This window comes from Leucoraja erinacea, chromosome 2, assembly GCF_028641065.1.
Source record: "Leucoraja erinacea ecotype New England chromosome 2, Leri_hhj_1, whole genome shotgun sequence".
NCBI classification, from domain to species: domain Eukaryota; kingdom Metazoa; phylum Chordata; class Chondrichthyes; order Rajiformes; family Rajidae; genus Leucoraja; species Leucoraja erinaceus.
In genome coordinates this window covers 55,575,898-55,816,314 of record NC_073378.1, presented here as the reverse complement: position 1 = coordinate 55,816,314, position 240,417 = coordinate 55,575,898, and the positions used below count along the sequence as shown (strand labels likewise).

Below are 240,417 nucleotides of genomic sequence, written 5' to 3'. Positions count from 1 at the left end.
GCAACATTAAGAGTTACCTACGAGAAGAAGGAACACTTCTTCATCAAGCACACAGAAGCACTTGAATTCGCCAAGAGTATCTAGGATAAGACCGAAGATTAAATAATATTCAACACTCAACACTTACCTGGATATTGTTATCCCGCAGAGAAGATATGGAACTCTAAACTCTAACATATTATATTTAAGAGCTGCCCAAAATCTGCAAGAATTGGGCAAATATTTTGCTACTGATATATAATACTTACATTTTAGTACTAATTTCTAACAACTATTAATAATCATGAATACTAATTAACACTAATTATTGCTAACTGGATCAACTAAGAATTAACTAAAAGTATGAAATATAAGTAAAGTGCGATCCAGGTATTTTATAATTAAAAATGTATAGTGGTTCTCTGATATTTTTGATTTTGATTATTCTTTGACAAATGTTTATGTCATACGAGACTAACATTTCAATTTGAGACTACTAATTATATCATTAATGGAATATAACCATTATTTCCTCCCCCCCCCCCCCCCCATAAATTGCTTGCACTGAATTTGAAACTTTTCTTTTAAGGAAAGTACGGAGCTAGTAATTTTTTTTTTACCAAAAGCTACGGCAGTCCTTAGATGCTTAGCCACATTAGGGTGGCTATCACTAGCTGCACTAATCGTAGTTGTAGTTTTTTTCTTTTTCAAACTTTTACACGCTACTAATACAATTTTTTATTACCTTTTCTACCTTATAATATATTATATTTTGTATTTGGAATGGAATTACATATTTTATTTAGGGAGATATGTTCAGATGGAAAACAGACGAGACTTAAAATTCATCTACCTGATGTTCGAGTATAAGGTAGGGTTGAGTGTGCTGAGCCATCTGCTCTAACCACTCTAATCACAAGATGCAAGACGTGAATAGGAAAATTGGGGGTGAAGGAATTAAATTCTGTAGTTGGAATGTTAAGGGAATTAATGAACCTATTAAAAGAGAGGCAAAGTGTTAGCTCATTTAAAATCATTGAAAACAGATATAATATTTCTCCAGGAGACACACCTTAAAAAGGAAGCACAACATAGATTGAAAGCAAAATGGATTGCTAAAGCGTACCACTCCTCATTCTCACATAAATCTAGAGGGGTTGCAATATTAATTCGTAAAGGTATACCCTTTAAACGTATATCAACGATAGAAGATATTGAAGGCAGATATATTGTAATAATAGGGGAGTTATACTCAAAAAAGGTGACTCTCCTTAATGTGTATGGACCAAATTTTGATAGCCCCCTGTTTTTTAAGAGAATACTTAGCAATATCCCGGAATGTACACAACAAAACTTAATAATCGGTGGAGACTTAAATTGTACATTGGATGCTTATTTGGATAGATCATCAACTCAAAGAAAACTAAAATCTCATTCAAGTGAATTTCTAAACTCATATATTAATACTACCAACATTAAGGATGTTTGGAGAATTGAAAACCCATCGGGTCGAGAATATTCATTTTACTCACCAGTACATAAAACTTACTAAAGGATAGACTATTTTTTAGTAGACTCAAAACTTATCCCATTTACCTATAACTCGCAATATCATAATCTCAGACCATGCTCCACTAACATTTATGATTAAACTAAATGGAATGGTAGAGACACAGTCACAATGGAGACTTAATCCCCAAATCCTAAAAGAAAAGTTAAGTAATGAATACCTCGTAAAACAGATTAATATGTTTTTTGAGGCTAATGATAGCCCTGAAATCTCTGCCTCCCTTCTTTGGGAAACATTTAAAGCATTTGTGCAAGGAGCATTAATCTAATCATTTCTTAACAAAGAGAATAGGGCCAAACAACAGAAATTGGAAATGGAAATAAGGCAATTAGACATAGAAAATGCAGCAGCATCATCCATGATAAAACAATAAAATTGCAGTACTGAAATATAAATTGAACAAGATATACTCAGACCAAGTTATAAAACTTTTATCAACATACAAAACAATTAAATTTTGAATTTGGTGATAAACCACAAGAACTATTAGCGCGACAACTTTGTAAACTGGACGGGGAAAAAACAATTTACAAAATTAGAACAGACAAGGGAGAAACATTAACACTGCCTAAAGATATTAATGATAGATTTTTACAATACTATCAAAAATTGTACTCCTCTAAAATGACAGAACAATCAGCAGGAATGGAAACATTTCTATAGAAATGTAAGCTTGCGGGTTTAGATCAGAAAGAACGAGAATCACTTGGTGCTGAAATTACGATAAAAGACATTGAACAGTCAATTAAATCTTTAAAAAACGGAAAGGCTGCAGGTCCTGATGGTCTAAGTTCTGAATTATATTTTAAAAAATTATGATCTGGTCTCTCCACTTCTACAGACACTGTACAAATACGCTTACACTCAACAGAAACTCCCAGAAACTCTAAATGAATCTACAATCATACTCATACCAAAAACGGATAAGGATCTTGAAGATCCAGGTTCATATAGAGCAATAGCCCTTTTAAATACTGATCAAAAAATATTAACAAAAATTCTATCTCATAGATTGAGCTTAGTGATTAACAAATTAATACACCCCGACCAAACAGGTTTTATTCCAAAACGTTATTCATTTTATAATCTGAGAAGACTATTCAATGTTATATACTCCAATAGAATTCCTAATGCAGATCTAGCAATTATTTCGTGAGATGCTGAAAAAGCATTTGACCAGGTAGAATGGCCATATTTATTTTCGGTGATGGAAAATTTTCAATTGGGAGAGAAGTACTGTACATGGGTTAAATTGTTATACTCTAATCCAACAGCTAGAATATTAACAAACCAAATGTTATCAACTAAATTTAATCTCTCTAGAGGTTGTAGACAAGGATGTTCACTATCCCCACTATTATTTGCTCTTGCAATCGAACCCTTAGCAGAAAGCGTTAGAACCCATACAGGAATATACGGATACAACACTAGAGACACAAGGAATAAAATTTCCTTATATGCAGATGACGTACTTTTATATATTACAAAGTTAGAAACTAGTATTCCAAATCTACTAAATTTAATAACTCAATTTGGTCAGTTTTCAGGATATAGAATTAATTGGAATAGAAGTGAAATGCCAATAACAAAACTCAATTTACATACATTACAACAATCCCCTTTTAAAATAGTTCAGAATAAATTTAAATACTTAGGAATCTATGTAACTAAGACATATACCTCTTTATTTAAACTAAATTTTCCACCCTTACTGAATAAACTACACAAGAATATTCAATACTGTAAAATACTTCCATAATACATAGTGGAATACCAATTTGGAAACAATTTAAAAAAGTTTTAGAAACATAGAAATTAGGTGCAGGAGTAGGCCATTCGGCCCTTCGAGCCTGCACCGCCTTTCAATATGATCATGGCTGATCATCCAACTCAGTATCCCGTACTTGCCTGCTCTCCATACCTTCTGATCCCCTTAGCCACAAGGGCCACATCTAACTACCTCTTAAATATAGCCAATGAACTGGCCTCGACTACCCTCTGTGGCAGAGAGTTCCAGAGATTCACCACTCTCTGTGTGAAAAAAGTTCTTCTCATCTCAGTTTTAAAGGATTTCCCCCTTATCCTTAAGCTGCGACCCCTTGTCCTGGACTTCCCCAACATCGGGAGCAATCTTCCTGCATCTAGCCTGTCCAACCCCTTAAGAATTTTGTATGTTTCTATAAGATACCCTCTCAGTCTCCTAAATTCTAGAGAGTATAAACCAAGTCTATCCAGTCTTTCTTCATAAGACAGTCCTGACATCCCAGGAATCAGTCTGGTGAACCTTCTCTGCACTCCCTCTATGGCAAGAACGTCCTTCCTCAGATTTGGAGACCAAAACTGTACGCAATACTCCAGGTGTGGTCTCACCAAGACCCTGTACAACTGCAGTAGAACCTCCCTGCTCCTATACTCAAATCCTTTTGCTATGAAAGCTAACATACCATTCGCTTTCTTCACTGCCTGCTGCACCTGCATGCTTACTTTCAATGACTGGTGTACCATGACACCCAGGTCTCGCTGCATCTCCCCTTTTCCTAGTCGGCCACCATTTAGATACTAGTCTGCTTTCCTGTTTTTAAAATTGAATAATATACCACTATGCCTTCCCATTGTAAATAATCCTTTATTCAAGCCATCATTTAAAAATGAATTGGATAGTTATATGGACGCGAAAGGAATGGAGGCTTATGGTCTGAGCGCAGGTATATGGGACTAGGGGAGAATACGTGGTCGGCACGGACTAGAAGGGTCGAGATGGCCTGTTTCCGTGCTGTAATTGTTATATGGTTATATGGACTCAATGGCTGGAACTCAGCTACTCACAACTCAATGAATTGGACAAAAGAAGAGAATGTTACAGTTGTACATATGCTGCTGACAGATCTGGGTAGAGTTGTGAAGAAGGTGATTAAAACAAGTTGAGTGAGTAGGCAAATATTCAGTGTGATGTGAATAAATGTGAAGTTATCAACAATCAACAAGAAAATAGGAATCTTTATTTAATAGTGCTAGATTGGGGAACATGGATGTACAAGGGAACCCGGATTCATTTGCACATCAGTACTGGGAGATGCTGGTGAACCCACACCCAAGGTCAATGACGGAGCTCTTTCGAAACCGGACCTGATATTTGTCAAAGGGAGTGAAGTGGTGGTGGACACCACAATCGGGTTTGAAACTAACAATCAATCATTCAAAGTATGTAGAGGGAAAAACAAAAAATACAAAAACAACAAAAAAGATTAAAGAACAGGCAGAAGGACAACACATGAAGTACTTTGGTTACGTGGTTAGAGCCAGATGAAAATGGGCAAAAGAGAACGGCTGACTGATGGACTTCCTAAAAATCAGCCAATAAAATACATTTGTCCATGAAGGTGCAGCAAAGAGTAAAGCCGTGATATGTTGGCCTTGTGTTAGATATAGGAGTTAGGGTGTTTGTACCAACCTTGTGAGGTCACACAGCACATTGAGAGCAGTTTGGGACACACTACCTAATAAATAATAAGGATATTATTTCCATAGAGGGATTGCTATATCCTATGCTGAATGTAACCCTGCCTGTCCAACACCATTATCCTTGATCTTCATAGATATATTTAAGTCCCAATGTGACCATGCCCTCCCATGTTCCCATTATGATGTGTCATTCCTATTGGGTTTACAGGCCTGTTGTGCTGCTGCAAGTAAGAATGTTATTGTTCTGTTGAATGTACATATAACAATTAAACACTCTTGATAGTCTATTCCAATCTTGCAACTCTTTCCTTTAGGTTTCTACATTCCTTTTTCTCAAGATTGGCTGCACTTGTGTATTAAACTTTTGGACTCCTATCTCTGGAGTGATTTATCTAAATTATTCCACTGTCCTGTCTTCCATCTCACTCCAAGTGTGTGTTTCTGATGGGTGCAAAAACACCAGGGCATCAAGAATGAGGGGAATTTCAGTTCTTTGGCAGCCCCTCGTAGCGAAGGATAACTTACTTCCACTCCAGTTTTGTGTAATCTGAGGCGACGGGTAAGAATAATATGGAACCTATATTCTTTCACAGATGGAACAAGACATTATTAACTTGGAAACAGTCATTTGCAATATATAGAGTGCATAGAATTGCTAAATTACATTTTGATATTTATTTAGGCCAGTATGTGACAAAGTCATTTTTTAAAGTGCTTAGTAGATAACTTTTTAAAGATGTATAATTAAGTGTAGATTATATGATAAAGAAATATGCCGATAATACAAAACCCAATTGAAATCCTTTATTCGAGCCTTTTTGGATAGGGGTTTCACACAATGGAAAAATTATGGAATTAAAAAGATTGGACATCTTTATGGGAAAGGCACTTTTCTTTCATTTCAAGCGTTACAACAGAATCATGGACTGCACTCAAATAATTTCTTCAGATATCTACAAATTAGAGATTATGTTAAATCTAACACACAAGTCTACAGGACTAGGGAACCAGAAATCCTTGATGAATGTTTGAACAAGCATCCTAACACTGAAAAATTAATAGCTTATATTTATAACACCCTCCTAAATAACGAGATACCATCGTCGGAACCATATAGACACACATGGGAAAATGAATTAGGTCATCCTATAACGAAAGATTTGTGGGACGAAAGTTTACAACATATACATCAATGTTCGTTAAATGCCAGACATGCTTGGATACAATTTAAAGTCTTACATAGATTACACTACTCTAAAATAAAACTAAATAGAATCTTCCCACAAATCTCTCCTATTTGTGATAAATGTCTACATCTAGATGCTAATTTAACGCATACGTTTGCAAATTGTATAAAAAATTAAACATTTCTGGATTGATATTTTTGAAATAATTTCAGAAGTTATTAATACAAAACTGGATCCAAACTCAAAATTAATAATACTTGGAATATCAGAGCAAAGTTTAACAATGAAGATCATGTTTTTGCAGCCTGCCACTTGACAAACCAACAGAAGGAAACATGGATCAGTCGTGGCTATCCAAAATAAAAAATAAAAAAATGCAGATGATGATCTGAAGAAATTTCCTCGACTACAGTATAATAACCGGGAAAAAAATAATATTAAAATTTTGGAAAGGACCTACAACCCCCACAATTAAAATGTGGATTGTGGAAATGTCGGAGACCCTATATCTAGAAAGAATTAGACTTGTCTTGATGGACAAACAAGAACTTTTTGATAAAATAATGGCTCCATTCATTAATTATCTGACGGTGTGGCGGCTCCTAAGGGTCGTGCTATTATACTGCCGAACCCCTCGGCACAGGAGTGGTGCAGTCTGGAGGCCGTCCTTAGCCGGAGGGTATAAAAGGCAGGGTTTGGGTGCCATCTTTTCCTGGTTTCGTCTTCCCCTGAACCGGGAGGAATTAAAGTAAAGTGCTTCTCAAACTTCGGACTACTTGCCTCATTTTGAGACCCACGCACTACATTGGTGACCCCCGACGCTCCATTGGCATCATGATGGAGACAGAACAAAGCCCTACCTCCTCACACGCCAGCCCGACCCTGTCTCTGGACGCGGTCTCCGTGAAACTGCCCAGCTTCTGGACCACACGGCCGCTCATCTGGTTCCAGCAGGCGGAGGCCCAGTTCAACCTGCGGGGCATCACGGTCGATGCCACCCGCTTCTATTACCTGGTGGGAGCCCTCGACCAGGATGCGGTGGAAGAAGTATCGGACTTCCTCGCAGCCCCCCCGGACAATAATAAATACCTCGGCCTGAAACAGCTCCTGCTCCAAATTTACGGACTAAGTAGGATGGAGCGGGCAGGTAGGATCCTGCATATGGGTGGCCTGGGCGACCGGCGGCCATCTATCCTCCTAAAGGAAATGGTGGCGTTATTAGACAGGCACACGCCGTGCCTGTTGTTCGAGTACACTTACCTGCATCTGCTGCCGGCCTACATTCGGTTGCAACTCACCGACGCCTCGTTTGCCGACCTTCGGGCCCTCGGGAGGCGCGCCGACGCCATGTGGATGGCGCGCCCTGATGACGTCAGCGCGCTGGGCGTCAGCAGAGACGAGGTCGACGCGCCCGGATGACGTCAACGCGCTGGCCGTCGGCAGGCAAGCCGATGACGTCACCCCAGCAGCTCCCGATTTCCTCCCGCACGATTACCCCCAGCGGCAGTGAGGGGTACTGCACCTGCAGTCCAGCGCCAGCAAGCTGCAGGCACCACCAGCAGGGGCAGGCAAGCTCCAAATAGCACCAACACAAGGAGCTGGTGCTATTTCCATCAGCACTGGGGTGCTGCAGCACGACAATGCCGCCAGCCATGCACGTTCCCGGGAAACGCCTGGGCCGGCTGCCAATAGTCCCCGCGGTGGCCGGCCAAATTCACCGCCTTATCGCTTAGGATCGGCGCTCCGCGACCCGCTTCCTCGTGGATACAGGAGCGGAGCTCAGCGTCCTGCCCCCTTCGCTGGCCGCCATTCGTTCCGGTAAGCGGGGGCCCGTCCTCACCGCGGCGAACGGCAGCCCCATCCGCACATATGGACTGCGCATGGTTCCCATCATGCTCGGCTCCTGCCATTTTTCATGGAACTTCACCGTTGCCGACGTCTCCCAACCATTGCTCGGGGCCGATTTTCTCCGGACGCATTCCCTCATGGTGGACGTCGGGCGTCAGCGTTTGGTCAACGCCACTACAAAGGAGCCGATCACGTTGCGCTTGGGTCAACCGGTGGGACGGCCACTGGCGTCCGTGGACCCCCGATTCACACGAATCTTGGCTGCGTTCCCGGACATTCTCACTCCGCAGTTTCATTCAGCAACCCCCAGCCATGGAGTTGTACATTATATCCCGACTACCGGCCCACCACTCCATGCACGAGCACGACGACTGCCACCAGATAAACTGCGTCTGGCACAGCGGGAATTCCGCACGATGGAGGCCTTGGGGATCGTCCGCCCTTCGAGCAGCCCTTGGGCGTCCCCACTCCACATGGTCCCTAAGTCAAGCGGGGGCTGGCGACCTTGTGGGGATTACCGATGGCTGAACGCTGCAACAACAGCGGATCGATACCCCGTACCCCACATCCAGGACTTCACGGCCCATTTGGCTGGGGCCACATTTTTTTCAAAAGTGGATCTGGTACGGGGTTATAATCAGATCCCGGTTCACCCGGATGACGTACCCAAGACGGCTATCATCACGCCATTCGGGCTTTACGAGTTTACTCGGATGCCGTTCGGCCTCAAAAATGCTGCACAGGCCTTTCAGCGCCTCATGGACGGGGTTTGTCGTGACCTCGAATTCGTGTTCGTGTACCTGGACGACATCCTGGTGGCCAGCCGCTCGCAGCAGGAACACTGCGCTCACCTTCGACAGCTCTGTCAGCGGCTCAGCGAGCATGGTTTGGCCATCAACCTGGACAAGTGCCGTTTTGGGGTCAACGAAATTGACTTTCTCGGCCACCGTGTGACTGCGCAAGGCGCGATTCCCCTGCCTGACAGGGTTGACGCCATCCGTCGGTTTCCCCGCCCACGCACGGTGCGTGGCCTGCAGGAATTTGTCGGCATGGTGGCATTCTACCATCGTTTCGTGCCATCCGCGGCCCACATCATGCGGCCCCTGTATCAACTTCTGGCGGGTGGGCAGCTAAAGAGCGTTGAGTGGACCCACGAGGCGGTGGCAGCTTTCGACGGCGCGAAGGAGGCCCTTGCTCGGGCCGTGCTGCTGGTGCACCCGCGGGAAGATGCCCCGACTGCTCTCACTGTGGACGCCTCGGAGTCGGCAGTTGGTGCTGAACTGGAGCAGCTGACGGGCGGAGTTTGGCGGCCTCTGGCCTTCTTCAGTCGGCACCTCAACCGCGCGCAGATCAAGTACAGCGCGTTCGATCGTGAGCTCCTGGCTCTGTACCTGGCTGTGCGCCATTTTCGTTACTTCCTGGAGGGCCGCCCGTTCACCGCCTACACCGACCATAAGCCGCTCACTTTCGCCCTGCAGAAGTTTTCCGACCCCTGGTCCGCACGTCAGCAGCGGCAGTTGGCTTACATCTCCGAATACACCACAGCCATCCGCTACGTCAAGGGGAAAGAGAACCGGGTGGCCGACGCATTGTCCCGCCCTGCTATAAATGCCGTGTTCGAGGTGGCGCCCGGAATGGACTATTCTGCTCTGGCGGCGGCACAGCTCACGGACGACGAGGCGCCCACCTAACGGACTGCCATCTCCGGCCTCCGTCTTGAGGTCCCTCTCGGTCCTGGGGGTGTGACAATCCTGTGCGATGTGTCGTCCGGTCAGCCGCGCCCCATCGTCCCTGCCACCTGGTGCCGGAGAGTGTTCGAGGTCATCCACGGACTGGCTCACCCATCAATCCAGGCGACAACGGCACTGGTGGCAGCTCGCTTCATGTGGCATGGTCTGCGCAAGCAGGTTGCCCATTGGGCTCGCACCTGCATCCCGTGCCAGACGGCAAAAATCCAGCGCCATGTCCGCGCACCTCTCCAGGAGTTCGGTCTACCTCACCGGCGGTTCGACCATCTCCACGTGGACATTGTGGGGCCCCTTCCACCGTCCCGGGGCATCACCCACCTTTTGACCATGGTGGACCGCTTCACGCGGTGGCCGGAGGCCATTCCGTTGGCTGACACCTCATCGACTACGTGTGCTCGTGCGTTGTCCGCGCACTGGATTGCTCGCTTCGGGGTGCCGGCGCACATCTCCTCCGACCGGGGGCCACAGTTCACCTCCGAGCTGTGGTCAGCCATGGCTCGCTTGCTGGGAGTGCAGCTGCACCACACCACGGCTTACCACCCGCAGGCTAACGGTCTGGTGGAGAGAATCCACCGGCAGCTGAAGGCGGCATTGCAGGCACGACTCACCGGCCCGGACTGGATGGACGAGTTGCCGTGGGTCATGCTGGGCATCCGGACCGCTCCCAAAGAGGACTTGGCCTCATCATCGGCGGAGCTGGTGTACGGGTCGACACTCACAGTGCCCGGGGAGTTTGTGCCGTCGACGCCGGAGCAGCAGGAAACGCCCTCCTCCACCCTTCAACGCCTTCGCGAGCGAGTTGGCAGGCTCGCACCCGTCCCGACGTCCCGCCATGGGACATTTCGCCCACACGTGCCAATGGCCCTCACGGACTGCCCATACGTCTTCCTGCGCCGTGATGCCCACCGGACGCCACTCCAGAGGCCGTACGAGGGCCCGTTCCGGGTGCTGGAACACGGGCAGTCGACTTTTGTCCTGGACATGGGGGGCCGGCCGGCCGGGTCGTGCGCCCGCCGGTGCGTTTTGTGCCTCTGGTTCTGGGGGGGGGGTCCTGTGGCGGCTCCTAAGGGTCGTGCCATTATACTGCCGAACCCCTCGGCACAGGAGTGGTGCAGTCCGGAGGCGGTCCTTAGCCGGAGGGTATAAAAGGCAGGGTTTGGGTGCCATCTTTTCCTGGTTTCGTCTTCCCCTGAACCGGGAGGAATTAAAGTAAAGTGCTTCTCAAACTTCGGACTACTTGCCTCATTTTGAGACCCACGCACTACAACGGGATAGATTGGCCCAGCACGAAAACCCAACTGAAAATTGAACTCGGGATTAGATGAAAAGTCATACTTTATAATCTACGAACCTATCTCCAATGACGTATTATGTAATCCATTCCACCTTTTCTGTTTTTTTGATATTTGTAACTTTTTATTCTCTCTTTCTCTCTTTTTCTATATTAATAAAAACACTAGAAGCAGAAGTAATCGACAATTGAAAATTTTAATAATGTATGACTGATGTATATGAAAAGTTTTTTTACTATAATATGAACTATACTTTATAATATGTCTACTTCTAATAAAAATATTATTAAAAAAATAAATATATATTTATTTTTTAATGGTCTGACTAATGATCTAATTGACTACGTAGGAAACTGGCCAATTTAGCACTGGTCTAATGATTGAATGAATACGGGCAAGAATACACTTATCTCGTATCATTGTCTTTAATCCTGCCATCACATGTCTAGGATTTTGCCGCACCTTATCAACATGCTACTATTTTTCAGAAGTCAGTCTCGCTTGGTGTTTATGATGATATTTTATTAACCCACTTAACTGATTAACTGTGGTGACATAGGCACATTAGTCTGAAGGATGTCTCCTTGAAACATTGTCCATTCCCTCCACAGATGCTAAACTTGCCGAGTTCCTGCAGCACTGTTTTGATAAGAGTTTCAATGGTTATTACTTCCTTTTGGGTGTAGACAAATTACTTTGGAGAATTACATATTTAACCATATAACCATATAACAATTACAGCACGGAAACAGGCCATCTCGGCCCTACAAGTCCATGCCGAACAAATTTTTTCCCCTTAGTCCCACCTGCCTGCATTCGTACCATAACCCTCCATTCCCTTCTAATCCATATGCCTATCCAATTTATTTTTAAATGATACTAATGAACCTGCCTCCACCACTTCCACTGGGAGCTCATTCCACACCGCCACCACTCTCTGCGTAAAGAAGTTCCCCCTCATATTACCCCTAAACTTCTGTCCCTTAATTCTGAAGTCATGTCCTCTTGTTTGAATCTTCCCTATTCTCAAAGGGAAAAGCTTGTCCACATCAACTCTGTCTATCCCTCTCATCATTTTAAAGACCTCTATCAGGTCCCCCCTTAACCTTCTGCGCTCCAGAGAATAAAGACCTAACTTATTCAACCTATCTCTGTAACTTAGTTGTTGAAACCCAGGCAACATTCTAGTAAATCTCCTCTGTACTCTCTCTATTTTGTTGACATCCTTCCTATAATTGGGCGACCAAAATTGTACACCATACTCCAGATTTGGTCTCACCAATGCCTTGTACAATTTTAACATTACATCCCAGCTTCTATACTCAATGCTCTGATTTATAAAGGCTAGCATACCAAAAGCTTTCTTTACCACCCTATCTATATGAGATTCCACCTTCAAGGAACTATGCACGGTTATACCCAGATCCCTCTGTTCAACTGTATTCTTCAATTCCCTACCATTTACCATGTACGTCCTATTTTGATTTGTCCTGCCAAGGTGTGTAGCACCTCACATTTATCAGCATTAAACTCCATCTGCCATCTTTCAGCCCATTTTTCCAAATGGCCTAAATCACTCTGTAGACTTTGGAAATCCTCTTCATTATCCACAACACCCCCTATCTTGGTATCATCTGCATACTTACTAATCCAATTTACCACACCTTCATCCAGATCATTGATGTACATGACAAACAACAAAGGACCCAACACAGATCCCTGAGGCACCCCACTAGTCACCTGCCTCCAACCCGATAAACAGCCATCCACCATTACCCTCTGGCTTCTCCCATTCAGCCACTGTTGAATCCATCTTGCTATTCCTGCATTTATACCCAACAGTTGAACCTTCTTAACCAACCTTCCATGAGGAACCTTGTCAAAGGCCTTACTAAAGTCCATATAGACAACATCCACTGCTTTACCCTCGTCAATTTCCCTAGTAACCTCTTCAAAAAATTCAAGAAGATTAGTCAAACATGACCTTCCAGGCACAAATCCATGTTGACTGTTCCTAATCAGACCCTGTTTATCTAGATGCTTATATATATATTGTCTCTAAGTATCTTTTCCATTAATTTGCCCACCACTGAAGTCAAACTAACAGGTCTATAATTGCTAGGTTTACCCTCTATTTACAATGAGAGCAAACCTGAAAGACACCTTTGAATGGTCAAGCACTTCAGTTTGGTCTGAATGCTTTTGAGAACTCAAAGTTAGGTTTTATCACAGTATTGAAGGACAGCTCCTTGCCCTGAATAGTGACTGACAAAACAAATCTCTGAGATAAGTGACACTCCCATGGTCTCATCCTCAAGCGCTTCAAAGTGGACAGATTAACATGAACATTCATTATTTTCCCTGCAGAATTTACAATAGGTAAAAATCCTTCCATTCATTTCTCCTAAGTACCGTCTATATCTCTCGCTTCCCTCCCCCTGACTCTGTCTGAAGAAGGGTCTCAACCCGAAACATCACCTATTCCTTTTCTCCAGACATGCTGCCTGATCTGCTGGGTTACTCCAGCTTTTTGTCTGTCTTTGGTTACAATGTCTTTAATGTATCAATGAATGTTACGTTGTTTCATAAAATATCTTTATGTAAGTGGAGGCACGGGAGGCTGCAGATACTGAATCTGTAGCAATAAACAAACTGCTGGAGGATTCTGAACTAGCAGCCTGCCATCTTTGCAGACTGTTTGATTACTGCTTGTACATATACCCACCACCATATAACCATATAACAATTTACAGCATGGAAACAGGCCATCTCGACCCTTCTAGTCCGTGCCGAACACATAATCTCCCCTAGTCCCATATACCTGCGCTCTGACCATAACCCTCTATTCCCTTCCCATCCATATAACTATCCAATTTATTTTTAAATGATAAAAACGAACCTGCCTCCACCACCTTCACTGGAAGCTCATTCCACACAGCTACAACTCTCTGAGTAAAGAAGTTCCTCCTCATGTTACCCCTAAACTTCAGTCCCTTAATTCTCAAGTCATGTCCCCTTGTTTGAATCTTCCCTACTCTCAGTGGGAAAAGCTTTTCTATGTCAACTCTGTCTATCCTTCTCATCATTTTAAAAACCTCTATCAAGTCCCCCCTTAACCTTCTGCGCTCCAAAGACCTTGATAGAGGTCTTTAAAAGATTCAAACAAGGGGACATGCTTTAGAATTAAGGGACAGAAGTTTAGGGGTAACATGAGGGGGAACTTCTTTACTCAGAGACTGGTGGCTGTGTGGAATGAGCTTCCAGTGAAGGTGGTGGAGGCAGGTTCATTTTTATCATTTAAAAATAAATTGGATAGTTATATGGACGGGAAAGGAATGGAGGGTTATGGTCTGAGCACAGGTATATGGGACTAGGGGAGAATATGCGTTCGGCACGGACTAGAAGGGTCGAGATGGCCTGTTTCCCTGCTGTAATTGTTATATGGTTATATGGACTCAATGGCTGGAACTCAGCTACTCTCAACTCAATAAATTGGACAAAAGAAGAGAATGTTACAGTTGTACATATGCTGCTGACACAGAACTGGGTAGAGTTGTGAAGAAGGTGATTAAAACAAGTTGAGTGAGTAGGCAAATATTCAGTGTGATGTGAATAAATGTGAAGTTATCAACAATCATCAAGAAAATAGGAATCTTTATTTAATAGTGCTAGATTGGGGAACATGGATGTACAAGGGAACCCAGATTCATTTGCACATCAGTACTGGGAGATGCTGGTGAACCCACACCCAAGGTCAATGACGGAGCTCTTTCGAAACCGGACCTGATATTTGTCAAAGGGAGTGAAGTGGTGGTGGACACCACAATCGGGTTTGAAACTAACAATCAATCATTCAAAGTATGTAGAGGGAAGAACAAAAAATACAAAAACATAACAAAAAAGATTAAAGAACAGGCAGAAGGACAACACATGAAGTACTTTGGTTACGTGGTTGGAGCCAGATGAAAATGGGCAAAAGAGAGCGGCTGACTGATGGACTTCCTAAAAATCAGCCAATAAAATACATTTGTCCATGAAGGTGCAGCAAAGAGTAAAGCCGTGATATGTTGACCTTGTGTTAGATATAGGAGTTAGGGTGTTTGTACCAACCTTGTGAGGCCACACAGCACACTGAGAGCAGTTTGGGACACACTGCCTAATAAATAATAAGGATATTATTTCCATAGAGGGATTGCTATATCCTATGCTGAATGTAACCCTGCCTGTCCAACACCATTATCCTTGATCTTCATAGATATATTTAAGTCCCAATGTGACCATGCCCTCCCATGTTCCCATTATGATGTGTCACTCCTATTGGGTTTACAGGCCTGTTGTGCTGCTGCAAGTAAGAATGTTATTGTTCTGTTGAATGTACATATAACAATTAAACACTCTTGATAGTCTATTCCAATCTTGCAACTTTCCTTTAGGTTTCTACATTCCTTTTTCTCAAGATTGGCTGCATTGTGTATTAAACTTTTGGACTCCTATCTCTGGAGTGATTTATCTAAATTATTCCACTGTCCACTGTCCACTTCTCACCCCAAGTGCGTGTTTCTGATGGGTGCAAAAACACCAGGGCATCAAGAATGAGGGAATTTCAGTTCTTTGGCAGCCCCTCGTAGCGAAGGATAACTTACTTCCACTCCAGTTTTGTGTAATCTGTGGCGACGGGTAAGAATAATATGGAACCTATACTCTTTCACAGATGGAACAAGACATTATTAACTTGGAAACAGTCATTTGCAATATATAGAGTGCATAGAATTGCTAAATTACATTTTGATTATTTATTTAGGCCAGTATGTGACAAAGCCAATGGAGTGAACAGAGGAAGCAAATGAAATATATTCCCAGCAGTTAAATGAGGAAACTGCAAATGTTCCAACTATTTTTTAATCCTCCCCATATACAGTGTAACATTGATAAAATAAGCTAGAAAGGATAAAGAGCAAATGGCAGACCAGTTTGTTTAACTTCAGCAATGAGCAAATGATTAGAAATAATTCTGAAAGGCAATGCTTTATTTAGAAAGACACAAATTAACTAGGGACAATCAGCATGGATTTGTTAAGTGTAGATTCTGTCTGAGCAACTTGATTAAGAATTTTAAGCAGGTAAAAACAAAGCTTTCTGAGAACACCATTAATGATGAGCTTTACGTGTACATGGATTTTAGCCAGGCTTTTGACAAGATCCCACATGCCAGTCTGAATATTTTTTTTAAAGTAATTAGGATAGAAAATCTTTGGAGGGATATGGGCCAAATGCAGACAAAGGCGACTAGCTTGCATAGAGATCTAGTGGGAATAGATGAGTTGGGCCAAAGGGCTTGCTTCCGTGCTGTATAACTCTCTTATTGTAACATTGACTTACTTGAGGGAAACAAAGATAATGGTTGATGTACATCCTTGTGACTGAGATGTTAGTGTCTGGGACGTTCACAGGATTCAATAGTCAGTCTTTGCTTAGTAGATCACTTTTTAAAGATGTATAATTAAGTGTAGATTATATGATAAAGAAATATGCCGATATTACAAAAGTCTATCATGTGGTTGAAATGAAGAGGAAATCTTAAGACTGAAGGAAGGTATGGATGGTCAGGTTAGTCAGGCAGAGAAATAACTTCATCCAGAAAACTGTGAGATAATGACCTTAGGGAGGTACAACAAGCCAGGGTAATAAATCATTGGATGGTGGGGGACTTGGAGGAACAGGGTGGCTTTAAAGTGAGCAGGACCACAACTTAAAAAATGCAATAAAGAATGTGAACCACACTGCACAATCTTAACTGCACCCCCACCTCAGCAACAAACTACTTGGACATTATACAGTTTGCACTACATAATTAGATTTGCAATATCAGATGATTTATTGCATTATTAATTATTGTATATTTATTAATTGGGTTGTTGTAATAATGTGCCTGTGCAGTTGCTGCAAGTGAGAATGTCATTGTTCTATTCCCATACATATGACAATTGAATTATTTGCTGCTGCTTCCCTCCATCAAAGAGTATCCAAAATGATATGGAAATGGCCACAGGGAACATACCCCCTCTGGCTTTCCGGATGGTCATCCAACTAACTCTTGTCTGCACGTTAGACAGGTCTACCTCATTGTAACTCCTATTGATTATGTTCTCAGCCTCATAAATTCTCCTGAGTGAGTCCAAGTGCAGCTCTGGTTGCTTCATGAATTGGACTTGTCTGAAGATTAATTCTGTATTTTGAAAGTTATTTTATGGCAAAAGTATTTCATTTAAGAATGTGATATATTGTTAACTTAAACTGCTTTATTTTTAGCTAGAAATGTCCAAAGAATCAGTTTACATAAATTAATCCAATATTTTGATAATTCTAATTTGTTTTGCTTAAAGTTGTAATTTACAAAATATGCTTGTGCCATTAAGTAAGGAATTGTAAATCTTTAGTGCAAATCTAGTGTTCCCCATAGAAACAGAGAAACATAGAAAATAGGTGCAGGAGTAGGCCATTCGACCCTTCGAGCCTGCACCGCCATTCAATATGATCATGGCTGATCATCCAACTCAGTATCCTGTATCTGCCTTCTCTCCATACCCCCTGATCCCTTTAGCCACAAGGGCCACATCTAACGCCCTCTTAAATATAGCCAATGAACTGGCCTCAACTACCCTCTGTGGCAGAGAATTCCAGAGATTCACCACTCTCGGTGTGAAAAATGTTTTCCTCTTCTCGGTCCTAAAAGATTTCCCCCTTATCCTCAAACTGTGACCCCTTGTTCTGGACCCCATAGTTGAGTATCTTTACTCATCACCTGTTGCTATGTAAAGCCACCCAAAAATGCATAAACAAGGCAGAGCTTGTGATTCACTAGAGGTGTAAAGACCTTTGATTTTACCACTAACTAACCATTACTCTAACAAATTGCACGTAACTTTAAATTATGGTGATTATCTCAGATAAAACCAGGAAAATAGCTCATATTTTCTCCAGATTTAAGGATATGGAATATATTCAAGGATTGGATTCATGGATGAGATTTGGACATTGAGAATTAAAGAATGTGGGGAAATGAGAATTGTGATAAGTTCAACTATGATCTTGACGAATGAATAGAACATAGAACATCGAGAAAAGTACAGCAGAGGAACAGGCTCTTTGGTGCACAATGTCTGTGCTAAACTAATTTGGTGGAAAAGGTTCAAGAGGCTGTACAGTCTACCTTTGTTCCTGTCTGTTATGCTCAAGTAATGAATACTGTATTATGCATCATATCCTAAATTTCCCTTTACATGTGGCTGATTACATCACAGTATGGAAAGCTGGTATACTGGTGAGGAAGGTTGAAATGTACTTAGTCAATAGCAGGTAGTGTTGGAGAGATTAATGTAGCAATGTTACAAAATTTTGAGATTTTAAAAGCCAAGTCTGCGATTTATCCCATCAGATAAAGCATAAAAAGAAGTTTAATTTGACACCTAATTCACTTTCATATCTTCAGTATTAAAAAGGTTATGGCCATTTTCATACTCTGAAATTAGCATCTTGTTCCCTATTGCTTTTCCATTGACTTAACACAAAAGCTGTGATCAAGGACAGTCAAAAGCCCATAACTTTCTTAAAAATTAAGAGAACTGAAAGAATTTTCAGTTATTATAGATTGAAGCATTCTGAAACAAATATGAAACAATCTTACTTGGATGACCTGAAATTAAAGCATATAATTAGTTAGTTACCCAATTGTAGCTAATTACAAAATTCAATTACTAGATCTAAACATCTAACCATTTCTTAAGAAAAGATTAACATTTTTAAACAGCCTAAGTGTCCAAATAACATTCACACAAGAATTCACGATATTACATGATTTTTAAATCTCATTGTCATGGATTTATAGGCCAAATGGAATGAATTTAGTGTTTATTTCCCTAAATTAATGGCCATTTTAATCATCTTGCGAGTAGATTTTTGAGGAACGCAATCATTTGGAACATTGCGGTTGCGGTGAATTTAAACCCCATATCGGCAGGAAAAATACTGCTGGTTCGTATGGGGACTAAATCACCGTTTCGCAACATAAAATGTGGATTGAAGGCATCCTAAGAAGCACATTTATATGTAAAATAAACGGCTTTCCTTTACCTGTCCCCTTTTTGTGAAATCCGTCCCCGTTGTCGGTGTTGTCGGCTTTAGAAGCTGATTTTTAAATTACTCCAGTGCTGAAATTGTCAAACAATTAAAAAAAAAAAAAAATTCACAGAACGGCCGTCGGAACAATTCTTCAGCAAAAGCTTGCACTCCGAGAAAATATATCCAGGACAGGTAGGAGAAAAAACGCATTTTAACCCCGCACATTTTCCCTAGTGTAGGATGGTGATAGTGTGCGGAGTGATCGCTGGTCGACGCAGACCTGGTGGGCAGAAGGACCTGTTTCCGCGCTGTATTTCTAAAGTCTCTAGAGCATATGACAGAAAATGGAAAGGTGGGAAGGGGGGGGGGAGTTATTATATGGTCAGTATTTAAGGTGGATAGGGATGAGTGAACTAGATTCTTAATATTTAAGAAAGAACTGCAGATGCTGGAAAAATCGAAGGTAGACAAAAATGCTGGAGAAACTCAGTGAGTGAGGCAGCATCTATGGAGCGAAGAAATAGGTGACGTTTTGGGTTGAGACCCTTCTTCAGACTGATGTGGGGGTGAGGGGGCAGAAAGAAGAAAGGAAGAGGCGGAGACAGTAGGCTGTGGGAGAGCAGGGAAGGGAAGGGGAAGGAGAGAGAAAGCAAGGACTACCTGAAATTGGAGAAGTCAATGTTCATACCCAAGCAAAATATGAGGTGCTGCTCCTCCATTTTGCAGTGGGACTCACTCTGGCCATGGAGGAGGCCCAGTACAGAAAGGCCGGTTTCGGAATGGGAGGGGGAGTTGAAGTGCTGCGCCACGGGGAGATCAGGTTGGTTAAAAAGGACTGTGCAGAGGTGTTGCGCGACGGGATCGTCAAGCCTGCACTTGGTCTCACCGATGTAGAGCAGTTGGCACATGGAGCAGAGGATGCAATAGATGAGGTTGGAGGAGGTGCAGGTGAACCTCTGCCTCACCTGGAAAGACTGCTTGGGTCTTTGAATGGAGTCGAGGGTGGAGGTAAAGCGACAAGTGCAGCATTTCCTGCGGTTGCAGGGGAAAGTACCAGGGGAGGGGTGGTTTAGGTGGGAAGGGACAAATTGATCAATGAGTTACGGAGGGAGCGGTCTCTGCGGAAAGCTGAAAGGGGAGGTGATGGGAAGATGTGGCCAGTGCTGGGATCCCGTTGGAGGTGGCGGAAATGTCGGAGGATTATCTGTTGTATGTGACGGCTGGTAGGTTGGAAGGTGAGGACAAGGGGGACTCTATCCTTGTTATGTGGGGGGGGGGGGGGGGGGGGGGGGGGGGGGGGGGGGGGGGGGGGGGGGGGGGGGGGGTGAGAGCGGAGCTATGGGGTATAGAGGAGACCCTGGTGAGAGCCTCATCTATAGTCGAAGAAAGGAATCCCTGTTGCCTAAAGAATGAGGACATCTCCGATGCCCTGGTTTGGAACACCTCATCTTGGGTGCAGATGCGGCGTAGACAGAGGAATTGGGAGTAGGGGATAGAGTCCTTACAGGAAACAGGGTGGGAAGAAGTGTAGACCAGATAGCCATGGGAGTCAGTGGGTTTATAGTAGATGTCGGCCAGTAGTCTGTTACCTGCGATGGAGATAGTGAGGTCTAGAAATGGTAGGGACATGTCGGAAATTGTCTAGGTGAATTTGAGTGCCGGATGGAAGTTAGTGGTGAAATGAAGTCAGTGATTTCTATGTAGCGGAGGTAGAGTTCGGGGATAGGGCCACGGTACGCCTCGAACAAGGATTGTTTGACGTACCCTACAAAGAGGCAGGCATAGCTGGGGCCCATGCGAGTGCCCATTGCTAAGCCTTGAGTTTTTTAATATTGTTTTCAACGCTCTAAGATAATTGCAGTGGGGAAGAAAATGATTGTGCAGGTTGAAGCATGAGAAAAAAATATTTTGAAGCATTTTCTTAGCAAAAGAACCAGTCAAGTGAAGCAGTGAGAGGGGAAGGGGTGAGAGCGAACAAGGAAATCTGTAACTGACTTTGTAAGCAAATATCAACGATAACCCACTACCATCGGACCGGCCAAACATACTAGTTGTACACACGGTATATATATCCCCTCCTTTCAGTACCTCTTTAGTCACGGTGTTTAGATTTAATTGTTGCTCGATGTAAAGCACACGGTAAATTGAAAGTGAATTGTGAGTTACTAACAGATAATAATGAGCACATTTGTCCAAACTGCTGTTAAAAATAAGAAAGTATAGGGTGCATTATGGGAGATATGCTAATCGAGTGACTATATTACGCGAGAGCAGCTTCAATGACGAGCAGTTGCGCGGAACATTTGTAAATAATAGTTCCATGGTTATGCTCGACTCGTTTTCTTTCGCACGGTAATTGTTATTACTGGAACAATCGGTTTATTATTTCCGTCCGGGTGCAGTATGAAGCCACGGGTTGTCGCCTTAAACTTAGCAGATGCCTCAGGAAGACTTTTTCCCCATGCACTGCAACTATTGCTCCACAACTAACTACCCCTTACGGTTCACGGCACTCTGCTTAGTGCACAAATACTATTGCAAAGTATTTTGCTCGATGCATCCACTCGCAGGAAACACAGCCCCAAAACACTGCAACTACCGTACACAACATTGCAGAGCATCTGCTCGCAGTACACACTGTATAATAATAATGTACCCACTACACACAGCACATGCTGCACCACGCACATTTGCACCCTACACAGCAGTACTCTGTGCTTCTTCCTAGAACATATTGCTCGATGTGCCCGCTTATTACAGGGCTGCTTAATTTATCCACACACACCAGTATGCATAAACACATAAGTAGAATCTGAAATATGGTCATTTGGCCCATCGATCTTTGCTCTGCTATTTATATGTAGCACAGAAGTACTCATTGGCCCACGTTGTCCATGCCAGCCAACAATACCTACACTAAAGATAGGCACAAAGTGCAGGAGTAATTCTGCGGGTCAGGCAGCATCTCTGGAGAAAAGGGATAAGTGACGTTTCTCTGTGACATTTGTAAACCAGCATCTGCAATTTCTCGTTTCTACTGGCGCTGGGATTTACGTCGGTACTTGTAGAACTGCAGAGTGATGGAACCGCTCAACGGGGCATCCCAGGAGAAGATGGATAGGCGACGTTTCGGGTTGGGAGCTTCTGAGTGCGTGAGGACTAAATGCTAGTGGATGGGATTAGTATGCATTAGTGATTCAAATTTTGATCTAGACATTATTGCACCACCTACCGCCAGCAACCCCTCATGCAGTGCATTCCTGATTGGATTCACACTCAAGGTGAACACAATTTCCCCTCTAAATCTCACACCTGTTATCTTAAATCTCAATGCCGTCTTTTTAAAACCTCTATTGACTAATCTTCAATTTCTTCTTTCTCACATTATTATATATAAGGAGATTCTGTGGGTCTTTTGTGAAGGCAGAGGCAGGCTAATTATTTAATTCCTTTGCAATTTCCTTATTCCCCATTATAAATTCTTCTGTCACTATTTGCAATAGACATTCACTTGCTCTTTCTCGCCTTGTCCGTTGTATTTACCCACAAAAGCACTTACAGTCCACTTCTATGTTTCTCATCGATCTCTCATATTCATTACAGCCATTCTTTACCAAGTTCTCAGTCTGAATACTAAAATGCTGCTAATTCTCAATCCTACTGCTTCTTCTGCCATTTCCATGCCATGGCCAATTATCCTCAAAGATAAACCTTGGCAACAAGATTATCAATCAATTATAAATTTATTTTCCATAGAACAAAATGAGGTACAAAATAGCATATCCTTAACTGGTTCCTCAAAACAGTGATCTACGATAAGATACGTTGTGAGAAATAAAATCACACTCATTTACAAATTCCTTTTTAAATGTGTATCTCTTATGTGCACTGGTCCCAAATGAATAAATGTGTTAGTGGTATTATAATTGTTTAATAGAACTAGCCTTGTAGCTGTTTAAATATATAGGAAGGAACTGCAGATGCTAGTTTAAACCGAAGATAGACACAAAAAGCTGGAGTAACTCAGTGGGTCAGATATCATCTCTGGAGAAAGGGATGTGACATTTAAGGTCGACTCTTCTTCAGTCATCTAAGTAAATTCTTGTCAACTTAAATTGCTGATAACAATTAAAGAAAAATAAATTCAAAAGAAAGGAATATTTTTTATTTTTTATCTGACCTCCACGACTCAGGAACAGGTCGCAGAACAGTACCTCACAGGAACAGGCCTTTGACCCATGGGGTCTTTGCCAACAAAAATGAAAAAACTAATCTCATGTGCTTGCACAGAGTCTATATCCCTCCATTCTCTACCTGTTCCTGGGCTTGTCTAAATGCTCAAATACAGACTTGAATTGATTTCCTGTGGGCTAAACACAACAAAGTCATTAATATTATTTTTTAAATCGTACTGAGGAAATTGCAAACTAATAATCAAAAATAAGTCTTTGCTCAGTTTTATATGAGTAGGCTTTTAAGGTTACTCTGGTATTATCTTATCTAGTATTTTCCTCCTGATTCATTTCTATTATTAAATAACACCCTTTTTTCTCCTGAATAAATATTGACAATGTTGAAGTGTTGAGAAAGTTCAATACGTGTTTGTTCACTTTTAATTGTTCCCCCCCATTAATGCCAACAAATGAACTTCATATGCTCTAAATTAGTTGCCCACTTTAATTATTAGTTATTTCCACATCTTTGCCAAATAGTACTCCTTCAATGTTGGTGTCCGATCCAATTGTATTCTTACAAAATCACAAAATATGCGAGAAAAAATCATAAAGAATTGAATTGAATACTTTATTGTCACATGTGACAAGCACAGTGAAATTCTTTGCTTGAGGAATGCACCTCAGGTCATTTTTCCCTCCCTGGCCCTCTGCCTAAGAGTCAAGAGTTCAAGAAGGAACTGCAGATGCTGGAAAATCGAAGGTACACAAAAATGCTGGAGAAACTCAGCGGGTGCAGCAGCATCTATGGAGCGAAGGAAATAGGTAACGTTTCGGGCCAAAACCCTTCTTCAGACTGATAGGGGGTGGCAGGGAGAAGGAAGGAAAAAGGAGTAGGAGGAGCCCGAGGGCTGGGATGGGCGGAGACAGCTCGAGGGCTAAGGAAGGGGAGGTCAGGGCTAACAAAGTTAACAAAATTGGAAGAATTTAATGTTCATGCCCGCCGGGTGCAGGCTCCCCAAGGTGCTGTTCCTCCAATTTCCGGTGTTGCTCACTCTGGCAATGGAGGAGACCCAGGACAGAGAGGTCGGATTGGGAATGGAAGGGGGAGTTGAAGTGCTGAGCCACCGGGAGGTCAGGTAGGTTCTTGCGGACTGAGCGGAGGTGTTCGGCGAAACGATCGCCCAACCTCCGCTTAGTATCACCGATGTAGATCAGCTGACATCTAGAACAGCGAATGCAGTAGATGAGGTTGGAGGAGATACAGGTGAACCTCTGTCGCACCTGGAACGACTGCTTGGGTCCTTGAATGGAGTCGAAGGGGGAGGTAAAGGGACAGGTGTTGCATTTCTTGAGGTTGCAATGGAAAGTGCCCGGGGAGGGGTGGTATGGGAGGGAAGGGAAGAATTGACAAGGGAGTTGCGGAGGGAGCGGTCTTTGCGGAAGGCAGACATTGGGGGAGATGGGAAGATGTGGCAAGTGGTGGGGTCACGTTGGAGGTGGCGAAAATGACGTAGGATTATTTGTTGTATGTGACGGCTGGTGGGGTGAAAGGTGAGGACTAGGGGGACTCTGCCGTTGTTGCGAGTGCGGGGATGGGGAGAGAGAGCAGTGTTGCGGGGTATGGAAGAGACTCTGGTGCGAGCCTCATCTATGGTGGAGGAGGGGAATCCCCGTTCCCTGAAGAACAAGGACATTTCAGATGTCCTGGTGTGGAACGCCTCATCCTGGGAGCAGATGCGGCTTGGGCGGAGGAATTGGGAGTAGGGGATGGAGTCCTTACAGGAGGCAGGGTGGGAAGAAGTGTAGTCCAGATAGCCATGGAAGTCAGTGGGTTTGTAGTGGATGTCGGTCAGGAGTCTATCACCTGCGATGGAGATAGTGAGGTCAAGGAATGGTAGGGAAGTGTCGGAAATAGTCCAGGTGTATTTCAATGCCGAATCGAAGTTGGTGGTGAAGCGGATGAAGTCAGTCAGTTGTGTGTGGGTGCAGGAGGTGGCACCAAAGCAGTCCTCGATGTAACGGAGGTAGAGGTCGGGGATGGGGCCCAGGTACGTATTGAACAAGGATTGTTCAACGTACCTGACAAAGAGGCAGGCATAGCTGGGGCCCATGCATGTGCCCATAGCTACGCCTTGTGTTTGGAGGAAATGGGAGGAGTCAAACGTGAAGTTATTGAGGGTAAGGACCAGCTCCGCTAGGCGGAGGAGAGTATCAGTGGCTGGGTATAGGTTACTCCTCTGGTCGAGGAAGAACCGGAGGGCTTTGAGGCCATCCTGGTGGGGGATGGAGGTGTAGAGTGACTGGACGTCCATGGTGAAGATAAGGGGGTGAGGGCCTAGAGAATGGAATGCGCGGAGGCGGCGGAGAGTGTCTGAGGTGTCTTGAACATAGGTAGGAAGGGATTTGACCAAGGGGGATAGTATGGAGTCAAGGTATGTGGAGATGAGTTCGGTGGGGCACGAACAGGCAGAGACAATGGGTCTACCGGGACAGTCAGGTTTGTGGATTTTGGGGAGAAGGTAAAAACGGGCCGTGCGGGGCTGGGGAACGATGAGGTTGGAGGCTCGGTCAGGCAGGGCGTGGGAGTTGATGAAGTCGGTGATGGTGCTGGAGATGGTGGCCTGGTGTTCGTCAGTGGGGTCATGGTCCAGGGGTAAGTAGGAGGAGGTGTCCGAGAGTCAAGAGTGTTTTATTGTCATAGGTCCCGGACGGGACAAAGAAATTCTTACTTGCTGCAGCACAACAAAATATGTAAATATGTAAACATTGTACATAATGGGGGAAAAAGAAAAAGTTCCATAAATAACAAATATAGTGCAAATAACAAATAATATAGTATTTTGCAGTTCAGAGCTTATTCATTGTGTTTAATAGCCTGATGGCTGTGGGGAAGTAGCTGTTCCTGAACCTGGACGTTACAGATTTCAGGCTCCTGTAATTTCTTCCTGATGCCAATGGTTAGATGAGTGTGTGGCCAGGATGGTGTGGGTCCTTGATGATTTTGGCTACCTTTTTGAGGCAGCGACTACGATAGATCTCTTTAACGGTGGGGAGGTCAAAGCCGGTGATGGACTGGGCAATGGTCACAACTTTGTGTAGTCTTTTTTGCTCCTGGATGTTCAAGTTGCCGAACCAGACAACGATGCAACCAGTCAGAGAATGCTCTCTTTCGTTTCGTGTGACCTGGTTTGGGGGAGAGGAGCAGGTCCTGGCGATGGCTGAGCGCCCTCCGCAGACATCGCTTGCTTGGGACAGACTTCGGAGGGGAGGGGGAGCGTTGGAACTCTTTCGTGAACCTGAGACGTTTAGGAGAATCCTCTTCAACATGCCAAATCTCCATAATTCCACTGTCCCCCACTGGAATTCCAAGTAAAATCCATTAATTTAGTGCAGACCAATTGCAACATCTGACGTGCAAAATTGTTGCATGGTGCCTTTAGCAGCTGATCCAACAAAAATGTTGCTGAAACCGCCATTTCTGATTTCTTAGCTGTGTCGTGAGAAAGGACAGCACATGGTATCTTACAGATGTCTACCAAAAGCATTGGACATAATTAGAATTTAAATTATTTTAATTATTTAAAAATACACATTTCCCAAGCAAGTGCAGTTAAAAATCTCGAATAACCACGGAAAATTAAGGCAACATTGAAACATAGAAAATAGGTGCAGTAGGAGGTCATTCGGCCCTTCGAGCCAGCATCGCCATTCATTGTGATCATGGCTTATCGTCCCCTATCAATAATCCATGCCTGCCTTCTCCCCATATCCCTTAATTCCACTAGCCCCTAGAGTTCTATCTAACTCTCTCTTAAATCCATTCAGTGAATTGGCCTCCACTGCCCTCTGTGGCAGGGAATTCCATAAATTCACAACTCTCTGGGTGAAAAAGTTTTTTATCACCTCAGTCTTAAATGACCTCCCCTATATTCTAAGACTGTGGCCCCTGGTTCTGGACTCGCCCAACATTGGGAACATTTTTCCTGCATCTAGCTTGTCCAGTAATTTTATAATTTTATATGTTTCTAAAGGAATCCCCCTCATCCTTCTAAACTCCACTGAATCCAAGCCTAATCTTTTCAATCTTTCCGCATATGACCATCCCGCCATCCCAGGGATCAATCTCGTGAACCTACGCTGCACTGCCTCAATCACAAGGATATCCTTCCTCAAATTAGGAAACCAAAACTGTACACAATACTCCAGATGTGGTCTCACCAGAGCCCTATACAACTGCAGAAGAACCTCTTTACTCCTATACTGAAATCCTCTTGTTATGGCCAACATTCCATTAGCTTTCTTCACTGCCTGCTGTACCTGTAAGCCAACTTTCAGTGACCGGTGTACAAGGACGCCCAGGTCTCGCTGCACCTCCCCCTTACCTAACCTAACCCCATTGAGATAATAATCTGCCCCCTTGTTTTTGCCGCCAAAGTGGATAACCTCACATTTATCTATATTATACTGCATCTGCCACGCATCTGCCCACTCACTCAACCTGTCCAGGTCACCCTGCAACCTCCTAACATCCTCTTCACAGTTCACACTGCCACCCAGCTTTGTGTCATCCGCAAACTTGCTAGTGTTGCTCCTAATTCCCTCTTCCAAATCATTAATATATATGGTAAACAGTTACGGCCCCAACACCGAGCCTTGCGGCACTCCACTCGCCACTGCCTGCCATTCTGAAAAGGACCCGTTCACTCCTACTCTTTGCTTCCGGTCTGCCAACCAATTTTCTATCCATGTCAACACCCTACCCCCAATACCATGTGCTCTAATTTTAGTCACCAGTCTCCCGTGCGGGACCTTATCAAAGGCTTTCTGAAAGTCTAGATACACTACATCCACTGGCACCCCTTCATCCATTTTACTTGTCACATCCTCAAAAAATTCCAGAAGATTAGTCAAGCATGATTTCCCTTTCATAAATCCATATTGACTTGGACTAATCCTTTTACTGCTATCCAAATGCCCCATTATTACCTCTTTAATAATTGACTCCAGCATCTTTCCCACCACCGGTCAGGCTAACTGGTCTGTAATTCCCCATTTTCTCTCTCGCTCCTTTCTTAAAAAGTGGGAAAACATTAGCTATCCTCCAATCCACAGGAACTGATCCTGAATCTATTGAACATTGGAAAATGATCACCAATGCGTCCACTATTTCTAGAGCCACCCCCCTGCGGACCCTGGGATGCAGACCATCAGGCCCAAGGGATTTATCATCCTTCAGTCCCATTAGCTTTCGGATTATGCCCAGAGATTCCTGCCATTGCTGTTCCACCGTGATTCCTGCTAGTATCCCTTTCCAGTCTACTTTGGCCAGCTCCCCTCTCATGCCTTCATAGTCCCCTTTGTTCAACTGCATCATTGCCACTTCCGATTTAACGTTCTCCTTCTCAAATTGCAGATCAAAACTAATCATATTATGATCACTACCTCCAAGCGGTTCCTTTACCTCAAGTTCTCTTATCATATCTGGTTCATTGGACAACACTAAATGCAGAATTGCCTTTTCTCTGGTCGGCTCCGTTACAAGCTGCTCTAAGAATCCATCTTGGAGGCATTCTACAAACTCTCTTTCTTGGGATCCTGAACCAACCTGATTTTCCCAGTCTACCTGCATATTGAAATCCCCCATCACCATAGTGGCATTACCTTTGTTACATGCCAGTTTTAACTCCTGCTGCAACTTACACCCTACATCCTGGCTACTATTTGGGGGTCTGTAAATAACACCAATTAGGGTCTTCTTGCCTTTACAATTCCTCAACTCAATCCACAGTGACTCTACCTCGTCAGTCCCTATGTCTTCCCTCGCAAGGGACTGAATTCCATCCCTCATCAGCAGAGCTACCCGCCCTCCTCTGTCCACCTGCCTGTCCTTTCTATAGGATGTATAACCCTGAATATTAACTTCTCAGGCCCGATCCTCCTACAGCCATGCCTCAGTAATCCCCACAACGTCATATCTACCAACCTCTAACTGAGCCTCAAGCTCATCTACTTTACTTCTTATACTTCGCGCATTCATATACAATACTTTTAATTCCTTACGCATCTCACCTTTCACATCGATCCCTATTACACTTGGCCATACTCTCCTATCCCTTTGTGAGCTTCCTTTCCCGTTAATTCTGGGGTCATTGACCATCCCTTTACTCTCTTTCCCTTTAACTACATCCTCGACTATTGCATTTGACACCCCACCCACCTTATTCAGTTTAAAACCACCCGTGTAGCAGTGGCAAACCAGCCTGCCAGAATGCTGGTCCCTCACCTGTTAAGATGCAATCCATCCCTTTTGTACAGTTCCCCTTTACTCCAAAACAGATCCCAGTGATCTAAGAATCTAAATCCCTGCCCCCTGCACCAGTTCCTCAGCCACACATTCAGGTCCCGTATCTCCCTGTTCCTGCTCTCGCCAGCACGAGGAACTGGAAGCAAACCGGAGATAACAACCCTGGAGGTCCTGCTTTTCAGCATTTTTCCGAGCTCTCTAAAATCACGCTGCAGAATATTTATCCCCTTCTTTCCGATATCGTTTGTGCCAACATGCACTACCACTTCCGGCTGTTCACCTTCGCCCTTGAGGATTTTCTGCACTCTGTCCGTGACATCCTGGATCCTGGCACCAGGGAGGCAGCACACCATCCACGACTCCCGTCTGTTCCCGCAGAAACCCCTGTCCGTATCTCTCACAATGGAGTCTCCAACTACAATGGCGTTGCCTGACGTTGGCCTCTTTGGTTTTGGCTCAACAGCCCTTTTTGCTTCGCAAGCCAGTCCGCCGCTCAGTGTGATAACGTCTTCTGTCCCGACAGCTTCGAAGTGGGTGAACCTGTTTACAAGAGGTACAACACCCGAGGACCTTTGCATTCTAAGTTTCCCTCCCTTTCTCACCATTACCCACCTTCTCTCTTCCAGTACCTTAGGTGTAATAATCTTACTGTTGGACTTGTCGAGGAACGACTCAGTTTCTTGGACGAACCTGAGGTCATCCACCTACTTCTCCAGTTCCCCAACACGGTCCTTCAGGAGCTCTACCTGGATGCACTTCTCACATTTGTAGCAGCCAGAGGCACCAGCGGTGTCCTTGACCTCCCACATACTGCAAGCATCATACTGAATCAGCTTGCTTGACATCTCTTTCTTTCGTCTCTCCCTCTCCAGCGTTTTGCGTAGCTTCCTCTCCTCAGCCTCCTCGCCGAAGACACTCGCGCCAAAGACTCGCACTTTTCTCACAATGCACTTCCCTCACAAGGCCGCTCCCTAAGCCGTCCTGCTTACGTTGACTGCTAAATTGCCTAATTTACCAATTTACAAACCAAATTGCTCAGCTTTAAACTGTTTTCCCCCTCTGACTCACTTCTAACTCTCCTTCGCTATCTTTTCCTTAATACTATTTGCTTCATCTATTTTGCAATAATAGATTTTTAAATTTACTTTGTTGGGGCAGTACAATGGCACTGCTGGTCGAGCTGCTGCCTCACAGCACCAAAGACATGGGTTTGATCCTAACCATATGTTCTCTCTGTGACTGTATGGGTTTCCTCTGGTTGCTCTGGACTAACAATCCAGAAACCAAGTTTATATCCAATCAAGTTGTGAAATTTATATTTTGTTAATAATGTACAATTTGAGGGGGAAAAAGCTGACCAGTGTTAGAAATGATTGGTATTGGTATTGGTAGACTGTTGTAAAATTCCTTTGGTTCATTGATGCTCTTTATAAGAGGACATTTTCATTTTTTACCGTCTGACCTCTGTGCAATGCCCAGATCTAATGTTCTCAAGCCAGGCTTAAGAACATCAGAGGAGCAGTAGGCCACTCAGTCTCTCAATATGATCAATATTGATTTGACCCAAGCCTCGTCCTCTCTTCTGTGTTAATTAATTGATCAACATTGATGCCACCGCTGGAAAAAAACGTTCCCCTTACTGATTTCAGTACTTATTCTTAACTTTATTCATCATGAGTACTAATTATTTGTTTTAGAAGGAACTGCAGATGCTGGAAAATCGAAGGTAGACAAAAATGCTGGAGAAACTCAGCGGGAGAGTAGCATCTATGGAGCAAAGGAAATAGGCAACGTTTTTGTCACAGTCTGCCCTCTCCTCATTCTCATCCACTTCACCTCCCAGTACTTTTCCACCGGTCCCTCCTTCTCCTCACCTGCATGCCTGCCACTCCCCTCTCATCAGCCCAACTATCCTCACCTGTTGCACTCAGTTGCCTCTGATCACCAATTAACCCGGTATATAGACTCTCCTCACCGTGCACGCAGTGCCAGATTGTTCTCAGCGTTCATGCAAGACTCTCCAGCGATTTCCCGACTGACTACACGGATTCAAATCTGCCTGCCCCTGACCATTCCGTCCTGTCGTCTTCCCGGATAGCACCTCAGCCTTCTGTCCACGGCCTTCGTCCCATACCTCCTGGTTTCTGTCTGCCTCTCTTCTGGGCTGTTTGGCGTATCCCCGCAACGGCTCCTCGACTCCCTGTCTGGCTTCGACTCTCCTTTCGTCTGTCCCTCGCTGGTTTGTTTGCATCGTGTGTTGGATCTCCTGGTTACCAGACCTTCCGCTACCCCGACTACGTCTCCTGCCTGCCCCTCTTCGGAACCCTCGCTCAATCCTGAGCCTCTGTGTGAGTACGGTGTACCCATTCCTGTGTTACTACCCTGTGTTACAGTATTGTAATAAGGTTCATGACCAATTATACCTGCCTGATTCTGTGCTGCTATTGGGTCCAAGCGTTACAGTTTTGGGTCAAAACCCTTCTTCAGACTGATATGGGGAGGGGGTAAGGGGGAGGGGGAGGAAATGAAGATGTGGAGCCAGAGGGCTGAGGGAGAGCTGAGAAGGGGAAGAGAATGTAAGGACTACCTGAAATGAGCGAAGTCAATGTTCATACCGCTGGGGTGCAAACTGCCCAAGCAAAATATGAGGTGCTGCTAATTCATCAGGTTTCCTTCCCACCATTTGACATGATGCAATAAAAACATAGAAAATAGGTGCAGGAGGTGGCCATTTGGCCCTTCGAGCCAGTACCGCCATTAATTGTGATCATGGCTGATCATCCACAATCAGTAACCCGTGCCAGCCTTCCCCCATACCCCTTGATTCTGCTAGCCCCTAGAGCTCTAACTAACTCTCTTTTAAATTCATCCAGTGAATTGGCCTCTACTGCCTTAGCATAGAATTCCGCAAATTCACAACTCCCTGGGTGAAAAAGTTTTTTTCTCATCTGAGATTTAATAAAAATTCTTGAATCTATGCAAAGGACTCCTAGGCTGTCCTATTGCATCAGGGTATGGAGATGGACGATTGTCTGTAAATTTATTCCCTCCAGATATGCTGCCTGACCCGCTTGTTTATTCCAGCATTTTGTCCAAATGTATTGACCCAGAAACAAAACCACTAAGTCACCATCCCTCACAATTGAAACTATTGTCAATTTTGACAAGCACAGATTTTTCAGAAGTTTGATAAGCTGATGAAATGAAAAGATGATGCTATGGGGGGGGAAAAAAAAAGTTGCTTGGTTTAAAATTATAATAATGCTGAACTGGGAGGTGCCGTCGGATAACAAGTTCAGAGCCTAATAAGATTTGGCATGAGTTCGGAAATGAAATTAAATTTATATTACCTCGGGGTTCGGTGTAGATGGGGTGGCAGGTTGTTCATCAGAAGCGCATTAGAACTAGAAGGTCACAAGTTAATAAAATCATTAATGATGGCTTTAACAGCAGATATGTTTTGGGCAGTATCAAATTATGGATCAAAGATGAAAATAGATGAATGTAGTTTAAATGCTATTCGGGGAAAATATATGAAACTGAAAATTCAGATATTAGAGGCCATAGGGTGGCTATGCTGCCTTGCCAATTCAGAGGACTTCTGGGTAAGTTTAATGCTTCAGAGGCAGTTCGCCTCCGCATGTTTCCGTGTGAATTATGATTGAGGTATTTGATGTTGGTGTCTTAACATTTCCCTACTTTGTGAAAATGTGTGACTTTTTGTTAAGCATTCATGCAAATTATACACTTTAATTCATTATCTTACTCGGAGTTTTGTTTTGTCTTCTGTTCTAATTATATACATTTCACTTTCTATGTCTCTTTTTTCCCCCAATCTTTATTCATTTATTTATTTTCCTCCTACATCTCTCACACTCTGTGTCATTCTCTGATGCATTACTGACTCATCTTTTTCAGTAAACGGATCCAGAGCCAAACTCAGGCTTCTGACACTTTAGCCTTTTCCTTTCCTCCCAGGTACAAACAAAATCCACAATTTTATTTTAAATAATACTTCAGTCAATTTTTATAATACCACAACTTTTTGTCCTGGGGCACAACTCCTGTTCCCATATCAGATGCTTGATTTACATGTATTTAACTTCAATTGAAATTTGGAACAAATAGTACAATAAGCTGAGGCATGAAATGCAATTTAGAAATCCTCACCAGGGTCTTTGCTTATTGTTTTCTCTAAAAAATGTAATCCCAGCAATGCAACTCCCCCCACTGCAGCATCAACATATATTTTTGTGCAACATTCTCTTGAATGGAACTGAAATGGAACACTTCAGACTTAAGAAGTGAGGTTAAACTGAGTTCACACTATAAATTGAAGAGAAATTCATGAGGAAGAAGAACATTTATACCAAGGAAGAGATTTAGGAAGAATACTGCAAATTGAGATGAAAATAAGAATCAAATATGATTTTTACTGAGGAAATTTTCTTCAGAAATTTTGTTTGGGCATAAAAGTATAAATAACATGGCAACAGAGTCTCAAAAAGCTGTGAATGTAATTGAGTAATATGATTTAATATGCAGATGCTCAAACCTTTAATAGCACATTTACCAAAACGTGCTTATTCACTCAAGCCCCCTGTAGTTCAACTAGGCAAATCAAATGTCATAATTTAACTTCATTATGCAAGTGCTTTATATTATTTCTTATGATTATTGATAATTATATTAAGATAGCTTTGTAAATCCAACATGGTAATTTTATTTTTTGAGTTATTTTCATTTTCACTTCAATGATTCAGACTTCCTATTTTGCTTTAGTATGTCTCTAAGCCATGCATGACTATATATAAAAGCAGAGTTCACCACAAATCTTTATTAAAATGGGAGTGAGTGAGCATTAAGTGAAATACCTTTTTATTGAACTGGTCTTTGCGTGCATCAGTTGTGTTATTTTGAAAGAATAACAAGCTGAATAACAAGAAGACGACAAAACTGAACCATGCCTGTATGATCAATAAATTGATTGAAACGGGATTATGAGCGGCTACTTTTACAGGGACAATGGGGCTGCAATGGATAGATACAATAGACAATAGGTGCAGGAGCAGGCCATTCGGCCCTTCGAGCCAGCACCGCCATTCAATGTGATCATGGCTGATCATCCCCAATCAGTACCCCGTTCCTGCCTTCTCCCCATATCCCCTGACTCCGCTATTTTTAAGAGCCCTATCTAGCTCTCTCTTGAAAGCATCCAGAGAACCTGCCTCCACTGCCCTCTGAGGCAGAGAATTCCGCAGACTCGCCACTCTCTGTGAAAAAAAGTGTTTCCTCGTCTCCGTTCTAAATGGCTTACTCCTTATTCTTAAACTGTAGCCCATGGTTCAGGACTCCCCCAACATCAGGAACATGTTTCCTGCCTCCAGTGTGTGCAAGCTGTTGTAAGTGAAGATTACCAACAAGCTGGCCCTAGTTCCAGAAGCCAAAACTGGAGATTCTGCTCTTTTATAACGTAGATTTGATCTTTTATTCCTACATTTTATGTGTAGAGTTTTCTAGCCCTCTCATTTTTATCCTGGCTGGACCCAACCATCGTTGAGGAAACTGCTCATTTTCATGATGCCTCAGTAAATGAGTGGACTCAGTGAGAAGAACCTGCGCCAGGACTAACCCAACATCGGGAACATGTTTCCTGCCTCAAGTGTGTCCAAACCCTTAACAATCTTATATGTTTCAATGAGATGCCCTCTCATCCTTCTAAACTCCAGAGTGTGTACAAGCCCGGCTGCTCCATTCTCTTAGCATATGACAGCCCTGCCATCCTTGTAAACCTACGCTGCACTCCCTCAATAGCAAGAATGTCCTTCCTCAAATTAGGGGACCAAAACTGCACACAATACTCCAGGTGTGGTCTCACTAGGGCTCCGTACAACTGCAAAAGGACCTCTTCGCTCCTATATTCGATTCCTCTTGTTATAAAGGCCAACATGCCATTTGCTTTCTTCACTGCCTGCTGTACCTGCATGCTTACTTTCAGAGACTGATGAACACGTACCCCCAGATCCCGTTGCACTTCACCTTTTCCCGACTTGACACCATTTAGATAGTAATCTGCCTTCCTGTTTTTGCTACCAAAGTGGATAACCTCACATTTATCTGCATTAAACATCATCTGCCATGCATCTGCCCACTCCCCCCCCCCCCCCCCCAACCTGTCCAAGTCACCCTGCATTCTCATAACATCATCCTCACGGTTCTCACTGCCACCCTGCTTTGTGTCATCAGCAAATTTGCTAATGTTACTTTGAATCCCTTCATCCAAATCATTAATGTATATTGTAAATAGCTGCGGTCCCAGCACCGAGCCTTGCGGTACCCCACTAAGGGGGAGGTGCAGCGAGACCTGGGTGTCCTTGTACACCGGTCACTGAAATTTGGCGTGCAGGTACAGCAGGTAGTGAAGAAAGCTAATGGAATGTTGGCCTTCATAACAAGAGGATTTCAATATAGGAGTAAAGAGGTTCTTCTGCAGTTGTATAGGGCTCTGGTAAGACCACATCTGGAGTATTGTGTACAGTTTTGGTCTCCTAATTTGAGGAAGGACATCCTTGTGATTGAGGCAGTGCTGCGTAGGTTCACGGGATTGATCCCTGAGATGGCGAGACTGTCATATGAGGAAAGATTGAAAAGACTAGGCTTGCATTCACTGGAGATTAGAAGGATGAGGGGGAATCTTATAGAAACATATAAAATTATAAAAGAACTGGAGAAGCTAGATGCAGGAAAAATGTTCCCAATGTTGGGCGAGACCAGAACCAGGGGCCACAGTCTTAGAATAAAGGCAAGGCCATTTAAGACTGAGGTGAGAAAAAACGTTTTCACCCAGAGAGTTGTGAATTTATGGAATTCCCTGCCACAGAGGGCAGTGGAGGCCAAGTCACTGGATGGATTTCTAGATAGAGTTAGATAGAGCTCTAGGTGCTAGTGGAATCAAGGGATATGAGGAGAAGGCAGGCACAGGTTATTGATTGAGGACGATCAGCCAGGATCACAATGAATGGCGGTGCTGACTCGAAGGGCCGAATGGCCTCCTCCTGCACCTATTTTCTATGTTTCTATGTTACTAGTCACTGCCTGCCATTCTGAAAGGGACCCTACTCTTTGTTTCCTGTCTGGCAACCACTTTTCTATCCATGTCATCACTCTACCCCCAATACCATGTGCCCTAATTTTGCCCACTAATTTCCTATGTGGGACCTTATCAAATGCTTTCTGAAATTCCAGGTACACTACATCCACTGGCTCTCCCTTGTCCATTTTCCTAGTTTCCAGATGGATATGAATACTTTATACAAGGGAGGTTCATAGTAGCTGAACTATCACAAGGTACTCATCTGGCTGGATCTGAACGGTCACTTGGGGCTCCTTACTCCTTAGTCTTGCTGATATTGAGAGCAAGATGTTGTTCTTGCATCATTCAATCTGATTTCCAATCTCTCTTTTGTACTTTGACTCATCATTGCCCATTATTCATCCAACACCGATGGTATCGTTGGTGAATTTAAAGATACTATTAGAACGATCTGGCCACACAGTCAAGGTTATAAAGAGAGTGCAGAGATTTATTGGAGTGCTACAACAGATGTAGAACTCCACTTGGAGAAATTAGTGGATTGGAAGTTATTCACTTTAAAGCTGCAAAGGTTTGTGGTAGATTTAAAGTCGAGTCAAGTTGTCCAATATTGTGAAAACCTTTGAATTAAATAAAAATAAGCTCTCGTTAGCTCTCTGGAAAATAACCAGAGGCGACTCAGATTTTTTTTTTTTTCAAACAGGTTATTGTTTTAAACAACAGTATATTGGAAGTTGAATTTTATAATATCTTTCAAAAGAGTTACATAATTAAAAAACAAAATAATGGAGGAAATCAGCAGGTCAGGCAGCACCGATGAAGGGAAATGGACACACACATGATGTTTTGTGTTGGGACCCTTCTTCAGGGTCTGAAGAATAATTCCAATCCTAAACATTGTCTGTCCATTTCTCTCCATAGATGCTGCCTGATCTACTGAGTTCCTCTGGTACTTTGGGGTTTTTTTTTTTAAGATTCCAGTGCATGTACTCTTTTGTGTCTTGAGAATTGCAAAATTCCAGTCTGCTGCGGTAAGAGTTGTGGGATTGCACAATAGGGCCATGCACAAGCACTGAGGGCCTAAATAACTCCTTTAGTGCTGTATTTTTTGTTTTAAGAAAAATATACTTTTCTAGGTTCTTGATTTTTCTTGTTGATAAAAATAAACTTGTATTAAATGCATTTTCATCACATCGGTATGTTTCAAAACATTTTAAAACCAATTATGTAATTGTTGAGTGGAGTCACTGTTCTAGTGAACTGCTTGCAATAATGTCATACAAACAATAATGAGTTAAACTAGAATATGATCTGTTTTTAATGGTCATTTAATAATCATTGGTTATGCCACTGTACTCTTCAAATATCGAACCTACTTGCATCCAGCTGAGTGTGTGGATTGAGTCTCATCCTAAACTGGCATCCTTGTAATTTGAAGCATGATCTCGTTATAACCTTCTCTCATTATAACCATTGCTGTCATACATACAGTCAATGACACTGTTTGTGATATGTCAAATGTTTAAAATTTAGCAACGCTGTAAAACTGCTTATCTATTCCATCAGCACTACACCGACTGCTCCATTTAGCATTCCAGTGTGTGAGCATTGAGATTTATCTCCCCTACACAGGAGTGATCAGAAACTGAAATGATCTATGCACAACTATGGAATGGACAGAACAGCAGGGTTGAGTGAACAGGAACTATCATTCAGGAGACAAGGTTTAGAGATTAAAACCTAGTTGAGTGAAAGACAGAAAGAAAGTGAAAGAGGCCTCATCAAGTCAAGTGTTTATTTGTCACATGCACCCAATATGAACTGAAACAATTAAATTCTAACTTGCTGCGGCTTTGCTTGCTCATCAGAGAATGGTTGGAAATGGAAACAGGGATGGTATTGGTAGAGTATTCTTGTTACATGTTCCATGATACAGTGCAAAACTTTGTTTTCCATGCCATCCAGGTAAATAATACCATACATAAATATATCACGTAGTGCAAAAGAAAATAGACAGTGCAAAATATAGTAATATAACTTTTTAGTTTAGTTTAGAGATACAGGCCCTTTTGCCCACCGAGTCCGCACGACCAGTGATCCCTGCATACTAACACTATCTTACACACACTAGGGACAATTTTGTAAGTTTACCAAGCCAATCCACGCAGGTCATGGGGAGAACGTACAAACCCCGTACAGACAGCACCGGTAATCAGGATAGAACCTGTGTCTCTGGCGCTGTAAGGCAGCAACTCTACCTTTGCGCTATTGTGCTGCCATAAAGTGCAGATAAAAAATGCAGGGGCCACAATGGAACTTCACCATTTTTTTTTTAGCGCATGAGCGGTCTGTTTGAAAGTTTGACAATATCTGGGATGTGAATAATCCTTGATTATATTGTCTGCTTTCCAGAGATAGCGTGAAGTATAAATGAATTTGAAGGAAGAGGAGGCTGGTTCACGCATTGCACTAGGCTACGTTCACAACTTCTTGCCATCTTGGGCAAAGCTAATGCTAAACTGTGCTGCCAAGAATTCAGATTGTGTGGTGCAACTTTAGAAATTGGTGAGTCATTATACACATGTTAAACTTATTCATAGAGTCATACAGCACGGAAACAGCCTTCGGCTCAACTTCCCGTGCCACCCAAGATGCCTCATCTATACCACATTTTCCCATATCCCTATAAACCTTGTCTTTTAAATGTTGTTATCATACTTGCCTCAACTACTTGCTCTGGCAGCTCATTCCAAATAACCACCACCTTCTGTGTGGAAAGGTTCCTATTAAAGCATTCCCCTTAGACTTTAAACCATCTCTCTGTTTCTCGATTCCCCAACTGTGGGTAAAGGTCACTGTGCATTCACCTTATTTATTCCCTTCATGATCTAATACATATCTATAAGATTACCCCTCATTCTCCTGCGGTACAAGGAATAGAACCTTAACCTGCCGAACATCTCCTTATAGCTCAGGCCCTCTAGTCCTGGCAACACCCTTATAAATGTTCACTGCACTCATTCCAGCTTAACAACATTCTTTCTATACCAGGGTGATCAAAACTGTACACCGTACACCAAATGTGGCCTCACCAACATCTTATGTAACTGTAACATAACTTCTTTTAGTAAATAAGGTAGGATTTTCATTACCTTCTTGTCAATTTTACAATTGCGAGGAATTGGCAAGAAAGATTGAAGACAAATAAATATTTATTACAGTGAGTCAGGGTTGAGAACATATCAAAACTGGTGCCTCTATACTCTGAAATAGTGTGTGTGTGTGTGTGTATATATATATATATATTAATATTTACATTCCATGAATGAATGTAAAATGATTAAGAATTAGGTGGATAGAACCAACATGTAAATGGGTGATCGATGGTCGGCTGAAGGGCCTGTTTCCATGATGTATCCATGATTCCATGATTGGGCAAGAGTGACCATAATATGGTTGAGTTCTTCATTAGGATGGAGATTGACGTCGTTAATTCAGAAACAAGGGTCCTGAACTTAAAGAAAGGTAACTTTGAGGATATGAGACGTGAATTGGCCAAGATAGACTGGCGATTGATTTTTAATGGGTTGACGGTGGATATGCAATGGAAGGCATTTAAAGCCTGCATGGATGAACTACAACAATTGTTCATCCCAGTTTGGCAAAAAAATAAATCGGGGAAGGTAGTGCAACCGTGGATAACAAGGGAAATCAAGGGAAATCAGGGATAGTATCAAAACAAAAGATGAAGCGTACAAATTAGCCAGAAAAAGCAGCCTACCAGATGACTGGGAGAAATTCAGAGACCAGCGGAGGAGGACAAAGGGCTTAATTAGGAAAGGGAAAATAGATTGAAAATGAAAGAAAACTGGCAGGGAACATAAAAACTGACTGCAAAAGCTTTTATAGATATGTGAAGAGAAAAAGATTACTTAAAACAAATATAGGTCCCTTGCAGAAATGGGTGAATTGATCATGGGGAACAAGGACATGGCAGACCAATTGAATAACTACTTTGGTTCTGTCTTCACTAAGGAAGACGTAAATAATCTGCCAGAAATAGCAGGGGACCGGGGGTCAAATGAGATGGAGGAACTGAGTGAAATCCAGGTTAGCCGGGAAGTGGTGTTAGGTAAATTGAATGGATTAAAGGCCGATAAATCCCCAGGGCCAGATAGGCTGCATCCCAGAGTACTTAAGGAAGTAGCCCCAGAAATAGTGGATGCATTAGTGATAATTTTTCAAAACTCTTTAGATTCTGGAGTAGTTCCTGAGGATTGGAGAGCAGCTAATGTAACACCACTTTTTAAAAAGGGAGGGAGAGAGAAAACGGGGAATTACAGACCAGTTAGTCTAACGTCGGTAGTGGGGAAACTGCTAGAATCAGTTATTAAAGATGGGATAGCAGCACATTTGGAAAGTGGTGAAATCATTGGACAAAGTCAGCATGGATTTATGAACGGTAAATCATGTCTGACGAATCTTATAGAATTTTTCAAGGATGTAACTAGTAGAGTGGATAAGGGAGAACCAGTGGATGTGTTGTATCTGGACTTTCAGAAGGCTTTCGACAAGGTCCCACATAAGAGATTAGTATACAAACTTAAAGCACACGGTATTGGCAGTTCAGTATTGATGTGGATAGAGAACTGGTTGGCAGACAGGAAGCAAAGAGTAGGAGTAAACGGGTCCTTTTCACAATGGCAGGCAGTGACTAGTGGGGTACCGCAAGGCTCGGTTCTGGGACCCTAGCTATTTACGATATATATTAATGATTTGGACGAGGGAATTGAATGCAACATCTCCAAGTTTGCGGATGACACGAAGCTGGGGGACAGTGTTAGCTGTGAGGAGGATGCTAGGAGGCTGCAAGGTGACTTGGATAGGCTGGGTGAGTGGGCAAATGCATGGCAGATGCAGTATAATGTGGATAAATGTGAGGTTATCCACTTTGGTGGCAAAAACAGGAAAGTAGATTATTATCTGAATGGTGGCCGATTAGGAAAGGGGGAGATGCAACGAAACCTGGGTGTCATGGTACACCAGTCATTAAAAGTAGGCATGCAGGTGCAGCAGGCAGTGGAGAAGGCGAATGGTATGTTAGCATTCATAGCAAAAGGATTTGAGTATAGGAGCAGGGAGGTTCTACTGCAGTTGTACATGGTCTTGGTGAGACCACACTTGGAGTATTGCGTACAGTTTTGGTCTCCTAATCTGAGGAAAGACATTCTTGCCATAGAGGGAGTACAGAGAAGGTTCACCAGACTGATTCCTGGGATGTCAGGACTTTCATATGAAGAAAGACTGGATAGACTCGGTTTGTACTCGCTAGAATTTAGAACATTGAGGGGGGATCTTATAGAAACTTACAAAATACTTAAGGGGTTGGACAGGCTAGATGCAGGAAGATTGTTCCCGATGTTGGGAAAGTCCAGAAAAAGGGGTCACAGTTTAAGGATAAGGGGGAAATCTTTTAAGACCGAGATGAGGAAAACATTTTTCACACAGAGAGTGGTGAATCTCTGGAATTCTCTGCCGCAGAAGGTAGTTGAGGCCAGTTCATTGACTATATTTAAGAGAGAGTTTGATGTGGTCCTTGTGGCTAAAGGGATCAGGGGGTATGGAGAGAAGGCAGGTACAGGATACTGAGTTGGATGATCAGCCATGATCATATTGAATGGCGGTGCAGGCTCGAAGGGCCGAATGGCCTACTCCTGCACCTATTTTCTATGTTTCTATGTATCCATAAAAACTAAAAATACCTATACTCCGAGAATCTTAACATTAGATTAAACATGTCTAACAACACAAAAGAGCAGACAATCTATTTATCTATCTATCTATATCTATATTCTATATTACTAATGCACACTGGAAAAACTCAGGAATTAAAACGCTGGGAGATCTTTATGAGAAGGGGATTTTCCTCTCGTTTCAAGAATTACAGGAGGAATATCATTTGAAAGCAAGTAATTTTTTCAGGTATCTTCAAATCCGAGACTATATGAAAACAAATACACAAGACTCTCATTCTATGGGCCCAGGTATATTAGACGAATGCGTGAATAGGCAGGCGGATACAAGTAAGTTAATATCCTACATTTACAATACCCTTTTAACTGCGCACATCCCATCTTCTGAAATGCTCAGGCGAGGATGGGAAGATGAATTGGGTTTATTAATCTCAAAGGATAGCTGGGAGGAAAGCCTTCTATACATACATTACTGCTCTCTTAATGTTAGGCACTCCCTGATACAATTTAAAATACTGCACAGACTCTACTATTCAAAGTCCAAATTGAACAAGATCTTCCCAAACGTCTCTCCTATTTGTGATAAATGTCTCTTCCAAGAAGCGACTGCAACCCATTCTTTCGCTTCCTGTATAAAGTTACAAAACTTCTGGAGGGGAATATTTGACACCTTCTCCAAAAGACTTAAAATTAAATTGGAACCAGATATAAAACTGAACACATTAGGTATGTCAGAGGCCTGCTCTAATCTAACTATTTTTCAAAGACGTTTCCTCAATTACGGCCTAATAATGGCAAAAAAATTAATACTCAAATTTTGGAAACTGACAACAGTTCCTACAGTGAAGATGTGGATTAAGGATATGTCCGAGACACTACATTTGGAAAACATTAGGCTTGTCTTGGCAGAAAAACCAGATCAATTTCTTAAGACATGGTTACCTTTTACTGAATTTCTGCAACAACAGAATGGTTAAACACAAATTTAAATTTAAATCCGAGCCAGGAATACGTGAGGGAGGGGTGGGGAGGAAGTATATCTCCTTTTCTTTTCTTATTTCTTTTCTTTTCTTCTGCACTGCTTTGGTAGCTTAGGGGTCTTATTTTATTTCTTTTTTCTTCATTCTTTTCCTTCTTCTTTCTTTGTTTTCCTTTTTTTTCCCTTTTTTCTTGATTTAGGTTATAAGGTTAAAAATGAAGCTGTACAATAATTGTATAACTATTATGCCGATTGTCTTATCCTTGTACAATTGCTTCAAATAAAAATAAATAAATAAATAAAAAGCTAAAGTACAAATGGTGTCAAAAGAGACAGTCAATTGTATAAGCTTGATCCAATATTGGAAGAAGGACTTCTGATAGTTGGACATCTGAATGGACTGGCAATGCCTGCAGAGGCTTGGCATCCTATTATTCTCTCGAAGGACTTTCATATTTCAACATAATTGATACGACATATCCATGAACTGATTGGACATGGAGGAAGAGGTTTCATGCTGTCAAAACTTTGGACTTTTGAGTTTTGGATTATACTGGGTATCATGCCTGACATTAAGGGTTTGGTGCGCACAGTACGACTTCAGACTATGAATAATGTTTTAATAAGACCAATAACCAAATTATCTTTGCTTCTAGAAGCCGAAGGTGAACATAGAAGAATCGCTAAAATATGTATATGTATATATATATATATTAAAGGTATACTGTTTGTATTACTACAATAATCAAGAGACTGTTTTTGGAAGATTCATCTTTTGACGGCATTGAATGTCTCGTGGAGAGCTCGTGGAGACCTTGTGGATGCGTATAGATTACCTTCTGATCCATGGTCAGCAATTAAAGTGACTATCGAGGACTAAATCCTTGAGACTGTGTAAAATCTGTCACTACAACACTAAAACACATAGCCAAATGTGTGCATGTACACCAGAGGAAGTCATAATCAAATTGTACTGCAATTTAATCTGATTACAATTTGGTATTGCTGCCAGTTCAACTGCACTTTAGATCTGCAGGCAGTACTACCTCTAATTCTGTTCACCATTGCAGAAAATAATCAATAAAATACTGGGGGCAATGGGTTAATGCCACATTGAGATATCAACCTGGAATTAAATACAATGGAGGAGTGATTTTTACAGTGAAATAATAAATACAAATATGTATTTCAGATTAATTTTCAGGCCAACTGAATAGGTTCAAATGAATAAAATCTTTACGACTGAAAACAGGAAGCTAGTCATCACACAAAAATTAAATCAGCACACAGGACAGATTTCCAGATAAATTGCTAAGAGCAAATTATGTGGAAGTACTTCAGAAATAATAAACTGAAGAGTATGTCCAAATTGTTATCCCCTTCTGTTTTGGCGTAATGATCAATTGATCAACTATCAACATAAAGCAACTCTGAGCTGTAAAGACGGTGTCTGAATTTGTTTCCTATATTTGGTTTCAAATTTGAATTGGCAATTTAAAGTATAATAGAACCTTCTGCCAACGACCTCAAGTACCTCTAAACATTTTTTTGTGAACAAACCCATAATGTTGAATATGTAACTGAACAAGGGCCTATCACAGCTAATTCCAAGAATATACTTGTTTGATATTTACATATGTGATTGGTTGAAAGGAGAGATGAAATCTTGCAAGCAGATTTGAGGGAGTTATGGAAAAGGTTAAAATGACCCTCAATAATAGGATCATTCCAGTGTCACTGTGGTAGGAGAAAATATCAAATAAAAATGTGGCTGAAGGAATGATGTAGGAGGAAGGTTTTAGATTTCTGGGATGTTGGAACTGTTTCTGGGGCAGGTAGGTTACCTGCACGTCAGAAAGGTTAACCTTAACAGAAACAGAACAAATAATATCCGGGGCGTTTACTACTGTGGGAGATTTTAACTAATTTGTCACGGCATTGAAAGCTGAAAGAGTCAGGAGGGAGGGACAGAAAGCTGCAAATAGTATGCAAAAGATAAGTAACTAAAACAGAGGCAAAACATGTATCCTGGCCACTCCCTCTTCTCCCCACTCCCATTGGGCAAATGGTATAGATGTGTGAAAACGCACAACTCCAGATTCAGGGACAGTTTCTTTACAGCTAATATAAAGCAACTGAATCATTCTACCACATCTAGAGCAGCAGTCCTGAACTACTATCTACCTGAATGGTGACCCTCAGACTATCTTTGATCGGACTTTACTGGCTTAACCTTGCACTAAACGTTATTCCCTTATCGTGTATCTGCAATGGGTCAATTGTAATCATGTATGGTCTTTCTGCTGACTGGTTAGCAAACAACAAAAACCTTTCACTGAGCCTTGAAACACGTGCCAATACACTAAACAACATTAAACAAACAGCAAAATGAAAATGCATGAAGAATGTTAAAAGGCCAAATCTAGTAGTTGTTGGCTAAATGAATACTGGATTGGCAGCAAGTGAATGAAGTAATAATGCAAACTTCTTGTTAATAGATAAAATAGGATGTGTCTATACACTTCAGAATTCATTATGCTACTACCATCAGCAGTTGTATCATCAATGAAGATAAGTGAGCTAGGACCTTCAGCAGCTATACATGCACAGGCCAGTCGAGACCCAAGATGGCGCCTGCCTGCGGTGTCTTTTGCGGAGCACCAGAACCTAAAAGGCTTAGATACAACTTCAATCAAGGATCAGGAAAACGGCAGAAAGTGGTGCCGTTTCGGACAAGCTGCTTGAGCACCTCAAGGCTCTCGCAATTTCGCGATCTCCCGCAGCTGCGGGAACCCCGGACTTTTTCCCACGCTGACTGTGAATATACAAGGGCAAGACTTCTTGTGCTGTGGTGTTCTATGTTAGGCAAAAAGTAAAAGTAGGTATAGTTATTGTGTAAAATATGGGGCGGCATCAGTGCAGTAGCTGGAAAGGAGCGTGGGTCAGCAGATCATGGGATGGAATTAGAATCAGTTTTTGCTGAACTATGTAGCAATAAGAGCTAGAAAACAATGCTGGAAGTCATTTCTAAGTCTCCAAATAGTGGTAGTGATGTGAATAAGGTGTAAACAAATACATGAGCTGCATGTAACAGGGAAAAAAACGGCAATCATAGGGACTACGAATTGGGCAAATTAAATTGGGACCAACAAGATCAACGATCAATTCTTGAAATGTGCATGACATGGATCTCTAGGTCAATAAGTCGATGAAATTACAGGTTGCACACTATTTTAGGACTTATACCATGCAAAGATAAAAGGTTAATTAAGTGTTGCAAAGGGGGCCTGAGCAAAGAGATGATAATATGATAGAATTTTAAAAAACAATAGCATTCAACTGCTAAACACTTTAACTCCCCCTCCCATTCCCATACTAACCTTTCTGTCCTGGGCCTCCTCCACTGTCAGTGGCCAAATACAAATTGGAGGAACAGCACCAGATATTTTGCTGGGGCAACTTACAACCCAGCAGTATAAATATTGATTTGTCTAACTTCAATTAACCCTTGCTTTTCCTCTCTCCATCCTTCCCCCACCCTAGTTCTCTGACTAGTTTCACTGTCTTCCTGATTAATGTTACTGTTTGTAAGCTTTGTGGTCACCTTCTCCTCAGCCAACAATGAACCATTCTATATTTGATCAGTTGTTTTCACCTCGCCCTTCTATATTTCTAGTTTCCCTCTCCTCAGTCGGAAGAAGTGTCTCGACCTGAAACATCACCCATTCCGTCTCTCCATAGATGCTGCCTGCCCCAATGAGTTCCTCCAGCTTTTTGTATCTATCTTTGCATTCAATCTGAAATCAGGTTTTTATCTAAACAATGGGAACTACAAAGGTACAGGGGAACATTGGCAGTGGTAGATTAGGACAATATATCAAAATGTATGATACGGGGCAGGCAATGGTTGGAATTTAAGGAAATAATTTATGACCTCCAATAAATGTGCATTGAAAGTAGCATTTCGATTAGTTAGGTCAGCATGGGCAAGAAGGCTTTTGGCCAGCTGGCCTTCAAGTCTGGGAAATGAGTATATAAGTCACAACATATGTGACAGCTGTACGAGATGTTAGTGAGGCCACAACAGGGAGTATTGCATTCAGTTCTAGTCGCCCTGCTCTGAGAAATATGTAATTAAGCTTTTGGTATATTGACCTTCATCAGTCAGGATATTGAATATAGAAATTGGGAAAATGATGTTATAATTGTACAAGGCATTAGTTAGTCCACATTTAGAGTAATGCATTCAATTTTGGTCACCCACTTTTAGGAATTATGTTGTTAAGCTGGAATGAGTGCAGAGAAGATTTGCGTGGAAACTGCCAGGTCTAAAGGGCCAAACTATAATGAGGTGTTGGGCAAAATGGGACTTTATTCCTTGGAGCACAGGAGGCTGAAGGGTGATCTTATAAAACATGTATAAAATAATCATGGGGATAGATAGGGGAAAATGCACAGAGTCTTTTACCCAGAGTAATGGAATCAAGAACCAGAGGACTAAGTTTAAGGTAAGAGGGGAAAGATTTAGTAGGAACGTGAGGGGCAACTTTTTCACCTTGTGTGATGGATATATGAATATATGGAATGAGCTGCCAAAGGAGGTAGTTGAGGCAGATACGATAACAACATCTAAAAGACATTTGCATAGTACGTGGATAGAAAAGGTTTGGAGAGCATATGTAGGAAGGAACCTAAGATAGACACAAAAAGCTGGAGTAACTCAGCGGGTCAAAAAGACTGAAGAAGGGCCTCAACCCGAAATGGCACCTATTCCATTTCTCCAGAGATGCTGACTGGCCCGCTGAGTAACTCCAGCTTTTTTGGTCTATCAAAGGTTTACAGAGATATGGGCCAGAGATGGGCAAGTGGGACTTGTGTAGATGGGGCATCTAGGTCAGCATGGGCAAGTTGGGCCCAAGGTTTTGTTTCTCTGCTGTATGACTTTATGACTAAGCTGGAAAGATTTGTTCTGTGCCTAGCACATTGATGCAATCAAAAAGACACCACATCAACTCCTCTAGAACATTGAGGAGATTTAGAATGTCGCCGGATGCACTATCAAACTTCTCCAGGTGCATGGTAGAGAACACATCATAGTCTGGTTCGGCATCTTGCACCCCAGGAACAAAGGAGGCTGCAGAAAGTCGTAGACATTGCACAGTCCATCTGACGTTCCCAAGTTTGAAGGGATTTACAGGAGGTGTAGCCTCAAAAAAGCAGGCAATATCAAGGACCGACATTATCCTGGCCATACTCTCATCTCATGGCTACCATTGGGAAGAAGGTACAGGAGCCTAAGAACCGTGTCCTCCATGTCCAAGAACAGCCTTTTCTCGGTAACCATCAGGCTCTTGATCACTGATAACTCAGCGACTATGAACTTTGATTTGGTTGCAACTCGTAGTTTGGTTTTTCGGTATTATGGTCTAACAGTATTACTGAATATTAATTTATTGTATTACAGATTATTGTTTATTTATTAGTGTTATTGCATTATTGGGCTTCTAAAGCTGCAGAAAATAAGAACATTGTTCCCTTGCCAGGAGATATGATAATGAATGTGGAAAGAACTGCAGATGCTTATTTAAATCAAAAGTAGACACAAAATGCTGCAGTAATTCAGCAGGACAGGCAGCATCTCTGGAGAGAAGGAATGGGTGACGTTTTGGGTCGAGACCATTCTTCAGACATGACAATTAAACTCCCTTGACTCTGGAGAGGTGTGTTAGGCTGGGGACATTTTCTTTTGATTTCTTGAAATATACAGCATGGAAACAGGCCATTCGGCCTATGTTGACCATCCATCACCCTTTCACACTAGTTCTTTGTAATCCTGCTTTCGCATCCACTCCTTACACAGTAGGGGTAATTTACAGATGGCAATTAACCTACAAACCCACACATCTTTGGGATGTGGGATGAGAGACAGCATCCGAGGTCAGGATCGAACCTGGGTCTCCGGCGCTGTGATACGGCAGCTGTACCAACAGTGCCACTTGGCACATAGGAGGATGCGAAGTGACTTTATTGAGGTGTACAAGATCATGAGGGGTCTTCAAAATGTGTTAAATACCTATTTTCCTTATGTTTAGGCAAATTAATCATAATCTGTGGTAGGAAAGGATGGTAGTTTTGCACTGTTGGATCATCAGCCAGAACACACCAAATGTCCTGTGCTCAAGAAACTAAAAGCTAAAATACATGAGCAGGCAAATAGTATGATGATATTTATTGCAAGAGGATGAGTACAAAAGTAAAGTGTCTTACAATTAGGGAGTGCAGTGAATATTCACCAAACTCGTTCCTGGAATGATGGGTCTGTCAGATGAGGAGATTAAGTAGATCATGTAATAATGAATTTAGAAGTTAGAAGCGATCTCATTAAAATATTCAAACAAGTACTTGTTTGGCTGAGGAATGTACAAGAGATCAGTCTCAAATAAGGGGATGGCCAATTTGGAATGAAATTAGATTTTTTTGGAAATTATTGGAATTTACCAAAATGGAGGTATTTGAACTGAGCCATTGTTTGAATTTTAAATTGAGTTTGATAGATTTTAAAATAATAGAAGAATGAGATGTACAAGAGCAGGAAAGTTGTGTTGAGATAATTAGCATGTTGAACAGTGGAACAGATTTTAGAATAGTCTATTCCAGGTTTTAATGTCCCAATATAGACACAAAAAGCTGGAGTAACTCAGCGGGACAGGCAGCATCTCTGGAGAGAAGGAATGGGTGACATTTTGGTTTGAAACCCTTCTTCAGATTGGTACGAGATATAGATGGTGATGTGGAGAGATAAAGAACAATGAATGAAAGATATGTAAAAAAAGGTAACGATGATAAAGGAAACGGGTGATTGAAAGCTGTTTGCAGGGTTAAAGTGAGAAGCTAGTGCGATTTGAGTGGGGGAAGGATAGAGAGAGGGAATGCTGGGGCTGCCTGAAGTGAGATAAATCAATACTCATACCACTGGGCTGTAAGCTGCCCAAGCGAAATATGAGATGCTGTTCCTCCAATTTGCATTTAACCTCACTCTAACAATGGAGGAGACCAAGGACAGAAAGGTCAGCGTAGGGATGGGAAGGAGAATTAAAGTGTCCAGCAACCAGGAGATCAGGTTGGTTCACGCGGGCTGAGCGAAGGTGTCCCGCGAAACGATCGCCCAGTCTACGTTTGGTCTCGCCGATGTATAAGAGTCCACATGTTGAACAACGGATACAGTAGATGAGGTTGGAGGAGGTGCAAGTGAACCTCTGCCTAACCTGAAAGGACTATCGGGGTCCCCAGACAGTCAAGGGAGGTGGTAAAGCGACAGGTGTTGCATCTTCTGTGGTTGCAGGGGAAGATACCAATGTCAACTATTTCTTGTAATCTTTATGTATTCGTTTGTAAGTTGGAAATCCACAGAAGCTAACTCATGAATGGGGTTTCTTCTGTATCTGCAATTTTGCTGCACTCTTTCCAACAGTATGAAAAGGCAATTACAAATAAAATACATTTAAACTGTGGGAATATTGCATAATACAGCTATATTTCAGATCAGCAACCCAAGCTATAGTCAAGCTGACGCCTCTTCCTCCTCTGTAGGAAGGAACTGCAGATGCTGGTTGAAACCGAAGACAGACGCAAAAAGCTGGAGCAACTCAGCGGGTCAGACAGCATCTCTAGAGAAAAGGAATAAGTTATTTTGTTCTCTCTCGAAAACAACAATGAAACATCCTGGAATCTGTTTAAATGCATCTGTTGAAGAATAAAGCTTCTTTAAGTATGTGAAGAGGAAAAAATTAGTTAAAACCAAAGTTGGACCCTTGAAGACTGAATAAGGTGAATTTCCTATGGGGAACAAGGAATTGGCAGATGAGTTCAACAGGTACTTTGGATCAGTCTTCACTAAGGAGGACACAAACATTCTTCCTGATATACTAATGGCCAGAGGATCTGGGATGATGGAGGAACTGAAGGAAATCCACATTAGGCAGGAAATGGTGTTGGGAAGACTGATGGGACTGAAGGCTGATAAATCCACAGGACCTGATGGTCTGCATCCCAGGGTACTTAAGGAAGTGGCTCTAGAAATCGTGGATGCATTGGTGATAATTTTCCTATGTTCTATAGATTCAGGATCAGTTCCTGTGGATTGGAGGGTAGCTAATGTTATCCCACTTTTTAAGAAAGGCAGGAGAGAGAAAACATTGAATTATAGACCAGTTAGCCTGACATGGGTGGTGGGGAAGGTGCTCGAGTCAATTATAAAAGATGAAATAGCGGCACATTTGGATAGTAGTAACAGGATTGGTCCGAGTCAGCATGGATTTACGAAGGGGAAATCATGCTTGACTAATCTTCTGGAATTTATTGAGGATGTAACTAGGAAACTGGAAAAGGGAGAGTCAGTGGATGTAATGTACCTGGACTTTCAGAAAGCATTTGATAAGGTCCCACATTGGAGATTAGTGGTCAAAATTAGGGCACATGGTATTGGGGGTAGGTTATTGACATGGATAGAAAATTGGTTGGCAGACAGGAAACACAGAGTAGGGATTAATGGGTCTCTTTCAGAATGGCAGGCAGTGACTAGTGGGATGCCGCAAGGCTCTGTGCTGGGATCGCAGCTATTTACAATATACATCAATGATTTAGATGAAGAAATTCAAAGTAACATTAGCAAATTTGCAATGACACAAAGCTGGGTGGCAGTGTGAACTGTGAGGCGGATGCTATGAGAATGCAGGGTGATTTGGACAGGTTGGGCGAGTGGGCAGATGCATGACAGATGCAGTTTAATGTGGATAAATGTGAGGTTATCCACTTTGGTAGCAAAAACAGGAAGGCAGATTACTATCTAAATGGTGTCAAGTGGAAGTACAATGGGATTTGGGGGTCCTTGTTCATCAGCCAATGAAAGTGAGCATGCAGGTACAGCAGGCAGTGAAGAAAGCAAATGGCATGTTGTCCTTTTTAACAAGAGAAGTTGAGTACAGGAGCAAAGAGGTCCTTCTGCAGTTGTATATGGCCCTAGTGAGACCACACCTGGAGTATTGTGTGCTGTTTTGGTCCCCTAATTTGGGGAAGGACATTCTTGCTATTGAGGGAGTGCAGTGTAGGTTTACAAGGTTAATTCCCGGGATGGCGGGACTGTCGTATGCTGAGAGAATGGAGCGGCTGGGCTTCTATACTCTGGAGATTAGAAGGATGAGAGGGGATCTCATTGAAACATATAAGATTATTAAGAGTTTGGACACGCTAGAGGCAGGAAACATGTTCACGATGTTGGGGTAGTCCAGAACCAGGGGCCACAGTTTAAGAATAAGGAGTAAGCCATTTAGAACGGAGACGAGGAAACACTTTTTCTCAGAGTTGTGAGTCTGTGGAATTCTCTGCCTCAGAGGGCGATGGAAGCAGGTTCTCTGGATACTTTCAAGAGAGATAGATAGGGCTCTTAAAGATAGCGGAGTCAGGGGATATGGGGAGAAGGCAGGAACGGGGTACTGATTGCGAATGATCAGGCATGATCACATCAAATGGTGGTGCTGGCTCGAAGGGCCGAATGACCTACTCTGCACCTATTGTCTATTGGGATCCCTCATCTTCTACAAATAGGCATTCACCATCCGTGGGCCCAGTAGTTTCAAACTGCCCCATCGCATTTTTCCTCGATCAGGACGAAGCTTTAATGCTGCCACGACCTGACCTTGTGGGAGGTCACTAGATAGTGAGAAAAAAGTGGGAACCAGACATGGGAATCCCACCCAATCAACAAAGGGATTACAAGAGCATTCCTGTTGATTGGAGGGTAGCTAATGTTATCTCACTTTTTAAGAAAGGCGGGAGAGAAAGCAGGGAATTATAGACCAGTTAGCCTGACATCAGTGGTGGGGAAGATGCTGGAGTAGATTATTAAAGATGTAATAGCGGCGCATTTGGATAGCAGTAACAGGATCAGTTCAAGTCAGCATGGATTTACGAAGGGGAAATTATGCTTGACAAATCTTCCTGAATTTTTTGAGGATGTAACAAGTAAAATGGACGAGGGGAGCCAGAGGATGTCGTGTACCTGGACTTTCAGGAAGCATTTAATATGGTCCCACACAGGAGATTAGAGGCCAAAATTAGAGCACATGGTATTGGGGGTAGGGTATTGACATGGATAGAAAATTGGTTGGCAGACAGGAAACAAAGAAAGGGATTAATGGGTCTCTTTCAGAATGGCAGGCAGTGACTAGTGGGATGCTGCAAGTCTTGGTGCTGGGATTGTAGCTATTTGCAATATATATTAATGGTTTACATCAGGGGTTGGCAACAATGCTCTGCATAGGGGCCGGGACACATGTCTGTGAGCAGATGGCGGGCCATATCTATCACGTGTACACATGGGTTCCGCCCCCATTCCGGCTCGGATGGCAGGCGTCAAATCATGTATTCACAGAAGGTAAACAAAAATGCTGAGGAAACTCAGTGGGTGAGGCAGCCTCATGCAATCCTCGCATATCTCACCCGCTGAGTTTCTCCAGCATCTTTGTCTACCTTAGATTTTTCCAGCATCTGCAGTTCCTTCTTAAACGTGTTCACAGAAGGTGCGCGGCCAACCAGGCAGCTTTGTGCAGGATGCAGTTCAGCCAGAGCTCGGCCACTCTTGGGGCAGGCGCTCAGCGGGCCGGATGATTACGGGGGGGGAGGGGAAATCCACTTGCGGGCAGGATGATGTTGGGTTACGGGCCACATTCGGCCCGGGGGCCATAGGATGCCGACCCCTGATTCAGATGAAGGAGTTAAAAGTAACATTAGCAAATTTGCAGAGGAGTTGCAGATTTACAAAGCTGGGTGGCAGTGTGAACTGTGAAGATGCTATGATGATGCACGGTGACATGGACAGGTTGAGTGAGTGGGCAGATGCATAGCAGATGCAGTATAATGTGGATAAATGTGAGGTTATCCACTTGGGTGGTAGGAACAGGAAGGCAGATTATTATCTGCATGATGTCAGGTTAGGAAAAGGGGAAGTACAATGAGACCTGGGTGTCCTTGTAGATCAGTCACTGAAATAAGCATGCAGGTACAGCAGGCAGTGAAGCTAATGGCATGTTGGCCTTCATAATGAGAGGAGTTCAAAGCTTTCAAAGGTCTTTTATTGTCGCGTGTGCCAATTAAGGTAGAGTGATCTGCGAATGACCATATAGCCATACCATTAAAAAAAAAACAAGACACACAACTACATAAAAGTTAACATAAACATCCACCTCAGCACTCCCCACATTCCTCATTGTGATGGAAGGCAATAAAGTCCAATCTTCTTCCCTCATTCTTCTCTCGCAGTCGGGGCAGTCGAAGCCCTCATGTCGGGACGATCGAAGATCTCGCATTGGGGCGGTTGAAGCTCCTGCGGCATGGAGTTCCCAAAGTCAGTCTCTGACCAGAGATCGCGGGCTCCACGATGATCCGGTAGGCGGCGCGACTCTCGTCAGCAGCGGCCTCTGCAGCCCGTCCGCGTTTTTATTATTTTTGTCTATGTTTCTGTGTAGTTTTTGTTATTTTTTGTTGGGGTGTGTGTGTGGGGGGGTGGGAGGGAGGGGGTAACTTTTCAATCTCTCCCTGCACGGGAGACCCGACCTTTTCTTGTCGGGTCTCCGTTGTCGTTGGGGCTGCAACGAGGAGCGGCCTCCAACATGAGAAGACCTGGGACTGGTGCCGACGACTCACCTCACCGTCGCGGAGCTGGCTGAGTCCAGAGCGGGTGGAGCGGTGGTGGAGCGCTGCTGCGGCCCGACCTCCGGAGATTCGGAGGCTGCAACTGCGGGTCTGGCGGACGGCGGCACCGGGAGCCCGCAGGTCCCTGGAGGGAGACCGCTTTTCAGGGCTCTCGCAACGGCGACTTCTCCCGCCCGAGTAGCGGGGTCGAAGAGCACCTGGAGTTGGGCCTGACATCACCGCCCCGCGCGGCTTGGAATGGCCGCGGGACTGTGCGAGCTGGCACCACCCGGCGTGGCTTTAATGGCCGCGGGACAATCGCCATCGCCAGCCGGGGGCTTTGACTTTGACTCTGACATCGGGGGGGGGGGGGGGGGGAGAGTGCAGTGGAGAGATAAGTTTTTTTGGCCTTCCATCACAGCGATGTGATGGATGTTTATGTAAATTATGTTGTGTCTTGGGTCTATTTGTTTGTAGTGTACGGCTGCAGAAACGGCATTTCGTTTGGTCCTCAAGGGGTCCAAATGACAATTAAATTGAACCTTGAATCTTGTTAAAGTCCGCAGGCACCCGCGGTAGATCCCTGGCCAAGGGATCGCGGGTTCCAAGATGTTATGTCTGCAGGCACCTGCAGTGGAGCTCCTGGTTGGTCTCCAGCAAAGGCTGCCAACTCCTCAATGTTAAGCCGCAGTGTGGACTGAGATACGATATGGAAAAAAATGGCATCTCAGTCAAGGTAAGAGATTAGAAAAAGTTTCCCCCAACCCCCTTCTGCAGTTATGCAGGGCCCTGGTGAGACCACATCTGGAGTATTGTGTGCAGTTTTGGTCTCCTAATTTGAGGAAGGACATTCTTGCTAATGAGGGAGTTCAACATAAGTTCACAGTTAATTCCAGGGATGGCGGGACTATCATATGATGAAAGAATGGAGCGATTGGGCTTATATTCACTGGAATTTAGAAGGATGAGAGGTGTTCATAGAAACATATAAAATTATTAAGGGATTGGACATGCTAGATGCAGGAAACATGTTCCTGATGTTGGGGAGTCCAGAGCCAGGAGTCACGGTTTAAGAATAAGGGGTAGGCCATTTAGAACTGAGATGAGGAAAAACGTTTTCACCCAGAGTAGTGCATTTATGGAATTCTCTGCCTCGGAAGGCAGTGGAGGCCAATTCCCTGGTTTCATTCAAAAGAGAGTTAGATAAGAGCTCTTAAAGCTAGCGGAATCACGGGATATGGGGTACCGATTGTGGATGATCAGCCATGATCACATTGATTGGCGGTGCTGACTCGATAGCCGAATGGCCTACACCTGCACTTATTGTCTGTATCTATGTATTCATATATTACAAATTGGGGTGACTTCGGAACACGAGTGGACTCAATCTTTCAAAACATGCGATCAAGACGGGAGAGACGTCGACAGTATCCAATGGTCCTCAGAGCCTTGATTTCAGACATGCCACCATACATAGATGTTACATGTCTACCCAGTCTGGCTCGGCCCGGCCCGGCGCGCACAGGCATCCACGCTAGGTCGGACACTGACATTACTGAATTGCCTTACTCCTCGCTGCTGAAAACCGAGTTACTCAACGCCGTAGCGAAGCAAAAATAAAACAGCAAGATGGACACAAAAATGCTGGGCAGTAACTCAGCGGGACAGGCAGCGTCTCTGGGGGGAAGGAATGGGCACCGTTTCGGGTTGAGCCCCTTCTTCAGCCTCCCAAAACGACACCCATTCCTTCCCTCCAGAGACGCTGCCTGTCCCGCTGAGTTACTGCCCAGCATCTTTGTGTCTATCTTCGATGCAAAGCAGCATCTGCAGTCGCTTCCTGCACAACCCCAGCAAGAGCCCGACGACCCACAAAGAGGCACCAACCAACCAAAGATCCTACAGCAGAGCTCTGCTCTAAGATCTGTGGGCACCACATGGTCGCATCCCACACTCCCGTGCGAGCCGCCCGCCGGTTGGAGGGGAGCTGCCGCCTCCCGGCCAACGGCGACGCCGCTTGTTCAGGGCCTTCAGCAAAGTTTGATCGGGTTGGCCGCGCTGTTTTCGCGCTCTATCCGGGCGGAGAAGGAAGACAAAAGAGAGAGAAAGAAAAGAAGAGTAAAGAGCTGGGTGTCGAGCTGAGCCGAGCCGCAGCGGGACAAAGAGCCGGCCGGATAGACAGACAGGCTAGCCGCTACCCAGCCGACGCTCGCCGCATCGTAGCCCGGGGTGCGAACTCGCCCGACACAACTCTCGCAAAGTTTCCGCTCCAAGTTGGCCCCCGCTCGTCGGCAGAGCAGGAGGAGGAAGCGGACGCGGACGCGGCTTCTCGTTCCCGGTAAGAAGGCGGCGGCGGCGGCGGCGAGAGCCTTTGTTTCCCTCTCCTCTCCTCTCCCATCCCCCGCCCGCCTAGATCTGGACCAACCCACGAGTCCCGGGACCGGCAGGCGGCGGGAGCGGGCGTCCGGGTTTGAAGCCCAACGGCCGGCGCGAGAAGCCAGTGAGAGGCGCGAACCTCACCTGACCCCTCGCGCCCATCGGCACCGGCGGCGGCGGCCTCTTGCAGCGAGGGGCAAGTGGGCGAAACAGCCCTCAACCATGGGGAGCACCAAACGGGTAGAGTGGTCCCTTCTTTAATCTGGCACTTGCCCAGTAGGTTAGGGTGCGGGGGGCGGGGGATGGAATACAATGCACTCTCATTTTAATTAACAGCCGAGTTTTGCCATCTGTACTTATGATACATTTGATGGCATTGGGAGTTAACTTGCACTTTCTATTCTTCGCTATTATCCCAACAAATACTTTTGCACCTGTTAAAATTAAAATAGGTGACAAAAAAGGAATGTAATGAGCCATCTCTCGAGTTATCAATTTGATGGCTAGAGATGGGAAAGTGCATAATTTTGGGGAAAATGTAATGGGACTAGTTAGATAATTTCTTTAGATAACTTGTAGGGCTGATGCCCTGCTGTGCTGTGGGGTTGTATTAAAAAGTGTGAATAGCATCTGGCAGTGATCAATGATGATTGTCAAAATACTGAAATTTATGGTTATTAAAGCATAAAGGATAAGCCGTGGTTAACAAATCCTGATATAATTTTAAGAGATAAAACAATAGTCATGATAATGACAAATGTACACTGACAGTTTCAAAGACCTTTATGAAGATACCACAGTGTAGGTTTATGATGAAAAGTAGAGATTGTGTAGTAAGGGAGCATAGCTAAATGGATATGAAAACCACAGAAATATGGGGATCAGTTAGGCTGAAATGTTTTTACTCTTGATTGGAAAGATCAGTTATTCACAATTACAGTGATTAAGTCAATACCAGCATTACAGATGCCACCAAACCGGGGATATGGCCACTGTTGAGGTAGACAATGTACTACAATGTTATGAGAAGATAATTGAAGCAAAATAAGATTCAATTTTTTTTTACATATAAACTTTAACATGTAAAGTGATGTTCTTTGGTTAGGAAAAATAAAGATATGACTTAAATAGAAACAAGTTATAATTAGAAACTATTCTAGGGATGTTAACTTAAGAGATGATGGAGCTGTTGCAATGTACCTGTGTAGATAATGGTCCAAGATTTAATTCCATGGTTGCCGGGTGGGAGAAAGAAAAATAAAGTACAGAAGAGTAGAGAGGAACTGCGGGTTTAAATGATTGGTTAATGATGCTGAAGTGCAAATTAACATATTTGATGGAAAAGACTCAAGGTAGAAATGGCCTTGTGCATTCTTTTGAGAATTTATGTTGTCTCCCCACCCTGTTCCAATTAGATGCCCAGTAGACTTTGGAAACTTGATGTAGTTCTGAAAGACACACATTTCAATAACATTCAACTTGTTTTATGGTTGCAGATGAGATTTAAACAGATTTTGAACTTCAAAATATATATGTATACAAGAATAGTTAATTACTGATATTTACCCAAGTTTCAAAGCACAACACAAAGTAATTTATCCAGCAGAACATTGTAATCAGAATTTAAATACAATTAATTTAAAAGGAGCACTGACTGAAGAGAATGTCGTACTAGTGAGCCTACATCAGAAAATCATTTCTTTCAGAGCAGTATGCTTTTGTGGAAAAATATAAAAGCAACAATGGTACAATGACCTCTTCCATTCCTAACATTAATTTTCTTGACTGTTTTCTTATCAAGCCTTGAGTATTGTTCTTCTTGCGAATGAAACATAAACCAAAGGAATAGTTAGATCTCAAGTCGGGTGTTGAGCAGCCAGGTTATTGTATAAAGATGACACTGACAATTGTGAGCAAAGAAAGAAAAATGGAGAACCCATTTGTTCCATCCCCTCCTCTCACCTTTGTCCCAGCAATCTCCCTTCTGTTCCATCAGTCTGAAAAAAGGCTCCTACCCGAAACAAAATCTGTCCATTTCCATCTACAGGTGCTGCCAGACTATGTTTTTTCAGTAGTTTGGTTTTTACTCAAGATTCCAGCATCTGTCTCTGAGACAATCTCAAAATTGTCAAACACTAATCTGAAATAGAGATCTAATTTAAAGTCATTCTCCTTTGCCTTCCCGGAAGTTTTGGTTAAGGAATTACCTTGATTTCCCATGTTGCTATCAACCCTTCAAAAGTCAGTTTCTTGATACGATGATAATTAACTCTTTGAAATACACATGGTGAAACTCAACAGCATAAAAATGAGTCAAGAATGAAAGAGCTATTCAGTTGGACCCAGTATGAAAGATTGACTTGGCTATTTTTATTGCTGGCTAGTATTGAGAGATCTAAATGACTGAAATAAATGTTGGTTATCCTGTAAACTGGTATGGATAAACTAAATTTCATTATATTGAGGGAAATAAAATAATTAATGCAAAATGTTCGACTTAAAGTTGATATTTATTGAAACAACAGTAAATAATTAAATTGATTTGTATGTTGATGGGAAAAATTGAATTGTAGTAGTGAGGGGAAATGGTCCCCAAATAAATTATATAGAATATGTTAGAGGAAAAGGTGTTAGTCACATCACAAATTAAATAGATGTCTCAATTAGTGATGTTTTGAGTATTTAATGCCAGCAAAGAACAGGCTCTTTGGCTCACCAAAGAGTATCCATTTATATCAAACCTACACTAATTCCATTTAAGGTGTCATTGCCATTACCATCAGTCTGTCTTTATGTTACCATGAGCTAGTACTATGACTGATTTCCCAACCGCTGACTGCAGGAGTCCACAGGACACCCATCAAGATTCAAGAGTGTTTAACTGGTATGCAGAATAATGAATTTCTTTCCAGCTACAGTTTCACAGGCACAATAGAAGCAACAACAATGAATTATAAATTATTCTAAGTAAACTGGATTAGGATAATGCAAATACTGAAGTATGCAAAGCAATCATAGTAGTACAAAGTATATAGTGGTTTGGTGGGGTTGAGGTAAAATCTACAGGGTGTTCAAGAATTTGATGGTTGGTGGACAGAAGCTGGTTTATGTGAACCAAGATGCAGTGTGAAGGAAAACACATGTTTTGAGCTATCCAGGTAAAACAAACATTCATGAATATGATCAAACCATTAATGGTTATAACAGATGCAAAAAGAGAAAGGAAACAATGCAGAATATAATGCTACAGTTACTAGGAAAGTGCAGATAAAATTAGTGCAAGGGCTACAATGAGGTAGATTGGGAAGTATAGTTTAAGAGAGGGCTGTTCAAGAGTCATAATAACAGTGGGGAAGAAGTTCTTGAATCTGGTGGTATGTGCTTTCAAACTTTGTACCTCTACCCGAATGACAGGGATGTGAGTGGTACTTGATTATGTTGGTTTCTTTCCTGAGGCAGAGTGAAATATATATGCATTTGATTTGGGTGGAGGCTGGTTGCATGGTTTACTTTAGAGATACAGCACGGACACAGGCCCTTCGGCCCACCGAGTCCACACTGATCAGCAATCCCTGCACACTAATGCCATCCTACATACACTAGAGACAATTCACCATTATACCAAGCCAATTAACCCACAAACCTGAATGTCTTTGGAGTGGGAGGAAACCGAAGGTCACGGGGAGAGGAGGACCCTGATTGGTGCTTTTAGATAAATTGGTACCAATCATTATAATCCTGCTGAATGTCCTAATATTTCTGGAGAAGTGTTGCTATGTTTTATTTTCTATTGCATCAAACTGAACACCTTTTTGGTGATAATTATGCTTAGGAACTTGAAGCTGTCAACCATCTCGACTTCAGCCCAATTGACGTTGATTAGGGTACGTGCTCCACCATAATTCTGAAATTGGTGACCAGCTGCACTTGAACCTGGAATTAGCAGTTCTCTGGCTCTTGTACCACCTTCCTAATAGCAGTGAGAAGGAAGCATAGCTGGGATAGTGTGGGTCTTCAATGATATTCATACCACCTTGAGGCTATGCTTCCTATAGATCCCTTCAATGGTAGCAAGGTTAGTGCTCACGATGGGCTAGGCATTATGGACTGGGATTACTGCTGTCTCTTTCATCTGAGCTGAGACATCAAGGAAGGCAACTAGTAATAGTGGAATGCATGTTATCTTTATTTTGAAAACACTTTTTTCTGGGTTTATTCCGAATTTTCTGAGAACATTGTTGAACTTTGCAAAATGGTGGATTATTTTCCCCATTATTTTAAAGGGGTTGATTGTAGTGTCCAAATGAGCTCAGAATAATTATTTTCTAAGTGTAGCTTGAAAGTGACATATTTCTGATGAATCTGCTCTGGTACTTCCCCGCTATCTTTACTTATGTAAAATGCTCTGTTAAGAAATTGCTACAATAGGAAACCCAATTAGGTTAGCTGTAGTGTTGGTATGGTGGTAGCTTTTTTGTTGAAGCACACAAAGGTTTAAAATGCCACAGATGACTCGAGCCATGCTGAAATGATTCTGTGTAGGTAGGCAACCAAAATTGTTTCACTGCTATTCATCACTTTTTCACGTAGTGATTAGTCACAGTCAATGATTCCTCCCGCACAGTTACAAAATTGACTATTGATGTTGTGTAACAGCTGTGTGAATACTGGTCACTGAAACGTGTTCCTCAATATTTTAACCCTCGGACCCACATTGGTGACCCTTAGACTATCTTTGATCGGACTTTACTGACCTTACCTTGCACTAAATATCATTCCCTTATCATGTATCTATACACTGTAAATAGCTCGATTGTAATCATGTTTGTCTTTCCGCTGATTGGTCAGCACACAACAAAAGCCTTGGTACACATGACAATAAACTAAACTGAAGCACAACTGGTTTTTTTCCCCCAGATATTTCTTCATTTGTCCTCTGGATTATAATTACTATTGGGTGAGTTCTAAGTGTGGATCATCCTGTTGCAGTGTTAAACTTTATTGTCATGCTCTTTGACACAGTTAGTTTAAAAAAATTGTCTGCTTGATTTCTCAAATATATGCTGAGAATTGTATTCAATAGCAATGATTAGCCGAATAAAAGGTAGAAAAGGGTGGTGGGAATCTATTTTACAAATCAAATAGGTTTTAAATTCCACAGATAAGAACAAATTATAGGTATTTATGACTCGTTAGTCTACTAGGCCAAAAAAGCAATTAAAACATGACAATTGTTTTTTTCCCCCAGAACCCTTGGCCTTGAAGGATATGACAGCACATCAAATGTTCATCCAAGTGAGTCATAGAGACATCCATGCCGACCAGGATTTGACATTTAAGCTAGTCCCATTCATCTCTGTTTGGATGTATTCCCTCTAAACTTTTCTTATCCATGCATCTGTTGCCTCTCTGGTTTCTATTTAAATATTTTTCCATTTGCCTTGCATATCATTGTGAAATTTTCATTAATCAAAAGGGATAAATTAAATATTAAGGGTAGATAGACTCAAAGCTGGAGTAACTCAGTGCGACAGGCAACATCTCTGGAGAGAAGGAGTGGGTGATGTTTCGAGTCAAGAAACTTTTTCAGACTAGATATGGAAAAGGGAAACGAGAGATATCGATGATGATGTAGAGAGATAAAGAACAATGAATGAAAGATATGCATAAAAGTAACTATGATAACGGAAACAGGGCATTGCTAGCTGTTGGGCGAAAACAAGAAGCAGGTGCGACGGGTGGGGGGGGGGGGGGGGGGGTTGAGAGAGAGGGAATGCCAGGGTTACTTGAAGTGTTTAGCAACTGAGAGATCAGGTAGGTTCAGGCGGATTGAGCCAAGATGTTCAGCAAAATGATCGCACATTCTATGTTTGATCTCGCTGCTGTACAAGAGTCCACATCTTGAACCATGCTTACAGTAAATGAGGTGTTTAAGGGTGGTGTGATGCAGTGTAATTCCAAGGCCGAGCTTATTGTTACAGCAAGAAGTGAATTAGTAAATGAAGGACAGGTACCCATAAATGTCAGTAGCGTTATTGTGAACATTCTAACAGCTCACTTGTAAGTGGAGGAAGTGTAGTAAATTCCACACCACTTCCACAATGGAAAAAAAATCTGCAACTGCTCTCTTATCCATATTACCTTAAATTTGTGCCCTCTCGTCAGTAAGGTCGTTGCTCAATAAATCCTTTCTATTTATCTTATCTAGGCCACTCATAATTTTATAAATCTTGGCTAAACCCTTCTTGCCTTTTCTAGCCAAGGAAAATGGCTTCTGAAAGGGAGCGCTGTTAATTTTCTCTATACAAATATTAAATTCCTTTTTCTAAATTTCTCAATTGTGGATTTGGGGTTCTTATAACCCATGGCTGTAATTCCTCAAGTTAGTTAGTTTAGAATTACAGTTATAACTTTGCATTTGTGCATAGCTGCGCAACCTACTTAATCATTTTTCAGATTGGAATGTGCACGGTTCTTTATTGTACAGTAAATATTGTAAAATAAATATTGTACATTTCAGTACTGATAATGAGTATTGCCATTTAAAACAAATGTATGTAGAAGCTGGTGAATTGGTGTTTACGGTATGTCCAAGTGAATATTGTTTTTGACTTGCTCAATTGTAAGTGTTCAATCTGGATTCTATAAACAACTAGACCAAGTGCAGACCCGTTGGGTCTGTTCCCCCAACGTGCGGTTGTGGGGGGGGGGGGGGTCGGGGGAGGGAGACGGGCACGCAGCGTCACACACACTAACTATCCCGCCCCCCGCACTCACGCTAATGACCCCCTTAATATTATATTGATATTATTAATTTGCTCCTTTTACCCCATAACCACCCTATCTACTGACACATAGCCCCCAACTTGCAGTCACATCTAGAGAGGGGGCGCGGGGGGTAGTAGAGAGTGAGGGCAGAGAGAAGGGGGGCAGAGAGAGACAGAGACACAGAGAGAGGGGCAAGAGGGATATGGGGGGGGGGGAGGAGGGAGGATAAGAGGGAGGGTGGGGGGGGGGGGAGGGGGGGGGGGAGAGAGAGAGAGGGTGAGAGAGAGGGGGAGTGCTGAGGGGGGGGGGAGGTGGGGAGCAGGGAGGGGGAGGGGAGGGAAGAAGGGTAGGGGTGTGGGGGGGAGGGGATGGATGGGGAGGGGAGGGATGGGAGAGGGGGGGGGGGGGAAGAGGGGTGTTGAGAGGGGAGGTGGGAAGTGGAGGGAAGGGGGGAGGGGAGTGTAGGGGTGTGTGGAGGGGGTTTAGGGGAGGGGATGGAGGGGTGAGGAGGGGGAGGGGAGGAGGGCAGGGGGCGGGGGGAGGGGGGGGGGGGGGGGGAGGGGGGGGGGGGGGGGGGGGGGGGGGGGGGGGGAGGAGGAGAGGAAAGGAGGAGAGGGGGGGGAGAATCTAAAAAAAAACATTTTAGAACCTTGGAATAATATGGGGGGGGGGGATACAGAGGAACAGAGGAATACTCAAGAAGGAAACCAGGAGGATAAATGCGGCATGAGATTGGTATGGCAAGCAGGAATAAGGAGAATTCCAAAGAGATTTTAAGTATATTAGGGGAAAGTGTAACAAGGGAGAGAATAGGGCCCTCGAAGACCAAAGTGGGCATCCACATTTGGAGTGACTGGAAATGGGCATTGTCCTCAATAATTATTAATCCTGCTTTTACAATGGAGAAAAATCAAGGACATCGGTTTAAGGTGAGAGAGGCAAGATTTAATATGAACCCGAGGACCCCCCTCCCCCTTCATCCACATTCCTTCCTCTGGCTTTACTATTCACAACACTTTAATCCCTTTGTCTCACTCTTTCGGTTTTAATCTCTTTCCGGTGATCCAACCATCTGTTATCAAAAATTTTGCCTGAGTCAACCTATCACCTGTCAGACTTTGTCCTGCCTCTCCTCTGTTCTCCAGAGATACTGCCTAACCCACTGAGTTACTCTAGTGCTCTGTCCTTTTTTAATTCTTTTATGTTGGAGATCTCAAACGGAGTACAGTGCGAAGGTCCCAAGTACATATTTTGTTAAATGAAAGATTAACCTTTATTCAATTTGGAAAACCAATTAGATATCAAAAGAAAGTAATGCTGAATAATTTGAATTACCAAATGATTGATACGAGTCTTGCCATTTTTTAAATTTCCTGGGACTTTCCTTGGATTATGGGTATGCTGCATAGGTAGACGTTTGCATCGTATGCAGAACGTAATAGCCTGGAAAGTGAGAGAGTATGTTTTATTGTCAAATGTACTGAAAAAGACCAATAAAATTCTTATTTGCAGTATGTAATAAAGGGTTGTGATATTACAATTTTTGCAGAACATTTTCCTGGTTGGAAGAGCATAAGTTTCACGAAAGATTATCTGTCAAATAACCATGGGTTTTGCGAGCAAGAAATCCACAAAAGGACCAGTTTGCTGGCGAAGACGGGTTAAGTCTGAATATATGCGTCTGAGACAACTAAAGCGCTTTAGACGAGCTGATGAAGTTAAGGTAAGGGTTAACTTGTTTTGATTTGGAACTGTTCATAACATAGTTTAACTCTGAAAGGATGCTGGCACCAGCTAACTTCAATTGCAAGATTTTCTAGGACCAGAAGAGGGTGCTCTTTAATTAGGTCAGATGTTCAAGTTTTAATGTTTCACATCTTTAAAGTGTTTCATTATGTCTGACCATGGCCCACTTTATATAAAAAATAAAAATTAAAAAAAGCAGCATTTATGAATCCAAATTGTTTAATTAACTGTTTAACTATATTGTTTCATTCTTTAATGTATAGTGAGAAAAATAGCAGCCGGTACTCAATTATTCATAAAATCAATTCATTTGGTCCAAGATTAAAGTTTCTAACCTTGGAGAAACTGCTACTGTGTCACATCTGTAATTGCCAAACTTATTTTTCAATGTTCCTAAGCTGCCATATTTTTCTCTGACCTGGCAGTATATCATAGAAATAGCATAGAAAGTATTTTTGATCCCACAGTCCAACATTGGCTACAATTTAACAGAGCCTGGAGACCACAGTGTTGACTTCCTTTAGAAAGGAAATATTTGCTGTAGAAGGTGAACAGCAAAAGTTCACCAGATTAACTTTTGAGGTGATGCGACCATTGTATGAAGAAAGATTTGGTCAACTTGGCCTGTATTCACCAGAATTTCATTCCGAGATACAGCATGTAAATGGGCCCTGGGGCCCACCAAGACAACGCTGACCAACAATCACCCATTCGCACTAGCTCTGTGATATCCCACTGTCACATCCACTCCGTACACAAAAGGGGCAATTTACAGAGGCCAATTAACCTACAAATCCACACACTTTTAGGATATGGGAGGAAGCCAGAGCACCTGTAGGAATTCCATGTGGTCACAGGGAGAATATATAACTCGCAGACAGCACTCTAAAAGTCAGGATCGAACCCAGCTCTTTCTAGCACTCTGAAATAGCGGCTGTACTATTGTGTTTAGAAGAATTAAAAGCAAACTAATTAAAATGTACAAAAGGACATGATAGGATGTTTCACTTGACTGGGAGGACAAGACATTGTAATTGTAAATCTTTATTGTCATTTCCTGAGTATTCGCATACTCAGAGGAAACAAAAAAACGTTTCTCAACCAGTGTCCATTCAGTTTTCGTTACAAAATAAATAGCAATTAAAATTAAAAATACATGTCATGAACAATTTAACCCTCTAATAACATTCAATAACATTCAACAGCCGTTCCGACCGGCAGTGGCACAACAGTGGCTCTGCTGCAGTGTGGGGGGTTTGTGCGCGATACTTGGCAGGGGGGACATAGCATCAGTTTTACATCGGCGATACCAAACGTAGATTGGCCGATCATTTCGCTGAACACATTTGCTCCGTCCGCCTGGGCCTACCTGATTTGCCGATTGCCAAACACTTTAAAGAAGGGTTTCGGCCGGAAACATTGCCTATTTCCTTCGCTCCATAGATACTGCTGCACCCGCTGAGTTTCTCCAGCATTTTTGTGTACCTTCGATTTTCCAGCATCTGTAGTTCCTTCTTAAACACTTTAATTCCCCTTCCCATTTCCACACTGACCTTTCTGTCCTGGGCCGCCTCCATTGTCAGAGTGAGGCCAAATGCTAATTGGAGGAACAGCAACTCTTTTTTCGCTTGGGAAGCTTGCAACCTAGCAGTATTAATACTGATTTCTCAAGCTTCAAATATCCCATGCATCAGATTTCTCTCCAACCCTACCCCACCCAAGTCGTTGTACTAGGTTCAAAGTCGTCATATTGAGTCTCATTGTCCAATTCGTTTTAACCTAACCCACAGCTAATAATGGTGTGTTACCTTTATCATCGTAACTTTTTTGCATATCTTTCGTTCATTTGTTCTATATCACCATCGATATCTCTCGTTTCCCTTTCCCCAGACCTGCTGAGTTACTCCAGCTTTTTGTCTATCTTCAGTTTAAACCAGCATCTGCAGTTCCTTCCCACACACATCCGTTTTAGAATGCTGGGTATTGTGCTTAGAATTAAGATGAAGAGAAATGTCTTCACTTGAAGGCTGGTGAACCTGAGGAAATCTCCATTGTGTAATGCTCTGGAGGCCAAGATCCTGAGTGTATTTAAGAAGGACTTGGGTTTCTTATGTATTTTGTATATATTTGGGGTATGGTGAAAGAGAAGGAATATAGTATTGGGGTAAAGCATCAGCCAAAATCATATCGAATGGCTTGGCAGGCATGAAGAAGCAAATTAATTGCCTATATCTCTAAGGATGCTTTCCATTTGCGTATCGTCACAACAGATTAACAGTGGATGTTATCTCACTGGCTCTCCAATCTACACTGGATAGCAAGAATGCACATACAGTGCCCTCCGTAATGTTTGGGACAAAGACAATCATTTAATAATTTGCCTCTGTACTCCACAATTTGAGATTTGTAATAGAAAAAAATCACATGTGGTTAAAGTGCACATTGTCAAATTTTAATAAAGGTAATTTTTATACATTGGTTTCACCATGTAGAAATTACAGCAGTGTTTATACACTGTCCCCCTATTTCAGGGCACCATAATGTTTGGGACACAGCAATGTCATGTAAATGAAAGTAGTCATGTTTAGTATCTTGTTGCATATCCTTTGCATGCAATGACTGCTTGAAGTCTGCGATTCATGGACATCACCAGTTGCTGGGTGTCTTCTCTGATGATGCTCTGCCAGGCTCGTGTGCCTGTATTGCAGCCATCCTTGGCTTGTGCTTGTTTTGGGGGCTAGTCCCATTCAGTTTTCTCTTCAGCATATAAAAGGCATGCTCAATTGGGTTCAGATCGGGTGATTGACCTGGCCACTCAAGAATTGACCATTTTTTAACTTTGAAAAACTCATTTGTTGCTTTAGCAGTATGTTTGGAATCATCGTCTTGCTGTAGAATGAACCGCCAGCCAATGAGTTTTGAGGCATTAGTTTGAACTTGAGCACATAGGATGTGTCTATACACTTCAGAATTCATTATGCTACTACCATTAGCAGTTGTATCATCAATGAAGATAAGCGAGTCAGTATCTTCAGCAGTCATACGTGCCCAGGCCATAACACCCCCACCACTGTTTCACAGATGAGATGGTATGCTTTGGATCTTGGGCAGTTCCTTCTTTCCTCCAAGTTTGCTCTTGCCATTACTCTGATATAAGTTAATCTTCGTCTCATTTGTCCACAAGACCTTTTCCAGAACTGTGGTTGCTCTTTCAAATACTTCTTGGCAAACTGTAACCTGGCCATCCTATTTTTGCGGCTAACCAGTGGTTTGTATCTTGCAGTGTAGCTTCTGTATTTCCGTTCATGAAGTCTTCTGCGGACAGTGGTCATGGACAAATCCACACCTGACTCCTGAAGAGTATTTCTGATCTGTTGGATGGGTATTTGGGGATTTTTCTTTATTATAGAGATAATTCTTCTGTCATCAGCTGTGGAGGTCTTCCTTGGCCTGCCAGTCCCTTTGCGATTAGTGAGCTAACCTGTGCTCTCTTCTTAATGATGTTCCAAACAGTTGATTTTGGTAAGCCTTGGCTGATGTCTCTAACAGTTTTATTCTTGTTTCTCAGTCTCATAATGGCTTCTTTGACTTTCATTGGCACAACTTTGGTCCTCATGTTGATAAACAGCAATAAAAGTTTCCAAAGGTGATAGAATGACTAGAGGAAATACTATGTACTGGGAGCACTCTTATACCTGCATTAAGGCGGCAATTAAACACACCTGAGCAATTGCAAATGCCTGTGAAGCCATGTGTCCCAAATATTATGGTGCCCTGAAATGGGGGGGGGGAGCTTATGTATAAACACAACTGTAATTTCTACATGGTGAAACCAAAATGTGTAAAAATACCCTTTAATAAAATCTGACAATGTTCACTAACAACGTGATTTTGAATAAAAAAATATTTTTTTTATTACAAATCTCAAATTGTGCAGCACAGAGGCAAATAAATAAATGATGGGTCTTAGTCCCAAACATTATGGAGGGTGCTGTGTTTAAGAAGGAACTGCAGATGCTGGAAAATCGAAGGTACACAAAAATGCTGGAGAAACTCAGCGGGTGCAGCAGCATCTATGGAGCGAAGGAGATTGGCAACGTTTCGGGCCAAAACCCTTCTTCAGACTGTTTATTGACTGCAGCTTGGCACTCAACACTAATGTATCCTCCAAACTCATCACCAAATTTCAAGACTTGGGCGTCTGTAACTCCCTCTGCAACTGGATTCTTGCCTTCCTCATCGTCAGATCTCAAATCAGTGCGGATCAGTTAAACATCACCTCCTCATTGGCCATCAAGGCTCTGTGTTTATCTCCCTGCTCTACTATCTCTACACCCATTGACTGTGGATAAGCAGAGCTCCAATGCCATCTGTAAATTTGTCAATCACATCACTGTGGTTGGCTGCATTACCAGTGGAGAGAGATGGAATATCTGTTTTGAGTGGGGTCGCAACAGAAATCTTTTGCTCAACGCCGACAAGATCAAGGAACTAACCATTGACTTCGGAATGTGGAAGTTGATAAACCATGTGCCAGTTTTCATTGGTGGGTTGGTTGTGGGGGCAATCGGCTGGTTCACGTTTCTGGATATTAACATCTCGGATGGCCAGCACATAACTGAAATCAGGAAAAGGGTGTGCATGTGCCTCTGTTTTTATTTTTAGAAGTTTAAAGAGATTCAGTATGTCATTAAATACTCTAACAAACTTCCTCAGATGTACTATAAAAAGTATCCTTACTGGTTGCATCATATCTTGGTATGGCATCCAACCCTGAGGAATGCAAGAATGCAGAGAGGGGTCAAGTCGAGTTTATTTGTCACATACACATACGAGATGTATGGACTCGGCCCAGTCAATCATAATAAAAGCCCTCCCCTCCATTTGAAAGTATCTACATGAGGAACTGCTTTGAGGAGGAGGCATCTATCATCCAGGATATCCACCATCCAGGCCATGTCCTCCTCACTGCTTCCATCAGACAGGACGTACAGAAGCCTGAAGGCTTACACCACCAGGTTCAGGACTGCTACTTTCTGACAACAATCTAGTTCTTGAAACGACCTGCATTAAATCTACTTCAACAATGGAATACCATGGTCCACCTCTTGCACTGCCATAGACCTGTTTTTGTTTCCTGCTGTTTTTACAGTCCCCTTGCTAGGAGATTATATGTTTTTATGTGTTTGAGTCTATGTGTATGTAATGCACGTATAATACACCACTGTAGTGGGCCGGATATCAAATAATGATGAAATAGTACAGCAAGGAGGTTGAGAACCTTGTAACTTGGTGCCAAGACAACAACTTCTCCCTCAATACCAGCAATACAAAGAGATTGTGATTTCAGGTGCCAAAGTAGAGATGGTCAAAAGCTTCAAGTTCCTAGGAATAAATATCACCAGCAATTTGTCCTAGACCAACCAAATTGATGCAATGACCAAGAAAGAACACCAATGCTACTACTTCCTTAGAAGCCCAATAAAAGGTAGTTCAAAGGTCTATCCAGACCTTCATGTAAACCATTCTCCCTTCTATTGACTCCATCTACACTTAACGCTGCCATGGCAAGGCCACCAGTATAATCAAGGACAAGTTCACCCCGATCACTCCTCCTCCCATCAGGCAAGTAGTCTAGAAGACTGAAAACGCATACCTGCAGATCCAGGGACAATTTCTTCCCAGTTGTTATCAAACAATTGAACGGTCCTCTCATCAGTTGCTGTGCAGTCCTGATCTTCTATGTACCTCATTCGAGACTTTTGAACTATATTTTATTGGAACTTTATCTTGCACTAAATATTGTATCCTTCATCTTAGCACTGTGGAGGGTTTGATTGTATTTGTATATAGTCGTATCGCTGTACCTTAGTACACATGACAATAATAAACTAAATTAATGCTGCTGCGAACTAGATATTTAATTATATCTATAACTCATTGTACTTGTGCATGTGACAATAAATTGACTGTCTGTCATCCGTACCTAGTGTGGCCTATAAACATGACTTCAGATGTGCCAGTGTAGTTAACCCCTAATGCTTTTCTCAGTTCAAAGTTAGATTCTGGCAATAAAAGCTGTCCTGTTACATCTTCATTCCTGTATTCACATAACTAAAAAGAAAATGCATTACCACACGCCAAGTATTGGTCACAGTTCAAGAATGAATTAAAACATAGAAAATAGGTGCAGAAGGAGGCATTCGGCCCTTCGAGCCAGCACCGCCATTCATTGTGATAATGGCTGATCGTCCCCTCTCAATAACCCGTGCCTGCCTTCTCCCCATATCCCTTGACTCCACTAGCCTCTAGAGCTCTATCTAACTCATCCAGTGATTTGGCCTCCACTGCCCTCTGTGGCAGGGAATTCCTTAAATTCACAACTCTCTGGGTGAAATCTTTTTCTCACCTCAGTCTTAAATAGATAGATATAGATATGCCATTTATTGTCACTATACATGTACAATGAAATTAAAAGCAGCTCGTACTCAGTGCATACATATAATTTAGTACAAAAAACAGAAAACAGAAAACAAAAGGGAGAGGGAGGGGGGGGGGGGGATAGGTGCACAATTCTGCGGCGCTATATACATATCTATAAAGGCAAAATGGTGAAGGAGATGTTTAAAGATTATATTAAATATTAAAAATGTTTTTTAAAAAATGTTAAAAATTACAGTTACAATACACATTACAGTTCCAAATTTCATTACAAAATGACCTCCCCTTTATTCTAAGACTGTGGCCCCTGGTTCTGGACTCGCCCAACATTGGAACATGTTTCCGGCATCTAGCTTGTTCAGTCCTTTTATAGTTTTATATGTTTCTATAAGATCCCCCTCATCCTTCTAAACTCCAGTGAATACAAGCCTAGTCTTTTCAATCTTTCCTCGTATGACAGTCCCGCCATCCCAGGGATCAATCTCGTGAACCTACGCTGCACTGCCTCAATCACAAGGATGTCCTTCCTCAAATTAGGAAACCAAAACTGTACACAATACTCCAGATGTGGTCTCACCAGAGCCCTATGTAACTGCAAAAGGACCGCTTTAGTCCTATACAGAAATCCTCTTGTTATGAAGGCCAACATTCCATTAGCTTTCTTCACTGCCTGCTGTACCTGCACGCCAACTTTCAGTGACCGGTGTACAAGGACACCCAGGTCTAGCTGTACCTCCCCCTTACCTAACCTTACCCCATTGATCAAAGTTGGTTGATTTCACTGAACACCATCAAATAAAAGATGACGTAAGGTGGGTAGGTGGGGAGTGGTAGTTAGTATTCCCAAGTCGGCGATGAGGATGTAGGAGGAAAAGCTTTTTGAGGGGCGGAGGGAATTCTGCTGCTCCAATTACACAAAGTAGATTAAGGCAATTCCCACTCATCTGGACTGTGAAAGAAAAGGGAAGAAATAGAGTTTGGGTAAATGGTTATTTACTTTGGACTCTGTCTTTCCTTAGGTCACCTGTTGCTGGCCCTGTTTTCTTCTGGCTTTCTCTGTCTTTCAGTCTGAAGAAGGGTATACCTTTTCTCCAGAGATGCTGCCTGACCCGCTAAGTTACTCCAGCATTTTGTATCTCTTTCCCTATTTTGGAGATGTATTTGGAAATTGTGAACCCCAGTGTCATGTTATACTAAATTTAGTATTTTGGGTAAAGAGCATTGGGGAGCACTATTCTGAAATTTGATAACAAACTAGATTTCAGTTTTGATGGAGTATCAACAATCTGAAGTTTAGTATCTTTCCAGGCAGTAGCGAGCTGCCATGTGGAGTATTTATTTTCTGGTTTTATTAGATACTAGTTCAAGTCCCCTCAATGCGCGGTTGCGGGGGTAGGTGCAGAGACGGAGGAAGAGGGCGAAAATCGGATTCTAGGGAGGCCGCGCGTGGGCGTCGACCCGAGGTCTCAGAGCGAGGCGGTGGGCGGGCGTCGACCAAAGGACCGCTAGTTCGGCCGCTTCAGTCCAGGGCCCGACTTCATCTCCAGTGCCGTCGTTTGATTAACGGGGGGGGGGGGTGATGTCATCAGCGAGAGCTTCTTGTTTAAATTCAAAGTCTTGCTATCTTTAAACATTTTCAGTAATGTCAAGAAATGATGGGGGAGAGGAGGGTGAGTGAGCGTGCTGCAAAAGGTGATTGGGCGACGTCACTCGTTGCACGTGAACACAACGTGCAACCATTGTGATGTCATCACATCATCAGCCAAAGCCAGCCGAATTTCTACGTTATTTGAAATTTTTGAACATTTTGATTAATGACTGGAGAAATAATGCATGAATTTTTCACATAAGGCGATTTTCGACTTCATGGGATAAATTTCTACAGGAATATGTAAAAATGTTACTGTAAGAGCGTTGTTTTATCGAGCAGTATGATTAGACGCACAGACGGACAGGATTGTACACCTGCTCAAATTATTTTTCCTGCGTGTAATTTGTTGACTTTCAACATGTTTTTTGTGATGTTCTATTTGTATGTGGTCCATTTTCCCTTTATATTGCATGGAATCTGGATACAGGTAATATGCATTGATCAAGTATGGTTTGTGGTCTATATCAAAATAAATGGAATTAAAATAAACCCTGATTCTCTTCACAGAGTATGTTCAGTGCAAATCGCCAGAAAATCAAAGAAAAAACTGAAATATTGAACCAAGATTGGAATCAGCACCGGATACAGCCTGTTCACATTATGACAGTGAGCACGATGCGTGGTACCAGAGAGGTATAATACATTTGTAAGACTGGGTAAAGGAAATTTGGTCATTATTAAAGCGTGTTAGTGATTGCACGGCTCATTAAATGCCATACTTCTGCCGAGAGAAGTTGCATAATTAATTGCAAGCAATACTTAATAGCCAATTAATTTACCTACACTTAATTTTTTATATCAGAATTGATTTTGTTTATTTGTATTTTAGAAATGAAATAAATAGTGCTTTTGTTGTGCTCGCTGGGGGTAGCTGACAAATTTCAAGTAGTTTGACTACTTTGTTCTGAGGAAACTGCTGTATTTATCCTTGTATTTTAGAATTTTGCGTATAAACCGAGATTAAAGGTTCACAGCATCCAAAGGTTTAAACAAATATAAAAAATATATTGATAAGAATTTTGGTTCTATGATGTGACATTAGACGGAAAATTGACTTTATTAACTGTATTGCTTTGCGCCTAGTAAACTATTCCTGTTATTCTTTATCCTTGCCCTCTCCTTGTCTCATCTCAGTCATTCCCCTTCAGTTACTCTGCCATGCGGCAGACGGTACAGACGTTAGAAAACATGCACCACCAGACTCGAACAGCTTCTTCCCCTCTTATATCAGGCTTCTGAATGGTCCTTATACAACGGGACTGTTTAATTCACCTCTACCCCATTGGACTTGATTTATGAAATTGATGCACAACAGTGCTGAGAACTATATTCTGCACTCTATCCTCCCGTTTGCTCTATTGTACCCGAGTTTGACGATTGTATTTATGTATGAAATATCTAATCTATTTTGATAGCATGCAAAACAAAGCTTTTCACTGTACATGTGACAATAATAAACTTAAACCTAAAGTCCAATTCTAGTAATACAGAGCATATTTGATATCATCAAGACTTCACTGAGCACACTAACATTAGTTTAGTACAGACTCTTGTTTTTCCTTTCCCCTTGGAAGGGTCAGAAGAATGAGGTTGATTGAAACTGCCTTTGTCCATATAGGAGAAATACATTTTTTTTTTTTCAGAGAGCTGCTTGAACCATATCTTTAGTACACTTCCAGAGCATTTCAACTCACTACAACATTAAGTATGTTACATAACAGCTAAAATTAACACAATCAAAATTTGAGTGTTCCTCTGCAATGCCCGAAGCTCTTCCAATCACTTAACATTTAATGCCAGTCTAATGTTTTACTATAATTGTTTACAAACGATTTGTCAGGTCAGTCTTTTTCCTTCTACCTGCTTAATACTGTACTGTTTCTGTGTCTCTTTCTGCCTACCTTTCCTTCACCTTCCTGCAAAAAGAACAATAAAATGCTTAGGCTATCATTGTAAGTTTCCCAACATACAGATATACTACAAATTTAATAGGTCTGTACTCGTAACAGCTACTAATATAAGGCAGAGGACAGAATCGACTTGAGTGAAGCCTTAATTGTTATTTCACAATTTGCTTGATAACAAGTCACTAGACATATTTCGAATTTGTATGTTGAAAGCCAATTTCAACTCAGCAATTATGTAACTAGTTGGGTATTCCGCAATGGATAAATGACAAGCTGCATAGTACTAGAGACACAGAAAAGCAGGTATAGTTTAACAGATGGTTTAGAGTCATGGGAAAACGGTATTATGCAGATCGGTGATAAATGACGTTGAAGTGACAAAGTGCTTGTGGATCATTTTAGCAGAGCATTTGACATTAATGCTTGTCTAATGAAAAGAAAAAGAAGGTATTCCTAATGGCATATTGCTAGTAGAACATTTCAGGCATCTACAACACTCAAACAAAAAAATGTCCTGCATATCTTTAAACTTTCCTCTAGTGACCATGAAGCTATGCCTAGTATTTGACATTTGTATCCTGGGATAAAGGTTCTGAATGCCTCTCCTGTCAATGCCTTGCATAACTTTATAAACTTCTATCGGGTCTCCCCATAGTCTCCGAATCCCCAGAGAAAACCTTCCAAGTTCATCTAACCTCGTTTTAGCTAGTGCCCTCCAATCCAGACAGCATTCTAGAAAATCTCTTCTGTACCCTTTCCAAAGCCCTCACATCCTTCCAGAAATAGAGCAAACAGAACTGCTAACAATATTCTGAATGCAGTTTATCCAACTTTTTACAAATCAGCAACATTACTTCCAATCTCTTGTAGTCAAAGTCCTGACCAATTCAAGGCAAGCGTACCATATGCCTTCTTTACCACGCTATCTACTTTTATGTTGCTAATTTCAGAAAGCTTGGACACCAAGATCCCTCTGAGAATGATTACTGTTAAGGGTTTTTGCCTTTAACTGCATACTTTCCCTTTGCATTTGATATCCCAAAGTACAACACCTCACGAGTCGTCTGCAAACTTACTAATCAACCCATCCAAGTCATTTAAAAAAAAAAAAATTATTACAAACGAGACGTTTCGGCACCAGTCGCTGCGAACGCCACTGGTCGCTAACACCCTTACCCTGTCATCTTTAGGTGAGCCACTTCTGAATCAAAACTATCAACTTGCCATGCAACTTTAATCTTCTGGTTCAGCCTACCATGAGGGACTTTGCCAGAAGCCTTAAAGTCCATGTAAACAACATCCTCTGCCCTACCCTCATCTTTATCACATCCTCAAAACACTCTCATCAAGTTTGTAAGACGAGTCCTGTGCACAAAGTCCTACTGACTATCCCTGTTTGGCCTATTCAAATTCAAGTACATTCTGTCCCTAAGAATACTCTACAATATTTTCCCTATCATTGATGTAAGGCTCACTGACTTGTATCCTAGATTATCCCTATTTCCCTTCTTAAACAAAGGAACAATATTGGCTTCTTTCCAGTCCTCTGGGACCTTGCCTGTGGCTAGAGAGGACACAAAGATCTTTGTCAAGTTCCCAGCCATCTCCTCCCTTGCTTCTCCATTTATATGAGATAGATTACACCAGGTTCTGGGACTTATCCACCTCATTTCAAGAGACCCAACATCACCATCTTTATCTTGCATGATTCGAAGAAGGGTCTCAACCTGAAATGTCACCTATTATAATTGTATACTGCACACTGATCTCATTATCCTCCATGTCCGTGTCCTCTTTTATCCATGAGTGGTTCTACCGTCTATTACCCTCTAGTTTTCAATGTGTGCATACATATCATTGGGATTCTCTTTAACCCAATTTACCAATCGCATTTCTTTGACTCTTCTACTGACCTTCCTAATTCCCTGCTTGAGTTCTTTGAGTACGAGCTGTGAGTTTAGACCAGCAAAACTGGTTTGGTTTTGGTAACCCAAATGCTTGATATTTCTATACTTTCAAAAACTATCTATAGTTTACCATTCTGGTTAGCTGAGTTGAAATAGTAATTTGATCACTTGTGATTTGATACTTCTGTTTATTCCCAGTGTACTGTGGAGAGTGGATTTCCTGAGTTTCCAAAGCAGATAATCCCCCTGAAGACCTTGAATGCAGTTGCCTCAATCCCGGTTATGTATTCATGGTCTCCTCTTCAGCAAAATTTCATGGTATGCGATCTGGACAAGTGAATAATAATTTTACATTTTTCTTTTGGAATACATTCAGAAATTCTATTCTTACGGGGGGGGGGGGGGGAGGTGGTTGGGTGCAATTTTAAATTATATTTGTGTTCTAACTGTAAAATGTAGGTGCTGATTATTGTACACTAACTGTTAATAACTAAAACGTTTCATAAGGACTAAATAAATTTTGTGATGAACATGGCAATAAAACTGGGGGGTAAAGTTTGAACTATGACCTTTTTCAATGAAAAATGTTGTTACTTTAGGTTTGACTTTGTTATTACTGAATTATTCTTCTGAGGCTTTGTACACCTTGTATAATTCATACTTTCCTAAATCGTTGGATGATAGATATTTCATGGCATTCGGGGAAGCAAGCAAAGATTCAGTACATTACAGATTCTGAATTCTGCACTAATTACGAGTGCTGAGATGAACAGGATGCGTGGTATGCTATTTTAACATTTATATCAAAGGAACCTTCTCTTCAATTTAAGGTGGAGGATGAAACTGTTTTACATAACATTCCTTACATGGGTGATGAAATTTTGGATCAGGATGGGACCTTCATAGAAGAACTCATAAAAAATTATGATGGAAAAGTGCATGGAGACAGAGGTAAGACTTTCCATCTGCTACTATGGTAGCATGCCAATTTTATATCTGTCATGTTGCTTTTTCGACTTCTTCAGAAAATCATCTAGTTTCTCTACTGCCTTCAGACTGATGAAGGGTTCCGACCCAAAACATTGTATTTCCATTTCCCTCCACAGATGCTGTCTGACCCGCTAAGTACCTCCAGCAGTCTATTTTTTGTTAAAGTTTAAAAGATGTTTGGACAGATACTTGGATCAGAGAAACAGAAGGATATTGGTCTAAATCGGACAAATGGGATTAGTGTAGATATGCATCACAGCTGGTAGGGAAGGCGTAGGCTTAAAGGATCGTTTCTGTTTCGCACATTTTTATGATTCTTTAAGATCTTAACTCGCAGCCTTTCACATTATTGACCATGTCATCCTCTTTGCATTGTTTTTTTAATTGGATGGATTGTACTAGTTTTGTTTGATACTAGTGAGAGCTAAGGCATTTTGTAGTAATGAATCGCCTCCCAAGTAATAAATTGCCTCTTAATTGCTTGTTTTTCATGGGGTACTGATTTAAGATCAACCATGAGCATATTGAATGGCGGTGCTGGCTCAAAGGGGCAAATGGCCTACTCCTGCACCTATTTTCTATGTTTCCCCAAGTACGCATCTTGTTTTTCGTTTATATGTTGCACGTGGGGGGAAATATCAGTTGACATGCTTTGTTTAGTTTAGAGATACAACGCAGAAACAGGACCTTCGGCCACTGATTCCTCACCGACCAGCGATCCATGTATACTAGGGACAATTTATAATTTTTACTGCAGCCAATTAACCTACAAACCTGCATCTATAAATGATGCAGAACTTCAACTCTGCACCTCTCTCAGCTCGATTGACTCTAAATTGTCAAACCGTTCAGTAAAAAAAGAACCCTCATTTTTATGTAGTACCAAAAACATGCTAATATAATTTCTGGAGGATTTTGAAATTGTCAATTTCATTTGGCTCACACTATTGTTGCAATGTTTTCTCAATGCTGCAGAATGTGGTTTTATCAATGATGAGATCTTTGTAGAGCTGGTAAATGCTCTGACACAGTACAGTGATAATGAAGAGGAGGATGAAGACGAGGAGGAGGATCAGGAGAATAAATCTGAGAAGACGGATGGAAGTGATATCAAAGAAGAAACCAATGAGTCCAGAAAAGATTATCAGGAGATTAATATGGATGGTAAGTGAGTACTTCTGTTTCTACATAGGCATGCTAAAGATAAATTCAGAAACATAACACTATAGAAGGAAAAGTAGTTAGCTGACAGCTAATAAACTACTAACATGTTGTATTTGAGTATTAATGTGTTATCCCAATGATGGGGAGTCCTTTTGTTCTTGAAATGTTTATGGAGATGATTTGTACATGGATATAGGTACTTCAAATCTCTTGAAACCCAACAAATGGCTGTGAATAGGAGTAGGCAGGGAGAAGTGTTGCTAAACTGCAAAAGACTGGACTTGGAAAAGAGGTGTGTATAAAGTAAACAATTAATAAAAGTATATTATGAAGTGCTGAGGAATTGCGGTGGGTGGAACACGTGTGGTCAAGTACCTAAATCCTAGAAGTTTGCAGTTAAATACGATGTGGTTACATATTTTTCTAAATAGGCACTGACTGCAAATGTACGGTAAAGTGATAAAGTTATGCAAAAACTTTAGTTATGCCCAGGATAAGAGTATGCAGTTTTAATGGCTATTTGAACTGAGAAAGAATGCAAATTGATCCTACTGGGAACCAAGTGAGAAGGAGAACTGGAGCAGAAGCCTCTAGTTAAGAAGACATTTCAAAAATCCAATGATTTCTGAATAAAGAAAGCTTCTCTGGTTCAAAAGTCAGGAATGAAGCATCATAACTTCAACATTGAGCATAAGGGGAAAAAAATAACTGGTCCGTTCCTCAGTATTTGTTGCATGTCTTGATCTGAGTGGTTTAGTAGCTAAGTAACTTTTATGGTGCATCTTAAATTCCTGATTGACTGAAGTATTTTGGGGCATTTTATATATAATTGCAAGATTGTCATTTTATGCAAAGAATGATATGATGTAAAATGACCCATTTTACAAACTAACTCCATTGCATTTTATCAAAGAATTTGAAACAAATGAAATCGGGCAATTTGAAAAGAGAAGAGCAGATCAATAGGAAGAGAAGATTTGTTTTGAATTGTCACAAAAATGTCTTCCAAAGCAAAGCCTGGTTTTGCATTTATCTTACTGCAAATCATTTTTTATGATTTGTCGATGTTGTATATTCCCTAGTTTCTTAATGCCTGAAGCACAAAAGTTTGCTTCCTGAACCACAATTTTGATTGAGCTTGCATTTAACCATTAGTATAATTATGTGTAGATCATGTATTTTCACTTGTTTCTTGATTTATTATTAGCATGATAATTTTCTCAACTAATAATGTGGATGGTACATTTTATCCAGTTCTTAAACCATGGAACTTAATATCATTTATTTCTTTTTCCATAGTTAAAGAATGTGATGAAGGGAAAAAAAAACCCTGTGACAAGATCTTTGAAGCAATTTCATCCATGTTCCCAGATAAAGGTACACCGGAGGAGCTGAAGGAAAAGTAAGTACCATTGCAGTTATGAGATTACATAATTGAGCTCTTGTGTTTCAAAACTTCTGACCTTCTGTCAGACAAGAGCAGGGAGAAGAAGAAATGACTGGAGTAGTACAAGTCTTTGATTATATTGGCTGCTTTTCCGAGGTAGTGTGAAGTGAATCTATCTACCATCAGTAGTATTTTCAAATATTTTCGATTTTGCTGGAAAAAACTATTTTGTGTTTCAACATTAACATAAAGGATGTAGTTGCTGTTTAAGGGGCATGTAATTTTTTATGAAAACAAAAATGTAACATTCTATAGGTGTGTAAATAATGGATTTCCCACTTGGATTTCAACAATCGATGAAACCTATGAAAAACATTTTAAGTAGAGTTTGATGGTGTTCTTTGAAAAGTTATCCCCAAATAATGAATCATTGATATTATTGATTTTGCAGTGCATCTCTTTCCCAGAAGTAAATTAGTTAATTCTGTCATCTTTTCCACAGGGCGAATAGAAATATGTGAGAAGTTCGGATTTGTTACTGTTGTGAGGAATTCCATTAAAGGATAAAGTTTTACAATGTAGGCACTGGAACTTTATTTATTTTGTTATTTTTAAGGTACAAAGAACTGACAGAGCAGCAGCTTCCGGGAGCACTTCCTCCAGAGTGCACACCAAATATTGATGGGCCAAACGCGAAATCAGTTCAACGTGAACAGAGCTTGCACTCTTTCCATACTCTCTTCTGCAGACGTTGCTTCAAATATGATTGTTTCCTGCATCGTGAGTACAGTATTATCTTGTTGGCTGCAATCTGCATATTTAATCTCAATAAATATTGGATGTCCAATTATATCTGTAGCTATCGGAGCACATCGGATCTGAAATAGGTGTGGCACGAGTAAAAGCACATTTGTTTGACTGGAAAATCGTACAGCACATTTGAATCTCGCAATCATACATCTGCCAACTAGATTGCTCGAAAATGATCTGTGGGTATAACTGATGAATACAGGAAGCTGAGAGGGGGAATGAAAAGGAAAGTAAGATGACAAAGGATTAAGAGGAGATAGTTAGTTAATGTTCAAAGGATATACAAATTTAAATGCAAGGATGGTAAAATAAAAGTTTGGGTGTATAATCCACGCCTGGAGGCAGAAGATATAGTTGGAATACTTAAATTTAGCACTTTGTATATTGCCAAAATCTTAGTTGCTGGGATGGAGAGATTCTGAAGAAGGGTTTCGGCCCGAAACATTGCCTATTTCCTTCGCTCCATAGATGCTGCTGCACCCGCTGAGTTTCTCCAGCACTTTTGTCTACCTTTGAACATTGAAAGGAAAAGGTATTAAAAAGCCATGCAATGCTTACATATACACGTCCCCGGTTTAGATGTGTCATCCTTTTTTTGCCAAAGAGGTTCAGTTGGAGGTTGCAAAAGGGCTTGTCACATTCTTCCAGTCCTCCTTGGATCTATAGGAGGCAATAGCAATTATATTATCTTTCTTCAAAAAGGGATTGCCAGTTATCTAAAGGCTAGTCAGTTTAAATTCTAATGTAGGAGGCTTTTAAAAGGAATAATCAGGAAAACTGTTAGTAGGCACTCCTGGATATTTGAGGAAAATTAATGCTTCACTATCCCTTTTGTTGCTTCATCAAAATAAATCAAAGGCTGTTCATGAGAGGAATGCAGTAATTTAGTTGCACTGGATTTTCAGAAATTGTTTGATACAGTGAGTGGCAACATGGGTAGGAAATTGGCTTGAAGGCGAAAAGGAGAGAAATGTAAATTGTTGCCCAAGGCTTCTGCTGATATCTTTTTTACTTCCATTGCTTACATCAGTTGGATGCAGTGGACTAGGTAAAATGTTCTATATTTGTGAGAGACACAACGTTTTAAAGTGGATATCAGTGAAGGCAATAGAAATGGACTGCAAGGTGATGCTGGCATACTAAATGGACAGATTTCCAGTTAAAATTTAAACACAAAGCAAAGTGAAACATTTTGATAGGAAAAAAAATCAAAGGTTGGAATTCTAAAGGATGTCGGGAACGGAGGTATGTAAATATATGCATACATTTCTGAAATGTTGAGCGTTAGAAAAAATGGCTAGTAAAATATATAGGATCCTGTAATTTGTAAATGGAGTACATAGAATTTATGCTGAGCCTACACAAAAAATGATTGGATCATAAGAAAGACTGGATAGACTTGGTTTATACTCTCTAGAATTTAGAAGATTGAGAGGGGATCTTATAGAAACTTACAAAATTCTTAAGGGGTTGGACAGGCTAGATGCAGGAAGATTGTTCCCGATGTTAGGGAAGTCCAGGACAAGGGGTCACAGCTTAAGGATAAAGGGGAAATCCTTTAAAACCGAGATGAGAAGAACTTTTTTTCACGGAGAGAGTGGTGAATCTCTGGAACTCTCTGCCACAGAGGGTAGTTTGAGGCCAGTTCATTGGCTTTATTTAGAGGGAGTTAGATGTGGCCCTTGTGGCTAAGGGGATCAGGGGGTATGGAGAGAAGGCAGGTACGGGATACTGAGTTGGATGATCAGCCATGATCATATTGAATGGCGGTGCAGGCTCGAAGGGCCGAATGGCCTACTCCTGCACCTAATTTCTATGTTTCTATGTTTCTATAACTGAAGTAGTCCATTACATTGTGGTCACTTGTATTTTAGGAAGGATGTTAAAGTCCCAAAATAGGTTTAGAAGAGATTTGTTATGATCATACCAGGAATGAGGGATTCCAGCAATAAAGTTAAACCTGATTTGCTGCAAGTGTTTGCCTTGGAGTTCTGAAGGTAGAGAAAATATATCATAGAAGTGTACAGATTATGATTGGCTTAGAGTAAATTGAGTGTCCAGGATCAAGAATATGGCTAAAATCTTGGGCAAAAAGTTACAAAGTGGGTCTTTTGTCCAGAATCGTTACGATACAGAACTAATTGCCTGCAGGATTGTTGGAATTTAATCAAATAACTTTCAAAAGGCGAGTAGAGGCAAATGCTTAAGAATGAATAATTTGCAACGCTATGGAGAGAAAGCAGGGGAATTATACTTGATGATCAAAATGTTGCCCTATACTATTAGAATTCTAAGATTACCACCTCTCATCTGCTGAATTAGTAATCCACCATGCTGAGTGAAGGCAAGGCAAACAAGGTGCAGGCTGTAGGACTTCAGCTACTTGAACCACTGGGATCACTTCTGGGGCAGAGTTGACCTATTCAAGATGAACTGGTTGCATCTGAACCAGAGGCGGTGGTGAAGTTTGTTAGTACGAGTTGGGATAATTTAAACTAGTCTGGCTGGACAGTGGGGTGCAGAGTAGTAATGTATCCAATGAGAAAGTTGAAGCAAATTCAGTGGGCAACCCAGTTGAGGGCAGAAAAGAAGGCTGATACACCAAATTGTATTAACTTTAATGCAGGGATTCAGATTCAGATTCAATTTAATTGTCTGAAAAAAAAAGGTTTAATTCCCAACCTTTTTTGTCCACCCCTGGCAACTTTAATAGCACATAACAATGTTATTTTACTTATTTATGAACAACTAATGATGAACCAAACGCAGTCAGTTAATGAGGAAAAAAATATGTACAAATCCAGAATCAACAAATTTACCCACTGGGTAGGCGAAATTTACTGGGGGTAAATTTATCCCAGGTTAGGAACCCTTGTTTGAATACAAGAACCCCCATGGGTAAGGCAAATTAATGGATTGTCACATGGGATTTTAATATAACAGTTGTAACGGAAACATGGTTGAAGGATGCACAGTACTGGCGGCTCACTGCTTCAGGATGCTAATGCTTCCAGCATGACAGAGGAGGTTGACGCATTATTTATTACGGAGAAATTTCAACAGTAGAGGACATCCAGGGGGGTTATGTTCAGTAAGGGTGTATGGGTAGACATGGAAATAAAAATGTACTATCATTTTTATGGGATTATGCTATGGTCCCCCAGTAGGCAGGGGGAATTTGAAGATCAGATACATGAGGAAATCACAAATAGGTGTAGGTGTAATACGTTTGTAATAGTAGGTGATTTTCAATTTCCCTAATGACTGGAAGTACCTTGGTGCTCAGGAATTAGATGGGGCAAAATTTAAGTTCTCTGAAGCAATATATAGAGATTCTTCCTTTTCTTAGGAAATGAGATTGGACAATTGGTTGATATGCCAGTGGGATACCACTTTGGGACTAGTGACGATAATTTTATTTGTTTTAAACACAGCCGCACCTAATAAAGCATTTATTCCTTCCAACACAGTCGTACCTAATAAAGCATTTATTCCTTCCAAACACAGTCTGACCTAATAAAGCATTTAATCCTTCCAAACACAGTCGGACCTAATAAAGCATTTATTCCTTCCAAAACAGTCGGACCTAATAAAGCATTTATTCCTTCCAACACAATCATTTATTGCAAGTACATTGCAGACTCACAGTTCAGTTGATTCATAGCTTAGAATGACAGTCGTGGCCTCTCCCTCGCAATCTTGCAGAGTGACTGACTCGTGTCCAGGCATCCGGGGGTTTTATAGTTCTGCACCCCCCCACCCCTCTTTCTTCCCCCCCCCCCCCCCCCCCCCCCCCCCCCCCAAGGGGGTGTTACCTTCATCGCGGTGATTGACAGGCGAGAGGACCAATCAGCTCATCTCAAGGTTTTTTAAACACATAACTTTTTTTATTTTTCATCGATGGGAAAAATCCTTGGGGCTGGCTCAGCGGAGGAAGACTGAGTAAGATGGCCAAAAATCATAGCGATACAGGGTAGTGTTTTTTCTAAAATTAATATACAGTACAGACAGGAAATGGTCAAGATGAAACTTTTAATTATATACATGGTCATGAAAATGACAGGACTGGTCCTCAAGTTAAAATCATAAATTGTGGGGACGGTAATTTGATGGCATAAAGGGAACTCCGAAAAATTGATTTGGAGAAACTATTTGCAGGCAAACGGACATTTGACAAGTAGAAGGCTTTTTAAAGCAGAATGGGAAGATTAATATGCCCTACATATCCATGTGCTTTCCAAAGGCCTCTTAAAAGCCACTATTTTATCTGCCTCCACCACAGGATATCTCTTGGCTATAGGGATAAAAGTTAGCTAGGGAAAATAGGTTTCCTTGAGGATCTGTGTGGTAATCTATATGTGGAGCTAAAGAGAATGGACGAAGTAGTAAATTAATACTCATCTTCATTTACCATGATGAAGGACATGAAAGCTAGTAAGTTTGGGAATGATATCTACAGCATGTCAACATTACAAAGGAGGAGTTGGATGTCTTGAAATGCAAAGAGGTGGATAAATCCCTACGCCTGACCGAATGTACCCTAGAATGGTATGGGAAGTAAAAGAGTTGATTGTGGGGCCCTGGGAGACATTTTTTGTACCTTCATTAGCCTTGGGTGAGGTACAGTACTTGGAAGACTGGAGAGTGCTGATATTTATTTATAAACTGCTACAGGATAAGCGAGGGACTTAAAGGCACTTGACAAATGACAAAAGACTGTTGAGGCATTATACGCCTTATTCTTGCAATTTTAAACAGTCTGCTTGAAAGATAAATATTCATTTGTTATCTCTATTGAAGTTTTGATATAAACTTGTTTTAATGAATGTTCAAGAAATTTATGGTGATTATCTTTCTGATCCAGCTTTTCATGCTACTCCTAATACATATAAACGAAAAACTCCTGAGACCAGAGCAGAGACAGAACAATGTGGACCAGATTGTTGTTTGTTTCTGGTGAGAAGTTTTTTGCATCTACTTTTCTATCTTGTGGTTTTAAAATGCTGAGGGAAGCTATAATAATTTGTGCATTGTGGTTCCTATTATGGTCCTAATTTATGAAGTTTATGCTTTGAGCAGCACCTGAGCTGTTTGAGGACCAAGCTAATTTCAGTACGTTACTGAGATGTTAACTTTTTGATGTATTAAACTGATAGTGCCCTCTCTGTTGAGAGAGTACAAAAATCCCATGGCATAACTTTCACGAAAAGGAGTGTATTATCCACAATGTTTTGCTGAATACCTATGCAATGGTCAGTGTTACTTAAATATTACTGGAACACTACAGCATTGTTTGGGAGATTGCTATTGATAAATAGCTCTCATGTTTTGTGCATTATAACTGAGTACTCTTCAAAAGTCTATTCAAAAGTGTCTTGAAACAAATGTGAACGTCTGTCCTTTTTAAAAGAATATTTTAATTTCACAACTTCAAGATTCTCCTAGATTGAAGTAAAAGTTAGACGTGATATAGGGAAGTTCACCAGCATATTAAAATTACTGACCAATTGTAATCTAAGGAAAAATCCATGAGGATTAGCACCAAAAATACATGCCATGATAATGGAATCTAAATAACCCTATTGTTTCACAATATTCTTGGTTGCTACATGAGGACATCGAGATTTTTCAGACTCACCGTGGTCCTGTTTTTTGTGATCCATACAATGGCCATCGCGAGTTCTGCAGATTAAAAATTATCGTCATCTCTAACATTATGTGTAATTAGCAGTATCTGTTAGATAATATTTATATGCTAAAAGCACTTTATAAATGCAATATTTGTTTCCAAAGTGCATCATACTACACCCTTGGTGAATTACACAATCGTAATTTGTAATACGATTATGTTATTTAGGATGGAGCAAAAGATTTTGCAGTGGCTTTAACAGTCGAGCGTATAAAAACACCACCAAAACGTCCAGGTGGCCGTCGCAGAGGACGCCATGCAAACGGCACAAGCCGACCCAGCACTCCAACAATAAACACGTCTGAGGCTAAGGATACAGATAGTGACAGAGAGGCTGGGACAGATACTGGTGGTGAGATAAATGACAAAGATGATGAGGACAAAAAGGATGATACCACAAGCTCTTCTGGTAAGAGAAATTGAATTAAATTTGATTAATTTTTTTAAATGACATTGATACAAGATTTTGGAGAGATTTGAACTCCTTGTTGGGATGAAAGCCAGTGTAACTTAGTGAGCATTGGGGTGATCAGTAAAAAAAAATGGTGCTTGTTAAAATACAGATAGCAAAGTTGCATGAAGTGATTAACAAAATGTAAAATACGAATTGTCAAATGTTTAAGGTTTCAGCAGAAGATAATGTAATTACTGTGGATGCAATCACCTTCAAAGATATCTATACAGCAACTCATTAAACTATTCAAGCAAAAAGCAGCTTCCTAACTATGATAAGAATATCCATATCCTTATTGGTTGTGATGTTGTAATGACTTTAGTTAAGCATTTAGATGTGTGTGACATGTTTCTTGTCACCTTGTCTGCTTTGCTGTACAAGTCAATTGGTTGCTATGTTGACAGATCAGCCTGCATTTAGGTTTTGATATTTTTGCAGCCATATCTTGAATTTAATCCCCAATTCTCCCTTAGTTAAATGGGGAAACTTTATTCAATATATATTTGCCCTTGTTGCTTGTTGCTGGGCAATATCCTCTGTATTTCTATGATGTCTGATATTTTAAACAAAATTTACAACTTCTTTGGCCATGGTGTGACCTTCTGCGGCACATGGCCTTCCAGATTAGCAAAGCTGCCATTACATCGTCGATGGGGCATTCTCTGCTGCACGGAGTCTTCTGAATAAGCACCGCACCATTGCTGGCTTCCTTCCGATGGAAACTTGAGTGTTCAGACGTTGTAGAAATTGCAAACTAGGGACTGAGTATAGAACAATTTACGTAAATTTGAGTTTACGCAAGTCGTCTATTGCATAAATTGGGGAGTGTCTGTATCTCCTTTCAAAATGAATGGCAGTTAATTAGGTCCGTGGCATAGTAAAGAATAAAAGTATATAAACATTTGTTTGAATATACAAAGGTGGTTTTGTGTGTGTGTGTGTGTATATATTTTCATTTTAGTCTGATGATTTTTCAATCCATGCCCTTTTGCTAATTATAGACTATTATTCATGCAGAGGCAAACTCCAGATGTCAAACTCCTGTTAAGATGAAGCTCACTTCTGAACTTTCTGATGTGGAATGGAGTGGAGCTGAAGCCTCGCTGTTCAGAGTTCTGCATGGCACTTACTACAATAACTTCTGTGCTATAGCCAAGTTGTTAGGCACCAAAACATGCGGACAGGTGAAATACAGTATATTGCAATATTAATCAGTATGAGATTCTTTTGGTGAAACAGATGAGTGATTTATCTTGTGCTTTTTGGAAAGAAAATCCCTGAAAATTAGTAATCAAAGTAAATTGCATGTCTTTTGTGAAATGCAGAAATTGGAGTAATTCAGTTGTGATTACAATCCAATAGTGGATATGAATGATTTTTAAATGACTTACTATTTTTGTCCATTTACAATAAGGATATTTAGTGGACTGAGAGGTGTTGACTTTCAACACCGAACACTATTCAAAAAATATTGTCTTCATTAAATTGAAGCATATTTTCAAAAATAGCTATTTTCAAAGTCTTTCTAATTTGAGAACATGTCATTGGTTTCCGAGTTATGATTTTGATTCAGCATCATCTGTAACAATCTTGTGTTTTTTGCCATCATATTTGTACATTTAGGAATAAATGACAAAAGCATAGTTTAGATTGTATATTCATGTGTTTAAATCAGTTATTGTCTAATTTAGGTATATGAGTTTGCAGTGAAGGAATCTAATATTATTGCTCGTGTTCCTGCGGAAGATGCTGATACACCTCCCAGAAAAAAGAAGAGAAAGCATCGGTAAGGATCATTTTTCTTATGCGTCTTAATCTTTAAATTAACATTAGGATAACATGAATTGCTTGTTACCTGCTAAATTAAACCTATCGGGTTAGGAGGCACAGGCCGGAGAATGGGGTTGAGAGGGAATAATAGCTCAGCCATGATTGAATGGCAAGTAGATTTGATGAGACGAATGGCCTAATTCTCGTAGAACATTTACAATTATAGACTCTGAACATTTCATTTTCTATAATTTAATTTGTGGAGCATCAAGATAACGGTCATGGATTGGCTTAATGATCGAAATACCTTTTTTTAATTTTTATTTCCTAAACATATCCTTCTATTAAGCGTTTCTCTTATGTGCTGAAGACTCGGCAAGATATGATTCTGTATTTTGACCAGGAGACCAATAATTGTCATTTTGCTTACTCGCTGTGAATCTATTTAAACCAATGGGCCAGGAGGCGACTGTCATCTATTCCAATGTGTTTCTTAGAATGCAACACTCTGGCATTTGCAAATTTTGCAGAAAATCAAAAATCTGCAAAAGGATGTTTTAAATTAAGATACTGTATCTGAACATGAGTGTTCAATGTCCGTCACTGCCAGTCAATGGTGCATCCTCATCATTTATAATTTCTTGGTTGAGGCAGAAGCAAGGATCTCAATATATGTTATGATATGTCAAAATTAACAACCACAATTGCTAATTTTTTTTTTGTTCAATGAAAATCTCAAAATCATGCAAAGCAACATTTTAAAAACTCCTAATCCAGTGACTAATCTTCCCTCATTTTGGAGAAACTATCCCTCAATGGGTTGCCTTTCATTCAATTCTACCCTAATCTCGTCAGGTTAGCTTGGACAAAGCCTTCATTTTTACATTCCCATATTCCACTCATCGGTGCTCTCTTCCCCTCTCGAATGCTCTCATATTCTTTGAGCAGTTCATATTCTTTGAACAGTTCTTGGGGATTTCCGCTTGCTGCTGTTTTGTATATTGCTGTATGCTAGAGTCTTGAGAGTTCCCAACTACACAGTGGTCATTAAAATATGTAGCTAAATGTTGTATGACATTTCTGGAGAGGTAATCCAAGAATGAAGCCATTTTCATTTTCATTATGTGAAACTATGCTCTGAATGCTGACTACCCCTTCAATGCTGGAAAATTGGCAAACATTTATCTGTCACAATATTCATGGTGCTGCCTCAGCAATCAAGCTTTTGACAAGAGAAAATTTGAATATGTGATTATCCACCATTCTCACAGTAAAGATTCAAAAACAAATTAGCATCAATAGGCAACATCAATTGTCATATTCCCAATGTTTCCTTTTATAGCTGGGATCATTTGCAAGATTCAAGTGTAGGAGATGACCATAATCCTTATAACCATACACTGGCTCAGGTGGACTTGGTTCTCAGACCCGTTAAACGTTGAGTGTTGGCCAACCTTAAACAGGACCTATGGTTCTAGACTCTCACCAGTGGAAACTCTACATCCACTCTATCTATGGTTTTCATTATTCTTTAAGTTTCAACGAGGTCCCCCCTCAATGTTCTAAACTCCACCAGGTATAGGCCCAGTGCTGTCAAACGCTCATCATATGCTAACCCACTCATTCCTGGAATCATTCTTGTGAACCTCTGGACCCTTTCCAGAGCCAGCACATTCTTCCTTGAATATGGGGCCCAAATTTGCTCATGGTACTCCAATTGCAGCCTGGCCAGCTGCAATTGGCACCTCTGATTTATGGATTCTCTCTGCATTTAGAAAATAATCTATGCCTTTATTCTTATTACCAAATGCGTGACTCTGCACTTTGCTATACTGAACTTCATCTGCCACTTCTCTGCTCGCTCTCCTAACCGGTCCAAATCCTTCTGCAGGTTCCTTGCTTCCTCTACACTGCCTTCCCCTCCATCTATCTTAGCATAATCTGCAAACTTGGTCACAAAGCCTTCTATCCCATTATCCAAATCATTAATATACAACGTGAAGAGAAGCAGCCCCAGTACCGACCCTTGCGGAACTCCACGAGACACTGGCAACCAACATGATAAAGCGCCTTTTATCGCGACTCTGCCTTCTACCATCCAGCCAACCCTCTATCCATGCAAGTATCTTCCCTTTAATACCATGGGCTCTCATCTCCCCTAGCAGCCTGACGTGTGGCACCTTATCGAAGGCCTCCTGAAAATCTAGGTAAACAACATCTGCAGCCTCCCCTGTCTGTGTCCTCAAAGAACTCCAGCAGATTCGTCAGGCAAGATCTTGATCAAAACCATGCTGACTTCGGTCTATTTTATCGTGAACTTCTAAGTGCATAACCTCATTCTTTTTTAATTCACTCTAAAATCTTACCAACCACTGAAGTCAGGCTAACCGGCCTATAGTTTCTGTTCTTCTGCTATGCTCCCTTGTACAGCGCGGTGATATTTGCGATTTTCCAATCTTCAGGAACCACTCCTAACTCTAGTGATGCTTGAAATATCACAGTTAATGCCTCCACAATCTCTGAAGCCGCATCCTTCAGAACCCTGGGGTGCAGTCAATCTGGGCCAGGTGATGTATCCACCCTCTGACCTTTCAGATTTCCTAGAACCTTCCCCTTGGTTATCGCCACTCCACTAACTTCCACCCCCTGACTCGCTAGGATTCCAGACACACTACTGGTGTCTTCCATTGTGAAGACTGATGCAAAAAATGTTTTCAAATCCTCTGCTATTTCTTGATTTCCTGTTATCACGTCTCCTGCATCATTCTCTTGCGGCCCAACATTCACTCTTGCCTCTTTTTTACTCTTTACATATCCGTAGAAACTCTTGCTGTCTTCTTTTATATTATTAACTAGCTTGCATTTTTCATCTTTTCTCTCCGTATTGTTTCTCTCCGTATTACCCGTACTTAATTAATTTCCAGACACCAAAGGACTGAATTTTGTTTCAGCTGGCCATTTCCTGGAAGCATTTTGTCAATGTTATAGTGCCTTAGTTATGTGTGAATAATCCAAAAGGCACTTGGGAATATGGAAAATTAGTTTTCATTTTGGTAAAAACTTGACATTTTAACATTTACTCATTCCACCTGGCAGAATCTAACAAAATGGTTGGCAGCATTTATTGTATTGTGTTTTATAATATGTTAGCACCTAAACATGATTTTCTACATATTTCAGGTTGTGGGCAGCACACTGTAGGAAAATACAACTGAAAAAAGGTTAGTCATCTAATTTGACTTTATTAAAACGTATGACTTTCTCTATAAAAAGACCCAAAGCAATCTGCATTTTTCCTTGCCAGTTTGCTGATTCCCTTTTTTGGTTGTTTTACCTAGATGGTTCATCCAATCATGTTTACAACTACCAGCCTTGTGATCACCCACGTCAGCCCTGTGACAGCTCTTGTCCTTGTGTCATGGCTCAAAACTTCTGTGAAAAGTTCTGTCAGTGCAGCTCTGAATGTAAGTATAATAAATAGCAATAACATCATTTTGGAGGGTAGTTTAATGTTTTTTTTAACAAAATCCCTCTTTCCTGTGTGTTTTTTGAACATGGCTAGCAATGACCATGACTAGGCAAAATGATGTTATGACTATTATTATCAATCTGTATAGCATTATTCAAATTGATATCCTTCAGGGCATGGCAATTTTCATTATTGCACCACCTCTTTAAGTGACCTTATGGTGGTTGATTTTGATTTTATTTCTAAAGTGCCTAAGGCTGTGCCAATTTCTAAAACATTGACATTTTGTAATTTGCAATATCATGCCTATATTGAACTCTTCACTGCAGGAGCCAACTGATTTGACCAGCTGTTCAGACATCTGTATTTGTTGCAGAGACCAAAGATGGTATTGTACAATAACACTCATCAGATGACTGACAAATGCAGTAATGCCAATTGTGTTCAAACAGCTGATCAAATCGGCTTTAGCACATGGACTTGAAAGGGGAAAACACAACAGTTTATTTCCATTGTCATTGCTGAAGTGGCAGCTGAAGTGGAGTTCTCTTAATAAAATTAAAAAAAAAAAATAGTCATTGATCATGTTTGATTAATGTGATCTGCTACTAATCTGACTCCATTATCTAGGATTTGGTGTAGGTCAGAAAGTCTTTAGAGCTCCTCCTCAAAGGGCAGAGCCTTTGACTAGTTTAAGACTGAGAGAGGTACATATTTGAAATGCAAGTAGACTTAAACGTCACTGGGGTTGGAAGAGAGTATGACAGTGAGGTTACAATTGGATCAGCTCCAATCTTAGTGAATGGAGACCTAACTTGAGAGATCTGGGTGGCCATCTGAATATCCACCTTTAATCTTAATTGTTTTTTAAAGACACATTTGTGGGATGGACGGGACTTGGCATGGGTCAAGATAGCTGTAATGGAATTTAATCATGTCTGAGCAGCATCTAATATTATTGTGCTTATAATATTAATGGGTGCACACCTTTAACAGCAGATGTATCATGCATATAATGTTCCTTTCAGAATATAATCTTCAGCCACATAGACAGATTTTCTATTTTATTTAAATACGAAATGTCCAATCCAAAGATTTTCAAACGTTGCTTACGGTCACCTTCTAAACTTCCATTCCCTCGCCACACCAGTTTAGAAATCTATGGTCTGAGGTGGAGTTTTCCTCTGACTTTGTCAAATGTTGTGTTGCTGACTTGGAGCCTCAAATTTCCAACCATTTTAATCCATGCATTTCTTCTAGCAAACAGGATAAATTGTCATAATCTGCTTACTTAAAATTTTGACCCTTAGTAGACACTGTTCCTTCTTGAGAAGGTCATGAAACAGATTGTCCCAAAATTGATGACTGCCTGTACGTGCGCTGCGTTATTTTTATCATCAAGGCCCAGGCGCAGTCTTCATCATGGTTTTCTTGGCATGGGCTATCCACAGCAGAATTATATTTTACAGTTAGTGAACATCCCAAACTCACTGGTAATAATCTTAGCATGGTTGGGTAATTGAATATTCATATATCTTTGTCATAAACAATCATTCAGATAAACTTTAGATATGTTAAAAAAAAAGGTTTTGTTTTTGCAGTTAGAAAACACATAATTGATTTAAATTTATCCAAGATTGACTGCTGGGGGAAAAAGTTGGTAGTTAATGTCTCCAATACATTTCAATAGCATATTTTATTCCCAGCCAAGTTTGACCCAATGCAAGCTCAGAGGGCAAACATCCCAACCTGTGCTGAAGATGTCTGCAGAAAATTATGCTTTTGCATTGTATGTCGTGAATCTGTCAGAGCAGTATGAGGGCAGCCAGAAGTGCAGATGGCAGAGTGAAATATGTAATCTATAATGCAATCTGAGATCCGTCAATGGATAACTGGAAAATAACCACTCTTACCTCTGGTGTGAGGGGCTAATGTGGCCAATATATTCATTATGCTTGGGTCATTTACAATTCATTAAATATGATGCTCCTATCTTATTTTTTAAAGTATTTTTCTGGAGGCTGAGAGTGGAAGAGAAGGGAAGAGGAATATACTCCTGCGATTTCTAGATAATCACAAACATTTTCTTGCTGCTTAAACCATTGCATGAATTTACATTAGAAAGTGAAAATCGAAGTTATAACTGTCAAATTTGAAGGCCAGAACAATATGCAAGGGCAATATTGCTATTAATTTTTTTCGTCCAATATTCAATCTACTGTTAACCATTAATAAGGGATTGCGGAAAGGCATAGAAGCCTGGGAAAGTATCATTTTCATGATACTCAATTTTTAACACAGTACAAGTATAGTGCATTGCTACAAATTGTACATGTTGGCACAGTCTTAGCCAGCTTTTCATAATTATGGATTGATTCTGACTGCTAAATAATAAAATGTTTTAATGTACAATTTCTCTTCAATAAATTAGGTTAACAATTTAAAAATAAACGCTATGCATCATTATTTCTTTCTATTCCATCCATGTATTAGTTTTCTTAAATTGTAACCCTATGAATGCTTGTTATGGAAGGCATATTTGAACTTGCATTCATATGTTATTCAAATAGCAGAAAAGCTTATCATATACCTAATTGCAAATTGACCATTTAAGTTCAAACTTACTGTAAATGAGGATGCATAGTGAAGCGTTTAAATAGAATATGTTAGTTTATAATGCTTTAAATTCCACAGCAAAATATATAATTCAGCTGAATCTTTTTCTATTAGGTCAGAACAGATTCCCTGGCTGTCGATGTAAGGCACAATGTAACACCAAGCAATGTCCTTGTTATCTTGCTGTACGCGAGTGTGACCCTGACTTGTGTCAAACCTGTGGCGCTGCTGATCATTGGGATAGTAAGAATGTGTCCTGCAAAAACTGCAGCATCCAGAGAGGATCCAAAAAGGTAATTATTGAATATATGTAATTTTACCTGCGATTAAACCTAGTATTGGCATCTTGGTGCTGTTTTCCCATTTATTGAACCCAACTGTGGGCATCCTCTTCCAAAAGAATATTATGCAGGCGTGCACACTTGAAATGTTCAAAGCTGCCACGGCTGGCACTGAAGGTATTGCACTTTTTCAAGTGCAAATCCACAGTTCTCTGAACATAGCAGTACTGGTAGATAGGGTGGTGAAAAAGTACATATGGGATGCTTGCATCATCAGCCATGGCATGAAATATATGAGTTGGGATGTCACCAAAAGGCTTTAAGATATTGGTTGGGTGACACCTAATATATTGGCTGCAGTTCTCTGTTGTTGCACTACAGGAGGGATGTCATTGCTCTGGAGGGTGCAGAGGAGATTATTTGGGATGTTGCTTAATTAGAGCATTTTATTTACAAGGATTATAAAAAGTAAGATTATCCAGAGAAAAACAAACCCAGTCGTTCCATTCCCTCAGCATATGATAGCCCCGCCATCCCGGGAATTAACCTTGTAAACTACGCTGCACTCCCTCAATAGCAAGAATGTCCTTCCTCAAATTAGGGGGCCCAAAACTGCACACAATACTCCAGGTGTGGTCTCACTAGGGCCCTGTACAACTGCAGAAGGACCTATTTGCTCCTATACTCAACTCCTCTTGTTATAAAGGCCAACATGCCATTCGCTTTCTTCACTGCCTGCTGTACCTGCACGCTTACTTTCATTGATTGATGAACAAGGACCACCAGATCCCGTTGTACTTCCCCTTTTCCCAACTTGACACCATTTAGATATTAATCTGCCTTCCTGTTTTTGCTACCAAAGTGGATAACCTCACATTTATCCACATTAAACTGCATCTGCCCACTCAGCCAACCTGTCCAAATCACCCTGCATTCTCATAGCATCCTCCTCACAGTTCACACTGCCACGCAGCTTTGTGTCATCTGCAAATTTGCTAATGTTACTTTGAATCCCTTCATTTAAATCATTGATGTATATTGTAAATAGCTGCTGTCCCAGCACCGAGCCTTGTGGTACCCCACTAGTCAATGCCTGCCATTCTGAAAGGGACCCAATTTTCTATCCATGTCAGCACTTGTTTTAATATTGTGTTTCCTTACTGTAAACTGCTCCATTACAGCTTCACATCTAATTAACAGAGGCTTTACACTCGTGCCGTGGGTTCAGCCATCTTTATTCAGGATCCATCTTGGCTACTGCCTGACGGGTATTGCATCATCGGTACTGCACCACAGGTGGTGCTATTCCCATAACAGCACTCTACTCCCGAATACCATGTGCCCTAATTTTGCCCACTAATCTCCTATGTGAGACATTATCAAATGCTTTCTGAAAGTCCAGGTACACTACATCCACTGGCTCTCCTTTGTCCATTTTCCTAGTTGCACCCGCAAAAAATTCCAGAGGATTAGTCAAGCAGTTTGTATGTTCTCCGTGCGACCGTGTGGGTTTCCTCCGTGTGCACAGGTTTCCACCCACATTCCAGATATGCAGGTTTGTTGGTTAATTGGCTTCTGCAAATTGTCCCTTGAGTGTAGGATAGAACTAGTGTATGTGTGATTGCTGGTCTGTGCCAACAGTGGGCCAAAGGACCTGTTCCACACTACTCCTAAATTTTTTTAAAGTGCTATCTTCAGAATTCCTGTACATTTTGAAATCATCTTGAAGGTCATGGAAATTAAATTATGAGAAATCGCAAGAGCAGGTAGAACTTTGTAATCTCAACAAAGATGAAATGGTGCGCATGTTTTTAGTGTTTGAAAATGTTTTTAGTTAAAATGAATGGAGCTTTGTAAATCTGGTTTATATTCTGACAAGTCAATGTGATTGTGGAAATTTGTAAAAGGAATGTTCTGAAAATGGTGCATCAACAAAGTCCTAATTCTCTTTCTCTTGTATATTTTTCTTTTGCTCAACTTAATTTATTTGGGGAAGAGTGAGCAACCAATATCTTCCATAATTAATAATACCCTTTACCAATTTCATAATGCTTGCATGTTCTTTTTTCTACTCCAATATTAGTTGGTCAATGGATTACTGTTAGATATTAATCTTTCCTTTTTCATTATATTAATTCAGATATAATTTCTGTTCTAAGTTAACAAATTTATTTTTTCAAGTCAAGTCAGATTTATTCATCACGTGCACATAAAGTGCAGTGAAATGAACTTGCCAGCAGCGGTACAATAAAAAAAAGAACACACAATACACAATAAAAATTTAACACAAACATCCACCACAGCATTCATCACTGTGGTGGAAGGCACAAAATTTAGTCAGCCCTCCTGCATTTTCCCCCGTGGTCGGGACCACAACCCTCCGCAGTCGCCACTGCGGGCGGCCAGATGTGCAGTCAAGGTAAGTCCTGAATCGGTGCTTCCCTACCAGACACCGCGGCTTCAAGATGGTGTAGAGCACAGGCCGGCGGTCGAAGATCTAAAGTCCCCGCCGCGCCGCATTTAAAAGCACCGCAGGGCAGGCGGTCAGAGCTCTTCTCCAGGGATCCCCGGCGAGTGACCCCGCTCCGGATGGTAAGTCCCCACCGCACCCGCGGTTAGATGTATGCCGCGGGCTGGCGGTCAGAACTCTTCTCCGGGGTCCCCAACGAGGGATCCCAGGCTCCGGACGCCGCGCCAGCTGGAGACCGCAGATTCAGGCTGCCGCGGACGCCCGCCACCGCAGATTCATGCTGCCGCGGGCCAGCGAACGGAGTGCTCCCTTCCGGCGGCCACCGGCGAGGGCTCGCCCGCTCCGCAATGAAAGAGTCTATGCCGAGCCCGGGCGCGTCTGCGGGAAAGGCCGCACCGAACCTGTGTGTTAGGCCGAGAGGGAGGCGACATGGAAAAAGTCGCCTCTCCGTGGAGAAGGCGACCAAAGCGGTTTCCCCCTTACCCCCCCCCCCCCCCCCCCCCCCCCCCCCCCCCCCCATAAAGACACCGAGAAGCATTAAAAACACACATTGGGACATACTAAATAAACAAAAAAGTAAATAAAACTAACAAGCTGCTGGCCGGGCAGCCGGCTCGCAGCACCCCCACCAACGAACCGCTCACCCACCGACCAACTATCATTGTTATCTCTTGTACAGCACCTTGCATCTCTTCCTTCACTAGCCTTTCTTGTGCTAATATCACTGCCTGTTTGAATTATCACTACAAATTGTAATTTTCCTCTTTGTTTAGGATGCTGAGTGATTTAATCTAATATCTAGAAACATTCTTATTTTGTGAGATCTTTTATACTTATGTTTTATAATTGTTTGCTGACAATAAGCGAGATCGGTATTCTCAAAAACGCAAAGACATGGGATTTGTCAAAGGTCACTCGCAACAAACATTCTCGGCAATTGTGCTGCTGCATGTATATAGACCTGTGTTTCATCCGTAGTCGTGGTCGAATCTGGGTCTCCAGCGCTGCAAGTGCTGTTGAATTGCTGCTGGACCGTCCCCTTCCCCTTCCGAGTTTTCCATCCCTGTCCGGGGGAGGCCGGAGATCTTGCTGTGGCCGACCAGGCTTACATCCAGCGCGGAGAAGAAGCGCTAACTCCACTGCTCCGGGCTGGTGTCCCGTCAGTTCAGGGCTGTCGGTTAATCCGGTGGGACAGGCAGAGTTGAGCTGGAGTTAGCGCTTCTTCTACATGCTGGCTGTAAGCCTGGGCCGCCACTGCAACGGGCCTGTGTCCCATCAGTGCAGGGACATCCTGGACTTATCCGGCCGCCCCCGGACAGGGATGGGACACTCGGGAGGGGACAGGGACAGTCCAGTAGCAATTCAACAGCGCCTGCAGCGCCGGAGTCCCGTGTCCGACCCTGACTACGGATGAAATGCAGGTCTGTATTCATGCAACAGCACAGCTGCCGAGAATGTTTATCGCGAGTGACCTATGACCTGGGCATACGCAGTTGGAATACCGAACTTGTTTATTACCTTGTTGTATGAATGGACTAGTGTAAAATGTAAATGAAATGTAATTTCTATCGTCATAGTGTGTTTTTATTTTGTTGGTTACATTCTGCTTTTCTGTGTAACAGCATTTACTGTTGGCTCCATCCGATGTGGCTGGATGGGGCATCTTCATCAAAGAGCCAGTACAGAAAAATGAGTTCATCTCTGAATATTGTGGAGAGGTTAGTCAAAAATTAATTTGCATTTATAATGATTTGCAAGAAGTATAGAAAAATTGTTTGCCTGATTTTGTGATTTCGTACAAATTTTAAATTTCCCAATCGGTAAAATTGACTTGATTTTGTCTGGTGCAAGGTATATCCAGAAATGGCTTTTGTTTTGGTTTTCAACTAGCTGTGGTAAGTTGTTTTAGACTGCATTTTAAGCTTTTGGTTCAGATACACATGAGTTAAAGTTGCATATTTTTTGAGATTCATTCTTCAGTGAGGTGCGTGCAAGATATTATCTTATAAAAATGCTACAAGTAATGAGCCAGTTTAAAGGCAATATATGTGAAATTGGGATAGTGACGCTTCCTTACATGTAAATGTTAACTTCATTTTTAATAACTTAGAAATGGTAATCATTCAGTTTAGAATTTTGGTCTTGAGAGATTATTAAATCTATTTTGATCTCACATTGCGTGCACCCTTGTGAATTCTCAGAGCACAATAAATCATTCCCATAGTGGGCAGATAGGTAGCAGTAGAGAACATGCCCCAATCAGCATCAATGGTGCTGAAATTCAAATGGTTAGGGGCTTCAAGTTTCTTGGCATAAATATTACCCAGTGATTTGTTGTGGAACAGGCATATTGAAATGACAGCACACCAACGCCTCTACTTCCTCAAGAGCCTGAGGAAATTTGGCATGTCTCCAATGACTCTTACAAACTTCTACATAGGCACCATAGAAAGCTATACTGTTAGGTTGCATCACAGCTAGGTTTGACAACGGCTCTTGCCCGAGACTGCAAGATATTGCATGGAGTCATGGGTGTAACCCAATCCAGACTCCCCAATATTGACTACATCTACTTTACGCTGCCTGAGGAAAGCAACCAATATAATCAAAAGCCTTTTCACACCAATCGTGCCTTCATCCTGCTCCTGTCAGGCAGAGAATACAGAAACTTAAAAATACGCACCATCAGACTCTGTAATCAGCATCCCCTCTGTAATCAGACTTCTGAATGGTCCTTCCATAAACTTAACTAGGATGCAGTCGAATTTTTCTCAATTTCATTGCGGTCATTGGACTTTCCTTTGGATCTTTCCGTTTGCTTTATCGATTGCACTTGAGCTTGGCATGATTGTATTTATGTATAGTATCTGATTTGATTAGCTTTTCACTGTACTTTGGTACACATGTGAATAATACTTAAACCTAAGCAGGTGCAGTTTGATATAGATGAGGAAACAAACTAAACAGTAAGAGGTTGTTCAAGAATCGTAACAAGAATAGTAAAGATGGTGCAATTGAAGCGAATGTTATTAAATGCTAAATGTTATGTTCTGTAAGCCAGATTGTAAGGCTTTCTTTTGTAAGTTTATAGGTGCAGAGAGTTGACCACAAATTACAGTTCTATATTTTATATCAATTCTGTATCAAATTGTTAAAGACTACAAAATCCTTACAGTTCTGGTCACCACATTGCAGGAAAGATGCGATTGCAGTGGAAAGAAAGCAAAGGAGATTTAAAAGATTTTGCTGGAACTGGAAAATTGTAGCTGTAAGGATTAATTAAGTGGAGGATGCTTTCAAAGGAGGTGAATAATTGAGATGTAAAAATCCAGGTGTCTAGATAACTAGGAAGAGCTTATTTTTCTTAGCTGAAGGTTCAATAATGAGAGGACATTAAAGGGGATTTGAGGGGGAAAAAAAAATCATATTGTTCAGCTACAGAACATACCTGAAAGGACTCATCCATAATAAGAGGTACTTGGTTGCTCAAGTAAAGATCTATAGACCTATTACTGGAGCTTGGAATTAGGTTGAAAGTCAAGACAAAGAAAATGACCTTTAGCCCACTGCATCCAAATTAGACCTAGGCCTTTTCACAGGTAAAGCTGGGAAATACTTCTCCACTTGGGTAGAAACTTTCTATTCTACAAATAGAAATTGCTGCTGGGACAATAATGATTTTTGAAACCCGAGGCTGCTTGATAGATTTTCTATTCACAAAAGGTGTATAGCATTTTGTGTATAGTGGTTCCTATTTGTTCCATCATCTAAATTTAATTATCTTTTTAGATTATATCCCAGGATGAAGCTGATCGCCGTGGCAAAGTTTATGACAAATATATGTGCAGCTTTCTCTTCAATCTGAATAATGGTATGAATATTCACAATTTGGATAAAATACTTAAATAAAAGTAAAATCTGAAAAGTGTGTCTGCAGAAATAACTTGATTTTTGTTTGTTGCAGACTTTGTTGTTGATGCAACACGCAAAGGTAACAAAATACGTTTTGCGAACCATTCTGTCAATCCCAACTGTTATGCCAAAGGTAAGTGCCACCATTTGTCACTTTTGGGCTTCTTATCTGCAAAATTAATGGGAACCATAATGGTTTATACTAGTGACCTACCTGTGTCTTTCAACACCAGGGAACATGTAGCTAATTGCACTGCTAATATTTAATGGTAGAGATTCTCCAGAAGTAATGATGCTGAACATCAACCTCTTGCTCTGGTTGTGAATTTTAAATAAACCTGGGAATAATTGAGAAATTGAATAACTGAGAGATCATCAGATTTCTAATAATCAATAGACAGCGTTCATGAACAAAGTAGGAGTGGCATTGGGTTTAAGTGGTATGGGTCTTAAGGTATGGATGTTTTATTTTTCTCCTGATTCTTAGTAATGATGGTTAATGGAGATCATCGAATAGGCATATTTGCCAAAAGAGCAATCCAGACTGGCGAGGAGTTATTCTTCGACTATAGGTATGAACAGCATGAACCTTTAGGTGAAGAGGATCAATGGATAATATTTTGATGTTTATCTATTTGAATATTTCTACTAATTCAATAATCATTTGTTGAAATATTTTCAATGCTGAAATTTGTCTAAAATTTAGTTTTGCAATCAAATTTACTTATTACTGCAATAATGGTAAACTTGTTATAATTATGAGTGTTAATATGCTAGACGTTAGAGGCAGCCTTTTTGCAAAACAAAAAACTCCTCTTAAGGATGGAAATTGTTCATTTTGTGGTACTGGCAGTGGAATTGTCTTGATGGGCTAGTGAACTGGAGAATTCAAAATTGATTTGAGTTTTGCATCAATATAATCAAGCCTTAATAATCGTCACCTGAAATCAAGTACATTTTAACCATTCATTTTTTAAAAAATCACTTTAATCGGTTTCCTTTTGGAAAACGTGAGAGCTATAAAGTATGGGTTGATTTCCTGCAGCATTAGATGATCAAAACATGAGGAGTTTTAAGAATCTTACCAGTAAAATTATACTTTAGTTGTAGAACATAATAGAAAAGGACCATTCGGACCAAAATGTCCATCTCAAACATGATGCCAAGTTACTCCTCTGCTAGCACATTATCTATATCCTTCCATTCTTTACATCAGCACATGCCCATCCAATGGCTTAAATGTCACTGTTGTATATCTGCCTCCACTACATTTAGCAATGCGTCCCAGGTACCCAATACTCTGTGCGTTAAAACAAAAACTTGCCCTGCACATTCCATTTAAACTTGTCTCTTAAACCTATGCCCTCTACTCTTTTTGATGTTTGCACCTAGGGGGATGGGGAGGGAGGGTGGGGGCGGTTCTGACCGTCTACCCTGTCCTGCAACGTAAGTCAGTGGCCCTTTGTCCCATCAATGTTGTTCAGCATCTGATCTTCTCTCTCCACTATTACATTTGAAGCCAGTTGTTGTTCACTTCCTTCCCATCTGTGTGAAATGACACTGCATTGATATTTTGCACTCCTAAATTTTAACAAGATTTGGTAAGTATTTAGTCCCTTTTATGGTCCTGATTAGGTGCTTCCACACCTTCTGGGTAGACATTTCTAAAAATTCTCATCCCCTCAAGAAATTTCTTCTTGTTTGCCCTTTACTCCACAATTTGAGAATAATAATAGGAAAAAATCACATGTTGTTAAAGTGCACATTGCCAGATTTTATTAAAGGGTATTTTTATACATTTTAGTTTCACCATGTGGAAATTACAGCTGCGTTTATACATAGTCCCTCCATTTCAGGGCACCATAATGTTTGGGACACGTGGCTTCACAGGTGTTTGTAATTGCTCAGGTGTGTTTAAATGCCTCCTTAATGCAGGTATAAGAGAGCTCTAGTCTTTCCATTACCTCTGGAAACGTTTATTGCTGTTTATCAACATGAGGACCAAAGAAGTCATTATGAGACTGAGAAACAAGAATAAAACTGTTAGACATCAGCCAAACCTTAGGCTTACCAAAATCAACTGTTTGGAACATCATTAAGAAGAAAGAGAGCACTGGTGAGCTCACTAATTGCAATGGGACTGGTAGGCCAAGGAAGACCTCCACAGCTGATGACAGAAGAATTCTATAATAAAGAAAAATCCCCAAACACCTGTCCGACAGATCAGAAACACTTCAGGAGTCAGGTGTGGATTTGTCAATGACCGCAGAAGACGTCATGAACAGAAATACAGAGGCTGCACTGCAAGATGCAAACCACTGGTTAGCTGCAAAAATAGGATGGCCAGGTTACAGTACTTAATGGCCAAGAAATACTTAAAAGAGCAACCACAGTTCTGGAGAAAGGTCTTGTGAACAGATGAGATGAAGATTAACTTATCAGAGTAATGGCAAGAGCAAAGTATTTAGGAGAGAAGGAACTGCCCAAGAGTACAGATAAGGTTCACCAGACTGATTCCTGGGATGGCAGGACTTTCATATGAAGAAAGACTGGATAGACTCGGCTTGTACTCGCTAGAATGTAGAAGATTGAGGGGGGATCTTATAGAAACTTACAAAATTCTTAAGGGGTTGGACAGGCTAGGTGCAGGAAGATTATTCCCAATGTTGGGGAAGTCCAGAACTAGGGGTCACAGTTTAAGGATAAGAGGAAAGTCTTTTAGGACCGAGATGAGAAAATCGTTTTTTACACAGAGAGTGATGAATCTGTGGAATTCTCTGCCACCGAAGATAGTTGAGGCCAGTTCATTGGCTATATTTAAGAGGGAGTTAGATGTGGCCCTTGTGGCTAAAAGGATCAGGGGGTATGGAGAGAAGGCAGGGATGGGATACTGAGTTGGATGATCAGCCATGATCATATTGAATGGCGGTGCAGGCTTGAAGGGCCGAATGGCCTACTCCTGCACCTATTTTCTATGTTTCTAAGATCTGAAGTATACCATCTCATCTGTGAAACACAGTGGTGGGGATGTTATGGCCTATGCATGTATGGCTGCTGAAGGTACTGGCTCACTTATCTTCATGATACAACTAGCATAATGAATTCCGAAGTATATTGACACATCCTATTTTATCTATTAACAAGAACTTTGCATTATTACTTAATTCACTTGCTGCTTTCTGCTCAAGTTCAAACAAATGCCTTAAAACTCTGGTCGGCGGTTCATTCTACAGCAAGACAATGATCCCAAACATACTGATAAAGCAACAAAGGAGTTTTTCAAAGCTAAAAAATTGTCAATTCTTGAGTGGCCAAGTCAATCACCTGATCAGAACCCAATTGAGCATGCTTTTTATATGCTGAAGAGAAAACTGAAGGGGACTAGCCTCCAAAACAAGCATAAGCTAAAGATGGCTGCAATACAGACCTGGCAGAGCATCACCAGAGAAGACGCCCAGCAACTGGTGATGTCCATGAATCGCAGACTTCAAGCAGTCATTGCATGCAAAGAATTTGCAACAAAATACTAAACATGACACTGCTGTGTCCCAAACATTGTGGTGCCCTGAAAAGAGGGGACTATGTATAAACACAGCTGTAATTTCTACATGGTGAAATGAAAATGTATAAAAATGGCCTTTATTAAAATCTGACAATGTGCACTTTAACCATATGTGATTTTTTCTATTACAAATCTCAAATTGTGGAGTACAGAGGCAAATAAATAAGTAAGTAAGTTTATTGGCCAAGTATTCACATACTAGGAGTTTGCCTTGGTGCTCCGCCCACAAGTAACAACATGATATAGTGACAGTTACGAATGACTCGGAAAACACTAAACATTAATAATAATAAAACATTAATGATAAAACACCATTGATCAAGCATGTGAACTAACAAAATACCAGATCAATGGGAGACTACAGATTTTTGGCTGTTGAGTAGAGCAACTACTCGTGGATAAAAACTGTTTTTATGTATGGCTGTGGCAGTTTTGACAATCCGGAGTCGCCTTCCAGAGGGAAGTGATTCAAAGAGTTTGTGGCCAGGGTGAGAGGGGTCAGAGATGATCTTGCCCGCTCGCTTCCTGGCCCTTGCAGTGTACAGTTCATCGATGGAGGGAAGGTTGCAGCCAATAACCATCTCTGCTGATCGGATGATTTGCTGCAGCCTCCAGGTGTCATGCTTGGTGACTGAGCCAAACCAGACCATGATGGAGAAGGGGAGAACAGACTCTACAATGGCCGTGTAGAATTGGAACATCATAATGATGGGTCTTTGTCCCAAACATTATGGAGGGCATTGTGAGTGCCTATCCTTTCAGCAGTAATGAGAGACACTAAGGAGGCACTGCTATAGATTTAGAGTCATAGACTCAGGAAGCGAGGAACAGTCCCTTCGTCCCAACTTGCCCACCCCGGCCAATATGTCCCATCTACACTAGTGCCATCTGCCTGCATTTGTCCAATCTGTCCAATCCATGTACCTGTCTAAATGTTATAATAGTAAATTAGTCCTAAATTTGTGACCTTGCAGGACAAAACAGATTTACTTATACATTTAACTTTTTGTATTTTTTAGGTACAGTCAAGCTGATGCCCTGAAATATGTTGGTATTGAAAGAGAAATGGAAATCCCCTGAAATGAAACTGCCTCCATTAAAAGTATAGGCAGCTGATTCTATATTTCAGGATTTATGTACTGTATGCAGACATTTGAAACGGCTCTGGTTGATTCAAAAACTACTGTGACAATAATTTATACTGTAAAAAAAAAAAAAAAAAGCTTTTTATCTTTTCAAAAGCTGCCAGTTTTTATATGTGTACTTTTGCTATACACCTGTATGGTGAGCTGTTGGTGCAATTATAACATCAATTAAAACAGATTTGAATTTTAATGTAATTTGAAATTTATGAACTTAACTATTCTTAAATAAGGTCAAAATAAAATTAATGGCTTACACGATGGAATGAGTTCTGTCTCATAATTGGGGAGCACTGGATTAGTTTGGCAACTAATCTAGTAATGGCCATGGAACCAGTATCTATTTGTCAACAGAAAATCCTGGCTAAATCGTACAAAGGGATCAGCCATTTTTAAAAGCTGGTGACATAAATAGTACATTGGCAATAAAGAACAAATGGTATGATCTCAGTTGCAGTGCTAATATTGAAAGTAGCTACTGTGCCATTAACATTAAACCTAGATGCAAACTGGGAGATTCCAATTTTATAAAGTTGTCCCAACAATAGAAAGAACAGCAGAGGCTGCCAATAATCCTGCATTACCTAACTGGTTAGTTATTCATTGGTGAACTATGAGAAATGTAACCATATAACTATTATTTCACACTAATTTCCATGCAAATAGAAATGCCACATTTGTTAGCAGCTTGGATTTTGTTCACATACTTATCTTAAAACTGTTTACAGCAGTAGGCACTAAGTGCAAAATATCTGCCCTTTTCCTCTTAACTCCTTTCTAATCAGCCCCATGTTTTTGCTCCAGGCTTTCTCCTTTTGTAAAGAAATAGAGGGAAAACGCAGGCGCAGTAATTTATGGAAATGACACAGGTAGAAACTTAGCCTTTTCTTAAAAATCACTATTTGCATCAGCTTTCAGGTATTATGTGAAGCATTTAACCGTAAAAATGCTTTGATAATATATCAAGATATTACCTGCAACAATTGCAAACACCACATAAAACAGGTGGAAAGATGATAGCGAACAGGATGTGTACAAAATGTAGACAATGGAAATCCAATTCACACCTTATTCTCGATTCATGTTCCAAACCCAACTTATCAGTGGCATTAAAAACGTGTATATATAGTGAGTACTTTATACTTTTAAAACTCAGTCCATTGTTACATTAGTTTCATTTATCTTATCTTAAAAATTATTCAATCGGATTGAGTTTTTACACAGTGGTTAATAACTTTAACAATTAAAAAAAACCCCAACTAAAAAATCACAACTGTTACAGAAATCAGTAAATTTTTATTTATCACACATTTAAAAAATGAACCACACTATACAAATGGTTTCTCTTGTAGCAGATAATGCAGATTACACATTTTCTAAAGGGCTTGTTCAAATTCACTAGTATGCTTTTGGAAAGTGCTGCCAACATTGCATTCATAAATTAGTTTTTCCTGCTGCCTGTTATTTTCAGAGCAGTGGTGGCCATGTATAGCTGAAATAGGTTTTTAATGCAGATAGGCAGTAGCATGCAACCCCTACGTAGAAGGTTCAACTCCTTTATCATTTGCTGAATTAAGGTTAGGGGTTTCTTTTGATATTTACATAGTGAAATGCAGCAATCCTGAGAACAGTTCAGTAAAGTAAAATGACTGGCTGGCAATTCCTCTCTTGGTTAAAAGGAGGCCCAGCAGGCAGCAGAAAGCTGCGATGTTCAAGAATGCAATCTTACGTTCCCATCCTTATCACAAAACTAATAGCATTCTCTGTATTTGAGTCAGTATGTCTTAGGAATGAAGTTTTTATTCAGACACTTGTATTATATTTAAGCCAAATAACTGTAAGTGTCCTTCTCCCCATCCACACGTTCCAAATACTCCTTTTCTATCAGAATGTCGATGCATTTCTGTAAAAGAAAAATTACTTCAGTATAGTACAAAATATCTTTCCTACATTAAAACAAGTGCATGACAATATAAACACATTCCAACTCAGAGTTTTAATACAAAACCTAACAAGGGACTCCAGTGTAATAACACTTTGTTAGGACATTTTATTTGCAAATAATTGGCTAATTAATATTTTCATTAGAAGCAACAGCTCAGTACTAAATGCACATGACAAAACAAATGTAGGTCTTTTGGTACAACTACCAGTTACGATTTTGCTAAACACATAGTATAAGTATATTAATGTAAATATACTGTCATTTTATTCAATAATGGGATGTAGGTAATAGCACCGTCAAGTCCCTGCAAAATTGCTCCCAGTGTTATTGGATAGGGAGTGAGGTATCATTGGCCTTGTGAAGATGAAGCATTGGTGCTAAATGTCCACATCAGCATTGCATATGATATGCTGTGATGGTTTTCATTTGCCTGTTGTCCCTTTCCTTCCCAAGCTTGGGAAGAAATTTCACCGGTGCTCAACAGCAGAGTTTTGAGAACTTTTTGAATTTGAATGTTCCTTGATGAACACAACTTTTATATTTGCATAAAGTAATTAATTCAGTACAGATTCTGTGTGGTTTAAAGTTGTTAAAATATATTTGCAAAAAAGCATTAAATTTCAGCATTTGTAATCAGTTAAATCATCAACCAAAGGTCCAAATTTCTATGAAATTTTAATTCTATCAAACTAACCACTGGAATTGCTGGCTCAAGTTTTTTTAAATACCAAAATCGAGAAATGCATGTTTATAGCTTTAAAAAAAATAATTATTGGTAATTATCAGGCCGAATAAGCACATATCTGCATTAACTCTGTATTTCAAGTCAAGTCAAGTCAAGTTATTTGTCACATACACATACGAGATGTGCAGTGAAATGAAAGTGGCAATGCTCGCGGACTTTTGTGTGTAACGAGATAAAATAAAAATCTCAGTACAATCTATTGACTTTGGTTAGTAAAACAAGATGTGAATGAAAATTATACCTTAATTTATATTCATGTTATTTATTCAGTTGAAACAGCGCATCTAAAGTAACCCTGAAACTCTGAAGTGCCTTAAAATGATGCATAAAACCTAACTGCAGTTGAAGCATCTAAGCAATAGAATCTGTAAATTATATTGCATGCAAGTGCTAAAGCTGAATAAAACTAAATTTAAAATTAGAAGCTGGGTATTTGCAGGAGAACAGGACATTGAAAAAATCAGTGACATTTTATTTGCTGATGTCATGTAGGACCGATTTATTTAATTAAATCTAAACTCTCATTTTATTATTAGAAACGCATTGCCCAACTGGGGACAACTGCAAGCACTGGTCTTTAAATTCTGTTTTTTAACATACCGTGACATTCAAGGAATTTTGTTTTCAATTTTTTTAATTCAGTATCCATCTACATGCCCATTAACTTGTGCAAATGGCTGTTCCTGACAATAAAGAGCCTCAAGTACATGGCATCAGAGGTTAGATCCATACTCCTTTGTCCATTGGGAAGACCAATCTGTAACAACAGTTCTGTCCCACAAGCTTTGTGCTCAAATTAACTGCCTACTGCAATGCCTTTGCGCAATCAAAATATTCCTGAAACTTAAAATATCCTACATTAATTGAAACATTGGGAGATCAATCAGCAGATGGATGCGATCTCACTGGCTCTCTACTCTGTTCTGGATCACTTGGACAACAAAAACTTGTATGTCAGGCTGTTATTCATTGACTACAGCTCGGCGTTTAATACAATCATCCCCGTCAAGCTTTCAGATCTGGGTCTCTGCGCATCCTTCTGCAATTGGATCCTCTATTTCCTCGACCAGTCTGTCTGTATTGGTGGAAATGTGTCATCGTCGAAAACAATTGGCACGGGAGCACCTCAAGGCTGTGTGCTCAGCCCCCTGTTTTACTGATTGCGTAGCCAGCCTTGGTGCGAACTCCCATCATCAAATTCGCCGACGACACCGCTGTTATGGCACGAATCACTGATGGTGACGAATCAGAGTATAGAAGTGAGATAGACCGATTGACCAAATGGTGCCAGCACAATAACCTGGCTCTCAACACCAGCAAAACCAAGGAACTGGTTGCATCGTGGCTTGGTTCGGCAACTTGAGCGTCTGCAGTTGTATAAGACATTGGTGAGGCCACATTTACTGTATTGTGTTCAGTTCTGGGCACTGTGTTATAGGAAAGATGGTGTCAAGCTGGAAAGGGTACAGAGAATATTTAGGAGGATGTTGCCAGGTCCAGAGGGTCTGAGCTTTAGGCAGCAGTTGGGTAGGCTGGGTCTCTATTCCTTGGAGCGCAGGAGGATGAGAGGTGATCATATAGAGGTATATAAGATCATGAGAGGAATAGATCGGGTAGATGCACAGAATCTCTTGCCAAGAGTAGGTGAATCAAGGTCCAGAGGACATAGGTTTAAGGTGAAGGGGAAAAGATTTAATAGGAATCTGAGGGGCAACGTTTTCACACCAAGGGTGGTGGATGTACGGAACAAGCTACCAGAGGTAGTTGAGGCAGGGACTATCCCAACATTTAAGAAACAGTTAGACTAGTACATGGATAGGACCAAATGCCGGCACGTGGGACTAGTATAGATGAGACGTGTGGGCAAGGTGGGCCGAACTCAGTTTACAACATCCCTTAACTGCAAGCATTGGCCAGTTCATGCTTTTATGTCAAAATTAATCAGAAGGGAATAATCAGCTAATTATAACACTTATTGTAACAGACCTATATCATTTATAACAGATGCAAGGCTTTATGATTTTCAAAGCCGACTTAATTTTCAATATCTAGATATTTGTAACCTAATTTAGAGAACCATTTTGTTATTTTTGATTTAAACCCAATTTTTGCCAATTTGTTGCTCAGTTGTTTTACAAGGTAAGAACTGGTATCCATTATATATTGTTTATCACTTCTGAAGACATCAACATTTAGGGAAAGTACTTTTAAACATGATTTAGTATACAACTATGCATAAATAATTTCCGATGTCTTTCAAGTAATCTTAATAATTATTCTAACCATTTACCAGGAAAACAAAGTACCGACTTATTTGTTTCTCAAAAAAAGCTACATCTTCTTCCTAATTATAAAATCAATTAATACTTATTCAAACATGCATACTTTAATGCTTGATTTAGGATCAGTATATAGAGGTGTATATGATCATGAGAGGATAGGATCATAGGATGAAATGCAAATATTTGAAGAGCGTACCTTAATGACGGGAACCCTGGGTTTAAACCTGGAGGAGAGTTGGTTCAGTACTTCTGCCAGTAATTGCTGATGTTTCAAAACTTTCCTCATTTTCATTATTCGTACAATTGCAGCCTTGGAAATTGCAAGAATATCAGGAAAAAGGATTAACATTATTTGTTGCAAGATTCATTGGTACAAATTAAAACTGTAAAATGGTAGAGCATACTTGCTGCCTTTCTAACTAGCTACCCAATTAACCCTCATGAACATTCAAAGCTCTTTGAAGTAGTGAAATAATTTACTTATTTCAGTGAGATCTGAATATCAGAGTTTAAAATTGTATGAAGAGTTTCTATTGCTTTGAACCCAACCTTCTTGCTCACTTTACCTGCAGTTGGACTCTTGTTAGATGCTCTCTAGTCATGATCAGAAACCTTTCTATTAGTGCAGATATAGCTTGACCTGCTGTGTAGTTACTGGAGATTTATAAAGGTTTACAAAACCTCTCTGCTTTTACATGCTTTACCTTTTAAGGAAACTAAACATTCTAAATAATGCAACAGCTTTCACCATATCCATGATTCTGTACACAACCTTACAACAAAGGTTTCAATGGAGATATATAGAGGCTAGATGCCTGAAGGGCTGGTTGAATCAGTATATTTTAACAAACTTGAAAGAAGGCAAGCAACAGAAGCTGCGGCTGGCTAATTGACTACTTAAATCTGGTACTTTCCTGCAATAACTCCATATCCCCTGATATCCAAAAAGCAGGGAAGCTGAGGAACAGAATTCCAGAGCCGAGGACCTGAACTATGGCAGAACATCCAGTGGTGGACAGATTAAAATCAAGGAAGTGTGCAAAGTCAGGATTAGAGCACTGAACTCGCAGATAATTTCATCATGAATATTTCAAGAGGGTTTGTATTCAAAAACAGGGATGTAATACTGAGGCTCTATAAGGTGCTGGTCAGGCCACATTTGGAACATTGAGAGCAGTTTTGGGCACCATATCTGAGGAAGGATGTGCTGGAGAGGGTCCAGAGGAGGTTTACAAGAATTATCCCAGGGATGAGTAGGTTAACATATGATACGGTTTTGATGGCACTGGGCCTGTACTCGCTGGAATTTAGAAGAACGAGGGAACACCTCATTGAAACGTACACAATAGTGAAAGGCTTGGATAGAGTGGATGTGGAAAGGATGTTTCCACTAGTGGGAGATTCTAGGACTAGAGATCATAGCCTCAGAATTAGAGGACGTTCATTTAGGAAGAATTTATTTAGTCAGTGTGGTGAATCTGGAATTCTTTCAGAAGGCTGTGGAGGCCGTCAGTGGATATATTTAAGGTAGAGTTAGTTTCTTGATTAGTACAGGTGCCAGAGGTTATGGGGAGAAGGCAGGAGAATGGGGTTAAGAAAGATAACTCAGGATTGTATGGCGGAGTAGACTTGATGGGCCAAATGGCCGAATTCGGCCATATCACATGATCATGATCTTATGAAAACAAATAGGAGTAAGGCCATGAAGGAGCTGGGAACATTAAATTTAGATAATGTGGGACCAAGAGCAAACAAGAGGTCAGGAAGGGAGCATAAGAACAGTAAAGAGAGTAATCAAGCACAGAAACAGGTCCATTGTTCCCTTCTGACCATCTAAAATTGTTCACAGTGATCCCATTCACTAGCAATTGTTCCATAGCCTATTATGCCTAATAATTCAAGTAGTCGTCAAGATGTTTCAATTTGGAATAATTTATATTAATAGAAAGTGAATAACGAGAGCATGAAATCTGTACAACCAGCACCGTATGAAAAGGGAAACAAGATTGAAGATGCAGACTGGGCTTGATATTTGATCCCGACCAAATATGACAATAAAAGTATTTTCATGATGTGTCTGAATTATTCATAACTAATAGTTTTTTTTGGAAAGCATACAACTAACACGTTTAAAAATATATGCAATCAGGCCTGATTATGAAAAGGCCAATAAAATATGCTTAAATCAAGATATATATATTTTTTAAATCAGAAAGGACTTACCTGAATCAACAATTTCCGATCTTCTTCAATATTTTTGTGTGTAGTCTCCTGTTCTTGTTTTTGTTCAGTCTTCATCGGCACATTAATGTTCACCCTCAGCTTTTTACTGCAAGGAAACAGCTCAGTTTAGGAAATACAATGCTAAACAGCTCAACAACTGTGATTTTCACAACTTCTTTGTTTGCTTACTTTTTGTACCCCAAGTACAGTTTAATTAATGTGTCAGGCTTCATTTCTACTTCATCCACATTTGCATTTTCATCTTCCAAAACCTGAATAAACAAAACAGGTGACTAAGGCAAGTTATGTATTTGATTACTAAATGACAATGGTCTCAAAATAACAAATCGGCACTTACCAGTAGTTTGGACTTCAAGAGTATCTGTAAAACCTGCACCAGTATATCCTGAAATCAATATTTTCAAAACAAAAAATGAGTGAAATCGCAAAATTAAAAAACTTTTCACCCCACAATGAACAAAATGAAGCAGATAAAGGCCAACTATTCTAACACAAATTTTTTTTTTTAAATGACTCCTTAATTTTCAAGGCAGATTACCGAGAGGAAACGATTTAACTAATGTTGTACCGGCATTATCCCAAAGGTGTCAAGATGACTTCTCACCATTTTTATTTGAGTGCTGTCCGTCAATTGTTGAACAGTATAGGCATCCTCTGTGTTATATTGAAGTAGGATTGCCATCTGGAATGTGGATGCCTTTGAATATAAAAGTAAATTAAATTAGATCCAGACAAATATCTGCCTTGCCTATTATTGTATGAGAATTTGTATTATTTGTATGACCACTCCACCAACGTCCCCACCCTTTTTTCCAATATTTCAAGACTTTAATTCTCAATAAGTAATCATTTGGAATGTTAAAAAAAGTGGTTGTGCCAAAAACGAATTCAAAGGCATTAAACTTGTACAGCCTGTTTTGGGGACTGCATAAAACAAAAAACAAAAACTTGCATCTAAATAAATACATTTCAATAAACTTGACAACATTCCAGCTGTATCATTTCTGGTAAAATACATGTTGAAAAATTGTCATGGCTTAAAATTCAGTAAATGGATTTCAAGATAAACACTGAAGGTACAAAGTTAATAGGACAAAAAGGGAATGAAATAGGTTATAGAGCAAGAATTTCAAACTTAAAGTACATGACACTGCCCCGAATGGTCTGTGTAGTTTTTTCCCAATCATTTTCTTTACAAACAGGAGACCATGCAGCCCATCAGGTCAATGCCATGCTGCAAGACCATCAATTCCATTCTCCTGTTTATTTCCACACAACCTATTCTCTGCCATTTACCCATCAACAGCTCCCGGAGTTAGATAGAGCTCTAGGGGCTAGTGGAGTCAAGGGATATGGGGAGAATGCAGGCACGGGTTATTGATAGGGGACGATCAGCCATGATCACAATGAATGGCGGTGCTGGCTCGAAGGGCCATCTCCCGCACCTATTTTCTATGTTTCTATGATTGTCCTGCCATCCAAACCAGGGGCAATTGACAGCGACCATCTCGAAACATCTTTGAATTGTGTGAAAACCAGCACAGATGGGGTAAACCCATGTGATTATAAGGAAAATACAAACTTCACGCAGACAACAGCAGAGGTTAGCAACTACATCTTTGAAATGGTTGCCACAACAGATGGAAGACTTGAGATTGGCAATCAGGGGACTGATAGAGCAAATGATGGGAGTAGGAGAGGTGGGAATGGATGAAGAGACCCGTTTAAAGAGAGGAGGGGTGATGGCCTGGGGAGAAGTAGCAGATTGGAGAAAGTGATGTGGTAAAATAGGCTCGGACCAAGCATTTCCTACAAAGCAACAAGCAACCAGTAACACAATTACATGGCAATCATTGAAAGATTCTCACCACCTGTGAATGCAAAACAGAGGCTGATATGCTTCTCTCCCATTCACATGATAAGATCTTTGGTATTCGCAAAGGACTGTTCCACATCAAAATGTTAGTTGTTGCATATTTATGACAACTATAGATAGACACAAAAGGCTGAAGTAACTCAGCGGGTCGGGCATCATCTCTGGTGAAAAGGAATGGGTGTTGTTTCGGTCGAGACCCTTCTTCAGACTGAGAGTATAGGGGAGAGGGAAACTCGAGGTATGAAAAAGTACAGAACCTTTTCTGTATAGTTGACAACTATGTTTAACTCTGATTCACCATCACAATATGTCACCCAAGTAACTCTACATTGATTATTCATCTAGGTAGAAACATCTGCTTAAACTGGATACCAAGTAGAGCTCCAAAGCTCAGTCTCCATGACAAACTTCATTTCTAATCACAAATTCCATCTCACTTTCTAGAACAAAGTTCTGCCCATATATCTGCACTATAATCATCCATTTCCTGCTGTAAAACATTTAAAATGTTTTACCTTCTTTCAAATCCACAGGTTCATCCCTGCCAATCTCTCTCAACACTGCAAACTTCCAAGAAATTTGTTTCTTCAATTATGTGTTGTGGTGACCGTTTGACCCAAAGCACCTTGAGTCTCACTTGCACTTCTTACAACCCATCAGCATTCAGTATTCACAATGTGGCCTCCTTTCCACCAGAGAAACCAAATAGTTTGGGCAATAGTAATAGTTCTGCAGAAGTGAGACGCTCAGTTTCCAATTGCCATCTCAACCTACCTCCACTCTGACCATTTGACTGTAGCCCACACTGATAAACAAGGCCCAGAGCATCCTTGAGGAATAGCACCTCATCTTACATCTGGGCGCAAGCAGCCGAACTGACTCAATATTGGATTCTCCAACTTCAAGTAACACACTCTTTCTTTTTCTTTGTGTAGAACTGGCCACTGCTGCCTTCTATTATTTTACCTCAGCATTTTTATTCTCTTAATAGTCTGACCAGCTGGTCAGGCCCTATACCTTTGCTGTCAGCAACACCCAGTGTGCTTGTAACTGCAACATTAACTCATTTGGTCCCACCCTGTCAGGGAAACCCCCTTATTTTCAATCCATTCCTCCCACACATTCTCTATTACAAAAAAGGTGTCCTTCAATGTCACCAGCTTCTCTAGTATTATTTACTTTAAAAATGATTTTCTTCATTTTTAATTCTCACTGGACACCTGGCACTCTCATATTTATGATGAATATTTTTCTGTCTTCCTTCACAAAGCAAAGTATTTAATTTCAGTGGCATTTTCATTTCACCCAACTGTGATATGCATCAACACCTGCCCTTGCTTGTCTTTTTCATTTTGCCCACCAATAGAAATTCTTCATCCATTTTTGTTCATTTTGCTAATTCACTCTTATATTCTTTCTTGCCTTTCTTAATCAATTTCTTGAGACTTCTTTGACGAGTTCAAAAATGTTCCAATCCATAAACAGCAACTTTATAACCCTGTAGAAACTAGGAACTGCAGATGTTGGTCTTCAGAATAAGGACATAATTCAGTGGGTCAAGCAGCATCCCTGGAGAACATAGGTAGGCTCGGGACCGTCCCGATCTGAAACATTACCTATCGATCTCTAGAGATGCTGCATGGCCTGCTGAGTTATTCCAGCACTCTGTGTCTAACGTTATAACACTCTTCTTTTGATTTAATACTGTCTTTAATTCATCCTGTCAGCTGCTGATGAAAATCATGTTTTGCTTCTTAAAACACTAGCCCCAAACTGTCCATCATATTTTCTTAAATGTAATTTCCTCATCAACCAATGTCCACTTACTCCTCATACATCCATAGTTTTCTTAATGTACATTTAAGAGCCTAGCATTGGAATGAACAACATTATTTACAAACAATGTAACATTCTTGCTCTTTTTTGGACATTGTTTCCCACACACGTCTTTACTACTAGATTATTAATGAACTCTTCTTCATTGCATGATACAAAATCTGAAATTGTTTTTTGGTTAGTTGGCTTCTAAATTCTATCCCTACATGCCCAAATAACTGCTGCTGAATATCTCACACCAAGAATGCTGGATCAAATGCATGAATAATCAATTGTGTGAGAATAAACCAGCATATATAATTCCGAGTCGTTGAATTATGCAGCACAGAAACAGGATCTTCAGCTCACAGAGTCCATGCCAACCAACAAACCCCTCTACACAAATCAGGTTTTATTTCCCCACCAAATTCTACCACTCACCTACACACTAGTGAGAATTTACAGCACCTGCAACCGACCAACCCACGTTTCTGGGATGTGGGAAGAAATTGGAGCACACAGAAGAAACACGTGCATGGATAACATGCAAACTCCACACAACCAACACCAGAAGACAGAAATGAACCCGAGTCACGAGCTGAAGATGCAGGTCTACTAGCTGTGCCACTTTACTGTGCTTTCCGTTGCCTTGACTCACAATTCTTTTCCATAGCTTTCAGGTCCCATTTCCTTCCTTTAATGGTAAGATGTCAGAACTGACATAACCATTTCATCAAATACAGGGTGAACTGAGATTTCCATAGATAAAACCAGGAAGATAGTATTCATTCAATATCTTTTCAGCATTATAGCTTTGTAAATCAAGAATACCTACTCATTACCTTCCCATGTAAAACCATCATTGGTTTATTACATAAGGGATGCTCTGCCACTGTTATTTTTCAATCAAATTTCTGGAACATGATCAACTTGTTTTATTTTATGAAATGTTTTTTCTAATTTCTGAAGAAATATAAAAATATCTTGATTTTAAACATTCTTCAAAATGCAGCTAAACCATAGCAGTTGTTTCAACCAAAAAATGTTAGCCATTTATTCTGTATTTAAATACCCCAGCTTCACACCTGACAACACATCAGAAAATTTCAATACTCAAAAACAATGACATGAGAAGATCGTCAAGTCAGGATCAAATCGGGTTAATAAAAATAGTCTTTCAAAGAAACTGTGACAGATGGTGTGGGTCATGAAGTGATAGTCAAAAATATGTTGTCACCTCATCAAAACATTACAAACAAGCCACAGGTTCAGAAAATGAAATAATATTCAACCTGATGTTTTCCAAAAGGGTCAGTAAGAAGTCATAACTTGATATTTAGGTCAGATGTCCATTTACAAAAAAATGATCAGCTGGGGATATGGGAATAGAGTTTTGCTCATTGATCAAGTTCCCTAAGACCAAAATTGTCAAATAAACACCTAAACTATATTACTAAAAGTCTGATCTTGGCCACTTCCTGTTGTTCTGTATATTGATTTTAGAAAAAAAACACCCATCTTACTCAGAGTCCCCCTCCGCTGGGCAGGACAAGAGGATTTTTCCCATTGATTAAAAATAAAAGAGTTATTTGTGTTTAAAAAATGTTGAGATTCTCTCTCCTGTCAATCATGCCATGAAGACCACGCCCCTTCTGGTGGGAGAGGGGGGGAGGGACTATAAAACCCAGAAGTGTGGGCATGGCTCAGTCTCTGCAAGATGGAGGAGGGAGAGGTCACGACTCGCTGTCTTCAGTGGCCTTGCACCCTGCTTGAAGTGATATGAAACTGCACTTGAATTGGGTGGCCTTGCACCCTGCTTGAAATTAAATTTGAGTCAACTGCCAGCCCACCAGCCATGAGTGAGCTGCCAGCACAACAGGCTTGAGTGACTGAGCCGCCAGCCCAAGAATCCATTCGGCCCACAATGTCCATACTAGCCTCTGGAAACCAGTCCCTTCAGCCCACAACACCCATACTAGCGCTCCAGAAAGCCCCCTCCCCCAATGGCCACCAATATTGGAATTGGTGGAGAGGTGGAATATTGCGGTGGGGGACCAGCACTCCCGTGTGATGCTGGTACCCAACGGGTCCCACTTAGTCTAGTAACTTATAAAGGCCCATGTAATTTATGAATAGGCAGAAAGTCATTTGATGGTGGAAGGTTGCTTCTCGGCCTGTGACTAGTGGTGTGCCTGGCGACAGCCTACAACAGCACCTACGTCAGGAGAAGTCAAGCTACGCTCATTGGCATCAAGCCAACTGTCGCCGGAAAGTTTTGAACATTTCAAAATCCAGTAGCGACCAGAAAAACGCTACGATTCATTGGGCGATTGAGGAAACTACTCACGACCATACAGGTGACACCCCGGCGACCATGTGGGGCCAGCCTAGTCACCTGTAGTCACCTAAAAAATTGCCTAAGTGGGACAGGCCCATAATGGAAACCCCAGAGATTCTGGCACATGTTACATTGTCAAAGCATTTGCTCCAATTAATCACATGTTAGCTTCAATGACAATCTGGGAGGAAAAAAAAGAACTTAAGGGGAGTGAAGAATTGAACAAAATAATTACTGCAAAAGTGTTTAAGCACGGGAAAGATTTGAGACTCTAAGAACAATACTCTGAGAACTGTGAGCATGTTATCTCAATTTGATTATCAGATACGTTAAAAAAAATGTAGAAGCCACCATCAGAAAAAGGAAAAATGCCTTAAACTCATATAATGAAAATTTATGTCGGTGGATAAATTTGGATGTACAAATGCTCATTAAAATTAAACGGTTTCTTCCATATACTCTCATTTGCAGGTTTTATTATTTTTTAAATTTACAGTAAAATTCCAATAATCCGTTCTCCAACTACTCCCTACAGTTCAGCACATGGATCACCAGGTGCTGATTCCCCCATTCCCTTTCACGCACGGGGCCCCGATTCCCAAGTTTCCTTGAAACCCACCTGGATTTTGCTCCCAATGCACACTGGTACACTGGGAAAAGTTATCCTCTTACTGTATAACATCATAAAAAGTGAATTAAAAGTGTACTGGAGGAAAAATGGGAATAACATTAAATGGTCCAGAAAATCTGCTAGTCTAGCAGCACCTGAACATGCTACATTGGAGTTTTACTGTGCATAATACAAAAACTTCCCATCACAGGAAGAGGTTACAAAAAATAATCTAAGCATTGTCTAGTCACTACCAGATGACTGAGGGGGGTGGAGGTATACTTGTGGATGAATTATTGGCAGTGGTTATCTTTCCAGATAATAGCTTATCACAGATCAACATGGGCAACATTATTAATGTAAATTAATTGATGACTCAACTGCCATTGATCTGTTTTATCAAATAACAAATTACCAAATACATCTTGAGAGGGTGACAAACGTCCTTGCTAGCAGAGCTCCAGCCAGATTACGAGAAACGTTTTCTCATGCAAGTGCAGATCCTGCGCTCAGTTATGAGAACGGCATCTTATTTGTAGATGCTTACGCTCAAACCTTACCCACAAGCTACATAACCCAAGAAAATTGAAACCTTTGACGGAGGTATTTATAATGAAGACTATCAAGACAACTCTATTCAGAAATTCTTTCAATAAAATGTATTGATAATTAGATTGCTTGTAATATTAGCTTGGGAAGGTTATAAATGGGACACAACTCAATAATTAACCTTTTTTTAAAAAAAATTGGTGGCAAGTTTACCTAAGCAAGATATAACAATTTTTTCAACTATCCAAAGGAATTAATTAGGCAGTGTATTCTATCAGAAGATTGATGACTTCCCTCTAATAGTGATAAACGCAGATAGGCCAACATTATAGCAGTAATACATATGATGTACAATATGTCTGACACAGGAGGTCCATATTCAAGGCTAAATGGTTTTATAAGCCAATCTTAATGCATTCAAAAGAGCAATATATTTACTGAAAAAGGTGAAATGCTGAAAATACTCAGCCAGAATCAGCAAGAAACAGTCAACGTTTCAGGTTGGTGACCTTTCATTTGTGTTTATTTCTCCACGGATGCTGACTTTCAGGACTTCTAGCAGCTTCAGTTTTTATTTCAAATTTTCAGCATTTGGTGAATATTTACTTTCATATTTACTGAAATGGCTTGAATAGACATGAAAGCGTTTTTCAAAAGAAAATGCAGACTTTTATCCAACAAAAAGTATTCAGTCATGATTTGGAAATCATATTGCTCGTATCAAAGTTAGTTAATTGTGACAAAAAGTACCATTATTCAACAATTTGTATCATTATAAACCTTAGAACATCCTGACTTTCTCCACTGAAAGATGCTTTATGTATCTTATTTGTACATTTCTGCTCCAAAAATAAATTATTAATTATAATAACCTTAAATTTGTTCATCTGACAAATTTTCTAGGTAGTGCATTATACATTTTGTGGCAATACCCAAACCATGCCAATTACTTAAGACTATTGAACACATCTCACCTGCAAGGTATACCTATTTTTAAAGCAGTTTGTGACTAGCTCTCCTTTTGACAACTGGTAGAGCCATGTCAACTTCCGACCACTGTGCCGACTGGCATAGAAAGCTGTGAACCTCTGGTAACTCCGTTCCAACTGCAATAACAAAAAGCTGGCAGTTAGTTGATAGTTTTTTTCATTTTTACTATTATTTATAAAGCACATGACAACTAGAAATGAGCAGTAAAACATATAATTTACCTCAGATGGAAGTGCAAATGTACAAGATTGCTGAAAGGGCCAAGAACCGGAGCTTAAAACCTGAATACTGAAATCCACTGAAGGGAAAGAAAAATATATTTATTAAAGAAAATACTTGTAAACATCAAACTACAAACAAAGTGAACAAGAACATGTAAAATCGCAAGGAAATAACCCTACATTTATGCAGGCGAGATAATACTACACAATGTTTGAAATGTTCAAATTAAATTACTCTTGCTCCTATTTAAAGGTGGCAATAATCCACTTTAAAAGGTTAATCCTCCATTAACCAATGAATATGAGGATTTTTGATACTTATCGAAATGTTCACACATTATTAACTCTCTGCCTTAACCCTTAAAAATGCATTCTTGATGAAAGTTACATGGTTTTTATGTTGCCCTTGTTATATTTTCAATGCAGGTCACCCTCCCTGTTATGGAGGAGTTTGTGTTCTTAGAAAACGGTTTATATTGCATTTTTCCTTATCTCAAAGCCGTGTTAGCTATGCAAGCACCAAGAAATGCAAATTGAAATAAAATTGTATTTATTTTTTTTCCACGTCAATTTGTGAGAACAAATTTTTATTCGTATCCCAGATTTTTCGTTAGCGATTTGCAAATTCCATAATGTTGAATTTCCATTACCTGAACTGCCATAAAGTAGGATGGCCTGCATAATGAAAACACATAAACACTCTGTACAAAGCAACTGTCAGATCATTATTCACAACTTATACTTACAATCAAGTGGTTCCGAGTTAGACAAATGTTTTTTAAATTGTTCATTCAAGTCCTTGCTCACACCAATATCTTGAAACATTCTTTGTAGTTTAGAGGTATACTCAAAGCCACATGCTTGCTTAAATACAAAGAAAACAACTAATCAGTTAAGTTTAATTCATTCCTATGTTCTGATAAACTATTCAATAAAGATATTCTGGGTAATTCTGTTTATTGTGTAAAATTGCAAAAATATAATTCTGTAACATTTGTAGCATACAGTATTAAGTTGTAATTAAATAGATTGCAAATAAGAAATGGTGCCATTTGCAGCAATAATAAATTACTCATCCAAAAGACTGCTACAACAGAGGTGTTCAAAAATGATCACTTGTGAGTGCATTTCAAAGCAACCCAATTGGCATGGGTTTTACACAAAACACATGGCCCGTGACTTGCTTGCTGGGTTTTGCCAGCAGTTCTGTATGGAACTGCCAGCATTTACTCATGTAATTGTGGGAAGTTTGGGGGTCCTACATGAATGTGGAAATCCGGAATATGCTGACCATGGTTTGACTGTGGGTACCTGGCAGCAGAGCAGGAGCTCTTGCGGGGAAATCTACTCTCAGATCCTGTTCTAGGTTAAACCTGACACACAATCTGCAAACCCAGTGACTTCAAATTGAGATTTTACATCTGCATGAACGAGGTACTTTTAATTATTTGTGCCACAGTAATAATCTTTATTATTTATAATGCTTTAAGTGTTAGTTTTTTAAACTTGGTTAAAGTTTTAATAGCTTCATATTTGGTAGCTTCTAAATGGGTCTGAACATCAGAGCACTCAGAAGCACTAAAGCACCTTGGACCGACCAACATGCCCCATCTGCACTAGTCCCACCTGCCTGTGTTTAACCCATATCGTTCTAAACCTATCCTATCCATGTACCTGTCCAAATGCTTTTTAAACGTTCTGATGGTACCTGTCTCAACTACTTCCTCTTTTCCATATACCTACCACCCTTTGTGTAAAAAAGTTACCCCTTAGGTTCTAGTTAAATCTTTCCACATTCACCTTAAACCTCTGTCCTCGGGTTCTTGATTTCCCTGGGGAAGAGACTTGGTGCATTTACCCCAGAGCTGCCAAGTATTTTGCTGAGGAAATCAGTATTTTTACACGGTGCCATTTTGCTGAAAAGTTTTTTTTTTTTTAAATGTGCGGTCATACCCATGTAAGCGTACAAGAATGCATAACTTTGCTACCAATTGACATGTCTTCTACGCACCTTACTTGACAGTGCATTCATTACCATCTCTTTGTATACTGCTGTTTGAATGGCTGATTCCTGCTTTTAGCACCAGATGATGGTGTAGAAGCCATTTTGGAAGCCTCTCTCTCCCTCCCTCTCTGCCTCTCTCCCTCTCTCTCTTCCTCCCCCTCCATTTCCCTCCCACCCTCCCTCTCTCTTCCCTTCCTTTTTTTTGCCCTCCCTCTTATTCACTCCTGCACTCCCTCTCTCCTTTTTGCTCTCTCCCTCCCCTAACAGTCTGTGACCCATAGCGCTGTGACCATAGAGCTATGTGTAAAGCCCATAGCGCTATGTGTAAAGGCAATAGCACTCCAGCTGGGAACGCTATATTTAGAACCCAGAGCGTTTAAAATTCCCACGCGTTAACCTGACAGGGCTGTTTAAACCTGGAGCGGGACAGACAGATCAAAGCTTACAAAAATAATTGGCCAGATCTTGAAATTTAAAATACTAATAGATTTAATCTGCTATAATTTTTAAAGTTACAGTATGACTTTTTATATCCATGCATTTTTTTAAGCAGCAAGATAAAATAGGAAGTCGGGCTGATTTTTAAAAAATCCGTATTTTTCAAAGGAAATCGGTACATCCGTATTCTGATCGCATTTCCATACAAAATACAGAAAATCCCTACTACTTGGCAGCTCTATTACCCTATCTATTCCTCATGTGATCTTATAAACCTCTACAAGATCACCCTTCATCCTTTTATGTTCCAAGGAATGGTGCATTAGTGGGAGAGTCTGGAACTAGAGGTCATAGCCTCAGAATAAAAGGACATTCTTTTAGGAAGGAGATGAGGAGAAATGTATTTTGTCAGAGGATGGTGAATCTGTGGAATTCTTTGTTACAGAAGGCTGTAGAGGCCAAGTCAGTGGATATTTATAAGGAAGAGAAAGATAGATTCTTGATTAATACAGGTGCCAGAGGTCATGGGGAGAAGGCAGGAGAATGGAGTTAGGAGGGAGATATAGATCAGCCATGATTGAATGACGGAGTAGACTTGATGGGCCGAATGGCCTAATTCTACGCCTCTTCCTTATGACGTCCTAGCAGGCTCAACCTCTCTTTTAGACTTTAGGAATACAACGTGGAAACAGGCTCTTCGGCCCATCCAGTATACACCGACCAGCGATCAACCCCTTACACTAGCACTATCCTACACTCTAGGAACTATTTACTATCTTTGACATGCACTCGTAAGTGACTTTTTTTTTAACACTGCTGTTGGAGCGCAATCTCTTGTATGATTGATTTATTATTTAATCTTTAGATTTAATCTTTACTAAAACCAATTATATCAAAACTGTTTGTCTTTCGAGTGTGGGAGGAAACCGGAGCACAAGGAGGGAGCCCATGCAGTCACATGGAGAACGTACAGACAGCACCCGTAGTCAGGATCAAACCCGGGTCTCTGGCACTGTAAGGAAGCAACTCTACCGCTGTGCCACTATGCCCCCTTCTCTCCCTGCAGCTTATAGAAACATAGAAATTAGGTGCAGCAGTAGGCCATTCGGCCCTTCGAGCCTGCACCGCCATTCAATATGATCATGGCTGATCATCCAACTCAGTATCCCGTACCTGCCTTCTCTCCATACCCTCTGATCCCTTTAGCCACAAGGGCCACATTTAACTCCCTCTTAAATATAGCCAATGAACTGGCCTCGACTACCCTCTGTGGCAGAGAGATTCACCACTCTCTGTGTGAAAAAAGTTTTTCTCATCTCGGTTTTAAAGGATTTCCCCCTTATCCTTAAGCTGTGACCCCTTGTCCTGGACTTCCCCAACATTGGGAGCAATCTTCCTGCATCTAGCCTGTCCAACCCCTTAAGAATTTTGTACGTTTCTATAAGATCCCCTCTCAATCTCCTAAATTCTAGAGAGTATAAACCAAGTCTATCCAGTCTTTCTTCATAAGACAGTCCTGACATCCCAGGAATCAGTCTGGTGAACCTTCTCTGCACTCCCTCTATGGCAATTATGTCCTTCCTCAGATTTGGAGACCAAAACGGTACACAATACTCCAGGTGTGGTCTCACCAAGACCCTGGACAACTGCAGTAGAACCTCCCTGCTCCTATACTCAAATCCTTTTGCTATGAAAGCTAACATACCATTCGCTTTCTTTGCTGCCTGCTGCACCTGCATGCCTACCTTCAATGACTGGTGTACCATGACACCCAGGTCTCGCTGCATCTCCCCTTTTCCTAGTCGGCCACCATTTAGATAATAGTCTGCTTTCCTGTTTTTGCCACCAAAATGGATAACCTCACATTTATCCACATTATACTGCATCTGCCAAACATTTGCCCACTCACCCAGCCTATCCAAGTCACCTTGCAGTCTCCTAGCATCCTCCTCACAGCTAACACTGCCCCCCAGCTTAGTGTCATCTGCAAACTTGGAGATATTGCCTTCAATTCCCTCATCCAGATCATTAACATATATTGTAAATAGCTGGGGTCCCAGCACTGAGCCTTGCGGTACCCCACTAGTCACTGCCTGCCATTGTGAAAAGGACCCGTTTACTCCTACTCTTTGCTTCCTGTTTGCCAGCCAGTTCTCTATCCACATCAATATTGAACCCCCAATGCCGTGTACTTTAAGTTTGTATACTAATCTCTTATGTGGGACCTTGTCGAAAGCCTTCTGGAAGTCCAGATACACCACATCCACTGGTTCTCCCCTATCCACGCTACTAGTTACATCCTCGAAAAATTCTATAAGATTCGTCAGACATGATTTACCTTTTATAAATCCATGCTGACTTTGTCCAATGATTCACCACTTTCCAAATGTGCTGCTATCCCATCTTTAATAACTGACTCTAGCAGTTTCCCCACTACTGATGTTAGACTAACTGGTCTGTAATTCCCCGTTTTCTCTCTCCCTCCCTTCTTAAAAAGTGGGGTTACGTTTGCTACCCGCCAATCCTCAGGAACTACTCCAGAATCTAAAGAGTTTTGAAAGATTATTACTAATGCATCCACTATTTCTGGAGCTACTTCCTTAAGTACTCTGGGATGCAGCCTATCTGGCCCTGGGGATTTTATCGGCCTTTAATCCATTCAATTTACCCAACACCACTTCCTGGCTAACCTGGATTTCACTCAATTCCTCCAACTCCTTTGACCCTGCTATTTCCGGCAGATTATTTATGTCTTCCTTAGTGAAGACGGAACCAAAGTAGTTATTCAATTGGTCCGCCATATCCTTGTTCCCCATGATCAACTCACCTGTTTCTGACTGCAAGGGACCTACATTTGTTTTAACTAATCTCTTTCTTTTCACATATCTATAAAAATGTTTGCAGTCAGTTTTTATGTTCCCTGCCAGTTTTCTTTCATAATCTATTTTTCCTTTCCTAATTAAGCTCTTTGTCCTCCTCTGCTGGTCTCTGAATTTCTCCCAGTCCTCCGGTATGCTGCTTTTTCTTGGCTAATTTGTACGCATCATCCTTCGCTTTGATACTATCCCTGATTTCCCTTGTTATCCACGGATGTACTACCTTCCCTGATTTATTCTTTTGCCAAACTGGGATGAACAATTTTTGTAGTTCATCCATGCAGTCTTTAAATGTCTTCCATTGCATATCCACTGTCAACCCTTTTAGAATTAATTGCCAGTCAATCTTGGCCAATTCACGTCTCATACCCTCAAAGTTACCTTTTTTTAAGTTCAGAACCATTGTTTCTGAATTAACAATGTTGCTCTCCATCCTAATGAAGAACTCAACCATATTATGGTCACTCTTGCCCAAGGGGGCACGTACAACAAGACTGCTAACTAACCCTTCCTCATTACTCAATACCCAGTCTAAAATAGCCTGCTCTCTCGTTGGTTCCTCTACATGTTGATTTAGATAACTATCCCGCATACATTCCAAGAAATCCAAGAAAAGCTCAGGCACTTGAGTGCTGGCAACAGCCTTGTATATCTTCTCTGCATCCTTTCCAGCTTAATGACATATTTTCTTTAACAGTGAGACCAAAATTAAACAATACTCCAAATGTAGCCTCACAAATGTCTTGTACAACTGTAACATAACCTATCAACTTATATACTGAATACTCTGATGAAGGCCAAAAGCCTTCTTGACCACCTTATCTACCTGTGACGCCACTTTCAAGGAATTATGTACCTGCACTCCTAAATCCCTGTGCTCTACAATACCTCCCGAGCCCTGCCATTCATTGTGCAAGTCCTGCCCTTGTAAAACTTCCCACAACATCTCATACTTTTCCATATTAAATTCCATCAAGCATTCCTCAGCTCACCTGCCCAACCAATCAAGAGCCTGCCGAAATCTACAATAGATAGAACCCACTTTAGATAGACACAAAGTGCTGGAGTAACTCAGCACGTCAGGTAGCATCTCTGGAGAAAAAGTAGTGTCATCTACAAACTTACTAATATGTCTTGTATGTTCTCAACCAAATAATTGGTATAGAAGCAAACAGCAATAGGCCCAGCACTGAATCCTGAGGCACAGCAATAGGCCCAGCACTGAACCCTGAGGCACACCACTAGTCACAGGCCTCTAGTCTGACAAAAACAACCTTCATCCTCTGCTTTCTTCCATGAAGCTAATTTTCTATCCAGTTGGTTAGCTCTCCTTGGATCCCATGTAATCTAACTTTCCAGAGCAGCTGACCATGCAGAATCTTGTCAAATGCCTTGCTGAAATCCATAGAGACAATATCTGGAGCTCTGCTCTCATCAATCTGTCTGGTCACATCTTCATAAAACAGATGGTAAGCATGGGTAGTGCCTTTGCTGCCAGGTGTTTGAAACTGAGGAATGCTGTAGAAGGGTCACAACGTGAAATGTCTTCCACAGATGCAGCCAGACCTGCGGAGTTACTCCAGCATTTTGTGTTTGGTTTTGGTAAATCAGTATCTGCAGTTCCTGTTTTTTCCACTGCTTAAAACCTGCCCACATGACACAGTTACTTTACACAAGTATTCACTTGGCCATTCTAGATATGTACAAGTACGTGATTGAAATGATTCAGCAATGAGCACAGTTGGCGAGCTTCAATTAAAACCTTGGTCAACGTCATTGGCACCGAGAGTATCAAAACCATGCCAGATAATGATGTACCAGGCTGTCATACGCATTACATCAACATGAAATTGGGCAAGCCAACGTTCTTATACATCCATTTGAATTATTCACAGAACTCAAATATCTAAGGTACACAAAAAAGCTGGAGAAACTCAGCGGGTGCAGCAGCATCTATGGAGCGAAGGAAATAGGCAACGTTTCGGGCCGAAACCCTTGCTTTTTTGTGTACCTTCGTGAAGAAGGGTTTCGGCCCGAAACGTTGCCTATTTCCTTCGCTCCATAGATGCTGCTGCACCCGCTGAGTTTCTCCAGCTTTTTTGTGTACCTTCGATTCTCCAGCATCTGCAGTTCCTTCTTAAACACTCAAATATCTAAGTTTGACTTTAAAAAGTCAATTCAGCTCCACTGATAATTTTAGTTTGAAAAAGAGATAATCAACCCAAGAGCAATGACCAATCTTAGCCAAGATGACAGGGACATTAATGAAGAAATCAAGTTAAAAGAAAGCTGCACTGACCTTTAGTTTGGAGATCATGCTTGCTTCTGCATCATCGCTTGCACTGTTCTGATGAACCAGTCTCTTTGCTAACATCTTGGCATAGAACTTCTGAAATACATCCTTGTCTTCAATATACTTAAATACCACCATCTGAAAAATGACCAATTCAATCAATTATTGTTTTTTTAATATCACATTTAGAGTAAGAGAGCCATGCAGCACAGGAACAGGCCTTTTGGCCAAACTCATCCATGCATACTAAGATGCCCCACCTAAGCTAGTCCCATTTGCCCGTGTTTGGCTCAGATTCCTCTAAACCTTTTCTACTCATGTACCTGACTCAACTACCTCCTCTGGCAGCTCACAATGACCTCTGGGTGATGGAGCGAATGATAATCACGTAGACAGATTTGTCTAGGATCACGATGAACTGCTATTGATGGATCAATTAAGGTAATTGGAAAGCATGCTATAATTCTTAAAGTATCCAATAGATTGCTCTGAACGTGCCCCATTTGTAGTACAGTGATTCGCTGATCTGCTCCAGTAGCTGAGGTATGTTTTGTACACCCAGTTGGTTTACTGGCTAACTCCCAGATTCTGATTAATGATTTAGTCGTGGTAAATCATTTAACATTAGAGGGAGGTGGTTAGATATTCTCGTCTATAATTCAATTGCACAAAGGTTAGTGTTTTTTCAGTCCAAGTCGAATATTATTTTGTTCTTGCTGCTTGCGGACAAGATATTCCAATAAAATAAAAGCTGTAGGTGGAAAATACTTTTCAATTTTCTTATACGAGTTGCAATATTGTTGTATGAGCCCATAACAGGACTGGCCAAACCCATCTTGGCATCTAAAGTAAAGTGGCAAATTTTTAAGTTCTCACCACTTGATTGAGGGTATCTTCAAGCTCAGCCTCTTCTGGATTCTTAGAACTGCAGAACACAAATTTAACAACCAATATTAAATCAATACTCAGAAAAGATATAACTACAAATTTTCCATTACAGCAATACTTATTTTTTATTACGGCAACAGTGATCTATGAATATATAGCAACGGCTAGTTAGGCACCTTGAAATACAGCAAGAATCAAATATGCATTTCCATGGAATGATAATGTCATTGCATTCTTATGTGACTATATTGTGCTCAGTTAAGGAAACATTGCCTATTCTTATGTGGAAACAGACCCATTGGCCCAACTTGCCCGCGCCGACCAACATGTCCCATCTGCCAGCGTTTGGCCCATATCCCTTTAAACCTATCTATCCAAGTACCTGTCCATAAATGTATTTTAAACATTGTGATAGTACCTGCCTCAACTACCTCTACTGGCAGCTCATTCTAAATGCATTTAGGATTCCCATTAAATCCCCCCCACCCCCATTTTGTGGAGAAACTTGTTCTGGCTCACCTTCATGACAACAGTGCATAATCTCATAAGGCCCTACCACAGTGACTAGTGGGGTCCCGCAATGCTCGGTGCTGGAACCCGAGTTATTTACAATATATATTAACGATTTAGACGAGGGAATTAAATGTAACATCTCCAAGTTTGCAGATGGCACAAAGCTAGGTGGCAGTGGGAGCTGCAAGGAGGATGCTATGAGGCTGACTTGGATGCGTTGGGTGAGTGGGCAGATGCATGGCAGATGCAATATAATGTGGATAAATGTGAGGTTATCCACTTTGGTGGCAAGAACAGGAAGGCAGATTATTATCTGAATGGTTTCAGATTAGGAAAGGGGGAGGTGTAACGAGACCTGGGTGTGCTTGTACATCAGTCACCGAAAGTAAGCATGCAGGTACAACAGGCAGTGAAGAAAGCTAATGGCATATTGGCCTCCATTGCGAGAGGATGAATTTAGGAGCAAGGAGGTCCTACTGCAGTTGTACAGGGCCTGGTAAGACCGCATCTGGAGTATTGTGTGCAATTTTGGTCTCCTAATTTGAGGAAGGACATTATTGCTATTGAGGGAGTGCAGCATATGTTCACCAGGTTAATTCCTGGGATGGCGGGACTGACATATGATGAAAGAATGGGTCGACTGGGCTTGTACTCACTGGAATTTAGAAGGATGAGAGTGTATCTTATAGAAACATATACAATTCTTAAAGGATTAGATAGGCTAGATGCAGGAAAAATGTTCCAGATTTTGGGGGAGTCCAGAACCAGGGGTCACAGTTTAAGAATAAGGGGGAGACCATTTAGGACTGAGATGAGGAAAAACATTTTCACCCAGAGAGCTGTGAATCTGTGGAATTCTCTGCCACAGAAGGCAGTAGAAGCCAATTTACTGGATGTTTTCAAGAGAGGGTTAGATTTAGCTCAGGGCTAAAGGAATCAAGGGATATGGGGAAAAAACAGGAACAGGGTACTGATTTTAGATGATCAGCCATGATCATATTGAATGGCGGTGCTGGCTCAAAGGGCCGAATGGCCTACTCCTGCACCTATTTTTCTATGTTTCTGTGCAAGGTCTCTGCATTTAGGATTAGCAGGGCTTTGGCCAGCAAGTCATTATGTACAGAACAAGAAAAGATGAAGCCACTTGCTCCGTGGCCAGCACTTAGCAAAGGCAACTTTCCACTGCAGTAAATTCAGACCTAATTGAGTAGAACACAGGGACATTTATTTAAAACATGAGAATTACGCGAGGAACCGCAAGCCAAACAGTTGATATCACTGCCTTATTTTTAGAAAGGTAAAAAAACAGGTGCAGGAGTATGCCATTCAGCCCTTTGAGCCAGCACTGCCATATGATCATGGCTGATCATCCAAAATCAGTACACCGTTCTGTCTTTTTGCCCATATCTCTTGATTCCCTTAGCCCTAAGAGAGCTTGATTCCCTTAGCCCTAACTTCATGAGTCAAGAGTGTTACTTATCATACGTACCGAAATAGAACAATAAAATTCTTGCAGCAGCACACCAGGTTATCAATAGATAACATGATAAAGAAACAAAAAAGTGTAATGAATTAAAAAAAAAAACAACATAGTGCAAAACAAAACCCCAAAGTCCTCAGTGCAACCAAGATAGTTTGTAGTTTGGTTCATTTGGATTCTTCATGAGCAGCGCCTTTCATAGATCTCATAGTTTAAAGTAGATGAGTGAGACAAGTTTGTTTTTTTACACACTCAAGAGATTGGTGGGTACCTAGAATTCGCTGCCAGGGGAGCGATGTGAGCAAATAGTGGCATATAGTGGTTTAAGAGGCATATAAATAAGTGCATGAAGATACTGGGAATGGAGGGAAATGGAGCACAAGTAGGCAGAAGGGATTAGTTTAATTTGAAATCATGTTCGGCACAAATGTCATGGGACAAAGGGCATGTTCCTATACTGTACTGTTCAATGTATATTAACACTAGCCCAGAGTTCAGTTATGTGAAGAAATTTGGGATAGCTGGATAATTTTCCCAAGTTCTTACCTTTTCTTCAGTAGAGAGTCACAGTATCGTGCCAGTAATTCTGGAGATTTACTTGATGACTGAGCCATTTTTGTTACTGCATTATTATTTATGAAACGACCACATGCCTACATAAAACCAAATCACAGTTTTAAACATCACTATAACAATGGCTGTTAGGTCTTCACACCTTCAACTAAAACATTATCAAATAACAGAAGAAGGTTCTTAATCTTGACATTTTATATTTTTATTTAATGTATTGTTAGCACAATGCATCCTCAAATTTAACAAATTACCGGAAATAATTAAAGTAACATAGAATTTGATTCCATTTAAATTAATTAAAGGAAATGTTGATTTACTGAGTAGCTCAGGATCCTCATAATTGGGCACCTTCATCCCTTTATCTATATATTACTAAAACTCTGTTCTTGACTGGTTTCGGCTTTCTGTGCTGCGGTTTCCGAGAGTACGCCGCCACCTACGGCCGTCATTTTTGGCCACCTCGCTCAGAGCCCCCCTCCGCCGCGTGTGTGCCGAGGATTTTTCCCGTCGATGAAAATTGACAGAGATATTAATGTTTTTACAACATTCCCCATTCTCTCTGCTGCCCCTGCTGGAGGGAGGGGGAGCGACTATAAAACCAGGAAGTGGTGTGCCTCAATCAGTCTCTGCAAGTGGTGTGCCTCAATCAGAGCTTTGAATGACACTGACAACTGTCTGCAGCACTGCGAGTACCCTTAATTTGGTTTGAAAATTAAAATATGGTTAGAGGTAAAAAAGCACTGCCTGCAAATAGTTGTTTGGGTTTGGGTTGAAGTCTCTCCCCCCCCCCCCCCCCACCCTCTCTCTCCCCCCCCCCCCCCCTCCCCCTTTCCCCCCTCCTCCCCCCCCCCTCCCCTCTCTCCCTCTCCCCCTCCCCCCCTCCTCCCCCCCCCCCCCCCCCCCCCCTCCTCCCCCCCCCCCCCCCCCATGCCCCTCCCCCCCCAACCACACGTTGGGGGAACAGACCCAACGAGGTCGTACTCTCGGAATACCGCATTGCACAGAATAGCCTTAAAATTCGGTCAAGAACAGAGTTTTAGTAATAGTAGATAAAGGGATGAAGGTGCCCAATTATGAGGATCCTGAGCTACTCAGTAAATCAACATTTCCTTTAATTAATTTAAATGGAATCAAATGAATTGCACTTGCTTTTATTCTGTTCTGCAGCTGTGAATGGTCACATTTAGTTTTTATTAGATGCTGGTTGCCATAAAACAATTGTCTTACCTTATCTAAAGCAGCCACAAAACCAGCATCATTGTTGAAAGCCGACATCACTAATGCATTATACTTCTTATGGACATCCAGTATTGTTTGTACATACATTTTGGGATCCTGAGTCAAAAAAGGAAATATAAATATAAATATTTGCAAACAAATACTTGGCCATGCTGAAAACATACTTATTGATGTGAAGAGTTCATTTAACAACAAGGCTTCATAACAGTTCATTTGGAACAATAATTTCAATGGTGGATACAAAATGCTGGAGTAACTCAGCAGGTCAGGCAGCATCTCTAGAGAAACGGAATGGGTAACGTTTCGGGTCGAGACCCTTCTTCTGACTGATGTCATGTGAGGGGGTGGCACAAAGGCAGATAGAATGTAGTCAGAGACAGTAAGACTAATGGGAGAACTGGGAATGGGGAGGGGATGAAGAGAGAAAGCTAGGGCTATCTGAAGTTAGAGGTCAATGTTCATACCGCTGGGGTGTAAACTACCCAAGCGAAATATGAGGCGCTGGGCCTCACTCTGACAATGGATGAGGCCCAGGACAGAAAGGTCAGATTGGGAATGGGAGGGGAAGTTGAAGTGCTGAGCCACCGGCAGATCAGGTAGGTTAAGATGGACTGAGCGGAGGTGTTCAGCGAAACGATTGCCGAGCCTGCGCTTGGTCTCACTGATGTAGAGAAGTTGACACCTAGAACAGCAGATGCAGTAGATGAGGTTGGAGGAGGTGCAAGTGAACCTCTGCCTCACCTGGAAAGACTGTTTGGGTCCTTGGATAAAGTCGAGGGGGGAGGTAAAGGGACTGGTGTTGCATCTCCTGCGCTTGCAGGGGAAAGTACCTGGGGAGGGGGTGGTTTGGGTGGGAAGGGACGAGTTGACCAGGGAGTTTCGGAGGGAAAGGTCTCTGCGGAAAGCACATAGGGATGGAGATAGGAAGATGTGGCCAGTAGTGGGATCCCGTTGGAGGTGGCAAAAATGGTGGACGATTATATGCTGTTTGCGACGGCTGATGGAGTGGAAGGTGAGGACAAGGTTACGAATGGGGGGAGGGGAGCAAGAGCGGAGCTGTGAGATATCGAGGAGACTAGTGAGTCTAGTAATTTCAATGGGCTCAGTGTAAATCACAGATTGGAGTTTACGAGTGGAGAGAGGGAATGAGAAGTTGGAGGTGCAGCATCCAACACAGAAATCAATTGAGCGGGTCGGGGTCCAGTCGCCCCAAAGAATGGGAAATTTTAATTTCAACATATACGCTGATAATTCCATGCCCTGCCACCATTGCGCAAAAACTCAATTAGTGGGTGTGAGAAAATTAATGCAGATGTGTGCAAAACAAAAGTACTTCTCGTACACTATCCCAGAAAACTCAGTACTTCTGATTCTGTTACTAAAACAGTTTGGCATTTGCCTTAGTGACATGTTACTTGGAACAAAATGATTATTAAGACTGCTCAGAAAGAAAATTAGCAACTTTATGGCTTAAACTGAAATTTAAATTAAGCAGGTGTTTACTTTTAAATTGTTTACTACTCTCAATATGATTACTGGTTTACAGCATTGAGAAAGTCATGTGAGATGTATTTACTATATTTTGGCATCACGTGTTCATTTAATTTTCACTTCTCCATCTTCAGTTTTAAAATCAAAAGCACAATTGTCCATGCCAACCAAGATGCTCCATCTAACTGAACACAATACTCCAAGAGTAACCTTGACAACATCTTGTGCAACTACAATGTTACGTCCTAACTTCTATACTCAATTAAAAAAAGACACAGGTGCCAGAGTAACACAGCAGGCCAGGCAGCATCTCTGGAGAGCATGGGTAGTTGATGTTTCTGGTCAGCATCCTTCTTCAGACCCAATACGTCATTTATCCATGCTCTTCAGACATGTTGCCTAACGTGCTGAGTTACTCCAGCACTTTGTGCATCTTTTTGTAAACCAGCACCTGCAATTCCTTGTATGCACATTCTATACTCAATTCCCTCACTGATGAAGGCCTAGATGTAGAAAAAAGGAACTGCAAATCCTGTCTTACAAAAAAGAACACAAGTACTGGAGTACTTTCTGAAGAAGGGTTCCGTCCGAAATATCACCTATCCATGTTCTCCAGAGATGCTGCAATGCCAAAAGGCTTTTTCACTTACCTATTTACCTGCAATGCCACTTTCAATGAACCATGTTCTTATACTCCTACGTCCCTCTGCTCTACATCCCTCCCCAGTGCTCTACCATTCTCCGAGTCCTTCAATAGAAGTACTCTGATTAAAAATTGTGCAGCTTTCACAAAAGATGTGATGCGAGCATGTGGTGTTTCTAAAATATGGATAACTTCAAACAATCATTTAAATAATAGAATAGAAGAATAGAAAATTCTGAATGTCAAAAACGCTTTTGTTTTTAGAATTAAATGATTTGCTACAGCATTATGGCCAGAAGCAACTTTTCTAGGAGTAAGAGACATCATAGTCGCCCGAGACAGTTTCAGTCATTATCATTATGTGTTCCAGCATTCTTCACAAAAATACCCAAAGTTATCAAACATTGGCAAATATAAAAATCCACACATAGCCTGGAAACAATGTTGTGAGCAGGTAGGAAAAGGAGAGAGAAGCACAACATAAATCAACATTTTCAAAGCAATGAAAGGAATGAATTACCAGATGCGAAAAATGTATGTAAAGATAACTGGTGTGTCAGAAAGCAGGGTAACCAAAGGATTATGAATTAACTATTTAAAAAAATCAATAACTCACATTCAGAGCCGCTTCTCCACACTTCTCAATGGCAGCCAAACCCTGGTTATGAATGTGTGTTTCTAGAAGTTTCTTCAGCTCTCCAAGGCCGTCTTGGATTCGAGACACTAAGTTATACATTCTACCCAGATCTAGAAAAGTAAAGCAAGCAAGTCTGTTTATTATTTTTTTGATACTGGCATCAAATATTCGACTTATCCAAAATCAGGGACATTATTACTTTGCTCAGTATAAAAAAATCAAACTAAATGACTCAGAAGATTTATGAAAGATTCACATCAAAATCTATCACATACACCAATCATTAACTGCCACTAAAATTTTGCAACTGTACAGAAAAACATGCAAATATTAAAAAAAATACTCATGGCCTTATAAGCTAATAACTATGCTTGTCATTGTCCAAGTCATCTGTAAACTTCACATCTCCACAATGCAAGTTTCTACATTAGAGCACATTAACTTTTAACATGCTATCATGAGCACATTAACTTTTAACATGCTATCATGTAAATCATTTAAGTAGCAGGTTTACTATTGCTATAGTTAGATACTGCATTTTAAATCAGTTGCCAATATTAAACAAACTATAATTCGTCCTTTTTTGTTTCTTCTCTTTGCTCACCATAAAATACTAGAGTAAAATTCCAGAGTACACACACAGATTTGAAATGTGTAAGTTCTTAAAATTGATAGATTGGGGTCAGTTGGGCCCATTCCTACACAAACAATGAAAGGCACAATTATTCCTTTTAAGATAAATCAGAGAATTCCACGATCAATCTGTTTTGCCCCTTTACTGCCACAAGTGAGGCGTAAGAGGGGTACAAGGAAGATTTATTTACACTGAGTTTTGAAGTTTGGACTTTCTGAGAGGATTGTAGAGGCAAAGATTCACTCAACATTAAAGTATTGGACAAGCAATTACATTGGCAAGACATAGATGGGAATGAATCAGGTGCTGATAAATGGAAATAAATAGGCACCTGACGATTGGCATTCACAGGGTGGATCAAAGGACCTGTTTCTGTGCATCATCAAATGGTGGTTTTTTAGAGGTTGTCATTTAAACAACGTATTTACCATTTCTACTGAAGAAGTCTATATAGTAATACAGTTCAGTTCAGAAGAAAGATAAGCTGTCCTCTGAGATTCTAAGTACAAGACAAAGAGAAAAGGAAAATCATGCCAATCTGCAACATAATGTTCCCCTTTTCACAATAAACAAGAATATTACCTTCATTTTTATCAGCATCTAATAAATTCTGAAACTCTGTATGAAAAATTTCTAGATGTTTCTCAATGAGTACTTGTTCACATTTACGAGCCAGCTCATCTTGGGTACTTTCATGAAGATAAACTTGTACTCTACGTTGTTCCTCCATCAACCGAGCTTCAGCCTGAAAGACAAAATCATCTTCCTGAATACAACTACTACTCAAAATATACTATACAAAATTGTACAAACCTAAGTTTAAGCCCGTTGTCAATTTTTCAAAATGTATCCCTGAACAAATCCCTTTAGCTGTGTTTGTGCAGCGGGATATCTGAACTTAAATCTGAAAAAGATGGCAATGCTCAACAGAATAGTAGAGATAAATATTTAATGTTTCAGTTTGATGGCCATTTATCAGAACTGGGAAAATTTTCCTGCAAATTAAAATAGATCACATTTCCAACTTTTCCTCATTTTGATGAAACCATCATCCATCATCATCCAGACCGTCAACCATTAATGTCACGACTCTGCAGATACTGCCTTTTACCTACTGAGCGTTTCTAGAATTTGCTGTTTATATCTCTACTCCCTATTGCTGGGAATGTGAAGTGAGCTACAATTATCATTAACCTTAAAATAGAGAAGTAAAAACAAAATTGTCAGGCTTCCCATTCTTGACAACTTCTCTTACATTCAAATAAAAATGGAGAAACACATTATGAATAATCCTTTATTTTACTGAATGTCACATAGCTCGAGGGGGCATATTGCCTTCAACTACTTTATTTCTCATCCTCCAAATATCTTACATCCTACCAAAACTCAACAACCAGGATATTAACCTATGAGGGCATTTAATTCTTAATATTGGCAGGTTTTGGGTGCATTACAGTCTAAATTCCTGTAATGCGTTTATGTATGGAAATCCATTAAAAAAGCGTTTTGTAATATTCAACAGGAATATAATAATAAAAGGTTTATCAAAAGTCATGACATATTCTGTGTGAGCGGGAGGGTCGAGCAAGCAATGAAAGTTTATAAAATGAAAGGGGGAACAAGTGTCAGAGAATGGGTAAGAAAGGGGTGAGGGAACAAAAGGCCACCACATAATCAAATCCATATACCTGTAAAACTCTCTTTAAAATACTTTAATTGTACCCACCTCTACCGCTTCTTCCAACAATTCGTTTCTTATACCCACCATCCTCCATGTAGAAACATTTCCCTCTCAGGTCCCCTTTAAATCTTTTCCCTCTAACCGTAAACCGATGCCCTCTGCTTTTAGACTGTGCTACCTTGGTGAAAATAACTGTGACCATTCGCATTATCTACAGTGGCTTGCAAAGGTTTTCATACCCCTTGAACTTTTCCAAATTTTGTCACGTTACAACCACCAACGTAAATGTATTTTATTGGAATTTTATGTGATAGACCAACACAAAGTGGTGCATAATTGTGAAGTGGAAGGAAAATGATACATGGTTTTCAAATTTTTGTACAAATAAAAAACTGAAAAGTGTGGCGTGCATAAGTATTCAGCCCCCCTGAGTCAATACTTTGTAGAACCACCTTTCGCTGCAATTACAGCTGCAAGTCTTTTGGGGTATGTCTCTACCAGCTTTGCACATCTAGAGACTGAAATTTTTGCCCATTCTTCTTTGCAAAATAGCTCAAGCTCAGTCAGATTGGATGGAGAGCGTCTGTGAGCAGCAATTTTCAAGTCTTGCCAGAGATTCTCAATTGGATTTAGTTCTGGACTTTGACTGGGCCATTCTAACACATGGATATGCTTTGATCTAAACCATTCCATTGTAGCTCTGGCTGTATGTTTAGGGTCGTTGTCCTGCTGGAAGGTGAACCTCCGCCCCAGTCTCAAGTCTTTTGCAGACTCTAACAGGTTTTCTTCCAAGATTGCCCTGTATTTGGCTCCATCCATCTTCCCATCAACTCTGACCAGCTTCCCTGTCCCTGCTGAAGAAAAGCATCCCCACAGCATGATGCTGCCACCACCATGTTTCACAGTGGGGATGGTGTGTTCAGGGTGATGTGCAGTGTTAGTTTTCCGTCACACATAGCGTTTTGCATTTAGGTCAAAAACTTCAATTTTGGTCTCATCTGACCAGAGCACCTTCAATCAATCAATCAATCAATCAATCAACCTATATTGTCATCTTGCAAGCAACAGTTGTACAGTGCAAAATGAAAAGACGTTTCCCAGGGAATACCGGAGCATCGCACATGAAATTTAAAACATTTCACACATAATAACACTAAAAACAATCCAGACCCTGATGGAACAGTATAAATAGTTAAAAGCAGGTAAAACAACAACGTTAAAATACAATAAAACCAATCATAAAAATGTCCGGGGCAGCTGATTTGAGTGGCCAGTGCCAGTTATTAAAGTGTCCGTGCCAAGCCTCAGAATCAGGTGACTGTGAGTACAGAGTGACTGTTTAGCAGCCTCACAGCCTGCGGCAGGAAGCTGTTTAGCAGTCTTGTAGTCCGGGCTTTGATGCTGCGATATCTCTTGCCTGATGGCAGGAGATCCAGGTGTATGTGGAGGGGGTGCAGTTTGTCCTTAGCAATTCTCTGAGCTTTTTTCAGACAGCGGGTCTGGAACATTTCTTGTACCGAGGGTAGGGAGACGCCAATGATCCTCTCTGCTCCCCTCACTACCCTCTGCAGAGCCTTCCTGTCCAAGCAGTTGCAGGTGTAGTACCACGTATTTATGCAGTACGCGAGTACAGACTCCACCGTACCCTGTAGAAAGTCCTGAGGATGTTGGTGGGGAGTGAGGCCTGTTTGAGTTTCTTCAGGAAGTGCAGTCGCTGATGGGCCCGTTTGACGGTCCCAGTGGTGTTCCTGGACCAGGTGAGACTGTCTGTAATTTGCACACCGAGGAACTTTATGCTCTCCACTGGGGTGCCACTGATGTTGAGGGGTGTATGCTTTGGCTGCGCCCTCCTGAAGTCGACAACCATCTCCTTTGTTTTGTCGACATTTAATTCTAGATGACTTTTGCCGCACCAGTCCACTAGTTGTTTTACTTCCTCCCTGTACATTGATTCGTCATCTCTGCTGATGAGTCCCACCACTGTTGTGTCATCCGCGAATTTTATGATCTTATTATCCCTGAATCTGGCAGCACAGTCATGTGTGAGCAATGTGAACAACAGCGGGCTGAGCACACAGCCTTGAGAGGAGCCGGTGCTCAGCGTGATCGAGCCTGAAGTGTTCTTGCCAACACGGACTGACTGCGGTCTCTCTGTCAGAAAGTCCAAGATCCAGTGACACAGGGTGGTGTTGAGGCCCAGCAAGGTTAGTTTCTCCACAAGTCTCTGTGGGATGATGGTGTTAAACGCTGAGCTGAAGTCAATGTACAGGATTCTGGCGTATGTGTTTTTGTTTTCCAGATGCGTGAGTACTGTGTGCAGCATGGTAGAGATGGCATCATCTGTAGAACGGTTGGGACGATAGGCAAACTGGAGGGGGTCTAACGATGAGGGGAGGCTGGCAGTAATGTGGGGTTTCACCAGGCGTTCCTCCACATGTTTGCTGTGTCCCCCACATGGCTGGTGGCAAACTGCAAACGGGATTTCTTATGGCTTTTTTTTCTACAATGGCTTTCTTCTTGCCATTCTTCCATAAAGGCCATATTTGTGGAGTGCACGACTAATAGTTGTCCTGTGGACAGATTCTCCCATCTGAGCTGTGGATCTGTGCAGCAACTCCAGAGTTACCATTTGGCTGCTTCTCTGATCAATGCTCTCCTTGCCCGGCCTGTCAGTTTAGGTGGACGGCCACGTCTTGGTAGGTTTGCAGTTGTGCCATACTCTTTCCATTTTCGGATGATGGATTGAACACTGCGTGAGATGTTCAAAGCTTGGGATATTTTTTTATAACCTAACCCTGCCTTAAACCTCTCCACAACTTCTTATCCCTGACCTGTCTGGTGTGTTCCTTGGGCTTCATGATGCTGTTTGTTCTCTAACAAACCTCTGAGGCCTTCACAGAACAACTGTATTTATACTGAGATTAGATTACACACGTGGACTCTATTTACTAATTAGGTGACTTCTGAAGGCAATTGGTTGCACTGGATTTTATTTAGGGGTATGAATAAAGGGGGCTGAATACTTTTGCACGCCACACTTTTCAGTTATTTATTTGTAAAAAAAATTGAAAACCATGTATCATTTTCCTTCCACTTCACAATTACGCGCCACTTTGTGTTGGTCTATCACATAAAATCCCAATAAAATACATTTACGTTTGTGGTTGTAACGTGACAAAATGTGGAAAAGTTCAAGGGGTGTGAATACTTTTGCAAGCCACTGTATGCCCCTCATGATTTTGTAAACCTGCATAAGGTCACCAGTCAGCCTCTTTCACTCTGGAGAAAACAGGCCCAGCCTACATGATACCTCCTTAGAACACAACCCTTCAGTCCCAGCAACAGCCTTGTGAATCTTTACCGCACTCTCTCTAGCCTAATCACAGTCTTCCTATAGTATGCTGGCTGGAACTGCATACAATTTCAGGTTCGATTTCACCGATGTCTTGGATAGCTAACGCTACTTTCCCATCTCTTGGAATCCACATCCGTCGGATGAAACCAAGTATGCATAATGTCGTCTTTGTCAGTTAGACTACCTTTTCACTTTCAATGGTATTTATATCCTTGGTTCTCTCCAGTCTACAACACTCCCCAGGACCCTGTTATTCACTGTACATGTCCTGTCCTGTTTAACTTCCCAAAATGCTCTGTTCGAGTTAAATTTCATTTTGCCATTCCTTGGCCTACTTTCCAAGTTGAATTAAATCATGTTCTTGCCTTAAACAATCTTCTCCACTGGCCACCATCCGGAAACTTACTAATCATGCCACCTCATCCATATTGTTCATATATATGATAAACATGCACTGTGCTACAATTGCCCAATTCAATAAACATTTGAGATAGACTCTATTAACTGTCCATTTATCTAACTGCAGTTACTAACCTTCTTCATGTATTCTGTTACAGGATTTTGCTGCAGAAACTCAGTGCTTTCCCTTGTGTAAAACCTCTCGGTGTCAGCCAGAAATTGAGATTCAAATGACTCTTTATACACGGTCAATGTGGGTCCCTTTGCAAAAGCATCATCTTCATTCAGCCCAAGTTCAACTGTGATTAAAATAAATACAATGAACAAAACTTTTCAGCCTGAAAAATTTCCAAAGATTCTGCTAACAGATCTACTAGGATCAGTTAAACACATTAAACACAAGCAGTTCACAATTACCATACGACTGAACCACTCCGCTAATCAGTCTGGTGTTGATAGTTTCACCATTTCGCTCCTTCTCAATCAACTTCAGAACTGCATTTGTAACCTGGCGAGAAATGTAATGGTCTTTAGAATAGCCTCATGTATCATTATAACAGATTAAATGACTACAATACCTTTCCAAACTTTAATTATATATAAGATAGACACAAAAAGCTGGAGTAACTCAGCAGGACAGGCAGCATCTCTGGATAGAAGGAATGGGTGACGTTTTGGGTCAAGACCCTTCTTCAGACTCAACTGATTTTCTAGTAGGACTGTTAGCAGAATCTTTGAAAATTATATATATATATATATATGTCATGTCAGCTATATAAAAGGAATCGACTCATGGAGATTTAGGCATCCTGTTCAGCAGGACTTTGTAGCTGAAATTCAAGACACAGATAACCCTCATTATAGCGGACCATAGTGCAGGGTGGATTGGTGTCCATTATTGCTAATTGTCCCCTATAACCGAGTATTCCAAGGGGTGGTTTTGGGAGGACAAAGATCCACAAAACCTACGCTTATGGTAGAAAAGGTTGAAAAGCTTAAATTGATAAAGTTGTGTTTTCAGATTTAGCTTAGTTTAAGATATGGCGCAGAAACTGGACCTTCGGCCCACCGTGTCCATGGCGGCAGACCTCTTTACACTAGTCCTATTTTATCACACTTTCGAATACTCCCCTGACACACGAGATAAATATCTCCCGAAACATAGCGTCCAATTAACTTACAAACCAGCACATCTTTGGGATGTGGGAGGAAACTCCAGCTGTTGCAGCAGCACACAGACAGCACATGAGGACAGTATCGCATTGGGTCTCTGGCGCTGGGAGGCAGCAGCTCTATCAGCTGCGCCAACTCACAGATGGACAAATCTGACTGCTCAAGCCCCAGATCCCAGAATTAACGCCAGTACTACTTTATTCAGCGGCGAGGCCGTCCGCCAACTTTAACAGAGAATCTGCCAACTCAAGTTTAATCAATTGAATGCAAGCCCAAAATATTCATTGTTTCCAAATGTGAATGGGGGGCTTAGGCCGAGCGACCGTTCCATCAGTCTTGAGGAGGGAATTATTTTGGCTCATCGGTCCGTAATAACAAGGTAGACAGTACGGCGATCAGTGTTAAGAACCAAGATAATTTTCTTTTGCTCAATCCCTCTTTTAATTCCAGATATTTGGCATAGAATAGGGTGGTCATTTGGTTGTTCATGCTCACGCATATAACCATATAACAATTACAGCACGGAAACAGGCCATCTCGGCCCTTCTAGTCCGTGCCGAACACTTATTCTCCCCTAGTCCCATCTACCTGCACTCAGACCATAACCCTCCATTCCTTTCCCGTCCATATGCCTATCCAATTTATTTTTAAATTATAAAATCGAACCTGCCTCCACCACTTCCACTGGAAGCTCATTCCACACAGCTACCACTCTGAGTAAAGAAGTTCCCCCTCATGTTACCCCTAAACTTCTGTCCCTTAATTCTCAAATCATGTCCTCTTGTTTGAATCTTCCCTACTCTCGATGGAAAAAGCTTATCCACGTTAACTCTGTATATCCCTCTCATCATTTTAAAGACCTCTATCAAGTCCCCCCTTAACCTTCTGCGCTCCAAAGAATAAAGCCCTAACTTGTTCAAGCTTTCTCTGTAACTTAGTTGCTGAAACCCAGGCAACATTCTAGTAAATCTCCTCTGTACTCTCTCTATTTTGTTGACATCTTTCCTATAATTTGGTGACCAAAATTGTACACCATACTCCAGAATTGGTCTCACCAATGCCATGTACAATTTTAACATTACATCCCAACTTCTATACTCAATGCTCTGATTTATAAAGGCCAGTACACCAAAAGGTTTCTTTACCACCCTATCTATATGAGATTCGTATGCATGTTTAGTTTATTGTTAAGGCAAAAAGTTTTAAATATTTCAAAAACATTCCAATATATTCAGAAGGTTTATCTATATTACTAAATCTCTGATCTTGACCGCTATTGGCCAACTGTGCTGCGATTTCCGACTGAACGCAGCCACCTACGGTCATCATTTTTGGCCACCTCGCTCAGAGCCCCCCTCCGCCTTACGGGTGCTGAGGATTTTTCCTATCGATGACAAATCAGAGAGATATTAATGTTTTTTAAAAAGTCACCATTCTCTCTGCTGCCCCTGCTGGAGGGAGGGGGAGGGACTATAAAACCAGGAAGTGGTGTGCTTTACTCACTCTCTGCAAGATAGATGAAGCCAAGGGTCACGTCTCTCGGAGCTCTGAATAACACTGAACAAATGTCTACACAACTGTGAGTATCCTTAATGTGGTTTGAAAATGAAAATATGGTTTGTTTGAAGTAAAAAGGCACTGCCTGCAAATGGTTGTTTGGGTGTTTTGGCTTGAAGTTGAAAGGGACTACTTACTACAAATGGTGGCTTGGGTGCATTGACTTGAAGTTGAAAGGCACTATTTACTGCAAATGGTGGCTTGGGTGATTTGGCTTGAAGTTGAAAGGCACTTCTTACTGCAAATGGTGGCTTAGGTGCTTTGGCTTGAAGTTGAATTGCACTATTTACTGCAAATGGTGGCTGGGAGCTTTGGCGTGAAGTTTAAACAAATTCTCTCTGCTGCACCTGCTGGAGGGAGGGGGAGGGACTATAAAACCAGGAAGTGGTGTGCCTCACTCATTCTCTGCAAGATGGATGAAGCCAAGGGTCACGTCTCTCTGAGCTCTGAATAACACTGAACAAATGTCTACACAACTGTGAGTACCTATAATGTGGTTTGAAAATGAAAATATTGATTGTTTGAAGTAAAAAGGCACTGCCTGAAAATGGTTGTTTGGGTGCTTTGGCTTGAAGTTGAAAGGCACTACTTACTGCAAATGGTGGCATTTGGCTTTAAGTTGAAAGGCACTATTTACTGCAAATGGTGGCATGAAGTTGAAAGACACTACTTACTGCAAATGGTGACGGGTGCTTTGGTTTGAAGTTGAAAGGCACTACTTACTGCAAATGGTGGCTTGGGTGCTTTAGCTTGAAGTTGAAAGGCACTACTTACTGCAAATGGTGGCTTGTGTGCTTTGGCTTGAAGTTGAAAGGCACTACTTACTGCAAATGGCGGCTTGGGTGCATTGGCTTGAAGTTAAATGGCACTACTGCAAATGCACTTACTTCCTGTTTGCTCTGTATATTCATTTTAGATAAAACGCTACGACTTACGGCTGTGATTTTTGGCCATCTTACTCAGTCCCCCCTCTGCTGAGCAGGTGCAGAGAATTCTTCCCATCAATGAAAAATAAAAGTGTTATTAGTGTTTAATAAATGTTGAGAATCTCTCTCCTGTCAATCACGCCCTGAAAGCTACACCTTTTCCGGTCGGAGGGGTTATAACACCCGGAAATGTGGGTGTGGCACAGTCTCTGCATGATGGGGGAGGGAGAGGTCATCACTCTGGCTGACCTGTGAATCAACTGAACACACTGAATGTCTACTGAACTGTGAGTTCGGTGTTTTGTGTGGTTTTATGTTGTTTCACCCAGCATGAAATGGTATGAAGCTGCATTTGAATTTGGTGGCCTTCGACCCTGCTTGAAGTGGAATGAAACTGCACTTGAATTTGGTGGCCTTGCATCTTGCCTGCACTTGAATTTGGTGGCCTTGCACGCTGCTCATAGTAGTAAGAAACTGCACTTGAATTTGGTGGCCTTGCACCCTGCTTGAAATGGTAGGAACATGGATTTGAATTTGGTGGCCTTGCACCCTACTTGAAATGGAATTTCAAGGAATAGTCATGAGTCAACAGCCGTGAGTGAGCTGCCAGCAGCTCAGGCTAGAGGGACTGAGCTGCCACCCCAAGAACCCATACCAGCACTCCAGAAAGCCCCCCCACTGGCCACCAATATTGGAATTGGTGGAGAGGTGGAATATTGGTGGAGAGGTGGAATATTGGGTCGGGTGACCAGCCCTCACGTGTGAACATGGGACCTAACGGGTCCCACTTAGTCTAGTAATTATTATATAATTCCTGGATGACAGTGGTGAAAGTGAGATGTCAGTGGTAGGTTATGACACAGCTGACAATCAAATTCCTTCCCTACCTATTTTGTGGGCACCCATACATGGTGCACATTATACTCAATAAGGTATTTCAACAGACAAGATATTACTGCAAAAGTATCCTCTTTGTGATTTCTGCAAGTTCCTACTGAGAGATTATATTAAGCACGTTTAGAATTTTTGTTTGCAACCAAGGTGGCTGAAAATCTATCGTTGCTTGTTTTTTTTTTTCTTAAATGAAGTCCAAAGATTGTTAACCAGTAAAAATGACTTAGGACACCATTAAAAATTCACTTATAGATCATGTAATAAATATCAACAATGGGAAAGAGTGGAAACACCTGAAATGGTGGCAAGATCTTTGATTTCTGATGGTTACTTTGGAGAAAACAGCATGACGGTGAAGCAAGGACCAAAAATATTGACAATTGGATTTTCACTTTTAACTGGAGACTGTTATTAAATTCAGAGTGGAATGATGGTTAAAGCTAACAGTTTCCACCTCATTAAATTTGCCAGATATTATCAATGAGTCTTTTAGAATGATGACAAGTGTCAGGAAGTAGTAGAAATAGCGATTACACCAGTATCACTAGGAACGTACTTTCGGAAATAACATATTTAAACCACAAGGCTTTTTGAAGAGATAGTAATGAATAGTAATAGAAATAGTATTGAACAAACATATTTTAATGATAAAATACTTGCCTGCTTATTTAAAGGTCGAAATAAACAATCCCGCCATGTCACTAAAGCAAGCTGCAAGGATAGAAAAAAAAGCATGTTGTGATTACTGCTCATAAATAAATGGCTTCCAAATATTGTCATTATCACCAAACTGTACGAAGTCAAATCTAAAAAATTGGATTTAGGATATGGCCTACTTTGGTTAACATTCTTGGAGGACAAATGTTTTTCTGAAACACGTAAAATAGTCATAAAACACAGAACCAGGCCCTTTGGCATAACTTGCCCATGATGACCAAGATGTCCCATCTACCTAGTACAACCTGCCTGTGTTGGGCCCATGTACCTTTCCTATTCATGTACCTGTCTTTTAATTGTTGCCTCAACTGCCTCCTCTAGCAGCCCGTTCCATATACGTGTGAAAAAATTACCCCTCGGGTTCATATTAAATCTTTCCCCTCTCACCTTAAACCTATGTCCTCTGGTTCTCAATTCCCCTGCTCTAGGTAAAAGACATTCACCCTATCTAGTCCCCTCATCAGCTTATGCACCCTATCTAGTCCCCTTAGCCTCCAGCGGTCTAAAGAATAAAGTCTGAGCTTGCTCAATCAACCTCACCCTATCGATCAGGCTCTCAAGTCCTAGCAACATCCGCGTTAATCTTTTTTGCACTCTTTCCAGCTTAACCACATTGTAAATCAAGACTTTTTTTTAAACGTTGTCATACAAAATTTTCAGAGCAGCTTTGAATACTGTAAAAATAAATGAGTTCAGAATAAATTCATTACTTTTCTTTTCCTTTTGATCAAAGGTTAGTCTTTTCTGGCAAAGGTGCAATACAATCTAAAGAGCTCTTGTTGAATTAATAAATTATATTTCTATTCATCACGTCAGTAACTAGAGAACATTAAAACAAATTTAGAATCAAAAGGACAAAGGGAGGATTGATACGACATGGAATACAATATCTGGAAGAATGGTGACAGCACTATTTCTAAAAGTTTCTAAAAGGGGGTAGAAATTTTAAAAACAGTTTGCTGAAAAACATCTATGCATATAATGCACAAAGACTACATCCAAACTGGTTTGTGGCATCAGGTTAATTTCAGTGATTAACTGCAGATGCTGAAGAAGGATCTCGACCCAAATCGGCACCCATTCCTTCTCTCCAGAGATGCTGCCTGAGTTACCCCAGCTTTTTGTGTCTACATTTGAATGGATCAGTTTGACTTACCATGGTACACTGGCAGTAATATTCAAGCACATTAGGACTAGGCATTGCCATGACATAGATGAGACAAGATGATACTAACAGATGAACACAACACTTCAAATATGAATCAGAAAAGATACATTTAAGTAGAAGAAAGGTGCAACGCTATATACTGTGGATGGGCTGGAGCAGAAGAAGCTGAGTTTAACCCAATAGTTCTGGATTCAAGTCTGAGGTTACATCTGATAATCATTAATTCTCGAGATTTCAATAGCAAAGCATGCCCATCAATCCTATCCAGAATTAGCAACAGCTCGCCAAAATCTCTTCAACAACACCATTTTGTTTCCATGTATTCTCGATGACGCACATGTGCCCATTTTGTTTTCACTACATTGTTAGTTGCTCTGTTAAAGGTAAGATGTCATTAAGCTGGCAAGAGTTGAGAAGATTTACGAGGATGTTGCCAGGACTCGAGGCCCTGAGCTACAGGGGGAGGTTGGTTCAGGCTTGGATTTAATACCTTGGAGCACCACAAGGCTGAAGGATGATCTTACAGAGGTATGTAAACTCATGGGTGGAACAGATAAGGTGAATGCACAGAGCCTTTTTTCCCAGGGTAAAGAAACCAAGAACTTGAGGACATAAGTTAAAAGTGCATGGGGAAAGAGTAGCAGGAACCTGAGAGGCAATAGCTTTATTTTTACACAGACTGGCTGAGATGGGGCATTTTGGTTGGCGTGAACGAATTGGGCTGAAGGGTCTGCTTCTGTGCTGTACCACTCTATGACATCTACTACAGATTTCCAGGTTAAAATGACATGACGAAGAGAATGAACTAAAGGTAACCTTAAAAGATAAATGCTATAAAATGGATGAAACATTAATGCTTTCCACTTGAAAATTTCAAGCCACCATTGTCTAAGCATTGGGCTCAAATGCTGGTATACTGGATTATAATGAAATGCAGTTACACTTTTGCAGAATTGACACTTCAGCTCATATGTATTTCTGGGTCTTTGCTTGTCCATAAAAATCCAACAGACAGATCCACCAAAAAAGGATGGAACCAATTCACAATAGCCAAAAGGACCCTAGTCTTGCTGCTCATCTTTGCTGTCCCTTAAGTCAACTAAATGAAGATGCTAGAGGGATATCAATGGTCCTTTTTCAGAATTTGCAATCGGTGGGACTGGCCAATATATATGTATATCTATATCTTTATATATATCTATATATATAGATATATATCTATATATATCTATACACACACACACACACACACACATATATATATATTATATATATATATATATATATATATTTATATATATATATATATTTATATATATATATATATATTTATATATATATATTTATATATATATATATATATATATACATTTATATATGTATATATATTTATATATGTGTGTGTGTGTATATATATATAGTTTGTAAAAGTCATTACAGACATGCCAAATTTCCAGTCTTACGATCTTCTTATCGCGTATGGCGTGCATAGCCTAAAGTTGTAAGACTACTTGTTCTATTTGATCTTATTTGATTGTGCATGCCAAGCTGATTGCATTTGTTGAAACAGGGCGGACCACGTGAAGGTTGCAATCTCCCACCCCAGTCTTATGATGAAGTAGAGGCATTGGTGTGCCTTCTTAGCTGTTGCTTCTGTAGTCATAGTCAGAGAGATATACGGTGTGGAAACTGGCTCTTCGGCCCAACTTGTCCACACTGGCCAACATGTCCCAACAACACTCGTCCCACCTGCCTGTGTTTGGTCCACATCCCTCCAAACCTGCCCTATCCAAGCTTCAATGCGATTGGTCTGCGATAGATCATTAGTAATATTTACATTAACGAAATTGAAGGTCTTAACAATGTCTACTTCTGCAGCGTTGATGCTGATTGGATGATGACAAAAATAACTGGGGAACGAATACGATCCCTCAAAGATCAACTAAGTTGTCTATGTGTAGCCACCGAGATGGACATGGCCCCAAACGTACATTTCTCATCTGTACTTACCATGGAGGATGACATGGATGCTTGGGATAATATGGATGTCTTAAAGAGTCCACATTACAGAAGTGGAGGTGCTATAAACCCTTTATAACTGTATAAAAATCCCTTTGAACTGATCAAATATATCCTTGACCGTGTAGGAAGCTAGGGATTGAATTATGGGGCCCCTGGAAGAGATATTTGTATTTGTATAGGGAATAGACATGGCTGAGGTGCCAGAAGACTGGAGGGTGGCTAATACTTCCATTTAAGAAAAGCTGCAAGAAAAAACGTAAGAGCTATAGAAAGGTAAGTCCAACATCAGTGGTGGGTAAGCTATTGGAAGGGATTCTGAGCGTCAGCATTTACATGCAATTGGAAGAGCAAGGACCATTTTTGGATTGTCAGCATAACTTTGTTCAAAGGAAATCGTCTCACCAATTCGATTGAAATTTTGAGGAGGTGACCAAGAAAAATGATGAGGGCAACGTGGTAGATGTCTACGTGGACTTTAGCAAGTCTTTTGACAAGGTAGGCTGGTCAGGGAGGTTAGAATCCTAGGCAAAGATACATAGACAATAGGTGCAGGAGTAGGTCATTCGGACCTTCAAGCCAGCACCGCCATACAATGTGATCATGGCTGATCATCCACAATCAGTACCCCGTTCCTGCCTCCTCCACATACCCCTTGATTCCGCTCACCCTAAGAACTCTATCTAACTCTCTTTTGAATGCATCCAGTGAATCGACCTCCACTGCCTTCTGCGGCAGAGAACTCCACAAATTCGCAATTGTGTGGAAAGGTTTTTCATCATCTCATTCTTAAACTGTGGTCCCTGGTTCTGCACTCTTCCCAACACCAGGAACATGTTTCCTGCATCTAGCATGTCCAATTCGATATAAAGGCAGGTGACAGAGGCACATATTCTCACATTTGAGTATTACCTGAAAGAGAACTTGAATAGCAAATGTGTAGTGTGTGTATCATATGCTGTTAAATGGGATTGGTATAGACAGGTCATTGATAATCAGCATGGATAATAGGCTTAAAGGTCGACTCCATGTATGACTCCATGACTAAATAAAACCTTGGTGCATTACAATGTTATGCTTCCTGCTATTTAATAGAATTTGTGTGAGACAAATAAAATTGTTTCTTACTGAATATATTTCGTAAATTCCTTTACGTCCTTCATCACATTCACGGCGGACCCAATGTCGATTGAGATAGGCACAGATTCCGTTCAATACTTTACTAGAAAACCTGTAATCTTCCCACTGTTGGGTATAAAATTTCAACACGCTTTCATCCATCAAATCTTCACCATCCTAGGGAAGGAAACAAAATATTATCTTTTGTAAATGTCAATTACTCAGATGCAGGAGTACAGGATGATCAATCAATTAACCAGTTAGCAAATGGATTCCTTTCCACAAATTAATTTCATCAAACCAGGTGGTGACTTCCCACAAGAAACATGCCAGTTATCATTGCCAGCTAATTATAATATGACCTGCATGGGTTTTCTCCAGGATCTCCGGTTTGTAGGCTAATAGGCTTGGTATTATTATAAATTGTCCCTATTGTCTGTAGGATAATGTTAGTGTGCGTGGATCGCTGGTCGGCATGAACTCGATGTGCCGAAGGGCCTGTTTCCACGGTGTATCTCTAAACTAAACTAAAACTAAACAGTCACTGAGGAAGATAATTCCAAAAACTCACAATCCTCTCAGGAAAAAAAGATGCCTTCATTTCTATCTTAAATGGGCGATTTTAAATTTTTAACCAAAGTGAACCCAAGTTAACAATTCTCCGATAAACAGACACATTCTCTACACATCGAACTGTCAATACTCCTTAACATCTTAATCCAAATGAATTGCCTGAAGTATAAAATGTTATGCTTTGGCAGCAAGAGCAAAATAATATGTAGATGTTGGCCTCTCAAAAGCCTGTCCCTACATGCAATATGATCATACTTACTCTTTAAATACTCTCCAATAATCTAGCCTCCACAGCTCTCCATTACTAAGAACCACCATGCTGTGAGAAGTAGCATCGATACACCTCTGTCACGTTAAATGACTGCCCCTATTCTTAAAATACATTCCCTTATTCGAGATCCTTTACTGGTGGAAAAATCTCAGCATCTATCCTGTCAGGTCCTTGAAAATCTTGTTTCAATAAGATCACTCCTTATTCTTCTAAACTTCAGAAATTGGATCTATATTCTTCGTTGCCCACTGATCCTAGGAATTTGCCGAGTGAATGTGTTTTGATCTGCCTTCCACGCCCGTATATCCTTTTTTAAAACAAGATCAAAATTAGGCACAGTACTCCAGGTGTGGCCCAACTGGTAGCCCCGTACAATTGAAACAATACTTTGCTATTAATCCTTTTGCAATCGAGGCTAAATATCATTTGTCTTCCCAACTTGCTGGGCCTACTGGCTAACATTTTGCAATTTGTGCACAACACTTACAATCTTCCTCCATTTAACTAATAATCTGCTTTTAGATTCCTTTCACTGAAGTGCAAAACCTCACAACATAAATTGCCACGTGTTTGCTCACCACATTCAACCATTAGTTTACTTTAGTTCCAAAGCATGGAAAGAGGCCCTTCTGCCACTGAATTTGTGCCACCCAGTGCCACACTGTACACTAGTTCTATCCTACACACTAGGGACAATTTACAGAAACTAATTAACTTACAAACGCAGTCGTCTTTGGGATGTGGGAGGACACTGGAGCACCCGGACGGAATCCATGAGGTCACAGGGAGGAGGAACACCCGTAGTCAGAATCGAACACGGGTCTCTGGGCCTGTAAGGCAGCAACTCTACCGCGGCACCACTGTGCCGCCCTACTTACATCATGTTGCAGAGATCAAATATCTGCATCACAACACGCCATCTCAGCTATTTTCATGTAATTGGCAAACTTGGATACCTTACTCTGCTATTGAGAATTGATTCTTGGTGCATTGTACTATTTCACAGTTTTCCTGCTAAAAAGACTAATTTCTCAGTCTGCAATAACCAATCTTCGTTTCATGCCACACACATCCCCCAATACGACGAGTGCTTATCCTGTGCACCAGACTCTTACGCGCAGTTTGTCAACTGCTTTCTGAAAATCGCAATACACTAAATTTACATGGTTCCCCTCTGCTTGTTAAATCCCTGATTAAATACAGCAAATTTGTCAGGCATGATTTACCTCCAATAAAACTGCTGACTTGGTTTGACTACATTAAGCTTACCTAAATGGCACTGAGATGATCTGCAACTTCTTCTGTGATTTTTTTTTTTTGCCTAATGTTTTACTGCAATTTACTTAGTTATTTTACCAATTTCCCCTTTACAATTACGGAACTGCTTAAAACAAATAGCACCTCTATACTTTGTTTATCAGTAATAACTTCTTGGCTTATTAGAGACTGATTATGGAGCACTGGAAAAAAAAATTGTGCCTTCATCTTAAAAATACAGGTTAATACGTTGCATTAAATAGTTGCCGGATCAAACAGAATTTTTTTCGATAGTGATAAACTATCTCCTTTATTTTTACTTAAAGAAAAGCCTTACCGTAAGAAGGTTCGTCAAATAATTTTTCAGAAACTCTTTTAGACGTTTGTAGAGTTCCAGCCCTACAAACTGGGCTCCCCCAGGGGTTTGGCCCTTCTGTTTTTTGGCAGCAGCTGTTCCTCCTCCCCGTGCTTGATTTGACTGGTGGACGCTGGTACAATAGTTATAAACATGACTGCAGTCAAGGTTAAGGGCAGTAACACAAGAAAGGTGCCTCATCTTACAAATTTCACAAACCGTATATTCAGATGCTTTAACTCATTAATTTTCATGTAAACTTGAAACTCATTAACTTTTCATGTAAAAACAACTATACAAATATGCATTCATGGCAGTCTACATAAAAGGTATTTAAATTGTTAACATTGTTTAGATTTGGTGTCTCGGCACGTGATAATAAATCTAAAAAACATTGAACAAAGATAAACCTACTCACTTCTCTTTAAAGATCAATCCATTTATCCCAAGGATTAACCTAGTGTCTGCACTGCCACCAGTGGCAAGTATGGTATTCCTTAAATTCAGAGATGAGAAGTCCACACACTAATTCCATTGTAGTCTCATCCCCACCCTGTAAACGTATCTAATTTTATACTCCATATTCCATGGAAGACTTGCTATGCCTGAAAGATCCCTTCATACTACTACATCTTGTTTCAGTGAGCAGTGCCAAACAGCATGCAGGATACATCAGCACCTCTACCTACCAATGAAGTGCCAATTTGGTGAATTTACAAGTCGTTTCGCTGAACACCTCCGCTCAGTCCGCCTTAACCTACTTGATCACTCGGTTGCTCAGCACTTTAACCCCCTTCAATTCCCAATCTGACCCTTCTGTCCTGGGCCTCCTCCATTGTCAGAGTGAGGCCCAGCGCAAATTGGAGGAACAGCACCTCATATTTTGCTTGGGTAGTCCTTGCTTTCCCTCTCTCTCTCTCCATCCCCTCCCCATTCCCAGTTCTCCCAGTACTGTCATTACTGTCTCCAAACTACATTCTATCTCTGCCCCGCCCACTCCCGACATCAGTCTGAAGAAGGGTCTCGACTCGAAACGTCACCCATTCCTTCTCTCCAGAGATGCTGCCTGTCCCGCTGAGTTACTCCAGTGTCTACCTTCGATTTAAACCAGCATCTGTAGTCCTTCCTACACAGATTAGATAGAGAACTAAGTAGCTCCAAAATACAATAATTTGAATTGTAAATTCAGCGCAGACACGTTGTGATAAGGAAATGGTAATGCCCCTGTCCCACTTAGGAAACCTGAACAGAAACCTCTGGAGACTTTGCACCCCACCCAAGGTTTCCGTGCGGTTCCCGGCGGTTTTTGTCAGTCTCCCTACCTGCTTCCACTACCTGCAACCTCCGGCAACCACCTGCAAACTCCGGGAACCGCACGGAAACCTTGGGTGGGGCGCAAAGTCTCCAGAGGTTTCCGTTCAGTTTCCTAAGTGGGACATGGGCATAATTGTGCAATGACACACAGAGATTGAGAGAGTGGGAACATAGAACAGTACTGCACAGGGATCTAGATATTCTCGTGCATGCATCATGAAATATTAGCAGGCAGGCTCAATTAATCAAGAAGGTAAACAGCATTTTGACCTTCACTGTGAAGGGGTTGAAGTTTAAAAATAGGCAGGTTGTGTTGTAATTTTACAGGGCGTTGGCAAGGCGTCACATGGAAAACTGTTTTTGATCCCCTTACCTAAAAAATATGTAGTAACATTGGAGAGTTGTACAAAGGAGATTCACAAGCCTCATTCTTGGAATGAGAGGGATGTCCTACCAAGGGAAACTGAAGAGTTTGGGTCTGTATTTCTTGAAATCTAGAGGAATGAGTACTAACATTCAAACATACAAGATCGTAAGGGGGCTTGACATGGTCGATGTTAGAATGTCTTTATTAGTGGGAATTTCAAACAAAGAGAAATAATTAAAAGATAATGGGTCGATACTTAAAACTGAGGTATGTAGAAATTTCTTCTCGCAGAGGGTGGTGAATCTCTGAACTTCCCAGCCCTGGCAAGTGGTGGAAGTTGGATCTTTATAAGTACATGGAGATTAATACATATTTAATAGAGCAATCGACAGTGTTGAGAAAAGGCACAGAGAAGTTAACACAGGTGGTAGGCTTGAACGGCTTGATGATCTACTCTGCTCCTATTTTCTTGTGTTGTGATCAATATTCTGAAGTCCAGTCATACCAAGCTATAAATGGCAATGGACGATTAAATTAATAATAAGGAAGTGGACGCTTCATGAATAATTCCATCCCCAACAACAATAATATGGTGTGAACCCAAAAGGTAAAAAAGATAATCTCGTACAACAAATGTTGAATGGACAATCTATTTTTACCTCCTCCCAATATTCCCAATATCAGAGGCTAGAGCGATTAGTTCCATCTCAGTAGAACTGGCTGAATATACTGTGCCTCAAAAGGTTATGATCTCCTAGAAAATTACCTCTCCAATGTAAAAAACTATCCAATCTCTTAATCATCAGCAATTTGATGGAAGATGCAGTTAACAAACTGTGTAATCAAGCAACACATGTAACTGGCTGGAATTGAAATCTCTCCATGCAGATGAGGATTTTAAATTAAGGTTAAGATCATAAATGATAAGAGTAGATTTTGGCCATTCAGCCCATCAAATCTACTCCGTCATTGACTAATCTATCTCTCCCTCCTAACCCCATTCTGCTGCCTTCTCGCCATAATTAATAATTTAAGTTTTGTTAAAAGTACATCAGTATTAACCCATTTGGTTAATTAAGTTCTTAAGAATAAGACTCGTGCCATCCTTTCCCAGCTAGACTCTAAACTGCCCGAACCAGGGACATCTAAATTTGCATTGTCTGGTTACGTTTACCATCAATGAGGAGAGATTAAGCAGACAAGATCTGTATTCTGAAGTCTTGTATTCTGAGACCTGTTTCTAGAGGCCATAATGAGTCTCCACAGCATATCAAGATAGACAATTTTTAAAAACCACCAGAATTTTTAAACACTTTAATTCCTTTGAAATTGTTGCTCACTGTCGACTTCTCACCCATCCTTACCTTATATACTCTTTTTAATTTTCTAAGAATGTTACACATTTCAATGAGAGTGCCTCTTGTTTATCAGTTTACCTTTCCTCATTGACCATACATTTAATGAGACAATGCCCAACAATACTGGATTAACAAAATCAAGTCAAATGCTGAGTACTCAGCAGTGACTAAATCACCACCCAATCTCCCAAAATCTTGTTATCGTCTGGAAGACACAATATTAGTAAAGAACATAGATGATTAGCACTCCTTCTACCATTATAATGGCGATCTAAAGCTACCAGTACCATTCACAATATACACTTCAGTAATCCATACAGATTGTTTTGATTAAATTTGCCAAACCCTAATCTCTTCTATATATAAACAAAAAACAAGGACAGGAAATGCAAAGAAACACCATCATAACACATAACATTCGTATTTGGAAATGTGCCAGCACTCGCTCATTATTGATTGGTCAAAAAGCCACCAACCACACTTAAAGGATAGTGTGAGTTACTTCACTACCAGGATTGCAGATCACCGTACAACCCCACCTTCTCAAGGGAAATGTATAACTAGCTTATTTGTAACACCTATATCATATATTCATAAGCAAAGGTATATTCATAAGCAAATGGAGAGATACGCAATCTACTAAAATTTCCATGTCATTAACTTTTCTTTTGATTCCGTCGTTAATATTCTAGTATAGTGTTATCTCTACTTAGTTCATGAATTAGTTAACCAAATAACTATTGCAAATAACAGATCAATCCGACATGGAACCTAACACACAATTATATGTAGACGTAAGGAATTGCAGATACTGGTTTACAAAAAAAGGCACTAAGTGGTGGAGTAACTCAGCAAGCCAGCATCTCCGAGAACATGCATAGGTGACGTTTTGGGTCGGGACCCTTCACACGATAAGGAGGAAAAAAAAATAGAACTATGGAAAGTGCAGGATCCTGCTTCTGCATTTTGGTGTTTAATTTCAGATCTGATTTACATTCCTCTCATTTTCTTTATTGTGGTTGTTAATGCCTTAACCAAATCAGTACTCCTAAGTGCTTTATTTGAATATTAAGGATATTTGGGAGATATCCATATCTTCCACCAGACCACTATCCTACTGCAGTTGTCCAGGGCCCTGGTGAGACCACACCTGGAGTACTGTGCGCAGTTTGTCCCCTACTTTGAGGAAGGACATTACTGCTATTGAGGGAGTGCAACGTAGGTTCACCCGGTTAATTCTTGGGATGGCAGGACTGACATATGATGAAAGAATGGGTCGACTGGGCTTGTATTCACTGGAATGTAGAAGGATGAGTGGGTATCTTATATAGAAACATATAAGATTATTAAGGGATTAGACAGGCTAGATGCAGGAAAAATGTTCCCGATGTTGGGGAGTCCAGAACCAGGGATCACTGTTTAAGAATAAGGGGTAAGCCATTTAGGACTGAGATGATGAAAAACTTTTTCACCCAGAGAGTTGTGGAAATCTCTGCCACAAGGCAGTTGAGGCCAATTCACTGGATGTTATCAAGAGAGATAGATTTAGCTCTGAGGGCTAAAGGAATAAAGGGATATGGGGAAAAGGCAGGAACGGGGTATTGATTTTAGTTGATCAGCCATGATCATATTCGAAGGGCTGAATGGCCTACTCCTCCACCTATTTTTCTACGTTTCTATGGTGTACGGCCTAGTTCAGTTGCTCAAATGCCCAGAAACAAAGGAGGCTGCAGAGGAGGCAGTGCCTCTAATATCAAAGACCCACTGCATGCTGACCATGTTCTCATCTCACTGCTCCCATTAAGAAGAAGATGCAGTAGAACAGCTTCTTCCCAGCAACCATCAGGCTCTTGAACACCGCACAACAGTAATGCTACCTCAGCAACTATGATTTTTTATCAACTTTGTTTTGGGTTTCACTACACAGTTCAGTTTTGCACTAATGTGGTTACTTAGTTTGACTGATTATTAATTTATTGTGTTATTGATTATTATTATATGTGTATTATTGTTTAATTGGCCTATTAAGCAGCAGCAAGTAATAATTTTGTTTCTTTGTTGCCAGTACATATGGCAATTAAGCACTTGTTTTCCTATCCTTTACTTTAGTAAACGTTAGAGATGCAGTGTGGAAACAGGCCCATCAGCCCACCGAGTCTGCGCCGACCAAGAATCACCCCATACAATAGTACTATCCTACACACTAAGGACAATTTACATTTATACAGAAGCCCAATTAAGGTACAAACTTATACAATTTTAGAGTGTGGGAGGAAACAAGAGCACCCAGAGAAAACCCATAGTCAGAAGGAGAACTTACAAACATTGTACAGACAGCACCCTTAGTCAGGCTCAAACCTGGGTAGCTGGCGCTATAAGGCAGCAACTCTCTTGTTGCGCTACTGTGCCACCTATCCTGGTTGAAGTGATTTTCTTTCTCATCATCTGATTCTATTAAAATGCTTTTACCTTCCAATTTTTAAGTTTTACAGAGGACCCAAATCATTGTTCAGTTAATATTCTCTTATGCTTTTCCAATTTATTGGGTGGGATAGAGTAGGGTAATAAATGTTAAACATTTAGGACAATGCTTTGAGTGGATTAACCGCAAATTCAACATGGGAAGCTAACAATCAAAAGCAAATAGATATTTCTCTAAAATACAATCTGCAGAATTGAATAACATAATAAAAGAGCATTTGTCTTGTAGATCCAATGCTCAAACAGTTCTTGAATTGCAGCAATTCTACAGATGAAGGTACTCCCTCATACTGATCCAAAGGGTGGAGATCCAGGATTTAGACCAAGTATTATAGAAATAATAACATATTTCCAGGTCAGGACGGTCTGCTTCTTGAGGAGGGAACTTGAAGGTAGTGATCATTCCTTGGCACCTGTGGCCCTTCTCTCTTCTTAAAGGTAGAAGTTATGGGTTTGGGAGGTGCTGTTGGGAGTATCTCTGGAGAGCAGCTCCATTGCATTTTGCAGGTAGTGCTCAGTGGAACCGAAGTGCATTGCTGATGGATGGGGTGCCAGTCAAGCAGGCTGCTTTATCCTGGATGGCGTTGAGCTTCAATTGTTGCTCAGCCAAGTACAGAGCATCCAATCACATTTCTGATTTGTTTCTTGTTTATAATAGAAAGATTAAGGTTGCCAGGTGAAGAGTCACTCGACACTGGAATCCTATTCTTTGATTAGCACTTGTAACCACAATGAAAATACACCAGGTGAGTATCCGGTCAGAATGTTGATGGTACCAGCCTGAATATCTTTCTGGTCAGAAGTGTCCATTTGCACAGTGTTGCTCGTTACGTGTGCCACTTATCAGCCAATGACTGAAAATTGTCCAAGAGTTGCTGCACAGGCAGTTTGGTTTAATTAGGAGCTGCAAATTAAATTGAATGGTGTACAATCATCAGCAAACTCCCCATTTCTAACCTTTCTATGGAAGGAAGGCGTTGATGAAGCCACTGAAAACAGTTCAGCTTGACTACAGGTGCTATCAGTATGGAGTTTGTATGTTATTTTTGTTTAGTTTAGTTTATTGTCAGGTATAGTGAAAAGCTTTTGGTTGCGTGCTAACGAGTCAGCAGAAAGACAATACATGATTCTCCCTGTGACCATCTCTAAACTAAACTCTAATGTTTGTACCAAAACAGATACTAGGTTTTGAAGTGGGTGGCCCTGGCAAATCATTGCAATATCTGTCAAATTAACTGGAAGATGTCCTTTCCCATGCTAGCAACCCCAGTTTTGACAGCCTGTTTGGCCAGGTTGGGGAATGAGAACCCAGAAAACATAGAATACTTCCCATAAATCAGGAGCCACCACTTGACAAAGGCAGACACCAATGATGAAATTAAAGAACACCTTCAATGCATCAAAACACCTTTCTCCTTTTCAGAAGATCAGGATTTGGGCAAAATCTCTGGCGTTTGGAGCAGCAGTGATCCTTGCCCCTTTACACGTTTCTGAGGCCTGCAGTGGGCATCTCAAGGGACTGGAAAAATATCAACAGTGCCGCCAAATATCCCCCATTTTCACTGGAAAGATAAATGCACCAATGTCTTGGTTATCTCCAGGGCCAACATCCCTAGCCTTGAGGCCTGGTTACTGTTATTCAGCTATGCTGGGCAGGCCGCATCATCATGTCCCCATACCAGACTCCCAAAGCACTATGTTTCAAGCTTTATTATCAGACAAGACAGAAAAAAGGATGAAAAACGTGCTCAGGGCTACCATGCAGTTCAGCATTCCCACCAACTCCCAGGAAACTCTGGCCTACACCCATTCAAAGTGGAAAAGGAACATGGATTGTATGGGTAGAACAGGTTGACGTGATGTAAATAGTTCCAGTTCTGGAATGCATGTTCTACAATTAGGTGCAGCATGGTTCTAATGCTTTTGTTGTACATTGCTGTGAACCATGTTTTGTTATTATGTGTGCTGAACTCAGCATTCTCTAATGGTGGGAATCTCAGGAGGACGTTTAATGGATCAACCATTTGGCAATTGCTCAGGCCGCAGCTTCACCTGATGGGCCCCAGTATCATTGAACCTCCTCTCCCCATATAGTTATTTAATTGTCTACTGTGATTCCAAACTCAATGTGGTGCGCTGCAGAATTTTGATCAGTGAAATCACTTTGATTTGTCTATTGCATGCTGCTTATCAAGCATGTTGTCCTGTCATGCAACTTCATCAGATTGACACTGGCATGCCCTTCTGCATTGGTCATTGAATCAAAATTGATTTCCCCCTCCTCTCTTCCATCACCCCCACCCCCAAATTAATCTGAGGAAGTTGTGTCTTTTTTTGGTTAGAGTTGGAATGCTTTCTCTGGAACGCTGGAAGTTGTAGGAAAACCTGTTGGGAGTATATAAAACCATGAGAAACATTGATAGGATAGACCGTGAGAACCTGGTAAAATTAAATACTAGAGGGTATAGCTTTAAGATGAGATGGGGAAATTTTAAAGATGCATGGGACAATTTATTTTATGTGTGTGTGTGTGGCCAAATGCAGGGAAATGGGACTAGCTCGGTTATAAAACTTGGTCAGCATTGATTGGTTGGCCTAATTCTGTGCTGTCTGACTCTTAAATTGTCTTTTTGGATGTGGTTGGATTCAAACTCACGCTTCTGGACAACAGTCTGAAATTGTAAGCTGCTGTATCCTCAACGGATCCCAAATGTTAGTAAACAGCATGTGTTCATAAAATGAAACTGAACCCATGTACAAGTTTATACTGTTTGCATTACAGTGTTGGCCACACAACCATTGGAGACAATTACTGGCATGAAGAAACAGTCTTTTTTTTAAATCTTTATGTTAAATACTGGTAGCATTGTTATTTTTAGATATTTGTTCAGACAGCTGCATCAGATTTTCTACAGAGACATAAGTGTGGACACAAGGAGAGCTTATTATCTTATTGCATGTTCCCTTGCTTGTGTAACAGTATCATCATTCCATCTCAATTTCTACAAAATATTTTTTGCTGTTGATACTACATGCAGCCAAAGAAAACAATGTTAATTACTGCAGAAAGTAGAAAGAACAATTGCCATTAATATAGTGCCTTTAATAAGGTAAATACACCCCAAGGCAATTTGTAAATTAAATATACAACTTAAAAAATATTTTAAGTGATTCTGTGTATCTTAAAGATGGAAAAAAAGGTATAGAGATAGAGGCATGGAAGGGAATTCCCGACCTTGCAGAATTATTGGGTGAATATATGGCTGTCCATGCTTGAATCTGTGATTATTTAATAAGCACTGATAGTTATTTATTTGTCTACTGTGGTGGGCTACAGAATTTAAATCAGTGAAATCACTTTGATTTGTCTATTGCATGCTGCTTATCAAGCAGATTTTCCTGTCCTGCAACTTCATCAGGTTGACACTTTACTTTCGGGTAGTACTGTTGCTGCTCCTGACATGTACTTCTGCATTGGTCATTAAATCAAAATTGATCTCATAGTTTGTAAGAGTGAGAATTTATTGGGCCACTTTGCCAGTCTTTGTCCTATCCTCCTCTTCCACTTCCCCACCCCCGTATCAGCCTGAGGAAGTGTCCCAATCCGAAACATCACATATCCATGTACTCCACAGAGCATTTAAAAATATTTAAATGATTTAATTTACATTTATAATTGAAATATCTTTGAAGTTTTCTTATGGTTAAAGAATTTAAAGCTAAAGCTATCTTGTTTTCAAATTCTCAGAAATAATGTTTTAAAAAATTTGGGCAGGTCCCGCATAAATTGCAAATGATTCCGAATATTTGAACTAGGATTAAGATCAGATATAGAATTTAACCATGGGAGGATTCTCTAGGACCACACCAGGCAATCTACCTCTGAGATCCCATGGAGACTTCATTAATCTGAATGGAGAATCTTGACCTGAAAGTTTTCCGTTTAGGTTATTTTAATTATTTAGTTGCCATTGGTGTAGATCAATTTAATTTAATGGTTGGTGTGGACATGATAGGCCAAAATTCTGTTTTATATTGCACAATTCTTCGTGTCCACATTGGGGTTAGGGGTTGTCTGGATATCTCCTTGTATTAGTTCTTTTCTTTCATATTTAAAATGGTTACTACCAAAGAATATTTTCTAAATCTGAAAAAGTCTGTTTTCTCATTTGATACACTCAGTATCAGCAGGTAATGTGGAACATTATGTGAACACTAAAGATCCTTTAGCTACGCAGCATCACTAGGGCATGCTTTGATTATACTGGTTCCTACAGCAGTTATCCTACTGTGAAAATTAAATTATCATTTTCCCTTGTTTAGTGCCTTAATCCCACTGATTTCTCCAATCTCAAATAACCCTTGCATTTCCTCTCTCCGTCGTCCCTCCCTCACCCTAGTCATCTTGCTAGTTTCACTGTTTGTATCCCTTCATTATCACCTTTTCCACAGCCAACAATGGATTATCATAAACTCCACCTTTGAGTCATTGGTGCCTGCTGTTTGTACCTCTAGTTTCCCACTCCCGACTCACACTGACGAAGGGTCCCGACCCAAAATGCACCTATTCCTTTTCTCCAGAGATGCTCCAGTATTTTGTGTCTATCTTCTCACAAAAGGCAATCTATTCTATTGATTTGTAAAATACTTTGTCAATGTAGCACCCATTGATAGTTTAAAGTAATCTAAACCAGCAATGGATCTGTACCATTGTAACTACACATGAGAAGATGATAAACAAACATGCTAACGACCATTGAATTTGTTTGTTTCTGATGAATCCTTACATAACCCGAGGACTGCCTATATTCTGCATTGTCCTCGACTTAAATGATGCTGACATAATGCACCCAAGGTGGAAATTGCTCAATTTGCCCAAGGGCTACAGTAATGCAAACATATAAAGCACAGGTCCACCACCGATTTTCCGGAAACTGGTTGGCAGGCATCTCCTTTAATCATGAGAAGTTATGAGAGTACCCCTTGAAATGCCCCCACCAGAAGCCCACACCCCACTAAAAATGCAGTGCCTAGGCCAGGTGAAACGGCATATCTTGACTTCATCGCAACTTCCGTGCCGATCAGAGGGTTGAATCTATCCCCTGATCTTTATAGAATTAGAGATAATCCAGGGAACTATAGGCCAGTAAACCTCACATCAAACTATTGGAGAGAATTCTTGAGATAGAACTTACTCTCATTTGGAAAATAATGGGCCAATTAAGGGTAGCTAACACAGCTTTGTACGCTACAGGTCATGTTTCACTAACTTGATTGAGGTTTTTGTGAAGGTGACAAAGGAGATTGATGAAGGCAGGGCGATGGATATTGTATACATGGATTTTAGTTAGGCTTTTGATAAGATCCCTCACGATAGGCCGATCCATAATATTAAGATGTTCAGGATTCACAATATCTTGGATTTATGATTCAGAACTGGCTTATTCATAAGAGGACAGAGTGTTGTGGTGGGAGATATTCTGGCTGGAGGTCTGTGACAAATGGAGTTCCACAGAGATCTGCGCTGGGACCTCCGCTGTCTGTGATATATATATATATATATATATAAATGACTTAGACGTAAATTTAGATGGGTTGGTGAGTAAGTTTGCTGAGGACACTAAAATTGGAGGAGCTGCAGACAGTGAGGAAGGCTGTCAGAATATACCGCGGTATATAGAACAGCTGCAGAAATGGACAGAGAAATGGCAAATTAAATTTAACGTGAACAAGATTATACCCATGATCTACCCCCAGATTCCATAACAATTGCTTTGAGAGGCTGGAACCCGTTAACTCTAGCCTCCTAGACAGCTTAGATCCACTGCAGTTTGCCCTCAATTGCCCAAGCCCTACATTCATTGGAACATCTTGATAACAAAGACACCTATGTCAGACTGCTATTTATTGATGATAGCTCTGTCTTCAATATGATAATCCCAACAAAAATAATTTCCAAACCCTTGGAACTAGGAGTCAGCAGCCCCCTTAGCCACTGGCTCCTTGATTTCCTGACCCTTAGACCACAAGCATTGAAGAAATGCGCCAAAAAATCTTCCACGATAAATCTTAACATTTGTGCCACGCAAGGATATATTCTAATACCCTTACTATACTCCCTGTACATTCACGACAGCGACACCAAATTCTGTTCTAACTACATTTACAATTCAGCAAATGACACCACCTTAACGGGCCAGATCTCAAACAATGGCAAGACGGAATACAAGGAGGAAAAAGTGTGCTTTGTAACATGGTGTCAAGACATCAACCTCTTTGTCAATGTCAGCAAGACGACGGAGATAGTTATTGACTTCAGAAGCAAGGTGGAGTACATGCCCCAAATAGCATAAAAGGTGCAGAAGTGGAGATGGTCAAGAGCTTCAAGTTCTAAGGCATAAATATCATCAACAATTTGTTCTGGACAAAACTCTGAAGCTACGGCCCCAATAAACAAATAAATAGGAATCTGCATATACTCAAACATGAACCTTCTGAATTTTGTAGTCGGCAGGGCAGTCCTCTGCATATCGCCAACTTGGACAATTTAACATGTTTATCAAGCCAATTAACCTACAAACTTGTACGTCTTTGGAGTGTGGGAGGAAACGAAAGATCTCGGAGAAAACCCACGCAGATCACGTACAAACTCCATACAGACAGCACCCGCAGTCGGGATCGAACCCGGGTCTCTGGCGCTGCATTTTTGCTGTAAGGCAGCAACTCTACCGCTGTGCCACCGTGACTGACATGATTCACAAAAAGCCAGTGTGCAGGTACAGTGATAAAATAGGAAAGATAACAAAACATTATTTATTACTTGGCGAATTGAATATTAAAGTAGGAAAGTTACACCTGTAAATAGGGCACTGGCAAGATCTCATCAGGTGTACTGTGTACAATATTGGCCCAGTTATTTAAGGAAATAAGCTAATCCTTGGAAGTAGTTCATGGATGATTTAACAAATGATACTTGGACCCAGTAAGTTGTCTTATAAGGTTGGACAGGCTGGCATTGTATCCAGTGGAGTTCAGACTTGGCAGTGTGAATACAGAGTGAATGTCTTGTCATAAGAGAATCTAGAACAAAGCGTCACTGTTTAAAAGTAAGGGGTTACCTATTTAAGACCAAAATGAAATGAAATGTTCTCTCTAGGGATTGTGAATGTTTGGAACATTCTTCCTCAAAAGGTGGTGAGAGCAGACTGCCTGAAGAACTCTGGTAAAAGGCAGAATGAGATAGATTCTGATAAATGGGGGGTGAATTATTAAAACGTGAATGTGTCACAATCAGATCAGTCATTCAGCACAGAAACAGGCCCTTTGGCCCAACTCAACCATGCCGAAGAAATGTCGCATCCAAGCTAGAAATCCATATCCCTTGAAATCTTTCCAATCTATGTACTTGTCCTAGTGTTTTTTCTAAATGTTGTCGACGTACCTGTTTAAATTACCCATGACAGCTTGTTGCATATACCACCAACCTCCACGTGGCCTCTTTCCCATAGCAGTGGTGACAAAGCATAAAACAATACTCCAAGTCCAGCATTACCACAACTTGTACAACGGTAACATAACATTACTTTGAATGATGGCCAACCTGCCAAAAAACCTTCACTATGCTATCTTCCTGTGATGCCACTTTCAGCGAACTGTGCATTTGTACTCCTAGATCCGTGTACTCTACAACACTCATCAGAGCCCTGTTGTTCAATGTGACCTTGTTTGACCTCTCGATATACAACACCTCCCATTTATCCAGTAAACTCGTAATGCCATTAGGCAGGAAATGGTGTTGGACTGGGACTGAAGGCTGATAAATCCCCAGGGCCTGATGGTCTGCATCCCAGTGTACTTAAGGAAGTGGCTCTAGAAATCGTGGGTGCATTGGTGATAATTTTCCAATGTCCTTTAGACTCAGGATCAGTTCCTGTGGATTGGAGGGTAGCTAATGTTATCCCACTTTTAAAGAAAGGCGGGAGAGAGAAAACAAGGAATTATAGACCAGTTAGCCTGACATCGGTGGTGGGGAAGATATTGGAGTCAATTATAAAAGATGTGATAGCCGAACATTTGGATAGCAGTAACAGGATCGGTCTGAGTCAGCATGGATTTACGAAAGGGAATTTTTTGAAGATGTAACTAGGAAAATGGACAAGGAAGAGCCAGTGGATGCCGTGTACCTGGACTTTCAGAAAGCATTTGATAAGATCCCACATAGGAGATTAGTGGGCAAAATTAGGGCACATAATTCCCGGGATGGCGGGACTGTCATATGGAATGAGAGAATGGAGCAGCTGGGCTTGTACACTCTGGAGTTTAGATGGATGAGAGGTATTGAAACGTATAAGATTGTTAAGGGTTTGGACACGCTAGAGGCAGGAAACATGTTCCCGATGTTGGGGGAGTCTAGAACCAGGGGCCACAGTTTAAGAATAAGGATTAAGCCATTTAGAACGGAGACGAGGAAATACTTTTTCTCACAGGGAGTGGTGAGTCTGTGGAATTCTCTGCCTCAGAGGGCGGTGGAGGCAGGTTCTATGGATGCTTTCAAGAGAGAGCTAGATAGGGCTCTTAAAAATAGCAGTCAGGGGGTATGGGGAGAAGGCAGGAACAGGTTATTGATTGGGGATGATCAGCCATGATCACATTGAATGGCGGTGCTGGCTCGACGGGCCGAATGGCCTACTCCCGCACCTATTGGCTATTGCCATTCCTTAGCCCAAGCCCCTTTGATCAAGCTCCTACTGTAATTCTTGATAATCATCTTCATTGTCTACAATACTACCTACTACCTAATCACTATTCATGCCTGGTACATTCTCATCCAAACGTTGGTATAGATGACAAACATCAATGGGCCCAGCACTGATTCTTAGTCGCACCACTAGTCACAGGCCTTCAGTCAGACTTTACTGGATTTTGGAGAAGCAGGCTTGAGGGTCTAAGTAGCCCACTCATGCTCTTAAGTCACAAGTCTTATACCCAGAAGCTGTTTATCTCTCCGCAGATGCTGTCTGAACTGCCGATTTCCTGCATTTTGTTGTTCGGGGGTTTCTGCATTTGCAGTATTTTTTCCTTTGTTTCCAGCCACTTCACAGATATCATCAGTTCTCAGCAACTTTGAAGTAAACAGCAATAACTATGAACTATTCCATGCTTTCCTTCATAATTGTGGAACTTCATACGCCCATTCTAGAGCAGAGTGGCAGTGCAGCACAAATAGTTTGATTCTCGACTTTTCTACTTCAAAGATAATTAAATTATTATTTTATTTGCATACTAAATAATCCACATTAAAAAGATATGTTACCTCACTAGTAAATCTTGTAAATCATAATGAATTCTTCAAATCAAGATATTTTCAGTTACACTACCTTGAGGGATCCTGCTGCCTATACTTGAACTCTTGGAGAATTAGCTAGAAGTAGACAAACTGATGCCAACAACAATGCTGATTATGCAACAGGATACGTGTAGAGTTCCATGTATCTAGATTTAGCCATGCTCTGTCTGGTGTAAACTTGTTGAATGCCAGCTCGAAGATCATCCCATATCTGATCCAGGCCTATCTGCTTAAGACCATGTGGATTTTGGCTCTTGTTTGATGACATTTTGTTTCCTTATAGGTTTCTATAGCAAGGTTCACAGTCAATAAAGCTATTCCTCCATGAGATGTAGCAGTAAAGATTCCTGTCGGCTTCCCACTGTTAACAGCCAATGAACTTCACCTCCTCCAAAATTGGACAGAATCTACCTCTTCAAACCTGTAACAGAAATAACAAGTTTCAAACAAGGAATTATTGCGACGCATTTTTATTGTTTTTAAGGATTATTAAGAGACATTGCTCAATCTGCATTTTCATGTGTTTTGGACCAGATTCTAACATTCTGTATTAAAAATGTAAAGCTTATAATACTTCGACCTAAATTGATGCCAGTTAGCACAGCAAGATATTTTTTTAAAACAAGTACCATGACTAACAGGTATAATATAGTATCAGTTTTTATTTCAACTTGCAGGCTGGCCAAGTCTATGGTGTCATATCAATCATTGATGCTATTTGATGACATCATATAGCTAGCGTGTCTATAGTGTTAAGAAAATATTTTACACTTAACATTACAATTTTGAACAAATTTACATCTATTACAATTGGGAAGATATTTTAACGTCACAAAATGAAAGTAGTTGGCAGACAAAATGTTGCTGAACATTTGACCTGATGATTGGATATTCAAAAGACGGCTTATTAAATTTAAAAACAGAATTTTTCATGAAATAATGGTGAGTTCCGTGCACCCAGCATTAATATATACCTAGCGAAGGAGATGTTCTGCATGTCGTAAAAATGACAAAAGTAAGATGAATTATGTTGTTGCCATAAATTTTGCGAAAATTGTGATTTGCTGCAAATCTCCCATGCATCAAGAAATGACTAACTGTTCTTTTAAAACAGATATAATTTAATTGAAATGGTGTTTAATGAGATTTAAATTCTAAAATGCCACTTTTAGAAATTAGATTAGAATTTGGATTAGAAAACTTAGCTCTGCATTAAAACCAGTTTATCTTAAGGATTTTTTCAGTTTTTTTTAGAAATGCATCTCAATATAATTATTGTCCATTTTTATATTTTTAATTTGACTCCGATTAAAGTTATTTCCATTTCTGTTTCTTTACACATATTAATTGGTTGCTAAGACTGATCACTAATATTACTAATCACTCAACAAGGTCCCAGATATCCCACTTCCACACAATATGCCGTTATCAATTCATCCACATATCTATTTGCAGCCTAAATAAATTGTAAAATTACAAGTGTCAAGAGATTTGCTACTTCATCTGCCATAATCTCAAATTCAACATTATTTAAATGAGCATGTGGTTTGTGGTGCTATAGCAATCCAGATGTAAATCAACAGGCTTTACAAATCAGTTGTTTTGGGAGTGTGGACATTACCCTCAATTTATTAAATGTAGGATTTCATTGCAGCTCTATGAGTATCCTTAGAAAACCTCCGGTGGCTGTCCTTGCAAAAGCTGTAGGAATTCAGTTATCAGAAGCTGTCCTACTGCAGAGTAATAACTCGACATATTCAATGGTACCATCGTTGTTTACATCAATGAAATCAATAATGAGCGCAAAATGGGCAGTCCACAAAGAAAAGGAATCTACAATGCATAGACCGCGACAAGCCTCTAACCTATTTGAGCAAAAAAGTTAATCTCGTTAAACCCATTGTTAACATTGACTCAACCCTCCATAGTAAAACAGTGGGGAATTTGGCATGTGTTATGCCCACGAAAGCCAAATTTGGGTGGCTATGTTTGAGATCATCAGCACTTTCCACTTAGGTGGCATGAAATGTTGCTTAGCAACTTATCTATTCAAGTAGTTCTGACTGAAGATGGGTGCTTCTGCCTGGTCACTGACATGATGTTTTGAGCATTGAGTAGCCACTTTCTCTTCATCGTTTAATTGCTGATCATGCTACACATGGCATAATTGCAAAATACCACGTGCAATTGCCTCGATCTGCCTATTGCATGCCATTTCAGTTGTTGCCTTTGCATTTGGACCAGTGGCGTTTTGCGTTTCTGGGTTGGTACTTCAAATTTAATTATGCCCGATATTGTTCGTAGCATTTTCTTGTACAGGGTATATGGAACAAACTGCCAGAGAAATAGTTGAAAAAAGTACATGGAGAAGAAAGGCTTCGAGGCATATGGGCTAAACATAAACAAATGGGACGAGCTTAAATGGGACATCTTTGGTCGGCATGGAAGAGCTGGGCCGAAGAGCCTGTTTCCGTTCTGAAGGACTCTATTACTTCTCATAAGGTCATGTGAAGGTAGCAGAATTAGGCCATTTGGACCATCAAGTCTACTCCGCCATTCAATCATGGCTGATCTATCGTCGACCAAAATGCTGGAGTAACTCAGCGGGACAGGAGGCATCTCTGGAGAGAAGGAATGGGTGACGTTTTGGGTCTTCAGGCTGATTTATCTCTCCCTCCTAACCCCATTCTCCTCCCTTTTCCCTGACACCCGTACTAATCAAGAATCTATCTATCCCTGCTTTAAAAATATCAATTGACGGCCTCCACAACCTCCTGTGGCAAATAATTCCAGATTCACCACCCGCTCATTAAAGAAATTCCTCCTCCTCCTTCCTAAAGGAACTTCCTTTAATTCTGAGGCTATGATCTTTAGTCCTAGACTCTTCCATTAGTGAAAATATCCTCTCCATATCCACTCTATCCATGCCTTTCACTATTCTGTACTTTTCAGTGAGGTCCCCCCTCATTCTTCTAAACTCTAGTAAGTACAGGCCCGGTGACCATCAAACGCTCATCATATGTTAACCCACTCATTCCTGGGATCATTCTTGTAAACCTCCTCTGGACCCTCTCCAAAGCAAGCACATACTTCCTGGGGCTGTGGAGCAGCGGCTGTCCCCTGGGTCGACTCCATGGAAGCATCCAGAGAGGACCTGGCAGCCATAGTGGAGAAGTCGGTGTGGCATTTTACAATGGAGCCGACTGACGGACGAGGAAGTGAGGACGCCGCTGCCAAGGGAAGGAACAAAGGAGGACTTGGCGTGGGGGGGGGGGGGGGGGGGGGGGGGGGAGAGGGTAGGGGGGGGGGGGGGGAGGGAAAAAACAAAGGGGGATCCGGCGCGAGGGTACTTTGTAACTTTGTAAGCGCCCTTTATGGCCGACTATTTGCATACCTTGGGTATACAAGCAAAGAATTTCACTGTGACTTGTCATATGTAACAATAAAGTAGTCAATTCAAATTCAATTAAAACTGGAATATAGTACATCTGCTGGTTTCCACAGCTGCTCATGGATATCCAGTATTCAGCAACCAATTCAATCCTGATCCTTTGCTGTGATAGTGCCACATACAATGGAGTGTGTTCTCATTTGGAAAACAGAACCAGGTCTCCTTTGCAACTACCCAACTGTAACAGCATCCAATGCAGTCCTTTTCTTCAGAGATCAGGCTTCTGGATTTTCAGTCTTCAAGCACAATGCTAATTGGTACATTGGCATGAAATAACTGAAACTCACTATTTTACTGGCTTCAACAGATACTCATCAATTTTACATACAGAGGTCAGTCACAAAATAAGGGACCAGCCATTCTATGCAGAAAATATAAATATATTCATCCAGAGACATGAAGTTTAAAATTCTCTATCAAAGGGGGCTGTGGAGGCTGTCCTTCAATGCAATCAAGACTGAGACAAATGGATAATCAACAAATATGGAATTAGTTTGGGAAAGTGGTGCCAAGGTAAAAGATTAGCTACGATCTTAATGAATGCAGAGCAGACTTGGTGGGGCAAGTGACACCTAGTTCCATCTCTTAAACATTTTGATGATAGTCTTCAATATATTGGAAGTAAATAATATCCCAACCTATTCTTGTAAATAAAAGCTATTCAACCTTCTGCATCTTGTTTACAACTAAAACACCTTTAAGTATCGATATACCGCTATTTTCTTGTATGTGGTATATTGGAGTGGGTTGCTGGTTCATTCAATATTCCCGGGAATCTCATTGCTTCCAAACTCACAGCATTTCTTGACAAAGCCCGATCCAAAAATGTCCCAGGATCAACTCAAAATAGGTAGCAAAGTCAAGCAATGTTAGAATTAAAACAAGATAGTCTTAGTGAATATAGTCATAGATTCAAAAATGACATCCAGATTCTGAACCGTTATCTTAGTTTTGGACAGATGGCAGAGAGGAATGGAAGAGACTGCCAAGGAAATGAGTTTGTGAAAGGGACCAAAAACCAATCATTTTGGACTACGTACAACCAAACAGATAGAAATTTCTGATTATCCAATACTGACTGTTAGGTTTGTAGTTACAAATTTGGGACAATTGAGAAGTCAAGCCTGGGGATGGGGAGGCAGAATTGAGCATCTTCAGCATATGTATGGGAATTAATGCATTGCTGTTGAATGACATTGCCAAGAGGCAGTTAGTAAACAAGTAGTAAATGGTAAGACATAATCCCTGGAAACACCAGAAGCAGTGATTTTAATTGTTGTTTTATAAAATGATATATAGAGTAAAAATGGTATAGCTTTCCTTGTAATTTTTTAACAAAATGATCACTAATCTTAAAACTCAACAAAATTCAAACATTGTGATCAACAGTAGCTGTTGTTCAAATTTGGCAATAAATCAACAACTCAGATGACTTCTTAACTAAAATAATCTTAACTTCACCCCTGGACATTGTAGGATTCACTTTAAATTGTTTATAATACCAAAATTAAGATTCAAATAGTTTTCTTCATTTATAATAATGATGTCACAATCAGAAGGTCAGAGCAATGTAAACGTCTCAGTGCTACTATTAGTAGGCACAATCCTATTTAAGATTATTTTGGATCACCTACCCAGGATGTGCTGCAACAATGAAAGTTATCAATCCATTGATTTCATTGTTTGATGGTTTTCAGGATACCTGCATCACATGCTTCAGTTACCTCTTCTGTCACACATACAATAACTAAGATGAGTCACATCACAATCTGAATTAGGTTCAATGAACCATGACAACATGCCAACATTTACCTACCTAGGCACTACTATCTGGGTGAATGTATATGCAAAAGGATGTGACAAGAATGACAGTGGGAGAGCCTTTATGATGCAAGTGACTATGTTGGGGAGAAATGTAAAATATTGAGCCTTGTAATATAATGGTCTATCATCAATAATGAATATCAATTGGAATTTCACTGCACAAATTCAGAGCTTTTAAGAAATATCTGCACAAAGCAAAACAACATGAAGTTAATGATGACATGGGGAACCAAGTAATCATAGTTATTCAATCTATTGGTGTAGATTTGCAGATGAAATGCCACAGACATGACATTTTGACTAATTCAACACAGGTGCTGCCTCACCCGATGAGCGTCACAGAGTCATTCAGCGCGGATCCAAGTCGACCAATATGCTGCATTCCAAGCTAGACCAAACTTCAGGTATTTTCAGCTTTAGATTTAAATTCCACGTCTCCAGATTTGTTTTACTTCAAAAAGATAGAAAAAGTCTACCAATAGCATATACAATTTATTCCTCATATCCTCTCCCCACAATAGCACTGCAGCAATCAGGCACAAAAAGCAAGAACCATTTACAAAGCACCTTCAGCACGAGAATAAATGTGAATGCATTTTACAGGTGTATAATAACACAAGGATAACACTTTAATAGGCACCTATTAAATCTGGAATCATTGTACTCCATGTACAGCCTGCTGCAAGCACATTTTAGCACAATCGAATTTTTAGATATATCCTGGCCATGGCATGTTTTTCTATATTCCTCAGAGAATGAGAATTTCTCACCTGACTAAATTGAGGGATAAATAGGAAAGTTTTAGAGGACTATTGGTCAAACCCAGGCAGGTAGGACAAGCGTAGATTAGGCATCTAGGTTGACCCTGTCTCTGTGCGACAAGACTATGAATAGATTGAGGAATATGCAGAACCAAGAGAGCAGACTCTAGTCAAATACAATCACAGTGCTACCAATGCTCCACAGAGCCTCATAGATTCACAGCTTTGTATTGCCGGGGCTATTTTGAAATCTCTGCCATTAGCATGCCCACAGCATGAAAAATGGACGTTTTGCTTCCACCAGAACTGCACTTCCTTGCAATTAGCAATTAACAATTGCATTTGTCATGGGTTAAACTGACATGGACAAACTCTTGTTTCACCTATCACATAACAAGTGATGTAAGAACTTTCCAAATGGGAACAAGATCTGCTGAACTATGGTAAAATGCAAGTAACTACAACCAACAATGCTGTTTCAAAATGGAGTTCTACTACAAACCCACTGACTCCCATGGCTATCTGGCCCAAAGATCTTAGAGCGGACCAAAGATCTTAGAACGGAACAAGATAGACCACTCCTGCAAAATCCAATGGACTGACGTGTAGTACGCAACGGAGCGCAACTTCCACCATTTCAGTAAACCCGACCCTATCTTTGACCCGACCCGACTTCAGTTATGCGTTCAGTTAAAACGGCACATACCTTGCACAGAGAGGAACTGCAGATGCTGGTTTAAACCAAAGACAGCCATAAAAGCTTGAGTAAATCAAATCAGGCAGCTGGTGAGTCTCATCTATAGTCGAAGAAGAGAACTCCCGTTCCCTAATCTTTACCGCCATTTTGTGTGTGTGTGTGTGTGTGTGTGTGTGTGTGTGTGTGTGTGTGTGTGTGTGTGTGTCTGTGTCTGTCTCTGTGTGTGTGTCTGCGTGTGTGTGTCTGTGTGTCTGTCTGGTGAAGCGAACGAACGCGCGGACAGATGAACGAAAGCAACGATCCTAGAGCGGAATAGGTGATATTTCGGCTCAACACCCTTCTTCACACTGACAGTCAAGGGAAAGGGAAACGGGATTTATAGGCATATCTTCCATTCATTTGTCCCTAGTACCATCTATATCTCTTGTTCCTCTTTCCCCTGACTCAGTCTGAAGAAGGGGCTCGACCCGAAATGTCACCTATTCCGCTCTATGATCAATCAATCAATCAATCAATCAATCAATCAATCAACCTTTATTGTCATCTTGCAAGCAACAGTTGTACAGTGCAAAATGAAAAGATGTTTCCCAAATTTAAAACATTTCACACATAATAACACTAAAAACAATCCAGTCCCTGATTTGAGTGGCCAGTGCCAGTTATTAAAGTGGCCAGTGCCAGTTATTAAAGTGACCGTGCCAAGCCTCAAAATCAGGTGACTGTAAGTACAGAGTGACTGTTTAGCAGCCTCATAGCCTGTGGCAGGAAGCTGTTTAGCAGTCTTGTAGTCCGGGCTTTGATGCTGCGATATCTCTTGCCTGATGGCAGGAGATCCAGGTGTATGTGGAGGGGGTGCAGTTTGTCCTTAGCAATTCTCTGAGCTTTTTTCAGACAGCGGGTCTGGAACATTTCTTGTACCGAGGGTAGGGAGACGCCAATGATCCTCTCTGCTCCCCTCACTACCCTCTGCAGAGCCTTCCTGTCCGAGCAGTTGCAGGTGGAGTACCACGTATTTATGCAGTACGCGAGTACAGACTCCACCGTACCCCTGTAGAAAGTCCTGAGGATGTTGGTGGGGAGTGAGGCCTGTTTGAGTTTCCTCAGGAAGTGCAGTCGCTGATGGGCCCGTTTAACAGTCCCAGTGGTGTTCCTGGACCAGGTGAGGTTGTCTGTAATTTGCACACTGAGGAACTTTATGCTCTCCACTCTCTCCACTGTGGTGCCACTGATGTTGAGGGGTGTATGCTTTGGCTGCGCCCTCCTGAAGTCGACAACCATCTCCTTTGTTTTGTCGACATTTAATTCTAGATTATTTTTGCCGCACCAGTCCACTAGTTGTTTTATTTCCTCTCTGTACATTGATTCATCATCTCCGCTGATGAGTCCCACCACTGTTGTGTCATCATCTATGGTCAGGACTGGCTGGTCGGTTTGTAAGCAGGGGCTGGCTCTCCCCTTGGGTGTGGTGTTTGCTGCATCAAAACGTGCAAAGAAGTTGTTCAGTTAATCTGGGAGAGAAGTGTCGGTGTCAGTTACCTGCTGCCTTGCCTTGTACCCTGTCAGTGTTTGGATTCCCTTCCACATCCTCCTGGTGACCCTGGATTTTCCCCGCGTAGGCACGTTTCACTGCCCCGATTCCTTTTTCCAGTGCAGTCCTGGTAGATCGAAGAGCGGCTGTGTTACCGGCTCTATAGGTTGCATCAGGAGCCCTCAGCAGCGAGCGCACCTCTGCTGTCATCCTTGGCTTTTCGTTTCCACGTGCAGTGAAGGTTTTCATGATAGTGACATCCTCGGTGCACTTGGCAATGTAGCTGGTTACAGTCTCTGCGTACTCCTCGATGTTGATGAGTTCATCATAGGATGCTGCTGTCCTGAACACATCCCAGTCAGTGTGCAGGAAGCAATCCTGCAGTGCTGAGGCTGCTCCCTCTGGCCAGACCCTGGTGTGTTTTCTCTCCGCTCTGACTTGTTTTTGCAGAGGTCTGTAGGCTGGTGTTAAAAACACTGAAATGTGGTCCGAGTGGCCCAGGTGAGGGCGTGGGGCTGCCTTGTAAGCCTCTGGGGTGTTGGTGTACACCAAGTGGAAGATGTTCTCTCCCCTGGTCTCCAAATCCACATATTGCTTGAATTTTGGGAGGACAGTCTGAAGGCTGGTGTGATAACAATCCCCGGCCACCACAATGACGCTATCAGGATCGTTGTTTTCATTCGTCTGCCCGCGCGTGCCCTTGCGCTTGGTGTCAGCGCTTCTCCCCTCAGACCGAACACACACACACACACACACACGTACGTCACGGCAGCTATCGAAAAAGTACGCAAATTTTAAGGGGGATATTAAAACAACACCCGAAGGAAATAGATCTTCACCAAAAAATAGGGGGGGGGCGATCGTTCCATGCCCATGTCGGAGGGAGGGGGGGAAGGATGGCTTGAGTGGGTTCAGGATTTTCTGGAGCTCCTTCCTCATGGCAATATTTTGTATGTTCAAAGTTAATAAGGAAGACTAGGCAAGGCAAGAATATCAAAACGATCACCTGCAGCTGAGAGGAAAAAAAAGATGTGTGGTATTTGGTAAAATAATAGCACTATGAAGACGCCATGACCAAAGCAAAGACACTAGAGCGGAAACAGAAGCCGGTTACGGAAATGGCGCTTAAAGATTAGCAATGACCTACTACGGCTTTTTCGTCGAGTGGACTATCTTGCTCTGTTCTAAGATCTTTGATCTGGACTACGCTTCTTCCCACCCTGCTTCCAGTAAGGACTCTATCCCCTACTGCCAATTCCTCCATCTACGCTGCATCTGCACCCAGGATGCGGTGTTCCAAACCAGGGCATCGGAGATGTCCTCATTCTTTAGGGAACGGGGGTTTTCCTCTTCGACACCCCCACCCCCCATCAGTCTGAAGAAGGGTTTTGGCCCGAAACATCGTCTATTTTCTTCGCTCCATAGATGCTGCTGCACCCGCTGAGTTTCTCCGGTATTTTTGTGTACCACCCACCAGGCTCTCAGATAAGGTGAACGAACTCAAGACATGGGACTGAAATATTATAGTCATAGAAACAGCTAAAGGAAGGACAGGGCTGATCACCAAACTCGTAACCTGTGGCCGCCCCCTCCCTCTGCACTGGATACTGGACTTTCTAACCAACAGACCCCAGTCTGTGAGGTTAGACAAGCACACCTCCTCAACCCTCACCCCTGATACCGTCGTTCCTCAGGGCTGTGTGCTGACACTCGATGTTTCAGGATACAGGTACTACAGGCGTGAGAAGGGTGGAGAAAGAGAGACAAGGGAGTTATATTTGTGATTAAGGAAAACACCAGGCTTTATGGGTGGAGCTCAGAAATAAGAAAGAGATGATCACCTCGTTAGGATTGTACTATAAACCTCCAGATAGTTAACAGGAATTGGATGAACAAATAGACCTGGAGATTGCAGACAGCTGCAAGAATAATAGGTTGGCATAGCTGAGGATTTTAACTTTCCCAATACAGGCTGGGACTGCTTAGTGCCAAAGGGCTTAAATCAGGTGCAATTTATTAAGCAGGTTTAAGAAGGTCCTCAGTGGATATTTCTTCTGTTTTTACTGTGGAGCAAGACAAGAAGACTAGGGAACTCTAAAAAGTTAATGGGGATGTATTGGAGATAGTTTGTAGTACATTCAAGGAGGTGCTGGATGCCTTTAAACACAAGCTTAAAAGACACAGGAACAGAATTAGGCCATTCAGTCCATTGGGTCTGCTCCGCCATTTGATCATGGTATTTTTCCCCATTCAACCCGATTTTCCCGTCTTCTCCCGTTATTTTTAACACCCATACTAAAAAAGTATAGATCTCAACTTTAAACATACCCAATGACTTGACCTCCACCTCAGTCTGGGCCTACTGGGTCTCCCGGTTGCTAACTACTTTAATTCCCCTGCCCACTCCCACACTGACCTTTCTATCCTGCGCCTCCTCCTCTTGGCCAAGATCAAGTGTAGCATCTGTTTGTATCAGTCGAGGACGAGGATCGCGGATCTAGCACCGATCGAAATTGGAGTTCACGTTGGCGACCAAGTAGTCTGTCAGTTGCTGGCTTAGAGGTGGATCCACCTCATCCAGTCAGAATGGCGGCAGCAAATGGAACGTTACAACAGGATATTTGCAATACCCTGCGACTGAGCATGAAGTACCTCAGCGAGGGAGCTCCCTTCTCACGGGACCAGTTCGTCAGGAAGGTCTTGCTGGAGCCTCGCAAATTTGTGGCCAAGGACATTTACTGTCTCCAGGACTTCCCGGTTAATGGTTACTTTGATGTCACTTTCAAGTATCCAATGGGATGGCAGAAACTGATGCAAGACTTCCAGGAGAAGGGAAATGAAGCTCCGCTGTTGCTGCTGAATGTGCAGCCGCTCTTCACCCTCCCCACCCAGAGGAACGGATGATCACGGTGCACATGTTTAACCCGCATGTGCCCATCGTGGATGTCCTCACCTTCCTTGCTCGTTATGTCGAGTGAGCAGGGAACTGTGCGGATGAGAAGGACCTGTTCGGGATCTGGACGAGCAAGCGGCAAGTCAAGGTGAAGATGAGGGTGGAAGGTAAGGGAGCCATCATCCACCAGACCTCAGTGTTTGCTATCGGAGGGAACTGAGGTTACATGACCTACACGGGGCATCGCAGAGTGTGCAGGAAATGCCACAAACCTGGGCACGTGGCGGTCAAATGCAGTGCAATTGTCTGCAAGAACTGCAAGCTGGAAGGCCACGAGACAAAGGACTGCCAAGTGAACAAGAACTGGTCCTTTCACACTGATGCAGTGACCACGAAAGTGCATTAGCACATTTGCTATCTTTGGCATATCCACAAGGATTCTCGGAAACTTCTACAGATGTAGTCTATAAAGTATTCTAAAGTTAAGATGACGATAGACTAAAGAAAGGACTTCTGCAAGGACTAACTCAGAGCTCCCGTGGATTTTGAACCAACAGCAACAAAGAGAAGCAGGAGAGCGCACTGATTGGCTCAGAGCTCCTGTGGATTTTGAAGCAACAGCAACAAAGAGAAGCAGGAGAAAGCACTGATTGGCTCTAGCCCGAGTGGGAGGAGAGGTAGAAGTGAGTCAGAGGGGGAAAACAGTTGAAAAGGAGAGGCAAAGCATAGGCAGACTTAACTCAGAGCTCCTGTGGATTTTGAAGCAACAGCAACAAAGAGAAGCAGGAGAAAGCACTGATTGGCTCTAGCCCGAGTGGGAGGAGAGTTAGAAGTGAGTCAGAGGGGGGAAACTGTTTAAAACTGAGGAATTTGGTTTGTAAATTGGTAAATTAGGCAATTTATCAGTCAATATAAGCAAGACGGCTCTTAGGGAGCGGCCTTGTGAGTAAAGTGTGAGTTTGGCTCAAAAGTCTTCGACGAGGAGGCTACGCATAAAGCTCGAGAGGACGGAACGCGGTGAACACATGTCGGGGCAGATGAGAGTGTGAGGCTTGCGGAATGTGGGAGCCCAGGGACACAGATGGAGGCCTCTGGCTGCTACATGTTGGGGCACTGGAGAAGCAGCTGGATGACCTCAGGGCCATCCGGAAAACGAGTTTCCTGGACAGGACCTACAGTGAGTTAGTCACACCGAGGTTATGGAAAGAACCAAGGTGTGTGACGGAGAGAAGGGGTGGAAATCGTGGAGTGCAAAAGACTCGGGGGGCTGTGCCTAATGAAAACAGGTACGCCCTCTTGGGAACTGTCCGGGGAGACCATATTTCAAGTCCGAGCGGCGGACACCTTGGTGGCTCTTATCCTGGAGAGGAGACTCGACTGGCGAGACCGACGTCGGGCAGAGACCTAGTGGTGGGTGACTCCATTGTCCGAGGAGTGGACAGGAGATTCTGTGGCGGCAGACAAGATGTGAGGATGGGCTGTTGCCTCCCTGATGCCAGGGTTCAGGATGTCACAAGCTGAATTCTGAACATTCGAGAGAGAGAAGGTAAACAGCCGGCAGTGATTGTGCACGTAGGCACAAACGACATTGGGAAGAAGCGGAAGGACTCCAACATGACTTCAGAGAGTTGGGAAGAAGACCGAAATGCTGAACTTCTAGGGTGGTTATCTCTGGATTGCTTCCAGTACCACGTGCGAGTGAGGACAGGAACAGGGAGATAGGGGATCTGAACATGTGGCTGAGGGGCTGGTGCAGGGAGCAAGGACTTTAGATTTATAGACCACTGGGATCTCTTCTGGGGTAGGGGTGACCTGTACAAAAGGGACGGGTTACACCCTAACTGGTGGGCGACCGACATTCTGGCAGGCAGGATTGCTAGGGCTACACGTGTGGGATTAAACTAAATAGTGAGGGGGGAGGGATTGACAAATTGGGAGTATAAAGATGGAGTTGAAGGGGACGTGGCTACAGGAAAAATTACAAAAGATTATTGAATTAATGGGAAGGAAAGCTTGAGAATGGACAACAGAGTAAGGTCAGGGCCAATTGCAAGGGGGGGAAGTGAATATGGAGGTCAAAGTACTGTATATGAATGCACAAAGTATAAGGAATAAAGTGGACGAGCTTGAAGTTCAGTTGGAAACTGACAATAATGATGTCGTGGGAATTACTGAGACATGGCTGCAAGAGGGCCAGGGCTGGGAACTGAATATTCAAGGGTATACCTCCTATCGAAAAGACAGACAGGTGGGCAGAGGGGGTGGGGTTGCCCTGTTGGCGAGGAATGAAATTCAGTCCCTTGCAAGGGGTGACATTGAAACAGGAGATGTGGTCAGTATGGATAGAACTAAGGAATTGTAAGGATAAAAATACCCTAATGGGACTAATCTACAGGCCACCAAACAGTAGCCTGGACATAAGGCGCATGTTGAATCAGGAGTTAAAATTGGCATGTAGTAAAAGTAATCCTGTGGTTGTTATGGGAGATTTCAACATGCAGGTAGACTGGGAAAATCAGGTTGGTACTGGACTCCAAGAAAGGGACTTTGTAGAGTGCCTTTGTGATGGATTCTTTGAACAGCTTGTATTGGAGCCTACCAGGGAGAAGGCAATTCTGGATTTAGTGTTATGTAATGAACCGGATTTGATAAAGGACCTCGAGGTTAATGAGCCATTAGGAGGCAGTGACCATAACATGGTCAGGTTTCATCTACAATTGGAGAGGGAGAACAGTAGATCGGAGGTGTCAGTGTTGCAGTTGAATAAAGGGGACTATGCGGCCATGAGGGAGGAGCTGGCCAAAGTTGACTGGAAAGATACACTAGCAGGGATGACAGTGGAACAAAAATGGCAGGTGTTTCTAAGAATAATACAGAAGGTGCAGGATCAGTTCATTCCTAGGAGGAAGAAAGATTCCAAGGAGAGAAAGGGACGACCATGGCTGACAAGGGACGTCCGGGACAGTACAAAAATTAAAGTGAAGAAGTACAACGCAGCAAAGATGAGCGGGAAGCAAGAACAACAGTGGGAAGCAAGAACAACAGAAGATAACCAAAAAGACAATATGGGGAGAAAAGATGAGGTACGAAGGTAAGCTAGCCTAGAATATAAAGCAGGATAGTAAAAGCCTCTTTAGATACGTGAAAAGGAATAGATTAGTTATGACCAAAGTTGGACCCTTGAAGACCGAAAAAGATGAATTTATTATGGGGAACAAGGAAATGGCAGATGAGTTGTACAGGTACTTTGGATCTGTCTTCACTAAGGAGGATACAAACAATCTTCCTGATATAGTAGTGGCCAGAGGATCTGGGGTGACAGAGGAACTGAAGGAAATCCACATTAGGCAGGAAATTGTGTTGGATGGACTGATGGGACTGAAGGCTGATAAATCCCCAGGGCCCGTTGAGAAGGATGAGAGGAGATTTCGTTGAAACGCTGGAGGCAGGAAAAATGTTCCCGATGTTGGGGGAGCCCAGAACCAGGGGCCCCAGGGTACTTAAGGAAGTGGCTCTAGAAATCATGGATTCATTGGTGATAATTTTCCAATGTTCTATGGACTTAGGATCAGTTCCTGTGGATTGGAGGGTAGCTAATGTTATCCCACTTTTTAAAGAAAGGCGAGAGAGAGAAAACGGGGAATTATAGACGAGTAAGCCTGAAATCGGTGGTGGGGAAGATGCTGGAGTCAATTATAAAAGATGTGATAGCCGCACATTTGGATAGCAGTAACAGGATCGGTCCGAGTCAGCATGGATTTACGAAGGGAAAATCATGCTTGACTAATCTTCTGGAATTATGTGAAGATGTAACTAGGATAATGGACAAGGGAGAGCCAGTGGATGTAGTGTACCTGGACTTTCAGAAAACATTTGATAAGGTCCCACATAGGAGAATAGTGGGCAACATTAGGGCACATGGTATTGGGGGTAGAGTGCTGACATGGATAGAGAAATGGTTGGCAGACAGGAAACAAAGAGTAGGGATTAACGGGTCCCTTTCAGAATGGCAGGTAGTGACTAGTAGGGTACCGCAAGGCTCGGTGTTGGGACCGCAGCTATATACAATATACATCAATGATTTGGATGAAGGGATTCAAAGTAACATTAGCAAATTTGCAGATGACACAGAGCTGGGTGGCAGTGTGAACTGTGAGGAGGATGCTATGAGAATGCGGGGTGACTTGGACAGGTTGGGGGAGTGAGCAAATGCATGGCAGATGACGTTTAAAGTGGATAAATGTGAGGTTATCCACTTTGGCAGCAAAAGCTGGAAGGCAGATTACTATCTAAATGACGTCAAGTTGGGAAAAGGGGAAGTACAACGGGATCTGGGGGTCCTTGTACATCAGTCTATGAAAGTAAGCACGCAGGTACAGCAGGCAGTGAAGAAAGCGAATGGCATGTTGGCCTTTATAACAAGAGGAATCGAATATAGGAGCAAAGAGGTCCTTCTGCAATTGTACAGAGCCCTAGTGAGACCACACCTGGAGTATTGTGTGCAGTTTTGGTCCCCTAATTTGAGGAAGGACATTCTTGCTATTGAGGGAATGCAGCGTAGGTTTACACGGTTAATTCCCGGGATGGCGGGACTGTCATATGCGGAGAGAATGGAGCAGCTGGGCTTGTACACTCTGGAGTTGAGAAGGATGAGAGGAGATTTCGTTGAAACGCTGGAGGCAGGAAAAATGTTCCCGATGTTGGGGGAGCCCAGAACCAGGGGCCGCAGTTTAAGAATAAGGAGTAAGCCATTTAGAACGGAGATGAGGAAACACTTTTTCTCAGTGGTAAGTGTGGAATTCTCTGCCTCAGAGAGCGGTGGAGGCAGGTTCTCTGGATGCTTTCGAGAGAGCTAGATAGGGCTCTTAAAAATAGCGGAGTCAGGGGATATGGGGAGAAGGCAGGAACGGAGTACTGATTGGGGATGATCAGCCATGACCACATTGAATGGTGGTGCTGGCTCGAAGGGCCAAATGGCCTACTCCTGCGCCTATTGTCTATTGACTTCTTCTTGGCACTGATGAAATGAATCAAGCAACTTATTACAAGATCCTGACAGCCACTAAAGGGGAAAGAAAACCACAAAAAGTGGTGTTTTCTTAAAGAAGTAACAGACATTAAAAAAAATTGAAGCCATTGTTCAGTATTCTGAACAAAATGAATTCACAGAAGATAAAGTGAACAATTCAACTTCACCTTGGACAAATACATTTTTTTCTTGAAGTAGAAAGTACATGAATATAAATTTTAGGCATTCAATTGATTAGAGTTCATGCCCAACTAGAAACAAAAAGACATGATACAGAACTGAAGGTCAAGCCAAATGGGATCTCTGGCTGCAAACATTATTGCAAGTTATTATAAGCTAAAAACATATTTAAGAGTAAATAGAAACATAGAAAATAGGTGCAGGAGTAGGGCATTCGGCCCTTCGAGCCCGCACCGCCATTCAATATGATCATGGCTGATCATCCAACACGGTATCCTGTACCTGCCTTCTCTCCATACCCCCTGATCCCTTTAGCCACAAGGGCCACATCTAAACTCTCTCTTAAATATAGCCAATGAACTGGCCTCAACTACCTTCTGTGGCAGAGAGTTCCAGAGATTCACCACTCTCTGTATGAAAAATGTTTTTCTCATCTCCATATAACGATATAACAATTACAGCACGGAAACAGGCCATCTCGGCCCTACAAGTCCGTGCCGAACAATTATTTTCCCTTAGTCCCACCTGCCTGCACTCATACCATAACCCTCCATTCCCTTCTCATCCATATGCCTAAACTTCTGTCCCTTAATTCTGAAGTCATGTCCTCTTGTTTGAATCTTCCCTATTCTCAAAGGGAAAAGCTTGTCCACATCAACTCTGTCTATCTCTCTCATCATTTTAAAGACCTCTATCAAGTCCCCCCTTAACCTTCTGCGCTCCAGAGAATAAAGACCTAACTTATTCAACCTTTCTCGGTCCTAAAGGATTTCACCTTTATCCTTAAACTGTGACCCCTTGTCCTGGACTTCCCCAACATCGGGAACAATCTTCCTGTATCTAGCCTGTCCAACCCCTTCAGAATTTTGTAAGTTCCATTGTAAGTTTTGCAAAATTACATTGCAATACAATCAAGGTTAACATACTGAAATATTGAGAGTTATTCACAAGTCTTGTGATACACAATTTGGCTCATGACAGTACATGTGATCCATTCAGAAAAAAAAACAAGTCCAAAGAAGGCAGCAAATATTGAGTATGAGTAAATTTATAAAAATCCAATAATTTCCTCTGGTATTACAAGGGGACAAATAAAATTAATCTTAAGTAGTCAATACCTTTTGATTTTATTCAGCCAACATAGCCAGATTTAAAAGGACATAACAAAATTAAAAATCTTATGATCAAATTGCATTTAGACAAAGGTTTTTAAGTGGAGAGAATGCAAGAAGTGTTCATAATTATCACACTCACAAATACTATCACACTAGATTCAATATAGTATAAACTAAAAGCAATATAAATTCAAAATATAAACATAAACATGGAGTAAATATGCATTTCTTGTAAATATATATCCTCCAACTCAATTTTATAAATTGCATAAACATATTTAACAAAAATAAAGAAGATGGTGATATTCTATATTTTAGTTAATTAAATCAGCATCTGTTGCCAATATACATGGATGCACAACCAAGAATCTTCCCCAAACAATGCACGTATAATTCAATTAAAATGTGAAAACTTCAATAGACCATAGATAATAGGTGCAGGAGTAGGCCATTCGGCCCTTCAATGGCTGATCATCCACAATCCCTGTTCCTGCCTACTCTCCATATCCCTTAACTCCACCATCCCTAAGAGCTCTATCTAACTCTCTCTTGAAATCATCCAGAGAACCAGCCTCCACTGCCCTCAGAGGCAGAGAATTCCACACACTCACAACTCTCTGTGCAAAAAGGTTTTTCCTCATCTCCATTCTAAATGGCTTACCACTTATTCTTAAACTATGGCCCCTGGTTCTGGACACCACCAACATTGGGAACATGTTTCCTGCCTCTAGCCAAACCCTTAATAATCTTATATGTTTCAATAAGATCCTCTCTCATCCTTCTAAATTCCAGAGTATACAAGCCCAACTGCTCCAATCTATCAACATACGAGTCTCGCCATCCCGGGAATTAACCTCGTGCACCTACGCTGCACTCCCTCAATAGCAAGAATGACCTTCCTCAGATTTGAAGACCAAAACTGCACACAATACTCCAGGTGTGGTGTATTGTCATGAAGGCCAACATGCCATTCGCTTTCTTCACTGCCTGCTGTACCTGCATACTTACTTTCAGTGACTGATGAACAAGGACCCCCAGATCCTGTTGTACTTCCCCTTTTCACAACTTGACACCATTTAGATAATAATCTGCCTTCCTGTTTTTGCCACCAAAGTGAATAACCTCACATTTATCCACAGTACACTGCATCTGCCATGCATCTGCCCACTCCCCCCAACCTGTCCAAGTCAACCCGCATCCTCATAGCATCCTCCTACAGTTCACAGTTCCAGCTTGTGTCATGTACAAATTTGCTAATGTTACTCTTAATCCCTTCATCTAAATCATTAATGTATGGTGTAAATAACTGTGGTCCCAGCACCGAGCCTTGCTGTACCCCACTAGTCACTGCCTGCCATTCTGAAAGGGACTCATTAATCCCTACTCTTTGTTTACTGTCTGCCAACCAATTTTCTATCCATGTTAGTACCCTACCCCCAATACCATGTGCTATAATTTTGCCCACTAATCTCCTATGTGGGACCTTATCAAATGCTTTCTGAAAGTCCAGGTACACTACATCCAATGGCTCTCCCTTGTCCATTATCCTGGTAACATCCTCAAAAAATTCCAGAAGATTAGTCAAGCATGATTTCCCCTTCGTAAATCCACGCTGACTCGGACTGATCCTGCTACTGCTATCTAAATGTGGCGCTATTTCATCTTTTATTATGCTATCGTGCTATAAAGATCATCACGTTAGCAAAGTAGGAGGAAAAGGTAAGCCATTTCAAATTACATATGACCATAACATAGAAACATGGAAAATAGGTGCAGGAGTAGGCCATTCGGCCCTTCGAGCCTGCACCGCCATTCAATATGATCATGGCTGATCATCCAACTCAGTATCCTGTACCTGCCTTCTCTCCATACCCCCTGATCCCTTTAGCCACATCTAACTCCCTCTTAAATATAGCCAATGAACTGGCCTCAACTACCTTCTGTGGCAGAGAATTCCAGAGATTCACCACTCTCTGTGTGAAAAATGTTTTCCTCATCTCGGTCCTAAAAGATTTCCCCCTTATCCTTAAACTGTGACCCCTTGTTCTGGACTTCCCCAACATCGGGAACAATCTTCCTGCATCTAGCCTGTCCAACCCCTTAAGAATTTTGTAAGTTTCTATAAGATCCCCCCTTAATCTTCTAAATTCTAGCGAGTACAAGCCGAGTCTATCCAGTCTTTCTTCATATGAAAGTCCTGACATCCCAGGAATCAGTCTGGTGAACCTTCTCTGAACGTGACAAGAATTTCTTTCCTCAGATTAGGAGACCAAAACTGTACGCAATACTCCAGGTGTGGTCTCACCAAGACCCAGTAGTTTAGATAAGCCTAAATATTGAGGGTTGTACAATTGAACCAGGGCATTACTGAAATCAAATGGACACCAGAAAACTGGATCTTGGTGCTCACCCAACAAAATAGTAAAAATGAAGACCCAAGGCCAGAAAGAAAGCTTTCTTGTGGTTTGTTCCATGATATTGAGCTCTTCCACAACCTCACCTTTTCAATCAAGAATCTCTCCCCAAGACAAATCTACATACATTTTCAAAGCTCTTTAATATGTTGCCCTCTCACATCAGGGATTGCTAGCAAAATTGAAGGGGCTAAAGCAGTATGGATTGAAATGGCTTAAAATCCAAAGTCGTGGTAAATGGTTGCTTGCTCAGACATGAGGATCCTAGCCAGGTGTGATCCCTGAAATCTGCACAAGGGACATAGCTTTTTATTATAATTAATACATGGGTCCCATTTTCACATTTGCAGAGGACAAAGCTTGTGAGTGGGTTAGGCAGTGAGAACAGTGACTAAAGGATCCACATAAACTAACTCAATGAATAAAAACTCTGAAAGATAAAAGTAAGGGAGAAACAAAGAATTATACTGTTAAGAGAATGAGAAACACTGTTCTCCTTAACGAGCACAGTTCTTTTATGTGTGCGGGAACAAAGAGATCTGCATGCATATATGGATAAATCCTTAAGTGTGGTAGTACTTGTTGAGACTGGTTACTCTTATGGTATCAGAGTACAAAAGTAGGAAATTTATGTTGAACTGGTGCAAAACTATGGTAATAACACACAGTCCTGCACCATTTCTGGTCATCAATTATGACTTCGCTAAACACACAAGATCAATTTTATCCTCAAACAGTCCTCTGAAACTTTTTTTAATATATATATAAATGTTGCAAGTTAGAGAAAAAAAAGTTGTCGCTCCTTAAAAGACCTCAAAAAGGTGACATTGAGCTGCCTTCTTCAACAGCTCGTCCTTCCACTAAAAGTGTTTCCAATGTGTAGCTATGAAATGTCAGGATTTAGATGTTGACAAGGAAGGAATAGCAATTTATTTCAGATTGAAATGGTGTGCAATTTGGAAGGGAGCATGTAGGTAGTTCCAATGCATCTGTTGTTCCACTCATTAAAGGTTGCTGTTTTGGGAGGTGATGTGAGAACAGCCTACATGAGTAAATGTGCATGTTGTTAACGATACACATCTCAACCTCTGTTCACAAGTAGTGAAAGGAATCAGCATCATTTGCAGTGGATGGGGCACCAATCATAAAAGTTGTCTGCCATTGACAGTGTTGAACTTATGAGCTATTGTTCAGGTTCCCATGTCTAGGCAAATGGAAAACATTCCATCACGTTATTGATTTGACAATAATGGAAAGGCATTGCTGTGTGCCATTTGTTGCAGGATGCCAGCTTCTGATTTGCCATTAAAGTGACTGGCTCAGTTGAGTTTCTGGTCAATAGCAAGGATCCAAGATGTTGAGGGCTATGACTTTGGCAATGATAACCTGACAGTAGATAGTTCGACTCCCTTATCGTAGATGGTCACCATGTGGAATTTCTGTGGCATGATTTTAGCTTTCAGAAATATTTTTCCTTTAACCACAGCTTCTTAATCATTCAAATGTTGCCTTGATGTCATGGACAGTAACTTTCAGGTCACCTTTGGCATTCAGCACTTAGTCCATGTATTGATCAAGGCTGCAAAGAAGTCTAAAGCTGATGGTTCTTACCATTAAACACTACAACCTCCAAATAAGCTGAACTACATAGGCTTGGAGGCATTGGTTTTGTACACATACACACACATTTTTTTCCTCATTTATTATTGTTTACAGAGTACAGAATATTCTGTTGTGCTGCTGCAAGTAAGAATTTCATTGATCGGTCAGGAGCATATGACAATTTAACAATTTGATCCTTAAAAATCCACACAAAATCCAATTAGTGATTGGCTAGTTGTGACTAATAGTTGCCTAATTGCTTTTATCCCCTTTCTAATTATTCAAAAACAGATTGGCTGGCCAGTAATTATTTGGAAGTTATTTGTCCTGCTTTTATGGACAGGTCATAACTGGCCAATTTTCTGTATTGTTGGATACCAGAGTTATTTTAATTAGTTGTTTCAGTTAATACAACAACCAGGATATTGTCTTGATAGCCTTTACTCAATCCAGTGCAGTCAGCCATTTGTTGCTATCATAAAGTGTTTTAAGAAAGCCTCTGAAGGGTTCTAAAAGAGGTAGCATCATAGATTGAGGAGACACGAGGGGTGATCTTTCAAGAATCACTAGATTCAGGAGTGGTCCAGATCAGAAGCAGGGATGATCTGACGGTAATGGAGGGATTATTGTCCTAAAATTAGTCAGCCATTCAGATCAGCGGAAATGTTTTCATCCTGAGGGCGATTAAGACCTCAAGGGGATTGGGTATGGGATTAATGCAGATTCTGTTTGGTAGTCATACTTCAGGTTTCCATCAGCTTGTCAATGGTGATGCCACCAAACAATTATTGGTGAAGGACAATGATAGGTCCTATCTGGAGTACATTGCATGCTCATACAACTGTAGGTGCTTCTTTCAGATGACGTTCAATGTTGACCCCTGATTCATCAGCTGAGGGAAAATAATGGGGATGCAGTTTCCTACTTTATATTTAGCCAGACTCAAGGTCCATTTCATCCTGTCATTATATCACCATCATCAACTGTAGCAAAAAGTCTGCTGTTCTGATGTAACAGGATGTACTCAAGGATTGAGAACACTGTCTGAACTGAAAACTCTTTTGTCACAAGATGAAAGGTCATCAACCTGAAGCACTAACCGTGTTTCTCAATGCATGAATGTTACCTAACCTGAGCATTTCCAGATGTTCTATGTGTAAGAAGGAACTGATGGTCTAGATGCTGGTTTAAACTGAAGAACTTAAACAAAAAGCTGGAGTAACTCAGCGAGACAGGCTGCCTCTTTGGAGAGAAGGAATGGGTGACGTTTCAGTCGGAAGAAGGGTCTCAATCCGAAACATCACCCATCCTTCAGACTGAAGAAGGGTCTCGACCCGAAACGTCACCTATTCCTTCTCTCCAGAGATGCTACCTGGCCCGCTGAGTTACTCCAGCTTTTTGTGTCAAGATTTTCTATTTATTATGGATACTGGTAGTTTCACTCAAGTACAAAACATGTAATTACATTGCCTAGATAATGAACAAGTTAAATAAAGTTATAAGCAGTATAATTTTTAACCGTGGCTAACATTACTTCCATCACCACACAGTAGAAAGATTAAACCAACAACCATTCCATTTATATCCACCCGCTTAATTATTTAAAGAGTTAAAAACAATAATGATCCCGCATATGATAGTAGTCTTCAGATGGGTCCCAACTCGAAAGAGCGCCTTTCCATTCCGTCCCTGACCCCGAGTTCCTCCAGTACTTTGTTGTGCGCAATACTCCAGCTTCTAGTTTCTTGTGTCTCATATATACGCCAGTACTATTAGGGAAACTCTGGACTGTTTTGTGGAAAGCGATCCCGAAGTCTCCGAGAATGAGATTTAAAAAATGTTTCCGGGCATGATAATAAACAGTCGAACTCTTCCTGCCACAATTTATTCCGACAACTACGTGAGTTTCGGGAGCGTTCAAATATCCGTTTAAAAACTGATTGCAAAGCCACGGTTCACTTCCATTTGGAAAACCCCGAGCCATTTGACTGAACGAGGCCGCAAGCAGACATTAATTGTAAAACACAAAGTGTTGGAGGAGGGAAGGGAAGGGAAGCGGAGCTGGGAGCAGGTGTCGACCCGCGGCTAATTCTCGCACAAAGACCCAAAGCGCCGAGTCACCGGAAACCGTGGCGGCGACTCTTGGACGGACTCTTGGCCTTTGGCCCCGCGGGATCCCCGCAATCTGTGGGAAACGAGCCACAGGAGGCCTCTCGCTTCCTCCTTATGAATGCGCCACAAACACGAGGGAGGCCTGGGCCTACGCTTCCTCCTGCCCTCCCCAGGCAGCCGTTCCTTCGCTCGCTCACTTTCTCTTTCCCCCGCTCCCCTCTCGGGCCGTTTAACAACCAGCGCGTCAACCGTTCGCAAACCTCCCACCCAACTCCGCAAATTAACGCCTGCGACACTGCGGGCCGGGCCGGGCTGGGCCGGGCGGTGGCGGCATCAGCATCGGCATCAGCGGTGCTGGGAGTTGGGGAGCTGCCGCGCACAACATGGCGGCGGCGGCGGCGGCCCGGCCTGTGACGAGCGGGTTAGTGAGCGAGTGAGTGAGTGAGCGGCTCCAGCCACCGTGAGTCAGGGCGAATCAGGCCGGGAGCCTGCAACCTGCAACGCGCCCTCGCTGCCGCCACCACCCTGCGCCGCCAGCCCCGACACTCACCATCGCTGCTCCCGCCGCCGCCGCCGGCTCTCGGCCGCTTCGTCTCCTTTTCCAGTGATTTAATTTTTCCAACCGACCAGCGCCTCCACTCCGCAGACTCCGCGCCGCCCGCCCGCCTTCCGCCTGCAACAATCTCCACCAACAACAGTTCCGCTGCTCCCACCCGACCCAGGCTCGCTCGCACTCACTCACTCTCTCACCCTCTCGTATCTGCGACGCCGCTTGTTTGTTTCCCCTTCAGTATGTTTCTACCTAACAACAGGTCTGTGAACCAAGCACGCTTTGTTATTCCCGACAAAAAATAAACACAAGTAAGATTATCTGAGCCTCGCAGTGAAATAACTGCTTTGGTGAAGACACATCTGTTCCAAGTGGTGGGATTTTTTTTTTAAATAAAGAAACTTAAATGTAATTTGATTTTTGGCAAAACGAAGGCGAACTATCGGAATGTCCCATAAATTGCAAGAAGCCATTCCCTAATGGGAAGGTTACACAGAAAAGCTGGAGAAACTCAGCGGGTGCAGCAGCATCTATGGAGCGAAGGAAATAGGCGACGTTTCGGGCCGAAACCCTTCTTCAGACTGATGGGAATTCCCTAATGGGAATGTGATCAACAAACCGTGTTGTGATCGATAAAACTTCAGTGAGTTTTGGCCTCCAGGTAGAATAACATACTGTATTCACCAAATTATGTGTTTACATCTACAACAAATATAAGCAGAAAGATTTAAAAAATTGGTCGTTTTACTTCAAAGTACACCAAAACACGGATTTCCGTCACAATCAACGCCCAAATAAGAATTAGGCTGGACAAACCATAAAAAGTTATATTCCCTATTCTGTAGGAAACACATCTCAAAGTTATTCCCACTGAAACAGGCCATTCAGCCCACCTATAGGGTAGGGTAGGGAGCCTTTGCATTTTTCAACTTGAAATTGTGTAAACTAGTGCATACTGTAGCGAGTCTTTTAAGGGGTTGGACAGGCTAGATGCAGGAAGATTGTTCCCGATGTTAATGAAGTCCAGGACAAGGGGTCACAGCTTAAGGATAAAGGGGAAATCCTTTAAAACCGAGATGAGAAGAACTTTTTTCACACAGAGAGTGATGAATCTCTGGAACTCTCTGCCACAGAGGGTAGTTGAGGCCAGTTCATTGGCTATATTTAAGAGGGAGTTAGATGTGGCCCTTGTGGCTAAGGGGATCAGGGGGTATGGAGAGAAGGCAGGTACGGGATACTGAGTTGGATGATCAGCCATGATCACATGAATGGCGGTGCAGGCTCGAAGGGCCGAATGGCCTACTCCTGCACCTAATTTCTATGTTTTTATGTTTCTATGTTTTTAATTTACACTTGAATCTAACATTTATGCTTTAAATTGGATTACGTATAGTTAGGCTAGATTACATTCCTAACTACATTCCACAGTAGTGCTAAGCTCTGATCAACATGAATGACCTTAGTATATAGGGTGATTTCACCAAAGGTCAAATGAGCGTAGATTCCCCCCTCACGTGACCGAAAAATTTAACTGGAGGACATATGTCACTTCGGTACATGTTAGTGAATGGGGAAACACGCACTTTCACACCCGTTAAAAACATGGAAAACGGCCGATTTTTGAGCTGAAATTTTCTGTGCTAGTCGGGGTGACCGTGAAGCACAGCGACCTAAATTTTCAGGCAAAAAAAAGATAGAAAGTAAGGTAATTACAAGAGGGAACTGAAGGTGCCAATCCAGCGGAAGTGCTTAGCAGACATTTGCCGTGGAGATTTAAAGGTCCAAAATATTGGGAATTATCGCGTTTGCTCGCTGAATTTCATCAAAAGTAAGTCAATAATGATAGGATCTACACTCATTTGACCTTTGGTGAAATCACCCTATTCATGAATGGAAATCAGATTATAATTCATGCTGTTATGCATATATCTATCTATCTGTCTATCTGTCTATCTATATTACTACAAGTCTGATCTTGACCGCTTTTGGCACACTGCTGTGATTTCCGAGAGAACGCCGCCACCTCATTTTTGGCCACCTCGCTCAGAGCTCCCCTCCGCCTTCCGGGACCAGAGGAATTTTCCCATCGATGAAAAATCAGAGAGATATTAATGTTTTTTTTAAATTTGCCATTCTCTCTGCTGCCCCGCTGGAGGGACTTGAAAACCAGGAAGTGGTGTGCCTCACTCAGTCTCTGCAAGATGGAGGAAGCCAGAGGATCACGTCTCTCTGAGCTCTGAATAACGCTGAACACATGTCTACTCAACTGTGAGTGCCCTTAATGTGGTTTGAAAATGAAAATATGGTTGGTTTGAAGTAAAAAGGCACTGCCTGCAAATGGTTGTTTGGGGGGGTATGGGTCGAAGTGAAAAGGCACTGCCTGCAAATGGTTATTTATCTAAACTTGACACTGTTTGCACTATATTGATTTTGGATAAAACGCTATCATGTACGGCTGTGATTTTTGGCCATCTTGCTCAATCCCCCTCCGCTCATCTTCCCATCAATGAAAAACAAAAGTGTTATTAGTGTTTAAAAACGTGTTGAGTATCTCTCTCCTGTCAATCATGCCATGAAGGCCACACCTTCTCTGGTGGGAGGGGGAGGGATTATAGAACCCGGAAGTGTGGGTGTGGCTCAGTCTCTGCATGATGGGGGAGGGAGAAGTCACGACTGTCTGAGCATCAACTGAACACACTGAATGTCTACTGAACTGTGAGTGTGGTGTTTTGTGTGGTTTTAAGGTGGTTTCACCCTGCTTGAAATAGTATGAAACTGCATTTGAATGTGGTGGCCTTGCACCCTGCATGAAATGGTGTGAAACTGCATTTGAATGTGGTGTTGTTGCACCCTACATGAAATGGTATGAAACTGCATTTGAATTTGGTGGCCTTGCACCCTCCTTGAAATGGAATGCAACTGCACTTGAATTTGGTGGCTTTGCACCCTGCTTGAAGTGGTTGGAAACTGCACTTGAATTTGGTGGCCTTGCACCCTGCTTGAAGTGGTAGGAAACTGAACCTGAATTTGTTGGCCTTGCACCCTGCTTGAAGTGGTATGAAACTGCACTTGAATTTTGTGGCCTTGCACCCTGCTCAAAGAGGTAAGAAACTGCACGAATTTGGTGGCCTTGCACCCTGCTTGAAATGGTAGGAAAATGGATTTGTATTTGGTGGCCTTGCACTCTGCTTGAAATGGAATTTCAAGGAATAGCCGTGAGTCAACTGCCAGCCCACCAGCCGTGAGTGAGCTTTCAGCACATCAGGCTTGAGGGACTGAGCTGTCACCACAAGAATCCATTTGGCCCACAATGTCCATACTAGCCCTCTGGAGACCAGTAGTCCCTGCAGCCAACAACACCCATACCAGCGCTCCAGAAAGCCCCCACTGGCAGCCAATATTGGAATTGGTGGAGAGGTGGAATATTGCGTCAAGGAACCAGCCCTCCCGTGTGAACATAGGACCCAATGGTGTATATATATATATATGAGGGAGAGGGAGAGGAAAAGAAGAAAAAAAAAAAGGAAAAAAAAAATTTGGCCAAATTCTCAGGCTCTAACGCTGATCACAAATTTCTCACGCTCTGTAATGAGTAATTCTATGATCGACGAAAATTTGATCCGCCCCTTTTCTCCCCCCCTTCTCCCCCCTCTCCCTGCATAGTAGGAAGTGGACTCTAATACATCAACAAGACCAAACGCAGACTGGGCAATCGTTTCACGGAACACCATCGCTCAGCCCGCCTGAACCAACCTGATCTCCCGTTTGCTGGAAACTTTAATTTTCCTTCCCATTTCCACAGTCCTTTCTGTCCTTGTTCTCCTCCATTGTCAGAGTGAGGCTAAACGTAAATTGGAGGAACAGCATCTCATATTTTGCTAGGGGAGCTTACAGCCCAGCGGTATGAATATTGTGGATGAATATTGTTTTCTAGCACTTCAGGCAGTTAATTCACCAATGACTCTCTATCCCAATCCCCCACCCAAGGCTCACACGTCTCTTCTTATTTTCACCCTAAGAAATCTGCTAAACAGATCCTGGTGAACTTCTACCGCTGCACCATCGAGAGCATCCTTACCAACTGCATCACAGTATGGTATGGCAACTTCTCTGCTCTGTCTCCGACCGGAAGGCATCGCGAGGGTTTTTTGTCCAACGCATCACCGGTGCCACTTTTGATCCATTGCAAGCTGTCTGCGGATCGCTCAGCAATCTCTCACCCCAAACCTATGTTTACTCTCATTACAGGTCCTCCGTATGCCGAACCAGCAGGTCGAGGAAGAAGGGGCTCCTCGGTGACCCAATCCCACAATGGGTCTCGTCACCCATTCAAATCGTTCTCTATGTGTCGCTCTTCAAGGGAGATGCTAAATGCATTTCGTTGTCTCTGTACTGTACACTGACAATTAAATTGAATCTGAATCTGAATCTGGATCTGATTTCCCTCACTTCAGGCAGCATTCCCTCTCTCTCTATCCCTCCCCCACCCAAGTCACACTAGCTTCTTATTTTCACCCTACAAACAGCTAACAATGGCCTGTTTCCTTTATCATCGTTTTTTTTGCATATCTTTTATTCATTGATCTTTATCTCTCCAAATCACCGTCTATTTCTCTCATTTCCCTTATGCCTAACCAGTCTGAAGAAGGGTCTCCACCCAAATGGGTCTCGTCACCCATTCCTTCTCTCCAGAGATGCTGCCTGTCCCACTGAGTTACTACAGCTTTTTGTATCTATCTTTGGATTAAACCAGCATGTGCAGTTCCTTCTTACACACTACCTGTTGTCCATATCCATATGAGATCCTTATCCTCTCATCCTTCTTAACAAAAAAAATATTGATTGCAGAAATTGATGATCCAACGTTCACCACCTTTTTGCCAAATAGCGTTTAGCTGGAGGGAATTCTGAAATATAGGATTTAGCAGCATTTGTAAAGGCAAGGACCAGTTGGAGATAGTCAGCTTGGCTTTGCGCAGCAAGTAAATCCCTGTGGGGATCCCTGATGATAGAGGGAATCCTTATGCTGATGTAGATGCTTTTGATGATGGGGAGAGCTGTGCCCTTGATGGGCCGGGCTTAATCTATTTCTCATTCCATTTCCCACATCCTGCAGGAGGGGCAATCTACTGCCCTAACTGGCACCTCTATACCACTAAGACTACAGTTGAAAATAAAAGATTTTACCTTATCGGTGCTCAGCCTCCTTGCTGAAGCCAATCAAGACAAAGCCTCAACATTTCAACCTCAGCAAATGTCACTTTCAATTGTATTGGATATATTTATCTCCTTGACACAAGTTCTTCTTGTGTATGGCGTGCACAACCTAAAGTTGTAATACAACTTGTTCTATTTGATCTTCTGTTTGTGCACGCCAGGTTGATTGCATTCGTCGAAACAGGGTTGACCACGTGCAGGTTGCAATCTCCCACCCCTTGATACAAATTAAAAAAAAAAAAGAATGTCTGACTATGAGTTGTCCTCACAAATACAATATGCAGGTACGATGGCGCAGCGGTAGAGTTGCTGCCTTACAGCACTTGCAGTGCCGGGTTCGATTAAGACTATACCTGTAGGTGCTGTCTGTATGGAGTTTGTACGTTCTCCCCGTAACCTGCGTGGGTTTTCTTCGAGATCTTAGGTTTCCTCTCACACTCCAGACATACAGGTATGTAGGTAAATTGGCTTGGAATGAATGAATGTATGAATGAATGAATAAGTTTATTGGCCAAGTATGTTCACATACAAGGAATTTGCCTTGATGCTCCGCTCGCAAGTGACAACGACATTCAGTGACAATTAAGAATGACACATAAAACATTAAACATTAATAATAAAACATTATCGATTAAACATGTGAATTAAATAAAATACCACGGCAAAAGCAGGCTACAGATTTTTGGTTACTGAGTAGAGCTACTACTCGTGGAAAAACGCAGTTTTTATGTCTGGCTGTGGCAGCTTTGACAGTCCGGAGGGAATTGATTCAAAGAGTTTGTGGCCAGCATGAGAGGGGCCAGAGATGATCTTACCCGCTTGCTTCCTGGCCCTTTCAGTGTACAGTTTGTCAATGGAGGGAAGGTTGAAGCCAACAACCTTCTCAGCTGATTGGACGATTTGCTGCAGCCTCTGGATGTTGTCCTTGGTGGCTGAGCCAAATCATGATGGAGAAGGTGAGGACAGACTCTATGATGGCCGTGTATAATTGGTCCATCATTGAGTTTCCTCAGCTGCCGCAGGAAGTACATTCTCTGTTGTGCCTTTTGGACTGTGGAGTCGATGGTGGCCCCCCATTTAAGATGTTGTGCCCATGGTGGCCCCCCCATTGGAGATGATGGTTCCCAGGAACTTAAAAGACTCCACAGATGTGACTGTGGTGTTGTTGATGGTGAAAGGGGTGAGGGGAGGGGGAGCTCTCGTAAAGTCCACAATCAATTCCACTGTCTTAAGAGCATTGAGCTCCAGGTTGTTGCGATGGCACCAGGATGCCAGCTGTGTCACTTCCTGTCAATGTAAATTGTCCCTAGTGTGTGTAGGATAGTGTTAATGTGTGGGGATTGCTGGTTGGCGCGGAACTGGTGGGCCAAAAGGCCTGTTTCGCTGCTGCATCTCTAAGCTAAACTACACTAGTAGGGTCTTGACCCGAAACGTCACCCATTCCTTCTCTCTAGAGATGCTACCTGTCCCGCTGAGTTACTCCAGCATTTTGTGTCTACCTTCTTTTAAACTAAACTAAACACAGCAGAAGCAATTCAACTCAATTTGAACCAGTCTTTAAATGGCTGGTGCTTGGTTTAGTTTACCCTCTCTGATAGCACCATGGAATTATAAAATTTTTGTAATTGATGGAGGATAATAAATCCATCCCTATATTAGAATACATTCATTATCTTCATCAAATAGTTTGTGAATCTTGGAGTGGTATCCATTTAATACCTAAAGATTATTTAAAATGTTGGTTATTTTTGTGGAAATAATTTCTACCTGTCACTTTCCTAAATTTCCTTTATCTTAAATTTTATCTCGGTCACATTCTAATTTCTTGTTTTCTTTGAATAAGATTTGCTTAATATAATCTATATGATAAAATCAGCTCAAGGAGATCATTCCCACATATTCTATGTTAAAGAGGGAACTGCAGATGCTGGAGAATCGAAGGTTACACAGAAAAGCTGGAGAAACTCAGCGGGTGCAGCAGCATCTATGGAGCGAAGGAAATAGGCAACGTTTCGGGCCGAAACCCTTCTTCAGACTGATCAGGGGTGGGGACAAGAAAGGGAAAAGGAGGAGTAGCCGGAAGGCTGGAGGGTGGGAGGAGACAGCAGGGGAGCTGAGGAAGGGGAGGAGACAGCAAGGACTAACAGAATTGGGAGAAGTCGATGTTCATGCCCCCGGGGTGCAGACTCCCCAAACGGAATATGAGGTGCTGTTCCTCCAATTTCCGGTGCTGCTCGCTGTGGCCATGGAGGAGACCCAGGACAGAGAGGTCGGAGACGGAGTGGGAGGGGGAGTTGAAGTGCTGAGCCACCGGGAGGTCAGCTAGGTTATTGCGGACCGAGCGGAGGTGTTCGGCGAAACGATCGCCCAACCTCCGCTTGGTCTCACCGATATAGATCTGCTGACATCTAGAGCAGCGGACGCAATAGATGAGGTTGGAAGAGATGCAGGTAAACCTCTGTCGCACCTGGAACGATTGCTTGGGTCCCTGAAAGGAGTTGAGGGGGGAGGTAAAGGGACAAGTGTTGCATCTGCTGCGGCCGCAAGGGAAAGTGCCCGGGGAGGGGGTGGACCGAGAGGGAAGGGAAGAATTGACAAGGGAGTTATGGAGGGAGCGGTCTTTGCGGAAGGCAGATATGGGGGGAGATGGGAAGATGTGGCCAGTAGTGGGGTCACGTTGGAGGTGGCGAAACTGACGGAGAATACAATTTTTCACATACAAAAAATAATCCTCCGTCAGTTTCGCCACCTCCAACGTGACCCCACTACTGGCCACATCTTCCCATCTCCCCCCATATCTGCCTTCCGCAAAGACCGCTCCCTCCATAACTCCCTTGTCAATTCTTCCCTTCCCTCTCGGTCCACCCCCTCCCCGGGCACTTTCCCTTGCGGCCGCAGCAGATGCAACACTTGTCCCTTTACCTCCCCCCTCAACTCCTTTCAGGGACCCAAGCAATCGTTCCAGGTGCGACAGAGGTTTACCTGCATCTCTTCCAACCTCATCTATTGCGTCCGCTGCTCTAGATGTCAGCAGATCTATATCGGTGAGACCAAGCGGAGGTTGGGCGATCGTTTCGCCGAACACCTCCGCTCGGTCCGCAATAACCTAGCTGACCTCCCGGTGGCTCAGCACTTCAACTCCCCCTCCCACTCCGTCTCCGACCTCTCTGTCCTGGGTCTCCTCCATGGCCACAGCGAGCAGCACCGGAAATTGGAGGAACAGCACCTCATATTCCGTTTGGGGAGTCTGCACCCCGGGGGCATGAACATCGACTTCTCCCAATTCTGTTAGTCCTTGCTGTCTCCTCCCCTTCCTCAGCTCCCCTGCTGTCTCCTCCCACCCTCCAGCCTTCCGGCTACTCCTCCTTTTCCCTTTCTTGTCCCCACCCACCCCCACCCCTGATCAGTCTGAAGAAGGGTTTCGGCCCGAAACGTTGCCTATTTCCTTCGCTCCATAGATGCTGCTGCACCCGCTGAGTTTCTCCAGCTTTTCTGTGTAACCCACATATTCTATGCCTGCCTAAAAGCGCATCTCGATAATTACCAGATCAACAACAGCTTCTGTTTCTTCCTTTGCACCATCTTCATTAACTTTCAAAGATCTAACACTGAAGTACTCCTTTGTTCATGTGGTTAGTCTCCATATGCTGATTTCAGCTCACTCCACCTGCAAAATTTTATTAAATCTAGCCAACTTCTAAGGTGTCGGAAATTCAATCTTGGAAGAGTTATATCTTTTCTAACTAAATGCCAAAGCCTTCATCATTGTCTCTCTCACTGGTCCCTTGACACTAAATGTAACATCCTTCCTAACCGAAGCAGAATTTTTGAAAGCCTGTTGTACAATACAATTCTGAACTGAACTTAAGCTCCCGGTGTCTTTCAAATTTGAAGTTTTCTATCCTACAGAATTGGATTCAGCACTTTGAAATATTTGGAAATTAATGGAACCATTCATTGAGACTTCTTATGAGTACCAATCTTTAGAGATTTAGCATGGAAACAGGCCCTTCAGCCCACCAGGTCCTTCCGCACAGACCACTGGTCACCTCGTACACAAACATTATCCTACACACTAGGGACAATTTACAATTTTACAAAGCCAATTAACCTACAAATCTGTACGTCTTTGGACCCACTTGGCGATTTTTTTTTGGCGACTGCCGGCATCACTGATTGAAGTATCAGGTCATCGAAACATTTGTGGCGTGATGCGGCATGACGCAACGTGATGATGTATGATGCGCAGTGTTTTTTCAAATGTCACAACATTTTGTTGCCTCTGGATTTTGAAATGTTCAAAATCTTTTGGCGACGCTGATATGACGCCGGCATTCGCCGAAAAAATCGCTAAGTGAGATAGGCCCTTCAATCTACTTAACATTGCCTCCCTCTCAGCCCTTATGCATGCATTTGCCACTTATCAGGTTCAGTGTTCGATTGAGACTGAAGCATAATGCAGGAGTGCCTCATTTTCCTTCATGGACTGCCTGTGGTATTTTGAGGACCACATAATGCAGCACATGGGGTGGCACAGTGGCACAGTGGTAGAGTTGGTGCCTTACAGCGGCGAGTGTTCTCTGTATGGAGTTTGCACATTCTCCCTGTGACTGCGGGGGTTTTCTCCAGGTGCTCCGGTTTTCTCCCACACTCCAAAGACGTACAGGTTTGTAGGTTAATTGGCTTTGTAAAATTGTAAATTGTCCCTAGTGTGTAGGATAGTGTTTGTGTACGTGGTGATCAGTGGTCTGTGCGGAAGGACCTGGTGGGCTGAAGGGCCTGTTTCCATGCTAAATCTCTAAAGATTGGTACTCGTAAGACGTCTCAATGAATAGTTCCATTAATTTCCAAATATTTCAAAGTGCTGAATCCAATTCAGTTATACTGTACATTAATGACGCAAACAACAAAGGGCCGGTAAGGGTAACCGGGGTCTTGTTTCAGCGCCCTCAAGGTCGGCTACGCGAGGCTCCCTTGGAACTCAAAGGCTGAATGATGCCTTTGCGAGGAGAGGGACAACAGTTCGCTGGACAATACGGATTAAGACGACGTCTTTTATGCCCAACTGCAGCTTGGACTTTGAAAATGGTGCCAAAATCTGATGACCCTTGCAAATGGTCTCAGAAGGCTATTTCTATACACACTATATGGGATTGTATTTATGTATGGTAATAGTTTACTGAGCTGTATGCAGAAAAATAAATGCACTGTATCTCAGTACATAAAGAACCATTGAATAAGGTAATATCACAAAGAATATTAATTTAAACGTCTCCAAAGACCTAAAATGTAAACACCACAAATAGGATTCAAATATAATAACATTGGCAAGGAAACCTCAGAACCAGAGCAAAATCCCTTGGCAGGATATTGTAAGGTAGGTCTACAATTGTCCCTATGTTTGCCATGCTCAGGCTACTCTATGGGCTGAAGGAAAAGTAGATGAGGAATTTTCCCCTAAAATAATAAAAAATATATTTTATTTTCCAAATACAAATTGCACATATAGTAGATTGTGACAGAAACTGTATGCTTTTTCATATAATGTGATGCACTTGCACCTCTGCACTCAATTTCCAGAAAGAAACAAAGGTTGTGCAGTCTGTGGCTTTTCAGGAGACTGGATTATTATTGAATACTGTTGTGAAGACTACGGCTTTACTTACAATACAGCAATCAGAATTCCATTCCTGGTTGGTTGTGAAGCACCAACAGCCTTTTGCTGCTGTAATTAGTAGTCCCTTGAAGACTGAGGTCATCAACCAAGATGCTAATTCAGGCCACACCCCTAAGGCATCATTAATTTTAAGCAAAATTACAACCGTTTTCAGACAAGCAAATGATTGAAATCATAATAACACAATGGATTTACCATTTTAACATTGCTCTCAATAAAAAAATCTATCTGAAGCTTAATTGAGAGCATAACAAGCACTGTAAATTGGTATTTGTCATCCTTGGAAATAATTGTTGTGTAATTTATTTGACTAGCTTATCTAATTGTATGCTTCTACTCTAATATCAATATTTAAAATAAAAACGTATCTACCATGTTTACCAATTTTTTAAACATTTTGGGGTGTTTTCTCCTTGTTGATTTTCTCCTCAAAAAGCAGGTTATTAAATTTATATAATCATTTGAAGGTGAGGGGCAAATTTTGAATGCAACTTAGAGCCAGGGTCATATAGCATAGCAACATGCCATTTAGTCCACCATTCTCATACCAACCATTGTACTTACCTACACTAACCCCATTTACCTGCATTTGGTCCATATTCTGCTCTGCTTTGGTAGTCCAAATGTCGTCTGGATGATTCTTATTTTTTGTGAGACTACCTGCATCAACCACTATCTTAGGCAGAGAGTTCCAGACTCCAACCATTCTAACAGAATTTTTTTGTCCCCTCAGATTCACTTTAAACGTCCTCATTTTTTATTTATGCCCTCTTGCTACAAGCCCAGGAGAAAGATTGGGGACAGGCAGGGTGGCAGTAGGTTGGACCACATTATAGCATTTCATTCAGTCTCATTTAGGTAATAAATCATCTTAATATTTTTTTAACCAAATGAAGAAGGGTCTTGATTCGAAACGTCACCCATTCCTTCTCTCCAGAGATGCTGCCCGTCCCGCTGAGTTACGCCAGCTTTTTTGTGTCTATCTTCAGTTTAAACCAGCATCTGCAATTCCTTCCTTAACATTTTTTCTCATTCTTACCATTTTTCTGGAAGAAAAACAGAGCAATAAGATATAGTAATGGAAATAGAAAATGCTTGGACAACACCAGTGAAGAGAGAAACAAAATCACTGATTCTGGTTGATGACTTTTCATCAGAATTAGGAGAATCTGCAGACAAAGCACATTTTATGTTGTGGTGAAAGCAGTGAGGGGAACAATAGGAATGTGACCAGGGATATCTGGATGGCACCAGGGAAGAAGTGGATGAAGATGAAGGCTAATTCACCATAAATTATTTGATTGGATAAAATATAAGTAGAAGAAGATAAATGAAATCAGAAAGAAAAAAAGTGTAGGCAGCAGGTATTTGGGTGGCCATCAGAAAAGGTGAGAGGAATAGAGAGACTGTGCAAGGTTCCCCTGTGCCTATTGTTTGGTTACCAATGTGGAAGGGGGTGAAACCTTCGGACAGCAGCAGCAGCAATCAGGTCTGTGGCACTGTGACCAGATATGAGGCTCAGCAGGGAAGGGTGTAGTTAGACAGAACGCTAGTGAGAGAGATGAGACTCAATAATTAGGGGGACAGACTGGAAAATCTGTGGCCGCAGGTTCATATGATGTATCTGGCACTATGGTCAATGTTGTCTCTTGGTTGTGAACATTCTCCAAGGAGGGGGGTGTACAGCAGAGGTTGCCGTGCACATTGGCACCAACAATATAGATAGGCAAAGGTTTGAGGTCCTGCAGAGTAAATACAGAGAGTTACTGTAGGAAACAGGTTACCAAGCAGAACCTCGTGGATAGCAATCTCTGGATTACTCACAGTGGTATGTGCTGGTGAAGGCAGAAGTAGAAGAATAGACTAGATGAATGTGTAGCTCAGGAGCTGGCGCAGGGGACAGGGGTTCGAGTTCTTGGATCATTGGGGTCTCTTCTGATGCAGAGTTGACCTGTAGAAGAACGGGTTGTACCTGAACTGGAGGGCAACTAATATCCTGCGAGGAAGCATTCTAATGAAGTAGCGTTGGTGTGCTTTCATAGTCATTTGATATGCTGGTCCAAGACAGGTTATGTGATATTTACAGCTGGGAAGAAACTCATTCTGAATGTGGATGTATGCATTTGCATACTTCTGTAACCTCTTGCCTGATGGGAGAGAGAAGAGGGAGTGTCTGGGGTGAGATTCATCCTTGATTACTCAGGTGGCCTTGCCGAGGCAGCATGAAGTGTGGATGGAGAGGATATTCTTGGCAAATCATCCAGTGAGGCTATGTGGGTAGAACATAAAAACAAGTAGGAGATAATCACGTTGATGGACTGTATTATGGGCTCCACAATATCAGTGGGATTTAAAGGAGCAGGTGTGCAAGGAGATTTGAAAAAAGGTGGAGGGGCAGGTGCCATAGAGAAAGCAGGGACTCTGCTGAAGGATTGGGAGAATGGGCAGAGAAGTGGCAGATGGAATATAATGTAGCAAAGAATGGAGTCATGCATTTTGGTAATAGGAATAAAGACAGACTATTTTCTAAATGGGAAAATAATCCAGAAATCAGAGGTGCAAAGGGACTAGGCAGTGCTGGTGCAGGATTCCCAAAAAGGTAATTTGCAAATCAAATTGGTAGTAAGAAAGGCAAATGCAATGCTAGCATTTATTTTGAGAGGGTTTGTATACAAAAACAGGGATGTAATACCGAGTCTCTATAACGCGCCAGTCAAGCCACATTTGGAGTATTGTGAGCAATTTTGGGCACCATAACTGTGGAAGGATGTGCTGACACTGGAGAGGGTCCAGAGGAAGTTTACAAAAATTATCGCAGGAATGAGTGGGTTAACATATGATGAGCATTTGATGGTACTGGGCCTGTATTCGCATTTTTGCAAGAGTAACCATTAATTTTGAACTAAAACTCTTCAAGTTCTTTTTACATTTTCAAGAGAATATTTCATAACATTTCACTTGTGCCCAAGTAATATTTGGTTTGGATGTTATTTCTACAAAAAAAAATTTAAATGTAAAAACCACAAAGTGCTGGCGTAACTAACTCAGTGGGGCCATGGCAGAGCAGCAGCTATGGACGACATGGATATGTGTGACGTTTCAGGTTGGGACCCTTCAGACATTTTCTTCAGTGATCTCTCCTTTTCAAAGTGTTTCTACTTTCCATATCAATTTAGTCCTGGCGCTATTGGAAACTAGTGTACAACTTATTTTATAGTCTGATACAAATTGGGTAAAAAGGTTGGGTTCGTTTTTTTCAGTATTTGACTCATTGGAGAATCATCAGAGGTTTAAATGAATCATTTTTATTGTCCTTTTGAGACACCATTCAAAGCTGGCAATGATTATTTGAAACCGTCATGTTCTCTCCTTTACAAAGCGTTTCCACTTGAGCAAATACAGTTCCTTTCTGCTTTCAGCAATACACTTAAATGTGTTAAACATTGTGGAAGAAGTCCTTCTTCCAAACCCAAAGGTCATTGTGTAGCTTTCTCACAGGTCTCAGGAACCATAGTAGAAATACTCAGTTTGTCGCTGCAAATTTTTCCTCAGTTGGTTAATGAAGTACTGTATTTGCTCTCACTCAGCATTGGTTGCAAAACATACTGTATGTCTCCTGTCTACATTCAGAGTTAGTTGGGCAAGTCGGGTGAGGTTGATGATGGCCTTGTGACCATCTACAACATCATGAATTTCTATAGCATCCTAAAAATGGAAAGTCCTTACATGCTTCAGGTCCAATCAAATATATATGTCAACCCTAAAGATGTGCAAGCAAATCATTGGAAAACTAGCAACTTTAGTCAAGTCATTTAAATAATTTACGCATTAGATCCTTTTTCCCGATAAATCTGCGGCTCACAAAAAAAGGGCATGATGTTAAATAGTTATCAGTCGATAACTATTTTGGGGGCTTGGTGACTGTGCAAGACTCTGTTTTCTGGTTTCACAGCAAGTATTTTCTACAAAAGAAACGTACAGACACCATGGCAGTATTTGCACATTGTTGCTTAGCAACTCAATTGTGATAAAATTAAAGGTTATTTTAAACCGTAGTAAGCGAGCAGAGCAGAGTTAAACTGTTGAACACTATACTGTAATTATATCTGTCTTGATAAAGAAGTTATTTAATTATTTCTTATTATGTAATCTTGAAATTATTCAAATGAATCTAATTGGAACTAAAGACGTTATGGAAATTTACATGGTTACCAGAAAACTATATTTATGCCAGTGTAAAAATTAACATAAAGTTAACAAAAAATGTGGTCAGCTTAATTACAAAAATATTGGGCCTTATGTTGGAAAATCCCTTTCTTCCATGGCATGAGACTTTTCTATTTTAATTTTAGTCTTGGAGGGTCATTCCAGGGAGACACAAGGCAAAGAAACCAGTTTGCAGTGCTCTCCTCTGGAGGGTAATGTCTGGTCATGGCATGGCAATATCATTCATACAAATGTTGCTGAACCCACACAAATGATTAACAGGTCCATTAATTTTTTTAATCATTATTGCCGGATTACCCAGGGTTGTTATCAAAATAACTGATGCTCAGTGATGTGATTCTTTTCTACTTTGTTAATGTTTTATCAATGTAGATAGTGAAGGCAAGAAGCTGAAGAATATGAAGAGATCTGCTATTCCCATTGATACTTCAGATAGAATCACGGTCGCTGCAGATGACATACTCTGGTGAGACCGCATTTAGAGTATTGTGTTCAGTTCTAGGCACCATGTTATAGGAAAGATATTGTCAAGCTTGAAAGGGTTCAGAGACGATTTACGAGGATGTTGCCAGGACTAAAGGTCTGAGCTATAGTTCAGTAGACTGGGTCTCTATTCATTGGAGTGCAGGAGGATGGGGGGTGATCCTATTGCGGTATATAAAATCATGAGAGGAATAACCATATAACAATTACAGCACGGAAACAGGCCATCTCGGCCCTACAAGTCCATGCCGAACAAATTTTTTCCCCTTAGTCCCACCTGCCTGCATTCGTACCATAACCCTCCATTCCCTTCTCATCCATATGCCTATCCAATTTATTTTTAAATGATACTAAAGAACCTGCCTCCACCACATCCACTGGGAGCTCATTCCACAGCGTAAAGAAGTTCCCCCTCATATTCAAGGTTCTGAAGGAAGTCATGTCCTCTTGTTTGAATTTAATTGGAATCTTCTAAGGGATCATTTTAAAGGGCCCCTTAACCCACGATGCGACCTTCACCCAAGAGTTTTTGAAAAAAACATCAAACTCTCTATTTTGTTGACGTCCTTCCTATAATTGGGCGACCAAAATTGTACACCATACTCCAGAATTGGCCTCACCAATGCCTTGTACAATTTTAACATTACATCCCCACTTCTATACTCAATGCTCTGATTTATAAAGGCTAGCATACCAAAAGCTTTCTTTACCACCCTATCTATATGAGATTCCACCTTCAAGGAACTATGCACGGTTTATACCCAGATCCCTCTGTTCAACTGTATTCTTCAATTCCCTACCATTTACCATGTACGTCCTATTTTGCTTTGTCCTGCCAATGTTTAGCACCTCACATTTATCAGATTAAACTCCATCTGCCATCTTTCAGCCCATTTTTCCAAATGGCCTAAATCACTCTGTAGACTTTGGAAATCCTCTTCATTATCGAGCTCCCCCTATCTTGGTATCCGCATACTACTAATCCAATTTACCACACCTGGTCCAGATCATTGAGTGTTACAATAAAACCCAACATAGACATGAGGCCACTATGTCACCCTCCAACCCATAAACAGCCAACCATTACCCTCTGGCTTCTCCCATTCAGCCACTGTTGAATCCATCTTGCTATTCCTGCATTTATACCCAACAGTTGAACCTTCTTAACCAACCTTCCATGAGGAACCTTGTCAAAGGCCTTACTAAAGTCCATATAGGCAACATCCACTGCTTTACCCTCGTCACTTTCCCTAGTAACCTCTTCAAAAGGGAGTCGTTCAGACAGGCACAAATCCATGTTGACTGTTCCTAATGTTTATTAGATGCTTATATATAAACTTAATAGAAAATCAGGTGCAGGAGTCTCTTGCCCAGAGTAGGGGGATCGAGGACCAGAAGACATAGGTTCAAGGTGAAGGGATAAGATTTAATAGGGATCTTGAGGGAGAAAGGGCCTGTCCCACGATGCGTGTTCACCCAAGAGTTTAAAAAAAATCAAACTCGTGGTACCCCATCACGAGTATTTTTTTACTTGGAAATTTTTCACACTTCAAACAACTTCACGAGTTTCCACGTTTCCCGAGTACCTGCCGTTAGCATTACGACCGATATGAGACATCCACGAGCTCCGATGTACCCGCTACGTACATTCTACATGGTAGCATTGAGTGTTACAATAAAACAGTATAGACATGGCCACATGTCACCAAAGACGCCAAGAAGCCTGTTAACAATTTTGCTGAAGTTATAAAGCAACAGGAAACAGGTGCAGCAGCTACATCTGTTACTGAGGGAGTCGTTCAGCACCTTCTATACATGAATGGGTTAGACATAGAAACATAGAAAATAGGTGCAGGAGTAGGCCATTCAGCCCTTCGAGCCTGCACTGCCATTCGATATGATCACGGCTGATCATCCAACTCAGTATCTTGCCTTCTCTCCATACCCCCTGATCCCTTTAGCCACAAGGGCCACATCTAACTCCCTCTTAAATATAGCCAATGAACTATATAGTCAACTACCTTCTGTGGCAGAGAATGGGTTTTACTACAACTAGGAAAATGGTCTTCATCGGTGATCTTTCATCACTTAAAGGTCTGTGTAATATATTTACTCTTTATTGCCCTTGTCCATCAGTCTATGAAAGTAAGCATGCAGGTACAGCAGGCAGTGAAGAAAGCGAATTACATGTTGGCCTTTATAACAAGAGGAATCGAATATAGGAGCAAAGAGGTCCTTCTTCAGTTGTACAGAGCACTAGTGAGACCACACCTGGAGTATTGTGTGCAGTTTTGGTCTCCTAATTGGAGGAAGGACATTCTTGCCAATGAGGGAGTGCAGCGTAGGTTTTCAAGGTTAATTCCCGGGATGGTGGGACTGTCATATGCTGAGAGAATGGAGCAGCTGGGCTTGTACACTCTGGAGTTTAGAAGGATGAGAGGGGATCTCATTGAAACATATAAGATTGTTAAGGGCTTGGACGCACTAGAGGCAGGAAACATGTTCCCGATGTTGGGGGAATCCAGAACCAGGGGCCACAGTTTAAGGATAAGGAGTAAGCCATTTAGAACGGAGATGAGGAAACACTTTTTCTCACAGAGAGTGGTGAGTCTGTGGAATTCTCTGCCTCAGAGGGCGGTGGAGGCAGGTTCTCTGGATGCTTTCAAGGGAGAGCTAGATAGGGCTCTTAAAAATAGCGGAGTCAGGGGATATGGGGAGAAGGCAGGAACGGGGTACTGATTGGGGATGAACAGCCATAATCACATCGAATGGCGGTGCTGGCTTGAAGGGCGAAATGGCCTACTCCTGCACCTATTGTCTATTGCTGACCATCACATCCACATTCTGAATCATTGTATAAGCGCATTATTTATTTCATGTTCTCACATAACCATACGCCAAGCAGCTTAAGATTCATAAGTTAAATGTGTTGGTTGATTTTTTTGAAGGATTTGCTTTTAATTTTTCAACAAAACCATAGACTTTAATAAGATATATTATGTGGTCCCTCATGGTAGGCTGATCGAGAAGATTAAGATGCCTGGGATACATGGTGACCTGATAGAATGGATGAAAAAATAGCCTGGCCATAGATGACAGGTACGGTTGAGGGTTATTATCCTGCTTGGAGGTCTGTGACCAGTGATGTTCTTCAGAGATCTGTTGTTTGTGACATATTCAGTATAAGTGACTTTTACAAAAATGAAGTTGGGCCAATACATAAGCTTGTGGATGACCCCAAAATTGGTGGAATTGTGCCTAGCAAGACGGTTGTTAAAGGATACAGCATATTTCAGATCAGATGAACATATGGATGGAGGCATTTCAAATGGAATTCATCCAGGGGAAGTGTGAGCTGTTACACTTTGAGAGGTCAAATATAAAGGGAAAGTATGCAGTAAATGGTAGGATCCTGGGGAACATTGATATCAACATGGATCTCGGGGTGCAAGTCCACAGCTCCCTGAATGGGGTAACACGCAGAGATAGAATGATAAATAAATTGGATGGCATGCTTGCTTTTATCAGTCAGACATTGAGTATAAAAGTCTGGAAGTCACATTGCAGCTGTATAGAACTTTGGTTAGGCCATACGGATTATCTTGTGCAGTTCTGGTCGCCGCTTTACAGGATGTCTAATAATCTACCTGCCCACCTGTTCCATCAGCCACTACCTGGTTTTCACATTGGCCTCCTGAGCCACCTTAGAAGTCACAAAACAAGACTAGGAATATGGAGAAACAAGGAAATGCAGATGCTGGAGTCTTAAGCAAAACTAAAGTGCTGGAGAAACTCAGCAGCTCAGACAACATCTGTGGAAGAAACAGACAGATTCTGTTTCAGGTCAGGACCATTCTTCAGCAAAGTATGTCATCCTCTAACCAAGGGAACTGCCTAAGAAGAAGAATTTGGGATGGGATGAGGTCATTGCAAAGTGTCCGGAAGCAAATAATGTGTTTGATAGGAAGCAAAACCAATATGTGTTTGGTAGGTTTCATCGTCCATCATGCCTGGGTCAACTAAAACATATGATCCTGATTTTCGAATTGAAAGTGACCTAATGCCTGAAGTAAGCAGACTTTCACTGCCAAGCACGGCCTTTGATAGTCGTGCAGCTGGTAGAGGTGCTGCCTCACAGTGCCAGAGACATGGTTCAATCCTGGGTTCTGTCTATATGAAGTTTGCATATTCTTCCTGTGACCACATAGGTTTCCTCCAGGTGCATAGGTTTCCTCCCACATCCCAAAGATGTGCGGATTAGTAGAAAAGTCGGCCTCTATAAGAACAAGAAATTGCCTGTAATGTGTAAGGAGTTGATGAAAAAATGGGATAACATAAAATTAGTGGAGATTAGTGACCAATGGTCAGCATGGACTCTGTGGGCCAAAGGCTTTGTTTCCATCGTGTATCTAAACACAGCAGACACAGCAGAAGACCCTGCTTAAAACACAGCTTGCTGCACCTCTGGTTTTAATTTGCAGCTTGGAAACAAACCAACGGTTTAATTCGAAAGGGTTTCTACAATCCAGGTCCAAAGGCAACATTTGTGATATCAGAATGTGTGGTGTAACCCAGCTGTCTCGGTAACAGTTTCTCATGGAAAAAAAGGGTTTGTTTAAAAACAATTGAGCTCTGAAATCCGAGTCAGCAAGAATTATGAGGTAGAATAAGAACTTCATCCTGAGGTGAAATGTTTCTGTGCTTTTATACAATTCTTAAACTACTTGCATCTATGATTTGGGGTATTGTAAGGATAATTGTAAATGTTGCATGCTAGAGGTCTTTTTAAAATAATTTGTACTTCAATTATCAAGAGAGGGAAGATATTTTAGGTGCAAGACTACTAAGACTTTGCCAGAGGAGAGCAACATTATAAAGTTACTCCACTGAATGGGTTCCTGAATATAGCTCTGTCCTAGGACAATGTTCTGTCACCAACAGGGGGCGCATCTGGACCAGCTAGGAATGGAAGCCTTGGAAAGCTAAAGGTGACAGGAAGGAAACTGAGGGTGGGGGGGGGGGGGGGGGGGGGGGGGGGGGGGGGGGGGGGGGGGGGGGGGGGGGGGGGGGGGAGGGCAAGGGAGTGTGCATGGAAAGGAAGACACGGAGAGCAATGTTACTCAAGGAAAAAATCTCAAGATCCATATAACCATATAACAATTACAGCACGGAAACAGGCCATCTCGGCCCTACAAGTCCGTGCCGAACAAATTTTTCCCTTGGTCCCACCTGCCTCATGGAGCGAAGGAAATTTATTTTTAAATGATACAAACGAACCTGCTTCCACTGGGCTCAGACACCGCTACCACTTCTAGTAAAGAAGTTCTGTTACCCCTAAACTTCTGTCCCTTAATTCTGGTCATGTCCTCTTGTTTGAATCTTCCCTATTCTCAAAGGGAAAAGCTTGTCCACATCAACTCTGTCTATCCCTCTCATCATTTTAAAGACCTCTATCAAGTCCCCCCTTAACCTTCTGCGCTCCAGAGAATAAAGCCCTAACTTATTCAACCTTTCTCTGTAACTTAGTTGTTGAAACCCAGGCAACATTCTAGTAAATCTCCGCTGTACTCTCTCTATTTTGTTGACATCCTTCCTATAATTGGGCGACCAAAATTGTACACCATACTCCAGATTTGGTCTCACCAATGCCTTGTACAATTTTAACATTACATCCCAGCTTTTATACTATATCCAAATAAATAAAAAACTGAATGTTCAAGAAGGAACTGCAGATGCTGGAAAATCGAAGGTAGACAAAAGTGCTGGAGAAACTCAGCGGGTGCGGCAGCATCTATGGAGCGAAGGAAATAGGCAATGCGTCGGGCTGAGACCCTTCTTTAGACTGATGTAGGGTGGTGGGTGGGGGAGCATGGAGAAGAAAGGAGAAAGGAAGAGGAGGAGCCGGAGGGCTGAGGGACAGCTGAGAAGGGGAGGTGACAGCAAGGGCTACCGGAAAATGGAGAAGTCAATGTTCAAGCTGCTGGGGTGCAAACCTCCCAAGCGGAATATAAGGTGGTGCTCACTCTGGCCATGGAGGAGGCCCAGGACAAAAAGGTCAGATTCGGAATGGGAGGGGGAGTTGAAGTGCTGAGCCACAGGGAGATCAGGTTGGTTATTGCGGACCGAGCGGAGGTGTTCGGCGAAACGATCGCCAAGCCTACGCTTGGTCTCACCGATGTAGATCAACTGACATCTAGAGCAGCGGATGCAATAGATGAGGTTGGAGGGGATGCAGGTGAACCTCTGACGCACCTGGAAAGACTGCTTGGGTCCTTGAATGGTGTCGAGGGGGGAGGTAAAGTGACAAGTGTAGCATCTCCTGCGGTTGCAAGGGAAAGTGCCCGGGGAGGGGGTGGTGCGGGTGGGAAGGGAAGAATTGACCAGGGAGTTACGGAGGGAGCGGTCTTTGTGGAAAGCAGACAGAGGGGGAGATGGGAAGATGTGGCGAGTGGTGGGGTCACGTTGGAGGTGGCGAAAATGACGGAGGACTATTTGTTGTATGTGACGGAAGGTGAGGACTAGGGGTACTCTGCCCTTGTATCGAGTGGGGGGGGGGGGATGGGGAGAGAGAGCAGTGTTACGGGGTATTGAAGAGACCCTAGTGAGAGCCTCATCTATAGTAGGGGAGGGGAACCCCCGTTCCCGGAAGAATGAGGACATTTCTGATGCCCTGGTGTGGAACACCTCATCCTGGGAGCAGATGCGGCGTAGACAGAGGAATTGGGAGTAGGGGATGGAGTCCTTACAAGAAGCAGGGTGGGAAGAAGTGTAGCATAGAAGACTGATGTGGCTACAATGATGAGAAAATAAATTAAGGTGTAGGAAGGAACTGCAGATGCCGGATTACACCAAAGTTACTCCCAAAATGCTGAAGTAACTCAGCGGGACAGGCAACATTTCTGGAGAAAGAATGGATGATGTTTTAGGTTGAGTCCATTGTAAATATTTTTGAATCATTAACTTCCAGTGTAAAATGTTTGAACAAAATCATTACATATTTATATGTAGGTTCACTCAATATAATGTAGTTATTATTACATTAAATGACTTCAAACTACATTTTCCCAAATCTTAATAATGTTGTAAAATCAAATGCTAATGAAAGGTCAGCTAACAACAAACACAAAGCTTAATGAAGTCCTTTCCATTACAATGCATCATTGGGCCTTGAAATGACCACTCTAATGTATAAACCATGGTCTTTCAATTTTTTCTCACAAACTCTGTCTACTGTTGATGATTATATTTTGATAACCTAAAATGCTCATTATTGTATTATATTTATTATCATTGTTCTGCTGAGTTCCTGTTATTGCTATTTCTCTCCGGAACTCCAGTTTATCCCCAAAGCTTCCTAACAATCTAATTAGAAAGTTGTCAATTGACTAATGCTGTTAATAAATCGTTTATGTAAGTTGCAAATTTCAGTAAAGATCGATTGACACTCCATCTCCGCTTTTAGATTTTTTAAAGTAAGTTAAATATGCTAGATTTTTAAAATCAGCTGGAAATTTTGGTTGTTACCAATTCAGGTACATATTTTCTTTAATTCATCTTTTAATGACAGTCATGCAATGTTGTCACAGCCTTCTCAGTAAATGGTGGAATATTTTATTTGGAAGAATTTTCAGCACCAATGTTTGGATTATTTCAAATTTTAACCAACATTTGCCAAGGAATTCTAATATTCCCACAAGGTGCTATAAATGCAAAGGGCATTCAATTGATTCTTGATAAGCACAAAATGCTGGAGTAACTCAGCGGGGCAGGCAGCATCTCTGGGGAGAAGGAATTGGTGATGTTTTTTAGGTCGAGACCCTTCTTTTGATGTCTGAAGAAGGGTCTTGAACCGAAATGTCACCCATTTCTTCCCTCCAGAGATGCTGCCTGTCCCGCTGAGTTACTCCAGAATTTTATATTTATTTAAACCATCATCTGCAGTCTTTTCCTACACAGTTTTGATTCTTAGCTCCCCACTGCATCTTCATTTATTCCTGGGCTCAAGGCCTGGGGCAGAGCTGATTAAGTGTTGCAAATGTTCACGTTCAAAGACATACCTCTTGAATTTGCATTGCTAGACTGGGTGAAAATAGCTCAGGAAATGGGGCAAATGGTGGTGGGGAAAAAACCCATTCAATTTTGGGCTCTAGACATCACTGGCAAGGCCATCGATTATTACCATCCCTGATTGCCCTTGGAAAGGTGTGGGCGAGCTGTATTCTTGAACAATGCAATCCTCCAGTTGAAGTTACTCTCACATTGCTGTTGAGCAGAGTATCCTGGATTTTGGATTAACAATAACAAATACAGCATGGAAACAGGACATCTCGGCCCTACAAGTCCGTGCCGAACATCTTTTTTCCCTTAGTCCCACCTGCCTGCACTCATACTATAACCCTCCATTCCCTTCTCATCCATATGCCTATCCAATTTATTTTTAAATGATACCAACGAACCTGTCTCCACCACTTCCACTGGAAGCTCATTTCACACCACTACCACTCTCTGAGTAAAGAAGTTCCCCTCATGTTACCCCTAAACTTCTGTCCCTTAATTATGAAGTCATGTCCTCTTGATTAAACATCATTTAAAAAACAGTTGTGTTTCCCCAAGTCAGCAAGGTATGAGACTTGAAGAGGAACTAGCAGATGGCCATGTTCCCCTGCACCCAAAGTCCTTTTCCCAGTGTTGGGAAGTTCTAGATTTGGGTAAAGTGCTGTCATAGCAGTCTGGGCGAGTAACTACAGTGCACTCTTATTCCACATTGGAGACACTCTGCACCAGTTGTCTAGCAAATACATAATGGTTAGGTGTCAACTATCAGGAGGCTTTGTCCTGGATGCTGTCAAGTCTCTTGAGAGTTTCTGCCTCTTCATTTGTGCCTTGCAGATGGTGGATAGTCAACGACCAAAGGACACCCAGATTCTGAACAGCTATTGCAATCATTGTATATATGTCACTGGTTCAGTTGGGTTTCTGGTCAACAGTGAACCTCCTGGATATTTTTAATAGGTATCTCAACGATGGCTACGGCATTGAAAGTTAAGGGTGGGGGATTACATACCATATTTTTTGGAATTGGGACAATTGCCTAGGACTTTTGAACAATGCTTGCTGTATATGGTTATTAAAAATTCAGTGATGTCTTTACAAATTTAAAGATGCAAGGGAAAGTTATAAAGCAAAAATTATCATCTGTTTCACGTTGTTTTAGTAGGCACATAATGATATAAAAGACTCACAATGTCCTACATACTAATGATTAATAAGAATTATTTTTAAATCATTTTTTAAATAAAATATACAGAAAGTACTGCACTTTAAATTTTTGATTTTGTAGGCTATCATTTGCTGCAGGAAACTCAGCTTCTGACCTGCTATTCTATTTATGGTATTTATGTAGTGGGTCCATTTGAGTTTTATTTTCATTTGTGACCCCTAGAATGCTGATAGTGAGAGAATCAGCCATGATGGCTCTATTTAATGCTAAGTGTTGGTGTTTGCAGTGAAGGCTGTCATATATATAGTATATTGTAGTAAAACGCCGCTTCCGTTGTAGACTTGTATCCAGATGAGGAAATTCCATTCTCATTCATCTGTGCAGGACCATACTGCCCGGTGCATTTATAACTGTTATTTGCTGCCCCTGAAAAACATCAAAGATACATTAATATTATGGATTGTAGTAACAACATAGAAGCTTTAAAATCCTTTTCAGAATATATTATTTGACCATCTGCCTTATTTAATTTATTTTCTAATTCTGTCTCGGTACAGCTCCTTAGCTTTTGTTATCCTCCTGTGTTGAAGGTTTTACAGAAATGGAAGATATTAAAACTTCATGCACACAGCTGAAGCCGAAGAGATAGCCATGGCAGAACCAGTCGTCGGTAATCTGAACAAGGACAGGTAAATAGTGATTAATTTTAGACATAAAACGATCTAATTACTTTAAAAAGAAACCCACCCGGAGTCAAATTAGGAAATGTTGGTTGAGTAACATTAGATATCTAAATGAAATGTAACTACCTTAACTTTTGGTTTTGGATTAATTACATGCTGCACAACTTTGGTCAAGACAGCAGAAGCAATTTCTTTGGTGAGGCTATTTGAAGACCTCTGATAGACGACTGGAGGTTGATTTCCACTGTACATCATACTCGCTGGTACACCTCTGTTAGATTGCATCATGACCATCGTTGTTGCAGAAACCTGCTGGTTGGGCATTTGTGGTACCAAAGGGTACTGCTGGGCGACCATGCATGATGTTAAAGATTGCTGGTTGACGTAGGCAGGCATAATTGGAGGGGGAGCAACAGGATTTGGCATGGCAAAGCCCACTGACGGGTATTGACTGTATGCAGGAGGGGCACAAGGAACTTGTGATGGAGTTGGATAAGGTGGGCTTTGCATACATGGCATAGGTGGTGGCTCTTGGGGGTAGGGTGGGCAATTGGTTACATTGCCAACCTTACCATACATTCCATTCTTTGTGAGTGGAGTCGGGTAAGGAGGAGCAGCCTGAAAAAAAAAAAAATCAGAAAAAGATTAACAATTTTCCATTGCTGGAACCTCAGTCAAAGAGAGGCGCGTGTAGAGAAGTCAAAGAGAGGCACGTGTCAAAAAGTCACCATCATGGGAGGGGGGACACCCCCTCTCACACCCTCCCCCCACTCGGTTGCTCCACTCCCTCGCCGGGTACCCCCGAGGCCAGTGATCAGTGATCGCTCATGCCTCCCCACTTTCAAAAACGCTCCACGGCCCTGGTTCAGACGGAGAACACTGCCAGATGTGGGTGGGGAACTGAGGCCAGTTGTCCGTGATGTCTGGATCCCAATGCTCAGCGCTTCATGTTTCGGAGTTGGCTAATGTTATTGATTTGTAATTAGCCTGATTTATAATTAGTTGACAAAACCTTAATTTATTAATCCAGAATATCCAGGGGAATGGGATAAGTGTAATATTAAAATGACATGCAAGGTGTCAGGCTGTCTGTCACAACATACAGCCCCGATAACCCATTATTTCCTTCAGTTAAATATTGGGAAGTTAGCACTATTGTCATTTGTCACTCAACTATTATGTTTGTATACCTCACTGACTATTTCTAAACACCCGCCCAAATTCCCCCAAATTCCTTTGACAGGTTGAATAGAAATGTCCCCAATCTCGTTGTTTTATTAATTGAACACGTAGATGAATATCCTCAAGGAGTGTAATCAGATAGGAACTGATTCAGATACAATATTTAAGAGCTTGTTCAAAGAAGGGGCATATTTTAAATGAGTGACAGGGATACTTGCAGGGGAATGTGTGAGGAGATTATTATTTGTCTTTAGTTTTAGCTTGAACCAGGCAGGGGCGGAAAACCCGGGGGGGGGCCAGAGGGGACACGTCCCCCCATGTTTTGAGAGGTGGGGGACATCCCCCCCAAGTTTTTGTAATCCTGATTTTAAAATCTCTGCTTTTAGCACTGGATTGAGCCTCGGAAGCCTCGAGCGTGTGTGTGAGTGTGCGCATGTGCACGTGGCCGCCAAAAAGTTGTGTCCCCCGTCCCCTCCATGTTTTGATAGCGAGTTTCGCTCTTGGAACCAGGACATCTGAAGATTCAAAGTTTAATATAGTAATTGTGCTGATACTGCCTCCAACTAACCATGTAATGAATATCATCCATTCCGGAGGTTTTATTTTTATGATGCCATTTAAACTTCACTTGGATTTCAATCACTTCAATGTAAAAGTAATTGGGAATGGGGAGCATTGGAACAATCAAAACAATTGTAGGTGCAATCAAAACAAATATATTTTTATCATTGTTGTGTTATGAATACCACAGAAAATATCATGTACTCTCAAGATCACATTTAATAGAATAATATTGCTTAAATATATAGTTATTGGACTTTGCATTTCGGAAAAGTTCCAGCTGAGAGGAAGACAGCAAAATACTGAAAATATTGGGGGTGAAAATGACATCAGGCCAGTTTGTTAGGAAAATGAAAGAAATGGTAACAAAATACTTATACAGCTGAGTGAGTATAATTTTATGGATGGGAAATTGTGTTCAACCAATTGATGACTTCTTTGACACAGTAAATAGCATGTTAGATAACAAGCCAATGGATGTAGCAAATTTTGTTACACATAATTTGGTCTGTGAAGTGCTCCATAAAAGATTACCGCATTAGATAAGTACCTGTGGACTTGAACGTAATAGGTTAAGTCTAGAGGGTCAGATATGGGGCTTTATGTGTGGGCCAGATATATTGTTATAACCTTATTCATAGCTAATCCAATTTAAAGCATGTATATTGCATTCAAGTGTAAGTTAACTCGCCACAGTATGCACCAGATTACAACGAGACCTGGGTGTCATGGTACACCAGTCATTGAAAGTAGGCATGCAGGTGCAACAGACAGTGAAGAAAGTGAATGGTATGTTAGCATTCATAGCAAAAGGATTCGAGTATAGGAGCAGGGAGGTTCTACTGCAGTTGTACAGGGTCTTGGTGAGACCACACCTGGAGTATTGCGTACAGTTTTGGTCTCCTAATCTGAGGAAAGACTGAGGGAGTACAGAGAAGGTTCACCAGACTGATTCCTATATGAAGAAAGACTGGATAGACTCGGCTTGTGCTCGCTAGAATTTAGAAAATTGAGGGGGGATCTTATAGAAACTTACAAAATTCTTAAGGGGTTGGACAGGCTAGATGCAGGAAGATTGTTCCCGATGTTGGGGCAGTCCAGAACAAGGCGTCACAGTTTAAGGATAGGGGGAAATCTTTTAAGACCAAGATGAGAAAAAAAAAATTCACACAGTGGTGCATCTCTGGAATTCTCTGCCACAGAAGGTAGTTGAGGCCAGTACATTGGCTATATTTAAGAGGGAGTTAGATGTGGCCCTTGTGGCTAAAGGGATCAGGGGGTATGGAGAGAAGGCAGGTACAGGATACTGAGTTGGATGATCAGCCATGATCAAATTGAATAGCGGTACAGGTTCAAAGGGCCGAATGGCCTACTCCTGCACCTATTTTCTATGTTTCTATTGCACAATGTCGAGCTGAAAAATGCAAAAGCTCTGTACCAATTAGCAGGGCATCACCCTCCCCCCCCCCCCCCCCCCCCCCCCCCCCCCCCCCCCCCCCCCCCCCCCCCCCCCCCCCACCCCCCCCCCCCCATCCCCACCCCCCCCCCTCATTTTGAGTGCCCCCCCCCCCCCCCCCATCCCCCATGGATTGATAACCAACTGTATCATGCATTCCACTATTCGGGTGTTTATTTGACCGAGGTAAAATAAAAAGCTTTTGTTGCATGCTAACCAGTCAGTGAAAAGACAATATATGATAACATTTGAGCCATTGACAGTGTACAGATACATAAGGAGATAACGTTTAGTTTAAGGCCACTCTCTAGTTGATGATAGAAACATAGAAACATAGAAACATAGAAATTAGGTGCAGGAGTAGGCCATTCGGCTCTTCGAGCCTGCACCGCCATTCAATATGATCATGGCTGATCATCCAACTCAGTATCCCGTACCTGTCTTCTCTCCATACCCCCTGATCCCCTTAGCTACAAGGGCCACATCTAACTCCCTCTTAAATATAGCCAATGAACTGGCCTCAACTACCCTCTGTGGCAGAGAGTTCCAGAGATTCACCACTCTCTGTGTGAAAAAAGTTCTTCTCATCTCGGTTTTAAAGGATTTCCTCCTTATCCTTAAGCTGTGACCCCTTGTCCTGGACTTCCCTAACATCGGGAACAATCTTCCTGCATCTAGCCTGTCCAACCCCTTAAGAATTTTGTAGGTTTCTATAAGATCCCCTCTCAATCTCCTAAATTCTAGCGAGTATAAACCAAGTCTATCCAGTCTTTCTTCATAAGACAGTCCTAAGATAGGATGGTTTAGTTGCCTGATAACAGCTGGGAAGAAACTGTTTCTGAATGTGGAGGTGTACGTTTTCACACTTCTGTATCTCTTGCCTGATGGCAAAAATTAAAATCATTTTAATTACTGTTTTGCAACTAATAGAGATAATTCAAAAACAATTTCCCAAACCAGGGTCAAATTTTGCACTCAAAATGAAAGAGTAGAAATAAAAGTTTAACAAAGGTACCTGAGCGTAACCTGGTGGAATCAGACCATACGTAGGAGCAGGGCTTCCATAATAGCTAGGATTCGATGTAGTATGGTCACCTAAACAATAGACCCAACATATTAATACTTTCCACAAAATAAATATTGCCGTAATATGACCCGTTTTGTCTGAAGTATTTAGTGTAAAGGTATTTCTCAAAAATTAAATTAGTGTATCTATAGGGCATAGGCTGATAGTAGTGGTGGGAAGAAACTGTTATTTTTTTTATACCATGATATTCTTGGGATTTATGCCGTAGTTCCAATAAAGGCTATTGCCAATATCATCAAAATATCTGAAGGATATCCTTATAGGGAGAAGTCATAGAGCCATACAGTGTGGGAACAGGCTCTTTGGGCTAACTTGCCCACGCCGACCAATATGCCCCATCTACACTAGTCCCACCTGTCAACGTTTGGCCAATATCCTTCTAAACCTATCCTATCCATGTACCTGTCCAAATATTTCTTAAATGTTATGATAGTACCTGCCTCTAGTACCTCCTCCAGCAGCTTGTTCCATACACATACCTCTCTCTGTGTAAAAAAAGTTATCCCTCAGGTTCCTATTAAATCTTTCCGCCATCACCTTAAACCTATGTCCTCTGGTTCTCAATTTCCCTAGACTGGGTCGGAGACTATGCACTTACCTCATCTATTCCTCTCATGATTTTGTACACCTATAGAAGACCACCCCTTATCCTCCTGCTCTCCAAGGAATAAAGTCTAGCCCGCTTAACCTCTCCCTATAGCTCAGGCCTTCGAGTCCTGGCAATATCCTTATAAATCTTCTCTGCACCCTTTCCAGCTTGACAACATCTTTCCTATAACATGGTGAACAAAACTGAACACAATACTCTAAATGTAGGTTCAACAATGTCTTATGTACTTATGTAATTGTAACATGATCTCCCAACTTCTATACTCAATGCTCTTGACCGATGAAGGCCAATGTGCCTAAAGCCTTTTTGACCACCCTAATCATCAGTGACAACTAGTTCAAGGAACTATGCACCTGCACTCCTTGATCACGGTAAACATTTGGGAGTCCATAAGCACATTCCCAACAAGGTGATCATCCCTTCCTGTATGTCAGCTCCACCCATATAGCCTCACAAACCATCCATAATGTCACCTCTGAACACTACAGTAACATCCTCTTTAACCGATAACGCAAAATCTCCAATGTAGTGAGTGAATGTAGAGTGCGTTGTTGAAATGCAAGATAGTTAACCCTCTCTATCCCACACTCGGTGTTCAAAGGCATGATGATAAACAGCTTGCTGAATATCCCTTATCTCCTCCACTCATGCAATGAGGAAATGGAGGAAAGCCACGTAAGAGTGGAATTACGTCTTCAGCACTTCACCTAGTCAAATGGTGCAATGGCTTAAAATCCGATTAGAGTCTCATGAGGGAGTTCACAAGCTGAACAATTGTGCACTTTAATTGACTTGAGATGTATCTTTCTGCAAACAAAATAACAACATGTCGATCATATTGCCATGTGCAATATTCTCATCTCCTGCGGTTACAAGACTGACTAGTGGGCATCGATGTCCAAAGGCTCAAGGCCCACTACCAGTGTTTAGACCTGCATGAATGGAGCTGCTGCAAGGAAAGTTTATTCTGTGCAGAAATCAGTCATTGAACAAGTTACCATTGCAGGAAATAGAGATTTTGTTCAATTACACCATATTGAGTACAGGTAGATTTGCACAGAAGGACATGAAGTGATTTTATGCCTATCTTGGGCAATTAGTGGTATATTGTAAAATATGATGCAAAGTGCTGGAGTGACTTAGTGGGTCAGGCAGCATCTCTGGAGAACATGGATAGGTGACGTTGCGGGTCGGGGCTCTTCTTCAGACTTATCTGCAGTTCCTTGATTCTGCATTTATCTATATGCAGTACCTTATTTCTACATTTTACTTGACCCACTGACTGACTCCAGCACTTTGTGTTATTTATTTGTAAACCAGCATCTGCAGTTCCTAGTTTCTACATTATATTGCTCCACTGTGAAGTTTCCACAAGCCGACTTTGAAGAAATTCTCCTTGTCACCTATCCATTTTCTTACAGATACATAGATACATAAATAGGTGCAGAGTAGGCTATTTGGCTCTTTGAGCCAGCACCACCATTCAATGAGATCATGGCTGACCATCCACAATCAGTACCCCATTCCTGCCTTCTCCCCATACCACTTGATTCCGCTAGCCCTAAGAGCTCTATCTAACTCACTTTTGAATGCATCCAGTGAATTGGCCACCGCTGTCTTCTGAGGCAGAGAATTCCACAAACTCACAACTCGCCGTGTGAAAAAGTTTTTCCTCATCTCCGTTCTAAATGGCCTACCCCTTATTCTTAAACTGTGGCCCCCGGTTCTGGACACCCCAACATGGAGACCATGTTTCCTGCATCTAGCTTGGCCAATCCCTTAATAATTTTATGTTTCTATAAGAGTCCCTCTCATCCTTCTAAATTCCGGTGAATACAAGCTTGGTCACTCCATTCTTTCATCATATGATAGTCCCACCATCTCGGGAATTAACCTCGTGAACCTACGCTGCACTCCCTGAATAGCAAGAATGTCCTTCCTCAAATCCAAAGAAGTTTTGGGTCAGGACCCTTCTTTAGACTGATTATAGTAGGATGGCAAATGTTTGAAGAGGGGTGGGGGTGAGAAAAAAAACTGGCAAGTGATAGTTGTATAAAGGTGAGGGGAGAGTTATCCATGTCTTCCAGAGATGCTGCCTGACCCACTGAGATACTCCAGCATTTTGTATTCTATACAAGATTCCAGTATCTGCAGTTCCTGGAGTCTACATTGGTTCAGCCATGATGTTATTTCATGGTTGGGCAGGCTTGAAGTGCCAATTGGCCTTCTCCTGCATCTTACCTTTTGTTTCCATTGAGGCAGATGGCTTGAAATTTAATTTGCACTCAAGTAAGCAGCCTGTGGAGCTGCGATCAGCACTAGCAGCTCATACCAATTGTATCAGAGGTGTAGAGGAGACATTTCCCCTAGACCACAGGCATCTTAATTCAGGTACAGGCTTTTTATGCCCAGAACTGGACGATTTACGGAAACATCAAAATTGGCCTTTATACTAAAATTAAATCCTGTCATTATAATTTTGATGACTTTGGCCACATTAGTTATTTTCTTACCCCAAAACTCAATTCCCAGCTGAACACCAGAATTTCAAAAAATATGTGCAGGCCAATACTGATTGGCAACAAAAAAATTGGGATAACATGAGGAATAAAACACCCCCCTTCCCCTCCAACCACACACACGTGACCAGGATTTCAAATGCATTATCAAATGGGAATAATATTTATTTATAAAGCAGATTTTAAAAAGGTGGAAGGAATGGAGAAAGAGGCAAGATATAGCAGCCAATTATAGACTAGATATAGGTATGTTACAAAACCTACCTGAATCGTGGCTGAGAATCTGCCCCACCCCGTGTGCGCGATTTTGGCGCTGTTTAGAGGGGGCGGGTTTAATACGCGATTTTTACTAGGCTGTTGCAATCGAAAAAGTTCAGCCTAGTAAATCATTAATGAAAAATTGCTGAAAGACCCCGTCGCAAAAGGTAATATTAGTTTTTATGGCCTTGTATAATAGTTATAGTAGTTTAAAAATCACTCTCTAAACCCGCGACCTCTCGCAGCCCCAGGGTTTTAAACCCCCTTTTCACGGTGCGACTTGACGCAAGAGGTAACCAGAGTTTGACATCGTGGGAACCTCGTGCGGTAACAGTACGGCATTCGTGGACCACCGTGGCGCTAACGGCAGGTAATCGTGTACCTTGGGTACTCGGGAGAAAATTCAAACATGTTTGAATTTGTCCAAGAGTGACGTGCACTTGTGGTTGAGCATTGCAACATTTTATGAACGAAGTGTCCCGTGCGATATCTGTAGAAACTCTTGCGGTTACCGTGGGAACTCCTGCGAACGGTGAACCCGGAAGTTGGATAGAGTGAATCCTGCCAGTTTGTTACTTACATACAAATCTAATAAAACTAGCTAACAAGCATTTCATTAATGTCAGTGTGTCTCTTTTTGTCTGAAAGCAGTTTCTAACTGGAGGAACTGGAGGTCCGAGGGCCAGGCAGCATCTACGGAGGGGGATTGACAGGCGAGCCTTTCCTCAGGCTGCCTTATCTCTCTACCCCCCCCCCCCCCAACTCCCACACACACACACAAATGCTGGAGAAACTCTGCGGGTGCAGCAGCATCTATGGAACGAAGGAAATAGGCAACGTTTCAGCCCGAAAAGTTGCTTATTTCTTGTGTATGTTTCGGAAGGAACAGCAGTTGCGGTTTTAAAGAGAATGAGTTCGACGGCAGGCAGCATCTTGGGGAGAAGGAATGGGTGACATTTCAGGTCGAGACCCTTCTGATATGCTGCTTGTCCCGCTGAGCTACATGTTGTGTCTATCTTCGGAGGTCACAGCATCTGCAGTTCCTTCCTGCGAACCCGATTGAAAGATGAGAGGCTGGGCGATTGAAATCGATCATTAAAATGAATTAAATAACTAGATACCTGTCTCAATCGTATCTACGGGATGGAACAGGCTAGATGGAGGAAGAATGTTCCGAGTTGGGGGAGTCCAGAACCAGGGTCCCTGTTTACAGTTACAGTCTACCGTGGGAACTCTTTAAATTACAGCGGGAAACCTTCAATTTCCCAGGGGGTCGGGACAGGACTGGAGTTCGGAGGGAAAGGTGGGGAGTCGAGGGAGAGGAGGGGGAGACAGATGGGGGGACTTCATTTACTGGCGGTGGGTGTCTGTCACTGAAACAGGCAGGTAAGATTTCGCATCCACCTTGTGTGTGCCTCTCTCTCTCTCTCTCTCCCTCCCTCTCACACAGGCATGACTGGAGGAACTCCGCGGGCCAGGCAGCATTTACGGAGGGAAATTGACAGACGACCCATTCTTCAGGCTGCCTTATGTCTCTCTCCCCCCCCTCCCCCCCCAACTCCCACCCAACACACGCGAATGCTGGAGAAACTCAGCGCGTGCAGCAGCATCTATGGAGCGAAGGAAATAGACAACGTTTCGGCCCCGCTGCACCCGCTGAGTTTCTCCAGCATTCGTGTGTGTGGGTGGGAGTTGGGGTGAGGGGGGGGGGGGGGAGAGACACAAGGCAGCCTGAAGAATGGGTCGCCTGTCCATTTCCCTCCGTAGATGCTGCCTGGCCCGCGGAGTTCATCCATTCATGCCTGTGTGAGAGAGAGGGAGGGAGGGAGAGAGAGAGAGAGAGAGAGAGAGAGAGTCAGTCCTGGTCAGTCCTTTGAAGGTAGACACCAGTTGCTTGGAGCAACTCAGCGGGACAGGCAACATCTCTGGAGAGAAGGAACGGGTGGCGTTTCAGGCTGAAAGTTTCTTCAGACTGAAAGTTTCACCTCTCAGTAGATCATAAAATAACACAATAATCACGGTCAATGTGAGATACAGTCTTTATTCATATTTGACAAAATAAAAAGACGACTTCTTGCACATATTGAGAGAAGGTCCATCACACCAAACACCATTTGTCTAAAAAAACACAGATTATTCTTCAGCTCATTAAAGAGCTCGGGTGAAAATACCAATATAGTGTGTGACAACAAAGTAACACCATTTGTGCCACGTGATTAACTACACTACAGACAACGATGTTCATTCGGGAATGATCGGGAGACTGACAAGTCACTCGCACAAATGACAGAATTGCCGAGTACCATGGGAACTCTTTACTCTACCCCCGTTATAGCGTGTGATATCGTGCTAGACCACGACCACTCCACTCTGGCTACATCTTGCGTCAAGTCACCCCGTGAAAACGAGCCATTATAAAGTAAACAATTAAAGGTATGTACCTTATTTTTACATTAAAAGGGGCTTCTTAAGAACCCTGTATATAAAGTTTTTTATAGCGAGTAGCTAATTTTGGGCTCTTTATATCCCGCAGTATTTTTCTGGGCATTTGAGGGCACAAATCCACTGCAATGTGAACGTTCTAAACCAGCACGTTCACAGGAACCCACTAGAAAGCCGATTTAAATGGACTTTAATTTACAGCAATTGAACACTAAATTCCTTCCATTTGGCCTATAAATTGATGTAAATGAGATTTTAAAATCATGTTTTATTGTGAATTATTTATGAATATTATTTGGACACTTGGGCTATTTAAAAAACGTTAATCATTTATTAAGACATGGATAGATGTTTAGATCTAGTAATTGAAGTTTGAAATTTGCTACACTTGGGTAACTAACTAATTATATGCTTTAATTTCAGGTCATCCAAGTTAGATTATTTTATGTTTGTTTCAGAATGGTTCAATCTACGATAACTGAAAATTTCATTCAGTTCTCTTAATTTTTAAGAAGGTTATGGCCTTTTGACTGTCCATGATCACAGCTTTTTTGTTATGTCCATAGAAAATCAATGGGGAACAAGATGCTAATTTCCGAGTATGAAAATGGCCATAACTTTTTAAATACTTGAGATATGAAAGTGAATTAGGTGTCAAATTAAACTTCTTTTTATGCTTTATCTGATGGGATAAATTACAGACTTGATTTTTTAAATCTCAAAATTTTGTAACATTGCTACTAGATAGACTGAGAAGCCTCTTATAATACTTTATGATTATTTTACCGTTTATCTTTGAGGTAACTTTGTGCAATAAAGTTAATGTTTATTGTGTTTGGAGCTAACATGCTTCTCTTAAATAGTAATTTTCTAAGCTAGTAACAATGAAGCTAAACCTCAAAAATAATTCTTCCACCAGAATGGACAAATGACAATAATAACATCAAGTAAATGCAAAGGTGGAAAGTTATGCCCCTGACCCACTTAGGAAACCTGAACGGAAACCTCTGGAGACTTTGCGCCCCACCCAAGTTTCCATGCGGTTCCCGGAGGTTTTTGTCAGTCTCCCTACCTGCTTCCACTACCTGCAACCTCCGGCAACCACCTGCAACCTCCGGGAACCGCTCGAAAACCTTGGGTGGGGCGCAAAGTCTCCAGAGGTTTCCGTTCAGGTTTCCTAAGTGGGACAGGGGTATTATTGTGTACTCTTCAGGCCTCAGCTTAGTATTAATATGATGCAACAGGAGGAACTGATAGCGAGCACAGTGTAACATTAATAAGAAACAATGCTACTTTTGCGCAGCATAGTTACATCATTCATTTTTGTTTATTAAAAGGAGGCAGGCCAGTCATTGCAGCTACTTCACTTACTCCAGATGCTTTTTGACAGCTCCTGGAATCAGATTTGCAATAAAGAAACAAAAATCAGGTGAATGCTGTTCTGAATGGCAACATGTTTGTCAGTTTCTTCTTCCTACAAGTTACAGAAGATTGATAAGTGTAGGTCAATTTACAGCAAGGTCATCATTTTACCCACAGTTCCTGCTGCATCATGCATGAAACGGAATCATGAATAAATAAATCATCAGTGACTTGCAGCAATAAGAGAGGAACCGGGTTAGCATTTTCAGACACTTGTAGCGTACAACAGAATGGATTAGCAGTCTATGTGATCATATGTGATCATTTTTGTCAAATCATGCTGTGTCAAGGATTATTCACAAATTTGCACTGGAATTTAGCAATAAGATCACATATATCATTCTCATTCTTATAACTGACTTTGGCACTTTATCAGAACCAACGTTATTCTAGCATATCCTTCCGTTTTTTGTTAAAAGCATTAATGAACTGAGGGATCATGTTGTCCAAGTACATAGCTGCCTGAATGTGCCACACAATTAGATAGAGTGGTAAAGAAGGCATATGGTATGCTAGCTTTTATAGGTCAGGGGATTGAGCCAGAGTCAGATTCCGAAAGTCATGATGCAGCTTTATAGGATTTTGGTTTGGTTGCATTTGGAGTATTGTGTGCAGTTCTGGTAGCCCCATTACAGATAAGCTGTGGAGGCTTTGGAAAGGATACAGAGGAGATTTACTGGAATGATGTCTGGATTAGGGGTATTAGCAACCAGGGGAGGTTGGACAGACTTGGATAGTTTTATTTGGAATGCTGAAGGCTGGGGTTAGACCTGATAGAAGTATATACAATGATGAGAGACATAGATAGGGTGAACATAATATTTTTCCAAGGATGGAAAAATCAAATACTAGAGGGCATATCTTTAAGTTGAGAGGGAAAAAGTTTACAAGAGATGTGCAGCTAAACTTTTTTTTTTACACACAAAGAGTGGCATGTCACTGGAATCTGGGGATGTTGGTTGAATCGGATACATTAGTAACATTTGGATAAGCATATGGATATACAGGTGCACAACCTTTTATCCGCAATTCCAAATAACGAAAAGCTCCGAATACCGGCCATCTTTTCGGTCCTTGAAGAAAGGTCTTTGAAGACGTTCACCGAGGGCGGCTCGCAGAGGTGACAGCGGAACCTCCGGTCGGTCCTCGAAGCAAGGGGAAATAAATCCCCATTCATAAAAGAGAAGGTGAGGGTATATTGCGCAGGAGGGTTAATAATTGACAATCTGCTGCTGCCTGCCCGCTGAGTTAAAAAGTTCCCACAGTGTATCGTGAGTCTACCGTGGGAACTTTTTAACTCAGCGGGCAGGCAGCAGCAGATTGTCGCTCCCTTCAGTTTCACCCCACCTACACCCCTCTGCTTCCCGGCCATGTATGTGACCCCTTCCCTCCCCTCCCCAGCTCCCCGCCCATTGCACCGGCGCGGGGGCTTTGCACTGTCTTCACGTCGGCGATGCCAGCAGGTCAGTGCCAGTCACCGGAGACGTCAGGACCAACAGGACACCGACCCCCAGGCCCACCAGGCCCACTGCAAGCACGGAGATCCCAGAGACCCACAGCCAGCAGCAACTCTAGCCCAGTCCCGTTCCAACTCCATATGAACCCAGGTTGCAGATGAGGGGGCGCAGCTCGGGCTGTGGGCGAAGTGCCACTTGTCGCCGTGGCGGCCCATCAGGGAGCGGGTTCCTGTTGGTTCTGACGTCTCCGGCCACCCCCCTGGACAGGAGCTGAGACTGGGAACTGTACCGCCCTTACCCCCTCCCTCTGCAACTGCAAACAACCCCACTCTCCTGCTCACCTGCAAGGGCGGTACAGTTCCCAGTCTCAGCTCCTGTACAGTGGAGTGGCCGAAGACGTCAGGACCACCAGAAGCCGCTCCCTGATGGGCCGCTACGGCGACAAGTTGCAGTTCGCCCACAGCCTGAGCTGCGCCCCCTCATCGGGACACCGACCCCCAAGCCCACTGCAAGCACGGAGATCCCAGATCAGCAACTCCAGCCCAGCCCCACTCCAACTACAGAGGAACACGCTCCCCGTAGGGGCAGAAGCTGATGGTGTGCAAGGTACGTCTTGTTCTTGGGGTGGCGGATGAGGGGTCGCAGCTCGGGCTGTGGGCAAACTGCCACTTGTCACCGTAGCGGCCCATTGGGGAGCGGGTTCCTCTGGAGTTGGAGGGGGAGGGGGGTATTGTGCTGTGTGATCGCCCCCTGCTATCCCAGGGACAGGGAGGCACAGCGGCTTTTGAGAAGGGTGGGCAATCACTTCCAAAGTTCTGCCCACACAGTCAGTACACCTCTCCTACACTTGTCTCCCGCACTAAAATCATCTCGCAGAGAATGATCCCAGCCTAACCCTCCCTATTCTCTCCTATTCTGCAAGAAAAACTACATTGAAGACTCCAACACATGATCGAGTAACTGCCGGGATCGAGGCGCAAACTCGCGACCTTGCGGATATGAGCCGAGCACTCTACCACTGAGCCAGCCGTTAAAATCTACTCTAAAAATCTTCCATTCTGAAAGCCGAAAAATTCCGAATTACGAAAAGTGTCTGGTCCCAAGGCTTTCGGATAAAAGGTTGTGCACCTGTACAAGGAATGATGGAATATGGGTTATATACAGGCATAAGTAATGGTCTTGGCATTATGTTTGCCACAGACATTGTGGGCCAAAGGGCCTGTTCTTATGCTGCAATGATTCATATTCTATGTCATAGATAGAAATTGCCATTCTTTTTTTTTTTTTGCCAACTCTGAATAAAACATGTTCCAGCTAAATTTTCAAATAAATATCTAACACCCGCAAGCTTGATGAATTTTAGTGATTCTTGATGAAAAAAGAAACCCACGACAAAGTGGTTTATTTTATTATTTTTGTCTTGGAAATCAAAACGACATTGCCTGCCAATGGAGCAAGAATCTTCTTACTAAGTGAGTTAGGCATGGCTGTCATACCAGGGGAAAACCACCATGAAGCTAAATTTAGATTGGAACAGAAGGGCCAATGAAAAATGTGGTCAGTTCAGTTCAAAACCCACAAAGAATGAGCAGCGATCAGAGACTCAACGGTAAAACAAAGAGAAGGAAGTAGATCGACAAAAACAGAGATCAGAAATCTCCAAGATCTACATGCTGTACATAATTGAAGATGAAAGGAATCAATTGTCAGGTGAGCATTGGAATGAGATGGAACGTCGCAGATAATACACATGGTTGCACACAAAATACATACCAGAAATTTTTTTTTCACAGTTGGAGCCTGAATTGACATGCCATTATTCTGAATAACCTGAACCTCGTTTTAAAAGACATACCAATCCATCAAAGCAACCAAACAACATGTTTTTCCCCCAACTGGATTTAGACACATATTATTGTATTACAGCACATCATCAGACCATAAGTGATTATTGCAATGACTGTTGCATTCAGGACATTGTTCCTGTAAATATTACATACCGATTACATACTGATTGTACCGATGAACCTGAAGTAAAAATGAGGAAATAAACTAGAACTGGGAACAAGTAAATCAGAAGTAAACAAAAAAGTGAAGACAGACACAAAATGCTAGAGTAACTCAGCTGGACAGGCAGCATCTCTGGAGAAAAGGAATGGGTGACATTTCAGGTCGAGACATCTGAAAAAGGGTCTCTGTCAAAACGTCTCGACCTGAAACATCACCCATTCCTTCTATCCAGAAATGCTGCCTGTCCTACTGAATTACTCCAGCATTTTGTGTCTAATCCTGACAAGTAAAAGAAGTGAAACTTGAAAATATTTAGTGAAAACAAATTAGTTAGATTTCATATTCTAGCCTCCAACCATCCCACATCATCACAACCTCCCACTCCACAACATCAATTGATTAGCATTGCAGAGATCATAGAGCAGTCCAGCACAGGAACGGGCCCTTTGGCCCACAATGTTTGTACCGAACATGGTGCCAAGTTAAACTGATCTCATCTGCCTGCACATGATCCATATCCCTCTAATCGTTGCACTTCAATGTGCTTATCCAAAAGTGTCTTTAAGGCCACTATCATATCTACCTCCATCACCGCCCTTGACAATGTGTTCCAGGCCCCCACCATTCTCTGTGTGAAAAACCCGCCCTGCACATCTTCATTAAACTTTCCCCTCCCACCTCTTGTTTTGGACATTTTCATCCCGGGAAAAAAGTTCTGACTGGCTAGTGTTCCAGGGATTGTCCTGGAAAGTTGACCAAGCCTCTCACCAGTCAAATTGGAAGTGTGCACTACAAGTGACTTGATTTACACCAAAACTAGCTTATTGTTTTGTGGTACATGATTCAGCAAGATAACTGATCCAACCTTTTGTTGATAGTCACAAAGTATAAATAATGTCCATCGGCTGCAAACTACAACTGACTTTCCATTGGACAAGATATTGGAGTACATTTATAATCCTGTAGTTGGAAGCATTTCCAAGTCAGGAGGACACATCATGGAGACCTCAGTGGTACCATATTTGTGACCATCTTCAAGAAAGGTGAGTCTGACTGGCAGAGTGCCGCAGTAGCTAATGCTACTGCCCCACAGCTCCAGTGGCCCAGGTCTGACCCCAACCTCTCACGTAGAGAGTGGTGAGTGCCTGGAATGAGCTGCCAGGAGTGGTGGTGCAAGCAGATATGATAGTGGCAGTCGAGGCTTTTGGAAAAGCACATGGATGAGATTAGCTTATCTTGACATTAGGCTTGACATGGACATTGTGGGCCGAAGGGCCTGTCCCTGTGCTGTTCAGCTCTATGTTCTATTACTGCAGGCTACAGTTATAAGATATAATCAATCAATACACAACCAGGGTAGTAAGATAGTTGACTGTGAAATAGCAGCTTTTTCATTTCTATATTACACAACTGCTATCAATGAAGGTCATGCCATTTTGTTTCATTGCAAGGCAGAACAAGCAATAACAAATAGCTGTTCATGCTCCTAGGCATATTGCTGATTTAAAAGTGCAACCAACTGTGCAAGATCCAGCTGGTTTACATCGTCAAGTATATTTTGTGTGCTGATAGGTTTTGAGCATCGCAGTAAAATCCCCACCATTACTCTCCATCTGCTGGGCAGCATGTCGTGAGACTAGAGAGGTTTGTATTGTAGGGAGACTTGGCAGCCAATTTCTAAAGAGCAAGGATCCACAAGCAGCAATAACTTAAGTGACAAGATCAAGTGTTCATTATTATGGTATTGGTTGAGAGATAAATGCTGGTCCAACACTAGACAGATCCCACTTTTGTTTTGTACATTTCCCAAGGGATTCCCATTTATCTGAGAATGTAAAGAGGATAGATGGTCAGATAATTAATTTGTAAAGTAAGTATTTCTTGATGGTCTGGTAATTCTTCAAGATTGCCCTTATGTTTTGCCACCACAAAGAGAGTTGTGAATGTAGACACAAAATGTTGGAGTAACTCAGCATCTCTGGCAAGAAGGTATGGGTGATGTTTCGGGTCAAGACCTTTCTTCAAACCGAGAATCAGGGGAGAGGGAATACAGAGATAAATAAAGTCTTGGCACTCCTGTTTTGTGTTCCTGCATCATTTTTGTTCTTGCTCCTCCATTCCAGAAATGATAAGACAAGTAATCATCGGGGTGGCCTCCCCAATGCATGCAGGCAGAGCATGTATATGCATTGCAAGAAATAATGATTTAATTTAAAAAACAGACAGAGATTGATGCTACCAAATGAATGTTCCAGACGTTGTGCCAATTTCACATGTCTGCAAGTTATGGCTGCATTTTTCAGCCATATACAATTTTCCTTTTCAAGCAGGATTATGGTATGAACACGAACGCACACACATATTCTCTCTCAGGAACAACATGTTTGTACTTAAAGATACACCACAAACAGTTATCAGAAATGTTCTGGGAGTTGTACTGTCAGAGCACTACTGGTACCGTTGCTGCTTTTAAATTCCACATTCACTAGACAAATGAATGAATTAATGAATACGTTTATTAGCCAAGTATTCACATACAAGGAATTTGCCTTGGTGCTCCACTCGCACGTGACAACATGACATGCAGTGACAGTTAGGAATGGCACATAAAACATTAATAATAAAACATTATCGATTAAACATGTGAATGAAATAAAATACCAGAGCAATAGGAGTCTGCAGATTTTTGGTTATTGAGTAGAGATACTACTCGTGAATAACAGCTGTTTTTATGTCTGGCTGTGGCAGCTTTGACAGTCCTGAGTCGCCTTCCAGAGGGAAGTGATTCAAAGAGATTGTGGCCAGGGTGAGAGGGGTCAGAGATGATCTTACCCGCTCGCTTCCTGGCCCTTGCAGTGTACATTTCATCAATGGATGGAAGGTCGCAGCCAATAACCTTCTCAGCTGATCAGACAATTCACTGCAGCTTTCGGATGAGCCAAACCAGACCATGATGGAGAAGGTGAGGATAGACTCTTCGATGGCCGTATAGAATTGGACCATCATTGCCTGTGGCAGATTGTGCTTCCTCAGCTGCTGCTGTACATCCTCTGTTGGGCCTTTTTGACTGTGGAGTCAATGGTGGCCCCCCATTTAAGATCCTTGGAGATGATGGTTCCCAGGAACATAAAAGACTCCACAGATGTGACTGTGGTGTTGTTGATGGTGAGAGGGGTGCGGGGAGGGGGAGCTTTCCTAAAGTCTACAACCAATTCCACTGACTTAAGAGCATTGAGCTCCAGGTTGATGCGATGGCACCAGGACGGCAGCTGTGTCACTATCTGTCTGTAGGCAGGAACACCTCGGTTTCCCGTGTTAACAGATAGGAAATATATATTACTAACTTGGTAACAAATATTACCTACCAAAAACCAGGGACAATTACGGAAACAGCTTAAGCTTGATATCCCACAACAGAGCATTGCAAGCCAATGGGAGAATATTGGTTAAAAAAGGTGGTAGTATATTTGTTTTACACACAGTGGAGCAGCATTGGGGAAGACTTTTAGGTTGGCATTGAAAGGACAAAACACTGTTTTGCCCGACCTGCATGGCAATTAAGAGGTGGCAATTCAAACATTGGCTCCATTAATACATTTCCAACCAATCAGGGCCAATAAACAGAGACTGAATTACAGTAAACAGTTTAAAATAATAACAACAATAATAAATACTTTATTAATTTACAGTATTGTAAATTAATTTACTTTACATTAATTTACTTTATTAGTTTACAGTTCACAATTGCTATAATTGAGGGAACATGCATATGTTGCTTTAAGCATTCAAATGATTTGTTTTCCTTTTGGGGATCTTGACAACTACTCCCTCCTTTATCTCTTCACCAAGACAAACTTTTGACATTAACTGATGCCCCTGTCCCACTTAGGAAACCTGAACGGAAACCTCTGGAGACTTTGCGCCCCGCCCAAGGTTTCCGTGCGGTTCCCGGAGGTTCCTGGAGGTTTTTGTCAGTCTCGCTACCTGCTTCCACAACCTGCAACCTCCGGCAACCACCTGCAACCTCCGGGAACCGCACAGAAACCTTAGGTGGGGCGCAAAGTCTCCAGAGGTTTCCGTTCAGGTTTCCTAAGTGGGACAGGGGCATAAATCTCCCCTCTCTCCCACTGCCCACCTCCCAACCTGACCACAATCGCCTTGACCAGAGCTGGCGTATAAAACATTGCATCATTTATTTAAATGGGGTTACTGACCTGCATTGAAATAGGAACAGGAAATATATGTTTTCATTCACTTTCTTTATTTTAATATTTATATTTAATATCTTTAACTTAAACTTGTTTGCGCGTACATTGTTTTTTGTTTATTGTTGACAACTTTTAACTTCTAAAATTATTTAATTTGACAACCTTTTTTAAAACGTCCCCGA

At 41.7% G+C, this 240,417-nt stretch overlaps 3 protein-coding genes across 9 annotated transcripts in view; 1 reads left to right on the top strand and 2 right to left on the bottom strand.

Moving 5' to 3' along the window:
- Window positions 1-57,380: 57,380 nt before the first annotated feature.
- ezh2 (enhancer of zeste 2 polycomb repressive complex 2 subunit) lies at window positions 57,381-107,966 on the top strand. 5 transcript variants are annotated; one of them, XM_055657069.1, is made up of 22 exons: window positions 57,381-57,531; window positions 62,487-62,526; window positions 62,818-62,864; window positions 65,887-66,060; window positions 74,683-74,808; window positions 78,188-78,307; window positions 78,820-78,940; window positions 79,955-80,143; window positions 81,443-81,545; window positions 82,147-82,310; window positions 87,205-87,296; window positions 88,198-88,438; window positions 89,501-89,667; window positions 90,175-90,269; window positions 93,434-93,474; window positions 93,592-93,717; window positions 96,453-96,631; window positions 100,712-100,807; window positions 102,879-102,960; window positions 103,054-103,134; window positions 103,489-103,573; window positions 107,583-107,966. In XM_055657069.1, the coding sequence occupies exons 4-22, from the start codon at window positions 65,944-65,946 to the stop codon at window positions 107,641-107,643; spliced, it is 2,286 nt and encodes a 761-aa protein (XP_055513044.1). In that variant the 5' UTR covers window positions 57,381-57,531; window positions 62,487-62,526; window positions 62,818-62,864; window positions 65,887-65,943; the 3' UTR covers window positions 107,644-107,966. The 5 variants fall into 5 exon arrangements, with proteins under 5 accessions (XP_055513044.1, XP_055513035.1, XP_055513053.1 ...); XM_055657060.1 differs by lacking the exon at window positions 62,487-62,526; XM_055657078.1 differs by lacking the exons at window positions 62,487-62,526; window positions 62,818-62,864.
- A 1,011-nt stretch (window positions 107,967-108,977) lies between these two features.
- Window positions 108,978-195,674, bottom strand: cul1b (cullin 1b). Of its 2 annotated transcripts, XM_055657036.1 has the most exons (22): window positions 195,517-195,674; window positions 171,489-171,781; window positions 156,477-156,651; window positions 154,048-154,215; window positions 149,676-149,726; window positions 144,883-144,973; window positions 144,601-144,764; window positions 139,613-139,775; window positions 138,376-138,506; window positions 135,614-135,721; window positions 134,360-134,466; window positions 131,809-131,857; window positions 130,939-131,070; window positions 124,067-124,184; window positions 123,321-123,397; window positions 123,084-123,215; window positions 115,526-115,618; window positions 115,259-115,306; window positions 115,090-115,172; window positions 114,901-115,006; window positions 112,874-112,987; window positions 108,978-109,608 (listed from the first exon to the last, which is right to left on the bottom strand). In XM_055657036.1, the coding sequence occupies exons 2-22, from the start codon at window positions 171,626-171,628 to the stop codon at window positions 109,528-109,530; spliced, it is 2,331 nt and encodes a 776-aa protein (XP_055513011.1). In that variant the 5' UTR covers window positions 171,629-171,781; window positions 195,517-195,674; the 3' UTR covers window positions 108,978-109,527. The 2 variants fall into 2 exon arrangements, with proteins under 2 accessions (XP_055513011.1, XP_055513020.1); XM_055657045.1 differs by lacking the exon at window positions 195,517-195,674 and having other exon boundaries at window positions 156,477-156,627; window positions 171,392-171,523.
- A 22,443-nt stretch (window positions 195,675-218,117) lies between these two features.
- Window positions 218,118-240,417, bottom strand: part of LOC129710243 (uncharacterized) — a 24,394-nt gene continuing 2,094 nt past the window's right edge. Inside the window, exons 2-4 of one of the 2 annotated variants that reach the window (XM_055657118.1) lie at window positions 225,238-225,317; window positions 221,596-221,641; window positions 218,118-220,766 (exon numbers count right to left, since the gene is read on the bottom strand). In XM_055657118.1, coding sequence (XP_055513093.1) covers window positions 220,636-220,766; window positions 221,596-221,641; window positions 225,238-225,317 — 257 coding nt within the window. In that variant the 3' untranslated portion in view covers window positions 218,118-220,635. Of the gene's footprint in view, window positions 220,767-221,149; window positions 221,642-225,237; window positions 225,318-240,417 lie in introns of both variants that reach the window. The other variant, XM_055657109.1, reaches the window with a different exon arrangement.

Bases quoted from the DNA above. Each gene is read 5' to 3' on its own strand.
- ezh2 (XM_055657078.1), top strand. From the start codon at position 65,944: ATGGGTTTTGCGAGCAAGAAATCCACAAAAGGACCAGTTTGCTGGCGA. The intron at 88,439-89,500 runs GTAAGAGAAATT...TTATTCATGCAG, and splicing joins TGATACCACAAGCTCTTCTG to AGGCAAACTCCAGATGTCAA. The intron at 89,668-90,174 runs GTGAAATACAGT...TGTCTAATTTAG, and splicing joins GCACCAAAACATGCGGACAG to GTATATGAGTTTGCAGTGAA.
- cul1b (XM_055657036.1), bottom strand. From the start codon at position 171,628: ATGTCATCAAACAAGAGCCAAAATCCACATGGTCTTAAGCAGATAGGC. The intron at 154,216-156,476 runs GTAAGGCTTTTC...TTCCTTCCCTAG, and splicing joins ATTTGACGAACCTTCTTACG to GATGGTGAAGATTTGATGGA. The intron at 123,216-123,320 runs GTAAATTATATG...TTGTTATTGCAG, and splicing joins CATTTGCACTTCCATCTGAG to TTGGAACGGAGTTACCAGAG.